The following is a 288,358-nucleotide window of genomic DNA, read 5'->3' on the forward strand; positions in this document are numbered from 1 at the left end:
ATATATAGGTCTCACTTGTGTTATTGGGCAACGGGATGTTGGGGGTCAGCAGTCATGAAACAACAATGTTGTTCTATGAAAATGTACGATTTTTTTTTTTTTTTTTGATGCGGCCCACATAAACTTAAATTTTGTTTTTTTGGCCCATGTTAGCCTTTGAGTTTGACATGCTTGCTTTAAAGGGATGTCTCACTTCAGCAAATGGCATTTATCATGCAGAGAAGCTTAATACAAGGCACTCACTAATGTATTGTTAATGACCATATTGCCTCCTTTGCTAATTTTTCTATCACATTATACATTGCTCGTTTTCGGGGGTCACGACCACCCTGCAATCCAGCCACAGTGGCCGTGTTTGCACACTATAGGAAAAAGTGCTGGCCTCTCTGCTGGCTGGGACCGTGCATAGGCCGATGCTTTTTACTATAGTGTGCAAGCACGGCCACCACTGCTGGATTGCAGGGTGGTTGTAACCATGGAAACAAGCAGTGTATAATGTGATGGAAAAATTAATCCAGCCAGCAAAGGAAGCAATATGGATACTAACAATACATTAGTAAGTGCCTTGTATTAACTTTCTCTACATAATAAATGCAGTTTGTTGAAGTGAGACAACAACCCCTGTAATGTGTCTTATAAATTCATATTATTCTGGACTGACAAAAATCTGGTGATGATGGCTAAGAGCTACCATAGTCCATCATATAGCAGGATTTCCGTTGAGATTGTGATTGCGGTGGGTTGAGTTCAGGCTGATGTCCAGGAAAAACATGAGGCTCTCTCTTGAAAACTAAAATAAAGAAAGAAAATTAATAAAACTAGAATTTACACACCTAAATCTGCATATAAAATGACTATATGCACTGTCCTGAATGTATTTGTCCGAATGCAGCAGGTCAAAAAGTTCTACAATAAAAACAAAAACAAAGGTCACCCAGCGGTAAAATCTCACTGTACTCCAGCAGTGATGTTTTGGAAGTTGCTGCTGGTCTCTGTTTGCTTGTCCTGGTCACGTCCATCCACCTCTGCTGCCCATCACTGACCTCAGTAGTCTTGTTCCTAACACGTCAGTGTTAGTGCTGAGACCAGTGACTGGCTGCAGCGGTCATTCGACGTATGGCACGTCATCGCTGCACAAAAACTAAACAAAGACTGGTGAGAAGCAGCAGCAGAGCCGATGGGGTGTGATTTTACAGCTGGGTGGCTTTTTGTGTTTCTAACTTTTACTGCAGCTTAATAATTAAAACAATTAGACCATCCCTTTATTGGCTGTCAGGAATTATGACAATGTGCGTATGTGTCAGTGCAATGTTATACATGGGGCACAAGAAAGAGGCGGCACAATCTCTGCTGACTCTACTTACTTAGCACTTTTTCAAGAGACCATGGCAGCTTTTCATGATAGACTATCAGGGCACCGTCCTGTGGATGCAATACCACATTACTGTGCCACATGAGGTCACTATGGACATCACACCCCATGTTCTGATCAGAAGCCTAGTGATGAGCTTGGCAGTTAAAACAGACTGCAAATATATAGTAAGTATTTTGTTATGTTCTGGAAAACCCCTTTAAAGGCTATGTAAACCATCGGGGTTCATTTTTTTCTATCATTGCATTTTAATTATTTTGGGTTAAAAATAATGTTTTAAGTTGGTCTTTATTCCAGTGTTTCCCAATATCCTTTGGCTGTGCGGGCATGCTGGGAGTTGTAGTTTTGCAACAGCTGGAGGCACACTGGTTGGGAAACACTGCTTTATTCATAGTTTTCAGCCATTTCTGAGTAACAGGGATTAAAAATCAGTCTGTTTGCAAGCTGTCACTTTCTGTTTTCTATGAATTTCGTCATTTGACGGCTCATGTGTAGCTCTTATCTCTTATCTCCTGACCTCATAAACACTTATTTATGCCACATTCTTATCAGTTTGATAAGAATTGCCCTATAATGAGGTCAGGAGATCAGAGATAAGAGCTACCCATGAGCTCTCAGAGCTGAAAAGACTGCAAGAAAACAGAAATTTGCAAGCAGATTGCAAACAGACTGATTTTTAACCCCTTTAACTCAGAAACCACTGAATATTATCAAGAAAGACCAATTGACAGGGATTCAGTAGAAGGGAGGAGGTATCTGCTCAGAGAGAGGAACCTAATAAAGGTGCTCCGTCTCCATGGGATGGCAATGTCACTTATGTCTCCTATGAAGATCAGGAACACGGTAGGTGCAAATGAGCACTTTTAACCCTTTGGTATGGGTATGTGATTATGTGATCCTGAGCAGGGGGTGAGGCCCTGTTCTGAGTTATTAAAGTCAAAATGTGATAAGTCTGTTCTGTACCTTGCCTCCCCGCAGAGCCCTTGTTCCTGAGATATTCAGCACCGTATGACGTCTCGTAGTAGTGAGCGTACTGGAAAAAAGAAACCAATTTTGCTTAGTAATCTGACTCATCATTATTCTGGAGCGAAAATATAGCTAAAGTCAATATAATAGATATGACCAGTCACTGTCATATCCTATGATAACCTGAGCAGGCCTGTCATATCCCATTTGCAGCCAAGCTACATCTGAATGCCGGGGTCTCGTACATGTGAGGTCACATAGCCTACACCACGGGATCAGTTAGCCCACGATGCACTATACAGAACTCAGTCATGGGGGCAACGGCGCCTGTATAAGAACGGTGTATGAGCAGCATTTTACCACTTCAAATAGTCGGTCACTTTCCACTTCTTCTTTCTGCCCTGTAGTATGGTGACCATAGAAGTCATAGGAAGTAGTTAAGGTGGTGGAGAGGAGTATAAAGTTATTTACTAGCTGCATACACTTTTTTCTATGATTGGGCAGAGCGTTCAGTTTACCTGAGCAATCTGCCTGATCACTGGCAACGGCTTGCCCTCTTAGTGGACCTGTTCAGGTCATGTATCCATATTAAAAAATTGCTCCTGACTTCAGTATTTAGGTCCAGGCAGGCGTTATTAAAGTTTTTTTTTGAGAGTTCAACATTGATGGTCTATCCTCAGGATAGGTCATCGATATCTGATAGGTAGGTTGTCTGACTCCCAGTACCTTCATCAGTCAGCAGTTTTAAGAGGCCATGGTGCTCCATGAATGCTGCGGCCTCCTCACAGCAAACCAAGCACAGGCCATGTGACCGATGCACGTGACGTCACTGGCCTAGGAAGAAGCCGTGGCAATCACTGGAGGCTCTACAATCAACCGATCAGAGGGAGGCCCCCACCGATCAGACACTAATGACCTTTCCTGAGGACAGGCCTTCAATATTATTTTATTTATTTATTAATGATATTGAGGACGGGATTAATAGCACCATAACTATTTTTGCAGATGACACTAAGCTATGTAGTACTGTGCAGTCTATGGAAGATGTCCATAAAATACAAGCTGACTTGAACACTCTGAGTGATTGGACATCAACTTGGCAAATAAGGTTCAATGTGGACAAATGTAAAGTTATGCATCTTGATAGTAATAATCTCTGTGCATCATATGTCCTAGGGGATGTAACACTGGGAGAGTCACTTATAGAGAAGGATTTGGGTGTCCTTGTAGATATAGATTAAATAACAGCATACAATGTCAATCAGCTGCTTCTAAAGCCACCAGGATATCATCATGCATTAAATGAGGCATGGACTCGCGGGGCAGGGATGTAATGCTACCACTTTACAAAGCGTTGGTGCGGCCTCATCTGGAATATGCAGTTCAGTTCTGGGCACCAGTACATAGAAAGGACGCTCTGCAGCTGGAAAAAGTACAGAGGAGAGCGACTAAACTGATAAGGGGCAGGGAGGGTCTTAGTTATGGAGAAAGATTAAAAGAATTTAATTTATTTAGTCTTGAGAAGAGTCTTGAGTCTTGAGAAGAGACGTCTATACAAATATATAAATGCGCCATACAAAAAAAGACAGTGAAAAACTGTTCCATGTAAACTGTTCCAACATTAATGCTTATGAAAATGTGTATAAATCTGAGTCTCACTTCCTTCTGGGATTTGCGTCCCCACCTATCCATTGGTTGAACTTGATGGACGTTTGTCTTTTTTCAACCGTATCAACTATGTAACTAAAAACTCTCAAAAAAAACAAGCAGTGCTATGGTACCTTTGCTAAATGGTGGAACTCATCATTGGAAGATCTAAGGCCAACAATACTCCCCTCACTAGAGAGGTTCCCCTATGCCATTTCACATGTTAATAACCCCAAGACCACTTGTAATCATGCCCCCAGAATCATTAAAAAAGTAGCATATTGGCTCCATATTGTCCTCAGTACCTGAGAAACCGTTGGTTTCCTTTCCGCCAGTTTACACAGATCATAATGTTCCTGATTCCAGTTTCCAATGAGAGTCTTATTGCAGTAGGAGTCCTCTTTGGTTGTGCACCTCCATCCATACTGCTTGAACTTTGTATCTGGTCTAATATCTAGCCATACTTCACCATGTCCATCTGCCTTCAGATCAGAACCAAAATGTGACATTCTGCAGAAGAAAGTCAATTGAGTTATAAGTTCTGTCATATAAAACATGTCTATGGTCTGAAAGAAACTTTATTAAAAATGGAGGATCCCCTTTTACTGAGCCATTAGAAGCTCCTTCCAACTCCCCAAGTTGTAGGTTTTTCATTCACCATATATAAACTGACCATTTTACGTAAGGGGCTACCGGGCGACTTTGGCCATGACAAACGTTGAGCGACCAAACATTGCACTTTAGAGCAACCTGAATAACAGGTAATGAAAGTTGCTGAGATCGCGACCTGAAAGTGACAAGAAATCCATCTTGCGTTCTTCCACTCCATTTCTGACATATCCTCAAAACCACTTCTGGGGTCCCCACCTATTGGGAGAGATGGCTGCTGTGTCCAGGTAAAGAATGGAATGGTGGTTGCATCAGAAGAGAGGGCCTGACTAGAAGCTGTTGTCAGAGAAGAGAGCATCTGAATGGAGCCTGTTGTCAGAGGAGAGAGTGCCCGACTGGATCCTGTTGTCAGAGGAGAGATTGCCCGACTGGATCCTGTTGTCAGAGAAGGGAGTGCCCAACTGGATCCTGTTGTCAGAGGAGGGAGTGCCTGACTGGATCCTGTTGTCAGAGAAGGGAGTGCCCAACTGGATCCTGTTGTCAGAGGAGGGAGTGCCTGACTGGATCCTGTTGTTAGAGGAGGGAGTGCCCAACTGGATCCTGTTGTCAGAGGAGGGAGTGCCCGACTGGAGCCTGTTGTCAGAGGAGAGAGTGCCCGACTGGAGCCTGTTGTCAGAAGAGCGAGTGCCTGACTGGATCCTGTTGTCAGAGGAGCGAGTGCTCGAATGGATCCTGTTGTCAGAGGAGGGAGTGCCCGACTGGATCCTGTTGTCAGAGGAGGGAGTGCCCGACTGGATCCTGTTGTCAGAGGAGGGAGTGCCCGACTGGATGCTGTTGTCAGAGGAGCGAGTGCCCGACTGGATCCTGTTGTCAGAGGAGCGAGTGCCCGAATGGAGCCTGTTGTCAGAGGAGCGAGTAGCCGACTGGATCCTGTTGTCAGAGGGGGGAGTGCCCGACTGGAGCCTGTTGTCAGAAGAGCGAGTGCCCAACTGGATCCTGTTTTCAGAGGAGGGAGTGCCCGACTGGATCCTGTTGTCAGAGGAGCGAGTGCTCGAATGGAGCCTGTTGTCAGAGGAGGGAGTGCCCGACTGGATCCTGTTGTCAGAGGAGGGAGTGCCCGACTGGATCCTGTTGTCAGAGGAGGGAGTGCCCGACTGGATCCTGTTGTCAGAGGAGCGAGTGCCCGACTGGATCCTGTTGTCAGAGGAGCGAGTGCCCGAATGGAGCCTGTTGTCAGAGGAGCGAGTGCCCGAATGGAGCCTGTTGTCAGAGGAGGGAGTGCCCGACTGGATCCTGTTTTCAGAGGAGGGAGTGCCCGACTGGATCCTGTTGTCAGAGGAGCGAGTGCTCGAATGGATCCTGTTGTCAGAGGAGCGAGTGCCCGACTGGATCCTGTTGTCAGAGGAGCGAGTGCCCGACTGGATCCTGTTGTCAGAGGAGCGAGTGCCCGACTGGATCCTGTTGTCAGAGGAGCGAGTGCCCGACTGGATCCTGTTGTCAGAGGAGCGAGTGCCCGAATGGAGCCTGTTGTCAGAGGAGCGAGTGCCCGAATGGAGCCTGTTGTCAGAGGAGGGAGTGCCCGAATGGAGCCTGTTGTCAGAGGAGCGAGTGCCCGACTGGATCCTGTTGTCAGAGGAGGGAGTGCCCGACTGGAGCCTGTTGTCAGAAGAGCGAGTGCCCAACTGGATCCTGTTTTCAGAGGAGGGACTGCCTGACTGGATCCTGTTGTTAGAGGAGCGAGTGCTCGAATGGAGCCTGTTGTCAGAGGAGGTAGTGCCCGACTGGATCCTGTTGTCAGAGGAGGGAGTGCCCGACTGGATCCTGTTGTCAGAGGAGCGAGTGCCCGACTGGATCCTGTTGTCAGAGGAGGGAGTGCCCGACTGGATCCTGTTGTCAGAGGAGCGAGTGCCCGACTGGATCCTGTTGTCAGAGGAGCGAGTGCCCGAATGGAGCCTGTTGTCAGAGGAGGGAGTGCCCGAATGGATCCTGTTGTCAGAGAAGCGAGTGCCTGACTGGATCCTGGTGTCAGAGAAGAGTGCTTGACTGGAGTTTATGTCAGAGGAGAGAGTGCATAGATAGACACCGTCTAAGCCTGGGCCCTCTGAGAGACTGTTGTACCCATTATTCTTGTTGCCCCAGATAAGTTCAGTAAAGATGGATGTTCAAGTTACCTCTGTGTCCTCCTGATTTCTTCTCCCATTCTTGAGTGGACACCTAGAGCCACAGGTGCCAGAGTACATCCGTAGGGAAGGAAATCAGGAGAGAGACATTGCCAGCGACCATACCTCATTATCTGGGAGGAGAGATTGCACTTTATAGGAACTGCTGCTGGATGTGCTGCTATCTGTTTTTTGCACTTAGTAAAGAAAGATGTGTTTTGGTCTATAATGTCTGCCTGATCACCTTTTCACGGCACTGAACCCCAGGGAGCGATGGCCTGAGGTAGGACACCGTGTCACAACATCTCATCAGGGCCACTGCCACTCCCATCCTCTGCTCCTTGGGGGCTGGCTGCACAGGCACTGCTCTCATCAAGGCTCCTGTGCTGCACTGCTCACCTGTACTGACGCCTGTCATCGCTGACCGGAAGGCAGAAAAGGGAGAAGCTTACGTGCCCAGCAGCAGTGGTCGAGGATGCGCTCCTAGCCGTGTGTGCACTGCATGCGCCAACTTTCTTAGGTGCGCTTTTCACAACTTACCTCACTGGGTCTGGAAGGTTGTGAGGCGTTTTACTGTAAAATGCTCAGAATCTCTAAAAGACTGTGCAAATTATTCATGTAAATTCACGTGTAAGGTCTCATGAACACGGCTGCTGTATTTCAATCAGCAAACAACGGATTTGTGTGCACCTATAGGAAGAAAGGACTATTCTTTTCAGTAATGTGTACCACAATATCACATATTCTATCATTTGAGATACAGCCACACGGATCCACAAAAATAAGTGTGGCCCTGTAGAAATGAATGGATCTCCCAGGTGAAAAACAAAGTCATGTGCATGAGGCCTATATACATTATATGGTGTGCACCATTTTTAGACAATAGGTGCACTTTGGGTAATTTCCTTTCAATTACAGTATGTGCGTGTATATTTGTGTGTGTGATATATATACAGTACAGACCAAAAGTTTGGACACACCTTCTCATTCAAAGAGTTTTCTTTATTTTCAGGACTATGAAAATTGTAGATTCACACTGAAGGCATCAAAACTATGAATTAACACATGTGGAATTATATACATAACAAACAAGTGTGAAACAACTGAAAATATGTCATATTCTAGGTTCTTCAAAGTAGCCACCTTTTGCTTTGATTACTGCTTTGCACACTCTTGGCATTCTCTTGATGAGCTTCAAGAGGTGGTCCCCTGAAATGGTTTTCACTTCACAGGTGTGCCCTGTCAGGTTTAATAAGTGGGATTTCTTGCCTTATAAATGGGGTTGGGACCATCAGTTGCGCTGAGGAGAAGTCAGGTGGATACACAGCTGATAGTCCTACTGAATAGACTGTTAGAATTTGTATTATGGCAAGAAAAAAGCAGCTAAGTAAAGAAAAACGAGTGGCCATCATTACTTTAAGAAATGAAGGTCAGTCAGTCAGCCGAAAAATTGGGAAAACTTTGAAAGTAAGGGCTAATTGACCATGAAGGAGAGTGATGGGGTGCTGCGCCAGATGACCTGGCCTCCACAGTCACCGGACCTGAACCCAATCGAGATGGTTTGGGGTGAGCTGGACTGCAGAGTGAAGGCAAAAGGGCAAAAAATGCTAAGCATCTCTGGGAACTCCTTCAAGACTGTTGGAAGACCATTTCAGGGGACTACCTCTTGAAGCTCATCAAGAGAATGCCAAGAGTGTGCAAAGCAGTAATCAAAGCAAAAGGTGGCTACTTTGAAGAACCTAGAATATGACATATTTTCAGTTGTTTCACACTTGTTTGTTATGTATATAATTCCACATGTGTTAATTCATAGTTTTGATGCCTTCATAGTCATGAAAATAAAGAAAACTCTTTGAATGAGAAGGTGTGTCCAAACTTTTGGTCTGTACTGTATATATATCCAATGACACTGGGGGAGAAGCCTCTACTGATCTGCACACTATATGCATTGGGACTGTGTTTTCTGACACTTGTTTTTTATCTTATTATTTTATAGATTTTTGTTACAATCATGGAAAAAAACATTACTTTGGCCTAAATAAATTGTAGAATATGAACTTGAGTATGGTGGCTCAGTGGTTAGCACTGGTGTCTTGCAGCGCTGGGGTTGAATCCCACCAAGGACAACATCTGCATGGAGTTTGTATGTTCTCCCTGTGTTTGCGTGGTTTTCCTCCGGGTTCTCCGGTTTCCTCCCACACTCCAAAGACCTACTGATAGGGAACTGATTGGATACTAATGTATGTAAAGCGCTGCAGAATGTAGTAGCGCTATATAAGTGCATAAAATAATAAAAATAATAGTATATATATATACATATATCAGAAGGAAACAGCAGCACTAGGTAAAGCATTTCTAATTCTAAATAGCATGTGATCCCTTCATAGATCTACATACACACAGACATAAAGATATAGCATATACATAGAGCAATATAAATACTAACTCCCTGGCTGCACAGGGTTAATACATACCCGGCGCTTCGCTGTGGATCCAGTTTGTTGATATTTGTTGCTTAGTAACAGAACGTGACGTCACTCGCATGCGACCGCAAACCAGGAAGCAAGCTGCAGGAGCGGGTCACGTGGCTCTCCGCCGGCCGGTTGTACCCCTGGTGTAACGGGACAGGACTGTCAGTTCCTGGAGAACCTAAATACATGATGGGTGAGCAGGCCTCCCTGTGCAAGAAAGGTTCCGGGCTCATTACTGGGGGGTTCGGACAGAAATATCAGTGCTACAGTAATTGCACATGGCCGGCACAGCGTCCTCGACATGTGGTGCTTCCTGCAATAAATGTGCAATTTCTTTATAAAGCTACATGTTGGCATGCTGTTCATACATCCACAATGGCGGTCAGGGATCTCTGCAGGTCTGACTGCTAAAACAGTGGCGACCATACGTGTCCTTCCAGGGGAGGGTAGTGTTACATGACACTCATTCCCTTCATCATGTGATGTACGGCTGCATTAAGTCCTCCAGAGCAGACGCTGCATATGGTGGGAGTATCATAGAGCTCATTGGACCCATAGGATTATGTCCTTATCTGTAGTAACCCCAAAATAACTCTTCGCGTAATGCCAATCGCCAGGGGATTACGGCTCTGAAGCCTGCAGAATTGTTAATGCAGGCTGTAACTCGGGATCAGTAGACGATAAATGTTGTGTTTCTTATTCAGATCAAGATCCGGAGAAGAAGACGCTTGCTCTTCTGTTGGTTGGAGAAGGAAATTTTTCATTCGCTGCCTCCCTGTGTGACGCCGGCAGCCATCACATTACTGCCACCTGCTGTGAGTCAGAAGAGGTTGTGTGCACCCAGCACCTCACATGGAGCAACGTCCAGCACCTTAGAAGTCAAGGTAAAGTAAGTAACCCTGCAGTGCATCGTGCCAGTGAGAACCCCATTGTTTGGGGCTGTGTACGTCTCAAATTTGCGGGGCTCCAATCAGTTGCCATGGCAGCCGGGACGCTGCTGAAGCACTCCAGGCCTGCTATGGCAATCTCCATACTGAGCTATGCACGAGGCACAGCTCAGAATGTAGAAATCCTATTCACCCTAATAGATCTCTATTAGGGTGAATAGGAGAGGGGATCAAAAGATCCCATGTACTAGGCCCCTATGGGGGCTAATAGTAAAAAAAAATATATATTAAAAGTTAAAATCACTCCCCCGTTCCCAATTTTCTATATAAAAATATAGAAACAATAAAAAAAAACATATTAGGTATCGGCACATCCGAAAATGTCTGAACTATTAAAATATATAGATATAAAAAAAAAATCCTGTATGGTAAACGGCGTAATGGAAAAAACTGGAAAACACGCAATTTGCAATTTTTTTGTCATCTTGTCCCCCCCCCAAAAAAAATTTCAATAACAGTGATCAAATAGATGTACATACCACAAAAATGGTAGTAATAAAAAATACAGTTTGTTACACAAAAACAAGCCATCATACAGCTCTGTAGACTGAAGTATAAAAAAAGTTATGTCTGTCAGAATATGGCAATGCAAAGAAATTATTTTTTTGCCACACAAAATATTTTTTTTTCCCTTTTTCCAATACACGACATGGTAAATTAAATGGTGGCAATAAAAAAAAAAAAAAAAAAAAAAAGCATCTTGTCCCGCAAAACAAAAATCCTTCATATAGCTATGTGAACTGATTTTTTTTTTTTAAAAAATGAAAATAGTCCTGGTCTTTAAGGGTTTAATATCATAAATGAAATTTCCGTTTTTAGTGTGGTATTTTTCCTGCCATTTACTGTAGGAGCAGCGGTTCACTTTGGCGTGGATGCCACAAAGCTCCATGAATATGTCTTTCTCTTCAATCAACCTTACGACAGAATCGTTTTCAACTTCCCGCACTGCGGCAGAAAGGCGGGGGTGAAGAAGAACAGAGATTTGCTGTGTCATTTTTTTCGCAGGTAAGGGTTGTCTCGGTGGCTGCTGCAGTAGTAGTACATGGCGGCTATTCCGGTGGATGATCCATGACCGGGCGCAGCGCACACAGCGGGGGTCAGTCTTAGTAGTTCTGTACTCTGGCTTATAAAGGAGGCTGTAGAGCAGGGGCTGCCTTCTTTGATGCCGATATACCCTAGTAGGCTTATTATTTTTAGGACAGCCCCCCGCCCCCTTCAGTCTTGGATGTGTTTTCAAGCAGCGAACGCCGTAGATTGATACCGGTCTGTTTTATTACCGGAATTATCAACTGAATACCAAGAGCTAAAAGGTAACCCGGCATTTATCCCCAGAACATTGTTGTATATTAACCCCTTAACAGACAGGCCTTTTTGGGTCTTAAAGGGAATGTGTCATCAGAAAATAACCAGTTTTCGCCCTCCTGCCCAGGCAATTTTTTGCAAATCTGACATGTCACTTTATGTGGTAATAACTCTGGAAAGCTTTTACTTATCCAAGCCATTCTGACATTGTTTTCTCGTGACACATTGTACTTCATGACAGTGGTAAATATGAGTCCATATATTTCACCTTTATTTATAAAAAAAAATGAATCCAAAATTTAGCAAACATTTACCTCGTAAAATAGTTATTACGTTACATTTCCCATATGTCTGTTTTATGTTGGCGTAATTTTGTTTCTTTTTTGGGATGTTAGATGGATTAGAATTTTAGATGCAATTTTTAAGAAAGTTTCCAAAACCCAATTTATAAGGCCCAATTCAGTTATGAAGTCACTTTGTGGGGTTGACATTATATAAACCACCCACAAATGACCCCATTGTAGAAACCAGGGCTGTGGAGTCGGAGTCGGGGGAAATTTTGGGTACCTGGAGTCGGAGTCGGCAAACAATGCACCGACTCCGACTCCTACTAAATTTAGATTGGAATAAAAAAAAAAAGCAAGTTTAAATGTCCCAATTCACAAAAAGTTATAATTAATGACTTCTCTACTGTAAGAATAAAGACCAATGCATGCAGTGCCTCACGTAACCGCAAAACGAACACGTTAAGTGACCGTGAAGAAGCATGCTTTTCATGTGCTTCACTATATGGCACGCAACGCACAATTAGGAGCTGCAATACTTATACTTTCCATAGTGTTGTGTTCAGCTGTTACAGGGAACGCAGCGTCCATGTGTAACCTAGCCTCTCACTGATAAGGGATTAAATAAATATGTTTTTTGCAGGACTAGAGAGTGAGACACTTGTATAAGTGAAGGGAATGGAGGGCCAATAGCTCAAGACTGAAGCTGTAAACCATTGGAAAAACTGCTGTCATTTAGCTAAGGCTATAAAAACTTGTTGGCTTCCCAGCCAGTAGTCCTGTGGTAGGTTGCGTTTCTTTCCCTCAAGGAATGTATAAAATACATTCGCATATTAATACCGGGGAGTCGGAAGTACATAAAACTGAGGAGTCTGTGTCGGAACATTTATCTACCGACTCCACAGCCCTGGTAGAAACTACACCCATCAACTTATTCAAATATGAGTTTACAAACTTTTCAAAATTCAGTTTTTTTTTAATCATTTTTTTTTCCTCCTGTAAGACAGCAAGGGTTAACAACCAAACAAAACTCAATATTTATTTCCCTGATTCTGCAGTTTACAGAAATGCCCCATATGTGGTTGTAAACTGCTGTATGGGCACACTGCAGGGTGCAGAGGGGAAGAAGCAACATATATTGATTTTGGAGGGAAGATTTCACTGGGATAATTTTAAGTTGCCATGTCGCATTTTAAAGGGAACCTGTGACCTCCAACAAACATCCCAAGCCGGTGTTTTGTGATATTCCCCCTACCCGTGAGATTTCCCTACCCTCGTCACTTTCTGTTGTGACGCGGCCGCATCGGACATGAAGTTCCAGCTTTGGAAGGAGGTGCGCCGCACAGGCGCACAACGACGGGTTAGGGAAATTTCCGACCAGAGTTGGGGGGAAAAGGAGCCACCTAATGCGCTTGTGCCTTACCTCTTAGCTGGACACCGTCCGACACTGCGCATGCGCCGGGAGCCTCACCAGCGTAAGAGATCAACCAAGAACCAGTGCAGATGAGACTAGCTCCAGCAAAGGCTCACGGTCGGGGAGTAGTTAGCTGCGCTTGCGCACTGGCCTGTAATTTTTCCCTACCCTCTAACCGCTGGTGAGACTCCCGGCGCATGCGCAGTGTCGGCTGGTGTCCAGCTGAGAGGTAAGACGCAAGCGCATTAGGTGGCTCTTTCTCCCCAACTCTGGTGTTAAATTTCCCTACCCAGTTGTATTTTTTTGGAGGCGGGGGGGGGGGAGTAAAAAATCTCCAGCAATTCTGGCATTTTTTTTTTTTCCAGCATCCATTGTGCCAGTTGAATAAGGTGACATTTATATAGTTCTGTCTGTTGTGTCTACATTGGACAGCACAAACTAAATGCGTTTTTCCGATGCTTTTTGTATCACAGTTGTGCGGAAGTTCTTTCTCCAAAAGGGGAAGTCCATGTGGTCTTATGCCAAGGGCAAGGTGGCACTCCTGCAGATCAGCCCAAGAGGGAATGGCATAACAGCTGGCAAGTGGCAGCCATGGCTGCTATGGCGGGGTTCATCCTGACATCGGTGGTCCCTTTTGATTCTGATCAGCACTGCGGTTACCAGAGCACGGGGTACAGGTAAGGGGACGATCTGCTGCTTGTTCATATAACCTGTACAAAACACTCAGAAAATCTCCCTGACATCTACCTTTAATAAATATGCATTAAAAACTGAAAAACCCTTCAAAAGAATTACTGTATATACTCGAGTATAAGCCGACCCGAATATAAGCCGAGGCCCCTAATTTTACCCCAAAAAAATGGGGAAAATTATTGACTCGAGTATAAGACTAGGGTGGGAAATGCAGCTATAATGCAGAGTGTATGTGTATATAATGCACACACTCTACATTATATACACACATCTGCAAGAGGGTGACTCAGATTGATAGGAGTCTGACTCTGACTCCCTGTATTTAATGCAGAGTGTGTGCATTATATACACACACACTCTGCATTAAATACAGGGAGCCATCCACAGATCTCCCCCCTAAACAGTGCCATCCACAGATCTCCCCCCTAAACAGTGCCATCCACAGATCTCCCCCCTAAACAGTGCCATCCACAGATCTCCCCCCTAAACAGTGCCATCCACAGATCTCCCCCCTAAACAGTGCCATCCACAGATCTCCCCCCTAAACAGTGCCATCCACAGATCTCCCCCCTAAACAGTGCCATCCACAGATCTCCCCCCTAAACAGTGCCATCCACAGATCCCCCCCTAAACAGTGCCATCCACAGATCCCCCCCTAAACAGTGCCATCCACAGATCCCCCTACAGTGCCATCCACAGATCCCCCTCCCCGACGCTCACAGCAGTATATTTATAAACTAATCAGTAACTACTTTAACTTTAATCATTGCTCATTGCTGAGCTCTTTACTCAGATTATTTGGATATCTTACTTTGTCTTAGCTCCGGTAATAGCAGGCAGTGCGGGGGGCGGCGCTCACTCACTGACGTCACGCACCTGCTCCTCCCACTAGGCGGCGCAGGCGTGTGACGTCAGTGAGTGAGCGTCGCCCCCCGCACTGCCTGCTATTACCGGAGCTAAGACAAAGTAAGATATCCAAATAAATAATCCAGGGCTTTACTCATTATCTCCTGGGGGGCCCCGTGGGCCCCCCTGACTTAGGGGCCCCGTCGCAATTGCGACCGCTGCGACCCCTATAGCTACGCCACTGTTGGTCAATGTAAGTTGCCATAATACAGACCTAGACTCGAGTATAAGACGAGGGGGCTTTTTGAGCACAAAAATATGTGCCAAAAAACTCGTCTTATACTCGAGTATATACGGTATTTATAAAGATTCAATAATCATCTGAAATTTTACGTCGGTCTAGATTTACCACTTCCCATCCGGGCCATTTGCCCCCTTCCTACCCAGGCCATTTTTTGCAAATCTGACATGTCACTTTATGTGGTAATAACTTTAGGACGCTTTTACTTATCCAGGCCATTCTGAGATTGTTTTCTCGTGACACATTGTACTTCATGATAGTCATAATTTTGTGTCAATATATTTCACCTTTATTTATGAAAAAAATCCCCAAATTACCCCAAATTTTTAAAAACTCTTGATTTTTGAAATTTCACTGCTTTTAAAACAAAGTGATACCTCATAAAATATTTATTACTTAACATTCCCCATATGTCTACTTTATGTTTGCATCATTTTGGAAATGTAATATTTTTTTTTTTTAGGACGGTACAAGGCTTAGAATTTTAAAAGCAATTCTTAAATTTTTTAAGAAGATTTCCAAAACCCACTTTTTAAGGACCAGTTCAGGTTGGAAGTCACTTTGTGGTGCTTACATAGTGGAAACCAGGGGCGGACTGACCGGTCAGGCACTTCAGACGTGGTCTGGGGGCCCGTCGCAGCCGTGCACATTATGACTGCAAAGTTATTAACCCGGGCCTGGCTATCAGGGCCCTGGCGCAGCGTCGCGAATCGCGATATTACCTATAGGATAGGACTCGGGCCGCACGCCTGCCTATCTACGAGTGAGCGCCAGGTGTCTAGGACAGAGGTAAGTATTGGCTTTTATTTTAATTTTTTGTGTGCCAAGCCAACTTTGGGGGACATTACTGGGGGGCACAGGAGGCGAGGATACATATTACTTAAGGGACAATGGGGCGCAAACTACTACATGGGGGCAGTGTGGGAGACAATTACTACTGTGGGGGCAGTCTGGGGGGAAATCAATACTGTGGGGGACAATTGGTACTGTGGGGGACAATTGGTACTGTGGGGGCAGTGTGGGGGATGTCGCTATTGGGTACGAACTATAGGGGCATTTCTATTACAAAGACATATTAGGGGATATTATTTTTCAGGGACACTATACAGTCATTACCTGGAGCACAATATAGGATGTTATTATTACTGGGGGCGCTATAGGGGGCATTATAATTTCTGTAGACACTTAAGGGACATTTGGGTTTCATTTATCAAACTGGTGTAAAGTAGAACTGGCTTAGTTGCAAACAGATTCCACTTTTAATTTAAGTCAGCTCCTTTTGAGAATGAAAAGTAAAATCTGATTGGTTGCTATGGGCACCTAAGCTAGTTCTACTTTACACCACTTTGATAAATGACCCCAATTATGAGAAATCCTAAGGGCTCTTTCACACCTGCGTTCTTGTCTTCCGGCATAGAGTTCCGTCGTCGGGGCTCTATGCCGGAAGAATCCTGATCAGTTTTATCCTAATGCATTCTGAATGGAGAGAAATCCGTTCAGGATGTCTTCAGTTCCGGACCGGAACGTTTTTTGGCCGGAGAAAATACCGCAGCATGCTGCGCTTTTTGCTCCGGCCAAAAATCCTGAACCCTTGCCGCAAGGTCGGATCCGGAATTAATGCCCATTGAAAGGCCTTAAGCTAAACGTTGTTTCGGCGCATTACCGGATCCGACGTTTAGCTTTTTCTGAATGGTTACCATGGCTGCCAAGACGCTAAAGTCCTGGCAGCCATGGTAAAGTGTAGTGGGGAGCGGGGGAGCAGTATACTTACCGTCCGTGCGACTCCCCGGGCGCTCCAGAGTGACGTCAGGGCGCCCCACGCGCATGGATCATGTGATCGCATGGACACGTCATCCAGGCGCATGGGGCGCTCTGACGTCATTCTGGAGCGCCCCGGGAGCCGCACGGACTGTAAGTATACTGCTCCCCCGCTCCCCACTACTACTATGGCAGCCAGGACTTTAATAGCGTCCTGGCTGCCATAGTAACACTGAAAGCATTTTGAAGACGGATCCGTCTTCAAATGCTTTCAGTTCACTTGCGTTTTTCCGGATCCGGCGTGTAATTCCGGCAAATGGAGTACACGCCGGATCCGGACAACGCAAGTGTGAAAGAGGCCTAACGTGTCTGTGTAACAAACTCTGTAGAGACAAGATGCGGCTGAAAGAATTAGTCATGGCGGTCTGGGTCAAACGGAGGAGAAGAGGAAAGAGAAGGTCTACATGACAGGAGATGTCACTGGATGTAACAGGTATGTGATGTTGTATTCTCCTATATGTAGAGCTGGCTCACTACTGTGACCTGCGTCTCATCTTCTCCTCCAAGTGTTTTTTTATTATAAGGCCACTTTCACACTAGCGTTAAAGTTTTCCGGTATTAAGTTATGTCATAGGGTCTCAAAACCGGAAAAAAACGTTTCAGTTTTTTCCCCCATTCATTACAAAACTGAACAGAACGGAATCCTCCATAATGCATTCCGTTCCGTTAAGTTGCGTTGCCAGACCGGAGAGCAAACCGCAACATGTTGTATTTTGCTTTCCGTCCTGGGATGTGGAGCAAGACGGATTTGACACAATAGAAAACTGTTCCGTCCCCCATGGACTTTCAATGGAGTTCATGACGGATCTGTCTTGGCTATGTTAAAGATAATACAACCGGATCCGTTCATAACAGATGCAGGCGGTTGTATTATCAGTAACGGAAGTGTTTTTGCTGAACCCTGCCGGATATAGCAAAAACGCTAGTGTGAAAGTAGCCTAATTTATGTATTTTAAATTTGGCAACCAAAAATGTCATTTGGCTCCTGGGTATTTTTGCAGTCCTATGTAACACTACAAATAACACAAGGTAAAAGGGCTCTCTGGGATTTAAATATTGATAGGTGATGTGGGTCTGGCTTGAGGGTGGGTGGGGACACAGGGGCCCCATAATCTCCTATTGCCTGGGGGCCCATGAGTTGTCAGTCCGCCCCTGGTGGAAACCCCCCATAAATGACCCCATTATAGAAACTATACTCCTCAAGTTACTCAAAACTGATTTTACAAACCTTGTTAACCCTTTAGGTGTTCCACAAGAATTAAAGGAAACTGGAGATTAAATTTCACTTTTTTGGCAGATTTTTCCATTTTAACCCCTTAAGGACTCAGGGCGTACCGGTACGTCCTAACTTTAAACAGACATTGCGGCGCGGCGGGGGTTAATAGTAACAGGATGCCCGCTGAAATCATTCAGCAGGCATCCTGTCACAACGCCGGGGGGGGGGGTCACAGCCGCATCGGGTCCCCCCATGCGGCTGTAGGGGGGACCCGATGGCATGGAAGGCAGCACGATGTCTAAGGAAGGCATCGCGCTGCCTTCCGGTGAAGAGCCTGTGAGATCCAGCCCCCTGGATCTCACAGGCAGGAAGCTGTATGAGTAATACACACAGTATTACTCATACAGCCAATGCATTCCAATACAGAAGTATTGGAATGCATTGTAAAGGATCAGACCCCCAAAAGTTCAAGTTCCAAAGTGGGACAAAAAATTAAGTGGAAAAATAAAATTTTCCCCCCCAAAAAATTTCAAGTTTCAAGTAAAAATAAACAAAAACTTAATTTTCCCCAAATAAAGTTAAAAAAAAATTGGTAAGAAATAGGGGGGAAATAAAAAGTATACATATTAGCTATCGCCGCGTCCGTATCGACCGGCTCTATAAACATATCACATGCCCTAACCCCTCAGATGAACACCGTAAAAAACAAAAAAAAACAACTGCTAAATAAACCATTTTTTTGTCACCTTACATCACAAAAAGTACAACAGCAAGCGATCAAAAAGGCGTTTGCCCACCAAAATAGTACCAATCTAACCGTCACCTCATCCCGCAAGCTGTTATTGTGTAAAACTTACATAAATAAATAAAAAAGTATACATATTAGCTATCGCCGCGTCCGTATCGACCGGCTCTATAAAAGTATCACATGACCTAACCCCTCAGATGAACACCGTAAAAAATGTAAAATAAAAACTGTGCTAAATAAACCATTTTTTGTCACTTTACATCACAAAAAGTGTAATAGCAAGCGATCAAAAAGTCATAAGCACCCCTAAAATAGTGCTAATAAAACCGTCATCTCATCCCGCAAACATCATACCCTACCCAAGGTAATCGCCCAAAAACTGAAAAAATTATGGCTCTCAGACTATGGAAACACTAAAACATGATTTCTTTTGTTTCAAAAATGAAATCATTGTGTAAAATTACATAAATAAATAAAAAGTATACATATTGGGTATCGCCGCATCCGTGACAACCTGCTCTATAAAAATACCACATGATCTAACCTGTCAGATGAATGTTGTAAATAACAAAAAATAAAAACGGTGCCAAAACAGCTATTTCTTGTTATCTTGCCCCACAAAAAGTGTAATATAGAGCAACCAAAAATCATATGTACCCTAAACTAGTACCAGCAATACTGCCACCCTATCCCGTAGTTTCTAAAATGGGGCCACTTTTTTGGAGTTTCTACACTAGGGGTGCATCAGGGGGGCTTCAAATGGGACATGGTGTCAAAAAAAACAGTCCAGCAAAATCTGCCTTCCAAAAACCGTATGGCATTCCTTTCCTTCTGCGCCCTGCCGTGTGCCCGTACAGCGGTTTACGACCACATATGGGGTGTTTCTGTAAACTACAGAATTGGGGCCATAAATATTGAGTTTTGTTTGGCTGTTAACCCTTGCTTTGTAACTGGAAAAAAATTATTAAAATGGAAAATCTGCCAAAAAAGTGAAATTTTGAAATTGTATCTCTATTTTCCATTAATTCTTGTGGAACACCTAAAGGGTTAACAAAGTTTGTAAAATCAGTTTTGAATACCTTGAGGGGTGTAGTTTCTAGAATGGGGTCATTTTTGGGTGGTTTCTATTATGTAAGCCTCACAAAGTGACTTCAGACCTGAACTGGTCCCTAAAAATTGGGGTTGCTTCTAAACTTCTAAACCTTGTAACATCCCCAAAAAATTAAATATCATTCCCAAAATGATCCAAACATGAAGTAGACATATGGGGAATGTAAAGTAATAACTATTTTTGGAGGTATTACTATGTATTTTAGAAGTAGAAAAATTGAAACTGGGAAATTTGCAATTTTTTTTTACAATTTTTTAAATTTTTTTTTGTAATTTTTTTATTTATTTTTTTATAAATAATTTTTTATTTATTTTTTTTACTTCATTTTACCAGTGTCATGAAGTACAATATGTGACAAAAAAACAGTCTCAGAATGGCCTGGATAAGTCAAAGCGTTTTAAAGTTATCAGCATTTAAAGTGACACTGGTCAGAGGATAAAAGAAATTAGTCCAACAACTGAAGATGATTTAAGGAACAAATCAAATTCCCAACGCTGCGTTTCCCCAGTATCTTCACTGGTTCTTCACGGGAGAAAAAAATGGTATATGGGAGTCAGATCCAAAAGGATATAATAATCAGAAAGAACTCCTTCAAAAAAGTTCCTATAGTTGGTAGAAAGGGCCCCAGATGTAGGCTTCAGGTATATGATGTCTGCATACTGCTTGATCTTGGCGCTTTATAAAGGGAGCATCCCTAAAGGTCCCTCCCCCCCCCCCACTTCCTATTCCCTCCCCTCCTCCTTCCCTCGAAAATTCGTCAGCAAAAGGCCCATTATTAATAGGAATGCTAGATCCCCCTTACATGGAGGGAATCATCCCTCCACCCACAGCAGTGCCCCAACATCTAGTCCCTAATAGGACTAGAAGTACTTGCAAGACGCCGCTTTGACCATTGCTAATACACAGTCCTGCTCTGACTGTAGCAATCAGGGAATCTGAACTCCTTGTATGCCGCAATCAAAGCTAATTGTGTCATAAAAGGGGAAAGCCAAAGCGGGATCTCCTCTTGGATTATGTCACAGGGTCACCTTTACTCACACCGTACATGAAGTCACTCCCAAGGACCAGTCTGTGTGCTTATTAATGCATAGGCGAACGTACTTGCTTATACATAAAACAAAGTGTAGGTGTTGGCCCCCAAACAATGTTTCTCACCTAGCCTGCAACAATTGTGTGTGTGTTTAATGCACAGCACAAAAAAAAATTAATAAAAAGTTAATTTAATCACTGACCTATATTTGTTCTCCTAAATGGAAGCAAATGATGGAGCAACCACTGCAAAAAAAACGAGGCATCATACATGCATGCTGTCTTACAACAACAAAAAACTGATATTAAGATTGTTTTGGTGCTTAATAGGGTTTGTTGGAGATCAAAAAAAAAACTTTGGGCAATGTGATAACAAAAGAAGCAGTACCCGTCTGTTAGATCCCCTGTCTTTTCAGTGCCACCGCAACAGTCGTCGTTTACTTGTCTGCAGTGCTCGTCCACACCTGACCTCTGCAGTCAGTCACTGGCCTCAGTGGTGTACGGCTTGGGAATGCTGAGGCCAGTGATTGGCTGCAGCAGTCGCATGTGTAGATGGACACTGCAGCCAACAAGGAGCACTGGTCCTTTTGTTATTTTATCACTGTTATTTATAATCTCAGAAAACCCTTTAAAGGGGTTCTCCGGGAATGAAGACTTTTTGTCCCCATTCCCCGATCTGGTCCTCTGTTCTGGCTCCTGCACGTCCATGTTCCGGTCCCCGGACTGTTTACATCCTGTGGTAAATGAAAATGGCCACGTGCTTTGCTGCAGCCAATAACTGGCATCAGTGGTGATATGCCACTTGTGATCATGTGACCATGCCCATGCACCACCGAATGTAAACCGTCTGGGGACTGGAACATGGATTTGCGGGCGCCAACACGGAGAACTGGAGTGGCAGGGAGCAAGTAAGTAAGTAGGAATGCATTACTTATGGAAGCAGACTCCTTTAAGGCTAATCATGGCTGGTCTTCGAGGAGTGAACATTTCTTGCTTTTCTTGTTTCTTTTGTAGGAGCCAGCAGAAATCCTTCCATGTGGTTGGAGCTTTGACTCATGTGTTCACCAGAAGTCTACCATTGGAGAACCTAGCAGCATTGCAGTTAATCGATGCACTAACTTCTGTCCAGGATCCAAAATGCACTGAAGCTGCAGTAGACAGGTGAGGAGGGAGTTTAGGTTCTTTTAGGCTCTGTGCACACTGCGTCTAAGTACTACATTTGTCATCCTGGCAAATATGTCACAAACATCCATAGGGTGTCATTTACCTGACGGAGGCTACATAGTGTAAGTGACATAAAAACAAGTGTAGATATACGATGATTGGCTGCAGTGGTCATATGTCATCAACAGGCCACAACATGTTAAAAATAACAAAGATGCATTGCTATCCTCCACCGATCCCCCGCCACTGGCTCGTCACACTGCTCTGTGCTTCCTGTCCCGACTTGGCATGCTAGAAATGCTAGGAAAAGTCTGGTCAGCCAAACACTGGCCTTAAAGGAGTTCTCCTATGATTAAAGGGGTTAGACATTATTTGAATTTTTATAAATTATTTTAATATATTTTTTAAATTATTATTTTTTTTTTTTAGGCGCCCATTGGAATATACCAGTAATAGGCCTGGAAGCCTTGTACAGGTTTAGGTCTATTACTACTAAGGAACGCCTTCCCCGATCTCAGCGAGGGGAAGATGTTCTGGCCCAGGTTTTATAGCTCTCAGATACCATGGTCACATTTAATGCCTCAGGTGCCATGGTCCAATGTCTGCCATCAGCGTTATCAACGATCGCAGACATTAGCCCTTGTTGTCTGTGGCGCCTGCTCAGCTCCACATTGGGCTCTAGTTTTGGTGGGGGTTGGGAAGGGGTTTATAGATGAAAGCTGAGCTCTGTTTGATTGCTGTGGGCCGCAGGATCAGAGTTCCTGACATTGTTCATATTTGAGATCCTAAAAATGTATTTTTACGTTTTGTGTCTTTCAGGGGTTTCCTGTGGAACACATCATGTCACCCCATCAGTGTAATATATAAAGAACTGATAAAACGTTGTGAAGAGAAGCTGCCCCTAAACGTCATAGAAGACCCGTTTCCCCTTACTTGTCAGGACGACTCTTGTTTAGGTCGCCCTTCATATCAAGCAGCTCCCTCCAGCCTTTACTTTGTGATGCCTGGTAAAGACAAGGGAGCATCGGAAATTATGGATGACTTCCCCAAGAAGGATATTCGGCAGGCGCCTTACCTCGGCAGTATCCAAACCAATCCTGGCACTGGGCTATGTCATCTAAGACACTCACTTACATGCTTTATTGATGACATCACACGCAGAGCCATCCTAAGACCCAATGACCTCACCATTGTGAGTGGGCTAGTTTTTAGGAAGTGCTTAATATCTCCCAGGACGATGCCGGTTTATCATGAGGTCCTCATGATGTTAGCTTATCGAGGTCATACCATGACAGATCGGCTCCAGCTGTTGATGGACACTGTCAAGGACGCCATAGACACCATTGCGGTGTCGGTTATCCTCCCTTCCACGGAAACCAAGGATAATGAGAAAATGGGAAATTGTTTGTCAAGATTCGTTATAACGTTTCATCAGAACAATGAAGATTACACCATCACCTTTTCCTCTGCCGATTTTGATCAGATAATAGGGACAATTAGGACGGTTCCTCCCGGAGAGCAGTACGAAGAGCTTGGGTTTCTTACAGTAGCTCTGAATATAGATTTAGTGGCCATGAGTCTTCTGGGTATTGAAGACTGGCGAATGCTTTGGACGGAAGATGAAAGGTTCATAGAACAATTTCGTCATCAGGACTTGAAGCCTTTTCAGAGCTTTTCTCTGTATCCGCCATACTACATTCACGATGTTAGTTTTTGGGTTGACGGTAACTCCGTATTTGATCATGTGCAGTTTCACACCATAGCACTGCGAATGTCCAAGGGAAACATTGTTGATGTTCAGCTGCTGGACCGGTATGAAAATGTGGAAACTGGGAAAACTGGTCTGTGTTACCGGATGAAATATCAGTCTTGTGATCGAGCCCTTGGCTACAGATCAGCACTGACAATGCAGCTACTGCTAAGGGAGGAGCTGCAGAGGAGTCTCCGGGTCATTGTCCGGTAGCAGAGCAGTCTCCGGGTCATTGTCCGGTAGCAGAGGAGTCTCCGGGTCATTGTCCCGATAGCAGAGGAGTCTCCGGGTCATTGTCCCGATGGCAGAGGAGTCTCCGGGTCATTGTCCCGATGGCAGAGGAGTCTCCGGGTCATTGTCCCGATGGCAGAGGAGTCTCCGGGTCATTGTCCCGATGGCAGAGGAGTCTCCGGGTCATTGTCCCGATGGCAGAGGAGTCTCCGGGTCATTGTCCCGATGGCAGTGGAGTCTCCGGGTCATTGTCCCGATGGCAGAGGAGTCTCCGGGTCATTGTCCCGATGGCAGAGGAGTCTCCGGGTCATTGTCCCGATGGCAGAGGAGTCTCCGGGTCATTGTCCCGATGGCAGAGGAGTCTCCGGGTCATTGTCCCGATGGCAGAGGAGTCTCCGGGTCATTGTCCCGATGGCAGAGGAGTCTCCGGGTCATTGTCCCGATGGCAGAGGAGTCTCCGGGTCATTGTCCCGATGGCAGAGGAGTCTCCGGGTCATTGTCCCGATGGCAGAGGAGTCTCCGGGTCATTGTCCCGATGGCAGAGGAGTCTCCGGGTCATTGTCCCGATGGCAGAGGAGTCTCCGGGTCATTGTCCCGATGGCAGAGGAGTCTCCGGGTCATTGTCCCGATGGCAGAGGAGTCTCCGGGTCATTGTCCCGATGGCAGAGGAGTCTCCGGGTCATTGTCCGGTAGCATTTACCGATTCTGTGTTTTATAGATGTATGAGGGGGTAGTCACACGTGGCAGATTCATTGCAGAAATTGCTGTGACTGGCAAACCCTTTCCATCCAGCTGGTTGGGGTTGATTCTGCAGCAGGTGTATGGATTTCTGCTGGACGAATGGGATATTCGCATTTTTTTTCTGCAGCAATCTGCCACGTGTGAATGTATCCTAATGCCCTGGAAAAATCTGCCAAAAATTAACAGTATGGCTTATAATAAAAACCTCCCATTGTTCCTGTGAACATTTATTTATTTTACTCATTTACATAGCTTATATTTCTCACAAGTCCTTGTCCCCATTGGTAAGTAGTAGAGTGAAGAACCGCACTGAAATCAAATGTCTCTGGTGCCAGTCAAGGAGTGCGAACAGCCAGTAAATATAAAATGAAAATTGCGGCACTCAGATTTTAGATTATTGCATACAAAACGTATTTATTTTTTCATATTTTCAAGTTTTAGCAGTGGTTCCATCCAAAAAGCCCAATTTGGATCCTAGGTGCAAACAGTGTTTTAAGACCAGACCTTTCGGTCATAACAGACCTTCATCAGTGGTCACATATTTTATCTGAAATAATACATGGTACGAGACATGAGTTGGCATGAAAACAACTGAAAATACATATTCTTTTACATAAAAAAAAGATAATTTTTCATATACATATATATGGTTATCCAATATGTTGCATAGTACATAGTTGACACATAAAGGAACATGTTGCAGACGTCTCAGGATGGAAACCGTCAGGTCATATCGGATATATGGTAAATGCTAGAGGAGGAAAATATATCAAGGCAGTGCGATGTAGGTTATGGTCCGATGGATGCACGATCACCATAAATGCTACAGTAGGGTACGTATAAGTCATGACAAAATTGTGTAGCTTCTCATGTTATAAATATCGATTATATCCATTGTCATATTCTGCATAGTCCAAAGTACAGGTATGGAATAACACTGAAATGGTACCCCTCATATAATATGGCGCCCCACACGGTATAATTACAGGTCCTGTTGGTTAGCCCGGTTTTAGGTATATAGAGTCACAGTATATACTGTTTCATATTGTTGGTACTGACAACACAATGTGTAATGTGGCACAGAACATATGGATCATAGCATGCAGACACTATACGGTATATGCCTGGTATAAATTGTGTATAACATTGTGGCAATACTATATTAGGTATACGTATACATAGGTTGTAGTAATGAAGCTCAGTATAATGTAATAGCAGGCATTATGTATGTGTGTGCATACCTGTGTCCATATCTGTGCCACTGTATTCATGTTAGACATGATAAACCAGGGTGGTGGATTCAGATTTCTGTAGGGGATAATTCCCTGAAGAGTGACATAGCCAGCTGTATATCGGTACCAGGCGGGAAATCGGCAGTGGCGGGTATCGCTATGTGTGATATCTTGGTCCTTTATAACCTGCAAGGAAGACATGAGTACAGCTCATTACCTGTTCTGGTAGGGTCCGGACATCTGGGCTTGGATGCATGGCATCGCGTCTAGCCCGTCCCTGTCTTAAGTGTACGGTCTCCCTTGTAGTTCCGGTCACCTGACCGGAAGTTACGCGGCCGCTGGAACGCTAATTTGCGTTCCACAGGGATGTCATGTGATCAGGGAGGAAGTACTTGCGTTCCACCATTGGGAATGTATATTAAAGTATGAGTCTAACAAGTGTGAAAGTTCCTAGGCATAGGGGAAGTAATGTAGGATATATTTATTAATCAAACATAATATCAGATGTTCCTGATGTCACATAGGGCTCCACTTTACAGGTTATGTATTGTTTTGCTTATTATTGAGTGGACCTGTCAAACAGCTGTGTACTATATTGTATACTCTATTCAATAATTCTATGGGGGTGAAATGGGATAAGGGAGGGGTATGAAGGAATAAAAGAACCTGGAGAGGGAAAGGTTAGTCATGCAGGGATGAAGGGAAAATGGGGGAAGAGATAATCTCGCCCACATCAGTTGCAATATTATTTTCAGAGTGTCTGTAAAAGTGAAAAGACAAAAGCATATTAGAGCAATGTTCACATATACGAATCATATATTAATAAAAAAGTCACATTCACGGTTTAGTCCATTTGGTTTAAGTGTCCCTAGTTTATGGATCCAGAACGCCTCCCGTTGTCTTAGGAGGAGTATCCGGTTGAAGGGTCTATTTGGTCCAGGATTTGAAAACGCAATTGCGAAATTTGATGTTTTTTATCCGTAAAGTGGTGTGGAATTGGCAAGAAAGTATGCCCAAGCCTAATTGTCGACTTGTGCTTACTTATGCGGTCCCGTACGTGCTGCGTCGTTTCTCCTACATAAGCGAGTCCGCATGGGCATTTTATCAAATAGACAACAAAAGTTGAGTCGCAAGTGTAGAATCCACGAATCGGAATCCTCTGTCCAGTACGTGGATGTGTGGCATATTCGCCTTTTATAACGCTGGAACATTGGGCACAATGAAGACATGGGTATGTTCCTAATCGTCTGCTCTGCAAGAAGGTTTTGTTTGGGTAGCCTCGTGAAACTACCTATGTCGGCTTTTATTAGTTTATCCCTAATGTTGGAGGACCTTTTATAGCATGTTAATGGCGTTTGATTCAATTCTTTTATAGAGGGATAAGCTTTAGTTAAGAGTGGCCAGTGTTGTTTGAGGGCCTGACGGATTTTCGGCATTAGGGGATGATATGTAGTCACGCATGCGATTCTATTCTCATTGTTAATTTTATAAATTTTTGGTCGTGGTTCTCTGATCCCGGTGAAGTCTTGTAGGGTATCTTTAAGGATGGCCTCTGGGTAACCCCTCCTACAGAATTTTTCTGTCATGGCTTCGAATTGTGTGTCTCTTGTATCATCGTTACTCACGATGCGGTCAACGCGTGTCAATTGTGATCGGGGTAGGGATTGTTTTGTGGCCCTGGGGTGGCAACTGTTGTAATGAAGGAGGCTATTCCGATCAGTTGGTTTATTATACAGATCTATGGACAGCTCGCCTATGGAATCAATTTTGACCAGTGTCCCCATTGGCGCCCACATTCTAAATTCCAAAGTGTACATGCTGCCACCAGTGAGTCCACGGTCTAGTGTACATGCTGCTGCTGCTCAGTCCACGTCTAGTGTACATGCTGCCGCCAGTGAGTCCACGGTCTAGTGTACATGCTGCCGCCAGTGAGTCCACGGTCTAGTGTACATGCTGCCGCTGGTCAGTCCACGGTCTAGTGTACATGCTGCTGCTGGTCAGTCCACGGTCTAGTGTACATGCTGCTGCTGGTCAGTCCACGGTCTAGTGTACATGCTGCCACCAGTGAGTCCACGGTCTAGTGTACATGCTGCTGCTGCTCAGTCCACGTCTAGTGTACATGCTGCTGCTGCTCAGTCCACGTCTAGTGTACATGCTGCCGCCAGTGAGTCCACGGTCTAGTGTACATGCTGCCGCTGGTCAGTCCACGGTCTAGTGTACATGCTGCCGCTGGTCAGTCCACGGTCTAGTGTACATGCTGCTGCTGGTCAGTCCACGGTCTAGTGTACATGCTGCTGCTGGTCAGTCCACGGTCTAGTGTACATGCTGCTGCTGGTCAGTCCACGGTCTAGTGTACATGCTGCTGCTGGTCAGTCCACGGTCTAGTGTACATGCTGCTGCTGGTCAGTCCACGGTCTAGTGTACATGCTGCTGCTGGTCAGTCCACGGTCTAGTGTACATGCTGCTGCTGGTCAGTCCACGGTCTAGTGTACATGCTGCTGCTGGTCAGTCCACGGTCTAGTGTACATGCTGCTGCTGGTCAGTCCACGGTCTAGTGTACATGCTGCTGCTGGTCAGTCCACGGTCTAGTGTACATGCTGCTGCTGGTCAGTCCACGGTCTAGTGTACATGCTGCTGCTGGTCAGTCCACGGTCTAGTGTACATGCTGCTGCTGGTCAGTCCACGGTCTAGTGTACATGCTGCTGCTGGTCAGTCCACGTCTAGTGTACATGCTGCCACGGCTAACTCCGAGGTATAGGATAAACGCTGTCGCCAGTCAGTCCACAGTCTAGTGTACATGCTGCCGCCAGTCAGTCCACAGTCTAGTGTACATGCTGCCGCCAGTCAGTCCACAGTCTACTGTACAAGTCCACAGTCTAGTGTACTATATCCCCTGTTAAAGCCAGGGGATATAGTAATAGACAAATCAAAAAAGTAGCGGGAAAACCTGAGAACAATTATTGTGCCCTAATATGATAAAAACTGAGCAGACACCTTATAACACTAGATTCTTGACAGAATATAACAACCGATGGTGGCAAATTAAAGAAATCCTACAGAAACATTGGAATGTTCTACAAATAGACATGATCCTGAAAAAATGTATTTCTGAAAAACCTCTGGTGACAGCAAAAAGAGCAAAAAACTTTAAAGATCTACTGGTGCATAGCCACTATATAGAAAAAACAGAGAGGAAAGATGATGAAAGACTAGAAGGAAACGAACCATTGGTTAAAAGACAGTTAAAAGACCTCCAATCTAAGAAGGTAGCCACTTCTCCTGAAGAAGCACGCGAAACGCGCGTAGAGGGGCACGCCAGGCACCGACAGCTCCTCCCATCCACACATTCTGGGGCATCGGGTAAGAGAGATTCAGACTTGCTCAGCACGTTTTTGGCATTGTATCTTGATTGGGAATGTTTGCGCACATCTGATTCATAGAATATACCGGTATGATAGAAAGCGAGTCATTTATACCCGCTAGACTTGCATCATACATCTGGGACTCCATGATAGATATTTATATTCCTGATGTATAGGTTGTTGAGTTTTAGGAAGTTTACACCTCTTGTTATATGTAATATTATTATGGGATTGCTCACTTTATACTGTTTCCACGTGTTTGTACATGTGTATGTATTTTTTTTATGTCTAATAAATTTTGATATTTGGGTATTTTGTGGTACCAGATCTCTTTGATTTATATTTAGGAGGTACACCCGTGTATACACTGGTGGTGTTGATCCAGTTGAATAGTCTAGTGTACATGCTGCCGCCAGTCGGTGCACGGTCTAGTGTACATGCTGCCGCCAGTCGGTGCACGGTCTAGTGTACATGCTGCCGCCAGTCGGTGCGCGGTCTAGTGTACATGCTGCCGCCAGTCGGTGCGCGGTCTAGTGTACATGCTGCCGCCAGTCGGTGCGCGGTCTAGTGTACATGCTGCCGCCAGTCGGTGCGCGGTCTAGTGTACATGCTGCCGCCAAAGTGCACTGCCTAGTGTAAACGCTACCGCCAGTCGGTGCACTGCCTAGTGTACACGCTACCGCCAGTCGGTGCACTGCCTAGTGTACACGCTACCGCCAGTCGGTGCACTGCCTAGTGTACACGCTACCGCCAGTCGGTGCACTGCCTAGTGTACACGCTACCGCCAGTCGGTGCACTGCCTAGTGTACACGCTACCGCCAGTCGGTGCACTGCCTAGTGTACACGCTACCGCCAGTCGGTGCACTGCCTAGTGTACACGCTACCGCCAGTCGGTGCACTGCCTAGTGTACACGCTACCGCCAGTCGGTGCACTGCCTAGTGTACACGCTACCGCCAGTCGGTGCACTGCCTAGTGTACACGCTACCGCCAGTCGGTGCACTGCCTAGTGTACACGCTACCGCCAGTCGGTGCACTGCCTAGTGTACACGCTACCGCCAGTCGGTGCACTGCCTAGTGTACACGCTACCGCCAGTCGGTGCACTGCCTAGTGTACACGCTACCGCCAGTCGGTGCACTGCCTAGTGTACACGCTACCGCCAGTCGGTGCACTGCCTAGTGTACACGCTACCGCCAGTCGGTGCACTGCCTAGTGTACACGCTACCGCCAGTCGGTGCACTGCCTAGTGTAAACGCTACCGCCAGTCGGTGCACTGCCTAGTGTACACGCTACCGCCAGTCGGTGCACTGCCTAGTGTACACGCTACCGCCAGTCGGTGCACTGCCTAGTGTACACGCTACCGCCAGTCGGTGCACTGCCTAGTGTACACGCTACCGCCAGTCGGTGCACTGCCTAGTGTACACGCTACCGCCAGTCGGTGCACTGCCTAGTGTACACGCTGCTGCCAGTCGGTGCACTGCCTAGTGTACACGCTGCTGCCGGGTCACTTCAGTGTACACGCTGCTGCCGGGTCACTTCAGTGTACACGCTGCTGCCGGGTCACTTCAGTGTACACGCTGCTGCCGGTCAGTGGAGTCTAGTGTAAATGCTTATGGGGACAGGATCCTTGGGCAATATGGTTCTGGCTCCAAGTTCCCCTCTTCTGTTTCCAGTACCCACCGGACTGGAAGTTTGATGTACTGTCTTCGCAACCTTCACCTCTGCTGGCCAATCAATGGCTTCAGTGGTGATGTAATCACATGGCATGTGACCGCTGTGGCCATTGATGGCCAGTGAAGGTGACCAGGGGGCCTGGCAACCTAAAGTAGGCCTTGAAAAAAAACTAAAAATAGCCACATCTTATAGGTGGGGGCAACACAAGTAGGCAGGGTCATCAGTACCATAGTGCTGCACAAGCTACCTCCCCAAATAGCTGCCCTTCTGTAGTTGCCAGTGCCAGATGCCACGTTCTATTCACTTCAGGGGATGAGGATGTGAGACGTGACTGTCAGCACCAAGCCAGTCCTATTTTCAACATGCTGCCTAGTTTTAGCGCTACCAAACATACAGGAGAATACAGCACTACATACCTATTACATCCAGTAATGTTTCTTCTGATTGTAGTTGTTCTTGTTCCTCATCTTCTCCATTCAGCCCAGATCACCAGGATGACTTCTTTCAGCCACGTCTTGTCTCGTGCAGAGTTTTTAACCCAGACATCTTAGATCCTCAGTTTTCCATCATCTTTCCCAACTTTTCAACACAAACATCCTGTCTTTGTGCCCCAACTATGTCATCCTGATACCACCTGAATACTGTGCCCCCATAATGTCCTCAGTAGTATGCTCTCTCTAGTGGCCGAGCAAAAAAACTGGAGTCCTATTCCATGGCACCATCTGCAGTGCAGGCCACTGGCCTCCTTCAGCCTGATATAGCTACATCCTTGTGCCATTTGTACACTGCCTCATAGGCTTCTATGAATGACCAAATATACAAGCCAATTCAAACCAACCAAGAAAAAACATGTCTACCATCCACATAAAATTCAATATTTATTTAATCATGTACAATTACAAACACTACTCACAAAGTTAGGGATATTTAGCTTGTGGGTGAAATTTCAGGATGAACCTTAAATACAAAATCACAGAAATATAGTGGCCAATATGGGGGAACTGCTCAGACCCCAAACACTGTAGCATGTTTTTCATTGGGGGAGCAGCCCCACCGCATGTGGACCGCAGCAAACGACCATCCCCAGCAAAAAATGCGTACAATGGAGGATGCCGGCGCGGTCCACATGCACCACAAAGGCATCCTACACAAAACGGAGCATTGTGCGGATGAAAATATATAAATCACAGAAAAAGAAAAATGCACCAAACGGATATGCCACTGACTATACTAGCTAGTCATACAAGCAGATATTAAAAGCTGAGACTATTGCCAATATATTCCTGTCAGGAACAGATCGGAGCCCCTCATGCACCACATCACGGTCTCTCAGCATGGCACGGGGTCCTACCACTACGCTAACTATGGTGTGAACACGGTCTGAAGGTGATGAAATCCAGCTCACAGCCAAGCTCCCACACAACCGCATAGCAGGACAACTAGTGCAATGTGAACAAAGCAAGACTGTAAGCCACACCCATATCAGACCGTGTGATGGAGGTTACCAGGTGCAAAAGAGTGTTTAAATGCCAGGTAAAGGCACATTCAATACATATGGAACAAAATCATTCCCCCACATTAGTCAGTGGCGTATCCGTTTGGTGCATTTTTCTTTTTCTGTGACTTATATGAACCTTAAATACACTCTAGTGAACTTAACCCCTTAGGGACACAGCCTTATTTCACCTTAAGGACCAGGCCATTTTTTGCAAATCTGACCAGTGTCACTTTAAGTGGTGATAACTTTAAAACACTTTGTTTTTTCGTCACATATTGTACTTCATGACACTGGTAAATTGAAGTAAATTTCATTTTTATTTATAAAAAAATAGCAAATTTACCAAAAATTTATTAAAAAAATAGCAAATTTCCAAGTTTCAATTTCTCTACTTCTATAATACATAGTAATACCTCCAAAAATAGTTATTACTTTACATTCCCCATATGTCTACTTCATGTTTGGATCAATTTGGGAATGATATTTTATTTTTGGGGGATGTTACAAGGCTTAAAAGTTTAGAAGCAAAACCCACTTTTTAGGGACCAGTTCAGGTCTGAAGTCACTTTGTGAGGCTCACATAATAGAAACCACCCAAAAATGACCCCATTCTAGAAACTACACCCCTCAAGGTATTCAAAACTGATTTTACAAACGTTGTTAACCCTTTAGGTGTTCCACAAGAGTTAATGGCAAATGGTGATTAAATTTCAGAATTTCTTTTTTTTTTTTGGGCAAATTTTCCATTTTAATCCATTTTTTCCAGTAACAAAGCAAGGGTTAACAGCCAAACAAAATGCTATATTTATTGCCCCGATTCTGTAGTTTGCAGAAACACCCCATATGTGGCCGTAAACTACTGTACGGGCACACAGTAGGGCGTAGAGGGAAAGGTTTTTGGAAGCCAGATTTTGCTGGACTGTTTTTTTGACACCATGTCCCATTTGAAGCCCCCCTGATGCACCCCTAGAGTAGAAACTCCATAAAAGTGACCCCATCTAAGAAACTACACCCCTCAAGGTATTCAAAACTGATTTTACAAACGTTGTTAACCCTTTAGGTGTTGCACAAGATTTAATGGAAAATAGAGATACAATTCAAAAATTTTACTTTTTTGGCAGATTTTCCATTTTTATTTTTTTTTCCAGTTACAAAGCAAGGGTTAACAGCCAAACAAAACTCATTATTTATGGCCCTGATTCTGTAGTTTACAGAAACACCCCATATGTGGTCGTAAACTGCTGTACGGGCACACGGCAGGGCGCAGAAGGAAAGGAAGGCAGATTTTGCTGGACTGATTTTTTTTGACACCATGTCCCATTTGAAGCCCCCCTGATGCACCCCTAGAGTAGAAACTCCAAAAAAGTGACCCCATTTTAGAAACTACGGGATAGGGTGCTCTATATTACACTTTTTGTGAGGCAAGGTAACAAGAAATAGCTTTTTTGGCACCGTTTTCTTTTTTTTTTTCTTATTTACAACATTCATCTGACAGGCTAGATCAGGTGGTATTTTTATAGAGCAGGTTGTCAGGGACGTGGCGATACCTAATATGTATACAATTTTTTTTATTTATGTAAGTTTTACACTGATTTCATTTTTTAAAGAAAAAAAATCATGTTTTAGTGTCTCCATAGTTTGAGAGCCATAGTTTTTTCAGTTTTTGGGCGATTATCCTAGATAGGGTCTCATTTTTTGTGGGATGAGATGACGGTTTGATTGGCACTATTCTGGGGTGCATATGACTTTTTGATCGCTTGCTATTAGACTTTTTGTGACGTAAGATGACAAAAAATGACTTTTTTTACACCGTTTTTTACGGTGGTCATCTGAGGGGTTAGGTCATGTGATATTTTTATAGAGCCGGTCGATACGGACGCGGCAATACCTAATATGTATACTTTTTTTTTTATTTATGTAAGTTTTACACAATGATTTTATTTTTGAAACAAAAAAAATCATGTTTTTGTGTTTCCATAGTCTAAGAGCCATAGTTTTTTCAGTTTTTGGGTGATTATCTTGGGTAGGGTATGATTTTTGCGGGATGAGATGACTATTTTGGCGTACATGCGACTTTTTTGATCACTTATTACCTTTTTTGGGAAGTAAGGTGGGCAAAATTTTAATTTCCTCATAGTTTTTATTTTTTTGGCATTCACTGTGCGGGGAAAGTAACATGACCGTTTTATAGATCAGGTCGTTACGGACACGGCGATACCTAATATGTGTAGTGTATTTAATTTTTTTTATTTTTATTCAGTGATAAATGTTTTGGTTTTTTTTATTACATTTTTTTGACCCAGACCCACTTGGTTCTTGAAGATCCAGTGGGTCTGATGTCTGTATAATACAGTACAGTACACTATATAGTGTATTGTACTGTATTTTACTTACACTTTGTCTGAACAGATATATGCCTTTAGCACAGATCTGTTCAGCACCGTGGAAAGCAGGATGCCTGAGAAGGCGTCCTGTTGCCATGGGAACCTTCCCCGTCTGCTCAGTTGTGGCCACAACTGAGCAGACGGGGAAGGGTAAAGAGGGGGGCTCCCTCCCTCTGTGACCCCCCATCCTGCCTGGGGGCTGCAAAGGCACAGCAGCTCCCCGATGGGAGAGGGAGGGAGCTCCCTGACTGTTAACGGGTTAAACGGCTGACATCACAGCACAGATGTCAGCCGTTTATACCAGAGTGTCGGCAATGTGCTGACACTCTGGTATAACCACTGTACACCAATGAATATTCAAGAGGAGGCGGGCGGGGGATCGCGATCTCGCCTGCCGCACCGCCCGCAACCCCCCACCCCCTGCACCACCCGCCGCCATAAAATCACTCGGGTGCAGGGGGGGTGAAAATCTATATTTTGGGCATGTTAGTTTCTGATCCCTGCGGTTGCAACAGAGAGACTGGAAGAGTCACAGAAAGGCATAGAAGTGGACATCCTTTGACCACACCCCACACTGATGACCTCTTCATTGTGAACAATGCCCTGCAGAACCGGATGATGAATGCCACATAACTCCAGGCCCATGTAAAGGAGGCGAGAGGCACCCAAGTGTCATGTCAGACCATTCAAAACCATTTACATCAGCCTGGTCTGCGTGCTAGAAGATCTGCAAGGGTAGTTGACCATAACACCAGTGGTGTCATTGTCTTGAATGGGCCAGGGAGCATCTACGCTGGATGAGGGACCAGTGGGCCTCAGTGCTGTTCACTGATGAAAGTCGATTCCTGCTAAGCAGAAATGATGGCCGTCAGCAATGTTGGAGACGTCAAGGAGAGCGCTATGCATCAGCCACTCTTGAGCCTTTGGTGGTGGTGGTGTTACAGTGTGGGAAGATGTGTCTACTCAATACAGAACTGCCTTACACTTTGTGAATTGTACAGTGACTAGCCCATACTACTTGACTAACATCATTAATCCAGTCATTGTGCCTCTGCATGAACAACACAGGCCTAATTTCATCTTCATGGACAACAATGATCCAGCTCATCGAGGTCGCATCATTAGGGAACGGCTGCTGGAGACTGGGGTACCTCGAATGGAGTGGCCTGCACGTTCTCCAGACCTGAATCCCATTGAAAACCTATGGGATCAGCTGAGTGGCCGTGTAGAGGCTCGTAACCCTGTACCCCAGAACCTCAATGACCTGAGGGCTGCTCTTCAAGAAGAGTAGGATGCCATGCCTCAGCAGACAATAAGCTGACTTGTGAACAGCAGGAGACATGGTTGTCAAGCTGTAATTGATTCTCAAGGCCACATGAAAAGTTATTGAGACAGTGACATTTTTGTGGCGGTATACCCACCACTGGTGTTGGCTTTTGTTTCAATAAATAGTTTAAGATGAAATCACCATTGCTGCTTCTACCTAAATGTCCTACTTTCATGATATAATATCACTGTAGCGTGAACTGTTTACATTTTTTTTATAAATTTCACCCGAAAGCCAACTATCCCTAATGTATATAAAAACCTCCACATTACATCAAATGGAATCACAGAGACTGTGGGGACACCTGGTGGACAAACTAGTAATGGCGCCGAACATAAAAAGAAATATCATAAGATTCTCAACTATGTAGCTGTAAACAGATGCTATAAGGTGCCAAATGTATACATTGCACAAGAATAACTACCTACAGTATACCCTAATAGGTCGCAGGTAGACAATATAACAACCATAAGGTCTGTCATGGTAACACAAGTACACATACTACCTTAGACGTACAGATACTCAGAGAGTGGACACTTGCCACCAATGGTTTTCCCCTCCCAATGTGTTTCACAAAGAATTACTTTGTCTGGACATCCCCAGCAATTGGTCATCACACTACATCAAATATAATAATTGTAACAATTTGAAGGAAATATACTCCAGCGCGGTTCCTATGTGTTTGTAGTTGCACTTTATTGTTCAAACCTCCAAACAGCAGTAGCAAGTGCAGACAAAGAACTCCACCTCCACCACAACAGTACATGGACTGACTCGGCCAACTCCGTGCATGAGGCTCCAAAAACTCAAAACTGGAAACCTTTGCTTTTCATCAAATATAATAGTAAGTGGATCTATTAGGCTACTTTCACACTAGCGTTCGGGGCTCCGCTTGTGAGTTCCGTTTGAAGGCTCTCACAAGCGGCCCCGAACGGATCCGTCCAGTCCTAATGCATTCTGAGTGGACGCGGATCCGCTCAGAATGCATCACTTTGGCACCGTTTGTCCTCCGCTCTGCTCAGCAGGCGGACATCTGAACGCAGCTTGCAGCGTTCGGGTGTCCGCCTGGCCGTGCGGAGGCAAACGGATCCGTCCAGACTTATAATGGAAGTCAATGGGGACGGATCCGTTTGAAGTTGACACAGTATGGCTCAATTTTCAAACGGATCCGTCCCCCATTGACTTTCAATGTAAAGTCAAAACGGATCCGTTTGCATTATCATGAACAACAAAAAAAAAATTTTTTTTTTTTTTTTGGTTCATGGTAATGCAAACGGATCCGTTCTGAACGGATCTAAGCGTTTGCATTATAGGTGCGGATCCGTCTGTGCAGATACCAGACGGATCCGCACCTAACGCAGGTGTGAAAGTAGCCTTAGAAAGCACAACTTGTCCTGCAGAAAGCAAGCCCTGATACGGCTATGTGGATGAAAAATTAAAAAGTTATGGCTCCAGCAAGGAAGGAAAAAAATAATGAAAAGGGAAAACCAGAAAATTGCTGCATCAAGAAGGGGTAAAAAATTCAAATGCTCTTATTTTGGAGAGGTGACCAAAAACAATTCCAGCATTTTTTTTACAGTGTACATCCAGGTAAAATAATGGGCTATCAAGTCTTTGCTGCTGAGGCCATACCCATTGTATTTATCTTTTCAATTTTTTTTTACCTATATGAGAATTTTTATTTATTTTTTTTTCCTCACAGTTTTGGTTTATTTTATTTTTTTAAACACTTTATTGAACTCTTTTAAAGGGATTCTGTCACCAAGTTTTAGGTTATAGAGCTGCAGACATGCACGGCTAGATCGCCGCTAGCATGTCCGCAATATATCGGTCCTATAGGGCTGTGTGCTTTTATTTTCTTTAAAAAAGGATTTTAGAGATATGTAAATTAGTCTTGTAAGGTGACAAAGGGGCTGTACGAACCTTCCTGGTGCCACGCCCGCCTGTGAAGGAGCCCAGCACCGCCTATGTCCTCCGAATCTCCTCCTTTCGTCACCGTTAGATAGCCGCGAGCTCGCGCATGCGCAGTGCCGGTATAGTGTTCCTTCCCTGTGCTGGCATCAGCCTCAGGGAAGGAATTGCGCATGCACGAGCTCGCGCATCGTGAGATTACGGCAATCTGATGAAAGGAGGAGATTCGGAGGACGCAGTCGGTGCTGGGCTCCTTCACAGGTGGGCGTGGCTGGGCACCAGGAAGGTTCGTACAGTCCCTTGGTCACCTTACAAGACTAATTTACATATCTCTAAAATCCTTTTTTAAAGAAAATAAAAGCACACAGCCCGATAGGACCGGTATATTGCGGACATGCTAGCGGCGATCTAGCCGTGCATGTCCGTGTCTCTATAGCATAAAACTTGGTGACAGAATCCCTTTAAGTCCCTTTAGGAGTGACGTCCCAGTGACGTAACTAGAAATGACTGGGTACCACAGCAAACTTTTGAACAGACCCCACCCAAGCAACTTTTTTGCAACCCACTCCTTCTGTGAAACCCCCATTTCTGTGGGTAGTCAAAATGGCTCTCTCAGACGGGGCCCGGCAGCCACTCAGTCTGTTTCCTATGTCTCTGTATAATACTGTTGAGGGGGCCCTGACAAAAATATCCTTCAGTCCTCCTGCTGGGTGGGCCCCTTCTGAGTTTGGGACCAAAAGAAGTCACTTTCCCTGCTTCTCCTATGGCTACGCCCCTGCCTGGACCTACAATCCAACTCTGCACTCCTGTATTACCGTCAGATGCCTTCTGACAGGCACACTAAGGCTACTTTCACACTAGCGTTCGGGGCTCCGCTTGTCAGCTCCGTTTGAAGGGGCTCACAAGCGGCCCCGAACGCATCCGTCCAGTCCTAATGCATTCTGAGTGGATGCGGATCCGCTCAGAATGCATCACTTTGGCACCGTTTGTCCTCCGCTCCGCTCAGCAGGCGGACATCTGAACGCAGCTTGCAGCGTTCGGGTGTCCGCCTGGCCGTGCGGAGGCAAACGGATCCGTCCAGACTTACAATGTAAGTCAATGGGGACGGATCCGTTTGAAGTTGACACAATATGGCTCAATTTTCAAACGGATCCGTCCCCCATTGACTTTCAATGTAAAGTCAAAACGGATCCGTTTGCATTTTCATGAACAAAAAAAAAAAAAAAAAATTTTTTTATTTTTTTTTGTTCATGGTAATGCAAACGGATCCGTTCTGAACGGATCTAAGCGTTTGCATTATAGGTGCGGATCCGTCTGTGCAGATACCAGACGGATCTGCACCCTTACGCAGGTGTGAAAGTAGCCTAATACTGCTGGATCTGTTAGTGGCCAGTACTTGGCAGGACTGGGTCCCTTCAGGAGACCCCCCCCCCAGCTGCCATGTCAAGTACTCGGCACACTGTGATTGTATTTGCAGGGTACTGATCGGAGGTCAGGGGGAGCTCCCACCCTCTAACTGCTCACATACTGCGGTCACTATTGACTGTGGAATCTGAGGGGTTAAACTGCCAGGATTGGAGTTATTTGGTTGTCAATATGCCAGCTCATTGAAATTAATGGCACGGCATAGGTATGAGCGTGCGGCAGTGCTGCTTGTAGGAAACAGATTACATAGGTGCAGGGCCATACATAGGAACGCCCTAGTTCAAGCCTTGTGTGGTCTGGTGAAGAAAGGGGGTCATGATAAGAATTGTTTATTTACTGGGTTTTTGTGAGATAACGATGACCTGTCCTCAGGATAGGTCATCAATATCTGATCAGTGGTGGTCTGACACCCGGGATCCCTGCCGATCAGTTGTTGGAAGAGGCTGCGGTGCTTCGGTGTGAACTGTGGTCTCCTCACAGCTTACCAAGCACAGCACCATCCACTGTATAGTGGCTGTGCTTGGTACTGCAGCTCAGATCCATCCACGTGAATAAGACTGAGTTTCGCCTAGGTCATGTGACCGAGGAACTACTGTGAGGGGGCACATATCTGGCCATAACTATTGTGAGGATGCACATATCTGGGCATAACTACTGTGAGGGGGCACATATCTGGGCATAATTACTGTAAGGGGACACATATCTGAGCATAACCACTGTGAGGAGGCACATATCTGGGTATAGCTGGGGGCACATATCTGGACATAAGTACTGTGAGGGGCACATATCTGGGCATAATTACTGTAAGGGGACACATATCTGAGCATAACCACTGTGAGGAGGCACATATCTGGGTATAGCTGGGGGCACATATCTGGACATAAGTACTATGAGGGGGGCACATATCTGGTCATAACTACTGTGAGGGGGGCACATATCTGGTCATAACTACTGTGAGGGGGCACATATCTGGGCATAACTACTGTGAGGGGGCACATATCTGGGCATAACTACTGTGTGCTGGGACAAAGGTCCTTTCAGACCAGACCACCATTTTCCGTCTCTGCAGTTTGACAAAAAAATTATAATCTTAGTTTACTACTTTTCCATCATCCTCCCATCTTCTGGACAAATCATCCCACTACCCCCAATACTGTGCCACTGTGCTCCCCAATACTATACTGCAGAAACAGATAATACCCCTGATAATACTAGTACCACACAGAGCCCCCCATATAAAATACCCCTTCTTTGTGGCCTCAGTAGAAGCCCCCATAGTGCCCCATAATAATGTGCCAGTATCAAGTGCCTCCCCCCCATGTGCCAGTAACAAGTACCTCTCCCCCCCATGTGCCAGTAACAAGTGCCTCCCCCCCCATGTGCCAGTAACAAGTGCCTCTCTTTCACCCCCCATGTGCCAGTAACAAGTGCCTCTCCATGCCCCCCCATGTGCCAGTAACAAGTGCCTCTCCATGCCCCCCATGTGCCAGTAACAAGTGCCTCTCCATGCCCCCCATGTGCCAGTATCAAGTTCCTCCCCCTCATGTGCCAACCCCATGTGCCCGTATCAAGTGCCAAACCCCACATGTACCAGTATCAAGTGCCAAACCCCCATGTGCCAGTATCAAGTGCCAACCCACCCACCCCTATGTGCCAGTATCAAGTGCCTCCCGCTCCCCCCATGTGGCAGTAACAGTCCGGTATTAAAAAAAAACAAAAAAAACCACTCTTACCTCCATCACACAGCGATGCAGGCCTCTTCTGGCCTGTGTCCCACGCTGTATGGCTCAGGGAGTCGCCTCTCCCTCCCCTGCCCCACAGTCATCTATTTCGCTGTCCTGAGGACGGCGATACAGATGACTATGGAGATGAGCGCTTCCACAATGGAAGCGCTCATCTCCCTGTGACCTCCCGCTGCCGCGGGCCCCCTTCCCAAAGCCAGAGCGAGGCCTCACAAAAAAAAAAAAAATTTTGGGACCAGCCGGTGGTGGGCTTGGGGGCCCCTAAGGACTCGGGGGCAATTGCCCCCCTTGCCTATATGGAAGCGCCAGCCCTGACCTTCACAGTAGTTTTGTCCAGATATGTGCCCTCTCATGGTAGTTATGCCTTCACTGTACAACTTTCACAGTAGTTATGCCCACATTGTGCCCCTTTAAAGTACTTATCCCTTCATCGTGCCCCCTTCACAGTTGTAATGCCTTCTTTGTGCCTCCCTCACAGTAGTTATGCCTTCTCTATGCCCATTTCAAAGTAGTAATGCCCTACCTGTACCCCCTTCGCAGTAGTAATGCAATCTGTGCTCCCTTCATAGTAATAATGCCCATTGTGCACCTTCATAGTAGAAATGCCCATTGTGCCCCCTTCATAGTAATAATGCTCACTGTGCCTTCTTCACAGTAGTAATGCCCATTGTATCCCATTTATAGTAGTAATGCCCATTGTGCCCCCTCCATAGTAGTAATGCCCATTGTGCCCCCCAATACTAGTAATGCCTGTTGTAGTAGTATTGCCCTCTGTGCCCCCTTTGTAGTAGTACTAATGCCCTCTGTGCCCCCTTTGTAGTAGTACTAATGCCCTCTGTGCCCCCTTTGTAGTAGTAATAATGCCCTCTGTGCCCCGTTTATAGTAGTAATAATGCCCTCTGTGCCCCCTTTGTAGTAGTACTAATGCCCTCTGTGCCCCCTTTATAGTAGTAATAAGGCCCTCTGTGCCCCCTTTGTAGTAGTAATAATGCCCTCTGTGCCCCCTTTGTAGTAGTAATAATGCCCTCTGTGCCCCATTTGTAGAAATTTTGCTCTCTGTGCCCCCTCCATGCTAGAAATGCCCTCTGTTAAATAATTTAAAAAAACACAGTACTCACCTCGTCCCGTTCCTGAAGCTCACATCTCTCTCCCCTGCAGACACAGATCGCTCTGCAGCACCGTGTGGGCGGAGCGTATGCAGATTTCCGGGCTGCCGGCTCCGCCCACACAGGCAGGCAGCGCAATCTGTGCCAGCAGGCTGAATGGTGGAGCGGGGAGAAGTCTTCCTGCTTCACCATTCAGTGCGGGAGAGACAGAGCGCAGGGAGCTGAGTGACAGGACCACAGCTCCCTGTGCTCCAGCAATGAACGCTTCCAGTTCCATCTATATTGATGGAAGCGCTCATTGCTTCTAGGCTCCGCCCCCCCCCCCCTCTGGGCACGCCACTGCTGCTCTGTTCCACGTCAGGCCTCTGACATACGCATGCGCACTTGGAAACTAAGGCGCCAGAAGGAAACATGGCGTCCGCCTGTGTCTCAATGATTACCCGCACGCGGAAGTGAGTTGTGTTGCCCTCAGTAGCGATGGCGTCCAAGGGGGCTCGACAGCGGTGGAAAGGAACCGGTGGAGAGAGGGAGGAAAATAGCGGAAAACCGAAAGAAGAGGCCAAGGGGACGGAGCACAGAGCTGAGTGAGGGCTGCCTCTAATATACGCTGCAGTGCATGCGTGTACACGTGATATTATAGCAGTGCATGTGTGTACATGTGATATTATAGCAGAGCATGTGTGTACATGTGATATTATAGCAGTGCATGCGTGTACATGTGATATTATAGCAGTGCATGTGTGTACATGTGATATTATAGCAGTGTATGCGTGTACATGTGATATTATAGCAGAGCATGTGTGTACATGTGATATTATAGCAGTGCATGCGTGTACATGTGATATTATAGCAGTGCATGTGTGTACATGTGATATTATAGCAGTGTATGCGTGTACATGTGATATTATAGCAGTGCATGTGTGTACACGTGATATTATAGCAGTGCATGTGTGTACACGTGATATTATAGCAGTGCATGTGTGTACATGTGATATTATAGCAGAGCATGTGTGTACATGTGATATTATAGCAGAGCATGTGTGTACATGTGATATTATAGCAGAGCATGTGTGTACATGTGATATTATAGCAGTGTGTGTGTACATGTGATATTATAGCAGTGCATGTGTGTACATGTGATATTATAGCAGTGCATGTGTGTACACGTGATATTATAGCAGTGCATGTGTGTACATGTGATATTATAGCAGTGCATGTGTGTACATGTGATATTATAGCAGTGCATGTGTGTACATGTGATATTATAGCAGTGCATGCGTGTACATGTGATATTATAGCAGTGCATGCGTGTACATGTGATATTATAGCAGTGCATGTGTGTACATGTGATATTATAGCAGTGCATGTGTGTACACGTGATATTATAGCAGTGCATGTGTGTACACGTGATATTATAGCAGTGCATGTGTGTACACGTGATATTATAGCAGTGCATGTGTGTACATGTGATATTATAGCAGTGCATGCGTGTACATGTGATATTATAGCAGTGCATGTGTGTACATGTGATATTATAGCAGTGCATGTGTGTACACGTGATATTATAGCAGTGCATGTGTGTACATGTGATATTATAGCAGTGCATGCGTGTACACGTGATATTATAGCAGTGTGTGTGTGTACACGTGATATTATAGCAGTGTGTGTGTGTACACGTGATATTATAGCAGTGTATGCGTGTACATGTGATATTATAGCAGTGCATGCGTGTACATGTGATATTATAGCAGTGCATGTGTGTACACGTGATATTATAGCAGTGCATGTGTGTACACGTGATATTATAGCAGTGCATGTGTGTACATGTGTTATTATAGCAGTGTATGCGTGTACATGTGATATTATAGCAGTGCATGCGTGTACATGTGATATTATAGCAGTGCATGCGTGTACATGTGATATTATAGCAGTGCATGCGTGTACATGTGATATTATAGCAGTGCATGCGTGTACATGTGATATTATAGCAGTGCATGCGTGTACATGTGATATTATAGCAGTGCATGCGTGTACATGTGATATTATAGCAGTGCATGCGTGTACATGTGATATTATAGCAGTGCATGCGTGTACATGTGATATTATAGCAGTGCATGCGTGTACATGTGATATTATAGCAGTGCATGCGTGTACATGTGATATTATAGCAGTGCATGCGTGTACATGGCCTGATGGCCTGGACAGTAGTAGTTCCTTTATGGTATATTTATGGGATGTGTACATGGACTCCTCTGCAGACACATTGGTGCTGAGATGTCTGATTGTCGCAGTCGCTTGTGGCATGAGCACCTATAGGTGTATACAGTCTAAGGGCTCATGCACACAGGCTTGGTGCCCGTATTGTGGACCGCAAAAAAAACATGTTCTATTATTTTGGGGTGCAAAACATGTCTTCCGGATCCATTCAAGAGCTGTTTGGGGTCCGCAGCACGGGGCACACAGACGCGTGAGCCCTAAGAGTACTGGTGTGGGTTTACTGTTACAAGCAGAATTTCTGGGTGGATTTTCGTGCAGATTTCTGAGTTTCCGCACCAAGTCCTCATGTGTTACTCGTGTATTTTGTGGCTGATTTTGATGCAGTGTTTTCCCCCCTCCTCGTTCTTTACATTGTAAAGGGTGAAATCTGCACTGAATATCCGGGGAAGCATTGACCTGCTGCAGGTATCTAAAAATGCACAGCAGGTCCATTTCTGCATGAACAAAATACACAAAGGGGGAGATTTAGAACTGGCTTAGTTGCCCATAGCAACCAATCAGATTCCACCTTTCATTTTCTGAAGGAGCTGTCCAAAATGAAAGGTGGAATCTGATTGGTTGCGATGGGCTGCTGAGTTTGGTATTCGGTTACTAGGTCACATCTCAGCCGTCCGTGTCAGTTACCACTAGTTTTTTGTGTAAACTGAGCCCCAGAAAGTCCACAGTTATGCTAAACTTTTACGTGTTTGTATTGTTCTTGGCAAAAATTGGAAAAAGCGGGAGTGGATTACCAAGAGGGGCATGACCTGAAAGTTAAAGACGGATGTATTAAAGGGGTTGTCCAGCCTGTCCTCAGGGTAGGCCATCACTAGCTAATCGGTGGGGATCTGACACCCCGCACCGCAGCCAATCAGCTGTTCATGTGTAGTGGACAAGACTTGTTACTTCAGTGTTGCTCCCTTTGAGGTCCGCTCTGTAGTAACGAGTACCTTCATTACTCAGTCGATGGCGCTGTGTAGTTCCTGCGCCGACTACTGGGGGTGCTGGGTGTCAGAACCCTGCCGATCAGCTGATGATAGAGTATCCTGAGAATAGGCAGTCAGCAGGTTAAGGCTGGACACCCCCTTTAATACTAAAGTAACAAAAAGGGTGCTCATAGTAAGAATTCATAGCTATGTTCGAAACCCCTGTAGAAGTGAATGGGGAGAGCTGAGCATGCCCAGTTTTTTCTCCATTCACAGCAACCACAAGTCGGGGATAGGGGGGACCCAGTATAGGTGCAGGTTCTCCAGGTGAGAATAACCCCTTACACGCTGTGTGTGAATGAGGCCTGTATAGCAGCTTGTGATTGCCATTGGCTGCAATGTTCAAAGCATACTGTTAGACGTGCTTTTTTGTTGTTCTTGTCCTCTGTTTTGGAAAGTGCAGTAAAAAACGACCGTCAGCTCCCATTGGAGATCAGAAGGACACTTTTGACCTCTGCTGGGTGAATGTGGGCCTGAGGTGAGGTTTAGGGTCTGTGCTTAGGCCAAACATCTTCATATTACGTGAACAGAGACTAGTTTATATCCTGATGTCTGATTTCCACTCGGTTAGTAATGGTCACGTCTCGTGCTCATATTCCAGATCTACATGTAGCAAGGCCGCACAGGTGTGGGCACCCGAAGGAGCCACTGCATTTAAATGCCTGATATCTGCCAGATTCTGTGCTGCCCTGCTGAGCAACATCTCAGACTGTGATGAAACCTTCAACTACTGGGAGCCTGTAAGTACCAAATGAAGCTCACATTATAAATTGTATTAGGACTCTTTGTTAAGCTTTTTGGTAGATTTTGTATTCTGCAGTCTATTACAGTTCAATATGGTTGTAACCCAGCTTTCCCAGGACCCTGAAAACCCAGTCTGTCTAGCTATGGCAGTATTTAGGATTGGGGAGTGGGATTTATTTCTGTAGATTTAGTATTCTGCAGTGTATTACAGTGCCACCTGGTGGTAACCCAGCTTTCCTAGGACCCCAAAAGGTAGGTCTGCCTAAACTATTTGGGAGTGAAAAGGATTTATTTAGGTAGGCTTAGCAGTCTCTATTACAGCTCCACAAAATATGTTACCCAGCCTTCCTGGGACCCTGAATGACAAATCTGCCTAGCTATCACATTATTTGGGAGTGAGGAGAAGGATTTATTTAAAGGTGTTGTCTAGGGATCGACCGATATTGATTTTTTAGGGCCGATACCGATACCGATAATTTGTGAACTTTCAGGCCGATAGCCGATTATTTATACCGATATTCTGGGAATTTTCATTTTTGAGAAAAAAAAATAAATTCCTACACAAATCTGCTGAAAATTAATATGTTTATTGTTAATGTGTATTTTTTTTGTTTATTGTTAATGTGTATTTTTTTTTTTATAAATCTTTTTCATTTATACTTAATATTTTTGTGTTTTTTTTTTACTAACTTTTAACCCCCTTAGGGACTAGAACCTTTGTCCTATTCACCCTGATAGATCTCTATCAGGGTGAATAGGATCTCACACTGTCCCTGCTGCTCTGTGCTTTGTGCACACAGCAGCATGGAGCTTATCATGGCAGCCAGGGCTTCAATAGTGTCCTGGCTGCCATGGTAACCGATCGGAGCCCCAGGCTTACACTGCTGGGGCTCCGATCGGAGGAGCAGGGGAGAGGGGATCCTGTGGCCACTGCCACCAATGATTAATACTGGGTGGGGGGGGGGGGGCGCACCACCGCACCACCGCACCACCAATGTTTTTACTATTGGCCGGGATTGGGATGGGGGTGGGGGGCACACTGCGCCACCAATGATTAATACTGGGGGGCTTGGGGGGGCGCACTGCGCCACCAATGAAGATAAGTCTATCGATCATTCATATACAGGAGGCGGGAGCTGGCTGCAGAATCACATAGCCGCCTCCTGACCTCTATCAGCGGTAGCTGCGATCCGCGGCACCTGAGGAGTTAACTACCGCGGACCGCAGCTATCGCTCATAGAGGTCAGGAGCCGGCTATGTGATTCTGCAGCCAGCTCCCGCCTCCTGTATATATGAATGAATGAAAGGCTTATCTTCATTGGTGGCGCAGCGGCCACAGCCCCTCCCCTCCTCTTATGTTCTATCCCCTCATTGGCGGCAGCGGCAGCAGCCGCACAGGGGGAGGAGACACTGCTTCCTTCTCCCCTGTGCTGCGGAGGGAACACAGAGAGCGCTGTCAGCAGCGCGTTCTGTGTTCCCCATACGTTATCGGTATATCGGCAAAATAGATGCCGATACCGATAACGTTCAAAATCCTCAATATCGGCCGATAATATCGGCCAAACCGATAATCGGTCGATCCCTAGTGTTGTCCCACAAAAAATATTCTGCAGTTTTCAAACCAGCACCTGAATCTGAATTACATGTAATTTAAAATTTTGTATAGCTACTGAGTTAAGTCATTCAATAAAATGTATCTGTATAGTGCCACTTAAATACTCATTTCTTTGTCCTGCTCACTGAGATGGCCGCACATGCTCAGTTTCATCCTTCAATTCCCTTCTGAGCTGTGATAGGCAGAGCATGGACACGCCTCCTGAGCTGTGATAGGCAGAGCATGGACACGCCTCCTGAGCTGTGATAGGCAGAGCATGGACACGCCTCCTGAGCTGTGATAGGCAGAGCATGGACACGCCTCCTGAGCTGTGATAGGCAGAGCATGGACACGCCTCCTGAGCTGTGATAGGCAGAGCATGGACACGCCCCCTTGCTTGCAGTAGATAAGACTCTCCCCTCGAGCGGTCAGCTTGATATAAATCTAGCCGAACAATGAATGAGGAGATCTCTGGATCCATGTGAGGTACAGGGGCTGGTTCTAGCTGTGTTAGAAAGAGGTGGTCATGTACTATACAATGTCTGATTTTCATTTTTCACATTATTCATGGGATAACCCCTTTAAGTAGACTTAGTAATTAGCAGTCGCTATTACAGGTTCACATAATTTGTTCCCCAGCTTTCCTGGGACCCTGAATGAAATCTGTGCTACAGTATGGAGGATTTGTCACTGGGATTCTTACTTGGTTAAGAAATCCAGCTAGATATTCTGCAATACTGGGAATTTACAAATAAACAGGCTGTCATGGGGCATACAATGTGTGACTCTATCATATGGTACCAGGGCATAACATAATTTGTTGTCACCAAGGCGGCTGTACACCTTGGTGACCCAGCTACGTCAAGTTGGTCTACATACCTAGGCAAATTTGGAATTCAGCAATCTGGAAAGGTTGGGTAATAACCTCTGCAGAGATGTAAGGAGGCCACCCTGGGTACATACATACTGTGTACACTATATCCATCAAAGGGGTTATCCAAAGTATAAAACATGACCTCCAATGCCCGGGCCCCTCATATAGATGATACTTACCCTGCTCCCCGGCACCTGTTTCCCATCACTGCACGGTTTCCCCATCGTGCGGTTCAAAACATCCAGCAGCCAATAGCAGGCCGCGATGGGGACGAGCCTCCCTAGTGTCACCCGCGAGGCTCGTCTCCGTTGAGGGTAATATTATAAATATGGCACTCATTTTGGACAGCAGATTTCTCAATGTATTCATGCCATGAAAATTGCATCAATACATTGATAAGGCTACTTTCACACTTGCGGCAGAGGATACCGGCAGGCAGTTCCGTCGCAAAACGTATGCAAACTGATGGTATTTGTCAGACTGATCCAGGAGCGAATCCGTCTAACAAATGCATTGAAATGCCGGATCCGACTCTCCGGTGTCATCTGGAAAAACGGATCCGGTATAAAGATTTTTTTTGCGTTGCATGCGCAGACCGGAATGCTGGATCCGTTTTGCAGGAACACTTAATGACAGAACCGGCACTAATACACTTCCATGTAAATTAATGCCGGACCCAGAATTCCGGCAAGTGTTCAGTCTTTTTGGCCGGAGAGAAAACTGCAGCATGCTGCGGTATTTTCTCCGTCCTGAAATGGCAAAAAGACTGAACTGAAGACCATCCTGATGCATCCTGAACGGATTGCTCTCCATTCAGAATGCATTAGGATAAAACTGATCAGTTATTTTCCGGTATTGAGTCCCTAGGACGGAACTCTGTGCCAGAAAAGAATAACGCTAGTGTAAAAGTACCCTAAATCAGCTTTGCTTCTATTGCAACGCCTGGCCTGCAGCCACCACTAGGTGGAGCTCAGTACATAGAAATGTATACAGTTACCATTGACTGGAATGGAATCTGAAGCAGTCTCTATGCATGGATGCAGAGTTTTGTTGTTAGGAAAAGGAGTAGTTCATCGCTCCCTGGGCCCTATAGAAGTTGCATTGTCTGCCTCCATTGAAGGTACGCCACAGATTATAACTTGCGAAATAAGAACAAATAAAAACGCATAAGGAGATTATCTTAGGTTTTGATGGTTGTTCTTTTATTTTATTGGATTCTGAGTTTAGAACCCCTTTAAATATATCTGATTGGTAGGGGGTCCAAATCCTGGCACCCCCCACTAATCAGCTGTTTGAAGAGGCCGCAACACTCCAGTGAGCCCTGCAGCCAAACAGTGCTGTACACCGCGGCATCCTCATTTTGCTGACCTGGAGTCGGACCCCCACCAATCTGATCTTTATTACCTATTTTCAATATTGTATTTCCAGAACACCCATTTACACCCCCCCCCCCCCCCCAAATAAAACATTATTTAAAGAGGACCTATCACATGCTCCTAAAACGGCAACTGAATGCATCCTTTGGCCACTGTTTGCAGTGACTCTGGAGCCCCCTTTGACCGCTTTCCATGCTGTTATTTTCGGCCCGATACCAGTGAATTGTCAGGTGACTGGTCCTTGGCGCTCAGTGTCAAGGGAACCTTGTCTCAACCACCGCTTGGGATGGGCATCGGGTTGTCAGATTTTTGCTGGACCAATGTCTTATTTTCTTCAAAATCTGTGCAAATTTATAGCTATGATAAATAACATTTTTAATAAACACATTATCACATTTTTTTCCCCCCTAGACTCACTACCTTGTATATGGCAAAGGATTCCAGACGTGGGAATATTCTCCAGCCTATGCTGTACGCTCCTATGCATACCTCTGGCTGCATGCTTTCCCTGCATGGTTCCATGCCAATGTCCTCCAGACCAACAAGGTAGGGAAGTTTACATTGCTTGGTTTTGGGGATAATTAGTGCTTCATTATGATTTTGTGTTTTATCAGCTTCACGTTTCCATCTCTTTTGGCTTCCATTTCCATTTTCTCATAATTAATAATAATTAGTTTTCTATAAGAGAAAAAAACAACAGTTGGTGACAAATTTCCTTGTGTCGTCTTGTAGGTTCTGGTCTTCTACTTCATACGGTGCTTTTTGGCGTTCTGTAGCTGTGTATGTGAACTTTATTTCTACAAGTAAGTATCCCATTGTGAGCTTAAAGGGGTTGTCAACCTATTAAAGAATGTCCCCCAGGCCAGCGATTATCATAAAATAATAGAATGCGTACACTCCCATTCCATCTCCTCCCACACTTCCAGCACCACTCCTCCCAGTTGCTGCAGCCTTGATGTCATCATCTGGACTGCAGCAATGACATACCTGTATACACTGGGCACCGCTGCAGCCAGTCGTTGGCATCAGTGGTTTTCCTTATACACATCTCAGCTGCAGAATAACCTCTTTTTGAGAGCAGTATGGAGCTCCTGTTCATTGGCTTGATGTACACAGCCCTTTTCCTCTTCAGAGGGTCTGCAGCAGCTGAGATGTGTATTTTGAGCAAACAATCCATGACAAATTGCATCGGCAAATGTGTGGGTACCATGTAGCACTGCATAGCCCTGTACTATTGAGGTGGTGTTATGTGAGAAAGCAACAAGTACAGTGAAACCAGTTTGAGACCATCCGAAGTTAACATAGATCTGAACATTTGTCACAGAATATCTGGTCTTCTCAAAGAGGTGGTCTTTTAGGGGAGCTTTTGTTGCTTTACAAATGGATTTTCCTATACTGGATATTTATCAGTTATTAGAACAGAGCTACCGATTCACCCGAAACGCTCATTCATCGAGTGAAATGATCGGAGGTGTGGACATCTCAATGATCATTCCGGGGCAGCAAATCGTGCAGTCCAAACTGCCCAGGAGCAATGATTTTGTATGGGGACAAGCCATAGCAGTGCCGATCGCTCATCCTCATACTGTGGAGGTGATTGCTGCATGTAAATGCTGCGCTTCACCTCCGAGCAGCCGACTGTCTGCTGCTCCTCGGATAGTGTAAGTGCAGCCTAAGGAGGTTGTCCAAGTTATATCTATTGATGACCTATCCCCAGCATAAGTAACCAATATTGGATCGGTGCACCCCTGCCGATAAGCTGGTTAAAGAGTAGGCGTGTGCTGTGCGCAGCCTTCGTTTTATTGTGTACCTGCTTGCCATCGCAACCGCAGCGTTGAGCAGGTGTAAGTACACCAAAGCCGTCCCATTCATTTCAATGGGATGGTTCTTTCCTTTTCAAGTGTATAGGAAAGAGCCGTCCCATTAAAAGGAATTGGACGGCTTCTTGTAATTACACCTGCTCACCGCTGCTGTTGTGACGGCGAGCAGGTAAACGGGTAAACTCCCCTCCTTCATTGGTGGCAGTTCCAATTGGAGCCCCAGCAGTGTAATCACGGGGCTCCATTCCGGTTACCATGGCAGCCAGGGTGCTACTGAAGCCCTGTCTGCCATGGTAACCTCCCTGCTGCTGTGTGTACTATGCAGAGGGCAGCAGGGAGAGTGTGAGGTCCTATTCACCCTAATAGAGCTCTATTAAGGTGAATAGGACAAGGGTGCTAGCCCTTAAGGGGGGAAATAGTTATAAAGTAAAAAACCACCAAAATACTAAAAGTTTTAATCGCCCCTTTCCAAATTTTACATATAAAATTTACAAACAATAAAAAATAAACGTATTACATATCGCCACGCCGAAAAAAGTGTGAACTATTAAAATATTTAAAAATATTTTCTATGTGGTGAACGCGATAACAGAAAACAAAAAATCAAAAACGCGCGATTTGGCATTTTTAGTCACTTTGTCCTCCCAATAAATAGGAAAGGACTGTTCTAATATGGGCCAGACGTTCTATAAAACATGGAATGCACACGGCTTTTTTGGTGGTTTATTTTTTTCGGATGGTATCGAGAATCGCATAACTTTTTTTTTATGGTATGGAAATCGAATCCAAATTTTGTATCGTGACAACCCTACATACTGTAGTCCACAGGCTTGAGTAGCAGTCCCTATGGGCATTTACTATTGCTATGAGGTAGGGTGGGGTGCCCCAAACCACAAAGCACTTGATTTATTTTTTTCTCGACCATATTCATTGGCGGACAAAGGAACCGTGGGTATAGCTATGTCCTCTAGGAGGCGCTGACACTAGATAAAGCTGTTAGCTCCTCCCCTGGCAACTATACCCCCTCCAGCCTGGAGAGAGAGCTTCAGTTTTTTCTAGTGTCAATAGGAGGCAAGACCACCCTGCTCTGCAAGGAAGGCTCCTGAAGGTTTTTTATTTTATTTTTTATTTTTATTTTTTATTTTTTCCAAGCGGGAAACAGTGTTCGCCTCCCTGTTATCCCAGGGGAGCACGCCAGCGTTGGTCCGCCACGCTGCCTCCTCCCCCCACAAGAAGACAAGGTGGACCAGGGCAGCCTTGCTCTCCTGCATCCCGCCAGCGGAAGGGTCACCCATCCAAGTCCCTCTTCCAGCGTCCTGCCACTACGGTGCCAGTAGCTGAAGGGGTGACCCTGCTGGAGAAGAGGAAGGGTACAGATACAGATTTTTCGGCGGTGGTTTCTAAGGCTTGGGATCATCCACACATACGTTTTTCCACCCCTATAAAGCTGGATGTTCTATATCCATTCCCAGTGGATTGTGTGTCCACGTGGGCATCCCCTCCTAAGGTCGACCCACCAGTGGCACAGCTAGCCAAAAATACGGCTATTCCTGTAGCTGATGGATCCTCCCTTCAGACCCCTGAAGACCGTCGGATAGAATCCTTGACGAAGTTCCTCTTTGCAGCTTCAGGCTCAGCGCTTAGGCCCGTGTTCGCCTCCGCGTGGGTGGCAAAGGCAATCTATGAGTGGGGCAGCCAGCTGGACCAGGACTTGGTATCTGAGGTCCCTGCTCAGGATCTCCGATCCTTGGCACAGCTAATCACCCAGGCGGGGAAGTTACTCTGCGAAGTGTCCTTGGACGCTGGAGCCCTCATTGCGCGCTCTTCAGCGCTTGCAGTCACCTTATGCCGCGAGCTCTGGCTAAAGGTGTGGGCAGCGGATGCGACTTCCAAGCGTTCTCTAACCGGACTTCCCTTCGCTGGTGCCCGTCTCTTCGGTACCCGGCTGGATTAAATTATTTCCGAGGCCACGGGAGGCAAGAGCACCCATCTCCCACAACCTAGAGCGAAGCGTTCCTCTCACGCTAGGTCAGGTTCCTTACGTGGTAGGCCATTTCGTCGATTCGCTAGTTCCTGCCCCGCGGCGAGCTCTTCCGCAGGTGGGGGCTGGTTTACTTCCCAGGATCGGCGTAAAAACCCGTCCTTTCGGGCACAGCCATCCTGGCGTCCCAGGCCTCAGGCCGCTCGAGCCTCTGCGGCTAAGCAATCCTCAGCCTGAAGGTGCGCCCCCACCCAACAGGGTGGGGGGCCACCTCCTCCTCTTCCAGGACGTCTGGCGGACCCACTTCTCCGACGCTTTGGCACTCGAGATTGAATCCTCGGGATACGCGAGACAGGTTTTTTCAATCCGGTCCTCCACGGGACCCCGAGTGGGCGGCCGCCTTCTCCCAGGCCATTCAGTACCTCCTGGACCGCGGAGTCATCTCTCCGGTTCCCCCAGCAGAGACATTCAAGGGGTTCTACTCACTGAAACCTTTTTGTGGTCCCCAAAAGGAGGGCTCTGTGCGCCCAATCCTGGACCTCAAACTCCTGAACAGGTTTCTCAGTCTCCAGCAGTTTCGGATGGAATCCCTTTGTTTCGTAATTGCTTCTCTAGAACGGGGGGTGTCCTTTCGGCCGTAGCTATCCAGGACGCATACCTCCACGTCCCCATCGTGCGGAGTCATCAGCGCTTCCTGATATTAGATTTGCAGTTGGAGACCATCATTACCAGTTTGTCGCCCCCTCCCGTTCGGGCTGGCAACTGCGCCCTGGGTCTTCACAAAGATTCTGGCCCCCCTTCAAGCCATGCTCCGTTCCAGAGGCATCTTCCTTATGCCTTATCTGGACGACATCCTCATTAAGGCTCCCTCTTTCGCTCAGGCGTCTAGCAACGTAAAGATCACGCTGGAAGCCCTTGCACATTTCGGGTGACTGGTCAATCTTCAGAAGTCATCTCTGCCCCCTATCCAGACAACTGGTCTTTCTGGGTATGCTTCTGGACATGTAAGCGGCACAAGTTCCTCCAGACAAGCGACTGGCCTTACACCGCTCGGTAAGGGTTCTTCTCGACTGCAGGCTTCCATCCATTCGCCTCTGCATGAGGACGTTAGGGAAGATGGTCGCCTGTTTCGAGTCCTTCCTTCCAATATCCTGGACGGTTGTTACCACCGACGCCAGTCTGCAAGGTTGGGGAGGAGTGTTTCCTCCCAGGAAAGTCCAAGGCACATGGTCTCGGTCAGAGTCTAAGCTTCTGATCAATGTCCTGGAGCTCAGGGTGATTCCTTTGTCCCTCCGACCCTGGACCCACCTCCTGAGGGGTCGCCCGGTCAGAGTCCAGTCGGACAACGCCACGACGGTGGCTTACATCAACCACCAGGGGGGGAACACGCAGCTTCGCGGTGATGCAGGAATCTGCCAAAATCTTACGGTGGGCAGAGGCCCACGTACCGGCAATTTCAGCTATCTACATTCCGGGTGTGGAGAACTGGACTGCGGATTTCCTCAGCAGGACGACAATAGATCCGGGCGAGTGGTCCCTCCACCCGGAGGTTTTCGAGGCGATCTGTCTACGTTGGGGTCGCCCCGACATGGACTTGATGGCCTCAAGACTCAATCGGAAACTTCCCACCATCCTCTCCCGAGCAAGAGATCCGGAAGCTTGCGGCGTGGATGCCCTGATCTCCCCTGGGCAGAATCCCCCCCCCTTCCCCCTCCTACCCAGGGTTCTACGGAAAATCAGGATGGAGGGCATTACGATGATCCTCGTTGCACCGAATTGGCCCCATTGCGCGTGGTACGCCGACCTCGTTCTCCTTTTAGGAGACGTCCCTTGGTCACTGCCACTCAGAGACGACCTTCTTTCGCAGGGACCGGTCTTCCATCAGCATTTAAGGTCTCTTCGTTTGACGGCGTGGCCATTAAAACCGCCATTCTGACGCGAAGGGGTTTCTCGGCAGATGTCATCCGCGCTATGATTCAGGCCAGGAAGCCTGCATCGTCCAGGATCTATTACAGGACCTGGAGGTCTTTCCTGGGGTTCTGTGAAAACCGGAACATTCCACCACTTCGTTTTTCTCTCTCCACGGTCCTGTCCTTTCTTCAATCAGGGTTGGACCTTGGTCTGGCCCTTAGTTCTTTGAAGGGTCAGGTGTCGGCGCTTTCTATCCTTTTCCAGCACCCTCTGGCCCCCCTGGGGCCTGTAAGAACCTTTCTCCAGGGATTGGCACATACGGTTCCTCTGTACCGTCCTCCTTTACCGCATTGGGATCTGAATTTAGTCCTCTCAGTGCTCCAGGCTTCCCCCTCTGGGCCCTTGTGGGAGATTTCTCTCAGACTCCTGTCCTGGAAGGTGGTTTTCCTTGTAGCTATCACTTCCATCAGACGGGTGTCCGAGTTGGCGGCACTCTCTTGCAGAGCACCCTTCCTGGTTCTTCATAAGGATAAAGCGGTTCTCCGGCCCGTTCCTTCCTTTCTTCCGAAGGTGGTCACTGACTTCCATATCAACGAGGAAATTGTCCTTCCCTCACTGTGTCCCTCTTCTTCACACCCTAAGGAAAGGGAGTTACACCATTTGGATGTTGTCAGAGCTCTGAAGATTTATTTAGCAGCCTCCGCTCCCTTCCGCCGTACGGACTCCCTTTTTGTCATTCCGAAGGGTCCTCACAAGGGATTGGCGGCCTCTAAGGTGGCAATCGCTCGTTGGATTCGGGCTGCAATTGCGGAGGCATACCGCGCCCAGGGCAGGGTTCCGCCCTACTCCACCAGAGTGGTGGGCGCATCTTGGGCTCGGAGGAATCGAGCTTCGGCTGCACAGTTGTGTAAGGCGGCTACTTGGTCCTCCTTACACATGTTCACAAAATTTTACCAGGTGCATACTTATGCATCGGCGGATGCTGCCTTGGGCCGCATGATCTTGCAGACCGCAGTTTCTTAGATGCCTGCAGGGACGCTGTTTCCATGGGGCTGTGTTTTTTTTCTCTCCCTGTGGACTGCTTTTGGACGTCCCACGGTTCCTGTGTCCCCCCAATGAATATGGGCGAGAAAAGGAGATTTCTCGCCCAGTTTCCTTGGGGGACACAGAAGACCTTGGGTATAGCTCATCTCCCTAGGAGGCGTGACACTAAGTGAAGACTGTTAAGCCCCTCCTCCACAGCTATACCCTCAGCCTGGAGAGAGAGACTGCCAGTTTTTGCTTAGTGTCCAAGGAGGCAAGACACTCCCTGCTCTGCAGGGCTGCTTTCTCCTTGTTTCAATTTTAGATTTTTACTTTTTTATTTTATTTTTGTTCCAGATCATCAGGGATAACAGAGACGCACTAGACCTCTCTGTTCTCCCGGGGTTGAGCTGCGCCAGTGCCGGTCACCCGCACTGCTGCCTCCCCCACAGAAGGCAAGGTGGATCAGGGCAGCCTCGCTCCCCTACATCCCGCCAGCGCAAGGGTCGCCCGCACGCCAAGTCCCTCTCCCAGCGTCCTGCCACTACGGTGCCAGTAGCTGAAGGGGCGACCCTGCTGGAACGGACCGAGGGTGAAGACGACTATGGTGAGAGAGAGGCTTCTCCAGCCCTACGTCCCCCGTCCCCCCCGGTCTCCTGCGTGCCTGACCCTATACTGGGCCTATGGACCCTTCTGCCCATGCTAGACCTAGGCTGGCTCCTGGGCTGTCGCAGGGCGACATTCTGCTCCCTCTCTCCTGGCCTCCAGGACATTGGCACCCTTCTCCCTACAAGAAGAATGCCTAGGGAGCTGCGGAGGTCCGCAACTAGCTGCCCCTGACGGAGGGGTTATGCAGGCGTCCACCCTCACAGACCCGGTCTCAGGGTCCCCCTCCCTCTTACCGGCCACTACTTCAGGGCCAGAGGGCCCGCGCCTTGCTGCCACTGACCCTCCCTACTCTCACGGGCACCGTTCCAGGGGAAAGGAGGTTGTAGCTGCCGGCCATATGGAGCGCTGTTCTAGGCAGGTGCCCGCTCCAGGGGTGAAATGGCTGCCGGGTGCAGGGTCCTCACTTCCGGACAGCTGGGTGGGCACCGCGGCCTGCAAAATGAGCGCTTCAACAGCCCCGGCCGACCGTCGGAACAAAACTTGTGTTCCACTTCAAGGCCGCGATCCCGCTCTATCCGGGTCCCCGGCTCGCGGGGTGGGCACCCGCGGCCGGTATGTGCCGCTCCGTAGGCCCGGCTGGTACTTTAAATACTGTGCGGCCCCGGTCATCCGGGCGCCGCTAAAAATTTAGGCCCCGGCTCTTACGGCCCGCGGGGTGGGCACCCGCGGCCGGTATGTGCCGCTCCGTAGGCCGGCGGGTACTTTAAATACTGTGCGGCCCCGGTCAGCCGGGCGCCGCTAAAAATTTAGGCCCCAGCTTCACGGTCTACTAGGCCGCAAAATTCAGGCCTCTGTTGGAGGGGGCTGGAACTTCTCCAGGCGCGAATTCTTCCCGCCTGGAGGTTCCCCCGCCCCCAGAGGATCGCAGTGCCGCCCCCCAGGCCGGATCCCTGTTAACCCTTTGGGTACAGGCCGGCTTCCGATGGGCCTGTATGGGTGGATCTGTGCCCTGTAGGTGGCCCCCCTTTTATTTTATTTTTTTCTGCCTCAGTGAGGCTGTGTGTTAAAAAAAAAAAAAAAAAAAAAAAAAAAAAAAATTTTTTATTATATATATGACTTGTGGGCTGCGCAGGACGCTGCAGCCTCATCTCAGAGTGCTGCCTGTATACATGCCCCCCTTCCATAGGCGGCATGGTGTCGCGCTCCCCGGCTGCGGCGCTGCCAGGGTCTTTTTTCCCCTTCTAGGCGGTTTTCTTGCCCTCTCCGCGCTACGGTGCTGGTCAAGTGCATGCCTTTTCTGTAGGCAACATTCGTCACCCTCTCCAGTTATGGTGCCTGCCATGTGCAGGACCCCCCTCCTGGGCGGGATACTGCACTCTCCCTAACTGCGGGTTGGCCTTGTGCATGATCCCCCTTTCATTGGCGGCCTACTGCAGTTTCTCCGGATACAATGCTGGCCATGTGCACGACCCCCTTCCATAGGTGGAACACGGCACTCTCACTGGGTTCGCTGCTGGCCATGTGCGTGCCCCCCTTCCATAGGTGGAACACGGCACTCTGACTGGATTCGCTGCCTGCCATAGGCATGACTCCCTTCTGTGGACGGCATTCGGCACTCTCACTGGATTCACTGTCAGCCATGTGCATGACCACCTTACATAGGCGGTATGATGTACTCTCATTGGATTCACTGCCGGCCTTGGGTATGCCTCCTTCCCGGGTGGCGGCATACATACACTCCCTCGGTCGGTGGTTGTTCTCTCGCCGGTACATTGTTGGCCATGTGCATGACCCCTATACATAGCGGGGTGCTTGCACTCTCTCTGGATCCGCGGCCGGCCATATGCATGACCCCTCTTCTGTGGGCGGTGTACGCACTCTCACTGGATTCGCTGCCGGCCATGGGCATGCCTCCTTCGGTGGCATACACACTTTCTCACCGACTGCTCGCATTCTCCCTGGATGCGATGCTGGCCATGTGCATGACCCCCCCCCCCCCCCCCCCCCCTTCCTTTTCTGGGCGGCATACTACACTCTCACCAGATACGTTGCTGGCCTTGAGCATGGCCTCTAACATGGGTGGAACGCTTGCGCTTCCATTGGATACGGTGCTGGCCTTGTGCGTGACCACCCCTCATTCCATGGGTGGAATTTTGCACGCTCACAAGATTCAAGGCTGTCCTTGTATGTGCTGTACTGGACTTGCACATGTTCCCCTTCATTGGCGGAGTAGTTACACTCTCACGAAATTTCGGGTTGGGTGAATTGTTGCACACTCACTTAATGCTAAGATAGCCCTGTGCATGCCCCCCTTTTTTCACTAGGTGGACCTCCTGCGTTCCTGCTGGATACTGTGTGGCCATGTGCATGGCGCCTTTCTGGGCGAAGTATGGTATGCCCTACTTCTCTGACGTAGGTACGGCCTTGGGCATCACCCCCTTTTTGGGGCAGGCCTTTGCATTCTTGCCCACTGCAGTTTGCCAGGTACATTTCCCCCCTTTTTCGGGGCGGTCAGTTTGCGTTCCATCGCATACCATACTAGTCTTGTGCATAACTCCTTTCAGTTTGCACTCCCGTAGATACTGTGGCACTCTGTGGCTGGCCCTCTTCGCTGAGTGATATTTTTGCAGTGAGCGGACGTTCTTGTGCGTTGTTTCCTTCTCGTCCCGTAGGTGGGTTGGCCTTCTCACTGCTTACGGGGCTACTCGTACGTATGCCTCCTTTCCTCCTGCGACATACTTTTTCTCTTGGGATACGATGATTGCCGCAAGCCTTGCACTATTCTCTAAGGAGATCATTCTGTCCATCTGTGTAAGCCTAAGGTGTTGTCCAATAAACAACAAATGAATACCTTATATTTAAGTAGACGGGCTCTACTGTTCGCTACTGCACAGAGCTGGGTGGTACTCATTCATTTCGTTGGCCCATTTGTCCTTCCGCGGCATTGTTTCCCTGTGCTAGTGGTCGCATGGTCGAGAGCGCTGTCTGCAGCGCCCTTCGCATTTTATGTTGGCTCTGGCGGGACTACGGTCCCCTCGCCTAATACCATTTCCTCCTCTTCGGGTGCAGTGTGGTATGATTCTTTCCGGATTGGCGCCCTCGGTGCTTCAGTCTGATCTGCTACCAGGTTCGGGCCGCTCTTCTTGGGAAGGTCACCCAACTTCTCTTGGGTGCTCGCTTATACAGGTCTGGGGGACCTCCACCTTGGGTTCTTCAGGGTATTCGCCTTCTGCGAGGCGGTGAACCGGGCGTCTCTGTGTAGCGGTGTTCTGCTTTTGAGCTGTCCTATGGCCTCTCTGTTGCCCACTCCCCCTTTCGGTTGGAGGGTGTTATACCGGCCTCTGTCTCGCCTGCCTTTTCTCGCCGGCTCTGTTTGGCTCCCACTCGGTACAGATCATTCCGATGTGGCGTCTGTTCCGGCCACGCTTCAGAGGCTGTTCCTTCACTGCCCTTCCCTCTGGGGAGAGCATGGTTGTTCATGTGGATGGTTCTGGTGTTCCTTTTGAGTCTCCCTTGTCCACACTGGCTGTACTAGCTGTGTGCCTAGTTACCGGGTCTACCGTTTTCTGTCCTCCCGCTGGGTGCAGATTGCGTTTTTTCCATTCTAGGCAATGTTTCTGCTTTGGATTTACCTTCTCGGTAACTTGGGAGGACTACCATTTGGTCAGGATTGTCTTTTAAATCTCCCACACCGGAACTGTAGTCCGTCTTCCTGTGGTGGCTACATTGGCTTCGGCTTTAGCCTGTCTTGTCCTGGCGGTTGCTGGGCGGACCCTTCGGTTCCTGTCCGTTTGTCCTTCTGCTTCCCCACTCTGGGGGGATACGGGACAACCTTGCTCGGGGGCCGACGGGACCAGTTCTACCGACTGTTCTACCCGTGTTACTGGTCTGCGCCTGATCATTGGGTTTTCACCCGCTTGCCCAGGCGACTCTAGTGGGCTCGCTAGTGTTCGCTTCTAGCTGAGTTTTTCGTCCAGGATCTGTGGTAGGACTTAGGGCTTTACCTGGGGTTCTGTGGGAAGCTGGGCGTTCCCCCACTCTGCCTTTCTCCATGGTTCTGTTTTTCTCCAGTCCGGCCTGGACCTGGGGCTGGGACTCTGTTGCTTGAAGTATCAAGTGTCATTCCTGTCCTTCCTCTTTCAGCGTTTCCAGACCCTCTGGGCCTGTCAGGAACTTCTTCCATGGAGCGGCTCTTGGGTTCCTTTGTACTGTCCTCCGGTACCGTCCTGGGAACTACATACTAGGCTCTTGGCGCTCCAATTTTTCCTTGGAGCCGTTACAGAAGTTCCCTCTACTAACAGTTGGGTTTCTGTAGCCATCGTGTCTCTGATGGGTGCCTGAGTGGCGGCCCTTCTTGTTCCGAGCCTTCTGTCTTCCCCCAGGACAGGGCTGTTCTCCATTCCGTCTCTTCCTTCCTTCTGAAGGTGGTGTTTGTCTTTCATTTCATTGAGGCAGTCGTCCTCCCCTTCCCACCCCAGGGAACGGACACTTCACCGATTTGGACGTTGTTTGGGCCTTGCAGTTTTTACTTGGAGATCTCCGACTCTTGTCGACATTCGGTCTCTTGTGTTTCCAGGAGGTCCGCGCAAAGGGTTGACGGCCTCCAGGGTGGCTTTCCTCCGCTTTCTCAGAGTGGCTCTTGTTGTGGTTGCCGCACCAAGGGCAGGGTTCTGCTTTTGGTGTCACCATTCATTTGGCCAGAGTTGTTGGTTTTTTCCTGGGCCGGAGGCATTAGGCTTCGGCCATGCATTTGTGCAAGGCGGTCACTGGTCTTCCTTGCACACCTTACCGAGTTCTACAGGGTGCATACTCGGGCTTCGGCGTATGCTGTTTTGGGTCGCCTGGTCTGCAGGCGGCGGGTTTTTTGATGCCTTCGGGTGCTTCGCCTTGGTGCTGTGGTCCCTCCCCCTTTGGACTGCTTTTGAACGTCCCAAGGTCTTCTGTGTCCCCCAAGGAAACTGGGCGAGAAAACGAGATTTTTGTATAACTTACCAGTAAAATCTCTTTCTCGCTCTTTCCTTGGGGGACACAGCACCCACCCATTCTTTGTTCTTCTATGACTGTTTCCGAGTTTGTTTTACCCTTTGGGTAGTTGGCTTGTTGGTTCCAATTTTTGGACTTTGCCTTTTCTCACTACTTGGACACGCAACTGGCAGTCTCTCTCTCCAGGCTGAGGGTATAGCTGTGGAGGAGGGGCTTAACAGTCTTCACTTAGTGTCACGCCTCCTAGGGAGATGAGCTATACCCAAGGTCTTCTGTGTCCCCCAAGGAAAGAGCGAGAAAGAGATTTTACTGGTAAGTTATACAAAAATCTCGTTTTTTGTAAAACGTACCAGTAAAATCTCTTTTTTGCTCTTCATTGGGGGACACAGCACCACCTCCAGTATTGTTGTTCGGCCACAGTTGTGGCTGTTGCTGGTTAAAACCCCGTTGGGTTTTCGGCATGGTTGGTGTTCCATGTTTTTTCTTGGTTAGCTTGCTTCTCATACTGCTTGTACACAAACTGAAGCTCTCTCTCCAGGCTGGAGGGGGTATAGCTGCCAGGGGAGGAGCTAACAGCTTTATCTAGTGTCAGCGCCTCCTAGAGGACATAGCTATACCCACGGTTCCTGTGTCCCCCAATGAAGAGCGAGAAAGAGATTTTACTGGTAAGTTTTACAAAAATCTCATTTTTAATCACACACGCTTCTTATCTCTTTTCAGGGCGGTTTGCAAAAGATTTGGACTCCATGTTGGGCGGTTGATGTTGGCTTTCCTTGTCCTCAGCACAGGAATGTTTTGTTCAGCTGCTGGTAGGTGCCAATGATACGCTGGATGGTTACCCTCTCTCAGTACAGTGCTGTGCACTTACAGGAACACTTTTGTCAGCGAAGGGTATTTATTTTAGACTCCTAGAAAGCTTTTTTTCCATTTCGGCAGTATTGTATCATTGAAAATAAAATAGAAAATGTCCGTCTCTGGCAGTCAGCACAGAGAGATACAACTTCTATATAGATAGGTAATCCATAGTCAAGTTACTACAGTGCTGATCAAAAGTTGAAGACCACTTGAAAAATGGCAAAAAATCATATTTTACATTGTTGGATCTTAACAAAGTTCCAAGTAGAGCTTCAACATGCAACAAGAAGAAATGGGAGTGAGACAAAACATTTTTTGAGCATTCAATTAATTGAAAATAACGATTAAACAGTTTTTCAGCTGATCCAAATTTTAGGACCACATGCCTTTAAAAGACCAAATCTGTGCAAAGATGTGGATTCATTGTCATTCTCTGTCAGATAGTCACACGTTGTGATGGCAAAGGCAAAAAAACTCTCCCTTTTTGAACGTGGTCGGGTTGTTGAACTGCATAAGCAGGGTCGCTCACAGCGCGCCATCGCTGCTGAGGTGGGACGCAGTAAGACAGTCATTTGGAATTTCTTAAATGATCCTGAGGGTTATGGAACAAAAAAGTCAAGTGGAAAACCCCAAAAAATGTCATCAGCACTGAGCCGGAGGATCCAATTGGTTGTCCGTCAAGACACTGGACGATCCTCGACCCAAATTAAGGCCCTTACTGGTGCTGACTGCAGCCCCATAACCATCAGACGGCATCTGAGACTGAAGGGCTTCAAAAACAAAAAACTTCTTCAAAGACCTCGTCTCCTTGAACGCCACAGAACTGCTCGTTTGGACTTTGCAAGAGAGCACCAAACATGGGACATTCAAAGGTGGAAGAAAGTTTTATTCTCTGATGAGAAAAAATTTAACCTTGATGGTTTCCAACGTTACTGGCATGACAAGCAGATCCCACCTGAGATGTTTTCTACGCGCCACAGTGGAGGGGGCGCCATAATGGTCTGGGGTGCTTTTTCCTTCAGTGGAACAATGGAGCTTCAGGAAGTGCAGGGGCGTCAAACGGCCGCTGGCTATGTCCAGATGTTGCAGAGAGCATTCCTCATGACTGAGGGCCCTCGTCTGTGTGGTAACGACTGGGTTTTTCAACAGGACAACGCTACAGTACACAATGCCCGCAGGACAAGGGATTTCTTCCAGGAGAATAACATCACTCTTTTGGCCTATCCTGCGTGTTCCCCTGATCTAAATCCAATTGAGAACCTTTGGGGATGGATGGCAAGGGAAGTTTACAAAAATGGACAACAGTTCCAGACAGTAGATGGCCTTCGTGCAGCCGTCTTCACTACTTGGAGAAAGGTTCCCACTCACCTCATGGAAACGCTTGCATCAAGCATGCCGAAACGAATTTTAGAAGTGATCAACAATAACGGCGGAGCTACTCATTACTGAGTTCATGTTTGGAAGTTGGATTTCTGTTTTGGGGGGGGGGGGGGGGGGGTTAAGTTTTTTTTTTTGGAGGTGTGGTCCTAAACTTTTGATCAGCTGAAAAACAGCCTGTTTCAGTTTATTCGTTGTTTTCATTAAATTGAATGCTCAAAAAATGTTTTGTCTCACTCCCATTTCTTCTTGTTGCATGTTGAAGCTCTACTTGGAACCTTGTTAAGATCCAGCCATGCTAAATAGGATTTTTTGCCATTTTTCAAGTGGTCATAAACTTTTGATCGGAACTGTATCTGTTAGTATAATACAACATCCGATTTATATACCCCAACCGTGGGATGATTACTTATTCAAGTAATAACTAAGCCTGTGGCAATCATAATACTAAATACACAACCTACATAGAAAATGCCAGACCGCTTGTACTATATTAAATCCTTTATTACAGAAAATCACAATTAATTACATACATGATTAAAAGAAATTGCAGGAGATAAAAAACGACATCACTGGAGGAAACATACAGTGGATACAAGTCCTTGTTCATCCAACATGAGTATTCACTAAAGTGCATATGCAAAAATTCATACATGGAAAACAGGAATATAGGACAATTACCCATACTGTGTCTCCTCCAGGATGGCGCCAACCCCAACGCGCGTTTCGGCGTACCTTCGTCTGACGCTGTATGATAGCTTAGATGCATATAAAGGGCTGCCCATAATTATTCATACCCCTGGCAAATTTTGACTTAAAGTTACTTTTATTAAACCAGCAAGTATTTGAGAATCTGTGGAGGGAGCTAAAGATCAGGATGATGGCAAGAAGACCCTCCAACCTGAAAGATTTGGAGCTAATTGCTAAAGATGAATGGGCAAAAATACCTGTGGAGACATGCAAAAAGCTGGTCTGCAATTATAGGAAGCGTTTGATTTCTGTAATAGCCAATAATGGCTTTTCTATTGATTATTGAGAAGGGTATGAATAATTTTGGACAACAACTTTTTTGCTCAAATGTAAATAAAAGCTGAGAAATGTTTTTTTTCCACAATAATGCCTCTTGTACGTCGTCTTATTATCATTGGGAGAAACCTATGTCATTTCCCGTCAAATTACTTGCTGGTTGAATAAAAGTAACTTTAAGTCAAAATTTGCCAGGGGTATGAATAATTATGGGCAGCACTGTAGCTATCATATAGCTTAGATACATATAGCTTAGGGAGGGAGCGGGCACACTGTTGACTCTTTCTGCACGGCTGCCGGAACTGGTAATGATCGCGCATGCGCGATCCCTCACAGGAGCCGCGGCAGCCAGAGGGGAGAGAGGGTGGTGGGCACACAAGGCTCTGATGTTTCGTGTACACCGGGCCACTCCCTAAGGCAGGGAGAAGCTTGTACACGAGACATCACCACCGGAGTCTGGTGGATGACGTCAGGGGTCACATGACCCGCATCAGCAATTCAGAATGCCTGCAGAATAAATAATGTGAGTAAATTACAAATGTATTTTTAATAATCTTAGACATATATAGATATGTCTCGGATAACCCCTTTAATGGCATCTGTCAGCAGATTCTACCTATGACACTGGCTGACCTGTTACATGTGCTCTTGGCAGCTGAAGGCATCTGTGTTGGTCCCATGTTCATATGTGTCTGTATTACTGACAAAAATGAAATTTTCATATATGCAAATAAACCTCTAGGAGCAATGGGGGGGTTGCCTTTATACTATATAGTCTCTTCTCTCTCTGCCACTGCCGCTACTTCAAGTGATAGGGCCAGACATGATGATGTTTTCACTTCCCGGTCCTCTCAATCAAAGTGGAGAGGGCGCAACTGCTGCAGAGACGGTGGAACCCCTAGGTGTAATGGCAACGCCCCAATTGCTCCTAGAGGCTCATTTGCATATATGAAAACGTCATTTTTGGCAGTAATACAGACACATATGAACATGGGACCAACACAGATGCCTTCAGCTGCCAAGTGCACATGTAACAGTTCAGCCGGTGTCATAGGTACAGAACTGCTGACAGATGCTCTTTAGAGAGCCAGGACAAGAAGAAGAGTACATGGAGTGACGTCACAGAATTATTTCCAGAAAACTATCCACCCATCTTCTCCATTTTAAATGACATAGAATATTCACATAAGGCTGATATGTGAGATAAAAAATGTGATGAAAGTGTCCCTTTAAATGTTAATTTCTCGTAGCTCCATTTCCCTTTCACCAGCTTTCCGTGGCCGGATTCTAGGCACAGTATACACGCCCTAAGAGGGCTTGTCTTGTTGGAGTGCAGAGTCCCACTCCCGATACCCCCGGCAAATAGCTGATTTTGCTGGTCGAATCTTCAACCAGCCAGGCAGTTCTGCAGGCGAAATGTATTTTATCACATGGCAGCCCTTGTAATCCACCATTATTAGTCCCAAGGCAGAACCTGATTTTATCACTGAGCACTGTTTGTCATTGATGGCTGCATCACAGGAGGGTTGGAGAGCGCTTACTGCCATCATGTATCGTGCGGGGACACACAGGACCAACACCAGGTGTCATGGTGTGAGGCACCATTGCCTGTCTTGACTGTTTGTCTTCGGTATGGGAACCAGTACTACTGCTTTTTTTTTTTTTACTCAGTTAGGAGACGTTATCTTGTTGGTGTCCAAGAGCTCGAAATGACGTAACACAGGAGGATATGACCATTACCATGCCAGCAAGCAAGGGCAGATGTTAGGCTACTTTCACACTTGCGTTCGGGGTTCCGCTTGTGAGTTCCGTTTGAAGGCTCTCACAAGCGGCCCCAAACGGATCCGTAGAGCCCCAATGCATTCTGAGTGGATGCGGATCCGCTCAGAATGCCTCAATCTGGCTCCGCTTGGCCTCCGTTACGCTCAGCAGGCGGACATCTGAACGCAGCTTGCAGCGTTCGGGTGTCCGCCTGGCCGTGCGGAGCCAAACGGATCCGTCCAGACTTACAATGTAAGTCAATGGGGACGGATCCGTTTGAATTTGACACAATATGGTGCAATTTCAAGCGGATCCGTCCCCCATTGACTTTCAATGTAAAGTCTGGACGGATCCGTTTGAACAACTTTCACACTTAGAATTTTTTCTGAACTATAATGCAGACGGATCCGTTCTGAACGGATCCCAACATTTGCATTATAGGAGCGGATCCGTCTGTGCAGACACCAGACGTATCCGCTCCGAACGCAAGTGTGAAAGTAGCCTTACTCAGTATCACTGTGACCCTGCCAACATACACCCTGCTGCAGAACCCAAAATATGGGGTGCACCCCCTTTTGGTTGTGTGATCATTGACCAAAGCGCAACTAGCAGTTTATACTTTGTCAGTCTCAGCACACTCGCATTTGGCCTTGTGCACACAAATGTATTTCCTTTCCGTGTCCGTTCCTTTTTTTTTTTTTTGCTGACCGTATGCGGAACCATTCATTTCAATGGGTCCACACAAAAAAAAACAGAAGTGCATTCCGTTTCCGTATGTCTGTTCCGGAATAAAAATAGAACTTGTCCTATTATTGTCCGCATTATGGACAAAGATAGTACTGTTCTATTAGGGGCCAGCTGTTCCGTTCCACAAAATACAGAATGCACACAGACGTCATCCGTATTTTTTACAGATCCATGTTTTGCGGACAGCAAAATACATAGTCATGTGCATGAGCCCTAAGAGGGTTGGCCCATCTCAGACATTGATGACCCGCTCCCGTTGCCAGTGCTCTGACTCGTATAACTGCTCATGTTCTGTCTATTCGCTTTGTGATTGTCCTCGTGTCTCATATGATCCTTTTTATCAGTGTGACTATGAGGACCTTAGTTAATGACTTGACGTCCGTTTCTTTCCTGTTTCTTCCTGCAGCGTATCTCCCTAGCAGTTTCTGTATGTATACCACGCTGATCGCTATGACGGGCTGGTACATGGAGAAGGTCTCTGTGGCTGTGCTGGGTGTTGCTGCCGGGGCCATTTGGGGCTGGCCTTTTAGCGCTGTACTCGGGTAAGACGCGTTGTTATATATGTGCTCACTGTATTCATCACACTGCATCTTGTTTTTTTTTGCAGGAGCCGACTCCTTTAATTCAGTGCCTGCGTTTAGTGTATGCAAAGCTGTAACTTACACGTGCACATCCATATGGTCTACTTGATTGGCTCACCGTATTAGTTTACTTTGAAGTCTACATCAAAGCCTGTCTAACCAGACAATGGGCTTACAGATCTGAACTCAGCGGTGCATTCATTACAGATCTGCAAGGCTATATTCCCTTGAAGTTTTCCTCCACTTTGATCTCCCGCCTGGCCTGACATTGGGCATGGAGATGCACTCCTGCACTCTGGGTGGTACAGGTGCCCTGGCAAAAGTATGACGCCAGCAGAGTATTGTGCACAGGTCCAATGCTAATTAATTGGGCTGTGCAAGTACGCTTTCCATGGCAACTGTGCCATCCTGCCTGCAAATGTCACTATGCCTGCTAGCTCGAGATCTAAAGTACTTTGAAAGAGTTGTTTCATGAAGACAACCCCTGTTCGTATACCCTCTTAGGACACATGGATGTCATTATCAGAAAAAAATTATTTTTGCGGTATTACAGTTCTCTGGGGTTTTACTTCAAGCACCCTTAAATGGGTTTTCCCATATCAAACTATGGGGGCATATTGATAGGATATGCCCCCATTGTCAGTTGAGGATCCCACACCTATCAATCTCGTAAACCCAGCCGGCAAAGTGAAGAATGGCGTACCACGCTTGTGCAGCTGTCCTCCATTAATTTCTATGAGGCTGCCGTAAATAGCCGAGTGCTGGTTTAGCTATTTCTGACGGCCCCATAGAAGTGAATGGAAGCGGTGTCAGCGCAAGAGAGATGTGGTCACATTTATTTCTATGGGGATTCCAAAAACAGCCATCTATTTTCGGCGGGCCAATAGGAACGATTGCTGGTGGCCGGACCCAGCACTGCCGGCTTTGTTTTAGAGAAAGGTGCGGGTCCCACCTCTGGCGATATGTCCCCATTGTCTGAGATGGGGGAATACCCCTTTAAAGTGTCACTGTACATTAAAAACAAAAAAACAAGAAAAAAAAACGTTTGATATGTCATATGGTCGGTGGGGGTCTGAGTGCTGAGGCGCCTATCACTAAAAGGAGTAAAAAGAAGCTCTCTCTCTCTATCTGCTGCAAGAGACTTGAGATGGGCTCATAGACTTTCTTTTGAACCTTGTTCAGCATTGAGGAGAGAGTGCTCTGTGAGTGCTTCTTTCTCCTTGTTCTAGCTATTGACGAGGGCTAAGTGCAGGGACACTTTAAAGGGGTTATGACAAATAACGTACCCCGACTGATGTCGGACGTCAACTACGTAGAGCCAGCGAGATACGGTATGGTCACAGGTTACCAAGGAGTGACGTTACGCCCTCCTGGAGGAGCAGGTAAGGTCAGTCTTGGTACAGTTTTCAGACTCTTCAGCTGCTGGACGGTGGTGAGCTCCAATCCCGTGGTCCATTGGTCGACCGCTCTCAGCAAGGCTCGCATGTGATCGGCCCAGCTCTGGGTAGGACCCCGCTGCAAACTTCGGAGCTTTTTCCGGTACAACTCAGGGGTTAAGTTGTACTGCCGGACCAGAGCCTGCTTGATGTCCTCATAGCTCAGGATGGTCTCACTGGGCAGGTACCCGAAGATTTCAAGGGCTTTTCCCCTGAGTTGTGGTGTTAGAAATCGGACCCACTGGTCCTCCGGCAGCTGGTACTGATGGCAGGCCATCTCAAACGCCAACAAGAAAGTGTCCAAATTCCCATCTTTGTCCAGCAGGGGCAAGTCCTCCGCCTGCAGTTTGGGAATCCGGATCTCTGGAGACTCACATCGGGCTGGAGAGGGCTGCTGGAGCACTTGTAGCTGGTGCTCACGCTCAGCCTTTGCTTGCTCGCGACGCTCTGCAGCATGTTCCCGGTGTTCTGCAGCTTCTGCTTGCTCGTGACACTCTGCAGCTGCCATGAAGATCTCGTAGGAAGCCTGGTCTCCGGCCTGGAGACGGTCTAGGGCAGCCTGTAGGAGAGAAGCCGAGCCTGCCTCGCTGGGGGGATGGGCAGGTGGCGTGAGGCCCACCGCGGACCTTGCCTCCAGCAACTGGCTCCTTGGGGAGCTTTGACTGTGCTCCCCCTCGCCTTGAATAAAGTTGCCTTCCACCTCCTCTCGGCCCCCTATCTGGACTTTCATAGCATTGGCCATCTCCTTAGCTTTGCTCCTTGTGATACTGGCCGTCATTGCAACTGATGCTCAGTGACACAGACTGCAACCTGATGCGCACACACACTTTATTGTATTTGCACTCAGACTGTCTAGTGTTGAGCTGATCTTAAGACTCCAGCGGCAAAAGCTACTGCTGGTTGTCTTTAGTGTCTGGGAGTATGGGTCCCACGCTCACACACACTAGTATCTCGATCCCATTTTGCTGCCACCAATATGTGACGAATACCGTACCCCGACTGACGTCACCCACGTCGAGCTCACGAGATACGGTATTGTCACGGGTTACCAAGGCGTGACGTTATGGCCTCTTGGAGGAGAGGGTAAGGTCAGTCTTGGTACAGTTTTCACAGACTCCTCCTGTCCACACGGGCACAGAGAGGCAAAAAGCTGAGAAAGCCTTTTCACTGCCCCAGTTAAACAGCGCGTTCTCAGCCCGGGAAATCTGCCACCAGTTTCTTGTTTGATATAAGCCTGCTCCGCTAACGGGATTATATAGGGTAAGAAACCAACCCGCGGTAGCGTATTACTAGGCCGAAACACGGACGTGGGGATTCGTGATCGAGATACAAGACAGCACAAGAATAAATTATATATTAGATCGTTTTAAGGGCTCGCTAGACAATACACTATACACACAAGGATATATACAGTGGTCTGAGGTTACAAATACAGGTGGTATGGTACAAACAGGATTAAACAGAGCGAAAGTCAGTTTACCCGATGGATGAGTCCTTTTGGGTTGTGATGAGTCCTTTGCTGTAGTCACATGGAGGGCAGTGATGTCAGTAGGTTGCAGGTCCCTCTAAACACATGGCACGGTGTGACCCTCCTCCCATCTGCTGGGCTGGCAGCACATGAGCCAGAAAACCGATTAGGGCTCATGGCTCCAGAGTCTAAGCATAGTACCGTTATTTGGTTTCTGTGGGGAGTTATGTATATATCCCCTCCCTGGCATCCCACCACCAAGCTTGTGGCCACAGGGACACAAATATGCATCTGGTTTATGTCTGTGATGGACGGGCGATTTATAATTTCTTATAAATCGCTGGTTCCGTGATGTATTATAACATGCATTAAACTGGGGAATGGCCTAGACCCCTGCAGAGAGGTTTTTGCTGTTCCATTAGCTGGGTTCCTGGCTGGCTGAATGGAGGTTAGAAATGTAAACAAAGGTGGACTGCTAGAAGCTCTCTGCCATCTTGCTGGTTTTGAAGCAGGGCCGCCCCCTGTGGAGCTCACTACCTCTGCTACCTTTCAGCAGATGGTTGGTGTAGAAACATGACTGACAGTAAATATTAATCCATATTCCTCACAGGGGTTGTCTGATTATATTGATTACCGGCACCTCGCACTCCTGGCGATCAGCTGTTCTGCAGTGGCTCTGGTGCTGGGACTACACATCTCTGTCCATTGTGCAGCACCACTGCTCCCATTGAAGGGAATGGGAAAAGCACTGCAGTAATCGGCTCCATCCAACACACAATGTGTGTAGTCCCAGCACACACTGCAGAACAGCTGGTTGGCGGGGCTGTGAGTTGGGAGAACCCTGCCAATCAGATATAGATGGCCTATTCTGAGGAAAGGCCATCTCTATATAAGGAGTGGGCCACACCGTTAATTCCAGACAAATGAACATTTTAAAGGAGTTTTCAGGGATAAAAATAAATAAATATTTAACATAATAAAATTTGTCATTATACATACCTTTTAGGACTCATCACCATTCCTTTGGCATCACTGTTTGTGTCCATAGAGTGGGGATATTTCAGTGGGCAACTTGTAACTGCAGTATGTCATTACTGGCTAATAATCTTTATTTATATAGCGCCACCATACTCTGCAGAGCTTTAAAATGCAGAGGGTGCATGTACAAATCAAAATGGACATCACAGGATAACCGGCTAATATACAGCTGAAACACTATATTACACTCTAGGAGGAAATGGGAGTGACACAAAAAGTAAAACTGATATTTTCTAAAATGGTCCAGTCATCTTTGTACTACCGTAAATAGAATAGATGGAGCTGCATGAGGTACCGTAATGCATTGAGTGTGGGGATTACTGACAGAAGATGGCGTTCAGTTCTGGAAAATGGAGGGCCAGGGGGTTAAATGGGGAAGGGTCAGTTTAGGGGTACATGGTAAGCCTGTCTGAAAGGACGTGTTTTTAACGCACGTTTAAAGCTAAGGAAATTGGCTAGTTCTCACTTGTGATTTCTTATCCCTATGAATGGCACACCGTCACATAGGTATTGTAACGAAGATGCGGCAAAGGACCTGAACATTTTGAGCTCCGTAAAAGGCATTAAAGGCTATGGACACCTTTTGCATTGATTTTTTTTTTTTTTTTTTTGGTTCATTTGCTTCCTTAATTAAAGAAAAAAAAATAATTTCTTCCATTTTGCTCTGCCACCCTCTCTGCTCTCCCCATCTCTTCTTTTGCATTAGAGATAGCAGCAGGGAGGGGATGGAAGATGTACACCGCGGATTGGAGTACAGAGAGAGTGGAAAAACAAAAACAAAAAAACACGCAACCAGAACTGGCACATATTGTGTATTACGCTGAGGATTTGTCACATGGATCTTTGTGTTGCAAACCTGCAATGTTAGACAGTAGAGAGAAATTCTATGAGACTTCCCAAATCTCATTTCCACGTTATGGAATATTTCCGTACGTAAAACTAACCTGTTGTTTTAAAAGTCACAGCATGCCAGTCACGGATTTGTCGCAGGAGACTCTTTTCTTCACCAAATCCACATGAATACGTTTTCATGCACATTTGACATGGATCCGCATTAAAATCTACAAGTCCTAAATAAAATACAAATTTGAAAAAATTAAGAATCCTTGCCTCTCATGTGCTTCCCTGGCTCCCTTGTCTGGTTCTATACCGGTCTCTTTACAACCCAGGTTCCTGCGATAATGTCTTGAGTACTCTTCTGTTTTCTGTTTTTTTGGCATTTTTGCCGCTGAAGATTCTTGCAGAATTTCTGTGGAAAATGTCAGTGACATTTCTATATCTTTTCACCGGATACACAGACTGTGTATCAGTGTACATAGAGAGGAGAGAAGTCATTGGCAGCCTGCTGGTAGCTAGTGAGGTCAGCAGCATCCTGGGCACACACCTCTTCTATCCAGCATGCATTACTGGACGGGAGGCGGGCTCATGAGAGAAGTCTGAAACTTGAAGCAGGTTGATAAAAGAGTGAAGGAATGGAAAATGAAACCCAGTGCAGCTTTTTAACTCTTGGTAACCAGTAACATACTGTATGTGAAAATATAATTTTTCCCACATCAAAGCAGTCCATAGCCATTAAACCAGTTTCCTATCATAAAATATCTCAATTCCTGCTTTATTTTCAGGGTGCCCGTCGCCTTTGATGTGCTGTTTGTGAAACACAAGTGGAAGAGTTTTATTAATTGGTGTCTAGTGGCGCTGATATTATTTCTGGTAAGTTTAGACTCTGACCTATTTTCGTTTTTGCATGTCAGGCTTACCTGCTTAGCATAAACCATATGGAAAACTATTAGCTATAGAAAGTCTATAGAAGAACACACTTCTGTAGTACAGCTCTGCCTGCGCACGTCCCCCTAATGATCGCCATCTAGCTGCTTGTTCTTCACTTGCCTGCCCCTACCAGTGGTTGCCCAATGGGTAAGCTTGTATGTTGCAAAAGAGAGCCCTGGAAATAGACATAGTTCAGGCCACATGCACATATAGTGGAAATGCTGCAAAAAGAACCCGCAGGGGGATCTGCAGAAGCAAATCCCCACCAAATCGTTTGGATTTTTGTGCAGAGTTGATTGCAGATTTCACCTGCGGAGAACAAGCTCCAGTGCATGCCGGCACCCACCCCAAGCAGGCGCGTCCTTTCTTGGCAAGGTTTTGAAAACCGCGTGGAAAAAAAAAAATCCATAGTTGTATGAACTGCGGAGCGGATTCTTGTTGGGAATCAGTTGGAGCCAGGACACATGATTTTGCTGTAGGTTTCAGCGCGGAATACGTGCCAAAATCCGTTGTGTGAGCATGCCCTTAGCTGGTACTGTACACTGTGGATTTGCCACATACAAATCCGTGCAGCAAGTGCATATGGCCATAAAGGGGTTGTCTCAACGGGAACATTGGTTGCATATTGCTAGTTTATGGCACCAATGTCAGATAAGGGCAGGTTCCACCTCTAGGAGCTGCAGCTATCTGTAAAACAGAGCGCCCACAATGTTTCTTGTGGTACATGGCAAAACTGGGGAGCTTCCTGGCCATGCAGTGTCCTGTAGAGTATCCTCTCTAGGCTCTATCTGTGTCCTCACTATTGGGCTTTGCCGGATCAGTCACATTAAGGACACCACGGTCATCCAGCAGTCCCAAATGTATGGTTTATATGTGCTGTAATCTGCCACGTGTTTGTCTTTTGTTTAAAAAATGACTGCGTTCTCTTTGTTTTGTTTTTTTTGTGTCACAGGTTCCATTGGTGGCCATTGATAGTTATTATTATGGAAAGCTTGTGATAGCCCCTCTTAATATTGTCCTGTATAATGTCTTCACGCCTCATGGACCTGATCTGTACGGTATGCACCAAGCACTTATCTGTCGCTGTCTCATCATGTTTTTACTTCACGTTCACGTGTGTGTAACAAAAGCTCGAAGCACCCATCCTGAATGTATCAGTGGGGTCCCATGCACCCGGCTTATGACAAAACCGTGTCATTTTGGCATATGCTGGGCTGGTGTGCACTGGCTTACCTGTTCTTCTTTGCACAGGAAAGTGTAGTCTGCTGTGCTTTATATAGAGGAGCACAATATACGGTTTCTTGCAGTCAGTGAAAGATGTGTGACACGGTACACTTATACAGCGGCATTCGTGGGTGGTATTTGTTAGGGCATAATCCCGACATATAGCTCTGATGGAAGCACAAATGACGTCAACAAAGCCTGAAAACAATTGTCTATCTATCTATCTATCTATCCCATATCTATCTATCTATCTATCCCATATCTATCTATCCCATATCTATCTATCCCATATCTATCTATCCCATATCTATCTATCTATCTATCTATCTATCTATCTATCTATCTATCTATCTATCTATCTATCTATCTATCTATCTATCTATCTATCCCATATCTATCCCATATCTATCTATCCCATATCTATCTATCCCATATCTATCTATCTATCCCATATCTATCTATCTATCTATCCCATATCTATCTATCTATCCCATATCTATCTATCTATCTATCCCATATCTATCTATCTATCCCATATCTATCTATCTATCCCATATCTATCTATCTAGCTATCTATCTATCCCATATCTATCTATCTATCCCATATCTATCTATCCCATATCTATCTATCTATCCCATATCTATCTATCTATCCCATATCTATCTATCTAGCTATCTATCTATCTATCTATCTATCTATCTATCTATCTATCTATCCCATATCTATCTATCTATCTATCCCATATCTATCTATCCCATATCTATCTATCTATCTATCTATCCCATATCTATCTATCCCATATCTATCTATCTATCTATCCCATATCTATCTATCCCATATCTATCTATCTATCTATCTATCTATCTATCTATCTATCTATCTATCTATCTATCTATCTATCTATCTATCTATCTATCTATCTATCCCATATCTATCTATCCCATATCTATCTATCTATCTATCTATCCCATATCTATCTATCCCATATCTATCTATCTATCTATCCCATATCTATCTATCCCATATCTATCTATCTATCTATCTATCTATCTATCTATCTATCTATCTATCTATCTATCTATCTATCTATCCCATATCTATCTATCCCTCTATCTATCTATCTATCTATCCCATATCTATCTATCTATCTATCTATCCCATATCTATCTATCCCATATCTATCTATCTATCTATCCCATATCTATCTATCCCATATCTATCTAGCTATCTATCTATCTATCTATCTATCTATCTATCTATCTATCCCATATCTATCTATCCCTCTATCTATCTATCTATCTATCCCATATCTATCTATCTATCTGGGAAGAATGTTGTCCTTGAATTGTTCCAAATAGTAATTCTAAAAGGGGTTGTCCACCTTTTTATTAAGGTGGAGAGGATAGACCATCACTATCTGATGGGCAGGGGTCCGACACCTTGAGCCCCTCCCAATCAGCTGTTCAGCAGTAGCTCCGGCACCAGAAGCGCCCAGCTCCATCAGCATTATAGCGGACTGGACCCCCGCTGATCAGCTAGTGATGGCCTGTGCTGGGGAGAGGCAATATCTTAATAAAAGGTGGGACAACCCCTTTGATGTAGACTTTCCTCCCCCTTGGGATATATAGCAGGTGTACACTTCTGCCAATACTGCAGCTATTCATCACTGTTCCCTATTGATAATGGATGGGAGAGTTTTATTCTTGATTTATCGGCCTCCTTCCCACCGTCGTACCATGTGACCCACATGTTAACTCTCCAAATACACAGTGGGGGTCATTTATCAATAATGGCATGATTTGCGCCAAAAACATACTAACGTTACAAATCAAAAGTGGTTATTTTTTATTCATCTCGTATATCAAAAGGTGCAGACTGCTTGTAAAATGTGACTTTTTTTAAATATCAACTTAATTATCCGCCTATTTCCCTTGATTTGCGACATTTTAACACCAATAGCGCTTAAATAAGACTTTAATTAAACTGAAAGGCGCCATTTCAACCACCCCTGTCCAGACCACACTTGCGACTTTTGAAGCATATTTGAGACATTTTCAGTGGTAAATTGCGACTTTCTCGCCCATATTCATTGGGGGACACAGGAACCGTGGGTATAGCTATGTCCTCTAGGAGGCGCTGACACTAGTAAAAGCTGTTATCTCCTCCCCTGGCAGCTATACCCCCTCCAGCCTGGAGAGAGAGCTTCAGTTTTTTCTAGTGTCAATAGGAGGCAAGACCACCCTGCTCTGCAAGGGAAGCTCCTGAAGGTTTTTTATTTTACTTGATTTTCCTTCTTTTCAAGTGGGAAACAGTGGTCGCCTCGCCTCCCTTTTCTTTTGGGGGAGCACGCCAGCGTTGGTCTGCCACGCTGCCTCCTCCCCCACAAGAAGACAAGGTGGACCAGGGCAGCCTCGCTCCCCTGCATCCCGCCAGCGGAAGGGTCACCCGTCCAAGTCCCTATTCCAGCGTCCTGCCACTACGGTGCCAGTAGCTGAAGGGGTGACCCTGCTGGAGAAGAGGAAATGTGAAAATGGCGGCAGGAGAAGGGAAGAGGATGAAGATGAGGTGACTACACAGGACTAGGTAAGGGGGGGGGGGCACTCTGGTGCAAATTCTTCCCACCCTACTTCCCCCTCACTCAGAACCTGTTGAGCTCCGCCCACCTGGCCAGCCTTAAGCCTTCCTGGCCAGCCATTTCTTTATGCCGGGCACCGGGTTATCTGGGGTTCTCCCTCTTGTAGTGTGTATAATGCGGAGGAATTTTACCCCTTTCCTGCCTCTCTAATCAAGGCCGGCATTCTAGTTTATAAAAAAAAATAAAAATGAATATGTGCGTCCATACGGGTCCCCCTCCTCAGCCCTCATCACTGCAGGACCACCCTGTCTGTGTGGTCTCAGACTGGGCCCGTGTCCTATCTCTGATGAGGAGGACCTCTCATAGTTCCCAATCCGCCCTCCGGGGCCGTTTGGTTGATAATTCTCCTCCTTCGCAAATCCGCGGAGGACAGCTGAAGTATTCCCACTCCACCCTCCGGGTCGTTTGGTTGATAATTCTCCACCTGCGCAATCCAGTGAAGGACCTCTGAAGGATTCCAATCCATCTTATAGTGCAGACTCTCTGACATTCCCAATCCACCCTCCCGGGTCGTTTCCACCTGCGCAATTCAGTGGGAGACCGCTGGAACCTCCCAATCCGCCCTCCGGGGCCGTTTGGTTGATAATTCTCCTCCTTCGCAAATCCGCGGAGGACAGCTGAAGTATTCCCACTCCACCCTCCGGGTCGTTTGGTTGATAATTCTCCACCTGCGCAATCCAGTGAAGGACCTCTGAAGGATTCCAATCCATCTTATAGTGCAGACTCTCTGACATTCCCAATCCACCCTCCCGGGTCGTTTCCACCTGCGCAATTCAGTGGGAGACCGCTGGAACCTCCCAATCCACCCTCCGGGGTCGTTTGGTTGATAATGCACCGCCTGCGCAATCCGGTGGAGAGACCTCTAGAAGTTCCCATTCCACCACCTGGGTAGTTTGGTTGATAAATCCACCTGCGCAGTCCACAACTGCCAGGGGCGAGATTCTGAGGGTTAGTCCTACGCGCAAGCGGACCACAGCAGGACATCTTTCTCCTCGGTACTTGTCGTATGCATTACCCCCTTCCTTAGGTGGAGTAACTGCACTACTTTGGGATACAGTCCTTGCCTTATACATTGTCCTCTGCCATAGGTGGACTACGTACAATAACATTTGGTTCAGTACCTGCCATATGCATTAGCCCCTTCCATAGGTGGCGCGATGACATTATCACTGGTTACATTGCGTGCTGTATGCATTACCCCCTTACTTAGGTGCAATAATTGCACTCCCACAGGGGGTACAGGACTCGCCATATGCACTAGTTCTTTCAGGGGTTACCTGACGAAGGTACGCCGAAACGCGCGTTGGGGTAGCGCCACCCTGGTCGTTCTCGCACACGGTTCCCTCCTTGGTGAGTCCCTGTCTCCTGCTGTCTCCCTCTGGTCATCATTATTATCTTTTTCTTACATCTCATTGGTCTGCAGTATAATTCCACAGTGCACTGTCTGTCTGCACACCAATGACTACATACAGAGGTGTTTATGCGTTTGACAGGTGTCTCACCTGGTACCTCATTTCAGCAGTACTTTGTACATGGATTAGAGCATTGACTCTACATTGACTCCCATGTGTCATATATTTTTACTGTACCATGTTCTTTTGATCCGTGTGCTTGTTCTCCCAGGGTGGCGTTTCTTTTTCTGTCCTCCGCTCCTAATCATGTCTATGGCACCATTTACTCATTTGTTATACTCATGTAATTTTTTAATCATGCTTTAAAAAAATTATATATCTTTTTGGTATCATGAGCTCCTTTTCCTTTGTTTCCACTGGCTTAAGTACTTGCCGTATGCACTTCACCTTCCATAGGTAAGGTAATTGCACTACCATTGTGTACGGTCCCAACTGTCGCGCTATCTTTCCATAGGCGCAGTGTTGCACATCACCATGCTTCCTGTTGCATTACCCTCTTCCACAAGTGATCCACTAGCAGGGGAATAACTAAACAGCTTCATATGCTGCAATTCAGCTGCGCCACGGCTCTAGGTGCCTTTGCTTATTTCACAAGGGAGCGTGGCAACAGTCGGTACTCGCGGGTGCCCGGTACTCTTACTCTAGTGCTATATGGGTGCTGCCAGTAGACACGGTGGCTATTCCTCATTGTATCCTTATTTTCTTTTGGTGCTGGTTTTGCGCATGATTATAACATCCTCTGTCTTCTCAAGGGGTTTCCTAGCATCACTTTTGTGTCCTAGACCCCCCCCCCCCCATCTCCATGACCCTCCACGGTTCCAGTCGGTCATAATATTGCCGCATCAATATGTAGTGCGTACACCATTACACATATATGGTGAGTACGTTCTAGCGAGTAGTGTGTGTCACTGACTCCGTATTCTCTACCAACCACTCCTCCTTCTCTGGGAAAGTGGTTATGCTGGTACTCTCTCTGGTTTAGCTACTACAGCTAGCTTGACAGTTGCTCCTGTTCAGCTCCCTTCCAGGTAGAGTTTTTAAGGTTAGCTCTACTTAACTGGGGCAGTATGGTACGTGGCTTCTACGGATAGTCTCAGGCCTCCCCCTCAGTTTTGCGCTGATGGGGCAAGCGCTGGCTACTACTGTGGTAGCGGTATTGCGTTACCACTACATACTTCGGTTCCTACTGCACAGCTCTTTTTGTCAGGTGGTGGACTCTTCTAGCACTGAATTCGGTGACCTCTGCGGGTGGCCACCTCCTCTGCTGGGGTATGGAGCTCGCAATACAGTGTGACCCCCCCCCCCCTCCCCCCGTTGCCTGGCTTCCTCCTCAGGCGGAGTTTTTTCAAAACAGCCACTTAATCCTTGGCTACTTCTGTATAGCACCTGTCTCAGACGGGGAATGGGCTTAGACCTAGCCTATTCTTTTCCTGTCTTTTTCCCCCTCTGGCTCATGGTTCATAGCCATCCCACAAGCCTTGGTATCTCCTGCGTTCCTACCTTTCCCTGATCTGCTTTTGCACGGGATATTCGTTTTGTGACTCCCATTTCCAGACACGCTCCGGTCCAGACCGGTGGGCTGTGGCGCCCACCACATCCCTCCTTCTACAGGGAATCCTTCCAAGGTTCCTGGTGTGGTAACTGTATCCGCACGAAAGCTTCCCACCTTCTCTCCTGAGCAAGAGATCCAGAAGCATGCGGTGTGGATGCCCTGATATCTCCTTGGCGGGAGTTCTCCCTCCTTTACGTGTTTTCCCCCTTCCCCCTGCTACCACAGGGTTCTACGGAAGATCAAGATCAAGATGGTACGCCGACCTCGTTCTCCTAGGAGACGTCTCCTGGTCGCTGCCACTCAGAGACTACCTTCCTTCACAGGGTCCGGTCTAACATCAGCATTAGGGTCTTTTAGTTTGACAGCGTGGCTATTGAAACCGCCATTCTAACGTGGAGAGGGTTTTCGGCGGACATCTCCGTGCTATGGTTCAGGCCAGGAAGCCTGCATCGCCCAGGATCTTCTATGGGACCTGGTGGTGCTTCCTGTGCTTCTGTAAAGGCCGGGACATCCTCTCGCTCTGTTTTTTTTTCTCTCCCCACTGTCCTATCCTTGGACCTTAGTTTAGCCCTTTGTTCCTTGATGGGTCAGGTGTTGGTGCTTCTGTCCTGGGGGACATAGCTTTCCAGCGTCCTCTGGCTTCCCTGGTGCCCATGGAAACATTCCTTCAGGGAGTGGCACATACGGTTCTTCCGTACCGTCCTCTACCGCCTTGGGATCTGAATATAGTCCTCTCAGCCCTCCAGTCTTCTCCCTTTGAGCTATTGCGGGAGATCTCACTCCCACTTCTGTCCTGGAAGGTAGTTTGGCTATCACATCCATCAGACGGGTGTCCGAGTTGGGGGTGCTCTCTTGCAGAGAACCCTTCCTGGGTCTTCACAAGGCAAGGCGGTTCTCCGGCCCATTCCTTTTTTCTACTGAAGGTGGTCTCTTACTTCCACATCAATGAAGAAATTGTCCTTCCTTCACTGTCCCTCTCCATCACAGTGAAGGAAGAAGTTACGTCATTGACGTTGTCAGGGCTCTGATTGGCGTTATTGGCAGCCTCCAGTCCCTTGCGGCGTAATGAACCCCTTTTTTGTTATCCGGAGGGTCCTCGCAAGGGATTGGCGGCCTCCTAGGTAGCAATTGCACAATAGATTCGGTCTGCAAGTGCTGAACCATACCGCACCCTGTCACGGCTCACTCTCCCAAAGCGGTGGGCGCTTCTTGGGCTAGGAGGAATCGCGCTTCGGCTGCACAGTTGTGTAACGCGGCTACTGGTCCTTCTTACACACATTAACAAAATTTTACCAGGTGCATACGTATGCATCGGAGGACGCTGCCTTAGGCCGCATGGTCTTGCAGGCGACAGTTTCTTAGATGCCAGCAGGGATGCTTGCTTCCATGGATCTGTGTTTTTTTTCCTCCCCGTGGACTGCTTTTGAACGTCCCACGGTTCCTGTGTCCCCCAATGAATATGGGTGAGAAAAGGAGATTTTTGTATAACTTACCAGTAAAATCTTTTTCTCGCTCTTCATTGGGGGACACAGCACCCACCCAGTATTGTTGTTCAGGCACAGTTGTGGCTGTTGCTGGTTAGAACCCCGTTGGGTTTTCGGCATTGGTTTGTGTTCCATGTTTTTTCGTTGGTTTACTTGCTTCTCCTACTGCTTGTACACAAACTGAAGCTCTCCAGGCTGGAGGGGGTATAGCTGCCAGGGGAGGAGTTAACAGCTTTATCTAGTGTCAGTGCCTCCTAGAGGACATAGCTATGCTCACGGTTCCTGTGCCTCCCAATGAAGAGCGAGAAAGAGATTTTACTGGTAAGTTTTACAAATATCTCCTTTTTGTCTCCGACTCGGGACGTTTTCATCATTGTTTTGTTTTTGTTGAATGTCAATTTACTGACAGAATCCTGCTGTTTAGCTCATTTCTATATATATTAGATAAAAATTAATGCATCCTGTTTTAATACTTACCTATCACGTGTCCCCACAACAGGTTTGTTTTTCTTTTCATAAATGTGACTTTTTACACAGAACACCACCACATAAGCTGGCTTAATTGTCTGCAACAATCTGAGCCATTTCTGCCCAAAAGAAGATGATAAATGAGGCGTAATATGCGCCAATTTGATAGCTACACCCACTTTGACATTTTATAACTCTTCTCTGACATGATGCATTCTTTATGGTGAAAAATGTGGAGAAAACAGTTGATATGTTTGGTGCAAATAAAAGGGCATTCTTTTTGGCACATTTTAAGCCATAATTCTGGCGCAACATGCTTAGTAAATGCCCCCCACTGTCTTTAATTTGGACCTGAAGTCTTTGTGTCTCTGCATCCATGGGACTTACGGTTTTCCTTGTGGAGAGCGCCCAGTAGTCATAAGTAAAAAGATATGCAAATTAGCTCTCTTTCAAAAATCAAAAAATAGGAAGCTGAGCCTCTGGTGCCACCTGCTGGAAGCTACCTGTTCTGTAAGTCAGCGTTTGACCCTCATCAGTGCAGAGCTGTCGAGAACTGGCTTAGTGTGAGGCCTTTGCACAGCGTATAAGACTCCTTACCCCTACTAGGTGCTTTCTACAAAGAGAACTAGCACCCCCTGGATCCTCAATAAAGGACTCACTACTTACCTGATGTACATTTCATTGGACCAAAAAGTAAATTTTTTGATTTCTGGAACTTCTAACGATCCTGAGAATGAAGGAGCTGCAGCACTGATTGATTGCTGCGTACCCTTCTGAGTTTTACCCTGCACTGCGCAGCTCCCACTCACTCAGCCTGCTACATTGGCGCCATGCTGCAGTTCCTTGCACAGCGGTGTCGCAGTCACCTGTTGTCCAGGGAAATCAGTCCAGGAGAGGCAGGGCTGTGCGGCTGCTATATATTGGAACGCTTAGGGTCCCAGATGTTTGACCCTCATGTATCATGAAGTGGTAGCGATATGTCATCACTTTATAAGATGGGAATAACTCATTAAAGGGGCTTTACCATCTCAGACAATGGGGGCATATCGCTAGGATATGCCCCCATTGTCTGGTAGGTGCGGGTCCCACTGCTGGGACCCGCACATACAATGAGAACGGAGGGTGCACTGCGCATGCGCAGCCGCCCTCCATTCATTTCTATGAGGCTGCCCCATAGAAATAAACGGAAGCATGGGCCGCTTCTATGGGATTAGCGCTTGGTGGTGGACAGACTCCAGGAAATCCGGGGTCCTCCAGCCACAGCGCTCACCGCTTCGTTCTCGTTACTCCCCTCTTAAACCCATCTACAACACACACACATTCTTAAAGTTTTTTTTTTGTTTATTAGTTTTTTTGGGTAACAATCCTGCAGATGGTACAGCACAAGTTATAGGTGAATTGATGGTGTCCTCCTCTTCATCCTGAACATCATCTTGGGTTCCCTGTTGGGTGCACCGCGTTGACCAATGATAAGGGTCTTGTCCAGGCTTGAGGAGCTCTCACTGTGCTTTTGCAGGGTTGTTCTTTTTTTTTTTTTTTTTTTTTTGGGGGGAGGAGAATAGTTTTTATTTTTAGGTAAGGTATAGAGGGGTAGGGGTATTAATCCTGCAGAGATATCATGCTGCAGGTTAGGGGCAGTTTTTTCTTTTTTCTTTTTTTTTGTAATATTGGGAGTCTGGGTTGTCATCCATGTGGCAAGGTCATGGTATTGATGAGAAGATGGATTCTGGTCTTGTTCTGTTTGACCGGTCCACGCTGACCGCATAACGCCACAGGAAAGTGACGAGCAGAAAGCAGACTCCAGCGTAGATGGCATAGCTGATGGGGCTCTGCAGGAATTTGAGGATGGTGTCTTTGGTAGAGGGGCCATGTTCAATGCTCTTCTCCTCCTCCTCCTCCTCTTCCTCGTTCTCCTGAGTAGGTAGTTTCTCTACCAGAGCCCGGTGGAATTCAGCTTCTATATCTGAGCCTGCTTTAGGTTTAGTCTGTGTCACTGAAAAAAAAAAGAACAGGAGAAAAATAGACGTAACTAAGATGAAAAGGAGAATGTTCTCTTCTGTGTAAGCCATGCCGAACCAAAGATAGGAAAGAGTTCTTTACTGTAAGAGCAGTGCAGAGACAGGAGTGGCCTGTTATCTCGGATATGAATGGTCTAGGGAAGAGAAATCTTGGTGAAGTCTTACCATCCAGATAGTAGAATCCGCGGAGGATGATGTCATCGTCCTCATCCATGATCTCACAGGCATACGTCCCTTTATGGTGGTCTCTGACGGGCTTAATCGTCACAAACTGGTCTTCCCCGCTAAAGAGGTCTTTGAAGTAGCTTAAGTCAGTCACCCTGAGCTGAAAGGTAAAACGTTGGTGACATCAGAGAAGACGTCAGTCATATGTGTCTTATTACCAGTGGTGGGGAATGTGTGTGGGGGGTATAGATTGTATTTGTACCGTAATAGAACGGTTATAAATGACTTACATTTTTGGCGTACTTCCAGAAGACTTTTAGAGGGTATGAAAGTATAAAGGACGCCTTGCAGTGGATGACTGTTTTATCATACTCTTCCACAATCACATCCTTAACTGAAAGGAAAGAGAAGGGACACGATGGTATAAGACAGCGAACAATAAGCTAACAGCGATGTATGAGAATTATAACCTGATGATAGAGATGATCTTACTGGGACAGGCCACAGGGAGTTGGCAGTCCTCCTCTGCACATCGGCTGCAGGAAAAGACGCGGGAAGCTTTTTGAAGCCCTGGGATGGGAGGGAGAAAGATGAAGGGTTATATGTCTGAGAAAAATGAGCGCCCCCCCCATATATACTGGAGATTACAGATATTGTCCTCTGTGATGACATTACTCACCGCATGGAGGTCTGCATTCTGCCACTGAATGACCTAATGGAAGAAATGGGATAAGGATGAATGATGTAACGGGAGGAAGGGGTCACAGACAAGATGAAGAATATACAGAATATGTCTCCTGTCTGTATCTGAGGATCTTCAGTCACTTACGTGCGACGCTGTCTTTCACACCTTTTACGAATTCAGCCATTAGTTTTTCAAATTGTTCCACCCAAACTGGTGGAAAGTCTGGAAGAAAGAAGATAGAAAATTTAGAAACTGGACATTTTTAATATTGCCGACAAAAAAATTGAGAAATTCTAAAGATTTCAGGAACTTACATAATTTGTCGATCTTTTTGACGTCGTTTTTAAAGCTTTTCAGATACTTTTTGATGGTCCGTATCTGAGCAAAAGCTGCAACGAGAAGACACATGAGAGTCATGACAGGTCCCACAGACATTGTATCGGTGCTGTATGGTGGAAAGGGGTCAATATTATGGTGAATGTATTAATTTACTTCTAGGAGGAATAACAAAGGGGTGGGGGTGTAACACCGAATTTTAATAAAAGATGCAAGTATTCAGACCTGTCAGGAGAGGTTGTAGGTTCTTTAGCAGAAAAATATCTTAATCCTAAAAATAACAAATGGAGGAGCAGTAAGAAATAGAAGTAAATAACAGTTACCTATTGAGGTATTGGCCAGGGGTTCAAAACCCCTGTGGAGTCTCTGGAGACAGTCTTCTGCCTCCATCTTGCCCAGCGAGACGGCATGATGGCACATACTGGCTCTGTCTGCTGGGGTTGTAAAGCACTTGAGGCAAGATCTTGCTACCTCTGCTCCACAAAGGAGTAGGAAGATCTGCAGCAGCAGATAGTTGTATTTGTATAAACGCATGACTTTATGTCACCAAATCACTTCAGCTTGCAAACCTTGGAGAAGAGAGAAATGGGAGGAGAAGAACATTACTGGAGGGAAATAGGATCCATTGTCCCTGCCGGGTCCTTCTGTCTATTCATGACATATAGAAATGATGGGTCCCGGGAGCCCCCAGGGACAGATTACACTCTGTTATATACCGGGGAAGAAATGGTCCTGCAGGTTATTACAGGATCACTCCTGCTTATATCGGTGATGTTACCCATACACTGGTGGAATGGTGCACCATACTGCATCCAGTACTCACGTGTCACATCCAGCTGATGAGTGACTACTCTGTGCCCAGCGCCACATTATATACCCCGGTGACATCACAATAAACATTCAGGGCTGCTGGATGACATCACAGTGACGGTGCAGGCCGGTGGTCATATTATCAATATTCAGACTTCACATGTAATAACCCCACATGAATTTATTCTGGAATTTCCAGAGGATTTAGCTGAAGCCTTTGGGCCCCAAAGAAAATGATTTGACAAGATCTGGCATATATAACCTGATATTTATCATGCTGGTCTCCTCACATGGTCCAGGGGGACCTTTCTTGCCCTCAGAGGCTCAAGGGCCAGTGACAGCCTCTATAGTTACACCCTTGGCAGTTGTTTAACAAGCAATTGCCTAATATATACTAAGCAGGGCCAGGACAAGGGGACATGCAGAGAAGACCCCTACCTAGGATGTAATGTAAATAGGTGAAGAATGGGCAAATATGCCCTGATCTGTCATAAGCACAATGCAGAGCAAACATCCCTCCATCTCTAAAACAGAGCCCCTCATAGGAATGCACTTGACTACAGGGCATGCTGTGACCTGTAGTTCTACAGCAGTAAATAACTGAGCTGGAGTCTGGACCCATTAAAAACAGGGCAGACCCTAGCTTTCTGTATCGTTCTAATATGAACTCTTGTGGAAGTCCACAGGATATATTTTTGCCCATTCTTCACCCACTTACATCATATCCTAGGTACAGTAGGTGACTACTCTGCCTGCCCCTAATAAGTATTGAACCCTAAAATTCTAATTTAAAATATTTGTGTAAAAAAGAGATATGAAAAGAAACCTGAACTATTCCCTATAAAATCCCAACAAATAACAAAAAGTTATAGCCATTAAACGAATACGTGTGAAAAACGGCTAAATTGTGGCTGGTCTTGAATTAGTTAAAAACAATGCCTGGAGAAAAGTGGGTACGGATATAAGGGGGAATTTATTTATCGTGGGCAGCTACAGAGGTAGTAATAATGTAGTACTCACGTGTCACATCCAGCTGATGAGTGACTGCTCTGTGCCCAGCACCACATGATATACCCTGATGACATCACAATAGACATTCCAGCCTGCAGGATGACATCACAGTAAACATTCCAGGTACAGGCTGCTAGGGGCATCTAAAGTTGCCATCTTTCCCATCCAAAATAATCATCCAAATTAATATGATTAAAAATAATAGTATTGTTTGGGACGTGGTGTCACATGGAATTAATGACCTGAATTAACTATTAAAAAGCTATTAAAATATAGTCCACGTGCAAGCTGCTGGGTGACATCAGAGTAGCCGTCCAGCTGCAGGCTGCTGGGTGACATCAGAGTAACATGTCCTGGTGCAGGCTGCTGGGTGACATCAGAGTAGCCGTCCAGCTGCAGGCTGCTGGGTGACATCAGAGTAACATGTCCCGGTGCAGGCTGCTGGGTGACATCAGAGTAGCCGTCCTGGTGCAGGCTGCTGGGTGACATCAGAGTAACATGTCCTGGTGCAGGCTGCTGGGTGACATCAGAGTAACATGTCCTGGTGCAGGCTGCTGGGTGACATCAGAGTAGCCGTCCTGGTGCAGGCTGCTGGGTGACATCAGAGTAGCCGTCCAGCTGCAGGCTGCTGGGTGACATCAGAGTAACCTGTCCCGGTGCAGGCTGCTGGGTGACATCAGAGTAGCCGTCCTGGTGCAGGCTGCTGGGTGTCATCAGAATAACCCATCCTAGTGCAGGCTGCTGGGTGTCATCAGAATAGCCTCTCCAGGTGCAGGCTGCTTGGTGACATCTACAGTTCCGTATGGAATTAATTACCTCAATTGATGATTTCTAGAGTTAAGGTGGATTTAGACGTGCAGATTATCGGGAACGAACGTTCCTGCAAATTGTTCCCGACAATCTGCCCTTGTAAAGGTGCAGCAGATCACCCGATGAACAGGCGAAACTGTCGTTCGTGCAGGCGCCTAAATTATTCTTTCTGGGCGGCAGATCGAGCAGTCTAAACTGCACTGTGCTGCTGTATGGGGATGAGCAATCACAATAGCGATTCCTCATACTGGGGAGGTGACTGCTGCATGTAAACGCTTCCTTCCCGACAATCTGCTGCTCATTAGGCTATGTAAATCCAGCTTTACAAGTCGGATCTGTGTAAGGTCCACTGTGCTGTGTCTTCTAGGCTCTCTATTATCAGTTCTTATATTAAAATATCTTTTAAGGGGTATTCTGGTTTTGTGTATTGATGGTGTACTTAGGATAGGTGGGAGTCTGACACTGCACCCTCGGTGATCAAGCTGTTTGAAGGGGCTGTGGTGCTGGTGTGAGAGCTGCATTCTCTGCAGTTTTTACCTGAGCGCCATTTACATGGTATCGGTGGTGCAGTGTAATTACAGCTATTCCAGTGAAGGGGACGGACAGCTGTAATTACACTGCACCATCACTGCCATGTAGACGACTTGCAGGTAAACACTGCAGAGAACACAGCTCTTGTTCTAGCGCTGCAGCCCCTTCAAATAGCTGATCACCGAGGGTGCTGAGAGTCAGACCTCTCCTATCTCATACTGATGACCTACTCTGAGTACATCGTCCTTATCTCGAAACTGGAATACCCTTTTAAAGCAGGGGTTCAGAACCTGCATTCCACAATTCTATTCTTTGCAACCCCAATCTTCTGTTCCAGAGGTTTAACTTGAAGATTCTGGTCCCCAGAGCTAAATTCCCCTCCCAGCACGCACTTTCTATAATACTGGTGGTGTCTTATGAGATACAAGGGGTTCCATGTGTCACTGCAGCAGCCTTGTGACCGGATTGTGTTGCGAGTAGACCCAAGGGCTGCAGCATCATAAGGGGTGTGAAGGAGCCGGAACCCATTGGCGGGGATTAGTTTAGTATGATTCCCTCTGCAGGTCTGACCACTTTGCGGAGGATCTGCTCAAAAGGAACCAAGGGGTGAATAACCCCTACTGCATTAAATTCCCTGTGATGAGTACTCACCTGGTCCTCGTTCATGCACCATGTGTCACTTCCATTTCTCTAATACCGGAATTACGTTTTCGCAGCCGCAAGACACAGACAAACATCTCTGTGTCCAGAAGGTTGGGGGACACCAGTCATGTAATTGCTGGGGACAAGTTATGCACTCTTCAAGTGGAAAGAAGATTTCTACACCAACTTTGAGGGGGATTCTTTACTGTAAGAGCAGTAAGTTTATGGAGTTCACTGCCGGAGGAGGTGGTGATTGTGAACTCGCCAAAAAGGGACCTAGATGCATTTCTGGAGTGTAATGATTAGAGATGAGCGAATTTCATCAAATTTATTTCATGTCTGATTCTTTAGATCCAGATTGGAGCTGTGAGGTCTCCTAGGACTGTATCCAACCGCTTTCAAACTCTTTAACGCCAAAATAGCATTACTAGTGTCAAAGTAAATGTGACATACGTGACTGTGGGTAAACACATATTAGCCAGTGGTAACGGACACGCTACACTGTCAGATGACAGTGACGTGGATGTTTGTGTAGCACTGGTGTCCTGTGCCCACTGCTGCCCCAATTTTCCCTGCAGGCATGGCTACCACACTACTCGCCCTGCCCGCTGCTCCTGCTGATCTTCCTCTGCTTCTGGCGGTCCTGTTGGCCACTCTGTAGGGCGCACCTACTTTCTCTCCGAGTCATAAAGGTCCAGCATTTGCACATCCTTCTTCTTCCCCGAACTATGGATAGTTCTCCCTAGGTCTTTAAGACACTTTACCCAGGCAGAGAGTACCTGAGTAATAGGTTCCTAGCTTTCTAGTTTAACCAATAAAGGTGTACTGTTCTGCCTGTGTACCAAAGCTTTCCCTGTTTAACAATTTTGATACCTGGCTGCCTACCCTGACTGTAGCCTGTTTACCATGTTGATCCTCAGCTGCCTGCCCTGACCTCGGACCTGTTTAACATATACGCATGAACTCTATCCGCCCTGACCTCATCCTTTTTATGATATTGCCTTATTCCCTGTTGCTTAATCACAGTGGCTCTGGTCCTCGTAGCTCAGCTGCCAACTACACCGGGACTACTCCAAGAGGTAGCAGCCTGGTGAGTCCCCTACAGTGAACGACAGATCCCTGTACAGAGTTTAAAGGGTGAAAATGAGCTTGGAAATTCAAAAAGACCAGCTGTCCAGATCCTGTTGGCAAATCCAGTGCACGGATCCCACTCCAATGGCGTGATGAATCCAAGGGACAAAATATGATCCAGAACCAGGATATAATCAACTCCTTTTATTGAAAAAATTATTTAAAAAAATACCATGAATAAGATCAACTGTATTCTAAAAACATGTTGGTAGTACCTGGCAGTGCGGTACAGACATTTTTTAATGTGATTTTTCGATAAAAGGAGTTGCTTTTCTCCTGGTGCTGGTCCAATATTTTGTTGCTTTGTTAGAGGGGTTATCCAAGAACCATATGCCCAGGCCCCTCACAGAGATTGTACTTGCCTTTCTTCCCGACACCCGTGTCGCTTCTGATGCCCGCTTCCGGCAACAGGGAAGGGCAGCCGATAGCAGACCACGACAGGGACGAGCCTCCCTAGCATCGCCGGTGACGCTAGGGAGGCTTGTTCCCGTCACAGCCTGCTATTGGCTGCCCTCCACCTGTCACCGTATGCGACGCCTAGCCGGGGAGAACTGTAAGTACAATCTCTGTAAAGGGCCCGGGCATATGGGGGGCATTATAGGTGTTGGATAACTCCTTTAAAAGGTGAAAACCAGGGTATCACCAGGACAATGCTTTTAGGGATTTGTCAAAGCCAAAGCGGTTAGTTGGCACAGTGGGTCCACACCACATTACTCCTCTGCCACTCTGTCTTTTGTCAGACACTTTATTTTTAACCTCTTAAGAATGCAGACAATTTTCGATTGTCTGAGCCATAACTTTTTAACTTTTCCGCTCACACAGTTAAGAATTTTTTTTGTTGTTGTTGTGGGACAAGTTTTTATTTTTTAATGGCACCATTTAATTTACTATAGCTTGTTTGTGAAAATAGAGAAAAAATTCTTTGTGAGGGGAAATTAACCCCACACACACACTTTCATCTCTTTTGGGTGGGGGTGGGGGGGTTGTATTTACAGCATTAACAGAGAGCTTAAAATGACAGGACAGCCTTAGGGTCCATTCTCCCATCCGTAGTGTATTGCGGATCCGCAATACACCTGGCTGGCACCCCTCATAGAACTGCCTATTCTTGTCCGCAATTGCGGACAAGAATAGGACATGTTCTATTTTTTTGCGGAGCCGCGGCCCGGAGGTTCGGGGCCGCGGCCCGGAAATGCGGATGCGGGCAGCACACTGTGTGCTTCTGTCCCCATAGAAAATGAATGGGTCCACACCCGTTCCACATAATTGCCGAACGGATGCGGACCCATTTGCGGACGTGTGATTGGGGCCTTATACTGTGTGTTGGTGTGACTACAGCGATAACAAATTTATATAGTTTGTAATATGTTTTATTGAAAATAAAAACTTTAAAACTTTTTTTATTTTATTTGCTTTGCCATATTCGGACAGCCATAACTGTTTGTTTTTTATCAACAGAGCTGTGTTAGGGAACATTTTTGTGGGGAGAGCTGTAGTTTTCATCGTACTGTTTTGGGGTACAGATGACTTTACTTTGATCACTTCTTTTTATTACATTTTTTGCAGGGGGCAATGTGTCCAAAAATATATATATTTTTTTCCATAGGTAAAATTTCATAGTTTGTACATTTTCAAATGTGGCAATAGCAATGATGTTTATTTTTTGTTTATTTTTATGTGTAAAATTGGGCAAGGGGAGTGATTTGTATTCTTTTTTTATTTATTTATTTATTCATTTACCTATATATATTTTTTAAAACATTCACTTTTTTCACAGTCCCCTTAGAAGACTTGTACCATAGACTGCAATAGAATACTGGGGTTTATACAGACTGCCTCTCAGGCCCTGCCTCGGGCACAGCTTTGCAGGCAGCTCACTATGACTGGTCTGGGAGCCTTTACAAGACCCCAATGCTGCCATAGCAAAAGATCAGAACTCCACATTTTTGCAGTGGGAGACCATATTGGAAGACAAAGGGAGCCTCTTCCCTCTGTCTAACCTCACAGATGCAGCGGTCACTATTGACAATGACATCTAAAGGGTTAAATAAATGGGATCAGATTCTTCTCCATTCTTGGTCTCTTACGGCAGGTTGCCAGCTCTATCATCAGCGTGTGAGCCCACTTCATGCTTTCCCTTAATTCTTATGACATACAGGTAAATCCAATGACTGGCTTAAGTGGTGATGTGGCCACAAGCAGCATTCACTGCTTAAGCCAGTTATTGGCTATAGTGTTGCATGTGACCATACCCCCAGCCAGTAAGCAGTGTGGGGACCGGAAGATGGTGGCATCACAGAGAACCGGAGAGGCATGGTGCAGTTATGTATGAATCTTCTTTCAGGAGTCAGGCTGGGGACATTACATAAAATATAATTATTACCAGAAAACCCCTTTAAAGAGGACCTTTCACCCATTATGACAATGTGAACTAAGTATACATACATGGAGAGCGGCGCCCGGGGATCTCACTGCACTTACTATTATCCCCGGGCACCGCTCCGTTCTCCTGCTATGCCCTCCGGTATCTTCGTTCACAAAGTTATGGTAGGCGGAGTCTGCCCTTGTTCTGCTGTAGCGCTGGCCAATCGCATTGCAGAGCTCACAGCCTGGGAGAAAAGAACCTCCCAGGCTGTGAGCTCTGCGCTGCGATTGGCCAGCGCTACAGCAGAACAAGGGCTGACTCCGCCTACCATAACTTAGTGACTGAAATCTCCGCCTACCATAACTTAGTGAGCGAAGATACCGGAGGGCATAACGGGAGAACGGAGCGGCACCCAGGGATAATAGTAAGTGCAGTGAGATCCCCGGGCGCCGCTCTACATGTCTGTATACTTAGTTCACATTGTCATAATGGGTGAAAGGTCCTCTTTAAGAGATTAAAGGCTATGTACACCTTCGGAGACAGTTTTTTCAATGATTACATTTTACTCATTTTTGGCTAAAAAATTTTTTTTCATTTGGCCTTTATTAAAAATAATGAGCTGTTCTGTCACAAAAGATTATCGTTTTTTTCTAGCTGTGTAAATGGTACATTCACTCTGTGCATTCATCTAATAAACCTCATCTCTAAACTACTGAGAGGTCATAAACACTTATTTAAGCCACATTATTATCAGTAAGATGAGAACTGAGCTATGAGTGTTTAGAAAGTCTTAGAGCAGAGATAAGGAGTCATTCTGCTCCTGGTCTGACGGAAAAGACAGACAATCCAAAGGGTGCTACTAGAGCATCTAAGCGCTGTTCAGAAAAAAGGACTCTATATTTTTAATAAAGACCAATTTCAAAAATGTATTTTAGCTCAAATTGCAATGATAAAAAAAAATGCACCCAAAGATGTACGTAGCCTTTAAGCCTATATGAAGAAAAACAATCAAGTCACATAGTTTATCACTAGAAATGCACTGTATTGTTGAACAGAGACCAGTATTATTGCTGTATAAGGACTGTTTCTCACTTGCGTTGTTAATTCTGGTTTTGAGATCCAACAGAAGATCTCAATGCCGGAATAAACAGATCTGTTTTGATTTTGCACATCAAAACAGGAAAAACGGATCCGTCACTAAATACATTGAAAGTCAATGGGTGACGTATCAGTTTTTTAGGCTTCTAAAAAAACAGATCGGTCACCATTGACTTATATTGTCTTCAGTGCCAGATGCGTTTTTTTACGTTTTTATGTCCGGTCACAAAACGGAATGCTGCCGAAACGGAAGGCATCCTGAACGTATCTTTTTCCATTCAGAATCCATGAGGACTAAACGGAAACGTGTTTTTTTCCGGTATTGAGATCCTCTGCCGTATCTCAATACCGGAAAACAACCATGCAGGTGAGAAAGTAGCCTGTGACGCAGAACAATATGTCAGGCGCACTACTGGCACCAGGATTAGATTAAAATTGAATTGTACAGCATTAGCACAGCAATGGCAGCCAGCATGTCTGAGACTGTCTAAGGCAGGGGTGCACAACGTGCGGCCCTCGATACCATTCTGTGCGGCCCCCAACCATCTGGTAACAGACATGCTATCTCTGTCTTGTGGCTGCTCACATGTATATTTCATGTATTCTCTCATTAGATGGGAGTGCTAGAAGTGTAACTAGATATTTATGATATATACTGTATGTTCAATATGCCATAAATATAGTATTTCAGTTGGTAATACCCCTTTAGGTTTTATTTTCAGCCCTTGGAATTGGTTCAGGCTGACAATGTGGCCCCCGACCAGAAAAGGTTGTGCACCCCTGGTCTAAGGGCTGATTCACACGACCATGGTCAGACCGACTGTGGCTCCCCTGACCTGAACTGACTGTGTCCTAGTGATTTATGATATGAACTGACTATGTGTTTGTGGATCTATCCCTGTACATGGGACTGTTATCCGGGCGTTCATCAGGTGAAATAATGGTTTAGGCCTATTGCACACGACCGTATGGCTTTTTCAGTGTTTTGCGATCCGTTTTTCATGGATCCGTTGTTCCGTTTTTTGTTTCCGTTGTGTTTCCGTTTCTGTTCCGTTGTTCCGTTTTTCCGTATGGCATATACAGTATACAGTAATTACATAGATAAAATTGGGCTGGGCATAACATTTTCAATAGATGGTTCAGCAAAAAACGGAACGGAAACGGAAGACATACGGATGCATTTCCGTATGTGTTCCGTTTTTTTGCGGACCCATTGACTTTAATGGAGCCACGGACTGTGATTTGCGGGCAATAATAGGACATGTTCTATGTTAAAACGGAACGGAAAAACGGAAATACGGAAACGGAATGCATACGGAGTACATTCCGTTTTTTTTGCGGACCCATTGAAATGAATGGTTCCGTATACGGACCGTATACGGAACGCAAAAAACGTCCAGTAAACGGGAAAAAAAAACGTCCGTGTGCAATAGGCCTTATGCTGACACCAAAATCATTGATTCGGGGCAGTAGATCGTGTTGTGTAGGCAGTGATCTGCTGCACAGTAGCAATTGCTCATCCCCATACAGTGGAGGAGATTGCTGCATGTAAATGTAGCCCTCACTTCAGCAGATGAGCAGATGATTATTAGGAAGGAACTTTTCCTTCCTGATAGTTACCTGCTCGGTCAGCATGTGTAAATGCCATATTACTGAGCACAAAGTCTCTGTCTTTTACTAGCTCTCACTCTCTCTCTGATGTCCTCACTCTCCTGTGTATAACCCCAGAGACCACCAGTATTTCCTTATTGATATGTACCCCCAGAAGAAGCAAAAGCAAAACGTGTGTTGCGGCTGGGAGCTGCAGTGTGGTTGGTATTATCTACCAGCACTTGCTTTTTACTTATTTATTGTTTCTGCTTAGGTATTACTTTCTCTATCACAATAATTGTGTGATGCTGTTTAGCACTTGGCACTTTTTGGATGTAGCCTTTTTCTGAGTAGCCACCTCAGCTCCCTGTTTTTTCCTATGGCTGCTCAATTTTTATGTATTTTATTTAATATTATATGGGTTCTGAATAAGGATTATTTATTATCGATGTAGATTTATGTGGATGTTCCCATATTTTGTCGGCGTTGATGTTGTATAGTGGCTGTGACACGTCCACAGAGTCATTAGTGCCTCACACCTATAGTCCCTCATGATCGGCAGTGGCTGCCTGCAGGGCATTATGGGCAAGCCTGCCACCCATCTCTCAATCTCTCTCTTCTGATCTGTAAAACAATGGATGTCTTTTTGAATGATGAGTGTGGCTTGAATAACAAAAGTTTTGGGTTTGATGAAAACTTAAGCTTTTGGGAAAATCGTAATGAGTTTGATTTGTGTAGAATCAATTTACTCATCTCTAGTAATAACTTTACCGGTTATAATTACTCGATTTCTGGATGAGAATTGTGGATTCAGCAAATTATTTTGACATAACGTATTTTTTGCACTATAAGACGCACCTGCCCATAAGATGCACCTAGGTTTTAGAGAAGGAGAAGAAGAAAAATATATATTTTTGTGCTGTCCGCATCCGTTGCTCCGTTCCGTGGCCCCACCAAAAAAATATAACATGTCCTATTCTTGTCCGTTTTGCGGACAAGAATAGGCATTTCTACAATTGCCCGTTCTGTTCCACAAATTACGGAAGACACACGGGTGGCTTCCGTTTTTTGCGGAATCCGCGGTTTGTGTGTGCATGGGGCCTAAGATGAAGGAAATTGCCTTCTACTTTTTTAGATTTTTCTTTGCCTTCCTCTGGATCAACATTGCAGGAACATAGGCTGAACTGAATAGATGTTTATCCTTTTTCATCCTTAGGGCTCATGCAAACCCCAAATTTTTTTTTCTATGTTTGTTCTGTTTTTTTTTGCGGCCTGTATGCAAAACCATGTGCCTCAATGGGGCAGAAAAAACAGAAATGATTCAGTGTCCGCAAGGCAGTTCCACAAAAAATACAACGTGTCCTATAATTGTCCGTATTACGGACAAGGATAGGACTGTTCTATTAGAGGCCGGTGATTCTGTTCCGCAAAACACCCAACGGTCAGAATGGCCGGCCTCTAATAGACTTTCTCGGAATGGAGCTTCTTGCGTTCATAGTAAAGCACTGGAAGAGTTTTCTAACCATTTTATATAATTGTATTATAGTATAGTAGTAGTAATGTTAAAGAACCTGTTAAGATGCTTGTGCTTCTCATGATCAGCAGAGGTCTCCCTTGTACTGTGTGAAACTGGTCTTGAGCAACACAAGGGTTTTATGAAGTCCTTTAGTTTTACATCTTTATTAGCAGAAAACACCGTGGGGAAAATTTATCATCAGAGCATTTTTTTTCCATCATTTTTCAGTAGTTTGCATTGCCAAAATGTGGGCCAAAATTTATGAAATGTCGCACAGTGTCCCAGATTTATTAATCCTAAAGATGGTGTTAATATAGACCGGCTGCCTGGACCTGCACCAAATTTATCACAGCTGGAGGATTAATGTGGTGCAGTTTTTGTGCAAAATGGTACATCTTATTTCCCACCCCCTTGTCGAGAATGTCGGAAAAAAGTGTAGATACCTAGGTGTGCCAAATTAGTCAACTTCTTAGATAGCACATTAGTACATATGGGTTTGATAAATTCTTTAATGCTTCTGTCTTGATATGTTATTACGTTTTACTGGCGTAAGACTGAGAAAATGTTTTCAATTTTTTGAAAAAGGCCACAATGATAACTAACTAACATAGTTAACCATGGTCACTTCCCCTATATCCGGTACTTTCCCCGTGCACCACTTCCTATATTTCGTGCTTAAACTCAGAATGGTCTCCCATCTACCATGCAGAAATCAATATATTTTGATAAAAAACTGGAGTTAGTAGTGTAAAATATTGGAAGTTTTATTTTTTTTCTAAAATGGATCCAAAAAGTCACAAATCCCAATTATTTTTTTTTGTGCCTTTTTTTTAATCCAGAATTCTGGAATGCAGGAATTAATGAACTCTTCCTTGTTACAGCAGTGGGTGTGAACCAACAGATTTGGCTTTGTGCTACTCCTAAAGGGCATGATCATGGCAGTCCCCCTAGTTTTCACCCTTAGGCTACTTTCACACTTGCGGCAGGACGGATCCGACAGGCTGTTCACCATGTCGGATCCGTCCTGCGGCTATTTCGCCGTGCCGCCGGACCGCCGCTCCGTCCCCATTGACTATAATGGGGATGGGGGCGGAGCTCCGGCGCAGCACGGCGAAAGGCCGCCGGACTAAAATTACTGCATGTCAGGCTTTTTAGTCCGGCGGCACTTATTTAAGCCACATTCGTATCAGTAAGATAAGAACTGAGCTATAATGAGTGTTTATAATGTGAGAGAGCAGAGATAAGGAGCCGTCTGCTCCAAAGATGACGGAAATGACAAAAAAATCCACAGGCAGCTAGTAGAGCATGTCAGCTCTGTACAGAAAAAAGGATTCCATATTGTTAATTCACGGGAGGTTCATTCAAAATCGTAGTCGGGGGACAGGCCTAGATCTGGGCAGGCAGAGTATGTGCTAATTGGTAAGTGGTCCGAGGTCAGGGCAGGCAGCGCAGGGTCAATATGGAGGTCAGGGCAAGCAGCAGAGGGTCGGAACATAGTAAAGTTACAGTAAATGGTCAAACAGAGACAGCACGCATTTGCAGGAAAATTATAGAACCTCTTGCCCAGAAGAAGGTGCCTTAAGTACCCCAGGGTTGTCAGCCATTGGCTGGACAAGAGTAAGGTGCACTTTCGCTGGCCCTTTAAGAGCAGGAGGGGGAGCAAGCTCCCTGCATGCAAGGGAGAAGGGGCCGTGCCGGAAAGCAGGCCGCAGTATGCATGCAAACAAAGAGCAAGCCATGCGGCTGGGCCTGCTTTGAGGGAGACAGCAGGAGACAGGTCTGGGCCTCCGGGAGAGGTGAGCAGAACAGTGGTCGGCACTGTAAAACCCTTATGAATTAGTTGCAATTTATATTGAAAGACTCATTGAGCTCCCAGCACCCTCGCCGATCAACGTACGGAGCACCGCCTCCTCTTCATTACACTGCAAATCATCTCCCTTGCTTTGACGATGCAGTATTATTACAAGTACCTGCTCCATTCATGTGGAAGGAGAGAGTACTTGTAATTACACTGCTCCGCTGAGATGGCCTCCTCTTGGGGTGTTTGTCAGACCCCTGCTGATCAGATATTGACCTATCCTGAGGATAGGTCATCAATATAAACTGCATGCAGGTCTTTTTTTTTCCCGTCTAAAATAACTGATCTCCGACGATAATGGCTGAAATGGATGCCAAATGTGCATAATGATGCAGAGGATCCGTTTTTATCTTCATTTTTCTGTTCTTCTGACGGATCCAAGAATGGAAAATAACGCTGATGTTAACCCGCCCTTACATTGATCTCTATGCTGGAAAGGTTTTTTCCAATTTGCAGTCTGTAGCCAAAAATCCAGCAGGTTTGAAGTTTTCGCAACGTTGCAATCTCTTTGTGACCTTGCATCCTTTCCATCACGCAGCCACGGTCACCGCGTTTTTTTACCTTCAAAGTCAGATGGAAGAGTATGATTGCAGGATTAGGGCTCATGCAGATGGCTGTTCCCCGGCCATGCCTGTATTTCGGGGTCCGCAATCCAGAAGGTGCAGTCTGGAATGGAAGCACGGGTCCCCACGGAAGCACTATGGAGTGCTTCCATGGGTTTCTCGCTATGCCTCTGTACCGCCAAAAAATAGAACATGTCCTATTTTTTTTTTTTTTTATTGCGGTGCAGACGAATCACGGACCCATTCAAGTTAAATGGGTCTGGATCAGTCTGTGGAATCCGCACGGATGTTGCCCGTTCTTTGGGGATCCCAAATTGTGATTCCCTAATGCTGGGAACGGCCGGGCAACGGCTGTGTGGACGAGCCCTTATACTAGAGCTGTGATGGCTAACCTCCGGCACTCCAGCTGTGGTAAAACTATGACTCCCAAGATGCACACTTGCTTGGCTGTTCTCAGAACTCTATAGAAATTAATGGAGCATGCTGGGAGTTGTAGTTTCTCCGCAGCTGGAGTGCGGGAGGTTACCCATCACTGGACTAGTGTTTGTAGTCTGTTTCCATGGAAATAGGACTATATAAGAGTTGTAGACACAAGACAGTAGATTTTTTGTTAAAGGGGATCTGTCAGCAGTTTCGATCATGCTGAACTGGTAACAACACTGGGGAAAGCAGGGCACACATACCTTTTTATGGAGCTTTTATTATCAAGAATGGTGTGAATATGAGCCTTTTATTCTAACAAATTCTGCTCTTGCAAAAATATTTGATTTTGTATGACTTGCCTATCTTTTTTTCTAAAAGTGGATTACTGCTTTTGGAGCTGACAACCCAGTGGTGGTAACCTGTAGCCAAGTGAAAACAAACAAAAAATTTTTTCACCTGTCTGTAGTCCTACTGTGAGGCTGCCCCATTCCAGGCCACTTCCGGTCCCTGCCAAATCAAAAGTGGCTTTGTCCCAGGTCCCCTGCAGCCAGTCACTAGCCTCATCGGTTACATGTGTTAGAACCTCACTTCACCTCACTGCTAATGATGTGCTAGTGGAGTTCTACCACATGTGACCATTGGGGCCAGTGATTGGATGTTGAACTGCTGTAATGGTCCCCTGGTTGGAGGCTACAGCTGTCACTCAGAGCAGAGGGGAGGAGAGTCTAAAACGGCTCAGTGCAGAGAGCACTTCACAATGAAGCTCCACCTCTTGGACACTTGCAAAAGCAGAACCTAGCAGAATAAAAGTTCATATTCACACTACTCCTGATAATAAAAGCTATACATAACATATCTTTGCCCTGCTCTTCCCAGCCCCTACCTAGTTCTGTCAGCAATTTTTGCAGGGTCAAAACTGCTGACTGATTCCCTTTAAGCCTTAATTAAACGAAGCAAAGTACTTTTTTTTTTTTTTCAACTTGTAACATGTAAATAACAGGGCTACAAGCCTTTACACATGACTCACAGTGAACTTTTTTTTCTTTCCTCCTTTCTCCAGATACCTTGCGTCAGCAGTTGACTGATCTGGTCTCCAGTGACGCATTGTGTCCATCCAATTCAGCTGTGACACACGTAGGGAATAGCTCCTGATTACAGCCCCGTGCACAGATAAAGGCTGCTTCTGCTTTTTCTTAATGAGCACACCGGGGGAGTCGGGGAGCGTGTTTATGCTGAAATGTAAAATCCTGTTCTCTGTACATTGCAAACAGTCATCTGAGAACAGCTTTCAGACGGAGTTTTGTTACATATAACTGCCCATTTATTGAAATCTTAGCGGAGTACTATTGTACATTATGTCCACTGGTTAAACATCCATGTTACAAATGTTGTGCAATGCAATTTAATGGATTTTATAAAAAATACGTAATAAGCTCTGCTGAGAAGCACAGCACTCTATTCATGATTTAATTGGCCTTTTAAAGTTTTTTTTTTATTGATTTTTATATATATTTTTTGTCATGAAAGGATATCTAAATCAATATAAAAACATGCAAGGCTACTTTCACACTAGCGTTCGGGGTTCCGCTTGTGAGCTCCGTTTGAAGGCTCTCACAAGCGGCCCCGAACAGCCCCAATGCATTCTGAGTGGATGCGGATCCGCTCAGAATGCATCAGTTTGGCACCGTTTGGCCTCCGTTCCGCCCAGCAGGCGGACACCCGAATGCAGCTTGCAGCGTTTTCGTGTCCGCCTGGCCGTGCGGAACCAAACGGATCCGTCCAGACTTACAATGCAAGTCAATGGGGACGGATCCGTTTGACGTTGACACAATATGGTGCAATTGCAAACGGATCCGTCCCCCATTGACTTTCAATTTAAAGTCAGGAGTCCCTATTAATATACCATCGGATCGGAGTTTTCTCCAATCCGATGGTATATTTTAACTTGAAGCGTCCCCATCACCATGGGAACGCCTCTATGTTAGAATATACCATCGGATTTGAGTTTGATCGTGAAACTCAGATCCGACAGTATATTCTAACACAGAGGCGTTCCCATGTGATGGGGACGCTTCAAGTTAGAATATACTAAAAGAACTGTGTACATGACTGCCCCCTGCTGCCTGGCAGGTGCTGCCAGGCAGCAGGGGGCAGACCTTCCTCCCTCCCCTGGCCACCAATGAGTTAAAAACAGGGGGGGAGGGGGGGGCCGGCCGTACTTGCCACCAATGAGTTAGATACAGGGGGGGGAGGGTCTGCCCCCTGCTGCCTGGCAGCACCTGCCAGGCAGCAGGGGGCAGTCATGTACACAGTTCTTCTAGTATATTCTAAACTTTCTCCCCAACAAATAGCAGAGAGACTTGAGTGCCCACTTGATAGCCAGGCACTCTCTCTCCACTATACTATACCTGATCTCGGCTGGGGTAAGCTTCGGCTGAGGAAGACAACGGGATGCTCCTCCCTGTTGACCTCCTGAGACAGTACAGCACCGAGACCCACCTCGGAGGCATCGGTCTGTACTATAAACTTCCTTTTGAAGTTGGGCGTCACCAAAACCGGGGACCCACACAGGGCCGACTTCAAAGCTGAGAAAGCCTTTTCCGCCTGCTCATTCCAGTGGACAGTCACTGACTTGTGTCCCTTCAAAAGGCCTGTCAATGGTGCTGCCATTGTGGCAAAATGGGGGACAAACCTCACATAGTATCCCACCATTCCCAGGAATGACTTTACTTGCCGAGTACTGACAGGTCGGGGCCAATTCAGGATTGCCCCAATTTTGTTCACCTGAGGTTTGATAACTCCGTGCCCAATTACATACCCTAGGTACTTGGTCTCTTCTAACCCTATCTCGCACTTTTTTGGGTTTGTGGTTTAAAGTCTTTACTTTAGGTAGGGGACTTTCTCAGTCGGTACTGTGGATAACAATATCGTCCAGGTACGCCGATACTGACGATGTGGACTGAGTACAATGTCCATTAGCCTTTAAAACGTGGCGAGGGCGCCATGTAGACCACAGGGTAATAGCTTGGAATGATACAACCCCTCCGGTGTAATGAAATGTACCTGCCAGTACCCTTTGGTGAGGTCCAACACAGAAAAATACCGGGCTTGACCTAACTTCTCAATAAGCTCATCCACTCGGGGCATGGGATATGCGTCAAACTTGAAAACCTCATTAAGTTTGCGGAAGTACGGCTTGGGTATTAAGACTATCGGACTGGCTCATTCACTTTTTGACTCCTCGATGACACCCAGCTGTAACATCAGCTGCACTTCTTCCGAGATGGCTTGTCACCGCGACTCAGGTACCCGGTATGGTTTCAACCAGATTCTGGCCTGAGGCTCAGTGACAATGTCATGTCAGATGATAGAAGTGCGTCCAGCGAGGTCCGAAAACACATCCGTGTTTCTGCTGACGAACTCCCTGGCCTCCTGAGTCTGAACAGCAACTGCTTCCCTCGCATCAGACTGTGGGACTGGAAATTCTACCCCCAGAAAACTTGGCCGGGGACTGTTGTCCGTACTGGTCTCCCTATCTTTCCACGGTTTCAGTAAGTTTACATGGTACACCTGCTCCGGTTACCTCCCCAACTTTTTCGAGCACTTCGTCGGGGCCCTGACACCTAGCCAGGAACTTACTGTCCACCGTTGGCACCAGAACCCGATCTCCCGGGTTAAAATTCTGAACCCGAGCCTGGCGATTATAGACCCTACTCTGGGCTGACTCCATATGTTCCTTAACCACGGCAACACTGTCTCCATCCGCTCTTGCATCCAAGTGACATACTCAATCACACTTTTATGCAGTGTGGGTTGTTGTTCCCACGCCTCTTTGGCCATGTCCAACAAACCACACGGATGTCGGCCATACAGCAATTCAAAGGGCGAGAACCCAGTAGAGGCCTGGGGCACCTCTCGCACTGCGAACATGAGATAGGGCAGTAGCTGATCCCATTCCCTTCCATCTATAGACACCACCCGCTTTAACATGTTTTTAAAGGTTTGATTAAATCTTTCTACCAGGCCGTCCATTTGCGGGTGATAGACGGACGTCCACAACTGTTTGATCTGTAGGAGTTTACGGAGTTCCCTCATGACTTTTATATGACCATAAAAGGGGTCCCCTGGTCGGTCAGGATCTCTTTAGGTAGGCCCACTCAGGAAAACATCTCCACTAACTCTTTGGCTATGAGTTTGACGGAAGTATGTCGCAGCGGCACTGCCTCCGGGTACCGATTGGCTTAGTCCAGAACTACCAGGATGTGCTGGTGCCCTCTAGCGGATTTTGGTACTGGGCCTATGAGATCCATAGCGTTCCGCTCGAATGGAACCTCAATCGGGAGGGGGACCAGGGGACTATGGAAATGTGGCTGGGGGCTGGTTATCTGGCAGGTTGGGCAAGACTTGCAATACTCTTCCACCTCTCTGAACACACTGGCCCAGTAAAACCGCTGTTGAATCCGGGCCTGCGTTTTCTGCTGGCCCAGGTGTCCCCAAGAACATGTTGGTGGGCTAACTCCAACACGAGCTTGCGATAAGTCTTGGGCACCACCAACTATTCAATATGCTCACCTCGTAGTTGATTTAACCGCTACAGCATCTCCTGTTGAACCACAAAACGGGGGAACATAGACTCGGCTTCCGGTTGTTGTGGCTCACCCTCAACTACTACCAGGCTCGAGATAGATCGGGTCCTGGTGCTGTGCTGTAACAAAATTATTTCCGGAGACGTTGAGGTCTGCCAACTCCGTACCCGGCTGCAAGTCCTCCATGGCAAGGAACCAGGTTGTAAATCAACTTCAGTGTTTTATTCACACTCAGCAAAAACATCACCATCTTGGTGCTTGTTCACACACAGCAAAACATAACAATGGTCACCTGGAATCCTTGGTGTCAGTTCATACCCGGCTATATGCTCAGCCACAGACAAGTTCACTGGCAGGCTTCCAGGCAGCCTGCACGCCTGTTTTGTAGTCCTCAGCACAGAGTACTTCACAGCTTTTCTGTCAGATGGAGGATAATCCACACCACCTGATAAAGCTGACTTTTTATAAGCCTCTAAAAACCCGGCCTGGAACGTGGGCAGTTGCCACCAACCCAACACTTTGGCTACTCCCCATTAAGAGCAGTCCCGTCTCGGCTTTACAGCCATACTAAACAGTTGAATTGTCAGACTGCAAAGCAAATAATGACACTTCAGGAACAACTCTGTGACCCGTACCGACCTTTAATGATGGCTCGTTCCTTCCTACAATATATATATATATATATATATATATATATATATATATATATATATATATATATAATTAGTGTGTGTGTGTGAGATAGAGAGAGAGAGAGATAGATAGATAGAGATATATATATATATATATATATATATATATATATATATCTGTCAGGTCCATAAATATTGGGACATCGACACAATTCTAACATTTATGGCTCTATACACCACCACAATGGATTTGAAATGAAACAAACAAGATGTGCTTTAACTGCAGACTGTCAGCTTTAATTTGAGGGTAATTACATCCAAATCAGGTGAACGGTGCAGGAATTACAACAGTTTGCATATGTGCCTCCCATTTGTTAAGGGACCTAAAGTAATGGGACAGAATAATAATCATAAATCAAACTTTTACTTTTTAATACTTGGTTGCAAATCCTTTGCAGTCAATTACAGCCTGAAGTCTGGAACGCATAGACATCACCAGATGCTGGGTTTCATCCCTGGTGATGCTTTGCCAGGCCTCTATTGCAACTGTCTTCAGTTCCTGCTTGTTCTAGGGGCATTTTCCCTTCAGTTTTGTCTTCAGCAAGTGAAATGCATCCTAAATCGGATTCAGGTCAGGTGATTGACTTGGCCATTGCATAACATTCCACTTCTTTGGTTGCTTTTGCAGTATGCTTTGGGTCATTGTCCATCTGCACTGTGAAGCGCCGTCCAATGAGTTCTGAAGCATTTGGCTGAATATGAGCAGATAATATTGCCCGAAACACTTCAGAATTCATCCTGCTGCTTTTGTCAGCAGTCACATCAATAAATACTAGAGAACCAGTTCCATTGGCAGCCATACATGCCCACGCCATGACACTACCACCACCATGCTTCACTGATGAGGTGGTATGCTTAGGATCATGAGCAGTTCCTTTCCTTCTCCATACTCTTCTCTTCCCATCACTCTGGTACAAGTTGATCTTGGTCTCATCTGTCCATAGGATGTTGTTCCAGAACTGTGAAGGCTTTTTTAGATGTCGTTTGGCAAACTCTAATCTGGCCTTCCTGTTTTTGATGCTCACCAATGGTTTACATCTTGTGGTGAACCCTCTGTATTTACTCTGGTGAAGTCTTCTCTTGATTGTTGACTTTGACACACATACACCTACCTCCTGGAGAGTGTTCTTGATCTGGCCAACTGTTGTGAAGGGTGTTTTCTTTACCAGGGAAAGAATTGTTCGGTCATCCACCACAGTTGTTTTTCCGTGGTCAATCAACTGATCAGCGGAGGTCCCAGTTGTTGGACACCCAACGATCAGATACTGATGACCAATCAAGGAAATAGGTAATCAGTATAAAAGTCTCAGAAAACCCATGTAATACTAGATGCTTCCACTCCACGAAACTGGATAGTTGAACTTTGGCTGACCATATGATTTGGACAGCTGTCATGTGAATGCTCGCTCATTAATCCCAAACCCCCATACACATGATGTATTAGTCACCTGAGGGTGCATGCTTTCTGAATAGGAAGGGGAAGAAATCTATTAGGATGAATAGGACTTCACACTGTGCTTTGTGAAGCAGGGAGCTTACCATGGCAGCCATAAATAGCTTCAGCAGCGTCCTGGCTGCGATGACAACAGATTGGATCCCCGTGATTTCACTGCTGGGGCTCCGATCAGAAGCTGCCACCGATTAGGATACTAAGATACCGTTTCTCCTCTGTGCGGTCTGCAATGCACGGGCACCAGCCGTGGGGCTGCCGCATGCGGATCGCGACCCCATTCCGAAAGTTCTATCTTTTTGTGGTGCTGAGGCACGGAACCCATGGAACGCACTCCGTAGTGCTTCCGTAGGGTTCCGTGGTTCCGTTCCGCACCGCATCTCCAGATTTGCGGACCCATTCAAGTGAATAGGTCCACATCCATGATGCGGAATGCACACGGCCGGTGCCCCGTGTATTGCAGACCCACCATATGCGGGCCGCAATACGGCAACGGAGGGGCAATGGCCGCGTGAATGAGCCCTAAGGGTCGGTGGGTGTTCACATATGGTTTATGGGTCAAATACCACTTCATAGGTCCACTTTAATATTTTCTTATGTCTGGAGTGAAGTTTTGTTACTTGTCAAGATTGGTGACAAGTACAAGGCTGTCACGTGTAAGCCTTGGTCACATGTTATAGGGCTTCTACTGTAGAGCAGCCTGTCTGCTGCCCAAAGTGCAGTGTGGGAATCTGCAGCATATGAACATGGCCTTAGCCATCTCTCGCCATTTTTCATCTGCTATAGACAGAGGCAAACAGGGAAGATCATTTATTCTAAATTCATAATACACATTTTCTTTTGCTATTGTTTTTTAGTCATTTGTATGTAGTTTATTACACACAAGAGTTCTCTCTCTTTCTTCCCTTATACAAAGTAACGCTGCTTCTACTGGCTGAGTAGAATTATGTGGCAGCCAGTACATCTGGGTTTTGTACTAATGAAGGAAGGAGTCCGTAATAAGTAGTGGAGGCTAAAGATTTATACAGATAAATTTTGTGTTTTTTATTTGATTTAATTCAATGAATCGGTCTGCCTCTTGACACTCAGAGATACAAGTGTTCTATTCTTCACTATCCCCCCCCACCAGTAGCGCTCCCCTCTTCCCCTTCCCCCACCGCTTCTCCGTGCTGTACCCTTTCTAAGTGGCATTGATTGCAGCAAATTGCCGTAGCTGGTAGCAGCTGTCACAACAGTGCGGTGATTAAGAGCAGCGCTTGTGATTTCCCGGCTGATTGCATCGATCAGATAGAAGGGGAGCAGGGGGAGCGGATGTATGAAGGAAGGTGAACTCTCGCATGGCATAGCTGTGCTGTTTGTCTCTTTAACTCTGGTTATGCCAGTTCTTGTAACGTGTTGTCAAGTGGCCGCGCTTCACTGTCCTGTTCTTATTTACAGCAGACGACTTGAATTGCATTCCTACGTAGACGGAAAACTGGATCCCGCGGACCACATATAAAAATGCTTGGTATCTTGTGAAATCCACATGAAAGAGGAGCTGTCACCTCTCCTGACTTGTCTGTTTTAGTACCTTTAGTGCTACTCGCACCCCCATATAATAATAATTCTGGAGCATCTGTTCTTATGTTTTATTATTCCTGCTAGAAGTTATGAAAGAATTGCTTATAAAGGTCCAGCTGGGTGTTACCAGGTGAGAGGGGGGTGTCCTTGTACAGCCTCACATATCCAATTAGTGCTGCCAGTGTCAGACTGTGCCGACTGTCACCCCCCAACGGGCAACACCCAGATGGACCTTTATTGCAAACTGCTAGCAATTCATTCATAACTTCTCATAGGAATTAGGGCTCATGCAGACGACCGTTGTTGGCCAGTGCCCGTATTGCAGGTCGCAAACAGTGGATCCGCAATATATGGGCACCGGCCATTTGTGCACCGCATCACGGGTGCTGCCCCTTTTATTTGAATGGGTCTGCAATCCGGAAGGTGCAGTGTGGAACGGAGGCACAGACCCCCATTGAAGCACTACGGAGTGCTTCCGTGGTTTTCTGTCCTGGCCTCCACACCACAAAATATAGAACACGTTCTATTTTGTTTGCAGTGCAGATGGATCACGGATCCATTCAAGTTGAATGTGTCTGCATCCGTCTACAGTAGCCTCAGGGATGGTGCCCGTGCATTGGAACAGGCGGTGAGCCCTTATAAAGGAATGGCATCACAAAGAGTCATAAGAGTAGATGCTCCAGAATTGTTATTACATGGGGAGTGCAAATATTTGCTACAATGAACATGTCAGGAGATGTAGTAGTGGAGCTCTTCAGCTTTTATATTTGTAATTTCAAGTGAATGTCCAGTCCGGACCTCAGATATGACCTGAAAGTCAGTATCTATATATTGATGCTTGCCTGCTATTTTTCGTCACCTTTTGCTCATTGGCTGATTTTTATTAGGTCATCTCCATCACATCAGAGCTGTGATCTTTGACTGCAGTTTTGCTACAGTGTCTACAGGGAGTCTGAGGTAGTCTGAGACACGCCCCCGTCTCATCATTGGCTCAGGCTGCTGCCCTCTCCTGCCCCCCTGCTGCTCTGCCTCTTCTGATTGGCTGCAGTGTATAACCTCAGATCTATCACAGGCTCAGCGGGAAGTCATTGCTTACAGAGCTGTTTTCTGTTTCAGCCAATTATAAAGTACAGATTATCAAACCACCAGGGAGAAAAAGATCAGGAAAATACCGCACACATACTTAAAGGAATGACGTTTACTAAGGAGGAGCATAGGGGGTCGCTGTAACGGCAGTCTTAGGGCTCATGCACACAACGTTGCCTGTTTTGCTGCCATAAATTGCGGATCCGCAGAAAACGGATACTGGCCGCGTGTATACTGCATTTTGCGAAACGTTACTTCCGGGCCGTAATACAGTAGAACACTCCTATCCTTGTCCATAATGTGGATAAGGATTGCATGTGTTCTATATTTTTGTGGATGGCAGAGAATGGACAACTGTGTGCTGTCCGCATCGTTTAGGGCCCCATTGACGTGAATAGTCCACATCTGACCTGCATAAATTGCTGATCGGATGCGGACAAAAAATATGTTTGTGTGCATGAGCCCTTAGATCGTGCTTAAAGGGGTTTTAGGATAGGTTATCAGTATGGCAATAGGGTTATGACTCTGGCTATCCCCTGCCAGTACGCTGTAAAGGGTGTACAACCATTGGGCCTACGCTGAGGTCTCACATAGTATGTTAATTACAGTATGGTACATTGCATAGCTTATGTGCTTAGGATTGCAGCTCAGTCCTATTCACTTGAATGGAACTGACTGCACAGAGGCCATGTGACCGATGGATCCGCGCTCAGGCCAAGGAAGCTGGTTGGTGGGGTTGTGGGGAATCGGGCTTCCACCAATCTGGCACTGATGACCTATACTGAGGATAGGTTATCAATTTTTAAGTCTTGAAATATCTCTTTAAGGTCAGGTTCACATCTCTTCTGTTTTTTTCCATTGTTCTGCCCAATAGAGAAGCAGAACAATGGAAATAACAGAAGTGCTGGTGAGGGCACATAAGACTCCATCGACTACAATTGAGTCCGTTCAGTTTCCGTTTGGAATCCTTTTTTTTTTGCTGGACAAAAAAAGTCCTGAGTTCATTTTTAATAGAATCTCCGACGAGGCCCGATATGGAGCCTCCAACGCAGATGTAAGTGCGCCCTAAGTTGTTTTATTTCTTTTAAGCTTGTTTAGTCCTTGAAGATGCATTAGAAAAATAGTGAAACGTCTAATGCATAATATGTACACACTTATGCATACACTGCTGTATATAGCAGATGATAGATAGAGATATATATATATATATATATATATATCTCTATCTATCTAAATCATAGAAACAGTTGGTCTCAAAGTCCAGAGAATGATATTCTGGATAAGTTGCTCCTATAGTTGGCCATACACATGAGATAAGTGTCAGCTGAATGCTCATTCAGCCTTCTCTCACAAATCCACCATAAGCATGCAGAGATTGTGCGTAGGAGAGGAATAATCTGATATCCGACTCCTCTGGTAAAGGCTTTTTGGCCATGGGTGTAAAGAATCGGACATGTTAAAATCAAAAATGCCTGATAATACTCCGCCCCCCCCCCCCACCAACATCCGCAGTCAGAGGAGAGTCCTACACACACTGTGATAATCATGGAGGGCAACTGTACCGACATTGAAGGGTTTGACTGACTGTCAGGTCAGTTGACAATCCAAGAGGCTAAAAGTGACAACTTTCAGAAGACTAAGGGTGAACATACTGCTTAGATAGCCTTTCAGATTACGTCATTCCTTCGACATCATAATTATGTATATTAGGAAAGAGGAATAAGTCTCTGCCAGACACTTCTTTTCAGGGAAGAGTTGGGAGGCACCCATATATATTAGATGGTTGAATGGTCCCACCATAATTGACAATTGCAACCAAAATGTATCTAATGACCTGCTTATTGCATACAGCATAAGACCACCAACTTGTGCTGCATAGAGAACGAGAGACTCAAATCAGCAGAAATACTGTCCAGAACAGGCCGACTAGCAGTGGTATCTAGAGTAGCAGTCTCTAAATTATTTGTCATTTAGGGATACAAGTCCAAGCTCATGGTATGGGTCAACAGATGAGAGAATTTCATAAGAAAAAGTTTTTACCAAATAATAAAATTTTGAGATTTATGGCAGTAAGGGAATGGGTTATGTAAGGAGACCAACAGAAAAGCATTCAAACCACACAACATCAAACCGCAAGCATTTGGTGGCGGGAACGGTACTTTGCCTACTCTGCTTTTGGATGCTTTGATCAAATCAACTACACTGATAAAGGAAGATGAGACCTGCAGTGCCCTCTGATGTGGATCTTGGCGGAGAAGAATTCATATTACTTTGGGGTAATAATCTAGAATGTTCCAAAATACCTATCAAGTCTTTATAAGAAGACCAAAGAACATCATGTAAATGAGCTCTTTCCAGGAAAAAAAAAGTAAGCTTTGCCTCTAGTACTTCCTGTTGGAAGGCAACTATCTTGTAAGTCAGTGTCCGACCTTCTAAACTTAGGGTACTTTCACACTAGCGTTTTTCTTTTCCGGTGTTGAGTTCCGTCCTCGGGGCTCAATACCGGAAAAGAACTGATCAGTTTTATCCTAATGCATTCTGAATGGAGAGCAATCCGTTCAGTATGCATCAGGATGCATCAGTTCATTCCCGCTTACATTTTTTGGCCGGAGAAAATACCGCAGCATGCTGCAGTTTTCTCTCCGGCAAAAAATCCTTAACACTTGCCGGAAGGCCGGATCCGGTAATAATTTCTATTGAAATGTATTAGTGCCGGATTCGGCATTAAAATTCCGCATTGACTGATCCGTTCTTTCGGTCCGCGCATGCGCAGACCTTTAAATCTGTGAAACAAATAAATACAGGATCCGTTTTTCAGGATGACACCGGAGAGACAGATCCGGTATTTCAATGCATTTGTCAGACAGATCCGCATCCGGATCCGTCTGACAAATGCCATCGCAGTTTCGGCGACGGAACTTTACTGCCGGAATCCTCTGACACAAGTGTCAAAGTACCCTTAGAATTTATGCCAAATCAGGCACTTATCTGCAGACAGCTGTTTGAGGGTGCTTGCCCAGCAGACGACTGGTTTGACTGAGAGGATTTTTTGGTCACCTGACAGGCTCTACTATGGAGTTTTATAGGCCATGCAATAGAACGCTAATGAGCTGTCTTTCATAAGTACCACCTATTTGTAAGGCGGCTTTCTATAGGAATAAATAGTACCACCCAGATGAAAGAACATCAGTGTGCTCTGTCATGGACTTCCCTCCACAGTCATCTAAAGTCTTCTCCATCAAACATTTATGATGGCATCTGAAATTTAAAGCAGCAAAGAGTTCAGCAACATCATACGATACTCAAATCCTGCTGGGATAACATAGATCGTTCCTCTTCGTTCATAACCTACGGCCTCACATGTGGGAAATTCTGATTACTCATGCAGCCACCACCACTATTATGTCTTCACGTCTGGTAATCTGGTAAATCATTGACATTTTATTTGTGTAGTATGATTCAGATAATTTCCCTTTCTTTCAAGTGTAAAGCCATTACTTTTGGTTGGCCCATTAAGCAAGCTCTATCCTTCGCATGCCATATTTCATCACAGAGATATGACAGGTTTATCGTTGGAGCACGCTTATAAACGTGTTGGTTTACTATTGGAATGTTAAGTGGTTTGTGCATGCTGACGCATTTTGTCACTCACACGTCGTGCCGTCGGCTCCATGGTGAGAGCTCACCTTTGACGGCTCTCGTTTAAACAGTAATCTATCATTTGTTCCTCACTGTAAGGAATTCTTCTCATGACGCTCGTCTGCTAATCAATATTATCAATTGGAGCTAAGCTGACATTGGCTGAGCAGCATGGTGGTCACAGTAAGGATGCATGCACATCAACATTAGGCAACATCAACCTCACTATACACTGATACATAAGTTGGCATTTTTCAATTTGAATTTTGATGCACTAACAAATCAGCGTAAAGGGATAGACTAATTTTTTAAAGTGATGACCTATTGTTGGATACTCCATCAATCACTCTATGATCAGTGGGTCTCTGAGCTCTGAGACTTCCAACCGATCCTGAGAATGAAAGGGCTGATTTAATGCTGCATCCTTTTTTCTTGTTTTTCCCTGCACAACAGCATTCCTGCCACCTGCTGTGGGGTCACACCGAAATCCCACACCGGAGCCAGTGCATAGCACTGTAGGTGTGGGGAGTAGGTAAGTATGATTCTTTACATGGCAGAGGCAGGCTGCAGGCACCTGTGAAAAGTTACTTATTCCCAGACAATCCCTTTATCGCCGTCTTCCTGTTGTGTCTAGCAGTTGTGAGATGACTGCAGGCATGCCCAGTAGTGAACCTCCTCCTCTGGTCTTCATTACTGAGCATGTGCAGCACAGTTTCAGGCATTGTAACTAAGGGCCTTGGAGCAGTATGAAGATACTTAGTATAAGAGACAGGAAATGTGAGAACTGATTATCTATCACCACTAGAACACCCTGCTTATCATTGTATATATTATAAGAGTGAGGTGAGAGCACAGGAAAAGTAAGAACTGATTTTGCTATCACCATTTAAAATGCCCTGCTTACTACATACTCTGATATCAGGGACAGGAGAGAACTGATTATCTATTACCACTAGAACACCCTGCTTATCACTGTATATAGTGTAAGGGACAGGAAAGAGTACAGGAGAGATGAGAACTGATTCTCTATCACTGCTAGAACACCCTGTTTATCACTGTATATAGTGTAAGGGACAGGAAAGAGTACAGGAGAGATGAGAACTGATTCTCTATCACTGCTAGAACACCCTGTTTATCACTGTTTATAGTATAAGGGACATGAGAGAACACAGGAGAGGGGAGAACTGATTTTCGATCACCAGTAAAACACCTTATATTATAAGCAGTGAAAAGCAAGGACAGGTGAGAACACAGGAGAGATGAGAACTGAGTATCACTACTACTACTCCCTGCTTTTCATGGATTATAGTATAAGGGGCAGGAGATATAAGAACTGATTTTCTATCGCCACTAGAATACCCTACTGTTTATAGTATAAAGACAGGAGAGCACACGAGAGGGGAGAACTGATTATTTCCACTAGAACACCCTGTCTATCACTGTTTTTAATAAATAGGGGTGTTGGATTGATAGAACATAACATAGATTTTGGTTTACATCTTTAAACATTATTAAGTATATATGAAAGTTAATAAATTAATTACATTAACAATAGATATTTTTTAAGCTGGAGTCAGTAGATTTATTTTGCCTCTGACTTCACCCAAAACTACCTACAACTCCAATTCCGCAGCCCTGGCATCTGGAGCTTCCATAGAAGTGAATGGAGAGTGCATTCACCTCACAAGGTTGTAAAGGGGTCAAGGGATCCTTGTTTTCAACATAGGTGCAGATAAAAAAAAATTAGATCTACATGTACAGTCCTGATCAAAAGTTTAAGACCACTTGAAAAATGGCAAAAAATCTTATTTTACATTGTTGGATCTTAACAAGGTTCCAAGTAGAGCTTCAACATGCAACAAGAAGAAATGAGAGTGAGACAAAACATTTTTTGAGCATTCAATTAATTGAAAATAACGATTAAACTGAAACAGGCTGTTTTTCAGCTGATCCAAATTTTAGGACCACATGCCTTTTAAAAGTCCAAATCTGTGCAAAGATGTGGATTCATTGTCATTTTCTGTCAGGTAGTCACACGTTGTGATGGCAAAGGCAAAAAACTCTCCCTTTTTGAACGTGCTCGGGTTATTGAACTGCATAAGCAGGGTCTCTCACAGCGCGCCATCGCTGCTGAGGTGGGACGCAGTAAGACAGTCATTTGGAATTTTCTTAAATGATTCTGAGAGTTATGGAACAAAAAAGTCAAGTGGAAGACCCCAAAAAATGTCATCAGCACTGGGCCGGAGGATCTATATGGCTGTCCGTCAAGACACTGGACGATCCTCGACCCAAATTAAGGCCCTTACTGGTGCTGACTGCAGCCCCATAACCATCAGACGGCATCTGGGGCTGAAGGGCTTCAAAAACATCTTCAAAGACCTCGTCTCCTTGAACGCCACAGAACTGCTCGTTTGGACTTTGCAAGAGAGCACCAAACATGGGACATTCAAAGGTGGAAGAAAGTTTTATTCTCTGATGGTCCTGATGGTTTCCAACGTTACTGGCATGACAAGCAGATCCCACCTGAGATGTTTTCTACGCGCCACAGTGGAGGGGGCGCCATAATGGTCTGGGGTGCTTTTTCCTTCAGTGGAACAATGGAGCTTCAGGAAGTGCAGGGGCGTCAAACGGCCGCTGGCTATGTCCAGATGTTGCAGAGAGCATTCCTCATGACTGAGGGCCCTCGTCTGTGTGGTAACGACTGGGTTTTTCAACAGGACAACGCTACAGTACAGCACACAATGCCCGCAGGACAAGGGATTTCTTCCAGGAGAATAACATCACTCTTTTGGCCCATCCTGCGTGTTCCCCTGATCTAAATCCAATTGAGAACCTTTGGGGATGGATGGCAAGGGAAGTTTACAAAAATGGACAACAGTTCAAGACAGTAGATGGCCTTCGTGCAGCCGTCTTCACCACTTGGAGAAATGTTCCCACTCACCTCATGGAAACGCTTGCATCAAGCATGCCGAAATGAATTTTGCAAGTGGTAAACAATAACTGCGGAGCTACTCATTACTGAGTTCATGTTTGGAAGTTGGATTTCTGTTTTGGGGGGGTTTAGTTTTTTTTTGGAGGTGTGGTTCTAAACTTTTGATCAGCTGAAAAACAGCCTGTTTCAGTTTATTCGTTGTTTTCATTAAATTGAATGCTCAAAAAATGTTTTGTCTCACTCCCATTTCTTCTTGTTGCATGTTGAAGCTCTACTTGGAACCTTGTTAAGATCCAGCCATGCTAAATATGATTTTTTGCCATTTTTCAAGTGGTCTTAAACTTTTGATCGGGACTGTATCAGGCTTTGCCAAGGTTTATGATGGGAATACCCCTTTAAATAATACTATAAAAAAAACTGATTCATAAAAACCATAGAAGTGAATGGAGAGAGATGCACACACCTCACTGGGGAAACAGAGGTTGATGACCCACATAAGTGAGGCGAGACTTCCATCTAACAGGCATTGGCTGAGATGGGAAGAACATACAGATAGAAATCATCTTCTTATTGAGCTAAGTAATTGGCAAGAAACTTTTCATTTACTTTTTCAATGACTTTTGTGACGTGATAACAGTTATGTAATTTCCCGCTCAAGTTTAGAACTGCTCTATCTTTAATACTATAAAAATCCAAAGTGTACAAATATTATAAAGTTTCCTAAATTTCAGGATTGTTGGATGGATGTATCTCAAGAAAGCATAATGTGTTGAGTGTAGTTCTGTGGCCATCTTGTCTACACACTTTCAAGTTCTGTACTCTGCGCATGTAGCCTTCACCCAGAGTAAAATCTCCATTCCAAACCTGAGTGATAATGATCAGACTACGTCTCTCCCATCGCTTATTGTCTCTGAAGAGTTGAAGTGATAGATGAGAGCCCTTAGGCGCTAAACAGCAGCATTTAAACTTAATGAAAGCCTGCAGGCATATAAATGCTGTGTAATACAGATATACTTGTAACTCTTAAAATATGCTGCTTACTGTCTAGCTCAAATAAGTACACTTGACATGTTCCATCACACGTGGAGTGTTTAATCATTGTGTTCCACGAGAAGTGTGGTGCACATTGTGGAAGCTCTTCTTGTGATTGGAATAAAATGGAAGAGCTGTCCTTGCATCAAAATGTCTCTAACGCTGTCCTGACATTAGTTCACTTTAGTTCCTGCGGCTTGAATTAATTCGGGGAGGTAGATAATATCCTCTGCCTTGTTCCTCTCTGGCAATCTCTTACAGTGATTCTCATCTCTTTTGACTTAAGCTGAGAAGATATCAAGAGGCTTCCATTTTCATCCAATGACATATTGGCTATTCATCAATCAAATTAACAATATTCCGCCTCCTAAGTGTTGTCCTAAGCTTTTAACAAACTTTGCATTAATCAATCAATTAAGTACAGTATGTGTGTACATGAGGAATAACAATATATCTTGACATTATATTATGTGTATTTGACTTTTTTAGCAGTTTTCCCCTCTGAAGGCTGTATGTATTTGCAGTTCTTCCAGATCTGGTGGGTCTGGTTCCATCCACTGCGCACAAAATGTAGAGGAGAATCTGCATCCTAGCATTCTTACTCTTAGAGACATGTGCACACAACCATGATCGGCTCAGGAAACACGGTCCATGTGCTGGCCGCATCTCCTGGGCCAACCACGTTCCCCTGACTGAACGCACTGTATCATAGTAGATTATGATACAGCCAGTCACTATCTGATTGTGGGGCTATTGCAGTGTATTCACATTATCATGATGAACTAACTATCATAATTTGCTATGATACACTCAGTTCAGGTCAGGGGAGCTGTCGTCGGCAGCCCCAGGATCATGGAGGACATTATAGAGAGGTACTGATGTGAGTGTCGCACTTGGACTGAGACGGAAACTGTCTATGCAATCTCTATTGCTGTGCCTTTCTCTGAAAGAGTTTTCCAGGGGTGGGGGTAAACAGCTGATAACAGGAGAACTGGACATTTCTGGTTTATTTCTGATAATATATATTACAAAGTTTCATATGGTTGCATGTACTATTCATTTAAGCCAAGTTGTGTAAAAAGTTAGCGACCATTTAGGTTCCCGTGGTACTTTTAAAGAGATCTATGCTTACCTTCTCACCGCTGCTCCATGGCTTCTGGGCTGTCTTCACTTCACTTCTGGGCCCTATCTGTCAACTTCCACAACAATGGGATCATGTGCATGATTGGGCCAGCGACAACAAATGTGCAAGCAAAATGTCATTGCTGTGTCACATACCACTTGGGAACACATTCCAGGCCAGTCATTGGCTGCAAAGGCGCATGTGAACTCCGTCCTTGAGAAAGTTGATAGGTAGGGACCAGAAGTGTTGTGAGGACAGCCCAGGAGTAGAGTGGCAGGGAGCAGGTAGATGTAGATCTCTTTACAGATACCACTGGGGGAGGAGGAATAAAAAAGAAATCCTGGAAACCACTTAATGATGCCCATACACGTTATGTGAATGTCATCCTGACCTCCCTGATTCCTGTTGGACTGGCCAGCTGGCCATCTAATATGTATGAGGGTTTCTCTACTCTCCCTGGATGGCAGATGTTGGGGGAGAAAATGATCAGGCAGTTAGATTTTAACATGCCCAGTACCTTGTTCGCACAAATGATCGGCCACTATTAGTGGTGTGTGGCCACAAATTCTTTTTGTCTCCTGATAGTGAATCCATCATTGCCAGCCGAGCATGGGGGAGTTATTAGAATCGCTTTTGTCCAAAGGATACGTAAGATGATGCCTATTTGATGTTAAAGGCCTGTCTTCTAGTTTATCATGTGGATTGCCCATTCTCTTAGCCTGGTGTGATGGCGCTCACAGGTGATCTCAAGGCTCGGTGCACTATGGTGGAATCATAGATCCAATCAAGTTATAATACACATCGAAATCATTTGTAATGTTGACTAATTTTGCAAACACATGGTCTTACTCATCTTGAATTATCATTACCACGGTTATCTAGAGTTGCATTCACTTCTTTGCTGGTTCAAGATGGTTTCCATCTTGCAGGACCCACTGCCTATTCAGTGTCCGTTCATGGTGTGCTCAGCTGATTTGTATCCTAGGGGTGTAGTCTTAACTCTAAAGTTTTAATATGATGATGTTGATATAATTGAATTCTCCATTGCACCATGTTGTGAAGTATGTCTGTCAGCAAAGCACTTACTGACTCAATGAATGTTAATGCCGCTCTAAAGTATATATAACATGTCAAGATTTAGACAGGTGGATAAGTGTTTGCCTAGTTTCTGATGATATTATGTAAAAATTATAAAATGTATGCTGAAAACTGGGCAATATAATAATAATAATGGACAGACTTTCTTCCCATACTCTTTAAATCCGTGTTCCTCAACTCCAGTCCTCAGGGCCCATCTTCTGGTCATGATTTATGACCATGGAATGAATACCTGTGGTAAGTCCTGATGCATTGACACTTATTCTATCACCTGCTCAATACTAAGGAAATCCTGAAAACATGACTAACAGGTGGGCCTTGAGGACTAGAGTTGAGGAACATTGCTTTAAATGATCCACCAAGCGCCTAGGTGGTGGCCCCTGGTTTATCAGCTTTGGGTTGAACTAGTGGTTTGCTTGTCTTTATAATTTAATTTGCTGTTGTGAAGTGACCAGAAATCATCTTTTTCCTTCAGGCACAGAACCTTGGCCTTTCTACTTCATCAATGGCTTCCTCAACTTTAACATTGTCTTCATTATGGCTCTCTTTGCTTTGCCCTTGACGTGGCTCATGGAGCATCTGCTGCAGAGAATTAACAGTAAGGATTTACTAATTATCTTTGTATAAGGTGAAAGCATTGCACCTTGACAGCTGCTCCTGATTTGTGCTTTGAAGTGTCCAATTTGGGCATCTGCTCTCTCTTGTGCCTTCATCTCCAACATGTGGCTCTCCAGCTGTAATAGAAACTCCAGTTCCCAGCTGAGTGTATCTGTCTTCTTATATGGAGCCTAATGACCCCCTCCAATGCCTGGGCACATCATATAGGTTATACTTACCCCGCTACCGGGCACCCGTGTCGCTCCTGATTATAGCATGGCCGCCGCTGCATTACCCCATCGCGCTGATTAAAACATGTGGGGGAGGGTTGAGGACAGCCAATAGCAGGCCGTGACAGGGACGAGTCTCCCTAGCATTATGGGTGATGCTAGGGAGGCTCGTGCCCATCGCAGCCTGCTATTGGCTGCCCCCCGTCACTGGATGTTTTGGTCCGCACGATGGGGAGATGCAGGCCGTGTGGGAATCAGGAGCAGGGTAAGTGTAACTTATGTGAGGTGTCTGGGCATTGGGGGGGGGGGTCATTATAGAGGTTGGATTACCCCTTTACATGGGCCAATGATCAAGGCAATTATTGGGGAGGAATTTTCCTAGGAACGCTAGTAATTGCCCTGTGTAAAGGTACAGTACCACTAATCGTTGGTAAGAGCATCATTGATGTGGACACCAAAATCATCGGTTCTGGGCAGCAGATCATCCTGTGCAAACAGGGATCAGCTGCCCAGAAACAATAACTCTGTATGGGGATGACCGATTGGAGGTTTCAGTTCTGGGATATGGGCAGTCCGACATGCACCTCAAATTTTAAGGTGTGTGTGTTAATTGTCAACTAGCGCATAAAAATTTACATAACACTGGAATTAAAGGGGTCATCTAAAGTCTAAAACATGCCTCCGAGTGCCCGGGCCTCTCACATAGATTATACTTACCCTGCTCCCCGGCACCCGCGTAGCTTCTGATCCCTGCACGGCCACCGCTGCATCTCCCCTTCGCGCAGATCAAAACATTTGCCTAGTGCTACCTGCTGTTTGTTCTATTTATTATTTCTCTGTCCACCTCTCTGAGATGGACACACATGCTCAGTTCCAGCCTTCAGCTGCCTCCTGAGCTGTGATGGGGAGAATGTGTTCAGGCTATAGCTATTGAGGGTGTAAGGGCGCCTTTGCTGCAAAATGTTCTGAAGAAACGTCTGCCCCTATGCTTTACGCTGCTAACGGCCTCATTATGTTTGCTCCAGCAGTTCAGAACCTTGGTAGACCGTATTGGCTTACATTGGCTCCAATGTATATCTGGATTTTGATTTTCTTCACACGACCACATAAAGAGGAGAGGTTTCTCTTTCCTATCTACCCCCTCATTTGCTTGTGCGGGGCCGTAGCCCTCTCTGCTCTGCAGGTAATGTACACTTTTCTTTTGGTATGCACTAATATTTGGCTATATGATGAAATTAGTCCAAATGTGCTTAGACTGAGAATCTACTCACTGCTTGAATAAACATCTGGTTTTATAGTGATTATCCACATCAACCAGATAAGATTTATAAAAACCCTTTAGTGCTCATATTAAAAGTTGAGATACAATCGATTGACGTAACAGAGTAGTGTTTACCTACTGATTTCTGTGTAATCGTGTCCTGGGTGCCGTCCCCATTGACATCAATATATACATCCTGGCTTGAAAAGTAAGTAGCAAATATCAGATTTTATGTTTTAACCTTGATGAGGATAAATTCTTACAAGGTCTTCATGACACCACAGCACCTTCAAGAGCTATAGGCCCCTTTGCATGTGCTGACTGAGCAGGCAATTATAGGAAACGAACAGTTTGGTCTTGATAATTGCCTGATCGTGAGCAGAAGTGAGAGCAGCATTAACATGTATGAGGACGAGTAATAGCTGCTGCAATTCCTTGTCCCCCCAGCTTCATTGTTTCTGGGCATCAGCTCCCTGTTTACACAGGACAATCTGCTGCCCGGAAACAATGTTTTGCATGCACATCAACGATGCCTTCACCTGATGAATGAACATTGGCGACACATTTACATTGCCCAAATATCGGGCACAAGCGATGCTCAGCCTCTGAAAAAGGGTCTTAAATCTTGACAAAAAAGTGGAGTATTAAAAATAGGTTTTACAATTGTTATGAACAATTTAACGTTATTAAAGGGTTTTTCCAGGAGTAGAATAGTGAGGACTTATCCTCAGGATAGGTGATCAATATCTGGTGGGTGGGGATCCAACTCCAAGCCTCCCCAGTGATCAGCGGTTTGCAGAGATCGGGGTGCCCTAGTGAGAGCCATAACTTCTTCCTAGGCCACATGGCCTACGTACTGCTCAACCCCTCTCACGTGAAGGGACCTGAGCTACAACACCAAGCACAGCCATTGTATAGTGTGCAGCGCTGTGCTTGGGATCCTGTGAGGAGGCCGCAGCGCTCGTCAAGCATCTAGGCAACTGATCAGATATTGATGACATTTCCTATGGACTGACATGCTCACTACCAATCCATGAAAACAGGGGACTTGGAGACACCCATTCTCACAAATTCCAAGGGTGAAATTGCCAGCGATCATACATTTTTCCCTTATCCTGTGGATGGGTACGAAATACTGTTTACCACAGTCAGATATGGAGCCTACAACTAGAGAAGCTACAAAATATTGGGACTGGTCAGATCAATGTTGGCCTCAAATCAGGAGTAAAGCTGGCCATACAGCTTAGATAGAAAAGAAAGCTCATACACGCTAGGCTGAGCCGAGTGTGCATGTGTTCTTAATAGGAAAGGGGAGTAAGCCGCCCCTAGACACCTCTGGCAGTAACTTCTCTTCCCTGATAAAAACGAAAGGCAATCCAACAACCCAATCCTTCTGAACCCTGCCATCATGGGATAGTTGGGGTGTGAATGGGCACCTTAAATGGCTATTCGACAAGTGATGGCCTATCCTCCGAGTAGGCTATAACTATCTGATCAGCAGGAGCCGACACTACACACCCCAAATCGGCTGTTCTGTGGTAGCTCTGGCCTCTGAATTCCGCAGCTCTGTCCACTGTGCAGTGCGTGGAGCTGGTCACTGCAGCTCTGCTCATACTCCCTTCGGTGGGAGCTGCTCTGCAGTTGTCGGCTTGTGGCACCGGAGCAGTCAGGGCCGGCCTTATGGGCGTGCAACCTGTTGCACAGGGTGCCATCCCCTTGCATAGTTCACGGGGCGCCACCTTTCCCATTCCTTCAGTCCCCCACCTCCACCCCTATCCTAGTTCTTCCTCTGTTTGAAGTGCTGAGTCCATGCAGGCTTCAGCACAGGGCTTCCAAAGATGCCTCCAACTCTTAGGGTGCTGGCACACAGTGCAGTTCTGACATGCATTAAGGATGCAGTTTTCAATTTAGCCAGTTTAGCAGCCTCATTAACCCTGGTTTTCTGTATAGTGGAAACAATTTAATTTCAGCTAGCTACAATAGAAAAACTGCATCCTGAATGCATGTCAATAGAGCGCTGCGTGCCAGCACCCTTACAAAGCCCTCCTGCTAACACTACATGGCTAGGAACTGTCAGCAGAAAAAAGCTGCCTGCTCCTAGCACCTGGATCATCATCTCAATTGACAGGGATTCCACTTAAAAGGGTTGTGTCACTGCAAATACCATTTATCATGTAGATAAGGTTAATACAAGACTCTTACTAATGTATTGTGATTGTCCATATTGCTTCCTTTGCTGGCTGGATTCATTTTTCCATCACCGTATACAGCTTTCATTTCCATGGTTATGACCACCCTGCAATCCATCAGTGGTGGTCGTGCTTGCAAACTATAGGAAAAAGCACTGGCCTCTCTGGTGGCTGGGACCATGGAAGCTCACATAGGCTGGTGCTTTTTTCTATGTGTGCTCTATGGTCCCGGCCACCAGAGAGGCCAGTGCTTTTTTTCACTATAGTGTGCAAGCATGACCACCACTGATGGATTGCAGGGTGGTCATAACCATGGAAACGAGTGCTGTATAAGGTGATGGAAAAATTAATCCAGCCAGCAAAAGAGGCAATATGGATGATAATAATACATTAGTAAGTGCCTGGTATTGACTTTCTCTACATGATAGGTGCCACTTGCTGGAGTGACACAACCCCTTTAAGTTCTGTTCTCTCCTCCATTTCTCTGAGCTCCTCCACTTCTTTCCACTGAGCTGAGCAGCATCATTGGACACGAACAGCCACATATAGCCGATACGAAGCAGACTCAACATGGTCTTGCTGACTTCTATTGATACAGCCCAGTAGTGTTTACCCAGAACTTACAGATATTGGAAGAGATTTATCAAAATTGGTGCAAAGAAAAAACTGGCTTAGGTGCCCATAGCAACAAATCAGATTCCACCTTTCATTTCCCCTGCAGCTTGCACTAATTCACAAATGATCAGCCAAATTTGGCTAATCATGCCATACACTTGTAGATCGACTGATCTCGGGCCAAATTGTCCAATCTGGCTGATGCCTGCCATGGGCCATTGTTCATATTATTAAAGGGCATCTGTCAGCAGATTTGTACCTATGACACTGGCTGACCTGTTACATGTGCACTTGGCAGCTGAAGGCATCTGTGTTGGTCCCATGTTCATATGTGCCCGCATTACTGAGAAAAATGAGGTTTCAATATATGCAAATGAGCTTCTAGGAGCAACGAGGGTGTTGCTGTTACACCTAGAGGCTCAGCTCTCTCTGCAACTCCTGCGCCCCCTCTGCACTTGGACAGGGACAGGTAGTAAAAACATCATCACGCCTGCTGGGCCCTGTCAATCAAAGTGCAGAGGATGCGGCAGTTCCAGAGAGAAAGCAGAGCCTCTAGGTGTAATGGTAACGCCCCCGTTGCTCCTAGAGGCTCATTTGCATACATTAAAACATCATTTTTCTCAGCAATGCGGACACATATGAACATGGGGCCAACACAGATGCCTTCAGCTGCCAAGAGCACATGTAACAGGTCAGCCAGTGTCATAGGTACAGAACTGCTGACAGATGAACTTTAAAATAATTAAAAGTAAAAGTGTAAACTTGGCCTAAATCTCTGTAGGAAGGGGGCACCAGAATATAATTAGGCGCAGGCAGCCATATAGACAAGGCCGGCCCTGCCTCCATTATAGCTTGCCGAGACCCATCCTTGAATGTAGTGCCTTTTTCACAGTACATCAGAAAACGGTCTCATTGGAAACCATTGTGGCGAATGTGAGACGTTACAGATGTGCAAGTCCCGGATTGAAGACGTTTCCAGAAGAATAACTTTTTTCCAAAGTGAACGGAAGACAATGTTCTACCACCGCCTGCAGATTGCGTGTTGCTGTTTTCCATCTGCCGAAGAAAATTGCTGTGAGTCTTCTGAACAGAGGAGGCATTGAGCCGAACAAAAAGATTTCGTCGTCTTACAATAACAGGCCGTTTCAGATGCTCAATCATCTGTTACGTTGCAAGGCTTTTGAGAGTCATAAAGGACCTTCTGACTCTGGACACTGAAGATATGGCCCGTTCTGTGCCAGAAAATAAACCATGCACTCCTTCAGCGCACATTGTGTTTTCTCAAATAATGGATTTCAGATGGGCAAGATCATTTCAGAATAAGGCTCAGTGTACGCTGCGTCCAAGCTCTATTTTTAGGATATACGCCGGAATTGGAAAAGTTCCCGGTGCGTTCAATAAATGTATGCACAGGGCTCCATTCACACGAGCCATTATAGGTTTGGAACCCTTAGTCACACCCCTCATTAGACCTCAAACTGTGATTTCTGGAATTCTAAACTAAGGATAATACGAAGAAAGGGATGTTTTTGAAGCCGCACTACGTAGCATTGCCAAAGGTTAAATAGAGTCAAACTAGTTGACAGATTCCCTTAAAGAAATCCAACATGGTAATACCTCTAACATCGCCATGCCAGTTTTTACTAAGGAGCTCTACTACTACTTTACTGTACTACAAAGTTGACCTGTCATTTTATGAAACTCATAATGGACATGTGACAGTGACCTATCAGAAGTTTTGATTGGTGGGGGTCAGAGTGCTGAGACCCAAACCTATGGCTGGAATAAAGGGGTGACAGCACTCGGCTAAATTCTGCGCCCCCTTGTCTCTGATGGGCGCTGCTCAGCTCTCCTCGGACTATCTATAAGCCCATCTCTGAGGAAGATGGTAGGGGCACAGGTGGGGTCTCTGTACCCGGACTCCCACTGAACAATATGTCTTACATGCCACTATGGCATGTCAAAAGGTTTATCAGCCTATTTAACACCATGTTTGCCATTGCCGTTTTTCCTCCTAAACCTTACAAAAAGCTGATTACTGGATACATAGACTTCTGTAGATCAGATGAATGGCAAATTTTTTATTTTTTTTTATTGGATAGGAAAATGCAAGGTCTAGGCTGTTCCATCCAACAAAAAATGGATGCATTCCTTTCTAGTGCAATCCGGCAAAAAAAAACGATTAATGAATTGCATACAATGGTATCTGTTTTTCCATACAAGGACACACTTTAAATCAATTGAAGGTCACTCAGCTGAACCTCCTTGGCTTTTTAGCAAAAAAGGGAACCTTCATAAAAATGAATATCGGTGTTTGGAATGGATCTTAAAAAAAAAAAAAGATTGCGTGCCTGCAATGAAAAAACGTGTTGTTGAAAACACCCTAGAATAACAGGTACAAGTAGAAGGCCAGTTCAAAACCGTTTTTAAAACTTTGCAAACTCAATTCATTGCTTTCTGATTGACTTCCAATGTATGCTTGATTTTATTTTATTTTTTAAATAAGTTAGGCTAAAAGTAGTTTTTTTCCTCTTCTTTTAGAAATGTTACCATTTTTTATTCCAACGGTACCGTTTAGAGCATTACACAGTTTCTTCCAACTGGCTTGCCATTGGTACGGTCCTACTGTTTGGTGTCCTGTCCTTTTCTCGTTCCATTGCCTTGTTCAGAGGTGAGTGACTTCTTCCAGTTTCTGGGATTGAGGTCATGTATCTGTGGTGGTGACATCAGTTGATGCCAATGGAAAGCTCGCTCCAAAGTATGTCTGCCATTTGTGACACAATAAGTCTGCGACAAAAGAAGGCACAAAGTAAGTCTAGACAGAAAGTTGCTGCCCTCTGCAGGTCCGGCCACGTGTGGGTGGGGGTTTGCCCAAAAGACTCCCTGAAGGTGACCAACCCCTTTAATATATCTCCCCCATTCAGGGGCGGATTGTGAACTTTAATGTGGCCCTGGAAAAAAAACTAAAAGTCGCACCATGTTGTAGGTGGGTCCAAATTGACAAAAGACGGGACAAAACAAGTAGGCAGGGACAACTGAAGTAGGCAGGGCCTGCAATACTGTAGTGCTGCACAGAATACCGCGCCAGCAGAACCAAATACCACAGAGCAATACAAAATACTGCTGCCCCCAACCACAGTATTCAACTGTATCACAGTTGAGTTCAGGAGGGCACATGTGGCCCTTGAGCATCAGATCATTAGGTACCTGGCCTGCAGCCATAAAGAGGGCTTGAGTGGCCCCCAGGGCATCAGCCCACCGGGAAATTTCCCTGTAGGGTCTATTGCCAATCCGCCCCTGCCCCATTGTACTTTTGCTTAATAGGAGCAGTGAAAGAATACAGTGGACTCCTAGTTCCGAGTCTACTGTATGCATGAGGAGAAGGCTCCTTTAGCCTCTTCCCACACCTCAGGCTGCTTTCTCTGTATGTATACACAGCTGATAGTCAATCACTGTAGAGAATAGTGTGGAGAGAGCGCTGTGTTACTGTCCAACCTTATCTATACCTCTGGCAGAAAAATACAACAGTCATTACCTGCCCCATGCTTTCATAATGAGATGACCCTAATCCTGGTGTTCCAGTCTATACAGCAAAGCTTGTAAGCTACAGAAAAGAGACAGCTTAATCCCATTTGGTTTGATCTAGTGTTCCGTGTGAAAATAGCAACATCTCATGTTTTCTAGGTGGATGATAATGAAAACACCAAAAAATTTTTTTTTTTTTTAAACTAACAAACCCTTAAAGGCTATGTACACCTTTTGGGGGCAATTTTTTGTTTATTATTATTGCATTGTATTTATTTTAAGCAAAAAAATAGTTTTTCAATTGGTCTTTATTAAAAATATGGAACCTTTTTCTGTACATCCAGCCAGTGGATTTTCTGTATTTTCCGTCATCTGGGGAGCAGTTGGACTCCTTATCTCTGCTCTCTGACATTATAAACGCTCATTAAAGCTCAATCCTTATCTTACTGATAAGAAAGTGGCTTGAATAAGTGTCTATCACCTCTTAGTAGTTTAGAGATAAGGGTTAGAGGACACAACCTGAAAGTACCAGTCACAAAGTTAGAAAAACGGTTAACCCTTTGTGACAGAACAGCTCAATATTTTTAATAGCCAAAAATTTATAAAAAAACAATCATAAACAAAAATTGCCTCCGAAGGTGTACATAGCCTTTAATAATAAAAATCTGATTTAAATACTGATTTTCTGAGGAAACATTCCGTATGACAATTTTTCTGTTTTTCAGGTTACCATGCACCATTAGATTTGTACCCGGAGTTTTACAGAATTGCGAAGGACCCGGCTCTTCACACTGTACCAGACAGCAAGACAGTGAATGTGTGTGTGGGGAAAGAGTGGTATCGCTTTCCAAGTAATTTCCTTCTTCCAGACAAGTGAGTTTAATTGTTGTTTCATCTTGTACTGACCTGGATACAGCGCACTGGTTGGGAGAATGGTAATAAATATGCCGTCCGTCCAGTGGATATTAGTAGTCTAGCTAAAGAGCACATGTCAGCAGGATCGACCCTATTAAACCAGGTATGCTACCTGGTATAGTTGATCCTGTTTATTAAAATGGTATCTGTCTTGTGAAAATGGGTTGCAGTGTTCCGGAGAATAAAGGGTGGACTTTTATGAAAATTTGGCATTCACATAAGCCAGTGTTGATTCCCTGTCGCTGGCGTAAGATGCAACTAATTTATTTAGAGACAGATGTGCCACTCCTTGTGCCAGAAACACAAATCTTCACCAGCTAGGGGCTGGCTTAGACTTGAGCTATGACTTACGCTAGTTTGTGGCGTAAGTTTTATAGTAAATCCGGCGAGCAACGTCCCACCTACTCCCTGTAAGCCCCACCTGTTTTCTTGATACGGTGGAAAAGTGACAAGAAACTCGAAGACTCAAATTAAGGCGCATCTTGCATCTTTTTTACAGCACGATACGTAAAAAAAATCGGACTTTTTAACTTTAAAGTTCATCTGTCGTTCATCAGATTTGCACCTATGACACCGGCTGACCTGTTACATGTGCACTTGGCAGCTGAAGACATCTGTGTTGGCCTGATGTTAATGTGCCTAAAATGCTGAGAAAAATGATATCTTCCTGCATGCAAATTAGCCTCTAGGAGCAACGGGGGCGTTGCTAAAGTCAATCAAAGTGCATAAAATTTCGGAGCCCCTAGGTGTAACGGCAACTTCCCCGTTGCTCCTAGAGGCTCATTTGCATACACGAAGATATCATTTTTCTCAGCATTTTGGGCACATATAAACATGGGACCATCACAGATGCCTTCAGCTGCCAAGCGCACATGAGACAGGTCAGCCAGTGTCATAGGTACAAATCTGCTGACAGATGAACTTTAACTCATAGGGACCCATTTCCTCAAGATGGCACTGGCGAGATGGTTTTCTTTGCTTGCGAGATACCTCTTTGTATTTTGTTTTCCCATGGAGCATTGCCAATAAGTCTCCACGCCATGTAGTCCTTCCAGTAAGTCTCCCTACAAGGCTGGTCTCTTGAGAGCCAGTACCGCACCCACACAGGTAGCCTGCTACTCCGTACTGATGAGGAGCAAGCACCCCAAAACAACTTAAAAAGTCAATTTTTGACTCATAGGGAGCCACTTCCACAAGGTGGCGCTCCTTTCTTGGGAGTTACCTTTTGCACACCCTTTGCAGTACATAAGGCAAAATCTGCCACAGATCTTCATCAAAATCCATGGCAAATCTGCAAAATTTTTTCATTTTTCAATTTCATACAACTCCACTTACCGTTCCAGATCTATCACATAGAAGCCTAAGTTTGACCCACAGTCTGTATGGATAGGACACATGAACCATGCATACTGTATAGCTGGGTGCATATATAAATACAGCCTGTCCCGGGGTCCTCCACCCCGCATAGGACTCACAAACTCATCTAATATATCTTATCTTTTGATTCTTATCGCACGTAGTTGGCAACTTCAGTTCATTGAATCGGAGTTCAGAGGACAACTCCCGAAGCCTTACGCTAAGGGGCGGCAAGCTACAAGAATCATCCCCAAGGATATGAATGATCGGAACCTGGAAGAGACCTCCAGATATGTGAGTTCCATAGATGAATGTGATAATCTAGGCACTGGGATCATGGTGAGACCTTTAACATAACTGGATATGGTTGGGGTAATCCTATCGTTATGTGCCAGGTTCTCCGTAACATTTTTTTCATGTCTACACTTTGGGATTGTGTTGAAATTTGCTGACAACCTCCATGTCAAAAGTACTAGACTTTCTCAAAGTAAAAGCTGCACGCCCCCACCCCACTGCTTGATCTTTCTAGATGTTTAAGAGGACCTGCCCGTTCTCCTGACATATGTTCTCTATGAAATAATTCTTTATTTTGGACTCTACATCACTCTTCCTCTTTTATACTTCCTTGAAATTCAAAAATAAATTGATAACTGGAATTCCCCATTCATTCCTACACATTCAACCTGATTACACAGTTTCTCCTTATGACAAGGGGAATAGTAAAATCTACTATTTATTCATTTTATTCAATGTATTCAGTTAGCACATTTCAAGGAGGAATTACAGAGGAACAATGCAGAATTCTAACAAAAAGTGCTCCAGTTTTTTTATTTCTTGCAAATTTCAAGTATTTACTAAGACAGACATGTCCTTTTTTGTAAAGGGGTTCTCAGGGCCTGTACCCAAAATGCCTCCCTCAGCTGCATAATGTAGATGTAGCTGAACAGGTAGAAAGAGGAGCACATTTGGCAAGAATCGGCAGCGCGACGGAAGCATAAATACTGCTCAGAATGTCTTCTCTCCTTGGGTTAGCTGAAAGTGTTTCTTTAGGTACAGGTCCAGAGAACCTCTTTAACTTGCATTTGTATCTAACTGTTCATCCTTTTTGGCAGTGCTTTCATGCAAGTAACCGCTCTATCTAAAGATGGCGCCCACGTGAGCACCATAGCCACCAGGTTTCTGCTGTTTTAAACAGCAGACCCTCAGGGATAGTGTCTGTGATCGGCAATAACGCAGATTGCAGACATTTTAACCCATCAGATGCTGTGAACAGTTGTGACCACAGTATCTGAGGTGGCTTTCCCTGGGAGCGCTGTACTCCCGGATCCTGAATACCTTCCCTGCACTGCAATTGGGGGAGCCATTCATTGCCTGTGATAGCCTGGGTCTCTCTAAAGAAACCCATGCTATTGCAGTTGCAGTTCCTATGGAGTCCTGCAAGTGGCAGGGCTTCATAAGAACATAGCGAATCTGCAATTCATTGCAATGTAATGGGGAAGCAATCTAATAAAAAAAAAAAGTTTTTAAAAATATATAAAAATTAAAATCACCCCTTTCCCCAAAATTAAAATAAATAATATTAAAAATAAACATTTATCCCGTACAATGAAAAAATAAAAATAAAATAATCTAAAGGGCCGATTTTGTCGTCTCTTCCCCTCCCCAAAATAATTGAATAAAAAGTCCTACACACTCCAAAATAGTATAACTAGAAACTACAGATCATCCCATAAAAATTTAGCCCTCACATAGCTCCATAGACATAACTATAAAAAAAAATTATGGGATCAGATTATGGTGATAAAAACTAAAGAAAAAAACTGTATGAATGTGGTATCACTGTAATCACACTGACCCGGAGGATGAAAGTATCAGTTTTACCCCAGGGGATCGCCGTAAAAACAAAACTCCAAAAACTGGCGGAATAGCAGGTTTTTTTCAAATTCCACCCCATTTTGATTTTTTTTCCCCAACTTCTCCTTACATTGTATGCAATAGTAAATGGTGCTATTAGAAAGTACAGTTTGTCCCACAGAAACAACAAGCCTTCATCCGTCTATGTGATCGGAAAAATAAAAAGTTATGGATCCGGGAAAGCAGGGAGTAAAAAAATGGAAACGCAAAAATGGAAAATCCTCTGGGCCTGAAATTGTTAAATCTGCTGTGCCCATGCCATCCACAAAGGGTGACGGCTGGAATATACATCTAGACACCTGCTGCAACGGCCAGGATCGGATTTACCTCCGATCTTGGTATTTAACCCATTAGATGCTCTAATAACCCCAATAAACATATATGGTGTCGCCGGAATTGTCCTGACCTATTTAATAAAGTTGACCCGTTCCCTGCTGTCTGTCTATGTACTATACATTGCATTTTTCTTTTTAGCAGCTTGATTATAGCGCAACGGGGTGCCAAGGAGGTCGCCCAGACGTTTGTACTCTGTACAAGAAGACCCTTATGCAATTGAACGACCTTTATTGTATTACTTGGTTCTCGTTGCGCTCTCAATTATCTTTGCAAACCTGAAGGTTAATTTGCGCTGACGTCAATAACTTCTTTAGCTTAAATGCGGCAGCGTTTCACCCATGCTGGGCATGATTTCTTAGTAAGCTGTCAGCCTTCAATCTGAACAGACCCCAACGTTCAGCACGTCTATTTGCAGACCTGACTCAGAAACCATTTCTATTTCTGACTGCTCGCAGTGAGCAACGGGTGATATCATCACACCGTCTGTACCTACGCACTGCTGACTCGTGCGAACACCGAAGTAGAAATTTAATTTCGGGGTTTTTTTCATACATATTTTTAGGATATTGTCACATAATCCTGGTTCTTGGTGCTGAATACGTTAACATGTTCCACCTCTAAGACCACCGAGATTAGCTCAGATCCAGATCATCGTTTGACCGGCACCTTTAATATGTTCATCGGCTTCCCCAATGAACACGCATGGTTTGCTCGGTGAGTATGGAGACAACCCCTGTCCATAGGATGTCATAGAGTGAAGTCCTTTCCTCCTCAATGCCTGAACGGAGATGTTCTCTACAAGAACGATTCCCACTCAAGAACCTGGGTTTCTATGTGTTACCTGATCTGCCATTCTTTCGAATGGCTGCTATACCGCTTCCTTGGGTAAATAGAGCTGATCACCAGGGGTTAGAACACCAACCAAGTAAAGGAGTCGTTGTTATGAGAAAACTCTTTTAAGAGGCTCTTAGACACCGCTGATGCCCTTGGAAACAATAGGCAACCTAAAATACAACCTGTTTGACACTTGGTCCCAGGTGACATATAGGGGGAAGGTGTAAATCACCTGACTCGTACATGTTAGATGAATTTCAGCCGAACCCACCGGGTTCAGCGGAACAGTTGACCATCTTATGTGTATGGGGCTGTCACAACTTAGCCTGGATGGCAGAAGGATTGGGCATGTTGGATAAAAGCCACTGCCAGAGGAGCCTAGCAGCAGTTTTTTTTTTCCATCTCTCGCTATTGAGAACACACGCATGCTTGTTCGTGTAAAGAGTAATATCGGTCTAAGGTGTATGGCCACCTTAATATATATAATCAGCTCCTCCAGAGCAACTGCATGATAATCGCAGGCAAAACATCCAGTGTTTCCTCTCTCAGGTCATCTTATGTACGTGCCATGTACGTGAAGAATGTGAGGCATATTGGGAATCACCTGTCTTACATCCTAGTGTGCCCCTCCAAGTGTCCATTACTGGGGGTCCTCCTGTTACGTACCAGGATAGTGTATTTTACTAAGTAGGACATTGCTGAGCTGCCGATCCTAAACTGTTAGCTGTTTAAAGGAGTTTTCCAGTTCATTGTGTGCATCGTGTAGGTCAGTTGCACATGATAGGGGCAGGTTTTCAGCTTCTGAATTCATGGACAGCAAGCAGCACACTTTTGAGGAGTTTAAATGGGTAATCCCATGACTAATGTAAATAATGAAAATCGGACATCCCTATCACAGCTCAGGAGGCAGTTGAAGGATGAAACTGAGCATGTGCGGCCTTCTCAGTGAGCAGGACAAAGAAATAAGAAAAAAATAAACAGCAAGTGACGCTATACAGATACATTTTATTGAATAACTAAGTGGCTATACAAAATGTTTTAAGGGGTTATCCAAGACTAAAAAATACTTACCTGGCTCCCCACTCCCTGAGCCGCTCCTGGTCCCCGCACTGCCCTGCAGCTTCTCTCCGTGCATGGATGAAAACATCCGGTGCCGGGCGAGCAGCAGCCAATCGCAGGCGGGGACGAGCCTCCCTAGCGTCAACTGCGATGCTAGGGATGCTCGTCCCCGCCTGCCATTGGCTTCTCCTCGCCAAACAACGGATGTTTTCATCCGCGCACAAGGAGAAGCTGCAGCGGCAGTGCGGGTACCAGGAGCGGTAGGGGGAGCCAGGAAAGTATATTCAGTGTGAGTGGCCCAGGCATATGGGGGACAGACCAGCCCGTATCAAATCCATCCATACCTGCAAAATACAGTATAGGAAGTGAAGATCTAACTTACTCGGAGAGGAGTCTGGGATTCAAATCCAGCAACTTATGGTGCATGCGCAGTAAAGTGAAGTGTACTGTCCTCTGCTTCATTGGTGCAATGCTTGCGCACAAAGCCACTAGGGTTTAGTTCTGAAGTCATCTCCCAGTAAAGCACATTTACACTGCCCAATTGCAGGGCAGATTATTGGCAACAAACACGTAAACAGGAATCAGCTGCACAGAAACAATGGCTGTGTATGAGGTCGAGCGATGGCAGTAGCCATCACTCGTCCGCATACAGTGGAGGTGATCGATGCATGTAAATGCAGCTCTTTCCTCCACTGACAAGCAGGCAAATGTTAAGATGGAATGCTTCCTTCCTGATAACTTAAAGGGAACCTGTTGCCATGAAAATGCAGTGTAAGCTACATGCAGCATGTTATAGAGCAGAAAGAGCTGAGCAGACTGATATATAGTTTTGTGGAAAAAGATTCAGTAAAACTCGTAATTTATACATTTAAATTCCTGCTCATTGTGATCTTTGAAGTCCAGGAGGCGGTCCTATCAGTGATTGACAGCCTGACCTCTATGTTTATACAGACTGCTGTCAATCACTGATGGGACCGCCTCCTGGACTTCGAAGATCACAATGAGCAGGAATTTAAATGTATAAATTACAAGTTTTACTGAATCTTTTCCCACAAAACTATCAACCCTCTCTGTAACATGCAGCCTGCACCACATTTAACATGACAGGTTCCCTTTAACCCCTTAAGGACCGGGCTCATTTTCACCTTAAGGACCAGGCCATTTTTTGGAAATCTGACCAGTGTCACTTTAAGTGCTAATAACTTTAAAACGCTTTGACTTATCCAGGCCATTCTGAGATTGTTTTTTCGTCACATATTGTACTTCATGACACTGGTAAAATGAAGTCAAAAAAATTATTTTTTTTGCACAAAAAAATACCTAATTTACCAAAAATTTGGAAAAATTTGCAAATTTCAAAGTTTCAGTTTCTCTACTTCTGTAATACATAGTAATACCCCAAAAAATTGTGATGACTTTACATTCCCCATATGTCTACTTCATGCTTGAATTGTTTTGGGAATGATATTTTATTTTTTGGGGATGTTATAAGGCTTAGAAGTTTAGAAGCAAATCTTGAAATTTTTCCGAAATTTACAAAAACTCAATTTTTAGGGACCAGTTCAGGTTTGAAGTCACTTTGCGAGGCTTACATAATAGAAACCACCCAAAAATGACCCCATCTAAGAAACTACACCCCTCAAGGTATTCAAAACTGATTTTGCATACATTGTTAACCCTTTAGGTGTTGCACAAGAGTTATTGGCAAATGGGGAGGAAATTTGAGAATTTGATTTTTTTGTCTAATTTTTCATTTTAACCCATTTTTTCCACTAACAAAGCAAGGGTTAACAGCCAAACAAGACAGTATCTTTATTGCCCTGACTCTGCTGTTTACAGAAACACCCAATATGTGGCCGTAAACTACTGTACGGCCTCACAGCGGGGCGTAGAGTGAAAGGTGCGCCGTTTGGTTTTTGGAAGGCTGATTTTTATGGACTGGTTTATTTACACCATGTCCCATTTGAAGCCCCCTGATGCACCCCTAGAGGAGAAACTCCCTAAAAGTGACCCCATCTAAGAAACTACACCCCTCAAGGTATTCAAAACTGATTTTACATACGTCGTTAACACTTTAGGTGTTGCACAAGAGTTATTGGCAAATGGAGATGAAATTTGAGAATTTCATTTTTTTGCCTAATTTTCAATTTTAACCCATTTTTTTCACTAACAAAGCAAGGGTTAACAGCCAAACATGACTGTATCTTTATTGCCCTGACTCTGCCATTTACAGAAACACCCAATATGTGGCCGTAAACTACTGTACGGTCACACAGCGGGGCGTAGAGTGAAAGGTGCGCCGACTGTTTTTTTGACACCATGTCCCATTTGAAGCCCCCCTGATGCACCCCTAGAGTAGAAACTCCATAAAAGTGACCCCATCTAAGAAACTACACCCCTCAAGGTATTCAAAACTGATTTTACAAACTTTGTTAACCCTTTAGGTGTTGCACAAGATTTAATGGAAAATAGAGACACAATTTCAAAATTTCACATTTTTGGCAGATTTTCCATTTTAATATTTTTTTTCCAGTTACAAAGCAAGGGTTAACAGCCAAACAAAACTCATTATTTATGGCCCTGATTCTGTAGTTTACAGAAACACCCCATATGTGGTCGTAAACCGCTGTACGGGCACACGGCAGGGCGCAGAAGGAAAGGAATGCCATACGGTTTTTGGAAGGCAGGTTTTGCTGGACTGTTTTTTTGACACCATGTCCCATTTGAAGCCCCCCCTGATGCACCCCTAGAGTAGAAACTCCAGAAAAGTGACCCCATTTTAGAAACTACGGGATAGGGTGGCAGTATTGTTGGTACTAGTTTAGGGTACATATGATTTTTGGTTGCTCTATATTACACTTTTTGTGCGGCAAGGTAACAAGAATTAGCTTTTTTGGCACCGTTTTTTTTTTTTGTTATTTACAACATTCATCTGACAGGTTAGATCATGTGGTAATTTCATAGAGCAGGTTGTCACGGACGCGGCGATACCTAATATGTATTACATTTTTTTAATTTATGTAAGTTTTACCCAATGATTTCATTTTTAAAACAAAAAAAAGTTTTAGTGTCTCCATAGTCTAAGAGTCATAGTTTTTCAGTTTTTTGGGCGATTATCTTAAGTAGGGTCTCATTTTTTGCGGGAGGAGATGACGGTTTGATTGGCACTATTTTGGGGTGCATATGACTTTTTGATCGCTTGCTATTACACTTTTTGTGATGTAAGATGACAAAAAATTGCTTTTTTTACACAGTTTTTTTTTTTTTTTTTTTACGGTGGTCACCTGAGAGGTTAGGTCATGTGATATTTTTATAGAGTCGGTCGATACGGACGCGGCAATACCTAATATGTATACTTTTTTTTTATTTATGTAAGTTTTACACAATGATTTCATTTTTGAAACAAAAAAAATTATGTTTTAGTGTCTCCATAGTCTAAGAGCCATAGTTTTTTCAGTTTTTGGGTGATTATCTTAAGTAGGGTCTCATTTTTTGCGGGATGAGATGACGGTTTGATTGCTACAATTTTGGCGTACATGCGACTTTTTTGATCACTTTTATTACCTTTTTTTGGGAAGTAAGGTGAGCAAAATTTCAATTTCATCATAGTTTTTTATTTTTTATTTTTATGGCGTTCACCGTTCGGGTAAAGTAACATGACCGTTTTATAGATCAGGTCGTTACGGACGCGGCGATACCAAACATGTGTAGGGAATGTTATTTTTTTAATTTTTAATCAGTGATAAATGTGTTTTTGGATTTTTACTTTTTTTTCACTTTTTTTCACTTTTTTTTTTACCCAGATCCACTTGGTTCTTGAAGATCCAGTGGGTCTGATGTCTGTATAATACAGTACAGTACAATATATATTGTTCTGTACTGTATTTTACTTACACTGAACAGATCTATGCTTTCAGCACAGATCTGTTCAGCACCATGGACAGCAGGACGCCTGAGAGGCGTCCTGTTGCCATGGGAACCTTCCCCGTCTGCTCAGAACTTCGCAGACGGGGAAGGGTAAGGATGGGATCTGGCGGGGGGCTGTCTGGGAGCTCTCTCCCTCTCCATCGGGGGGCTGCAAAGGCACAGCAGCCCCCCGATCGGAGAGGGAGGGAGCTCCCTCTTACTGTTAACTTTTTCCATACAGCGGTCCGTACGGACCGCTGTATGGAAAGGGTTAAACGGCTGACATCGCATCACCGATGTCAGCCGTTTATACCAGGGTGCCAGCAATGTGCTGGCACCCTGGTATACCCACTCTACACCAACGATTATTCAATGGGAGGCGGGCGGGGGATCGCGATCCCGCCTGCCGCACCGCCCGCCTCCCGCACCGCCCCCACCGCCCGCAACACCCCCCCTGCACCTCCCACCGGGCTAAAATCATTCAGAGGTGCAGGGGGGGGTGATAAAAATATATTTTCGGCACACTAAAGTTTCTGATCGCCGCGGTCAGGGACCGCAGCGATCAGAAACAGCAGAAAGCGCAACAAACCGCAGGTCTGAATTGACCTGCGGTTTGTTGCGATCGCGGACATGGGGGGGTCACGGGACCCCCCCGCGCATTTAGCCGAGGTGCCTGCTCAATGATTTGAGCAGGCACCTTGTTCCGATCACAGCCGGCCGGGCGGCAGTGATCGGAACAACACATGACGTACCGGTACGTCATGTGTCCTTAAGGACTCGGGAAACATGCCGTACCCATACGTCATGTGTCCTTAAGGGGTTAAAGAGAACCTGTCACCAGGATTTTGTGTACAGAGCTGGGGACATGGGCTGCTAGATGGCCACTAGCACATCTGCAATACCCAGTCCCCATAGCTCTCTGCGCTTTTATTGTGTTAAAAAACAGTTTTGATCCATATGCAAATGACCTGATATGAGTCCTGTATCCGGAGATGAGTCAAGCGGAAAGGAGCCCAGCACCGCCCCGCGTCCTCCGAATCTCCTCCTTGCTGGCTGACGTCACAGAGCTGGAGCGCCGAAAGCTAGCGCATGCGCAGTGTCTGCATCATGTTCATTCCCTGTACTGGCATCAGCACAGGGAACGAACTACGCATGCGCTAGCTCGCGCATTGCGAGATTTCGGCGCTCCAGCTCTGTGACGCCAGCAAGGAGGAGATTCGGAGGACGCGGGGTGGTGCTGGGCTCCTTTCCGCTTGACTCATCTCCGGATACAGGACTCATATCAGGTCATTTGCATATGGATCAAAACTGTTTTTTAAAGGGAACCTGTCACCAGTTTTATGGTGTCCTAACTAAGGGCAATATAAATAAGTGACTGATTCTCTTAGCAAAATGCTGGGTCACTTTCTTTAATTGACTCAGTCAATCTGCCAACATCTTGTATTGAAAAGCTCCAGCTGATAATGATGAGTCCTGAATATTCATGAGCTCCTGACTCTTCCCGCCCACCTGCTGCTGAGTGACAGTTTGTTTCCATAGGAATCAGCAGCAGGTGGGCAGGGGAGTGGCTATATCTCTGAATTAAATATACGCTGGACACAATGACATCACGCTGGACTCAAATCAGCTCATTAGCATGCTGCATGCGGCATCTTTGTGTGTATATTATGAGATAACCATCTGTCACACCAGTAAGTGAATACATCTAAGGTACTTTTTCGTAGTTAATGATTATATATAATTAGTTAGATTATAATCAAATATCCACATGACAGGTTCCCTTTAACACAATAAAAGCACACAGAGCTATGGGGACTGGGTATTGCGGATGTGCTAGTGGCCATCTAGCAGCCCATGTCCTCAGCTCTATGCACAAAATCCTGATGACAGGTTCCCTTTAAGTTAGATCTGCATTTACTATAGTTTGCAGGAATGATTGGGTTTGATGTGCTGTATAATGACACGCTGGTGTGCTAATGGTTACACGCCTGGTTCCCTTTAAAGAGAATCGGTCACCATCATAATGATCCTAATGGCCCCCCAACTGCCCTAAGTACCTGACCACTCTGGTCGTCCTTTCCGCATTGATGTTTTGGGTAGTTCATCTGACGGATATTTTTACTGCAAACCCACTCTCTCTTTTTTCAACGCCCGTGTTACTGGTACAACACCTGGACCTCCCTCGGTTCTTCAAAACCAGACTTGGAGTACTTTTACACTTAGAGATGATCTGTCTGATTATCAGTAACGGAGCAGATCACGGTCATATCATCAGCAGAGATGTGGGTTGCATTTACATGCGGCAATCCCCTCCACTGTATGGGGACGAGGGATCACTTTTCTCTGTAAAAAATCATTATCCATGCGCAGCAAATCGTTGTTTATACAGAAGCATCTATACAGGAACGATGATTTTTCGTGCCGGCAGAACGTCGTGATCACGGGATTTCCGGCACCTTTCACACAGGCAGATTATTGGGAACAAACCTTTATATAAACGCCCATCCCCAAAAATCTGCCAGATCATTGGTCCATGTAAAAGGACTTTTTCGTTTTGTTTTTGATGAAAAGCGTTGAGTGTTGCCTCCGTAAGATTAGTACCCATTTTACGGCCATCAGAAAGTGGCCTAAGGCTGTGGTGCACACGGCTTATAGACTAGGAAAGTCTTCCAATTTATACTATGAAATGCCCATGGATTCCTGCAACCCTAGGGCCCGACACACACAAGCGAGTTCAATGCTAGAAACGCGCTCCTTTCCTCTGACAGGATCGCACAGCATTATACTGATTTATAATGCTGTGTGACCCTGAGAGTCCTGGAATCCACTGAATTACACTGACATGATGCTGTCAGTGTAATACAATAGATTCCAGACCATTATAATGCTGTGCGATCCTGTCAGAACGGCACCTCCCACTGACAGACGCAGCGAGTTTCTCGCATTGAACTCGCTCATGTGGGTCTGGCCTAACTTTATACATACAAAGCCTAGTCAGACACAGTATCATTTGACATCATCAGTCATTCCGAACATTATCCCAAGGCATAGATTGAGTATAACCTAAAACATAAAGTATATTAAAAGTTTTTTTTGGTTTTGTTTATTTTTTCATTTTTGCTTAAAACTGGAAGTCAATGGAGCGGGACAGTGGCATCTGGTGCTGTGTACTTCACATATATATCCATGGTCTTTAGTAGAGTTCTTTTTCACCCACCATTTTTTTTAAGTGATTCCTGTCCGTATGCATTACCCCATTATTTCCTAATTATTTATGAACTTGCTGCGAAAAAAGTTCGAAACGTTCGGGTTTTGAATTTTTTTTTATGTAGTCTGCAGGACGCTGGCACATTAAGGGTTACATTTCAGTTAACATATATAGATTTTACATCCTTGTTCTCTTCTTTTGCCAGCCACTCACTTAGTTAATTGTAGTATGTGGTAACAAGAAGTACAGCTAATGAGTCTTTAATAAGCTCGCTGATGGGGACAAAAGAGGACAAAAAAAGGAGCAGTGTGATTTTTTGGCCGGCAGTCCCCGCTTATAAGCCAGGCTTTGTCTTTCTTCGACTCGCTCCTCCATTGTCAGGGTAATAACGTCGCTCGTGTCCTATATTCCAACAGCCCCATTTCCCAAAGGGTGGGTTGAACCGAGGGAGAAGCAGAGCTGGTTACCATCCTATTCAGGAGCCGTCTTGCAGGTTTAGAACGGAGCGCCACACGTTGCCATCAGCAGCATATTCAGGCAAAATCAGCGCAGGCCGCGGCTCTGAAAAGCTCGTCAGCTCTATTGTCAAAGGCTATTAGAGGAATGGTACAGATTGGATCGACAGGGAAGGAGAGAGGGGAGTAATAATAACCTGCGTGTTTTGGCTCGGAGTCTGCTGCGCGAATGCTACAGAAGAAAAAAATATTTCAGCAGGTTGAAATTTGTGGAAGATTTTAACTGTTTGTAGTAATGTGTTGCCTATCTTCATCATTGGGCATTTTATCCAGCAGTATTTTAAGGATATGGAAAACAGGTGAATGCAACTCTCAGAGAGGTACATCCCCTGCAGGTATTTAAGGGAAGCAAAGCTTGTCTATTCTCCCCCACGATCTGACGCCGGCCGCGGACAGATGCAACTGAACGCTGGGCTGTGCGGTTGCCAAGGCAGCCGTCCGGCGATTGTGCATGGGTCCTGTTCTAATTAAAGGGGTTTTCTGAGACTTTAATACTGATGACCTGTACTCTAGATAGCGCATCAGTATCTGATCAGTCGGGGTCCGCCACCTGAGACCTCTGCCGATCAGCTGTTTTAGAAGGCAGCGGCGCTCTCACAGCTCTCCTTAGTCCAAGTGACGTCGCATTCATCGGCACAGCTCAGCCCCATTGAAGTGAATAGGGCTGAGCGCAATACAAAGCACAGCCGCTATACAATGTGTGGCGCTGTGCTTGGTGAGCAGGGGGAAGGCTGCGGCACTCACAGGAGCACCAGTGCCTTCTCATTCAGCTGATTGGCGGGGGGTCCCGGGTGTCGGACACCCGCCGATCTGATACTGATGACATCTTAGAATCCTCACTTTTCCATTATCCTCACCCTCCTGGTGCCACAACAATACAGTATCCATTGTGAACCCCAGCAGTGCCCCCCTTTAATTATAATGCTCAGTCCTCTGTACTGCTCCAGCAGTGCCCCCGATATTATTATAATGCCTTCTGAAGTTCCACTTTAATATTATTATGGCCCCCAGCAGTTCCCCCTGTATTATTTTAATACCCCATCAGTGCCCCCTGTAATATTCTGGCCCCCAGCAGTTTCCCCTCTGTTATTAGAATATCCCCAGCAATACCCCCTGTATTATTATAATGCCCACCAGCAATACCCCCTGTAATTATACTGCTCTCAGTAGTGTCCACTGTATTATTATAATGCCCCCAGCATTTCCCCTGTATTATTATACCCCCCACAGTCCCCCCTGTAATATTATGGCCCCCCAGCAGTTTTCCCTGTGTTATTAGAATATCCCCAGCAATACCCCCTGTATTATTATAATGCCCACCAGCAATACCCCCTGTAATTATACTGCCTGTGCCTAGTTACTGAATGTCAACTGCTGCAGTCTGACTCGCCTGTCAGGGGGCCCCATGCAATTGTGCGGTGGTCAAGACCGCCACTCCATGTATATTGCAATAATACTTCATCTGAAATGCTCTATTTGTTGTATAGTCATACGTTTCGTGGCATAACCCCTTTAAATATATACTTGGGTTGTAGCCTGGATCCTACCCGTGTTGGTTTTAGATTAGTTTTCCACATGTATTCAGCTACCCGAACCAGTATATTCATATTTATATGGGAGTATCTGCAAATTTGGGCATTCATTGTGCCAGGCATTCACAAGCCTGTTCTGTAAGCACACGGCTGGACTCCGTTTTTTGTTTGCACCCTGTCTGGCTGTTTTAAAATTGCCAAAGCTATTAACAGGAGTCGCCAGAAGCCAGAAAGCTTTAGAAGCCACAAAATGGGATGAAGGCTCAGCCTCTTGCTTCTTCACATCCTGCAGGTTCTCCTTTTGTGCTGGTCTCAGATCGGTACAGCCGAGTAATTCAGGCTTGTGATTTATTTCGTCTGAGCTCTGTGTGAGACATATTTAAAGGGAAGATAATATCCCTGGCTGGAAGTGGCCTTGGTGACGTCAATCCTCCATTTGTTTTGTTGTCTCCTGGAGAAGCGTCCTGTTTGCACACAGCGCTTTGCTTTATGTCTCGCTAGCCGCTATGTGAATGCTGTCGTGGACGTAGAAGAGTCAGTGACACAGCAAATCCGAATGAGATTCCTCCAGCACATCAAAACAGCAGATCCTAACCTTCTGAAAACATGTTCTGCTGGAAAAATATAATTGCACCCGCTGCCAAATGTGACATTTTCAGCAGATGTACAAAGTGCAGCATTGTCCTTACCTATGTGAGCGCACTGGACTCTGAGTACATAATAGGAAAACGCTCTCCAAGGAGGACTTCATCTCATACAAACAAGCTGTTCTCAAATTCAAGTCTGCACTTGCCTCTTCTAAACAGGACCGCTTCTCTACTCTCATCCTCTTTCTCACATAACCCCAAGCAACTGTTTAATACCTTTAACTCTCTACTCCGTCCAATTATACATTCGGCCTGGGGCAGCTCATAGAGTCCCATGGCTTTACATACAACCTCTATGTTGATGACACTTAAATCTACCTCTCCGGCTTCCCTCCTATCCTAAATAGGCAATATCTTCATTCTTTTCTTGCCTTCTAAAACTCAACATGAGAAAACTGAATTCATTGTCTTTCCCCCATGTCACTCAGCCCCCTACCTGACCTGTCCATTACAGTTGATAGCACAACGCTTTCTCCAGTCTCGCAGGCCCGCTGCCTGGGGGTAACATTGGATTCTGCCCTGTCCTTTCAGCCACACATCTAAACCCTCACCTCCACCTGCTGCTTTCAATTTAAGAACATCTCTCGTATTCGTTCCTTCCTCGCCCCTGAGTCAACTATAATACTAGTGCATGCTCTTATCATCTCCCGCCTGGACTACTGCAACATCCTCCTCTGTGGCCTCCCATCCAGGTCTCTCGCTCTGCTCCAATCTATTCCCAACTCTGCTGCCCGGTTAATCCACCTCTCCCCTTGTTTCTCCTCTGCCAGTCCCTTCACAGGCCCCCCATCGCCCAGCAAATTCAGTTTAAAACACCAACAACTACATATACTGTAAGGCCGTCCGCAACCTGTCCTCTCCTGACATCTCTGACCTACTTTCTAGATACATCCCCACACGTAATCTCAGATCCTCACAGTCGCCTACAAGATTTCTCACGTGCCTCTCCCCTACTCTGGAGCTCTCTACCCCAACTCATCAGACTCTCCCCCCAACATCCAAACCTTCAAGAGTAACCTGAAAACCAACCTTTTTCAGGATCACCTACCATCTGCAATGAGCCTGCTGCCACCACACAGCCAGATGAGCAATCCATACCCTCACCTACTGTGTTCTCCCCTTCCGTTATAGATTGTAAGCTCTTGCAGGCAGGGTCTTCTTCCCCTCTGTACCAGTCTGTTAATAGTTTCTTGTTTATTATATTTTTATATTTGTGTAACCCGACTGGATGTACAGCGCCATGGAATTAATGGCACTTTAAAATAAATAATAATAATTGGTTGGTAAATAGGAACCAGATCAAGGCTGGCAGAGGCCGAAAAAAAGATTTGCTGGCTCCTACCCAGTAAAAGGGTACAGTAATGAGGGGCAGCCCAACTTTCTCTCAACATGCTTTAGGGTGAAACGAGGTTAAAGGGGATCTGTCAGCAGATTTGTACCTATGAAACCGGCTGACCTGTTACATGTGCACTTGGCAGCTGAAGGCGTCTGTTTTTGTCCCATGTTCATAAGTATCCGCATTGCTGAGAAAAATGAGCCTCTAGGAGCAATGGGGGTGTTTCCATTACTCCTAGAGGAACTATTCTCTCTGCCGTGCCATCTCCACTGGACAGGACCAGGCAGTGTAAATGTGATCACGTTTGTATGGCCCTGTCAATCAAAGTGCACAGGAGGAAGCAGTTGCAGAGAGAGCAGAGCAGCCTGTAGGTGTAATGGCAACGCCCCTGTTGCTCCTAGAGGCTCCTTTTGCATATATTATATATGCAATATATATATATATTGCACATTTAAACATGAGACCTACACAGATACATTTGGCTACCCAGTGCATATGCAATAGGTCAGTCAGTTTCATAGGTACAAAACTGCTGACAGATGCCCTTTTAGATGTTCTGTCCCATTACGACAACGTATCCCCTATCCAAAAGATGGGGGGTACATTTTTGATGGGGGGAGGGAAATGTATGGGGTATATGTTGAGAGCGTTTCCTGACAGATGTTTCCAATGTATGCCACTGTATAATCTGCAGAGTACTTCACAAGTTTCCAGATTTTTCCACCGCCACATTTGAAATCCACATCACTGGAAAAAAATTTACATAGTCCTTCCTTTCCACGGAAACTGGCATTGAATCGGGCTAATTCCCTTGCATATCCGCAGCCTGTCAAACTGCAAATCGACAGCCGAAATCCAAGGGTCAACCCTAGTAAGGAACTTCGGGGACTCTCCATCTCCATGAGATGTACTGTGTTAGATTCTGCAGTGGACTGTAAACATACAATCAGATCATGGAGTAATGTGCTCGGGTTTGCCCAAGGAGATTGCAAGGATATGACAAGGATTTTATGGCTGAGACAAGGATTTTATTGTTTCGGGCAACTGTTTACTCTGGACCCTCATGGCAACAAGAAGGATCAAACGTTCTTCGGTGGCTCTCTCCCGGCAAGTTATCCTTTGTCTTCCATCTACCAGCAGGCCAATTATCTTGTTTTCTTCTCGTTAACACTGGCGCTCTGTCTTTTGCCCAGAAGCTTCCTTGTAGGTCAAGATTTAACTCTTTAGTAGCGGCCTGCTTACAGACGTGTACATCCGCTCAGAGCTTTCCACCATGAGGTTACTTAGCTATGTAGGACATCTGTGCCCTGCTTCTTCTGGAATGGACGGTGCGTGGCTGCTGCCAGCGATTATGCCCCGACCCCAGGGTTATTTTGTGGAGTGGCACAAGATATATAATGAACTGATATTAGAGGCTCGCTGCTTGATTGTCCTGTACAGCATTTCTGGTGGCCTCTTGGATCTGGACGTGTTATGGTTGAAGTGTATGTGTACTTAGTTAATAGGATTTCCATAGAAAAGTAAGGAATAGCGAATTTAGGAGTAAATATTCCACATCTGCATCGCTAAAGTGTCTAAGGCCTTATTCAGACAAATGTATCGTCCCATATTTTAGTTTGTATTCGACACCCGGACTCCTCTTGGGTGTAACATCCAGAATAAGGAGGTTATTCCACGAAAAATATTCAGCATTTTTCAAACCAGAACCTGGACCTGATGGTTTTGTAACTGCATGTAATTAATCTGTCCACCCCAGTGAGGTGGTCGCACATGCCCAGTTCTGTCCAGCCTTATTTATTTATTTATTTTACTCACTTCTATAGCAGCGCTTTACAGACTTTAGCATCACGCTGTCCCCAAATGGAGCCCACAGTCTAAATTCCCTCTTAGTATGTCTTTGGAAAGTGTGAGGAAACCCATACAAACACAGGAACATACAAACCATAGATTTGAACCTAGGTCCCCAGCACTGCCAGGCACCAGTGCTAACCACTGAGCCCTATCTACTTCTAGAAACTGTGACAGTTACATGGAGAGAGCTGCAGCAGGAAGGACACGCCCCCTGAGCGATAACATCCTCTGAGCTGACAGCTTGAATTAAATCTAGAAGTGCAATTTGAGCAATCAGTGGGGAGATCTCTGGATCCATGTGAGTTACGGGGCTGGTTATAGCTTTGTTAGAAAAAGATTGCCCTGTTCTAGATGATGTGTGTTTTTACATTAATCGTAGGATAAAGCCTTTAAGGACCTTTTACACTGGACCCTGATTCCCAATTATTGCCTAGTGTGGACATGCCGAGGGATCAAACAATGGCAGATAGTTTGCTTGTTCTTTATCAAAACTTCAAAGCAGAATAACTGGTCTTGTTCCTAATGGCGACCAAGCTGAGCTCTCATTGATTGCTACAGGCAACAAGGCCAGTTATTCTGCTTTGCAGTGAATGTATGTACAGTGGTCCCTCAAAATACAATATTAATTTATTCCAGGACGACAATTGTAAGTTGAGTAATTGGTTCCAAAGCCCCAAAATGTCATCCAAGATAAGAGAAAATGAAGATTTAAAGGGAACCTGTCATCAACTTTATGCTGACCGCACTGAGGGCAGTATAAAGTACTGACCGAAATGCTGATGTCAGCGGTGTGTCACACATCAGCTAAAAGGAAGTGGTTGCCGAGAACCAGCATCATAATCATTGCAGCCCAGGCCTTAAAGAGTCAAATCTACCTGAGAAGAGTCCTGGTTATTCATGACTTCCTGCCCACCTGCTGATGACGGACAGTCTTCTACCAAGTTTTCTCCTTTTCTCTCTAGCAGAGAACCGCCAATCATCAGCAGATGGGTGAGAGAGCAGGAGATTATAATACCCAGGACTCTTCTCAGGTAGATTTGACTCTTCTCAGGGCCTGGGCTGCGATGATTATGATGCTGGTTCTCAGCAGCCACTTACTTTTAGCTCATAAATCAGCATTTCTGTCACTATTTTATGCTGCCATCAGTGAGGTCAGCTCAAAGTTGATGACAGGCTCCCTTTAAGAAAAATAAGCAGATAACTAAGACAGATAAAACAAGTCCTTACATATAACAGTCAGGAATAGCCGATAACTAGTAACTAATCTTAACCAGAGAAGAGTCTTTATTGGTTGGATCTGAGGCTGAGACATTGTATGTTGAGTCTGGTATCAACTTACGATGGGTCAGAAAAGACCATTATATGTTGAAAATATTGTATCCTGAGGCCATTGTATTTTGAGGGATCACTGTATATAAATGTGCGCATGTGTGTCAGTCTATATACATGTTACATGTGCATGTTCGTATACAAGGATCTGTTTGAATTAGGGTTGTTTTGGGTATCGAATTTTCGATACCCAATTGATACTTTTGTCTTTGTCTTTTATCGATACTAGGCTGTGCTACTGCACAGCCCAGTATCAGAGAACATGGAGCGCGCTGCTCTCAGAGCGGCCATGTTCCCTCAGCAGCATGGGGAGAAGGAAGCAGTCTCTCCCTCCCCCCTGTGCCACTGCCACCAATGGGAACGAAGAGGAGGGGAGGGCGCACTGTGCCACCAATGATAACTAATGTTTAATACATTACAAATACAGCCGGCGGCAGAAACACATTGCCGGCACCAGACCTCTGACAGGATGCTGCGTCCGCGGCAATTAACCCCTCAGGCACCGCACCTGAGGGGTGCCCTATCGCAGTGCCCTATCAGAGGTCAGGTGCTGGCAATGTGTTTCTGCCGCCGGCTGTATTTGTATTAAACGTTAACTATCATTGGTGGTGCAGTGCGCCCTCCCCCCCCACCCCCAGTATTAAAATCTTTGGTGGCAGTGGCCACAGGGTCTCCTCCTCTCCTCTTCATTGGTGGTACAGTGGCAGCTTGTGATCGGAGCCCCAGCAGTGTAATCCTGGGGCTCCGATCGGTTACCATGGCAGCCAGGACGCTACTGAAGCCCCGGCTGTTATGGTAATCTCCCTGCTGCTGTGTGTACATGGGCAGCAGGGAGAGTGTGAGGTCCTATTCACCCTAATAGAGCTCTATCAGGGTGAAAAGGACAAGTGATGAAAAGATCCCAGGTTCTAGCCCCTAAGGCCTCTTTCACACTTGCAATGTCCGGATCCGGCGTGTACTTGCCGGAATTACACTCCGGATCCGGAAAAACGCAAGTGTACTGAAAGCATTTGAAGACGGAACCGTCTTCAAAATGCTTTCAGTGTTACTATGGCAGCCAGGACACTATTAAAGTCCTGATTGCCATAGTAGGAGCGGGGAGCGGGGGAGCGGTATACTTACAGTCCATGCGGCTCCCGGGGCGCTCCAGAATGACGTCAGAGCGCCCCATGCGCATGGATGACGTGCCCAATGCGATCACATGATCCATGCGCTTGGGGCGCCCTGACGTCACTCTGAAGCGCCCCGGGAGCCGCACGGACGGTAAGTATACTGCTCCCCACTACACTTTACCATGGCTGCCAGGACTTTAGCGTCCCGGCAGCCATGGTAACCATTCAGAAAAAGCTAAATGTCGGCTCCGGCAATGCGCCGAAACAACGTTTAGCTTAAGTCCGGATCCGGATCAATGCCTTTCAATGGGCATTAATTCCGGATCCGGCCTTGCGGCAAGTCTTCAGGATTTTTGGCCGGAGCAAAAAGCGCAGCATGCTGCGGTATTTTCTCCGGCCAAAAAACGTTCCGTTCCGGAACTGAAGACATCCTGATGCATCCTGAACAGATTTCACTCCATTCAGAATGCATTAGGATAATCCTGATCAGGATTCTTCCGGCATAGAGCCCCGACGACGGAACTCTATGCCGGAAGAAAAGAACGCAGGTGTGAAAGAGCCCTAAGCGGGAAAATGGTTATTAAATAAAAAGTAAAAAAAAAGTAAAAAAACACCTAAATATTAAGTATAAATCACCCCCTTTCCCAATTTTACATATATAAACAATAAATAAATAAACACATAACATCGCCACATACGAAAAAGTCCAAACTATTAAAATATTTAAAAATTCTCCTATGCGGTGAACGTCGTAAAAGAAAAAGAAAGCGCGATTCGCCATTTATTTTATTTTGGTCACCTTGTCCCCTCAAAAAAATGGGCCGGATGTTCCATAAAATGCAGAATGCACGCAGCTTTTTTTTGCGTTTTTTTTTTTTTTGGGTGGTATCGAATGGTATCGAGTATCGCAATACTTTTTTATGGTATTGAAACCGAATCAAAATTTTGGTATCGAAACAACCCTAGTTTAAATGTATGTATATAAATTTTGTGTATATGTGTGTCACAGTGTATATATCTGTGTAATGTGCATGTGTTTACAAGGGTCTGTATGACTATGTATATAAATTCTATATACAGTGCTGCCCATAATTATTCATACCCCTGGCAAATTTTGACTTAGTTACTTTTATTCAACCAGCAAGTAATTTTTTGACGAGAAATGACATAGGTGTCTCCCAAAAGATAATAAGACGATGTACAAGAGGCATTATTGTGGAAAAAAAACATTTCTCAGCTTTTATTTACATTTGAGCAAAAAATACAAGATGTCCCGCACTGTGGAAAATCTCAGAGGACGTGGTCGGAAGCCAAAATTGACACCTGTGCTGGCCAGGAGGATAGTCAGAGAGGTGAAAATGAATCCAAGGATCACCACCATCCTGGTGAATCTGGGCTCTGCTGGTGGCAATGTCTCAAAGCAGACAATCCAACAGACACTGCACAATGCAGACCAAGGAGGACGCCACTTCTCCAGAGAAGGCACACAAAAGCTCGCTTGGCCTTTGCAAAAGCTCATCTGGACAAATGAGACGACTTCTGGTCTTCTGTGTTATGGTCAGATGAAACAAAAATTTAATTGTTTGGTCACAATGATGTTTCCTTCATTTGGCGTAAAAAAGGAGAAGCCTTCAACCCAAAGAACACCATCCCCACTGTCAAACATGGTGGTGGGAACCTAATGCTTTGGGGGTGTTTTTCAGCCAATGGACCAGGGAACCTAATCACAGTAAACGGCACCATGAAAAAAGAGCAATACATGAGGATTCTCAACGACAACATCAGGCAGTCTGCAGAGAAACTTGGCCTTGGGCACCAGTGGACATTTCAGCATGACAATGACCCAAAACACACAGCAAAAGTGGTGAAGAAATGATTAGCAGACAACAACATTAACGTTTTGGAGTTGCCCAGCCAGAGTCCAGACTTGAATCTAATTGAGAATCTGTGAAGGGAGCTAAAGATCAGGGTGATGGCAAGAAGACCCTCCAACCTGAAAGATTTGGAGCTCATTGCTAAAGATGAATGGGCAAAAATACCTGTGGAGACATGCAAAAAGCTGGTCTGCAATTATAGTAAGCGTTTGATTGCTGTAATAGCCAATAAAGGCTTTTCTATTGATTATTGAGAAGGGTATGAATAATTTTGGACTGGACACTTTTTGCTCAAATGTAAATAAAAGCCAGGAATTCCCCCCCCCCCCTCACAATAATGCCTCTTGTACATCGTCTTATTATCTTTTGGGAGACACCTATGTCATTTCCCGTCAAAAAATTACTTACTGGTTGAATAAAAGTAACTAAGTCAAAATTTGCCAGGGGTATGAATAATTATGGGCAGCACTGTAAGTGCATATGTGTAGACAAGGATGTGTTTGAATATATATATATATATATATATATATATATATATATATATATATATATATATATATATGTCACACTGTATATGTATATATGTTATGTATGTACAGTACAGACCAAAAGTTTGGACACACCTTCTCATTCAAAGAGTTTTCTTTATTTTCATGACTATGAAGGCATCAAAACTATGAATTAACACATGTGGAATTATATACATAACAAACAAGTGTGAAACAACTGAAAATATGTCATATTCTAGGTTCTTCAAAGTAGCCACCTTTTGCTTTGATTACTGCTTTGCACACTCTTGGCATTCTCTTGATGAGCTTCAAGAGGTAGTCCCCTGAAATGATCTTCCAACAGTCTTGAAGGAGTTCCCAGAGATGCTTAGCACTTGTTGGCCCTTTTGCCTCCACTCTGCGGTCCAGCTCACCCCAAACCATCTCGATTGGGTTCAGGTCCGGTGACTGTGGAGTCCAGGTCATCTGGCGCAGCACCCCATCACTCTCCTTCATGGTCAAATAGCCCTTACTTTCAAAGTTTTCCCAATTTTTCGGCTGACTGACTGACCTTCATTTCTTAAAGTAATGATGGCCACTCGTTTTTCTTTACTTAGCTTCTTTTTTCTTGCCATAATACAAATTCTAACAGTCTATTCAGTAGGACTATCAGCTGTGTATCCACCTGACTTCTCCTCAACGCAACTGATGGTCCCAACCCCATTTATAAGGCAAGAAATCCCACTTATTAAACCTGACAGGGCACACCTGTGAAGTGAAAACCATTTCAGGGGACTACCTCTTGAAGCTCATCAAGAGAATGCCAAGAGTGTGCAAAGCAGTAATCAAAGCAAAAGGTGGCTACTTTGAAGAACCTAGAATATGACATATCTTCAGTTGTTTCACACTTATTTGTTATGTATATAATTAATTCATAATTTTGATGCCTTCAGTGTGAATCTACAATTTTCATAGTCATGAAAATAAAGAAAACTCTTTGAATGAGAAGGTGTGTCCAAACTTTTGGTCTGTACTGTATATAAATATGTGTCAGTGTGTATGTATATATGCGCGTGTGCATACAAGGATAGGTTTGAAAATATGTGTATACGTGTGTGTGTCATAATTTGTGCATTTGTGTTAGTGTATGTATGTGTGTTATATGTGCATACAACGGTATGTGTGTTAGTGTATATTTGTGTAAATGTCGGTATGTATTTGGCTGTGTGTTTTTGGCCATATGGGAAGGAATCCTCTCTCCCCTACACAAAATCCAATGTACACCCCTCCTTAGTGGTGACTTATTGTAACGGGCACCTTATTCCTCTGCGTCTCCAGCCTCTGGGAGCCGGGCTGTTCCGCCTCGTGACACTTGATAATGTGGAGCTGCACTGAAGTCTTGGCAGCAGGAGCTCGTGCATCTTGCAGATGACAGACTTGTCTTTATCAGAAATCTTAAAACTACAGGCCAAAATCAACAAATATGTTATCGAGAAGGCGCTGACGTTCTGCCTCTGGTTCGGTGGATGAGCTTTGACTGGTTCTCCTTTTTTTTTTCTTTTTTTTTCCCCCCGTGTACATTTGTCTGGAAAACAAACCTGTAGAGCGAAATGGCGAGAGAGGCTTTAACACCGTCACGCTTCATTTAGTGGATAATTTGCTGCTGCGTCTTCTAGTTATCTTCAGGTTTATAGACATCATACTCATCGTCTGTAGGAAACCTTCTGATTATTCCCAGGTACTGATGATCATTTGTCAGGTTCCTTGGAGAGTCTATTACCCCGGATCCCAACGCATCCTTGTGTCCTAGGATTTACAATGACTGTAAAACAACATCATTGTGTAAATTTGATGTTACTCGTTACCGCTTTATAGATAATCATTAAAGAATGAAAACTCCATGGCACTCACCCGTGTAGACACAAAAACAGGCCCAAAAGGAATGTATATATACTTCCTGCTGGATCCATTTCTGGCTTTGGTTCAAAAAGTGCATTAAAATTGCGTGTATATTTCCAGCCTGTATGTTTTATGGTATTGATGGCCTACCCTTAGGATCGACGGGTGCCCAGCTCATTGGCAGAAAAAAGGTAATGCGGATGTGCCTGGTCCTGCAACTTAAAGCAACCCAGTTCCATTCAAGTGAATTGGACTGAACTGCAATACCTGGCACAGTTGCAACAAAGTTCTGATCCCACCGATCATGTATTTATGACCTAGCCTAAGCATAGGCCCTCAGTATTACTGTTCCATACGGTAGGCTAGAATCGCATCATAATGAATCAGGGGCGGTCTGGGAACTTAAAGTGGCCCTGGAAAAAAACCTAAGTGACCCCATGTTGTAGGTGGGTACATACTGACAGAAGGCAGGGCAACACAAGTAGGCAGGGACAACAGAAGTAGACGGAGCCAGTAATACTGTAGTGCAGAATTAAATACCACAGTGCATCACAAAATACTGCCGCCCAGGCCACACTATGAATCATCGTCCTGAGGATGGCAATATAGTTGAATTCAGGAGGACACCTGCGGCCGCTGGCAAGGTGCATAAGTGCCTGATGCTCTTACATTAATACTGAAAACATTAGATCTTTATGTACCGGACTGATGGCCATAAGGAGGGCTTGGGCGGCCCCCTGGGAACTTCCCTGTAGGGTCTATGGCCCCTGTAAGGAATTAAAATGATTACCATGAATTAGAAGTATGCTGTGTAATGTATGCCACCCCTGTTTTCTTGTAGGTGGACATTACTAAGTGTCACTATTTAGTTGATTTGGATACGGCCACTAAGACAGCACGGGAGCCACGGTATTCTGCTAAGGAAGAATGGACAGTTATAGCTTACAAGCCATTCCTGGATGCTTCAAGGTAAGAAGATTGCTATCCGTCACCATCTCTGAGGATGAACAATGTAGGACATGACCTCAAACAACAAAAACCTGTATTTATCATACTGGCAGCCCATTATTTGCACAATAACTATAGTAATTGCAGGTCATACCATTAGACATGGACACTTACAGTGGATATAAAATGTCAGGTTTCTGTGCTGTAAAAAAATGAGACAAAGATAAATCATTTCAGAACTTTTTCCACCTTTAATGTGACCTATAAACTGTACCACTCAATTGAAAAACAAACTGAAATCTTTTAGGTGGAGGGAAGAAAACAAAAAAGTTAAAATAATGTGGTTGCATAAGTGTGCACACCCTATAACTGGGGATGTAGCTGTGTTCAGAATTAAGCAATCACATTCAGAATCCTGTTAAATAGGAGTCAGCATACACCTGCCATCATTTAAAGTGCCTCTGATTAACCCGAAATAAAGTTCAGCTCATTGTTAAAAGGTATCAATTAGGAGAAGGGTACAAAATAATTTCCAAGGCATTAGATATACCATGGAACACAGTGAAGACCGTCATCATCAAGTGGAGAAAATATGGCACAACAGTGACATTACCAAGAACTGGACGTCTCTCCAAAATTGATGAAAAGACGAGAAGAAAACTGGTCTGGGAGGCAACCAAGAGGCCTATAGCAACTAAAGGAGCTGCAGGAATATCTGGCAAGTACTGGCTGTGTGGTACATTTGACAACAATCTCCCGTATTCTTCATATGTCTGGACTATGGGGTAGAGTGGCAAGACGAAAGCCTTTTCTTACAAAGAAAAACATCCAAGCCAGGCTACATTTTGCAAGAACACATCTGAAGTCTCCCAAAAGCATGTGGGGAAAGGTGTTATGGTCTGATGAAACCAAGGTTGAACTTTTTGGCCATAATTCCAAAAGATATGTTTGGGGCAAAAACAACACTGCACATCACCAAAAGAACACCATACCCACAGTGAAGCATGGTGGTGGCAGCATCATGCCAAGGGGCTGTTTTTCTTCAGTGGAACTGGGGCCTTAGTTAAGCTAGAGGGAATTATGAACAGTTCCAAATACCAGTCAATATTGGCACAAAACCTTCAGGCTTCTGCTAGAAAGCTGAACATGAAGAGGAACTTCATCTTTCAGCATGACAACGACCCAAAGCATACATCCAAATCAACATGGCTGACCAGAAGAAGATTAAAGTTTTGGAATGGCCCAGCCAGAGCCCAGACCTAAATCTGATTGAAAATCTGTGGGGTGATCTGAAGAGGGCTGTGCCCAGGAGATGCCCTCGCAATCTGACAGATTTGGAGTGTTTTTGCAAAGAAGAGTGGGCAAATCTTGCGAAGTCAAAATGTGCCATGCTGATAGATTTCAGTTTGTTTTTCAATTGAGTGGTACAGTTTATAGGTCACATTAAATGTGGAAAAAGTTCTGAAATGATTTATCTTTCTCATTTTTTTACAGCACAGAAACCTGACATTTTAACAGGGGTGTGTAGACTTTTTATTTCCACTGTATATTGAAATGCTTTGGAGGTTTTTATAGTCAGACATTGAATGTTTTTTTCGGTATAAATGTGTGGCCATTAGGCGATCTTGACAGCTTTGATCCAATTAGATAGTATTCTTACAGCTACAGGTCCATACTTCTAGTATTAGACTTCATGTGCACTGTATTTCTTATCCATGTGCTATCCGCAAAAAGTACAGATAGGACATCTCTCTCTCTCCACAGTCTGGAGCTCAGTAGTCCGGGTTGCTCTTTAGTCACAGGGCTAGTGACCCATTGTTTGTGGCTCAGCGTCCTCATCTCGGAGTCTTCTTCTGGTCACTCATGCAGACTGGCCTGAGTCTCCCCTCCATGCACTGGTCCCTAACTTCAGAACACTAGGGCAGGGGTGGCCAACCTTACAGACACAAAGAGCCCCAAAAAAAAAAGTATGACTACCGGGAGCCACAAACTATACATTTACACACGAGTCACCATATTTTTTGCCCTACAAGATGCACCTAGGTTTTAACAAAGAAAAATAGAGGAAAAAAGGATTTTTCATCTGATCTGAGGTCTAATAAAAATATTTTTTCTTATTTTTTATTAGCAGAGAAAAAAAATATTTTACATCAGACCTCAGATCAGACTCTTAAATCAGACCCCAAACCTCATCAGACCTCCAAATCAGACCCCCCAAATAAGATTCCCAATGCTCTGATCATACAACACAAATCAGACTCCCAGTGTCAGACCCTCAGTGCTCAGATCTCCCCCCACATGCTGAGATCTCCTCCCCCCCATGCTGAGATCTCCCCCCCCCCCATGCTCAGATCTCCCCCCCCCCCATGCTCAGATCTCCCCCCCCCCCCCCCCATGATCAGATCTCTCCCCCCCCCCATGATCAGATCTCCTCCCCCCCATGATCAGATCTCCTCCCCCCCATGATCAGATCTCCCCCCCCCCATGATCAGATCTGACCCCCATTGCCCAAATCAGGACCCCCCATGCTCAGATCAGAACCTCCCATGCTTACATCAGACCCCCATGCTCAGTTCTATAATTTAAAAAAATCTCTTCCCTCTACTGATCAGGCACTGGGCTCCTGCTCGGGCACCTGCTACTCTGCAGGTCTGACACGCTCTCCACTGTGATCTGATAAGCACAACGTCATGTCATAGCGCGTGTCTCCACGTACTACGTTCTGAAACTGTGTGAATCGGGACGTAGTGGAGAGTGAGCTGGAGCTGCAAAGTAGCAACAGTGCCCGATCAGGAAAAGAGATCTGAGCGCGGGGTGGAAAGTGATCCGGCCTGACTGCTTCCCAGCTCCACAGCTAGAGCCGCACTTGAAGAAGCAAAGAGCCGCATGTGACTCAAGAGCCACGGGTTGGCCACCCCTGCACTAGGGGCTCTGACTGCTCTCCTCCTTTTATACAGTTTTAGCTAGACTAGAACATTCTAGTGGGGGGGTGGAGTGGAGAAGCTCAGCACAAACAGATACATTGTAACACTTTCCGTCTCTCATAGACTTACATTAGAGCGTCAATGATACTCAATGGCCATGATACAGCAGTTTTACCAGCCAGTCACAATGTCAGGCTGTCTGATTTTGGTTGTAAACAACGTCTGGCTTTTTTTTCCCTCCAAAACATGCTCTTCTTTAAACCCTTTGGCAGCTTTGGAAAATTACCAGTTTCTCATTAAAAGTCCTAGCAGTCTCTCAGTATACATTAACCCTTTCCACAGAGCCATGTAAATACAGTGATAATGAACAGGGTATATATCACAACATATAAAATGCAGTTACATAGTATATTAAATAGTACAAGTTAACCTTTTCAAGTGAAATAAAATAAGAAGTTTATAACTCTGCATAGGGGAAATAGGCAAATGTCCACAAATGTCCAGACTTCAGAGTACCCCTGCTCCAGGGCACTACACATTCATTTCTATGGGGCCATGCATACATCCTTATTTTTTGTGGATTTGTGTGGCTTATCTGCAAATTACAGAACATGTTTGTTATGGCAGTGGATGTGGAACAACTGTGTCAATCAACCTGTTTGATTTTGTTCGAATCCTAAGGGTGTAATCCTGGCGGCTTCCTACTATTCACACTTTAACTCCTATACAGGGATCTGAACTGTAGGGGAGTCACCAGACCACTACCTTCTAGAGTATTCTAGGTGTGGTTGACAGCTGTGTAGTAGCAAGTGTGTAGTCAGTAACAGGCTGAGGTCAGGGCAGGCAAAGTCTGTGCAACTCTGTAATGCAGGTTGGAGGTTAGGACTGGCAACAGAAAGTCACAACGGTAAACAGGGAAGGTCATTACATGGTCAGAAAACAGGAAATGGCACACCTTTGCAAGGAACTTAGTAAAGTAGGAACCTAGTTGCTCAGGTAAGGGAATGATTCAGCAGCACAGTGTTATAGCAGAAGCTGATTAGCAATTAGAAGCAACCGTGCAGCAGCACAGAGCAAGGAGATGAGGGGAGTGGTAGTTTAGACAAATATGGGAAGTAGTAGTTGTTCAATGAGTAATGCTCCTAAAAGAAGTAGTGGAGCAGCGACGATAACTGTGTTTTTTTTCTTGTTCATATTGTAGACTAGAATAGGCCTTTCTACTGATGGGAGTAAAAAAATTGCAGAGTGCACATGGAATGTATCTGCATTTTCTGGACCAACATACAGAAACATTCATGTGCATGAGGCTTTATACATATGGTGCATATATGAGGAGGGTGCTCCCCCACCCCTCAGGGTAGTGATTGACAGGCTGCCCTGTATGTGCATTTATGAATAAATTGGGTGCTTTTAGTGAGGGGTTGACCCTGCACTCTCTGTTTTGATAAGTTGATGGTAATGCCCAGTTATCAATTTAGTTCTAAACACTCTGACTTTTCAAATAACACAGCATCTTATGTGTGGACAGGAACACAATTTATTCACGTATTGCTATGAGAACCTCAATGTCAGTCTCATAAGAATGAATAGAGAACTAACTGTCCTGTGTCAGTTGGAGATCAGAGTGCTGGTCAGATAACACAGCTGAGGATCAGAAGGGAGGGGATAACTGACAAATACAGTAACGTAAGATTACCGTACATTCACTACAATTTACATCATGGACCTTTTATAACAGATCAGAGAATTTTTTTTTTTGTGGGAGTGCTACTTGAAATCTATGGGGGTCATTTATTAGGACCGGCATTTTAGACACGGGTCTTAATAAACCCCTATACCTGGCAGTGGATCCGCCGGAGTTATGAAGAGGCGCCGGGCTCGGGATCCACTGCCGCCTCTAGATGTAAAACAGCTTCCGAGCTGTCTTACATTTAGACCTTTTTCTACGCCTGGCGGCCCGTCCCCTTCCCTGCCCACGTCACACCCACTTTTTTAGACCTGGTGTCAGAGGGAAAAGTTGCAGAACTAACCGTTGCGCAGCAATCTGTGCCTGAAATACACCTAATATACGTGTATTTCAGCTTCATAAATGACCCCCTATGTCTTTAAATCTATGTGGGAGTGCTACTTCAAATCTTTGTTTTCCCCCATCAATCTACACGAGAAAATAAAAACAGAATTTTAGATATTTTTGCTAACTTGTTAAAAAGGAAAAACTAAAATTTCAGGCAGACATAAGTATTCAGAACCTTTCTAGACATTGGAGTCAATGGTGGTAAATTCAGTTGATTGGACATGATTTGGACAGACACAGCCCTGACTATATAAGGTCTCACAGCTGACTATGCATCAGTGCAAAACCAAGTAATGAGGAGGAAGAACTGCCCGTAGAGCTCAGACAGGACTGTGTGGAGGCACACATCTGAAGAAGGGTACAAAAAATTCTGTTGCACTAAAATTTCCCAAGAGCACAGTGGCTTCCGTAATTCTTACTTTGAATAACTAGGACTCTTCCTAGAGCTGGCCACCTCACCAAACTAAATAATCAGGAGAGAAGGGTCTTTGTAAGAGAGGTGACCAAAAACCCAGTGGTCACTCCGGCTGAGCTCCAAAGACCGTGTGTGCAGATGGGAGAATATTACAGAAGGTCAACCATCTCTGCAGCACTCCACCAATCTGGGCCAGAAAGAGTAGCCAGAAAGAAGCCTCTCCTCAATTAGAGACATGAAAGCCCACATGGAGTTTGCAAAAATATACCTAAAGGACTCTTCGACTGTGAAAAACAAGTGTCACGGCTGTGTCATGGTCTGGTGGTAGTTTTCAGGGCGTGGTGTACATCTTGTTGTTTCATGTCAGGTCTTTTGGTGGTGTTCATCCAGCATGTATGCAAGGTGTTTCTCTGTGTGTTGTGCCTCTGGTGAGGGGGCTCCTGGGTTCCTCGGAGGGGGAACAGTGTTGACCACCTGCCTGCGGAAGTGGGCTCCAGGGTTTCCCGGACAGGAACCACTAGTCAGTAGCAGTTGTTGTTTCATCCAGTTGTTGTGGAAGGTAAGTGCTGTTGTTCCAGTGTGTGTTGTTTGCGCTGGGTGCTTACCTGCCAATCTGGTTTGTGCTAGTGTCTGTCCCTTTCCTTTTTGCTAGGCCTGCTGGAAACTCTGGTTCATCCGTGTCGTGGATGAACAGGTCGTCTCCTAGCCCTGACATTATTACCAGGGATCTCTAGGGTTAGTAGGGCCCGAGGTTACGGGTATGAGCCCTCCCACCATTAGAGTTCGCTCATACAGTTAGGAGGTCAGGGCTAGGATTTAGGGATGTGTTAGAAGGTGACCTGCTCCCTTTATTCCTGTTTCCAGGCCTAGTGGCATATTCCGCCAACCTACATTGTAGGTCTGATTAAACCAATATTGAACATTTTTGCCTCAATTCTAACAATCATATTTGGAGGAGACCAGGCACTGCTCATCACCTGCCCAATACCATCCCTACAGTAAACAAGATGGTGGCAGCATCATGCTGTGAGGGTGTTTTTCAGCAGTTGAGAGAGGGAAAGCTGAATGGAGCAATGTATAGAGATATTACTAATGAAAACCTGATCCTGAGTGCGTTGGTCCTCAGACTAGACCGAAGTTTCACCTTCCAACAAGACAGGCCAAGACAACACAGGAGTGGCGTAGGGACGACTCTGTGAATGTCTTTGAGACTTCGCGAAGTAATAACTTTGGCTCATAGGAGCCAATACATTCTAATACTGTACGGAGCGCTCGCTCCGTACAGTATTCAAACGAAGTATTATGCAAATCGACTTCGGATGTTTCATCCGAAGTCTATTCGCTCATCCCTAGCCATAACATAACAAAATGTAAAAAAGTGAAAGGGTCTGAAGACTTTCCAAATGCACTGTATAAAGAAATGTTGAGCCTATTTAGATAAAATATTCACTTTAAGAAACGAATCCCATGGGGCTGGGGGCAAGCTGAAAAGTGCTATTAAGGTTGTGAATTTAATTTGCCTATAAATGATCCAGCAGAATCCTGTTCTCCTCTGTCCACTCCGGCGTCTGTTTTTTTTTAATGGCATCACGCGAGATATTAAACCGCTGCTGAAACCGATATAGCCGTGTCTGCACGGCCGACTGCTTCTGACGCAGGCAGACCTATTGTCTTCATAAAGGGCACCTTAACTTATCTCCGCACTGAGGAAGTGTCTAGATAGCTGCAGAAGTTATCAAGCTTTACTGTCACAGTATCTGCCTCCCCCCAAGGACGCCATTAAGAGCAAAGCCATCGCCTCCTCTCTATCTTACATTGTTTTTTCTGTCTTCACATGCGTCATTAGCAGCCCCTCAGGTGGAGAGGACTGGATTCGCGGTCCCAAGGTTAGGGCATTATCATTCATTACATATGTGCGTCCCAATACGCAGACAGCTCCCCCTTCAGAGATCAGAAGCTAATTTTTGCTTTCTAGTCCCAAGGGCTCATGAAAAAAAAAAAAAAGAAAGATCTTGGCTCAGCACGGCCCTCATTGTTCTCTTGCCATTTGTTAGGTTAAGTCATCCAGCATTGACGTAAAAGCCCACATCTCCACTTAGGTTAGAACGCAAGGCGGACGGCATTTCAGCTGCAAAGATTCCATCAGTTCCCCCGCTCGGATCCATACAGCCGCGCGCAGAGCTAACTAGCCAGATTCATTCATTTTCTCTGCCTTGTTGCAGCCTTGGGCCCTTTGTTATAGAAGATAGATAATAGAATATTTTCTGCCATATTTCTGGACATTCCGCCGGGTGCGTCCATGGTTCACATACTGTATTTAATGAATTTATAGCTTTATGTAACCCTCTCTAGTAAATCCCATTACATACAGCAGAGATGAATGGAATATTATATTTGAATGTATAGGAACCCGTACTCATTAAACTAAGGCTACTTTCACACTTGCGTTTGTAATTCCAGTATTGAGATCCAGCAGAGGATCTCCATACCGGAATGAAACTGATCCGTTTTGTATTTTGCACACCAGGAGGCATCCGTTCCGTTAGGATGCAGTTGTGTGAAATCAAAATGGAAAAAAAAAACGGATCTGTCACTAAATACATTGAAAGTCAATGGTTGACGGATCTGGTCACCATTGACTTACAATGTTTTCAGTGACGGATACAATTTGTTCTTTTTTTATGACTGGATACAAAACCGCAGCTTGCAGGTCACAAAACGGAATGCTGCCGGAACGGAAGACATCCTGGTGCGTCCTGAATAGATCTCTTTCCATCCAGAATGCATGAGGACTAAACGGAAATGTTCTTTTCTGGTATTGAGATCCTCTGTCAGATCTCAGTACCGGAAAACAACAACGCAAGTGTGAAAGAAGCCTTATATTGGCAGAACCCACCAATTTTGCCGGGAATAGTCAACCATTTGATGAGTGTGAAATGTGTGGCAGATGTTGGGTAGGGGTGGTGAGAAAGGATTAAATGTGTTGAATTTTAAGATACACAGTTCTTTCTTCTCAAGGGAGGTAAGTTGAAGCCAGAGGGGTGAGGCAGTGGGTTAAAGGGGTCTTCAAGTTATAATAATTTTTAAAAATTACGTTTCGAGACTTAAACACTGATGTCCGGGACTGCCGCCGATCATCTGTTTGAGAAGGCGCCGGTGCTCGGAGTAGCACTGCGGCCTTCTCTCTGGTTTACCTAGGCTGAGTGACGTTGCATTCCTCGGTCACATGGCCTAAGAGCAGCTCGGCCATTGAAGTGAATGGGCCTGAACGTGATGGCAAGCCCAGCGCTGTGCTTGGTGAGCAGGGAGAAGGGCGCGGCGCCAGTTCTCAAACAGTGATAGTCGGGGGTCCCAATCGTCGGACCCCCACCGATAAGATAATGAAGACCTCTCCAGAGGATAAGGTCTGGGAAAGCCCTTTTAAGCAGATGCCCGCAGCCTGTCTGCTAAAACGGAAGATTTAGACTTACCTGCTCCACCCTGCTCTGGTTCTCTGTGCTGCCTCCATCTTCCGGTTTCTGCTCTGTTTACATCCGGCATGGTCACATGCACCATTCTAGCCAATGACTGGCTTCAACGGAGACGTGCTGCTTCTGGCCACATCACCGCTGAAGCCAGTCATTGTCACATGCACTGCTCCACTGGAATAAAACATTGCCGGGACCGGTAGATGGAGGACCCAGAGGACTGGAGAGGAGAAGTATGAGTCTACTGTTTCAGCAGGCAGCGGACACTTGGTTAAAAAAAACTTTAGAACCGGAAACCCCCTTTATAGTGACACCACCAAAGATAAAAGCCTATCATAGATAATTTAAAGAGGACCCGTCCCCTCTCCTGACATGTCTGTTTTAGTAACTACGTGCATTCCCCATGTAATAACAATTCTGCAGAATCCATTCTTTTGACTCTACATTGTGCCATTCCTTTATTATCCCTGCTAGACAGTGGCGTACTGCCAATATAGGCAGACCACGCCGTTGCTACTGGGCCCACGGCACAGGGGGGCCTGGAGCGCATGGAAGGCCCCGCCCCCTACATCTACTCTGCACAGACAGTTTATTCATCATAGTTAATATGGGCCGGAATTGAAGCCCATCCACTTGTATTCTTTCCAACTGCTGGCTGCACGTGTTCCTGCGCTGCGATCAGACACCCACTCGCTTTTAAGTTACTGTCTGCTGTGGCCAAGACATCTAAGGCAGAATCGGGATGCTGCTTGTTTGCTGCTGCCCGCCTGCCCTGTTATCTCCACGGGACTGGTGGGCACATGACAAATACACTTACCTGCGCACCGCCAGTGCTGCCAATAGGGAGACTTCCTGGGAGAGTGCAGAGAGCATCTGAGCAGTGAGCAAACCTCATTGACTGCCGTCAGTACTACTAGTGTCAGTAAGTTTTGGGGGTAAATAATGATGGGCTGCTGCTTGGACATAACATAAGATGAATAATAAGTGATTCGGTGGAGTGGGCATTATAAAAAAAAAAATATGTAAAAAATACAGTGCCATATAAGGTTTTATCATCTCAGAGAATGGGGGCATATCGCTAGCATATGCTCCCATTGTCTGATTGGTGCAGGTCCCACCTCTGGGACCTTTACCTACACCGAGAACAGAGGCTTGAAAGTCACAATGGGCACAGGGCACCTGCGCGGCCACTGTTCCATTCATTTCTATGGGACCGACGAAAATAGCCGAGCCAGCCACATAGAAATTAATGGAGGGCAAAAAAATTCCAAATGGGGTAGAATTTGAAAAAAAACAAACACACAATTTCTCCACCGTTTTACGGGTTTTGTTCCTACGGCATTCCCTTTGCGGCAAAACTGACCTGTGCCCTTCATTCTCTGGGTCAGTATGATTACAATGAGATCACATATGTATAGGTTTTTTATGTCTAAATAGTGTTAAAAAAAAATTTAACTTTGAAAAACAAATGTATTTACTTTTTTACATCACAGGTAGGTCATGTATACATTTCTTTATTGGCAAATGAGGGTGTGGCAGGGGAGGAGCCAGTACAGGAGGAGGGATGGGACAGGGGTGGGTAGTGGGCAGGGTTAGGGGGCCCTATTCAGATTCTTGCTATGGGGCCCAGTGATTTCTATGTACGCCCCTGCTGCTAGAAGTTATAAATGTGTTACTAGCAGCTTGCAATGAAGGTCCCTGGCCGGGTGTTACCAGTTGGGAGTGTGTCTGTGTATAGTCTGGCATTATCCAATAAATGCTGCCAGTGTCAGACTGTGTAGGGGCACACCCCCAACTGGTAACACCCATCTAGACCTTCATAAACTGCTAGTAAATAATTCTTAACTTCTAGCAGGAATAATAACGAAGTCATAAGAATAGATGCTCCAGAATTGTTATTACATAGGGGATGCACATGTCCGGAGAGGTGACAGGTCCTCATTATGGGCCTTTGACCCTGGGTGATGATTGCCTCCTGTAAACATGCCGCTGGTCACCCGATACTCGTTTGCAGGGTGATCACATCTTTTATGAGGGACATGTCATATGCCAAATAAAGTCCTCTAACCACCAAATACACTTCAGATGGATAACCGGACCAAATTGGCCTTTACTGCCAGCTTTAGTCTAATGTGCATGCCCACCTTTATTTTTGTAAATTTAAATTTTTTTTTTCTCCCCCCTGATTACTGGGTGGGTGGGCTTTTTAGGCTTGCAGTGTACCCTGACCAGTTAGATTTTTCCCACTTATGCTACCCTGTCACAGCATGAGGGTCACACAGACTCTGAGGGGTAGCATCTTAGAACAGATATGGTCATGTAGTTTTTACCTTCTGTACATCTTCCCCATGCTGTTTTTCTTCAGTTTGGACTCTCCTGACCCATTTTCACGATGTAATCCAATCCCTCCGGTTTCCTTCCATCCTGTATGTAGAACCTCCTGTTGCTGTACCCAACCAAACCCATGATGCACTTCTTTCTTTGCCACAGCTCCAGCACCGCCCCTAAACACCCAGCTAGTATATAGCTCCTCCCACCAGCTAGTTACATAGACACTCCCCTAACAACGCCCGGCTAGTTTATAGCTCCTCCCCTACCTAGTTACATAGTCACTCCCCTATCACTGCCCCGCCCATAGACAGAACATCACAGGAAATAAGAAAGAGCTGTATGGACACGGTCATGTGACCACAGCCCAGAATGGGAGACAGGAGCAATAAAGGGAAAAGAAGCACATTACAAAATTACAGCGAGGATGTTGATGCAAACTGGAAAAACCCTTTAAGGTTGGGTGAACCCTCTGTCAATGTTCATTCAACTGATGGTTGGGGAAGTGGGGGGGGGGGGGGGGGGGGGGTATTGTGTTGCTGAATTTCAGTATACCCAACCCTTTTTTCTCAAGACAGATAAGCCACTGCCAGAGGTCCTTATCCCCATTAAGAACATATTCACATTCAGTAAAACCGATCTTACATGTGTTCATGGAAATTGGGAGAAATACTTATCAATTATACCCATGGACATAGCATCGCCGGAAAAAGGAAAGAGCCGCACGGACATGGTCATGTGACCACAGCCCAGAACGGGAGATAAGAGTAATAAAGGAAAAAGAATTACAGCGACCTTCATAAATGATTATTTTAAAATCCCTGTAAAACCAGAAGATTCATGCTTTCTTAACCACTGGCAATGTGAAATAGCGACAGGCTCCATAGTTTTACTCTGAAATGCTGCAGGGTTTCAAAGAAAATATCAGGACATTTATCGAAACTGGCATTTCCGTACGCCAGTCTTGATCCCTTGTGCGTCGGAGAGAGATGCCTCTTAACAAATTAGGCACAGCTCTTCTCCTCCGTGCGTCAGCTACTCAAATGTACAACAGCTAGGGCCTGGCGTAGACTTGAGCTATAACTTGTGCCAGTTTCGTCGCAGGACAGCCCAGATTTGCCGGGACTGTCTCTGTGCTTGTGATTTATTTAAGTAATTGGGTTAATAGGCATCGAGTCAAGAACCTGGTGTCCAGTGGTCTGCTCACTTCCACAGGCTCCAATGCTCTCTGTGCTGCAAGCACTGCCCTTCAGTTAGGCTGACTGTTCTGGGATCCTGCTATACAGACAGACAGATTCCAAGATCCCTAGAGGAGATGTGATATGCATTGCTCATATGCCCACCATTTACATAGGCTGTGCCTCCAAACACTGCTAACTTACTGCATTCTTATCACATGCACAGCATATACCCTTCATCACAGCTTATTGTTAAAGGAGCTGTCCGGGTTCAGAGCTGAACCCGGATATAACCTCCTCTTTACCCCTTTAATAAGACCCTAAACTTAAGGCCAGAACAAACCGACCCCAAAGTATGTACTGTCCCCAAAATAAATACAGACCCCAGAACACTCTGTAAAATACAGCTGCAGACCCTGAATTATATACAGACCTCAGACCAGGCCGCAGTAGAAGCATAGACTCAAGGATAAATGCAGACTGCAGAGCTCCTAAATAAATACAAACGGGCTAGACCCCCCCGAAGAAATCAACCCCAGACCAGAATAAACTCCTGAATAAGTACAGACCCCAAAATAAATACTTACTTCAGACCAGACCCCAGAATACAGACCTCGGCATAAAAACAGATCCCAGATTACAGATCCCAAAATAAATGCAGACCACAAAAATACCCCCAAACCAGGCCCCATAAATATAGACCCCAGGATAAATAATGTATTTTTTCGGACCATAAGACAGCATCAGGGCGTACTGCACTTTCACCTGACGCTGTGTGACATCATGTCACATAGTGCTGCCGGATGTGCACAGTGGCAGTGCCGTCCGGAGCAAGCGAGGTAAGTTTTATATATATGTCTAATCGGAGGCTGATGGAGCCTGAAGGTCTAAACTAAGGTCTGATGGAGCTTGGGGGTCTTATATTAGTACAGACCCCCTAAGTGAAAACAGACACAAAATTCCCTAAATACCGACCCCAGACCACCTAAATAGGTCAAGACCTTCTTAACAAATACAGATTTGACCCTCTAAAAAAAAAAAACACAGCTCCCAGATATTTACCAGTACATAGATGCTCAGACTCATCCTATGTGCAGGTTTGCTGCTCCCCTCACTGGCTTGAGGACCTGTAGACATATGGTCATGTGACCACAGGTCCTTCAACAGTAACAGGTCGCTTTATTAATTTCTGTGGAAGTTCCAGAGGTAGCCAAGCGCTGTACTCACATAGAAATGAATGGAGTGGCTGCACGCATGACCCGACCGGCTGCTCTGTTCATTTGAAGGGAAGGGGGAAGGGGGGGCAACGGTACAGTGGGGGTTGCAGTGGTAGGACCACCATCGATCTAATGTTTATCCCCCATCCTATAGATATGGGATAACCTAATATAACCAGAATACCTCTTTAATCCCCAAAGCACAAACATTTTTTTTTGCAAGGTGGTGTCCTAGGTAGACTCCTACCCCTCGTGCCTGCCCTGCCACCCTGTATTGGCTGTTTTACAATACACTTTTCTGGCGAGTGAGGGTCTCTCTTTAAATTTACATAGAAATTCTGCAGGCAGAGGAAGAGGAACTTACAGGCTGCTGAAAAGTGAGAAAGATGCCATTTTACCCTAAAATTGTATATTACATAGTTTCATGTTGTTGTGTCGCACTGGTTTATGAAGAAGAAAAATGTCTGCTTTTAGCCATGATATATCACCGACCGTACATATCAATGTCTGTTTATGAGGCAGGTAAACCTGATCCTTGTAGAGGGTGTCTACCAGCTTGAAATTTGCAAGAACATGCATGCCCTGGTCATCAAAGTGGAGATGTTTCACCATGTATGATCTGCTTAGGTGTTGTAATCCTCCAAAGTATGTGTAGTGAAGATACTGGTGTATGTAGACTGGAACCAGAAGCCGCACATTCTTCTCTCTAGGGCTCCAACATGTAATATTCCCATACTCTCTCTATAAAGTGGTCGCCAAGGTTTCCCAGGTAATGTGGGATTAGGGATCCTGGCGTCCACCTTCCCAGCTGGCTCTGTGGGATGGTGTTCAAGAGTACGCTGGTCTGGTCACCACACAAAGCAGCAGATATTAATACGTGAAGATGGGATTAGCACACATTCCGGGGGTGGCATTGATTGCCGGTATTGAACACTTCTGTAACCGTGCCAGCCGGTAATGAGATGTTCATGTCAGGTTCTTCTGGGTAGGCAGGTTCTTAGGATTTTCAATATTAGACAAAGTGTGGCAGATTTACCAATGCTGCCTGTTATACAGTGTAAACTTAGACTAGTGTACCAAATTTATCACAGAGACTCGGTGCACTGCCGAGTGTAAAGCCTCATTCACACGTCAGTGTTTTATAGACGTGTGCTGTACGTGTTCTCCACAGACAGCACACGTCCTTATTCATTTTAATGTGTGTATTCAGACATCAGTGTTTTAGAACGGTCCGTGGGTCAGTGTTTTTACCACGAATGCATGCTCTAATTTGTCCATGTTCACGGATCCATCACGCCCATTATAGTCTATGGGTCCGTGAAAACCACGGATGCCATCCGCGTTTCACGGATCATTAAGAAGAGATTCTTTGAAAATTATTTTTCAGCTGTTCAGTGTCAGTGAAACACGGATGCAACACGGACAGCCACACAGACCCAACACGGATCCTTCACGGATGCATCACTGACCACCTGCTGAAGGATTTGAACACGGACGTGTGAATGAGGCTTAAGTCTACATCATCTATTTGTAGACCTACTTTACGCCATTATTGTTTACCAAATTTGGCACATTTTTTGGCACACGTTGTTGTATCATAGGCCACACCCCCTGTTTCACTAAGCACCACCTCTTTCCATCAGGCACTGAAACACTTAGAGGTTGTCTGGGTGTTTCATATCGATGACCTATCATTCATCGTGCAGAATATTTTACATGATTGTGTAGTGCTACCCAGATGCAGAGTTTTTGGGGGTTTTTTTTTTGCAATTTTTTCCATTGAAAAGCTTTTTTTGTAAAGATGTGCCAGATTTATCACAGTGGCCAGTGGTGTAACTAGAAATGACTGCCCACTCCCCCTCGCTGAGCAACTTCTTTGCAACCCCCACTCCTGTGGCTAGTCAAGATCTCTCTCAGAACAGGCAGCTGCTCAGGTCACTTCCTACAGTGTCCCTATAGATGTCATTGTACAGTCCTGATCAAAAGTTTAAGACCACTTGAAAAATGGCAAAAAATCATATTTTACATGGCTGGATCTTAACAAGGCTCCAAGTAGAGCTTCAACATGCAACAAGAAGAAATGGGAGTGAGACAAAACATTTTTTGAGCATTCAATTTAATGAAAACAACGAATAAACTGAAACAGGCTGTTTTTCAGCTGATCCAAAGTTTAGGACCACATGCCTTTAAAAGGCCAAATCTGTGCAAAGATGTGGATTCATTGTCATTTTTTGTCAGGTAGTCACACGTTGTGATGGCAAAGGCAAAAAAATTCTCCCTTTTTGAACGTGGTCGGGTTATTGAACTGCATAAGCAGGGTCTCTCACATCGCGCCATCGCTGCTGAGGTGGGACGCAGTAAGACAGTCATTTGGAATTTCTTAAATGATCCTGAGGGTTATGGAACAAAAAAGTCAAGTGGAAGACCCAAAAACATTTCATCAGCACTGAGCCGGAGGATCCAATTGGCTGTCCGTCAAGACACTGGACGATCCTCGACCCAAATTAAGGCACTTACTGGTGCTGACTGCAGCCCCATAACCATCAGACGGCATCTGAGACTGAAGGGCTTCAAAAACAAAAAACGTCTTCAAAGACCTCGTCTCCTTGAACGCCACAGAACTGCTCGTTTGGACTTTGCAAGAGAGCACCAAACATGGTACATTCAATGGTGGAAGAAAGTTTTATTCTCTGATGGGCACATATACTTTTTTTCATGTATCATTCCTATGATTTTAACCAAGTTCTGACACGGTGGAAGTCAGAATTTTGATTGGATGGAGACCGGGCGTGGACCCCCATGATTGTTGAGCATTTCTGCAACACAAGTTGTTCATAAACTTTCTCTAAGGCCCCGAGTGGGTTTTCCGCGCGGGTGCAATGCGTGACGCAAATGCATATCACCTGCACTGAATCCGGACCCATTCATTTCAATGGGTCTGTGATTATTTTTTTTTTTTTTCACGCATCAGTTCTGCGTTGTGTGAAAAACGCAGCATGTTCTATATTCTGTGTTTTTCATGCAGCCCTGGCCCTATAGAAGTGAATAGGGCTTTAGTGAAGAACGCATTGCATCCGCAAACAGGTGTGGATGCAATGCGTTTTTTACTGATGGTTGCTAAGAGATGATGTTTGTTAACTTTTAGTTTTTTATCACGCACGTGAAAAACGCATCAAAACGCATTGCACCCGCGTGGAAAAAAACTGAACAAAATCGCAGAGAAAACTGACTGAACTTTCTTGCAAAATGATGCGAGTTTCACTGAACGCACCTGGACCTAATCCGTCACACTAGTCTGAAAGTGGCCTAAGGCTCCACGCTTGTGCCAGTATGTCAGTCCCCAAAATACAAGTGCCTTCCGTGTGCATTCCGACTTATTCTCTTTCCCATAAATACAAAAACTCACTGAAAAAAGTGGCCTAAACGGGTGGAAATGCTCCAAACCCAGACACTGTGGCGCGTCTATAACCGGGGGGGCAATTCCTCCGCATGCGTTCCGCAGATAACGGCAATCCCCAGCAAAAAATGCGTACAATGGAGGATGCCAGGGCGGACCGCATGCACCACAAGAACATCTTACATAAAATGATACATTGTGCAGATGAAAAAATATACATACACAATTCACTGCAAAAAATGCACCAAAATAATACCCAACTGACAATACTAGCTAATTCCTCAGGCCTCAATTCCTCAGCTTTATTCCACCTCACAGTGCATTGGTGATACCACTATGGAGGCATGTGAGAGCCTGGCTGTGAGTTAATTGCACTGTTCAGACCCTGTTCACACACCACAGGCAGTTGAGTGGTAGGACCCCATGCGTTCTGAGACACCGTGATGTGGTGCATGAGGGGCTCCGATATATGTTCCTGACTGGAAGATATTGGCAAAGTTCTCAGCTTTTAACATCGGCCTGAGGAATTAGCTAGTATTGTCCGTTGCATATCATTTTGGTGCTTTTTTTTTTGCAGTGATTTGTCATTCCCATAAGGCCTCATGCACATGACCGTTGTGTGCATCCGTGTCCGTTGTTCCATTTTCTGTGATTTTCTGCGGACCATTTGACTTTCAATGGGTCAGTTGAAAACTCGGAAAATGCACTGTTGTTCATCCGCGTCCGTGATCCGTGTTTCCTGTCCGTCAAAAAAATATGACCTGTCCTTCATTTAAGTCAATGGGTCCGTGAAAAAACACGGATGCACACAAGATTGTCATCCGCATCCGTGGCTACTTTCACACAGACGGATCCGCAGATCCGTCTGCATAAAAGCTTTTTCAGATCTGAGTTTTCACTTTGTGAAAACTCAGATCCGACAGTATATTCTAACACAGAGGCGTTCCCATAGTGATGGGGACGCTTCAAGTTAGAATATACTACGAACTGTGTACATGACTGCCCCCTGCTGCCTGGCAGCACCCGATCTCTTACAGGGGGCTGTGATCAGCACAATTAACGGCACCTGAGGGGTTAATTGTGCGTATCATAGCCCCCTGTAAGAGATCAGATGCTGCCAGGCAGGAGGGGGCAGACCCCCCTCCCTCCCCAGTTTTAAATTCATTGGTGGCCAGTGCAGCCCCCCTCCCTCCCTCCCCTGTATTTAATTCATTAGTGGCCAGTGCGGCCCCCCCTCCCTCCCTCCCCAGTATTTAATTAATTGGTGGCCAGTGCGGCCCCCCCCCTCCCTCCCTCCCCTGTATCACATTCATTGGTGGCCAGTGCGGCCCCCATCCCTCCCTCCCCAGTATTACATTCATTGGTGGCCAGTGCGGCCTCCCCTCTCCCCCCTCCTAATTAAAATCCCCCCCCCCCCCTCATCATTGGTGGCAGTGGAGAGTTCCGATTGGAGTCCCAGTTTAATCGCTGGGACTCCGATCGGTAACCAGGTCTGTGCTATAAGCAATGCGCCGCACAGACCTTTCACTTACCAGTAGGAGGAGTGCCCGGCCGGTCACAGACATCGCAGGCAAGTATAATGCTTCTAAAATTGCTAAGTAACCATGGCAGCCAGGACTGCAGTAGCGTCCTGGTTGCCATGGTTACCGATCGGAGTCCCAGCGATTAAACTGGGACTCTGATCGGAACTCTCCGCTGCCACCAATGATGGGGGGGGGGGGGGGGGGGAGAGGCCGCACTGGCCACCAATGAATTAAATGCTGGGAAGCGAGGGAGGGGGGGCCGCACTGGCCACCAATGAATTTAAAATCAGGGGGCTGCACCTGAGGGGTGCGGCACCTGAGGGGTTAATTGTGCGGATCACAGCCCCCTGTAAGAGATCGGGTGCTGCCCGGCAGCAGGGGGCAGTCATGTACACAGTTCTTAGTATATTCTAACTTGAAGCGTCCCCATCACTATGGGAACGCCTCTGTGTTAGAATATACTGTCGGATCTGAGTTTTCACGATATAACTCAAATCCGATGGTATATTTTAACATAGAGGCGTTCCCATGGTGATGGGGACGCTTCAAGTTAAAATATACCATCGGATTGGAGAAAACTCCGATCCGATGGTATAATAGGGACTCATGACTTTACATTGAAAGTCAATGGGGGACGGATCCGTTTGCAATTGCACCATATTGTGTCAATGTCAAACGGATCCGTCCCCATTGACTTGCATTGTAAGTCAGGACAGATCCGTTTGGCTCCGCACTTCCAGGCGGACACCAAAACGACTTTTTTTTTTTTACTTTCCTTCATGTCCGTGGATCCTCCAAAAATCAAGGAAGACCCACGGAAGAAAAAACGGACACGGAACTACGGAACCCGTTTTTGCGGACCGGAAAAAAAAAAAAAAGGGCGTGTGCATGAGGCCTAAATAGAAGAGTCTATTCTTGTTGACAGTACAGACCAGAATAGGACATGTCCTATCATTTATGGAGCAGCCACGCTGGTCTGCAAAGAATACTGAAATGAATGCTCAGGGTCAGTGTATTATCTGCAAAAAAATCACACGGAGGAAAAATATGATCGTGTGAGGCCTTAAAGGGTTTGTCCCGCAAAAAATATTCCAGAGTTTTCAAACCAGCACCTGAATCAGAATACTTTTCTAATTGCATGTAATTAAAAATGTATTATATACTTCCGGTTCCGGCGCTGGGATGCAGGATGCGGAGTGAGTGAGCTCCGGCACCTGTCCCTGTATCTTTATCTGCACTCCGATCCTGACGACCACAAGGGGCCCCGAAAGTCACCTGGGGGATCCCACAGAGCGACGGCCGACGGTCCATGGACCGATATTTGCTGAGGAGTGGCAGACGACAAGTTGTGAGCGGGACAAGACAGACCGCTAGTGCTATGCCGGGCAAGATGGCGGACTCCCGCCCCGAATCCCCGATTAACAATCAAGGGGCTGCAGAGGTGGTGGATAACGGCGGCAAGCTGGCTGGGGACCTAAGTAGCATAGGCTATTGAAGTGGCCAAGTACCTGGCCCCAGACATCAAAGAGACTCTTGCTAAGACCCTCACACAATCCCTGCATGAGCTGCATAACACGGTGGCAAGGCATGAGGCAAGCATAGAGGAGCTGGAGCAAAGGGTTTCTGCAATGGAGGACAATGTAACCAGATTTACCCATGATGCCCAGGACCTTTTTAAGCAAAACATTGTGCTGAAAGATCGCCTAGAGGACCTGGAGAATAGGTCTAGGCGGAATAATTTAAGAATAGTGGGCTTACCAGAGAGCATTAAACAGCCTGCCCTGAAAGAGATTTGCGAGGTCGAGATACTTCAAGCCTTGAACCTGAACGGTAGACACACAGTGGAGAGGGTTCACAGAGTAGGCCCTGCCATGGACTCTCAGACACAAAATCGCACTATCTCGCAAAACCTTCAATCTAGACCGCGCCAAGTCATTATGCGGTTTCTAGATTATAACGATAAAGAAGCCATTCTGAGGGCTTTTAGGGCCCGCAAAGGTCCATTGAAAGTCAGAGGACATACCTTACTAATGTTCGCCGACTACTCTGCAATGGTGGCAAAAAAGAGGCGCGAATTCAGTGCTGTCTGCTCGGAGCTGTATAGGCAGCAAATACGATTCCAGTTGTTGTATCCGGCGATTTTGAAAATCTCAACTGCGGATGGCGAGGTTAAAACTTACCAAGATCCTGAGGCCGCGGCAGAGTTCCTGCGAGACAAGAACTTAGAGGGTGAGCCTCGACACAGAGGAAGGTCGCTAAGACAGCGGCAACGGAGCAGAGAGGCTGCGAGGAGCCCAGAGTGGAGACGCTCGCCCCCCACGGATAGGCGGAGACTAGATTGGGAGATGGTCCCGGCTGATAAGAGAGGGCCTCGCTCTACAAGAAGAAGGGACTCGTGGTCACGATAACGAGGACACTATTGGTAGCTATGCTGAGTTTTGTTGCGGGTCCTCAGTGGCCCATTTACTACCAGTGATTTAAAGTGGACACGGGTTAAGACGTGCAGTGGGCGCGGGGTCGCACACAGAAGTGAACTTTATAACTTTGCCCGTGTGGTTGCATAGTTGTATGTTTTAGCATTTATTGCGGTCAGTATTGTATAAAGTAAGGGGGACAGGCGGGTGAGTACTGTAGCCCAGAAAAAAGAAGTCCGGGAGTAAGGAAGGAGGGTACTAAGTGGGTATATGTATTGCAGTGAGAGTTTGGTTTTAGGAGATTTTCCTAACGGGGGCAGGGGGGGAGGGGGGTAGTTTATGATATTGTACACGATACTGTTCATGTTCATTCTTGTGCATGAGCTGACGCTTATCCCTGTAATCGCTTGGTAATGGATTATGTCTATCCAGCCATTATCCTGGTTATTGGAAGATCAAACTTTGTAGGTTGTTATAAGTATGAAGATAGTTAGCTGGAATGTGAAGGGCCTTCGCTCTCCGCAGAAGAGATGGATGATACTCCGTCACCTTAAAAAATTAAAACCTGACATAGCATTGCTTCAGGAAACTCATTTATCGGCAAGGGACTTTGGGAGGATGCAAAAATTGTGGGTTGGTCAGGTGATTGGATCGTCCTCCTCTGAGCGGAAAGCGGGAGTCCTGATACTGTTCAACAGAGCGTTCAATTTCACCCTGCTGGGTTCGGTAACTGATGACAAAGGGAGGTGGGTCAAGGTATCGATAAAGGTCCAGAATATGGAGTATACTATTTTCAATGTATATGGCCCGAATGCCAACAATTCGCAATTTTTCAGGGCACTGGAAGGTGAATTATTGTTGGACAAGACTTCAAACTTGATAGTGGGAGGCGACTTTAATTCAGTTATGATGGGGCAGGAGGACAGAAAGACCAAGTCAAAGGGTGGTAGAACTACAACGGCCCATGACGCAGTATTGGCGCAGATGATAGAGACAGTGGGATTGGTGGATCCCTGGAGGCAGCTTCATCCAGATGACAGGGTCTACTCTTTCTACTACCATGCCCAGGACTCCTGGTCATGCATTGATTACATCTTTGTCCAGGGTTCTCTATCGGGGTTGGTGGAACATGCTGATGTTGGTGACATTAACATATCAGATCATGCTCCGGTAACCCTGATTTTGAGGGACACCTTCTCAAAGGGCTCAGATTACTTATGGAGGTTCCCCTCAAATCTATTAGGAAATGAGGATTTTCAAAATAAACTAATAGGCTGGTGGGAAGAATACAAGGAAAGTAATCAGATCCACATGGACAATCCGGAACTTTTCTGGCAGGCGTTCAAGGTGGTCCTGAGGGGGCGCATCATGAGTTATGTATTTGGCAGGAAGAAAGCGTGTCAACAGTCATTAGAAAGAGCAAGCGATAAAGTTAGGCAGACGTACAGGCAATTCACAGAAATGCCCTCGGCGGACAATAAGGCAAAATGGGTAGAAGCACGCCAGGCCTTTGAAATTAGTGAAAAGCACAGAGAGTCTCTCAGACAAACCCATTTTGAAGCTAAATTGTTTCGTTATGGGAATAAAGCAGGCCGCTTACTGGCCAATCTAGCGAAAGGCCGGAGAGCGCCTCAGTATATATCCTGTCTAAAGGATGACGAGGGGAAGATAATCATTGATCCGGCAGGCATTAGTGAAATAGTAGGTCAATATTATGCGGCTTTATACAAGGACCACCCCCCGACATCACTAGTTGATACCCTCTTGGACAATGTGGCATTGCCCACGGTGACATCTGAGCAGCTCCTGAAATTAAACGCGGATGTGACCGTGGAGGAACTCCAATTGGTCATTAGGGGTCTAAAAAACGCAAAAGCTCCAGGGCCTGATGGCTTCTCGGGAGAGTATTATAAGATATTGCTCTCGCAGGTCTCCCCAGTAATGGTGCAGCTCTACAATGACATACTGAAGGGCAAGTTCCAACCAGATAAGGATAATGTGTCTTACATTAAGCTCCTGCCCAAACCAGGGAAAGACCCCCTTCTGCCTAGATCATATAGGCCTATATCCCTAATAAACGTATACATAAAAATCCTATCCAAAATCATTGCTGACAGGCTGGCCTCTTTTCTACTGTCTCTGATAGGCGCTGAACAGGTGGGGTTTGTCCAGGGCTGCTCAGCGGTCAAAAATATTAGGACGGTCTTAGCAGTCCTAGATAGGGTTAGACACGATCCTCAGCCAGGGGAACATCCGGCCATGCTCACCTTGGACGCTGAAAAGGCTTTTGACAATGTAAGGTGGGCATGGCTGGAGGCAGTGTTGGACAAACTGGGATTTAGGGGGGCCTTTAGGACGTTTATTACAAACTTGTATAATAATCCAAAGGCGCGGGTGTATACTCAGGGCTACCTCTCCAAACCTTTTAAACTGGAAAAGGGAACGAGACAGGGGTGTCCGCTTTCTCCTCTGCTCTTCAACTTGGCGCTGGAACCCCTATGGCGGCTTCTTTGTTAGTCAGACTTGTATACAGGTGTTGAGGTGGGATTAACGCAGGTGAAGGCGGCGCTTTTTGCCGATGATGTGGTGCTATTTCTGGCTAAACCGGAGGAGCACATTCCAGCTATTTTTAAGGCCCTGGAGGCCTTTGGAAGTTATTCAGGATACAAGGTAAACATTTCCAAATGTGAACTCCTACCTCTGTTACCCATGAGTGATATCTTACGTAAGGTGAACAGGGATCAGGGAATCAGTATAGCCAAATCTAGCATAACATATCTCGGGGTGAAAATAGGGAGGGACCCACACTCCTTGTATCAACTTAATTTCCCATCACTACTGTCCCGTATAGGAGCTGACCTGGATAGATGGTAGGGTCTACCCCTCTCCTTGATAGGAAGGTGCTGCTTGGTGAAGATGATGGGGGTCGCTAAATTGCTATATCCGATGCAGACTATTCCACTATTATTACGGCATGCCGATGTCAAACTCCTGGAAAGCAAATTCGTGCGGTTTATATGGCAGGGCAAGAAGCCGAGAGTTGCTCTAGACAAACTAAAACTGAGAAGAGATTTGGGGGGAATCAACTTCCTGGACGTCCGGGGTTACAATATCGCATGTAATAGCAGATACATATTGGATTGGGCAAATCGGACTTCTTTCTATACCAACCTCAGTCTGGAGAAACAGTTAGCAAAACCCTGGAACCTGATGGCATTATTGCACACCAGTATCCCTAACTTGCCAGGATCAATTAAAAAATCATTGCTACTAAAAGATACCATTGTAGTATGGAAAATACTGCGGAAGATGTATGGTTTGCCTTATCGAATCTCTAAGCATCTCCCGATCGCAGCCAACCACAGTTTTGAGCCAGGTAGGAGCAGCAGAGGTATAGCTATGGTTACGGAAAGGGATTAGGAAGATGGGTGACTTATTTCACGAGACAGAATCTAGGTGGAGGACACTGGAGGAGTTGAGAGAGAAGTGGGGATTGCAGGGTCTAACTTTCCTACCGTACATGCAACTTATGTCATATGGTAAGGAATTATGTAAGGATCTAACAAAGGAATGGAGGGCAAATGAATTCGACCTACTCTTGCGGCTAAAAATTAGACCGACAATTTCACAACTCTATCAATCTCTTAGAAGCAAATGGGAGAGAGTAGACCCCAAGAAGATGTTCTGGAAGTGGGAAACGCTTTTGGAGATAAAGGACATACATCAGCTGGTTTGTGCAGGCATAGGGGCGCTACATCAGGCTGTTCCAGATGAAAATTGGCGTGAGACCCACTTCAAGATTTTGCATCACGCAATATATGTGTTTTAATGTTCCAAATGCAGGCACAAAACAGGACAGGCTGATTGCATGTCCAAAGTGCGATCTTTCCAGATCAGATTTGTTCCATAGATTATGGAGCTGTCCGAGATTGAGGTCATATTGGGACAAAGTCTCGGATCTGCTGAAGAATTGTAGTAGGAACGAGACGGAAATCACTCCTGCAATGGTGAGCCTACACGTCCAGATTAATAAGGATGACCAATCTGATAGCTACACAACGACCTCTCTTTTGCCACTGGAACATAAAATTGTACTAGGGGCAAAAAAATGTTTGCTAAATCTATGGCTCCAACCTCGGACTCCCTCTGTCTCTATGGTCATCACGCGTCTCAGGCGTATGTTTCATCTGGAGTGGCTAGAGGCGACACAACAAAAAGAGATTAGAGGGAAGAAATTCTACCTAACGTGGTGCAAATTCATATTGGGTCATATTGATCCCTGTGAATATGCTCGGATTATGTCTCCCTTTAAGCTGACAGAGTGGTATTTGGTAGAAGACCTAAAGGATAGGGTGGGGGTTCTGAAAGTGACATAGACATTACCAAGAGCCTATATAGCCAAGTGCTGCTGGATGTGGTGCTTAAGCTGATGCTGGGGAGGGGGGAACTGTTATGTTATTTTATTTTAATATTCCTTATGATGTAACATGCCGAACATGCATTTTCATATTTCTTATGTCAATTACTGCTTATTGTCATTCCCATGTCTGTAATGATATGATAATGCCAAATTGTTACTCTTTTGGATTGGGAGAATTTATTTTTTATATAAAGCTACTGAAATCTATTGGTATAGCACCACCTGCTGTTTTCTCTTTTTCTAATTACTTTGCCCTGCTCACTGAGATGGAAGCACATGCTCATTTCCATCCTACAACTGCCACCAGCTGCAGTACAAAGGACACGCCCCCTGAGAGTGCACACCCCATAATGTGCAGCAGACAGGACACGCACCCTAAGCTGTCAGCTTGATGTAAATCAAGCAGAGCAATGAATGGGAAGATCTCTGGATCCATGTGAGGTAAAGGGCTGGGTCTTGCTTTGTCATGTACTAGATTATGTATGATTTAGATTTTTTACATTATTCAAGAGATAACTCCTTTAATACATTCATCTGCACAGTGAGAATAGCTGAGCCAAACAGAAACAAAGAGGCGCAGCAGCCCACCGATCAGAACATCTGACATGTCACTAATGACATGTTTTCGTTAAAGGGGTTATGCCATGAATAATGTAAAAAATAAAAATCATACTTAATCTAATAGAACCGGCCCTGTACCTCACATGGATCCAGAGATCTCCCCATACATTGCTCCAATTTGTTCTGCTGGATTTATTTCAAGCTGGCAGCTTAGAGGGGGGGGGGGGGGGGGGGGGGTGTCTTTTCTACAGCTGAAGGATGGAACTGAGCATGGGCTTCCATCTCAGTGAGCAGGACAGAGAAATTAGAAAGAGAGCAAACAGCAGGTGGCGCTATACAGATAGATTTCAGTGATTAAGGGCTCTTTCACACCTGCGTTCTTTTCTTCCGGCATAGAGTTCCGTCGTCGGGGCTCTATGCCGGAAGAATCCTAAACAGTTTTATCCTAATGCATTCTGAATGGAGAGAAATCCGTTCAGGATGCATCAGGATGTCTTCAGTTCCGGACCGGAACGTTTTTTGGCCGGAGAAAATACCGCAGCATGCTGCGCTTTTTGCTCCGGTCAAAAATCCTGAACACTTGCCGCAAGGCCGGATCCGGAATTAATGCCCATTGAAAGGCATTAATCCGGATCCGGCCTTAAGCTAAACGTCGTTTCGGAGCATTACCGGATGCGACGTTTAGCTTTTTCTGAAAAGTGTCCTGGCAGCCATGGTAAAGTGTAGTGGGGAGCGGGGGAGCAGTATACTTACCGTCCGTGTGGCTCCCGGGGCGCTTCAGAGTGACGTCAGGGCGCCCCACGCGCATGGGTGACGTGTCGCACGGACTGTAAGTATACTGCTCCCCCGCTCCCCACTACTACTATGGCAGCCAGGACTTTAATAGCGTCCTGGCTGCCATAGTAACACTGAACGCATTTTGAAGACGGATCCGTCTTCAAATGCTTTCAGTTCACTTGCGGTGTTACGGATCCGGCGGGCACTTCCAGCAAATGGAGTGCACGACGGATCCGGACAATGCAAGTGTGAAAGAGGCCTAACTCAGTAGCTGTAATAAATGTTTAATGACATGCAACTACAAAAGTATTCAGATCCAGCTGCTTGAAAACCTAGAATATTTTGCATGGGATAACCCCTTTAAAATTGTTGGGTACCCTTTACGTAGACGGCCAGTTTCATAGGAAGCCTATCCTATCAGCATGTTTCTGGATGTTGGAAGAAACTGTGGCGTCCCCAGAGAAAACCCATCGAAACCTGTGGAGAACATAAGACTCTATACAGACATTAGCCAGGACCCCATGCAGTGGACGTCTCCCCCTCATTTCTTTCCATGCAGCGCTAGAATGGAGCGGACATCAAGAAGCGCTTGTGCCGTTCTCGTTCTGTAAGACGCTGCTGCGCTTCTCCTTGAAGGTTCCTTGTGTGCTGCATTATAGCCTCAGCCCTGGCTCGTTATACAGAGGACCTTACGCTGAAATAATCCGGAATCATCCTACCATTACCGATAAAACATTACCACCCTAACCGCGTAAAACAAAGTGACAGGTACGCCTGGTGCCAGCACATTTAATCAACTGGAAAGAGCAGCGATCGGGGAAAATTGAGCTGAAAAAACTGTGTGAAATGCATCCCACAGCGGTGCACCCAAATCATTAAGTGCACTTCAGCTCCACTTTGAAGATGCCTTTTATAGCTCTAGCTCAATGCTGGGGGATCATTGTCAATAAACTGAAAAGTTTAACACATGGATATTGACCCAGTCAGGCTCCCCAGAGACGACTGGGGCCTAAGATTATCCGGTCCACTTTTGTTTTACATTTTCTATGGCCTTGGGACTACATAAAGCAGACTCATCACCTCTCCTGACATGTCTGTTCTGGTAACTGCTTGAATTCCCCATGTAGTAACAATTCTGGAGCATCTTTTCTGTGCCGTTCCTCTATTATTCCTACTAGTAGCTTATGAATGGATGGCCAGCAGCCTGCAATGAAGGTACAACTGGGTATTTACTATTTGGGGGTCTGTCCCTACAAAGTCTGACACTGGCAGCACTGATTGGACAGATTGTGCAGGCTTTTTTTCAGGTGGATGCAGGCAGATTTATTTAATGAAGTGATTTAGAAATCTTCTAGTTACACCTTTCTCTATTAAAGGGTAACTGCCATATATTTTTTTTTATGTAATTGGATTGGTCTGACTAAGTTTACCTTAGTTCCCCGGTTAATACTTTTGTATAGGTATTGAATTACCTAGTGATTGCAGCATGTTCTTTCCTCCCCCAGGCATTTCCGTGGTGCGGCTAAAACAGCGTTGCTAGGTGTCCTCCGTCTCCTATCTTCTATATAGTGGGCAGCCCCCAACGCTGCGCACGCGCTCCCGTTGGACCGGGATAGTGCTGATATTCGCGATAAAAATTTGCTATTAGAATATTCTCGACCAACTACTCAGGAGGAAGAGGGCGTGTTTAAGTCTGGAGAAAGCCGATTGGTTGGGGTGAGGCTGCGCGTTCCCGAGATGAGCCAAATGAATTCTGGGTAGTTGGGGAGGGAGGTCTTAGCCTCAGGGTAAGGGCATCGGTGGTGAGAAGATAGTCAGAGGAGCGGTTGCTATGGGCGGAATCTTATTGAACAAGCGGTATGTGAACACAATAGTTAGTGATTATGGATTATCACCACAGCAGCAACAACATATATGAAAATTGCACTTTGAGTGAAAATATGACAGTTATCCTTTAAATTAAATTGTGTGAAAGCGCAATGACTCTTTAAGAGGTGCGGGCTGCCTTGCCGTGCAGATTTCTGTGCCTTTCCACACCAAATCCGCAGCAAAAACCACGTGTGTTACCTTTTTTTTTTAGTGCGGTTGTGATGCGGTTTTTCCCGCTCATTGAAAAGGGTGAAATCCACACAAAAGAACCTGACAAAGAACTGACACGCTGCAGATTTAAAAATTTGCATGCCAGATGAATTTCCGCACAGAATGAAAAAGCAAAGTGTACACAAGATTAGCTTTGCTGATACTGGACTACGCAGCGGTTTTTTTTTTTCAGCACGAAAATCCGCACAGAAACACCATCCGCAATGTGTGCAGGTAGCTCAAGAAGAGTGAGTGGCGGCTGAGTGCAAAAGCATTACGGCTCTGGTGCACTGACATCAGCCAGCGATATCCGTATATATGTTGTGTGTGTTACTCATAGCCGCTTCAGCATGAAAGCATCAGACGCACGTCTGCAGGAGGCCCATGCTTCATTAATCACTTGTCACAGCCAGGCTGCAGCAGCGCGAGGTGCCCCTGTGTTCTCCGGCCTCTGCAGGCAGCTGCGCTTCCTAATCCCTTCTGACGCACTTGCTTACGTACGCTCTCTTTCCATGGAGGAGACATACTCTTACTCCAGGCTGCTCTCAGCAGAAAGAAAAGCAATCCTGACTACAGACAGATTTAACCTCTCCTTCTGCTCCGCAGCTATATTTTTGGTTCTGGAATTTTGCTTTAGTTTCCATAAACAGTTTCGCGGAGAACACGTCTGACCAGTGACCCCCAGATTTTAAAAAATTAGCTCTATTTTTAAAGTGGTCTCCAGTTTACAGCTGCTTTAAAGAAAGCGATTCCCTAGCATAAGGCTGTCCGTAGACAGTAGATGAATGTGCCTCCTAACCCCAGTACATATGCATGCTCGGCTGAGTGTGCATGTGGTATAGATGAGGTCAGGCTGCTGCCACACACCTCTGGCGGAGGCTTAGCCCCCTTAAAAAAGGATCTGTCACCTCTCCTGACATGTCTGTGTTAGTACTGGTTTGCAACTGTCTCTTGTAAGACCAATTCTGGAGCATCTACTCTCTATGTTGTGTTGTTCCTTTGTTATTCCTTCTAGAAGTTTATGTATGCATTGCCTGCAAAATAGGTCCAACCAGGGGAGTGCCCCTGCATCAGACTGTGCAGGGACAATTCCTCCCCTCCCCCGACTGGTTACACCCAGTTGGACCTTTATTCAGGCTGCTAGCAATTCATTCATACACTTCTAGAAGGAATACTAGAGGAATGGCACAACATAGGGTCTTAAGAATATATGTTCCAGAACTGTTATTACATGGGGAATGCAAGTAGTTACTAAAACAGACATGTCAGTTGACGGGGCAAAAAAAGCTGCAAAAAAAGGTTGAAATCCAAAGCTCGATTACATTATGTTGGCCGAACCGGACGATTTTAGCTTGATCATTTGACCATCTAATGTCTATTGTAGCTGTTCCTCAAACGCTCATGTTAGGTAGATGGATTTCAACATGCCCGATCCATAGGGGAATAGTCTCCAGCAGCAGTTTTCTCCACTCTCGCCATTCAGAAAACATGCATGCTCGGCTGAGCGTGCATGTGGAAGTCTGGAGTACAGTTGTATGTGTATTTCCAGCCTAAGGGTCCATTCACACATCCGTGTGTGTTTTGCGGATCCTCAAAACACAGACAGCGGCAATGTGCGTTCTGCATTTTGCGGACAGCACATTGCCGGCACTAATAGAATATGCGTATTCTTGTCCGCAATTGCGGACAAGAATAGGACATGTTCTATTTTTTTCGGGAACGGAATTGCGGACCCGGAAGTGCGGGTCCGTATCCGGACAGCACATCGTGCTGCCCCATAGAAATGAATGGGTCCGCAATTCCGTTCCGCAAGATGCGGAACGAAATTGCGGACGTGTGAATGGACCCTAACTGCCCATTCCTTCTCTTCCCCAACATCTGCCTTTGAGCGAGAGTCAGCAAGCCCCCAGTATACATTAGATGGTTAGCTGGTCCTGCCAGCTGTAATGTAATGTGTATGGGCAGGAGAATATTAATATCGGAAATAATACGCTCCCAATTCACTGCTTGTACCTGCCTGACCTGTCAGCAGAATACAGAGGCCATGTATAGAGCAGTCAGTGTCTGCAGCAAGAATAACCCCCTGTGTTCTGTCGTATCCTCCACCAAAATATTCACAAGCCGTGTTTTAAATCCCGCTCCTTAGGGTCCATTCACACGTCCATATGTGTTTTCCGTATCCGCACATAGCCGGCATTGTGGACAAGAATAGGACATGTTCTATTTTTTTGTAGAACGGAAGTGCGGATCCGCAAATGCAGATGCGGACAGCACATTCCGGCCCCATCGAAAATGAATGGGTCCACACCTGTTCCGCCAAATTGCGGAACGGATTCGGACCCATTTTGCGGACTTGTGAATGGAGCCTAATAGCAGTGTCACATTAGGGAACTGCCATTTATATGCAATTTCTTAAAATAAAGTGGAGCTTCTACCTGTCCTAATATAAGACAGGTTATCTCTGTTCCCCTCATAGAAGGGTAGGTGTCACTGGATAGGTCAGTGTATGGTCACACAGAGCGGCTGTGCCATGGACGTAGTGTGGTTGCTCTGTAATCGACTAATTAGGACCTGATTGTTTAATCTAGGGCTGCACGATATATCGCAAAAATAATCTAATCGCGATAATCGGCAAATGCGATATGGCGATTCGGCCAACCCGAAAATGCCGCAATTATATATGAAGGGGCCCCTATTGATAAAATGTCCTCTGTCCTATTGATAAAATGGCCAGCCTCTGTACTTACTTTCACGATGAATGCACTGCAGCGAGCGAGGCGGCCGGCCGGCGCGTGACTGACGTCACTTAGTCACGCTCCTGCTTCCTGAATTAAGTGGGAGGAGCGTGACAGTGACGTCAGTCACGCGCCGGCCGGCTCGCTCGCTGCCGCTCTCTGCAGTGCATTCATAGTGAAAGTACAGGGGCTGGCCATTTTATGAATAGGAGAGTTATGTGCACAGTTTAGGACACATGAGGGGACACATAGGGCCATGAGGGGGACCAGCATAAGATGCTATATGTGTGTCTTATGCTGGCCCCCCTCATGGCCCCATGTGTCATAGCACACATCCCCTATAACAGTGCCATCCACAGGTCCCCCATAACAGTGTCCTCCCCAGATCCCCCATCACAGTGTCCTCCACAGATCCCCCACATAACAGTGTCCTCCACAGATCCCCCATAACAGTGTCCTCCACAGATCCCCCATAAGTGTCCTCCACAGATCCCCCCCATAACAGTGTCCTCCACAGATCCCCCCCATAACAGTGTCCTCCACAGATCCCCCCCATAACAGTGTCCTCCACAGATCCCCCCCATAACAGTGTCCTCCACAGATCCCCCATAACAGTGTCCTCCACAGATCCCCCATAACAGCGTCCTCCACAGATCCCCCACATAACAGCGTCCTCCACAGATCCCCCACATAACAGCGCCATCCACAGATCCCCCACATAACAGCGCCATCCACAGATCCCCCACATAACAGCGCCATCCACAGATCCCCCACATAACAGCGCCATCCACAGATCCCCCACATAACAGCGCCATCCACAGATCCCCCACATAACAGCGCCATCCACAGATCCCCCACATAACAGCGTCCTCCACAGATCCCCCACATAACAGCGCCATCCACAGATCCCCCACATAACAGCGCCATCCACAGATCCCCCACATAACAGCGCCATCCACAGATCCCCCACATAACAGCGCCATCCACAGATCCCCCACATAACAGCGCCATCCACAGATCCCCCACATAACAGCGTCCTCCACAGATCCCCCACATAACTATGTCATACCCAGCCGCGTCAGCGGCTCATATGGGAAAATCCAAGCAAATAGACCTCTAGCACAATTCCCTTAAAATATCGCATCGCATATCGTTATCGCAATTTTTAGGGCCCTAATCGCAATCGCACAAAATTCCCATATCGTGCAGTCCTAGTTTAATCAGTCTTCAACCTTAATGTCTGCACAGTTTTTTGCAGATGCAACGTGGCCATTAATAATAAAGACTGACTAAACAATGTGAACATTTGAGCCCAGTGCAGCTCGTATGGCCACACGGTACTCGACCACAACGCAGCCACGTCAATAGCACTTCAATTTATTGCGGCTCTGGCCGCTCTAGATTTCCAGATTCAGTCTCTTTCTTCCCCTATAAAAAACTTAAGGGGGCATTTTTATTAAACTGCCATAAGGCCTGGTCACGTGGATTCTGTGCCAAAATTCTGGCAACAGGCACGTGGTATACACGCGGTATTCACTTCAATGGGGCCGTAAAAGCACTCCATCTGCTATCCGCATCTGTTGCTCAGTTCCGTGGCCCCGCAAAAAATATAGAGCATGTCCTATTCTTGTCCAATGTGAGGGCAAGAATAGCCATTTCTATTATGGGCACCCCGTTCCGTGCCACAAATTGCGGAATGCACACAGCCGACATCCATGTTTTGCGGACCGCAAAACATACACGCAGACATGTGCGTGTAGCCTTAACGTTAGACAAATGTACTATTCTTGTGCATGGACTTTTGTAAATTTGGAGTTACGTAAATCCTGCACCAGATTTGCTAGAATATTGTCTGTGCCAAAAAACTGTCTAGTCCAAACCAAAAATGTGCCATAATTTTGGCGCATGGAGCCACAACCCTTTGCAGCAAAGCCATACCCCCCTTGTTGAACATGGCGTAAAAGTGAAAAACAGTGTAAAACAGTTAGTAAATGTATTGCAAAGTATGCACTGCAGTTTTTGGTGCAATTTGCACAAAAAACGGGCGCATTTTCATTAGTAAAATTGCCCAACTTTCTAAAGCTTTATAGAATTCCAATATTCCCACATTTTCGCTGGAACTTGAGCCATTTTCTGAACTGGAATATGCCCTGGTTTGGTGTAGAATAATGCACTGCTTTGGTGTCCACTAGATATGTGCAAGGGGTGTGTCCCAGCCACCCTTGGATGTCACGTGTGCTCTAACATGGCCGTCTGACTGTCTCAACTATGAATACGAATTGTTCCAATTGTCCATGTACCAGCCTGACCCTGGACAGTGGGGTACTGTACCCTCAAAATGATTATCGACTACTGCTTAGATGGCTGCACTGGTGACGTGTATACACCTACAGAGGTGTCTGACAGTGGTATAGCCCCAGATTACTCTATTCTATTTTTGAGTAATAACTCTATAAGCAGTAGATGTTCCTATTCCCTAACCATCAGGATTTGACTTTATGCGTCGTTCTTCTACTTCTGTCTTCGTACTTGGTCACAGTTCAGATTACTCTTCACTCTCCATATACATTGACCTGAATAGCACTGGTTAAAAAGGATCTGTCCTCCACAGATCCCCCATAACAGTGTCCTCCACAGATCCCCCATAACAGTGTCCTCCACAGATCCCCCATAACAGTGTCCTCCACAGATCCCCCATAACAGTGTCCTCCACAGATCCCCCATAACAGTGTCCTCCACAGATCCCCCCCATAACAGTGTCCTCCACAGATCCCCCCCATAACAACGCCATCCACAGATCCCCCACATAACAACGCCATCCACAGATCCCCCACATAACAACGCCATCCACAGATCCCCCACATAACAGCGTCATCCACAGATCCCCCACATAACAGCGTCATCCACAGGTCCCCCATAACAGTGTCCTCCACAGATCCCCCATAACAGTGTCCTCCACAGATCCCCCATAACAGTGTCCTCCACAGATCCCCCATAACAGTGTCCTCCACAGATCCCCCATAACAGTGTCCTCCACAGATCCCCCATAACAGTGTCCTCCACAGATCCCCCATAACAGTGTCCTCCACAGATCCCCCATAACAGCGTCCTCCACAGATCCCCCACATAACAGCGTCCTCCACAGATCCCCCACATAACAGCGTCCTCTACAGATCCCCCACATAACAGCGTCCTCCACAGATCCCCCACATAACAGCGTCATCCACAGATCCCCCACATAACAGCGCCATCCACAATTGTTCCAATTGTCCATGTACCAGCCTGACCCTGGACAGTGGGGTACTGTACCCTCAAAATGATTATCGACTACTGCTTAGATGGCTGCACTGGTGACGTGTATACACCTACAGAGGTGTCTGACAGTGGTATAGCCCCAGATTACTCTATTCTACTTTTGGGTAATAACTCTATAAGCAGTAGATGTTCCTGTTCCTGAACCATCAGGATTTGACTTTATGCGTCGTTCTTCTACTTCTGTCTTCGTACTTGGTCACAGTTCAGATTACTCTTCACTCTCCATATACATTGACCTGAATAGCACTGGTTAAAAAGGATCTGTACCTCTACTGAAAAATAATTGCTAGCAGTTTGCAATGATGGTCCAGATAAGTGTTCCTGTCTTACACTCTCCAATCAGTACTGTCAGTGTCAGATTGTGCAGGGACACACTCCCAGCTGGTAACACCTGTAGATAGGTACACCTTTGTGGGCAATTTTTTTTTATGATTGCAGTTTACTCATTTTTCAATAGTTATTTTATTAAAAATATTCAGCAGCTTTGTCATAATAGGATAACTTCTGCCTAGCTGCGAGAATTGTACTTTCAGGTTGAGCTGGTCATCTAATGACCCTTATCTCTTAATTTCTAATAGCTCAAAAACACTTATTTAAGCAATATTCTCATCAGTAAGCTAAGAACTGCGCTATAATAAGCGTTTATAGGATCAGGGATAAGGATCCGTCAGCTGAGTTGCCTGACGGAACAGTGAAAATTCAGATTCTTCCACTAGAGAATCTCAAGGCTGTACAGAGAAAAGGGCTCCAAATTTGTATTAAATTTGTATTAAACACCATTTGAAAAAATTATTTTAGCTCATGAGTACAATGCAATAATAATAAAAAAAAGTTGCCCCCAAAGGTGTCCATAGCCTTTAATTTTTTAACTTCTAGTAGGAATAATAAAGAGATGGCAATACATAAAGAATAGATGCTCACACGGGCAATGCAAGTAGTTCCTAAAACAGACATGTCAGGAGAGGTAACAGCTCCTTTTCAAATTATTTGTGGCAGCTTTTTACCTTTGGTGGTGCCTGTGAGGGTCTCACTACATACTGTATACCTCTTCATATTTCTCTTGCAGATGCTATTGTTTTTAACGTAGCATTTCTCGTACAATTAGGCCAACAGCAGCACTTTCAAATGTCACTTATTTCCCTCAAGCAGTGCAGCAGAGAAAAGGTTAATGACGAAGGCGATTCAGCAGGCTTGACGACCCAGCTAGATCCTCTGGGAGTTTCATAGAGCTCAATTGACGTCAGGTCCTGTACAGTCAGCGATGAGCTCCTGATACATGGAGATGGTAATTGAATTAGAGAGCAGCCACCTAATTACACTGAGCAGACACTTCATTGTCAGGAACCATTTCATTACAGATAAGGCGAGAGCTCGGATTTCAGCATATCATGGTGCAGACGTTTCTGCTCCCGGCTATGACACACTCTTCCCTTGCGTAATTGGTCCCATGAGATGCAGCTACTCCAACCACCCCTGCCGCTCGGCGTAGCTAGAGACGTTACTGGAGATATATCAATTTTCATTCAGCTTATTGCTGTGATTGTCGTGGGTGGTTTACAGAACGTTTCGGGGACGATCTCAGGTTAAGGACTTTATTTACTGTTCACTAATAGGAGCAAGAAATAGCGTGATCACATTGGAATTAGAACTTTGCATGCAAAACATCCGGTCTGATCATTCGGCTAGTGACCGTGATATGTGCTTATGCGTTTTGCAATGTAAAGAGCGAAAATTCACAGCAAATTCCACAAAAAAGAAAATGGCAACAAAGTTTGCAGGTGGAACTTGCGGATTTTGCAGTAGATTTTACCACAAATTCCGCTGCGAGACTGCAACCATTTTCTTCCACTGCAATTTCCATCCCATGTGGATGTACCGTAACAGGACTCCCTTGCAGGTGTTCCAGCAGGTCCTAGATAGGTGTACAGGGTTGTGAAATTCAAATGTTGGAAGCATCCCGACTGCCCACGGATTACACACCATTTGTTCAATTGTCCCCCAGAGTGGTAGTTTCTCTTTGCTGCAGCTCTCCGCTTAGGGGAAACTTAAAGGGGTTGTCCCACTAACAATATTCTACAGTTTTCAGACCAGCACCTGGATCTGAATACTTTTGCAATTGCATGTAATAAAAAATTTAGCATAGCCACCGAGTTATTTAATAAAATGTATCTGTATAGCGCCACCTGCTGTTTGTTTGTTTTTCTTATTTCTTTGTCCAGCTCACTGAGAAGGCTGCTCATGCTCAGTTTCATTCTTCAACTGCCTCCTAAGCTGTGATAGGGAGATAGCTGCTGCAGAAAGGACACGCCCCCTGAGCTGCAGCAGAAAGAATAATCCCCTTGAGCTGTCAGCATGATATGAATCTAGCAGATCAATGAATGGGGAGATCTCTGGATCCATGTGAGGTGCAGGGCTGATTCTAGCTTTGTTAGAAAAAGATTATGAACTATATGATGTCTGGTTTTCATTTTTTACATTAATCATGGAATAAACCCTCGAAGACCCTATTACACCACACCATGTTTTGTTTCCGACAATTGTGCCGTATAATGAAGCAGACAATGAAATGGCTCATCTGTCGGCTGATGGGCATCAGTCATGAGGCTGAAAGATGCCCGATTATCGGCAGCATGAGCATGTGAGTATGTGCTCCCAATAATCAGTAGAGCTGAATGAGGGAGGAACGACTGCAGTAGCGATCATGCCTCCCATATTCAGTTGGCATTGGCCTGTGTAATCTGGTCAGTGCAAACCAGCGCCGATGGATGTGTTCTCATCTATCAGTGCCCACACTGCCCGAATATCGCAGAGACTTCCAAGTTGTTGCCTTATGCTTCATGGCTACAGCTGTGGACTTTTCCCAGTCTATGCAGCAAAGTGAGACTGGGGTTCCATGGGCCCACCAGAGAAAATTATCTTTGGGGCTAAATCCCCATATCAACAGATTTTGATTCAAAGAAATAGGCCCTAGTGGCACGTTATTGGCTCCCAAGACTGCGCCAAATGTGTTCTCTTGGACCTTTGAGGCCCACTATGGTATCAAAGCTTGGACCCATCAGAGGATCCTCTGGTAATCTGGTGGGCCAGTCCAAAGCTGCTATGCGGTAATACATATGATTAGATGTTGAATGGCAGGTTTACATGGCCCAATTGTCAGGCCGATTATTGTGAACGAAGTTTAATACAAATGTTAGTCCCCAATAATAGGCCCACGTAAATGTGCTGACGATCACCCAATGGACAAGCAAAATGCTTGTTCATCGGATGGAACGATCTTTCATGCGGCACACTAAGGGTCCATTCACACGTCCATGTAAATGGGTCCGCATTCATTACACAATTTTGCGGAACGGGCGCAGACCCATTCATTCCAATAGGGCCGCAAAAGAAGCGGACAGCACACCGTGTGCTGTCCGATTCCACACTTCCGTTCCGCGTCCCCGCAAAAAAAAGATAGAGCATGTCCTATTCTTGCCCGCGGCCACGGACAAAAACAGGCATTTCTATCGTAGTGTCGGCAACTTGCGGTCCGCAGAATACTGAACGCACATGGCCGGTGTCTGTGTTTTGCGGACGGGTGAATGGACCCTAATTCAGTGCATCAGATCGTCCTGTCTAAACAGTGATCTTCTGCCCAGAATCAATGGGGCAGATTTACTATTGAAAAAACTGACATGCGTGCTTTGCATTTACTAATTGTTCTACACTCTTTTCGAAACAATTTATGCCTCACTCAACAAGGGGACATGGCCTAAATGCACCCTCGTGCATCAAAAATGCTCCACAATTTTGGAGCATTTTTGGAGTGAAACCACACTGAACAAAAATATAAACGCAACACTTTCGGTTTTGCTCCCATTTTGCATGAGCTGAAATCAAAGATCTGATCTATATACACCAAAGACCCATTACTCCCAAAAATATTGTTCACAGATCTGTCTAAATCTGTGTTAGTGAGCACTTCTCCTTTGCCGAGATAATCCATCCCACCTCACAGGTGTGGCATATCAAGGTGCTGATTAGACCGCATGAATATTGCACAGGTGTGCCTTAGACTGCCCACAATAAAAGGCCACTCTGAAATGTGCAGTTTGATCACACAGCACAATGCCACAGATGTCGCAGCGTTTGAGGGAGCGTGCAATTGGCATACTGACTGCAGGATTGTCTAGCAGAGCTGTTGCCCGTGCAATGAATGATTATTTCTCTACCATAAGCCGTCTCCAAAGGCGTTTCAGAGAATTTGGCAGTACATCCAACCGGCCTCACAACCACAGTCCATGTGTAACCACACCAGCCCAGGACCTCCACATCCAGCATGTTCACCTCCATGGTTGTCTGAGACCAGCCACCCGGACAGCTGCAGCAACAATCGGTTTGCATAACCAAAGAATTTCTGCACAAACTGTCAGAAAACATCTCAGGGAAGCTCATCTCATGCTCGTCGTCCTCATCGGGGTCTGGATCTGACTGCAGTTCGGGCAAATGCTCACATTCAATGGCGTCTGGCACTCTGGAGAGGCGTTCTGTTCACGGATGAGTCCCGGTTTTCACTGTTCAGGGCAGATGGCAGACAGCGTGTGTGGCGGTTTGCGGACGTCATGTGGATCGAGTGGCCCATAGTGGCGGTGGGGTTATGGTATGGGCAGGTGTATGTTATGGACAAAGAACACAGGTGCATTTTATTGATGGCATTTTGAAGGCACAGAGATACCGTGACGAGATCCTGAGGCCCATTGTTGTGCCATTCATCCACGACCATCACCTCATGTTGCAGCATGATAATGCACGGCCCCATATTGCAAGGATCTGTTCACCATTCCTGGAAGCTGAAAACATCCCAGTTTTTGCATGGCCAGCATACTCACCGGACATGTCACCCACTGAGCATGCTTGGGATGCTTTGGCTCAACGTATACAACCTTCCAGTATACAAAGTACACATACATTCCAGTTCCTGCCAATATTCAGCAACTTCACACAGCTATTGAAGAGGAGTGGACCAACATTCCACAGGCCACAATCAACAACCTGATCAACTCTATGCAACGGAGATGTGTTACTCTGCGTGAGGCAAATGGTGGGCACACCAGATACTGACTGGTTTTCTGACACCCCCCCCCCCCCCCACTCCCCCAAAGTAAGGCAAAACTGTGCACATTTCAGAGTGGTCTTTTATTGTGGGAAGTCTAAGGCACACCTGTGCTGTATTCATGCTGTCTAGAAGATTTCTATCTTCATTCAGCAGGACCTGCGCTGACATCATTAAAGGTCTTTTGGCAGGTCCTGAAAGAAGATGGTGCCGGCTGCGCGAACAACAGGATGAGGTGAGTTAATAGTTTTTTACTTTTTAACCCCTAAAGCCACATTTTAGTAAGCATTCTGTTATAAGGGAAAATAATAAAATATACAGAACACCTAACCTAAACCCGAACTTCAGTGAAGAAGTCCGGGTTCGGGTCTGGGTACCACAGTCAGTTTTTTATCACGCGCGTGCAAAACGCATTGCACCCGCGCGATAAATACTGAACATTGAAATGCAATCGCAGTGCCTGAGCCATTTGCACAGCCGCCAGCCAGCCAGGTAGGTAATGATCTGACGCTCCCAGAGTTAATTAACACTGGAAACATCAAATACTTACATTCCTGGAGCAGGTGCCCTCCCGACTCCTGAATTCAACTGTATTGCCAGACTGGAGTAGAAGGACAGAACATGGCAGCTGGCCACCAAAGAGCGACAGCTTCTCGGAAGGTACTTAGTTCTGCTGGGGCATTATTTTGTGGTACACTGTGGTATCTGGCTCTGTTGGGGTATTTTGTGCCACAAGATGGTATTGCTGACCCGTCTACTTGTGTGGGCCCTGCCTTCTGTCAGTTTTGACCCACCTACAACATGGAGCTACTTTTTTTTTTTTTCCAGGGCCGCTTTAAGTTCCCAGCCCGCCTCTGTGCTCTTGATATTGTTCTGGTCTGTTTGGCCTAATTTTACATTGTGGTCGTGTATTTTAAATGATTTATTAAGTTATGCTTCATGATTATTTTCACACCTTTCTGTGGTTTTATATCATTATAGAGAGGTGTTCATGTTGGTGATCCCCATGACTGTTTAACTTCTATTCATTAGTAGAGTAACCAAATTCTCATGGACGACCCCAGCTCGAACAGGCCCATTCAGAGAAATTGGGGCAGATTTACTAAGACTGTCGAAATTTGCACTGCCTAAGAATACAAATCCCAATCTCAGTATTAGGGTCCATTCACACTTCCGGTCTGCGGGCCTGCAAAAAAATAGAACATGTCCTATTCTTGTCCACAGCCACGGACAAGAAAAGGCATTTCTATTATAGTGCCGGCCATGTGTGGTCCGCAAAATGCGGAACGCACATGGCCGGTGTCCGTGTTTTGCGGATCCGCAATTTGTAGACTGCAAAACAATTGCGGACGTGTGAATGGACCCTTAGGGCTCATGCACACGAACATATCTGTTCCATGTTTTGATGTTACTCCATGTGCATTCTGTATGTCTGTATTTCCGTTCCACAAAAAAATAGAACATGTTCTTCTATTGTCTGCATTACAGACAAGGATAGGACTGTTCTATCAGGGGCCAGCTGTTCCGTTCTGCAAAATACGTAATGCACACGGACGTCATCTGTATTTTTTGCGGATCCGATTTTTGTTTTTGCGGACCGCAAAATACATATGGTCGTGTGCATGAGCCTTAAACAAATTTAGGATTCAGGTTCATGGACCTTTATAAATTTGGTGTATCGTAAATCCTGTGCCAGATTTGCGCCAGAATTCTGTCCATGCTCTAAAGTTTAGTGCACGTTTTGTAACTGTGGTATTTTTGCCAATAAACTGAGCAGAGAAGTCTGTATGGTGAAGCGCCTGGAGCCTAATGCTCACCCTGTAAAACATGCCAGCAAATGTGTTTTATTTGAGGAGTTTATTAGGAAAATGTGGCAAAATATGGGAGAATTTTTTAGTTATATCTCCTTATTAACCCTCTCCTTATTCTTTTCAGGTCCTCCAAACTGTTTCGAGCCTTTTATGTCCCGTTTGTATCCAGTTGGCACACAACCTACTCTAATTACACTATTTTGAAAGCCCGTCGGCCCAAGCAGATTAAGAGGAAGAATTTAGGATAAGGAAACTCCTGGTACAAAGACAAGAACCCAGTTGGTCTTACTGAGAGATCTCCTAACATCCTCCTGTTCCAGCCAGGGGGACCTTTCATGAAGATTTGTTTTGGCGGTGTATCTGAGCTCTGCTGCTTTTTGACTGTAAAGAAGAGTCTTCTAATATGTTCTGGTTGACTCTAAATTTACTACGATTAATACAAACATTATACAGAGTCGTAAATCTTAGTATCTTCACCCGGTATCTTCTTTGTAAAGGCTGCATTCATGATTCTGTGTGATGTCATGATGTTCTGTGCCGTGTCCATCTGTTAATGTGTTATATAATTCCTGAAATCTGTCTATGGGGTTGAACAGCCTTTAGGTCTGACCAGAGAGCTCAATCCATCCTATTCATTTATTCTACTTCTCTTTGGGTTCGGGTTGTAGCTTACACAAATATACAAGGTTCTCAATCATTGCAGACACCTGGAAGATCCCCTCACTACTTACCAGTCGAAAGTGAAGATCTTTCTCATCCTGTTACGCTAAAATAGCGTGACCAACGCCATGAATGGGTATAATAATCTGCCACAATTCTTTGCACAGAAAGCAGTATCTCTTCAGTCCACAAGAAGGTCCACTCCACTTTCCCTATCCTCCACATCGCGTTCATATGTCTTTGTGATATGTTTCTTGTTCTGAGACCAAAACTGAACATGGTGCGTGGATCAGTCCTGGTGAAGGTGCATCAACATATTGCCAGAACCTGCACATTATGGACAAATATAACATAAGCAGCTGGAAACAAAAGTGTAATTGTTTTATAACACATAGATGTGCAAGTGTGGAATATACCAAACTCAACCAATAATTGAGGGATAAGAAGTGATATTTTAATTGTTTAAAGATTTATTAATGATTTTATTGCACAGAAATACTGGACGACACCATTGAAACTACCTGAGGTTTTAGTAGCAATAGCCAATGTTGTTTCTTCTGCAAGCACCAGAACATGGAGAGTTCTTATAGTACAGACCTCAAGAATGGTGGCAGAGATTGTTTACATGATCATACCCATAAGTTACGGCCCAGACATTTACTTTACTTGAGTTAATAAATTGATTAGTTAGTTTTAGTTTTAGGATGGGTTTCCAAGTTCAGGTTTCTTGATGCAGTTTTTGAAACCAAGGCCAGGAGTGGATTCAAGAAAAGGAGAAGACTCAGTCTTTCCTTATACATGTTCTTAGTTTATGATCCATTCCTGGCTTGGGCTTCAAAAACTGCATCAAGATACCTGAACGTGTAAAACGAGCCATAATTTAGTATGAAGGTGGTGATTTAAAATACATTATGATGAACTAGAAATATGATATACTCTATGGCAGGCCGTGCGTAGCCAGATTCTGGATTGTCAATAGTATTACATTGGGAAAGATGAGAAGCTCAGTCAACCCATGTTGGGTTTTAAGGTGGACATTCACATTGGACTAAAGAGACATATACACCTTCAATAGCTATCGGCCAACATCGGCTTTCGCCTGACTCCCCCATGCACATACATGTTCAGTTCATGCAAGTGTGTACATGTTTTAAATGAGGAAAGAGGAGAAAGAAACTGTAAGACACTTCTGGCGCTTGCTTATTTCCCAGTAAAACAAAATGAACGGGCAAACAAAATTTAATTTGCCTGACAATTCTCTCCCACCAGCATCATATGTTGGGGGAAAAGCCACTGCCAGAGGTGTTCCCTTTCCCCATTAAGAACATATTTACACTCAGCCAAGCCGAGCCTGCATATGCACAGAGAGATCAATCAAAATTGTTCTCGACTATTGAAGGTTTAGAGCTAAATTTACTTGCAGTGTACATGCATTTATGTCCATCTTATATACTGAACTTAAAGGAGTTTTCCTGGATTTTAATATTGATGACTAGAGTTCACCAAAGCTAGCTTCGGATGTTTAAACCGATGTCGCTTTGTTCAAAACTTCGGAATAATACTGTACTGTATTGGCTCCGAGGAGCCAAAGTAAGTTATTCACGAAGTCGTGCGAGACTTCATTAAAAATCAACTACCGAAGTTATTCAAAGTGGAAAACTACTTTAAAACTTGAAACTGAACTCTGCTTCGGTTCTGAGGTACTAGTCAGTACTTATCTCAACTCTATTGATGACCTATACTCAGGATAGGTCATCAATATCAGATCGGTGGGGGTCTAACACCTGGCATCTCCACCAATCAGCTGGTTGTAGGGAAGGTTGTGCTCCGCGTGAGCATAGCCTTCCCTTGTTTGTTTACCTGCGCTGATCGACAGGGGTGCCAGGGGTCGGACCCCTGCCGATCTGATATTGATGACCTGTCCTAAGGATAGGTCGTCAATATTAAAATCCCAGAAAAACCCTTTAAGAACCAGATTCATTCTTATGTCTCCTTGTATTTTTTTTTTTTTAAATAAAAGTTACATAACGCATCTTTCATCTGAGAGCCTTGTTGCCAAAAATACTTTTGACTTATTAAACAGGTTGTGCCAAGTTTTGAAGTTATCCCCAATCCACAGAATAGGAGATAACTAACTGATCAGTGGGAGTCTGACCACTGGGGTCCTCACCAATCCTGAGAGCTGGGATCCCATCCCCCTATCTGATGAGCATGCGTCCTGCCGCTTCATAAATTTTCTATGGGATCGCTGAGAATAGCAGATTGCTGAACTCAACCTGCAGATCTATCAGATCAGGGGAACGGGCCACTCTGCTATTTTCAATCAATTCGTTTTACCCTATCCTGTGGATAGGGAATAACTTAAAAACTTGGCACAACCCCTTAAGTAGTGGTAATTAAAAATCAACTGGATTAATTTCGTAGTTTTATAGCTACCAGGTATGGATGAATGAAATCCATCTCGGATATTAACTGTTGGTAACTTCATAGCTCTTAAAAATCTATACATTGCAATAATGACTGATTCCAAAAAGTTATGAAGAAAACAAGGTGCAGATCCCAAAGAGCCAGAATACCAACATACCTTAAATTTTAGGTTTGACGTCCAAAATTCAGAAGTCTTTTTGAGAGGCTTCAGGAGGTCAGTTGATGAACATCTTCTCCGTCTCCTTAAAAATCCAGCTGGCGCCGAGGTTTGGCCGCCTGGCTCATGGGTTTTGCATTGTTTTGTCTGTTCCCGGTTTTATTTTAAACAGTGGCTTGATAGATAATGTGGTCAAGGACAAAACTGCTAATTGTAATCAAACGTGCTTTCATTTTCTACATTACAAAGACTATTAGAAGCCAGTACCAGGATTACAGCGTTCACAATGACTTATTCACTGGTTTCCCATGTGCTCTACAATAGGCTGATTTCAGTCTTCTACTCCATACACTGAAAACACTAGAGTTACATAGTTAATACGGTTGAAAAAAGACAAACGTCCATCAAGTTCAACCAAGGAATAGGTGGGGACGCAAATCCCTGAAGGAAGTGAGACTCGTTTTCATTCTACACGTTTTCATAAGCATTTATGTTTTTTACTTTTAAGAATTCGTCTAAACCCTTTTTGAAACTGTACACTGTTCCTGTTGTGACCACGTCGTGAGGAAGTCTATTCCACAGATTCACAGTTCTTACAGTAAAAAAGCTTTGACGCTTCTGGAGACTGAACTTTTTCCTCTCCAGTTGGAGGCAGTGCCCCCTTGTCTTTTGAGCACATTTTACATGAAACAGCTTTTCACCATATTTTTTTGTATGGCCCATATATATACTTGTACAGGTTAATCATGTCCCCCTGAGGCTACTTTCACACTTGCGTTGTTCTTTTCCGGCATAGAGTTCTGTCACGGGGGCTCTATACCGGAAAAGAACTGATCAGGCATATCCCCATGCATTCTGAATGGAGAGTAATTCGTTCAGTTTGCATCAGGATGTCTTCAGTTCAGTCGTTTTGACTGATCAGGCAAAAGAGAAAACCGTAGCATGCTACGGTTTTCTCTCCGGCGAAAAAAACTGAAGACTTGCCTGAGCGCCGGATCCGGCATTTTTTCCCATAGGAATGAATTAGCACCGGATCCGGCATTCAGAATACCGGAATGCCGGATCAGTCGTTCCGGCATGCGCAGATCGGTAATAATGTGAAAAAATGTACAAGACGGATCCGTCGGTCCGCATGACAAGCGGAGAGACGGATCCGTCCTTGCAATGCATTTGTGAGACGGATCAGCACCCGGATCCGTCTCACAAATGCTTTCAGTCATCGGCGGATCCGGCGGGCAGTTCCGGATCACACTGCCGCAAGTGTGAAAGTAGCGAAGTCTCTTCTCAAGACTAAATAAATTAAATTATTTTAATCTTTCTCCATAACTAAGACCCTCCATGCCCCTTATCAGTTTAGTCGCTCTCCTCTATACTTTTTCCAGCTGCAGTGCATACTTTCTATGGACTGGTGCCCAGAACTGGACTGCGTATTCCAGGTGAGGCCGCACCAGCGCTTTGTAAAGTGGTAGCATTACATCCCTGCCCCGCGAGTCCATGCCTCGTTTAATGCATGACGATATCCTGGTGGCCTTAGAAGCAGCTGATTGACATTGTAAACTATAATTTAATCTACCATCCTCAAGGACAACCAAATCCTTCTCTATAAGTGACTCTCACAGTGCTATATCACCTAGGACATATGAAGCACAGAGATTATTACTACCAAGATGCATAACTTTAGATTTGTCCACATTCAACCTCATTTGCCAAGTTGATGCCCAATCACAGAGTGTTCAAGTCAGCTTGTATTTTATGGACATCTTCCATAGACTGCACAGTACTACATAGCTTAGTGTCATCTGCAAAAATAGATATGGTGCTATTAATCCCATCCTCAATATCATTAATAAATTAAATAATAAAGGGCCCAGCACTGAACCTTGGGGTACACCACTTATAACCTGGGACCATTCTGAATAGGAATCATTGACCACAACTCTCTGGACACGGTCCTTCAGCCAGTTTTCAATCCAATTACAAACTATACTTTCCAAGTCTATAGACCTTACTTTACTTATTAAGCGTCTATGAGGGACAGTATCAAAAGCCTTTGTAAAATCCAGAAACACTACATCCACAGCTGCCCCTCTGTCAAGGCTACTACTCACCTCATAAAAACAAATTGGGTTAGTCTGACAACTTCTGTCCTTGGTAAACCCATGCTCGTTATCACTTATAATATTATTTATAGTCACATACTCCTCTATATAGTCCCTTAAGATTCCTTCAAACATTTTTCCCACAACAGAAGTTAAACTAACTGGTCTATAATTACCTGTGGAGGACCTAGATCCTTTTTTGAATATGGGCACCACGTTTGCCTTGCACCAATCACTTGGCACTGTACCAGTCACTAGAGAATCCTTAAAAAATTATAAACAGGGGCACAGCAATGACTGAACAGAGCTCTTTAAGAACTCTTGGGTGTAATCCATCTGGACCCGGAGTTTTGTTCACATTTACCCTATTTAACTTCTCTTGGACCATATCTACAGTTAGCCAATTGAGTACATCACTGGATACACTAACAACCCGGCGCCACAGATATCAGCTCCTTTCTCTTCTTTTGTATATACAGCTAAAAACCTATTTAGGAACTCTGCCTTTTCCTTATCTTCCACACCAACATTTTTGTGGAAAGATGAGTACGTTATTCACCAATGCTATATTTTTGGTGATTCCTTGGCCATGAACTCCACTGTGTTGGACACGGAGCTGCTTTCTATTGGATTTTTAGATGTGAATTCAGATTCTGTTAACCTCTTCTTCCTTCATTACGTCACAAAAAATGTTCTACCTTGGGGCCCTACACCTTAAAGGTTTTTCAGGTTTTTGCCCTATTACGTTCAGTTCTTGATACCATCAGCAAGACAACCCTTAACACCACCTCTGTTAGATACTACAGGGAGGGTCCAGCAGGGGATGCATTTTTGTTCAAATGAGCAGAGAAATTCTAAGGAACAAGTTCTGTGTATGAAACCTGTATAAAGCACCGTATGGCTATACACAAGACAAAGCTCCTAGGGGAGAATACCTCTCTAAGGCCTTTTTCACACGAGCATGACGGAGTGGCTCCGGATGCGTTCAGTGAAACTCACACCATTTTGCAAGCAAGTTCAGTCAGTTTTGTCTGCGATTGCGTTCAGTTTTTTCCACGTGGGTGCAATGCGTTTTGATGCGTTTTTCACGTGTGTGATAAAAAACGGAAGGTTTACAGACAACTTCTCTTAGCAACCATCAGTGAAAAACGCATTGCCTGCGGATGCAATGCGTTTTTCACTGAAGCCCCATTCACTTCTATGGGGCCAGGGCTGCGTGAAAAACGCAGAATATAGAACATGCTGCGTTTTTCACGCAACGCAGAACTGATGCGTGAAAAAATTAATGCTCATGTACACAGACCCATTGAAATGAATGGGTCAGGATTCAGTGCGGGTGCTATGCGTTCACATCACACATTGCACCCGCGTGGAAAACTCGCTTATGTGAAAGGGACCTACTTTAGTTTTTGCAGGGATCAGCAAAAATACTTCTGTCTAGATCAGGCATGCTCAACCTGCGGCCTCCAGCTGTTGTAAAACTACAATTCCCACAATGCCCTGCTGTAGGCTGTTCGGGCATGCTGTAGTTTTGCAACAGCTGGAGGGCCGCAGGTTGAGCATGCCTGGTCTAGATAATACAACCAGCAGAATCCAACGCAACGGTTGTATTATCTTTAAGATAGCAATGGCGGATCCGGCATTAAAACCATTGTAAGGCTACTTTCACACTAGCATTTTATATGGGAACGCAAACGGAACGGAATGCATTCTGGTGCACTCTGTTCATTTCAGTTTTGTTCCCATTGACAATGAATGGGGACAAAACAGGAGTGTTTTCCTCCGGTATTGAAATCCTCTGCCGGATCTTAATACTGGAAAGGAAAAACGCAGATGTGAAAGTAGCCTAATATGGCAACCAATGGAGCTCGTCACAAGCCATGGTCTCCTGAACAGTCTCATGAACAGTCTTCCTCCCATACAATATAAGGCTACATTCACACGATCGTATGTGTTTTGCGGTCCACAAAACACTGATCCACAAAAAATATGGATGATGTCCGTTTGGCATCCGTATTGCATCAGTTTTTTTGCAGATCCATTGTAACAATGCCTATCCTTGTCCGCAAAACAGACAAGAATAGGACATGCTCTATGTTTTTTGCGGGGCTACGGAATGGATATATGGATGCAAACAACATACTGTGTGCTGTTCGCATTTTTAGCAGACCCATTGAAATTAATGGGTTCACATCCTATCCGCAAGCAAAAAAAAAAACGGGCACGGAAACAAAATACGTTTGTGTGCATGAGGCCTAAGGCTACTTTCACACTGGCAGAGCATCTCAATACGTGAAAAAACTAATGTTTCCCTCATGCATTCTGAATGGAAAGAGATCCGTTCAGGATGTCTTTGTGACTAGTTTTCAAATTTACCCAGACCCCTCCCCTTCCTCCACATTCTATCCCAACCCTTTATTGATGGACATATACCTTCTTTCAGCCATACTATGTAACTATAGTCTAGATCAGTGATGGCCTGTGTATTGGTGTTGATCCTCTATACCAGTGATGGCGAACCTTTTAGAGACCACATGCCCAAACTGCAACCCAAAACCCACTTATTTATCGCCAAAAGCCAACATGGCAATTTACCCTGAATACTACAGTCCAATATGGTATATCTTCCATGTACTTTATCATGTAGCTCTAATATCCTGCTGTCACGGCCTATGGTGTACGCTGTGACACTGTTGCCACACTTGCGGTTGCCCACGGCAACGTGTTGCTGTGAGAGCATGCGGTGGCAGTGTCTCGGCCTTCTGGGTGATTGCCGTGACATGGTTGCCACGCATGCTGTTGCCGGTGGTAACGTGTGGCTTAGTTTGCTTGTGTGTGCACTTCCCCTTTAGTGACTTCCTTCCTTTGTCTGGTGTTGGAGGGGTTAACTCCCTTCCTAGTGTTTTGTGAACACTGGGTTTATGTTTTTGTGGGTGTGGTTGCTTGGGCTATTTAGTCTCTGCTGGAAGCCTGTAGCTCAGTGTTCCTCCAGGCTTGGTGTGTGCTGGTGGTTCACTGCTCCTGGCTTTACCATCTTTCGAGTGAGGGCCACCCTTGTGGTCATAGATGTTCAATGTTATCCAGGTGTCTCCTTCCCTTCCTGTCCTTATTTGTATGGAGTGGGTTATGTTCAGGGTGTTGGTATGTTTAGTTTGGTGTTTCATGTCTGGTGGTGTTTGGTGTCCAGCATGTTTGGCTAGACATTCCCCTGTCTTATGTTTATTGCAGCTATGGGTGTCCTGGGTCCCTGTGTGGTTTGTGGTGTGTGCTGTGTCCTCTAATGTTGGTGTGGACACCAGCGCTTGTGCACGGGTTCCAGTCAGTGTGTCTGTGGCAGGTAAGTGTGTTATGGGTTTCGCTTACCTGCCATCTCAATAGCTGTATGTGTTCCCCTCTCCTTGCAGCCTGGCCTCAGATAGAGACTCCTGTTCCTCTATGACTGGAATGAACAGGTCGTCTCTCCCTTGCTCCTAAGTGAGGGATTTCCAGGGCGACTCAGGATATTAGGTATCCAGGGTATGAGCCGTCCCACCATCGGGGTCCGCTCATATGGTGAGGAGTCAAGGAGAGGATTAGGGATGTTGTAGGAGGTGACCTGATCCCGGCGTCCTGGCCTAGTTGCTACCATTATCCTTCTTACATTTGTATGGTGGGGGTTTTCCCCCACTCCCCGCCGTGACACCTGCCTACATTCAGTGCGCTGCCTGTGCTGTTCATAGTGCGCCCTGCGCTGATGAATGGCAGGGAAAGTCTAAGGCATATTGGTACACCATAGACGTTTTCCAAGCTGCGGGTGCCCACAGAGAGGGCTCTGAGTGCTGCCTCTGCCACCCATGCCATAGGTTTGCCACCACTGGTCTAGATCATTCTGTCATAGACTCTAGGACATTCTGCATAGTAAATTTCCTAGTGAAATGTTTTAAAGTATGAAGAACTATGGCCCATATTTACTAATGTTTTTGCGCCAAAAATCTGTCTAAAAAGTGTCGCAAACTGGCGCATCTAAGATTTCTACACTTTTTTCAACATGCTTGACGAAAGGGATGGGGCTTTGCACGAAAGGAACTTGGCCTAAGATGCACCATTCTGACTAAAATTGATCCACAATTCCGGCATAAATATCTGTCTCAAAGTAAGCTGACCAATAGCCTGTCCCTGCACCACATGTATCATCCAGCCTGAGCCCCTGTGATAAATGTGGTGCAGGTCTAGACCACGGGTCTAAAGGGCCCTTTACATGGGCTGAGAATCCCGCAGATGATCACTAACAAGCATTCATAAAAATGCTCATAGTGATTATCTGGCGGTGTAAATGAACCGCCGATTAACCAATGAACAAGCAAAATGCTCGTTGATTGGTACAAAAATTATTGTTTGCCTGCAGCAGATCGTGGTGTGTAAACAGCATCTGCTGCCAGCAAACAACTAGTCAGTATGTGGAGGAGATCGGTGCATGTAGATGCAGCGGTCTCCTCCACCAGCGAGTAGGCGACTGTCAGGAAGGAATGCTTCCTTCCCGACAATCTGCTGCTGTATCGTCCTGTGTAAAGGGACCTTAAAGGGGTTGTCTCACTTCAGCAAGTAGCATTTATTGTGTAGAGAAAGTTTATACAAGCCATTTACTAATGTATAATGATATTGCCTCCTTTGCTGGCTGGATTCATTTTTCCATCACATTATACACTGCTTGTTTCCATGGTGACGACCACCCTGCAATTCAACAGCGGTGGCCGTGCTTACACACTATAGAAAAAGCACAGGCCTGTCTGGTGGCCAGGACCGTGGGAGCGCAAATAGGCTGGTGCTTTTTCCTCTAGTGTGCAAGCACGACCACCCCTGATGGATTGCAGGGTGGTCATAACCATGGAAACAAGCAGTGTAAAATGTGATGGAAAAATGAATCCAGCCAGCAAAGGAAGCAATATGGACAATCACAATACATTAGTAAGTGCCTTGTATTAACTTTCTATATACACTGCTCAAAAAAATAAAGGGAACACTTAAACAACACAATGTAACTCCAAGTCAATCACACTTCCACTTAGGAAGCAACACTGAGTGACAATCAATTTCACATGCTGTTGTGCAAATGGGATAGACAACAGGTGGAAATTATAGGCAATTAGCAAGACACCCCCAATAAAGGAGTGGTTCTGCAGGTGGTGACCACAGACCACTTCTCAGTTCCTATGCTTTCTGGCTGATGTTTTGGTCACTTTTGAATGCTGGCGGTGCTTTCACTCTAGTGATAGCATGAGACGGAGTCTACAACCCACACAAGTGACTCAGGTAGTGCAGCTTATCCAGGATGGCACATCAATGCAAGCTGTGGCAAGAAGGTTTGCTGTGTCTGTCAGCGTAGTGTCCAGAGCATGGAGGCGCTACCGGGAGACAGGCCAGTACATCAGGAGACGTGGAGGAGGCCGTAGGAGGGCACCAACCCAGCAGCAGGACCGCTACATCCGCCTTTGTGCAAGGAGGAACAGGAGGAGCACTGCCAGAGCCCTTCAAAATGACCTCCAGCAGGCCACAAATGTGCATGTGTCTGCTCAAACGGTCAGAAACAGACTCCATGAGGGTGATATGAGGGCCGGACGTCCACAGGTGGGGGTTGTGCTTACAGCCCAACACCGTGCAGGACGTTTGGCATTTGCCAGAGAACACCAAGATTGGCAAATTCGCCACTGGCGCCCTGTGCTCTTCACAGATGAAAGCAGGTTCACACTGAGCACATGTGACAGACGTGACAGAGTCTGGAGACGCCGTGGAGAACGTTCTGCTGCCTGCAACATCCTCCAGCATGACCGGTTTGGCATTGGGTCAGTAATGGTGTGGGGTGGCATTTCTTTGGAGGGCTGCACAGCCCTCCATGTGCTCGCCAGAGGTAGCCTGACTGCCATTAGGTACCGAGATGAGATCCTCAGACCCCTTGTGAGACCATATGCTGGTGCGGTTGGCCCTGGGTTCCTCCTAATGCAAGACAATGCTAGATCTCATGTGGCTGGAGTGTGTCAGCAGTTCCTGCAAGACGAAGGCATTGATGCTATGGACTGGCCCGCCCGTTCCCCAGACCTGAATCCAATTGAGCACATCTGGGACATCATGTCTCGCTCTATCCACCAACGTCACGTTGCACCACAGACTGTCCAGGAGATGGCAGATGCTTTAGTCCAGGTCTGGGAGGAGATCCCTCAGGAGACCGTCCGCCACCTCATCAGGAGCATGCACAGGCGTTGTAGGGAGGTCATACAGGCACGTGGAGGCCACACACACTACTGACTTAAGGACATTACATCAAAGTTGGATAGAAACATAGAAACATAGAATGTGTCGGCAGATAAGAACCATTTGGCCCATCTAGTCTGCCCAATATACTGAATACTATGGATAGCCCCCGGCCTTATCTTATATGAAGGATGGCCTTATGCCTATCCCATGCATGCTTAAACCCCTTCACTGTATTTGCAGCTACCACTTCTGCAGGAAGGCTATTCCATGCATCCACTACTCTCTCAGTAAAGTAATACTTCCTTATATTACTTTTAAACCTTTGCCCCTCTAATTTAAAACTGTGTCCTCTTGTGGTAGTTTTTCTTCTTTTAAATATGCTCTCTTCCTTTACCGAGTTGATTCCCTTTATGTATTTAAAAGTTTCTATCATATCCCCTCTGTCTCTTCTTTCTTCCAAGCTATACATATTAAGGTCCTTTAACCTTTCCTGGTAAGTTTTATCCTGCAATCCATGTACTAGTTTAGTAGCTCTTCTCTGAACTCTCTCTAGAGTATCTATATCCTTCTGGAGATATGGCCTCCAGTACTGCGCACAATACTCCAAGTGAGGTCTCACCAGTGTTCTGTACAGCGGCATAAGCACTTCACTCTTTCTACTGCTTATACCTCTCCCTATACATCCAAGCATTCTGCTGGCATTTCGTGCTGCTCTATTACATTGTCTTCCCACCTTTAAGTCTTCTGAAATAATTACTCCTAAATCCCTTTCCTCAGATACTGAGGTCAGGACTGTGTCAAATATTCTATATTCTGCCCTTGGGTTTTTACGCCCCAGGTGCATTATCTTGCACTTATCCACATTAAATTTCAGTTGCCAGAGTTCTGACCATTCTTCTAGTTTTCCTAAATCCTTTTCCATTTGGCGTTTCCCTCCAGGAACATCAACCCTGTTACATATCTTTGTGTCATCAGCAAAAAGACAAACCTTACCAGCGAGGCCTTTTGCAATATCACTTATGAAGATATTAAACAAAATCGGTCCCAGTACAGATCCCTGTGGAACCCCACTGGTAACATTACCTTGTTTTGAATGTTCTCCATTGACTACAACCCTCTGTTGTCTGTCACTCAGCCACTGCCTAATCCACTCAACAATATGGGAGTCCATGCTCAATGACTGCAGTTTATTGATAAGTCTTCTATGTGGGACAGTGTCAAAAGCCTTACTAAAATCTAGATATGCGATGTCTACTGCACCTCCACCGTCTATTATTTTATTCACCCAGTCAAAAAAATCTATAAGATTTGTTTGACATGATCTCCCTGAAGTAAACCCATGTTGTTTTTCATCTTGCAATCCATGGGATTTTAGATGTTCCACAATCCTATCCTTTAATAGGGTTTCCATTAATTTGCCTACTATTGATGTCAGACTCACTGGTCTATAGTTGCTCGATTCCTCCCTACTACCTTTCTTGTGAATGGGCACGACATTTGCCAATTTCCAATCTTCCGGGACGACTCCTGTTACTAATGATTGGTTAAATAAATCTGTTAACGGTTTTGCCAGCTCACCACTAAGCTCTTTTAATAATTTTGGGTGTATCTCATCAGGCCCCTGTGACTTATCCGTCTTCACCTTAGACAGCAAACTTAGAACATCTTCCTCTGTAAAGATACATGCATCAAACGATTTATTAGTCATTCTTTCTAGTGGAGGTCCTTCTCCTTTTTCTTTTGTAAAAACTGAACAGAAGTATTCATTAAGGCAGTCGGCTAGCCCTTTATTCTCTTCTACATACCTTCCGTCCTTTGTTTTTAATTTAGTTATTCCTTGTTTTAATTTCCTTTTTTCATTTATATATCTGAAGAATGTCTTATCCCCTTTTTTCATAGACTGAGCTAGTTTTTCTTCTGCCTGCGCTTTAGAAGTTCTTATAACTTGCTTGGCCTCTCTCTGCCTAATCTTGTAGATTTCCTTATCTTCATTGCTCTGGGTTTTTTTATAATTACAAAATGCTAGCTTTTTATTTTTAATGATTTGGGCCACTTCTGCTGAGTACCACATTGGTCTCCTCCTTTTTTTGCTTTTACTGACAAGTCTAATGCAATTTTCTGTTGCCTTCAATAATGCACCTTTTAAGTAGTCCCATTTCTCCTGGACTCCATGTAATCCGTTCCAGTCTGATAAGGACTCATTTATGACTAATTTCATTTTTGAAAAGTCTGTTTTTCTAAAATCTAAAACTTTTGTTTTTGTGTGGTGGGACTCTTTCACAGTTCTTATATTAAACCACACTGACTGGTGATCACTAGATCCCAAGGTTTCGCCTACAATGACATCATATACCGAATCCCCGTTTGTGAATACCAAATCCAAAATGGCCTCCCTCCGGGTTGGCTCCTCAACCACTTGTTGTAGAGATAACCCCAGTAGGGAATTTAGAATATCTGTACTCCTGGTAGAACTTGCTATTTTGGTTTTCCAGTTTATATCTGGAAGATTGAAATCTCCCATAATGATAACTTCTCCTTTCATTGTCATTTTAGCTATTTCTTCAACTAGTAGATTATCTAGTTCTTTAACTTGACCAGGTGGTCTATATATCACACCTACACGAGTTACTGCATGGTTAGCAAACTGCAACGTAACCCAAACTGACTCTATGTTGGCCTCACCAACTTGTATTAGGTTAGATTTAATGCTATCTTTCACATACAGGGCCACTCCTCCTCCTTTCTTGCCTTCTCTGTCTCTTCTGTATAAAGAGTACCCTGGTATGGTTATGTCCCAGTCATTTCTTTCATTAAACCATGTCTCCGTAACAGCCACTAAATCTACATTCTCAGATGCCATTATTGACCCAAGTTCATTGATTTTTTTACCTAAACTGCGAGCATTTGTAGACAGGACTCTGAGCTTATCATTTCTTAACCTCTGTGCTTCTGACCTGTTCTGGCATTGTTTCGGGGGGCAATTGGACTCTTTTATTTTCACTCTTTTGCCCCCCCTTCCTAGTTTAAATACTCTTTTGCAAATTCTTGGAGTTGTTCACTAAGTACATTTGTTCCTTTGAGAGAAAGATGCAAACCATCTTTTTTGTACAGTTCCTTTCTATTCCAAGTAGAGCTATCATGAGAAACAAAGCCAAATCCTTGCTCTTGACACCATTTACCAAGCCATATGTTGAACTCCTTTATGCGCCTCTGCCTATCATTCTGAACATTATGCACAGGCAGAACTTCAGAAAATGAAATGGTGGATGCAAAATCCTGTACGTCATTACCAAGTGTGATAAAAGATTTTTTCACCTCTGACACTTCATTGCAAGCCAGGTCATTTGTCCCTAGATGGACAAGAACATCCATGTCCCCTTCCTGCTTTGCTTGCTTAACAATATTAATAATACGTCTTCTATCTCTTCTAGCAGTAGCCCCAGGGAGACATCTCACAAAACCATTTTCTTTAAGCTCCACACTTCTTATGATTGAATCACCCAGCAACAGCTGCATCCTTTGAGACTTCACTTTATCTTTTTTGTTGCATACATTAGACATAGGAGTCGATGGTTTCTCACCCTCTGTGCTTGAGTCCATATCCATGTTGTCCTTACATTCTGAGAGTGCTGCAAATGAATTATGGAGAACCACCGACTGTGGGACATGTCTTCTATCCACCACTCTAAGACTTCCAGAACCTACATTAACCCATCTGCCATTTCTGGGGGTCCTCTGTGGCAGTGGCATTGCAGCAGTCCTAGCTGGAGTTTGTTTAACAGATAATTTAAATATTTCAGCTTTCAAAAATGCAATTTCCTGCTGCAGTAAGGAGAACTGTCTACAGATCTGACAGCATCCGAATCTCCAAAGAGTGGAACATGAAATAAATGCACAACAATTCCTGCACTGAACCAAGTCTGCCATTTTAAAGAGGAGAAAAAAAATAAAAAAATAAATTTGTAACTTTAAATCAAACAAATCAAACAAATCTTACCTTTTTTTTTTTGTATTGTTTCCACCTTCCAGCCTACCTCCTGACTATCTCCTGCAATATCTCTTTACTAGTACTTAATGTAGTACTTGAAGCTAGTACCTGCAGCTAATGAATTAGGCCAGCTAATGAGTCTGTCTCTATATATACACACACTCCTTCCCAAACTCCTCCCCCAGCCTGTAGTGTGTTTTTCCACTTTAATTTTGAGTGTGACTCCAAATCCAGACCTCCATGGTTTGAAAAATTTGATTTCCATTTTTTAATTTTTGTGTGATTTTGTTGTCAGCACATTCAACTATGTAAAGAACAAAGTATTTCAGAAGAATATTTAATTAATTCAGATCTAGGATGTGTTATTTTTGTGTTCCCTTTATTTTTTTGAGCAGTGTATAATAAATGCCATTTGCTGAAGTGAGACAACCCTCTTAAGCTTCAGCTGTCTATCCGATGCCTAAATCTGGGCCAATACAACTGTACTCTTCACACAACCATATGTATTTTGCGGTCTGCAAAAAATATGGATGACATCCGTGTGCATTCCGTATTTTGCGGAACGGAACAGCCGGCCCCTAATAGAACAGTACTTTCCTTGTCTGTAATGCGGACAATAATAGGACATATTCTATTTTTTTGCAGAAAGAAAATACGGAAACGGAATTCATATGGAATACCTTCAGTTTTTTTGCGAACCCATTGAAATGAATGGTTTCATATGCGGTCCGCAAAAAAATGGAACGGACACGGAATAAAAAAAACCTTCGTTTCCAAGTGGCCTAACAAGATTCCCCTGGTTGCAAGCTCCCAAAGTGTGCACAGAATCCCAAATTTATCTGATCACACGAATCAGCCCTGAATAACATGAGGCGTTCTTGCTTGAAGAGACAATCGGTGAAAACATCTCATCTCGTAGCCATATTGGACTGGATGTCTCTTTTTTGTTGAAAGTTTCTAATGGGAAAGACGTGTGCCAAATTCACATAGATCTGTGCCACATTCCTCTGATACATCATATACCAAATGTGCCCGGTGTCTGTAACATGAAGGGGTTCATTATTTGTGCCTGCTCCAACCCTTGCGTTGTAAGGCGCCTCTGTTGTGCCTTCATCCAGGAAAAGCGTGTAAAGCGCGTTTGTAATAATTAGATTCACACCTCGAAAATCATCTTGCCCTTGTCGCTGCCATCCTGTTTATTTCATTATTTCTTTAGACAGCCGCATTGACGGCTCGCCATAAGCTCAATAATTAGAGCACAATGACAGCTAAACTAAATTATACACTTACAACAATAGGGTTACACAGGCTTTGCCGGAGGAAAAGGTTGTACAAGGACATCTGTGCTAACAATCTGGGCTGCTACAATGACAGCTTTGTATCTAGTTTAATATAAAGCGGACATCGCTGGAAATAGTTTGCATTGCGTGTGATAGATTAGTACAAGATGGAGTACATATCTACACAGAAGCCTTCTGTACGCTGCTGCCTTAAAGCTAAAGCAACACAATTAACCCCTTAAGGACCGGACTCATTTTCACCTTAAGGACCAGGCCATTTTTTTGCAAATCTGACCAGTGTCACTTTATGTGTGAATAACTTTAAAACGCTTTTACTTATCCAGGCCATTTTGAGATTATTTTTTCATCACATATTGTACTTCATTTTTATTTATAAAAAAAAATACCAAATTTACCATAAATTTCAATTTACCATTTAAGTTTCAATTTCTCTACTATAATACATAGTAATACCTCCAAAAATTGTTATTAATTTACATTCCCTATATGTCTACTTCATATTTGAATCATTTTGGGAATGCTATTTTATATTTTGGGGATGTTACAAGGCTTAGAAGTTTAGAAGCAAATCTTGAAATTTTTCTGAAATTTTCCAAAAAACCCACTTTTTAAGGTCTGAAGTCACTTTGTGAGGCTTATATAATAGAAACCACCAAAAAATGACCCTATTTTAGAAACTACACCCCTCAAGGTATTCAAAACTGTTTTACAAACTTTGTTAACCCTTTAGGTGTTCCACAAGAGTTATTGGCAAATGGAGATGAAATTTCAGAATTTCAATTTTTTGGCAAATTTTCCATTTTAATCCATTTTTTCCCAGTAACAAAGCAAGGGTTAACAGCCAAACAAAACTCAATATTTATTGCCCTGATTCTGTAGTTTATAGAAACACCCCATATGTGGTCGTAAACTACTGTACGGACACACGGCAGGGCGCAGAAGGAAATAAACACCATATGGTTTCTGGAAGGCAGATTTTGCTGGACTGGTTTATTTACACCATGTCCCATTTAAAGCCCCCCTGATGCACCCCTAGAGTAGAAACTCCAAAAAAGGGACCCCATTTTGGAAGCTACGGGATAAGGTGGCAGTTTTGTTGGGACTATTTTTAGGGTACATATGATTTTTGTTTGCTCTATATTACATTTTTGTGAGGCAAGGTTACAAAAAAATTTAATTCTGAAATGTCATCTCCATTTGCCAATAACTCTTGTGGAACACCTAAAAGGTTGACAAAGTTTGCAAAATCAGTTTTGAATACCTTGAGGGGTGTAGTTTCTTAGATGGGGTCACTTTTATGGAGTTTCTACTTTAGGGGTGCATCAGGGGGGCTTCAAATGGGACGTGGTGTCAAAAAAACAGTCCAGCAAAATCTGCCTTCCAAAAACCATATGGCGCTCCTTTCCTTGTGCGACCTGCCGTTTGGCCATACAGCATTTTACAACCACATATGGGGTGTTTCTGTAAACTACAGAATCAGGGCAATAAATATAGAGTTTTGTTTGACTGTTAACCCTTGCTTTGTTAACGGAAAAAAATGATTAAAATGGAAAATATGGCAAAAAATAGCTGTTTTGGCACTGTTTTTATTTTATTTTTTTGACTGTTCATCTGGGGGGTTAGGTCATGTGTTATGTTTATAGAGCAGATTCTTACGGACGCGGCAATACCTAATATGTCTACTTTTTTACATTTATTTAGGTTTTACACTATAGTATCCTTTTTTAAACAAAGTAAAAAAAATTTTTGTATCTTCATAGTCTGAGAGTCAGTTTTTTAAAAAGTTTTTAGCCGATTGTCTTAGGTAGGGGCTCATTTTTTGTGGGATGAGAGGACGGTTTTATTGGCACTATTTTGGGGTGCATATGACTTTTTGATCGCTTGCTATTACACTTTTTGTGATGTAAGGTGACAAAAAAATAGCTTTTTTTACACCGTTTTTATAGAGCAGATTCTTACGGACGTGGCAATACCTCATATGTCTACTTTTTAAAATGTATTTAGGTTTTACACTATAATATCCTTTTTTAAACAAAAAAAACATTTTGTATCTCCATAGTCTGTCAGGTTTTTTTGTTTGTTTTTAGCCAAAGAAAAAAATCTTTTTTTTACATTTATTTATATTTTTTACTGTGTTCATCTGAGGGGTTAGGTCATGTGGTATTTTTATAGTTCAGTTTCTTACGGACGCGGCGATACCTAATATGTATACTTTTTTTTTTATTTTAGTTTTACAAAATAATATGTTTGAAAAAACTATTTTTTGTTTTAGTGTCTCCAAAGTCTGAGAGCTTTTTGTTTTTTTCTGGGCGATTGTCTGTGGCCAAATAGAATTAAAATTGGGGAAGGGGATTATAAATTTAGTACTCCATGGAAGTGTGGTACTCCCTGAAGCAACTGTCAATGCAGAGGCCCGGATGAACGGGGCACGTGTCACACTGAGTGGTGGAGTCCTTCCGTATCCCCCTCCTGTGACACACTCTGCACTTTTTTTGGGACTGTCCCTTCTTTCCAGTATGGGGGACCACACCTGGAAAGTGTTGGCCAGGGACGATCCAGGCGCCTACAGTTCCCTGTAGGCAGGGCCAAATCTTCCAGAGGGGCGTTCCTCACACTTATGGCGCAGTACATATTCTCTTCCCACTCTGAAGGGGGTGTAACTCGATTTTCCCGCCGCTAGCAGGACATAACTCAAAGTGATGGTGCAGTAAATTAATCAAGAAGGCCTCCAGCGGCCATTTTAGGTTCAATGCAAAAGTCCATTTACTGACAGCAAGCAATGATATTTACACAGAAACATGCGATTTTTCCACTTTTGATACTGCGATTCTGTAGCAAGTAACTTGGGTAGTATGCCCATGTAGTTTTCAAGCGATTCAAACAATTCCCCAGTTCAATAAAATGTGCAATAAGCAAAAGTCTCTGAAATAAGGCTGGCTTATTCTCATAAGGTTATGGCACACAGTGAATTGCAATTTCGAATCCTGTTCGTATAAGGCGCAAGGGATTTTGAATCCTGTTCGTGACGCCAATTCACGCGACGAGCCGGATTGCAGGGGAAACACGTGAAGCTCATGGTGGGCTGATGGGCGTAGTAGTTGTTTGCACTCACAGCTAGCAGAGCCTCCCTGACCGGCAGTGCAGTGGATGGGAAGACAGCGCTAAATCCTCTGGGGGACTCTCTATTGCAGGGAACACCAGCCAGATGGAAGTTGAGGTGCCCTTGATGGTATTGGGTATGCTTAAGGTCCTTTGGTGGCTGGGCCCCTCCTGTTTGTGACGCCAATTCATGCAACAAGCCGAAATCCGCAGGGAAAACACCTGAAGCTCACGGTGGGCCGATGGGGGTAGTAGTTCATGTACTCACGGTTAGCAGAGCCTCCCTGGGCCGGCAGTGCAGTGGATGGGAAGACAGCACTAAATCCTCCGGGGCACTCTCTATTGCAGGGAACAGCAGCCAGATGGAAGTTGAGGTGCCCTTGATGGTATAGGTGTTTAAGATGCTTTGGTGGCTCGGCCACTGTGTTTGTGATGCAAGCACCATTAGGTGCAAATGTTGAGTGTAGTAGTAATGAGGAGTCAGTTGTTGTAAAACAATTCAATCTCTAGCACTCTGGTACTAAATATGCTGGTTTCGGTTTACTTTGAGCTATCCTATAAGGGCGATCTCCCTCGTGGCAGGCAAACTCTCTGCCTTATTATTTGCAGGATGCTCCCCTAAAAGGTTTAGGTTTTCCATTATGTCCTGGAAGGCTTATGTAGTGGATAAAGACACTTCTGCACGCTAATTATCCATACGTGTCCCGACACTTGGAAAGTTGCTCTCAGCCACTTGTACTGATGAGGTCCATAAGCTAGATTCAGCTGTAACCCTCACTAGGCTTGCTTCATATTTAGACATAGACTTACTGTCTGGTATTTGGTTGCTGTGGTTGTTTTCTCCAGGCTTGATCAGGGCCCAGAGGAAAGGAAAACAGCTAGATGTTGATTTAGGCCTGTTTCTCTCCTCCATGAACTTGCTTCTCCTCTAACTCCTTGAACTAACTAACTTTACTTCCTGTTCTTCTCTACATTCTAGACACACACCAGCTATATATAGTGTGGTGCAAGCACCACCTAGGGGAATGACAATGCCATACTGATAGGCCCCCTTCACACGGGCGTCGCGGGTGAGGGCCCGATGCGCCCGATGCGTTCGGAAAATAGCGCTAGTAGGCACGCAATTGCAGTTTTGTCTGCGATTGCATTCCGATGTTCAGTAAAATTCCGCGCGAGTGCAATGCGTTTTGCACGCACGTGAGAAAAAAACTGAATGTGGTACCCAGACCCGAACCCGGACTTCTTCACTGAAGTTCGCGTTTAGGTTTGGTGTTCTGTAGATTTTATTATCTATAATAATAATAGCATTCTTTAATACAGAATGCAAAGTATAATGTCAATTGAGGGTTTAAAAATAATAAAAACATAACTCACCTCATCCACTTGTTCACGCAGCCGGCATCGTCTTCTTCCTTCTTCTTTCAGGACCTGCAAAAGGACCTTTGATGACGTAATCGCGCTCACCACGTGGTGAGCGTGGTGATGTCAGCGTTGGTCCTGCTGAATGAAGATAGAAGCATCTTCTATGTTCATTCAGAAGGACCTGAGCTGACGTCACTGCGCTCACCACGTGGTGAGCGCGATTACGTTATCAAAGGTCCTTTTGCAGGTCCTGGAAGGAGAAGGATGCCGGCTGCGCGAACAAGTGGATGAGGTGAGTTAATATATTTTTTTTTTAACCCCTCAAGGCATATTTTAGTAAGCATTCTGTATTAAGAATGCTATTATTTTCCCTTATAACAATGTTATAAGGGAAAATAATACAGTGAATAGACTTTAATGGGGTTCAGGGGATAGAGCAGTGAAGTATGTATAGTACAGGGATAGAGCAGTGCAGTATGTATAATACAGGGATAGAGCAGTGCAGTATGTATAATACAGGGATAGAGCAGTGCAGTATGTATAGTACTGGGATAGAGCAGTGCAGTATGTATAGTACAGGGATATAGCAGTGCAGTATGTATAGTACTGGGATAGAGCAGTGCAGTATGTATAGTACAGGGATAGAGCAGTACAGTATGTATGGTACAGGGATAGAGCAGTGCAGTATGTATAATACAGGGATAGAGCAGTGCAGGATATATAGTACAGGGATAGAGCAGTACAGTATGTATAGTACAGGGATAGAGCAGTGCAGTATGTATAGTACAGGGATAGAGCAGTGCAGTATGTATAGTACAGGGATAGAGCAGTGCAGTATGTATAGTACAGGGATAGAGCAGTGCAGTATGTATAGTACAGGGATAGAGCAGTACAGTATGTATAGTACAGGGATAGAGCAGTACAGTATGTATAGTACAGGGATAGAGCAGTACAGTATGTATAGTACAGGGATAGAGCAGTGCAGTATGTATAATACAGGGATAGAGCAGTGCAGGATATATAGTACAAGGATAGAGCAGTGCAGTATGTATAGTACAGGGATAGAGCAGTGCAGTATGTATAGTACAGGGATAGAGCAGTGCAGTATGTATAGTACAGGGATAGAGCAGTGCAGTATGTATAGTACAGGGATAGAGCAGTGCAGGATATATAGTACAGGGATAGAGCAGTACAGTATGTATAGTACAGGGATAGAGCAGTGCAGTATGTATAGTACAGGGATAGAGCAGTGCAGGATATATAGTACAGGGATAGAGCAGTGCAGGATATATAGTACAAGGATAGAGCAGTGCAGTATGTATAGTACAGGGATAGAGCAGTACAGTATGTATAGTACAGGGATAGAGCAGTGAAGTATGTATAGTACAGGGATAGAGCAGTACAGTATGTATAGTACAGGGATAGAGCAGTGCAGTATGTATAGTACAGGGATAGAGCAGTGCAGGATATATAGTACAGGGATAGAGCAGTGCAGGATATATAGTACAAGGATAGAGCAGTGCAGTATGTATAGTACAGGGATAGAGCAGTACAGTATGTATAGTACAGGGATAGAGCAGTGCAGTATGTATAGTACAGGGATAGAGCAGTACAGTATGTATAGTACAGGGATAGAGCAGTGCAGTATGTATAGTACAGGGATAGAGCAGTACAGCATGTATAGTAGAGGGATAGAGCAGTACAGCATGTATAGTACAGGGATAGAGCAGTGCAGTATGTATAGTACAGGGATAGAGCAGTACAGCATGTATAGTACAGGGATAGAGCAGTACAGCATGTATAGTAGAGGGATAGAGCAGTACAGCATGTATAGTACAGGGATAGAGCAGTACAGTATGTATGGTACAGGGATAGAGCAGTACAGTATGTATAGTACAGGGATAGAGCAGTACAGCATGTATAGTACAGGGATAGAGCAGTGAAGTATGTATAGTACAGGGATAGAGCAGTACAGCATGTATAGTAGAGGGATAGAGCAGTACAGCATGTATAGTACAGGGATAGAGCAGTACAGCATGTATAGTAGAGGGATAGAGCAGTACAGCATGTATAGTACAGGGATAGAGCAGTACAGCATGTATAGTAGAGGGATAGAGCAGTGCAGTATGTATGGTACAGGGATAGAGCAGTACAGTATGTATAGTACAGGGATAGAGCAGTACAGCATGTATAGTACAGGGATAGAGCAGTACAGTATGTATGGTACAGGGATAGAGCAGTACAGTATGTATAGTACAGGGATAGAGCAGTACAGTATGTATAGTACAGGGATAGAGCAGTGCAGTATGTATAGTACAGGGATAGAGCAGTACAGTATGTATAGTACAGGGATAGAGCAGTGCAGTATGTATAGTACAGGGATAGAGCAGAGCAGTATGTATAGTACAGGGATAGAGCAGTGCAGTATGTATAGTACAGGGATAGAGCAGTACAGTATGTATAGTACAGGGATAGAGCAGTACAGTGCAGGGAGAGAACAATACATTACATGTAATACAGCTAGTAAGCAGTGCAGTACATGTAGCGCAGGCAAGCAGCAGTACAATGTGTAGTACAGGTAGAGAGCAGCAGCCTGCACGTGGTACTATTAGAGAGCAGTACAATATGCAGTATGTAGTACAGGTAGAAAACTGTGTAATAAAAGTACCACTGTACCTTAAAGAGAAGCTACTAGACAGCTAATTGGTGCATGTGCCTCAGTAAGGCTGTGTTCACATATGCGCTGCAAACTCCGGCAGTCTGTTCCAGTGAATTCTGTAATTCACTGTACCCGGCTTAGCTGGACACCACCTTGCTTCCCTGGATCCCTATTCACTGTAATGGGATCCGGAAACTTTTCGGCGTATATGTCGGCTTTCGGCCAGACAAAAAATGTTGCGTGTAGTATTTGTTTGAAGGCCGGCATATACGCCGGATACAGCGGTCGGATCAGAGTGCCGGAGTTCACAGCGCAGATGTGAACCCAACCTCCTATAACAACCCCTAATTGGTGTTACCTGCAGGTGTTCTACCAGTGAAATGCCCGTGCTGATTGCCTTTGCCTTCCAACCAATTGCATGTGCCAAGGTTTGCCCCTGCCTGTGACATTGTAATAATACATACAATAAGAAGGAATTAAAGTGCAACCAATGTAACTTCTCCGTTTAGCTATAAAGTCATGGTGAAGAGTAAATGACTAATACAATGTGCTTTATATTTGTACTTTCTAAGCTCGATTTTTTGGATTGCATGTTTGCCGCCTCCATCATCTCTGCACCACTTTTGTTCGGTGAAGTATGACTTTACATTGATAGACCTGATGTTAGTGTACAGTCTATGGCATGATGGAGCGGCTAATAGTGGCTCATCTGTCACTGTCACCGGCCGCAGCTGTGTCTTCATTCCACAGTCACCCCAGAAAGACACTAAATCACTGCTGGGAAATGTAAGATGGCTGAAATATGGAGTCTATATGTTATCTTTTCATAAGCTCTGCTGGTTAATGACTTTACCGAATTAGCCAAATGGTCAACAGTCCAAAGGGGTTCGGCCAAGTTTTTAACTTATTGCACAGATCCCAATGGGCACTCCTGTTCCCCTGTATGAATGGAGTGGTAAGTCAACAGTGGTCAGATACTTCCAGCAGTCCCATAAAGAATGACTGGAGGAGTTGTCTCCAAGTGCAACCTGCCGCTCCATTTATATGGGGAAACAGGACCCCTGTTCTTGGGCTCCAGAGCTGCATTCACAATTCTGATGGTTGTCATAGTAAATAATAAGCAAACTTGACTACAGACAGACCCTAAACAACAACTTATTAGAATATTGTACAGTGTCTGGTGTGGCAGGCGCAGCACTATGAAGTGCTTTTTGCGCTGTGGCATTAGAAGAATTTTGATATCTCTGACTTTTAGTCTAACCAGACTGTCTATTACTCTGTAATTCCTCTAGCGTCACTCTATGGAAACAGTAGGTATAAAGAGCACACCAAATGCTTGAAATAACTTCTTTATTAACTTCAACTTTTCTTCGTATATAAAACTGTCGCCTCCGCAGCAGATAGTCCATGTACAAAACATGTGTTGAATAAAGTATCATAAAATGGCGGTATGCATAAGATGGTGGTTCAACTGTTCAATCTTGTCATTTAACATATAAAATGGTGGATATATTTCTCTCTTGAGTATCTGTACTCTCACTTTAAGTTATTTAAGCACTTTATGATCTCTCTGAGAGGTATATCTGAGGTCTAACTAATAGTTCACTTGCTGAATTTGGTCGCAATTTTCAATATGCAGTAAGCAGTAACTATTTGCAGATTGGTTGAATATGATCTGATATGGTTGTATGCCATTTGGATTGCAATATGGAATTTGAATTTTGATTGTGAACTTTGTACTTTGCAATTGAATTTGGTGGAACTGTAAGTAAACACACATATAACTGGTTCAATATACAGTTCTAATCACTATATTAACAGTAAGAACATTATATAACTGTTTTAAATACCTATTTTGGCCTCTCTGCTTCCATAAAACACAGCTTTAGTGGAGTGAATGTCTGTTCAGCTTCTCTCCTCTGGTGTATGATTCTAGCAGCTCCTGCTAGGGGAATTTCCCTCACAGGCTGTGTGGGAGGCTGGCTGTGATTGGTCAAAACTCCTGCTGTGTGTGAGGCTGGCTATGATTGGTCAAGACTCCTGCCCAGCAACAACAGTTTAACTCTATGCTTTCTGTTGTTTCTGCTGTGTCATTGAGCTTACCTTACATTATGTAATGAATCTTAAAGGCATATTATCTTTTCTGCTTCTGTGAACACAATAATTATAACAGTTATATGACATCCAAACATGAAGTCACTGTAAATAACTCTGCTTTTGTCTTTAACACACGAACATAGGAACTGTATTAAGGTTATTGACAGGTCTAGCTGTATAAACATATAAGCTATGTTAGCAACCTAGGACAGGTCTTAGCTGGCCAGCTACATCTGCTGACATCCCGATATGAGAACAATAAGAGTAAGCACTGTATAGGCATTAGTCAATAAGGAATGCTCTGAAGCCTTCTGAGGTGTGAATGCATCTCTGAAATGTAATACAGGCTGTCACTCAGGATCAGTACAAGAGAAGTAAAGCTAGTTTCACACTAGCGTTAGACATTTCCAGCAGGCTGTTCTGGCAGGGAGCAGCCTTCCGGAGGTGTCTGGATCCGACATTGCCAAATGCTACTAGATACCCGCCGGCCATATGATCTATAATGGGGACTGGTGGGACCCGGCTGCAACCTGGCAAACATGCTGAGAATCGGCTGGACTAAAGCACAGAGCGCAGCGGTTTTAGTCTTGCCAATTCTCTGCATATTTGTTCTCTGTCGGTCGCTATTATAGTGAATGGGGCCAGGCGGCAATGTGATAGCTTCTCGTAATGCCAGAATGCAGAGAGATGCTGGATCTAAAAGCGCTAGTGTGAAACTAGCCTAATGCGAGAAAGCAGACATATTCTAATTCTAATGCTGATCTGTCATACTGAATGGCAGAAAAAATGTTGGGCTGTTTGTATAATAGCGGGTTAGGATGAATACAGCTGCCTCTGCTTATAAGTCCATTATGTTCCCAGGTTAAGAACAACAGCCGAACCAGCTCAAATAGGGTTCACCTGGAGAATGGCTTTGAGAAAGGTCTAGTATAGCCCGAAATGCGTCAGAAATACTTGTATTTTATTCTTCACTTTAATAAAGTTCCTGGTTTATGGAGATACCACAGTGCTGGATGCTGCCACCCCCTGCCCTCTTCTCTTTTGAGAGATGGCTACCCATATTTTATTTTATTTCTATATAGAAACCTGTTTTCCTGTTTAAAGGGTATGTGTCATCAGAAAATGGCCAATCCAAGTTTTTACATGAATCACATTTTGTGAATGTGAGAGGAAGCTGTAAGTACACTGTGTCGGCACTACAAAGTAGACAGCGTGCAGGTAAACAGTGAACAGGACGCAGCGCTCACACGGGTGTTACAGCCTCTTCATACAGCTGATTGGCGGAGTGCTGGGAGTCAGACCCCCACAGATCTGAAATTGATGACCTATCCTGAGGAGAGATCATTAGTATCATGACATTGCACAACTCTTTAAAGGGTTTCTATCACTTCGTATGACATAATTAGCTGGCAGACACTAGCGATCTGCTAGTGTCTGCTCTGGCCAACCATCCTACTATAATCACTTGTGGGGCAGCGGTTTTGCTAAAAAACTAACTTTTATAAATATGCTAATGAGCCTCTAGGTGCTATGTGGGCGTCATTAGCACCTAGAGGCTCCGTCTACCTTCATACACAGCCGCCGCCCAGCGCGTCCCTCCAGCCCGCCCATGTCCTCCTCCGTGTGACGCAGCGGACGAGTTCTCGCGCATGCGCCGTGCGCGGCTGTATTCGGCGCATTTGAGATCTCAGCTCGGAGCGGACAGACATTCAATGCGCATGCGCGGCTGTGTATGAGGTAGACGGAGGGACGCGCTGAGGGACGCGCTGGGCGGCGGCTGAGGGACGCGCTGGGCGGCGGCTGTGTATGAAGGTAGACGGAGCCTCTAGGTGCTAATGACGCCCACATAGCACCTAGAGGCTCATTAGCATATTTATAAAAGTTAGTTTTTTAGCAAAACCGCTGCCCCACAAGTGATTATAGTAGGATGGTTGGCCAGAGCAGACACTAGCAGATCGCTAGTGTCTGACAGCTAATTATGTCATACCAAGTGATAGAAACCCTTTAAGGAGGGCTTGACCTGGCAGGGCGTATAGGAGTCCTTTTCACCAGTCTAGAGTTAGCGCTGGCAACATCAAGACGTTTAGTCTAACAGGCCCCCAGTTTTGACCAGGGACCACCACGAGGTAGTATGACTGCTGGTGACCTGCAGGTCTAGCCTTCTGATTGCTCCCTTATCATGGCTAGATGGAGAAAGACGGTATGAAGAAGCTGTGCCAAACCAAGATCCAAGGGAATAGTTAAATAAAGCCAAAGTCAGGGTTATAGTCAATGATTCAGAAACACAAGGCAGGAATAGATAGTCTCAGATAAAACAGCTCAGAGAGCTAGAATCAGAATCGGATCTTATACTCTGGCATTTGTTGGTGATCAGAATGGAAGGTAGTCCTATTAGATTAGGTGCCATGTGGCATCATAGGGAGTTCTTCAAAATTAGAGGTAGTACTGTGTGCTGGCCACTAGAGGGAGATTTGGAAAGTAGAGTCATACACCTGCCACTAAGGGGAGCTCCAGCTTTGAATACAGCTGAAAGATGACAATGGATAGGACAAGACAGTCTACCCAGATGCAGGAATAAAGGGGATGTCCACTTCTTACTGTTGACTCATTCTCAGGATAGGTCATCAATATCAGATCTGTGGGGGTCCAACTCCCGACACCCCCACCGATCAATTGTTTGAAGAGAAGGCAGCACTTGTACGAGCGCTTGCCTTCTCTGCTATGTTTACCTGCTCGCCGCAGCAACTGCAGCGGCGAGCAGTGTAATTACAACTATGGAGTGTTGTAGAAATATTAATATTAGAAATCCGCTCGCATCAGGCTTTGTGTAAGGACAGGCAAATCCCTCAACCGCAGTCAGACAAAGGTGTTACCATCTTGAGTTCTTCTGAGCAACTGCCCCTCCTCCACAGTCTGCTCACCTTTTTTTTTCGTAACAATAACAATAGAAAGGGGCTGGCCCATCACCCGACCACTTACTTCATGTAACAAGGATACAGGAAGTGATGACACAGGAAGATCAGATAGTTCAGGTACATGTCAAAGGACAGGGGAGGGCATCAACGTGGCTGGACAGTGCAATGCACACACCCATCCCTGTATAAGGAAGGATGAGTCATGTCCATTGTCTGATCAGCCAGGTGGCCGTCCATCCCCCATCACTGTCAGCATGGATCCCATTCAATACTGCTCAAAGTGACCAGTATCTAGTGAAGATCATTCTACTGGTTCTTATAGGTTTGAGATTATCTGCGAGACATTGCTACGGCTATTGTCAGTATATGGTACGAGTATACCGACAAGGCAGATATGCATGTCTTAAAAGCAGATATGTATCCAGAAAGGGATAGCGAAGCCGCAGCAGAGGTATAATATGTATCTCTCGTTATGCCGACTTCACTTCTCTAATGTGTATAGACATTTGAAGGGAAGAAACCCAGTGCTTGCACTTAGTGCTCACAAACCAGCAAACGCCCCCCTACACACTGACAACATGTCTCCAAGCCCATGAGAAGGTTTTCATACTGACGGTTTTACCACTGGTCCCGATTCAACCCAAGTGCCCTCTGCTAGAGCGTTCTTCGGTTAAATCCGACACAGGGAGACAGATGACAATCTATAAAACACACACACATCCTAAGATAAAATGTCCGTATAATAAAATTTCCACAACAGGAGTCCCATAAACTTCTATGGGATGGCTCTGTAGTATTCTCTTGAACAGTCAGAGCCTTCCCATAGAAGTGAATGGTGACACCATACTTGTAATTAAACTGCTCGCTGCTGCAATTGCTGCGGCGGACAAGTAAACAGAGCAGAGAAGGCAGCGCTCCTACGAGCACTGCCTTCACTTCAAACAGCTGGTCAGGGGTCCGACACCCGGGAACCCCTGAGGATAGGTCACCAATAGTAAAAAGTGGACAACACCTTTAAATAAGGTAAGTTCTCTTGTGGCACTATTTTGTCATGGTGCTGTCTTTTATTCTTTAAGTACCTTCCTCAGGTTTAATCACAACATTGTTTTATAATCTGAGGAAGGGGCAGGTATGGACCTGAAATGGTGTCATTTTGTGACACTAAACAGATTTAAAGTAAGGGTACTTTCACACTTGCGGCAGAGGATTCCGGCAGGCAAGTCAAAACGCATGCAAACTGATAGCAAACTGATAGAATTTGTCAGACGGATCAGGATCCTGATTCGTCTGACAAATGCATTGAAATGCCGGATCCGTGTCATCCGGTAAAAAGGAACCGGCATTTATTTTTTTCACATTTTTTGCGGTCTGAGCATATGCAGACCGCAAAAACTGATCCGTTTTGCCAGAACACTCGGGGCCGGATCTGGCATTAATGCATTTCAATGGGAAAAAATGCCGGATCCGGTGTTCTGCCACTTTTCTATACCCGGACAAAAGTCTATACCCGGAAGTGATGTAACTGCACCGGAAGTCACGTGGACGCGTTGGAATCAGCTGGAGGAGAGGGGTGTGCGCGCTGCGCAAGCGCATTCAGCTAAAGTATAGTAATCTGGCAGAACGCCGCGAGCCCGTAATCTACATTCATTTGTACGCTCGCCACGCATCGGGCTCGGCCTCGCTGCGCTCGGCATTTGCTAAAACTAACTCTGTGCCGCCATTGATAGTAAAGAAAGAAATGGATGGTAAAGAAAGAGATGGATAGTAAAGAAAGAGATGCATAGTAAAGAAATGGAGGGCTGGGAAAATGCAGGGGCGTTCTGCCAGATTAACATACTTTAGCTGAATGCGCTTGCGCAGCGCGCGCACACCCCCTCCTCCAGCTGATTCCAACGATTTGTACCTATGACACCAGGTGACCTGTTACATGTGCACTTGGCAGCTGAAGACATCTGTGTTGGTCCCATGTTCATATGTGCCCGTATTGCTGAGAAAAAGTATGTCTAAATATATGCAAATGAACCTCTAGGAGCAACGGGGGCGTTGTCATTACACCTAAGGGCTCTGCTCTCTCTGTAACTGCTGCACCCTCTACACTTTGATTGACAGGGCCAGGCAGTGATGATGTTTTCCCTGTCCTGTCCTGTCAATCAAAGTGGAGAGGGCACGGCAATTGCAGAGAGAGCAGAGCCTCTAGGTGTAATGGCAACGCCCCCGTTGCTCCTAGAGGCTCATTTGCATATATTAAAACATCATTTTTCTCAGCAATACGGGCACACACAAACATGGGACCAACACAAATGTCTTCAGCTGCCAAGTGCACATGTAACAGGTCAGCCAGTGTCATAGGTACAAAACTGCTGACAGATTCCCTTTAACTAAACATTAATACATACCACCCAAACATGCTAAAAGTGTGTTGTGCCTGCTTTATCTTATAGACACGTGTGGAAGCAAATTAGGTGACATTCACACTTTGGTTTTTCTTACTTTTTGGGCATACGTAGGAAAATGCTTCCAGAACACAGGGAAAACAAAATGTTAATTTGTAGACATCATCAAGCTGAAAGCAGTTGTCATCCTTTCCTCTTGACAGATTACACAAATTGTATTGTAGGGGGCGACAATGAGCACAGGGGGCGTGTTCTGGTGTGTCAATCTATCATATTAGATGTGTCTGCCATGTCACCTAGGAATATTTGCAGTGCCACAGACATGACACTAGATGTGACTGTAATATACCATGAACCAAAGCCCGCCGCCTGGTCTCTTCCCTCTCCATGATCTCCTCATCAGAAGACATTATCTCTGAGTCAGCAGAGTAACCGAGCCAAGGCGCCACATGTGTGGATGAATCACGAGCAGAGTTAATTCTGACAGTCATTGTCAGCCATTAACAGCTGCATATTGTGCTCATTTTGCACTTTCACTAAAAACTGGTTGCATTGTCAGATCTGAATTGGGTTCAATTTTGTACTGAAGGAAGGCTTAATTGTCTTAGCCGTCTGACCGCGGGAAATTTCACACATCTGAAGTCTGTTTGCAAACAGGCTCTGTGGCTGGCGGGCTGCAGAGCGAGGGGTTACCATATATACTTAGCAGGACTGGATTCAATCAGCTCACTACAGTCTCATGAAAGACACCGCTAAAAACTTCCAGCCCGAAAAGACCAAACTAACTCGCTCCCCGATAAAAGGCAAGTGATGCATTTTTGAAAGACTGTAGGGCACATTTACAGAGTTCCAGCGCTCACGCCTTTACACCACATTCATTAAGGGTTTTCAACACTTTTCCCGCCGTGACTTAGCGGAAAGTGAGTGCGGCTTAAAGGGGTTATCCCATGACTAATGTAAAAAAATTAATAAAAAATGAAGTACATGACAACCTTTTTTCTAACACAGCTAGAACCAGCCCTGTACCTCACGTGGATCCAGAGATCTTCCCATTCATTGCTTTGCTAGATTTATATCAAGCTGACAGCTCGAGGGGAGTGTCTTATCTACTGCAGCTCAGGGGGCATGTCTGTGCTCTCCCTATCACAGCTCAGGGGGCGTGTCCGTGCTCTCTCTATCACAAATCAGGAAACAGTTGAAGGATCAAACTGAGCATGTGCGGCCATCTCAGTGAGCAGGACAAAGAAATAAGAAAAAGAACAAACAGCAGGTGGCGCTATACATATACATTTTATTGAATAACTTTGTGGCTATACACAATTTTTAATTACATGCAATTACAAAAGTATTCAGATCCAGGTGCTGGTTTGAACACTGTAGAATATTTTTTGTAGGACAACCCCTTTAACATGGGGGAATGTGCAGCTGAAAATTGTGGCGCAAAGCAAGCTAAATCTAATAGATGGTATAAGGTGGTATATGGGTACATTCTGTAGCAGATCGGGCTAAAAACAGCCACTGTAAAAGAAAAAGTCAGAAATCAGCAGTTTTTTGGGGGCGGCATCACTGAAGGAATCACACTGGGTCTTACACCTCCTTCAGTCTTTGCATTGCAAAGGTTGAAAGCTGCAGGTAAAATCACTGAAATGTTGAACATGGAAAATGCACTGCGCAAGTCAGTTTAGGCTGTGGGTTTTCTCTGCAGCGTGAGGATGAGATTCCTAATATTTTATTGTAAATGCTGTGGATTTTCAAAATTCCACTGCAGAGAGATCACAGCATTTACGACCAGGTTTCATAGGGTCCCATAGCAAAGCTTAGTCACCCAGAGTAAAATTTCAGAGTACGTGTGTCAAACACTCCCAGACACCACCTCACATTTCAGACGAATTTACAATCTTTTTCATTAAGCAGAAGAAATTTTTATTTAAAAAAAACTTGTCATAAAAAAGTCGCCCTCTACGTCACCCACTTTATCCGATTTCATAAAAACTGGAATAGGTGAATCATAAATATGGAGCTCATCCTGAACATGATCTTTCTCAATATATTTACACCAGACTACAGATTAATCTCCTGCTTCCATCAATATATTACAAAGCTGGCTGCCTGCAGCTACCACTAGGGGGAGCTCAGTGTATAAGAGTTTATACAGTTCCCATTGTCTGCAGTGGAAGCTGTGATCATCTGTTTGCACTGAGCATTAGCGATTTAAAAGGGTTATCCCATGAGTAATGTAAAAAATTGAAATATGAAAATCAGACATCATATAGTACAAAGCTAGAACCAGCCTTGACCTCACATCTCCTCATTCATTGCTCTATTGCTCTGCTAGATTTATTTCAGGCTGGTAGCTCGCGGGGGGGGGGGGGGGGGTCCTTTCTCAAGAGGTGTCTTTTCTGCAGCTCTCTCCCTGTAACTGCCACAGCTTTAACAGTAGATATGGCTGCTGAAAGATGAAACTGAGCATGTCCAACCATATCAGAGAGGTGGACAGAGAAATCAGGAAAAGAACACATGGTAGGTGGCACTATGCGGATACGCATTTTATTTAAAGGGAACCTGTCACCTGGATTTTGGGTATAGAGCTGAGGACATGGGTTGCTAGCACATCCGCATTACCCAGTCCCCATAGCTCTGTGTGCTTTTATTATGTAAAAAAAACGATTTGATACATATGCAAATTAACCTGAGATGAGTCAGAGCTTGAAAATATGACTCTTCTCCGGTCACACAAGATATGACTCCTTTATGTTAATTTGCATAAAAGGCGGGAAGTACAAAAATGCATAATACTTATTGAATTCGTCTGCAAATGAAATTAAAAGTGTAATTTATGTGTTTAGGGTAACACAATGAACATTTAGAAGCACTCAGTGAGAACAGCATAGTAGAGGTGACAGGTTCCCTTTAATAACTCAGGGGCTATGCAATTATAAAATTATACAGATCCAGGTGCTGGTTTGAAAGCTGTAGAATATTTTTTGTGGGATAAGCCATTTAAGTGTTCTCTGTCTAAAACTTAGCTAAGGGTAAGTAGATTTGTTAAATTAAATATTCACCAAGTATATGTATGGGAATTATATGATAATTATTATTTTGATGGAGCTCTGCTGTCTGGTCCGGGACGAGGTATTTCGGTGCCCTACGCGGAAAAGGCAAATTGTGCTCCCCTTGAATCAATTAAAAGTGACATTAATTCCTAACTCGTTTAAAAGAAGCAGTGAAGGGCAGACCCACTGACTTACAGGTGACGTCTCCACAAATTTCAGTTCTTCACTTTCCTTTTCTTCTCCATTTGGTCCAGACCATCACAGGCAGATGTCTTTGGTGAGTGGAGTCTAGCCACCTTTGCCACATAAGAAGACACCAGCATTACTATATGGCACATGGAGGACTGTTACAGATTTTGCAAGTCAGCCCCCAAAATTATATAGACCCCCAGATGTCCCCCATAGTGCCAGTATATAATGCTGCCCCCCCAGTGTCAGTATATAATGCTCCTCCCTTAGTGCCAGTATATAATGTTCTCCCCTTAGTGCCAGTATATAATGCACCCCCTCCAGTGCCAGTATATAATGCACCCCTCCAGTGCCAGTATATAATGTTCCCCCCTTAGTGCCAGTATATAATGCACCCCTCCAGTGCCAGTATATAATGTTCCCCCCTTAGTCCCAGTATATAATGTTCCCCCCTTAGTCCCAGTATATAATGTTCCCCCCTTAGTGCCAGTATATAATGCTGCCCCCCCAGTGCCAGTACATAAAGCTGCCCCCCACAGTGCCAATATATACTGCTCCCTCCCCACTTCCTTGGTACCCCCAGTATTAATTAGTAGTAGTAGGCCACTGCTTAGTTTAAAAAGACCAAAAAAAAAAACCACTTACCTCACTCCCTTTCCCTGCGCTATCTGTGCTGCAGGCCACTAACCTCTTCCAATCTGTGGCCTGTGTTGCCGCATTCTGACGCAGGCGGTCCATATGACATCCCCACTCCTGTGTCGGGTCTTGCGCGATGAGGTGATCACTCGAGACCTGGCGCAGGAGGTCGCGCTGATGTCATTGTGACATCTTGCGTCGCTCTACTCCCTCCCTATGAGGCTGAATAGCCGCAAATTGCGCCCCCCTCTTATGGATAGCAAGGTGGCGCTCAAGGTGGGCGCCTACCCATGCCTACCGGTCATCCTGGCCCTGTCTGCTGTACATGCCATGCGCCACATCTTTTAAGTGTTTTAGACATATTTTGCATCTTCTTCAAGTTCAACAAGGGCTGCATAAGATGTGAAAATATACACGTACATCAACATTTTCCTGCAAAGTAAGACAACGAATAGATAGCATAAAGTTAGACAAAAGTGTCTAGCCATGCTCCAAATTTATACTCCAGCATCAGTCTCTGTGATAACTTTGGCACGTCTTTACGCGGTCTAGTCTAAGTTTACACTGTCTACATATCAGACAGGATTAGTGAAGCTGCTGTTTTGTGATTTGGAACCTGTAACGAAAGATAAAACAGAACTCCCCCAGTCATAAAAATATATACTTAATAAGCACAGAATATTGGACCAAGAAGCCACGACATGCCATCTTGGGTGGGGGCAATTCAAAGTCTGAACATCGCCTAGATAGTCCTGTGTAGTCTGAAGTATTTTTGACACAAAAGTAATGATAACAAGTTCACAATTGCAGTCCTTTCCAGATTCCGGCAGTGACAGCTTCTGCACAGATCAGTAGAACGATTACTTTGTGTTTATATAATTAATCAGCGGAAATATTTCCCACAAAGCTGTAATTCAGGAAGAACATTATACAACAATTAGTTACAAAAATAAATATCTAAAGGCTCTTTTTACACGGGCCGAGAAATGGGACTATTATCAGGGACGAGTGCTCATACTCGATATTGCCCCACGAGTAGGTGCTCCGATCGTTCGATGAACAAGCAAATGCATGTTCATTGGGTGATTGTATCTTCTGTCTGGCACCAATATCATTACTTCTGGGCTGAAGATCATCCTGGGTAAACAAGAATTTGCAGCTTGCCCCCATACATGGGGGATGATTACTGCCTGTCAGTGCAGCTATTACCTCTTCTCAACGTTCAGGCAATTTACGCTCCCGATAATTGCCTGTGAGTCAATGTTTGTAAAAGGATCTTTAAAGATGCCGATTAAAAAAACAACCTCTGGTATCCTGACATAATTTAACTAGACAGCACTGACTATATAAGGTCTCACAGCTGACTATGCATCAGAGCAAAAAATAAACCACAAGGCAGAAAGAGCTGCCTGTAGAGCTCAGAGACAGGATTGTGTGGAGGCAAAGATCTGGAGAAGGGGACAAAAAATTGCCTGCTGCACTGAAAGTTCCCAAGAGCACAGTGGCCTCCATAATCCTTAAACTGAAAATGTTTGATCCAGGACTCTTCCGAGAGCTGGCCGCTCCACCAAACTAAGTAATTGGGGGAGAAGGGACTTGGTAACAGAGTTGTCCATCAACCTAATGGTCACTCTGGCTGAGCTCCAAAGATCCTGTGTGCAAATGGGAGAATCGTTCTAGACGGTCTAAACTATCACTGCGACAGTCCACCAGTCTAGGATTTATGGCAAAGTGGCCAGAAAGACGCCTCTCTTCAGTACAAGACACATGAAAGTTTGCAAATAAGCATCTAAAGGTCTGTTAGAAACACGATTCTCAGGTCTGATGAAACCAAGATTGAACTTTTTCCCCATCCAACCTGACAGAGCTTGAGAAGATCTGCAGAGAAGAATGGCAGAAAATTCTCAAATCCAAGTGTGCAATCCTTGGGGCATCATACCTAAGAAGACTGGAGGCCGTAATCGCTGCTAAGTCCCGAGTACAGGGTCAATGCAAGAATTTGTGTGATGCAGATATATGACTAATGTCCTTTGCCTGGACAGTATTCCGGCTCAGTGTGACAATCAGGTGTATAAATTAACAACCTCTTATTACTAAGAAATAAGGGTGAAAAGAGTTTATGTACAAGCAAGACCCTTCCATCCTTCCAGAGGTTCAGCTCCTATCATAGTCATTTCCTGGTCCTCCATCATCCAGGCCTGGTTGGCACTATGTTAGCATTTCCTTATTCTTAGAAACTGTTTGTGACACTCCTGTTCACTAATATAATTTTTTATCGACAGGAGAATCAACCATAATAAAACGACCATAAGGCCTGGTTGGGTTGACTCAGCTGATTAAAATCATACCTTTCTTCTCCTATCCACTGAATTTAGGAAAAATTGCTGTTTTTTTAAATATGAAAATTAGGGCTTCAGTGCAGCGACGGCAGGCGCCAGACACTCATTTTGTCTTAGTTTCTCTGCTCTGCTTCCCTGGACGTGGATACTTCCCCCTCCACTTGACTGACAGAGCACACGCCCAAGTGGGGGAGGGGCAGGGAAGAATTGGGAACTTAAAGGGAACCTGTCCCCTGGATTTTGGGTAAAGAGCTGAAGACATGGGTTGCTAGATCGCCGCTAGCACATCCGCAATACCCAGTCCCCATAACTCGGTGTGCTTTTATTGTGTCAAAAAAACGATTTTATATATATGTAAATGAACCTTAGATGAGTCCTGTCTCCTCCATGCTTCAGAGATGAGTCCACCGTTCTTTGACTCTGAGCCCAGCCACGCCCACTGTGAAGAAGCCCAGCACCGCCCCGCATCCTTCGAATCTCTTCCTTGATCCCGGACGTCACAAAGCTAGAGCGCCGTAATCTCGCGATGCGCAAGCTAGCGCATGCGCAGTTCGTTCTCTGAGGCTGATGCCAGCACAGGGAAGGAACACTATGCCGACACTGCGCATGCGCTAGCTCGCACATCGCAAGATTATGGCGCTCCAACACAAGTAGGCAGCACCAACACAAGAAGTTGGGGTCAGCAATACCATAGATCAGCACAAAATATTGCTCCAGCTGTGGAACCAAATGCTGCAGTACAGCACATAATACTACTCCAGGAGCACCAAATACCACAGTGCAGCACAAAATACATGCCCAGAAGCTGTCTCTGTGGTGGTCAGTACCAGCTGCCTCGTTCTGTCCACCTCCTTTTCTCTAATTAAGATATGGAGCAGGGCGCTGAAGAGGTGAGACATGGATCACATCACCGAGCCAGCCCTAACTTCAGCATCCTGCATGGTCTTTCAGCACTACATACCTAATACATTCACTGATCCTCCCAACGATTTTAGACGTTCTTGTTACTCATCTTCTCCATTTGGCCCAGACTGCCATGACAACTTTTCCTAGCCACATCTCATCTCTGTAGAATTTGCCACACAAACATCTTAAACTTCTGAATTTTATATTATCATCCCCACTTTTTAAACACAAATATCTTATCCTGGTGCCCCAACAGTGTCATCCTGCTGGCACCTCCAATACTGTGTACACTCTGCTCCCCTATGCCCCCAAATACTATATTGCAGATAAATGTGCCATACAAATAGTCCCTCTGAAAAAAACTAGTATCTTACAAAAATTATTATGCTAATCACAATGCCCTCAACAGTTATAATGCTCCCTTCTAGTGGATCCAGTAGTAATATCCTCCTTCTGATGTGGCTCCAGTAGAAATAAAGCCTCCTACAGTGCACCTGTAGGCATGGGTGTAGGAACCCCCAAAAATCTGGGGGGGACAGCATTTTTGCTCGCCGGGTATATTCTTATTCAGTAAACTGCGAGTTGTTTATATCGTTAAATTTTAAGTGTGTGTGTGTGTGTGTGTGTGTGTGTGAACCCCCCCCCCCCTCCCCCACACACACACTTACAGTTCTGAAGACTCAGGGGTGCTGGCTGGCTTGGCCGGGCAGAAGGAGTGTGGGAGACTGTGAGGCCTTTTTCTCCAAGCTGCTCTGGATCAGTGCTCTGGGCAGCTGGGCTCCGGGCTGGAAGTGGGCACAATAAGACCACCAATCAGACCCCTAATGTTAATCAGACCTCAGCTAACAGCCCCAATAAGATCCCCAATGTTAATAAGACCTCAGATCACACCTCAGCTCAGACCCCAATATGAATGACCCCCAATCAGACCTCAGATAAGAGCCCCAGTGCCTCTCATCAGCCCCCCAGTGCCTCTCATCAGCCCCCCAGTGCCTCTCATCAGCCCCCCAGTGCCTCTCATCAGCCCCCCAGTGCCTCTCATCAGCCAGTAATAACAGCCCCCCCAATCATGTGCCAGTAATAACAGCCCCCCCAATCATGTGCCAGTAATAACAGCCCCCCCAATCATGTGCCAGTAATAACAGCCCCCCCAATCATGTGCCAGTAATAACAGCCCCCCCAATCATGTGCCAGTAATAACAGCCCCCCAATCATGTGCCAGTAATAACAGCCCCCCCAATCATGTGCCAGTAATAACAGCCCCCCCCAATCATGTGTCAGTAATAACAGCCCCCCAATCATGTGCCAGTAATAACAGCTCCCCCAATCATGTGCCAGTAATAGCCCCCCCAATCATGTGCCAGTAATAGCCCCCAATCCTGTGCCAGTAATAGCCCCCCCAATCAAGTGCCAGTAATAGCCCCCCCCAATCAAGTGCCAGTAATAGCCCCCCAATCAAGTGCCAGTAATAGCCCCCCCAATCAAGTGCCAGTAATAGCCCCCCCAATCAAGTTCCAGTAATAGCCCCCCCAATCAAGTGCCAGTAATAGCCCCCCCCCCAATCAAGTGCCAGTAAAACAAAGTATTGTATATACAGTTGCAAGAAAAAGTTTGTGAACCCTTTGGAATGATATGGATTTCTGCACAAATTGGTCATAAAATGTGATCTGATCTTCATCTAAGTCACAACAATAGACAATCACAGTCTGCTTAAACTAATAACACACAAATAATTAAATGTTACCATGTTTTTATTGAACACACCATGTAAACATTCACAGTGCAGGTGGAAAAAGTATGTGAACCCTTGGATTTAATAACTGGTTGAACCTCCTTTGGCAGCAATAACTTCAAACAAACGTTTCCTGTAGTTGCAGATCAGACGTGCACAACGGTCAGGAGTAATTCTTGACCATTCCTCTTTACAGAACTGTTTCAGTTCAGCAATATTCTTGGGATGTCTGATGTGAATGGCTTTCTTGAGGTCATGCCACAGCATCTCAATCGGGTTGAGGTCAGGACTCTGACTGGGCCACTCCAGAAGGTGTATTTTCTTCTGTTTAAGCCATTCTGTTGTTGATTTACTCTATGCTTTGGGTCGTTGTCCTGTTGCAACACCCATCTTCTGTTGAGCTTCAGCTGGTGGACAGATAGCCTTAAGTTCTCCTGAAAAATGTCTTGATAAACTTGGGAATTCATTTTTCCTTCGATGATAGCAATCCATCCAGACCCTGACGCAGCAAAGCAGCCCCAAACCATGATGCCCCCACCACCATACTTCACAGTTGGGATGAGGTTTTGATGTTGGTGGGCTGTGCCTCTTTTTCTCCACACATAGTGTTGTGTGTTTCTTCCAAACAACTTTGGTTTAATCTGTTCACAGAATATTTTGCCAGTACTGCTGTGGAACATCCAGGTGCTCTTGTGCAAACTGTAAACGTGCAGCAATGTCTTTTTGGACAGCAGTGGCTTCCTCTGTGGCATCCTCCCATGAAATCCATTCTTGTTTAGTGTTTTACGTATCGTAGATTCGCTAACAGGGATGTTAGCATATGCCAGAGACTTTTGTAAGTCTTTAGCTGACACACTAGGATTCTTCTTCACCTCATTGAGCAGTCTGCACTGTGCTCTTGCAGTCATCTTTACAGGACGGCCACTCCTAGGGAGAGTAGCAGCAGTGCTGAACTTTCTCCATTTATAGACAATTTGTCTTACAGTGGACTGATGAACAGCTTTTGGAGATACTTTTATAACCCTTTCCAGCTTTATGCAAGTCAACAATTCTTAATTGTAGGTCTTCTGAGAGCTCTTTTGTGCGAGGCATCATTCACATCAGGCAATGCTTCTTGTGAAAAGCAAACCCAGAACTGGTGTGTGTTTTTTTTATAGGGCAGGGCAGCTGTAACCAACACCTCCAATCTCATCTCATTGATTGGACTCCAGTTGGCTGACGCCTCACTCTAATTAGCTCTTGGAGATGTCATTAGTCTAGGGGTTCACATACTTTTTCCACCTGCACTGTGAATGTTTACTTGGTGTGTTCAATAAAAACATGGTAACATTTAATTATTTGTGTGTTATTAGTTTAAGCAGACTGTGATTGTCTATTGTTGTGACTTAGATTAAGATCAGATCACATTTTATGACCAATTTGTGCAGAAATCCATATCATTCCAAAGGGTTCACATACTTTTTCTTGCAACTGTATATATAAAAAAAAAAAATTAACACTTACCTCTTTGGAGCGATGCGATGCAGGCCTCTTCCGGCCTGTCACTGTGTCCCGACTCCAGCGCTGTACGAGTGTCCCGACTCCGACTCCAGCGCTGTACGGCCTCTGATAGGCTGCCGGCCTAGTAGTGCCGGCAGCCTATCAGAGGAACAGCAAAAAGGGACACACCTCCCTGCCCTGCTCCTCCGCACAGCCTTCTGTTTGTATCGCTGTCCTGAGGACGGCGATACAAACAGAAACAGATCACCATGGAGATGAGCGCTTCGCTTCCACAATGGAAGCGCTCATCTCAGTGCCTGCCCCGCCGCCGCCGCACACATTGCCCCGCTGCCGCTGGGGGGGGATTTGACCATACCTGTCCCCCCCGCATTATTTCCTGGGGGGGATCCGTCCCCCCCGTCCCCCCCCGCTTCCTACGCCCATGCCTGTAGTAATAATTCTTTCTATAGGGCCCCGTGTTATAATAATGCACCCTACAGTGCCTCCACCAACAATAATGCCCCCTATTGTGCCCCCAGGAAAAATTATTCTCCCATAGTGCCCCACTAGTTAAAAGGCCTCCTATTGTGGTCTTAGTAATAATAAGAATGCCAAATATAGTGCCCCCAGTACAAAAAATGCCCCCTATTTTGTGCCCAGTAATAATAAAAATTCTCCTTATAGTGCCCTAGTATTAAAAATGCCCCCTATTTTGTGCCCAGTAATAATAAAAATTCTCCTTATAGTGCCCTAGTATTAAAAATGCACCCTTTTGTGCCCCAAGTAATTATTATTATGTCCCCTAATTTGTCCCTCGTAATATGCTCCCCAAGTGGCCAAAGGAAGTAAAATAATGCTGTAAATTTTGATGACATCATCGCACCACCTGTGTCCTAGTGCAGGCGGTCACAATGATATCATCACTTCACGAGCGCCTGTACTATTCATACACTACACATACCTCTTAGGTTTCAGATGTAGTAGTCTATAGCCTATGAAGACAGGGAGCCTTCAGTGAACCATCACCTGCGGCCCCCTGTTTCAGAGTGTCAGACTGCTATGTGCCTTGCCGGCAGCCCCTTGGGCATCAGTCCACCAGGAAGTTTCCCAATAAGGTCTTAGGTCTGTCCAACCCTGGAGTGTCCAGGCCAGCAGATCAGAGAAACAAATATGCAACGAGCGCTCTCAGTGCACTAAAGCCCTAAGTTGCATATTTTATCAAAACTTATTTCTCCTAAACATCTTGGGGGAAGAAGGTTTTTAGTCAAAAGGATCAGCCCTACCTGGCATTCTGGATGATCTAATGGGGTTGATCCTGCTGACAGGAGCTCTTTAAGACAAGCTGCTCTTTACTCTGAGCGAATCTTTGCTGTATTCTGTGATGTCCGATCTGAACTTATTAAATCACTGTCCAATAAAAGTCAAAGAAAGTGTCCATTTTGAAGAAGTTTGAACCTAGCGTTAAAATGGACCTGCAGTGACATTCCTGCCCGGATCGCAGCGGGTCTTCTGCTGCTGTCAACACTGCAAAGGTTGCAAGCCGTGGATATAGCCCACAGCATAAATTAACATATTGCAGCAAGTGCAGAGTCAGTTCTTGAAGGATCTGAGTGACTGTGATAAGACAACTGGATGTCAGCATCTCCACAATGCCCAGTGGGGTGTTCCTGGTAAGCAGTGAATAGCCTCTACCAAAAATGGTGCAAGGAGAGAGAAGCGGTGACAGGGTCATGGGTGTCCAAAGCTCAGCGATGCACATGTGGATCAAAGGCTAGCCCATCAGGTCTGATTGCACAGAAGAGCTACTGTACTGCAAACTATGGGCAAACTTACAGGGCATCACAGCGCACCATGTATACAGATGCCTAGCTGCGTGCCTATGCTGACCCCTGAGCCATAGCACCTACAAGGGGCACGTGGGCATCAGAACTCGACCGTGGTGGACTGGTTTCATGAATCCCTTTTTCTTTTACATCATGGGGAAGAGATTGTATCAGGAGAAGGTAGGTCAACTGAGGCAGTGTCATGCCCTGGGCAGTGTTCTGCTGGGAGACCTTCGTTCCTGGCATTCATGTGGATGTTATGCCAAGCAGTGGCGACTCTAGGATCAATATATAGGGGGGGCACAGAAGATACACAGTCAAAAATGGGGGGGGGGGGGCACTAATAATTTTCACCAGCTAATCATACTACTGAAAAATACTAAATAAGTATATATAAATAAGATAACAAAATACTCTGTACAAGCTGTAACACATAAGAAAGGATGTTACACGTCTAGATCCATCTGCTCACTTACATCTATATTCGCTTCATGGAAAACTATGGAAACAATATAGTCTAGGTTTCTACACAAATTGCAGATGCGGAGGCAAACAGCACGGTGAATGTATGTGGCCGCATAACAGCCAGATGCCGGTCCAGCCAAACCGAGGGACGGACTGAAATGTCCCAATCCCCATGGCTAGTTAATCACATTACATATAATCTAGTAGACTGTCTGAAGAACTGGTAGGGTCTTCTCTAAAGATGGTTCTGCGCCCTTGTGAGTCCCTGGTAAATGTCTTTGACGTTTGACCGCACGGGGCAGTAAATGATTTGTTGTCATTGGGGCCCTCAGATCTGTTACACACACTGGTGCTGTGGCTGACTGGCACCTGTAGCAGGCTACGCCATCCTGCAGTGTGCCACCAGGACTCCTGATACCCATACCCTGCGAGAAACAGGAGACAGCCCTAGTCCTCTGCTGCTCCCTATTTGCAGTGCTCTCGCCTGTTACTATCGCACACACTGCACACTTACTTATGTCACATGTTACCCCGGTATAATGCACCCTGATAACCCTTAGCTATATTATATAACTAAGGGATATCAGGGTGCATTATACAGGGGTAATATAACTGAGGGGTATCAGGGTGCATTATACAGGGGTAATATAACTGAGGGGTATCAGGGTACATTACACAGAGGTAATATAACTGAGGAGGACTCAGTGCTATCAGGGGACATTATACAGGGGTCCTTAGTTATATTACCCCTGTATAATGTACCCTGATACCCCTAAGTTATAGGGGTATCAGGGTTGAGGAGGGGCTGGGCGAAAGCAGGCAGGCCATGAGGCGAGGTAGTGGGGGTGCATACTTTTTTAAAAACTTTTTATTCTTACTTTTCTTAGCTTGCCTAGGGGCCGGCCAGGGCAGAGCCAGGCAGAGTTCTTGGGAGAGTGCCTCGGCCTCTGGTGCAGGCACAGCAGTGCCAGTGCAGTGCTGCCACACACAGTCCTCCTCTCCTCTCCGAAGCTGGGGCCTGGGCACAGACAGGCTCACTAGCAGTAGCAGAGCTGCAGAAGCAAGCGTTCGCGCGGGCGGGCAGGCACGCAGCTTTACGTGGTGACGTCAACTCTGCGGCTGCCGCACTCCCAGCCTGCGCCCGCCCTGCACGCTCTGCCTCCGCTGGGTCCGAACGCCGCCCCCATCCCCATCTGTCATGTGTATGTTGTCTGTTGTTGTGAATCAGTAGTGCGGGCGCCCGGGGGGGCACCCGGGGGGGCAAGGAATGACCTGGGGGGGGGGGGGGGGGGGCAATTGCTACGCCACTGATGCCAAGTGCCCTGAAGAACAGCGCCAGTCTGATGCCGAAACACATTGTCCATTTGCACCTAAATAAATGCGTTCATGTATCTTATGGATTCTCCTATTTGGTTCCACATTGTATCCGTGCTGAATACAAGCCTAGGCCACGAGAGGGGGGGGGGGGGGCACAGTGGCTGGCAGTGATTGCCACTTCTACCAGGTCTTCCCCGTGTGGTGCCAAACTGCACAACCGTAATAGTGGAGCGCACAATCCTATTCTTTGTTCTTGAAGTTTCTGCTCCATGGAGCGCAGCCTCCTTTTATTCTTCTCCTAGTTCAATACAGATGCACAAGGCACCTACTCTACCTCCCCATCCCCCTGTATTCATACGAATACGTACGTATATGAATCCAACAAATATAAAATGAATATTCTCTGTCACTTGCCGTAAATACAGCAGCTGGTGGAGGAGCCCGTACCGAGGTATTGGCTCTGTGCACACAGCTTTGTTCTGTGCATGTTCTGTCACAGCTTAATGCAGTACCAGAAGTCACCACAGGGTGTCTCACGTCAGCTGTCAGATTAGGGAAGAGCTGCACAGGTGTACTGTCATACATCATGTAACTCAGGTGCATTGTGGGTAATGACATCAATGTGATCTCATTGTGTTTTCCGAAATCAGGTTATTGGCGTATTTCTTGGCAGATTTACAACTGCAAGACTTTATTGATGTATGAGACCATGAAATGACACCAATTCTCATATACCGTCATAAATAGGAGAACTAAATGTGGCGTCCTGCGGTTACTGGAGGAATTGTGTGCGATAATATTACTGAATGTAATTATCATGATAACACGCCTCTCTGCCGGAACAGCCTGCCGGAAACCTTCACTGGAGATGTGAACATAGCCTAAGACCTCTTTCACACGACCGTATGCATTTTGCTGTATTTTGCGGTCCGTTTTTCATGGATTCGCTGTTCTGTTTGTTTCCGTTCTGTTTCTGTTTCCGGTCCGTTTCCGTTCCGTATTTCCACAAAAACATCTCCGTATGGTTTCCGTATGCGATCCGTTTTTTGCGGAACAGAAACAGAAAAAATTAATGTTCGTGTGCAGGAGGCCTTAGGGGAACGGATATATACGGAAATACGGAAATGGAATGCACACGGAGCACATTCCATTTTTTTTTATCGGAAACATTGAAAATGTTTCCACATACGGACCTCAAACGGAAACCACAAAAACGGAACGGAAATGAAAAAAAATATACGTTCATGTGAAAGAACCCTAAGATAAATCAGTCTGTAGGAGGCAAACATATTGTTACCTGGCCTGGCAGGTCTGCATTTTTTTTTATGTGTTATTTTCCTAGTGGTTTACAGTTAGTGTACACAGAGAGAATCTCAAAACTGGAGGGAAACGCTTCCTTTTTGTCCCTATTTATAGTCAATGGGGTCAAAACTGAACAAACCGGGACGGAGCGCACCAGAATGCATTCCGTTTTACTGGGCACAAAATAGGGGGCATTTTTTATACTGGAATACTATATTTGGCATTCTTATTATTACTGTACCACATAAAAGGTTAGTATATAAAATGAGAATGCTCGGACTGGGAGAAAACGTCTGTATGTGGGTAAGTAACTGGCTGAGGGATAGAAAACAGAGGGTGGTTATTAACGGTACACACTCAGATTGGGTCACTGTCACTAGTGGGGTACCTCAGGGGTCAGTATTGGACCCTATTCTCTTTAATATATTTATTAATGATCTTGTAGAAGGCTTGCATAGTAAATTATATATTTTCGCAGATGACACTAAACTGTGTAAAGTAATTAACACTGAAGGGGACAGTATACTGCTACAGAGGGATCTGGATAGATTGGAGGCTTGGGCAGATAAGTGGCCGATGAGGTTTAACACTGACAAATGTAAAGTTATGCACATGGGAAGGAATAATGCAAGTCACCCGTACATACTAAATGGTAACACTGACATGGAAAAGGATCTAGGAATTTTAATAAACAGCAAACTAAGGCTACTTTCACACTAGCGTTTGGGTGTCCGCTTGTGAGCTCCGTTTGAAGGGGCTCACAAGCGGCCACGAACGCATCCGTCCAGCCCTAATGCATTCTGAGTGGAGGCGGATCCGCTCAGAATGCATCCGCCTGCCAGCGTTCAGCCTCCGCTCCGCTCAGCAAGCGGACACCTGAACGCTGCTTGCAGCGTTCGGGTGTCCGCCTGGCCGTGCGGAGGCAAGCGGATCCGTCCAGATTTACAATATAAGTCAATGGGGACGGATCCGTTTGAAGATGACACAATATGGCTCAATCTTCAAACGGATCCGTCCCCCATTGACTTTCAATGTAAAGTCTGGACGGATCCGTTCAGGCTACTTCCACACTTAGAATTTTTTTCAAACTATAATGCAGACGGATCCGTTCTGAACGGATACAAACGTCTGCATTATAGGAGCGGATCCGTCTGAGCAGACATCAGACGGACCCGCTCTGAACGGCAGTGTGAAAGTAGCCTAAGCTCTAAAAACCAGTGTCAGGCAGCTGCTGCCAAGGCCAATAAGATAATGGGTTGCATCAAAAGGGGCATAGATGCCCGTGATAAGAACATAGTCCTACCACTTTACAAATCGCTAGTCAGACCACACATGGAGTACTGTGTACAATTCTGGGCTCCTGTGAACAAGGCAGACATAGCAGAGCTGGAGAGGGTCCAGAGGAGGGCAACTAAAGTAATAACTGGAATGAGGGGACTACAGTACCCTGAAAGATTATCAAAATTAGGGTTATTCACATTAGAAAAAAGACGACTGAGGGGAGATCTAATTACTATGTATAAATATATCAGGGGTCAGTACAGAGATCTATCCCATCATCTATTTATCCCCACGACTGTGACTGTGACGAGGGGACATCCTCTGCGTCTGGAGGAAAGAAGGTTTGTACACAAACATAGAAGAGGATTCTTTACACTAAGAGCAGTGGTGTAGGGATCGCCATAGCAACCATAGCAGTGGCTATGGGGCCCTACGCCACTGGGGGCCCGTCCGGACCGCATTCATTTTTTTTATTTTTTATTAACACACACAGACACTACATACAGGCAGCCAGGCAGTGGCGTAACTACCGAGGAAGCAGCTGCTTCGGGGCCCGGCGCCCCCGGCAGCGTGTGTGACAGTTTATTTTCAAGTTAGTTAAATATCGATTCTTGTCTTAATGTTCAGGGCCCCTTCACAGCAGCAGCGGCTGACCAAGCCCCCTCGCTAATGTGATCTAATCTTACTGTATCCTAAAGTCTCCTGATGTGTCTGGGATTCAAACCCCCAACCTCCAATGTATCAGTGGCAAAGCATTTACCCACACAGCCATAAAGGAGGCATTACAACAGATGAAAAAATATGAGACTTCTACTGTTATAGCTGGCTAAGTGTACATCTATACACATGACAGCTGCCCCAACACACCCAGCACTGCTATATCTCTATATGACAGCTGTCCCAGCACACTCAGCTCTGCTATATCTCTATATATGAGCAGCTGTCATGTGTATAGATGTACACTTAGCCAGCTATAACAGTAGAAGTCTCATATTTTTTCAGTCAGCAGCAAGGCATCTCTTATGGTCTTGTGGTTAGGTGCTTTGCCTCTGATACAGAAGGTTGTGGGTTCGAATCCCAGCAGAAACTTTTCTAAAATACAAGCACTGACTCCATATATGGACATACAGGGCGGGACACAGGAAGAGGCTGCATCGCATCGCTGACATGGAGGTAAGTAGAAGTGTTTATTTATTTTTTTTAATACCCGACTGTTACTGCCATGGGGGGAGCGGGGGGGGGGGGGCACTTGGAGCGGGGGGGGGGGGGCACTTGATACTGGCACATGGGGGAGGGGGGTTGGCACCTGATACTGGCACCTGGGGGGGTTGGCACCTGATACTGGCACCTGGGGGGGTTGAGCAAAATGAGATGAAGGGGAGCAGTAACAATTTAAAATGTAACTTTTAATGTGTCTATTCCCACACGGGAGTAAAAGACCCCTTACAAACAAAAAAATATACACACATACATACAAAAGACAGACGAGACGCCTGGAGGAGTGCGCCGCGTAAACCACTGCGCATCGATCCAGGTGTCAACCTCCCTAGGTCTATGATGGATGGTACAGGCCTATAGGAGGGGCCGTGTGATTCCTATTAACTATGAAATAGTAGGGAATCGGATGTATAAGAAGTGGAACGGTCTTACCAGTTCTTACGAGAGCCTCACTTGAATAACCATATGGAATAGGTTAATGCAGGAGAAGGTCACAGGGTGTAGGTGGATGCTCCGTCACCTCCTATAGGCCTGTACCATCCATCATAGACCTAGGGAGGTTGACACCTGGATCGATGCGCAGTGGTTTACGCGGCGCACTCCTCCAGGCGTCTCGTCTGTCTTTTGTATGTATGTGTGTATATTTTTTTGTTTGTAAGGGGTCTTTTACTCCCGTGTGGGAATAGACACATTAAAAGTTACATTTTAAATTGTTACTGCTCCCCTTCATCTCATTTTGCATTTCCTTCCTGAGCGGTACCCAGGCGAACTGCCCCCGCAGTCTCTTATCATGGGAAGACATATATTATTTTCTATTACCTGGGGGGGTTGGCACCTGACACTGGCACCTGGGGGGGGTTGGCACCTGATACTGGCACATGGGGGGGGAGGCACCTGATACTGGCACATGGGGGGGAGAGGGGTTGGCACTTGATACTGGCACCTGGGGGGGAGGGGGGGTTGGCACCTGATACTGGCACATAGGGGGGAGAGAGGCACCTGATACTGGCACATGGGGGGGGGAGGGAGAGAGGCACTTGATACTGGCACTTTTTTTGTGGGGGGGGGAGATGGCACTATGATACTGGGACATGGGGGGGAGGAGAGAGGCACTTGATACTGACACCTGGGGGAGAAGGGGGGGTTGGCAACTGATACTGGCACATGGGGGGGAGAGAGGCACCTGATACTGGCACCTGGGGGGGAGGGGGGTTGGCACCTGATACTGGCACCTGGGGGGGGGGAGAGGCACCTGATACTGGCACATGGGGGGGGGGGAGATGGCACTATGATACTGGGACATGGGGGGAGGAGAGAGGCACTTGCTACTGGCATGTGGGGGGGGGGGGTTGGCACTTGATACTGGCACATGGGTGGGTTTGGCACTATGATACTGGCACATGGGGGGGAGAGAGGCACTTGATACTGGCACTTTTTTGGGGGGGGAGATGGCACTATGATACTGGGACATGGGGGGAAGAGAGAGGCACTTGATACTGGCACATGGTGGGGTGGTTTGGCACTATGATACTGGCACATGGGGGATGGGAAGGAGAGAGAGACTTGATACTGGCACATGGGGGGGGGGGAGATGGCACTATGATACTGGGACATGTGGGGGGGAGGAGAGAGGCACTTGATACTGGCACATGATGGGGGGGCATCTATGGGGACACTTACTGGCACACTATTGGGGGGCATTATGGGGGACACTAGGCCGGCAGCCTATCAGAGGCCGGACACTGAGGGGCATCTACTGGGGCACTATATATGGGGCATTTTATACTGGTAGCAGGAAGGGGGGAGAGGAGCACTATGGGGGAATTTACTGGACGCACTATATACGGGTATTTTATACTGGGACATTATGGCGGCACTATGGGGGCACTATGGGGACATTAGCTCAACTGGGGGCATTACAAGGTAGTATTTTTGCACTGTCACATTATAAGGAGAATTATTACTACTGGGGGGGGGGGGCATTATAGTGGGCTTTATTACTCCCCCATGGTATGACCCCCTAGTTGCAGCACCAGCCTCCCCCTGCTCTGCTATCCCTCTGCCCCTTCTCCAAATCCTTATTATGAAATCTTTCTCATTAGAATAAAGCACAACATCAGCTCCGCCGAGCCCCCGGCCAAGTGTTGAAGTGGTGTCCGAGATCCCCAAGGGTCAAGTAACTGTAAGTTTTCATATGAAATATGTTTATGTTATACACATATAGCATCCACTGTGCCACACAATATACAGTATACCGCTACACTGTGCCAAAGGAGTGGGGTTTACACAGGAGGAGGGAGGTGCGAAGCGCGCTAGAGGGGCCCTTACAAATATTTGCTGTGGGGCCCAGTCACTTCTAGTTACGCCCCTGAGTGAGACTATGGAACTCTCTGCCTGAGGAGGTGGTGATGGTGAGTACAATAAAGGAATTCAAGAGGGGCCTGGATGTATTTCTGGAGCGTAATAATATTACAGGCTATAGCTACTAGAGAGGGGTCGTTGATCCAGGGAGTTGTTCTGATTGCTTGATTGGAGTCGGGAAGGAATTTTTTATTTCCCTAAAGTGGGGAAAATTGGCTTCTACCTCACAGGTTTTTTTTTGCATTCCTCTAGATCAACTTGCAGGATGACAGGCCGAACTGGATGGACAAATGTCTTTTTTCGGCCTTATGTACTATGTTACTATGTTACTGAGGCCACAATCGGAGGCCTTTTAACTACTGGGGCACTATGGAGAATTATTTTTCCTGGGGGCACAATAGGGGGCATTATTGTTGGTGGAGGCACTGTAGGGTGCATTATTATAACACGGGGCCCTATAGAAGGAATTATTACTACAGGTGCACTGTAGGAGGCTTTATTTCTACTGGAGCCACTTCTGAAGGAGGATATTACTACTGGATCCACTATAAGGGTGCATTATAACTGTTGAGGGCATTGTGTTTAGCATAATTATTTTTGTAAGATACTAGTTTTTTCAGAGGGACTATTTGTATGGCACATTTATCTGCAATATAGTATTTGGGGGCATAGGGGAGCAGAGTGGGCACAGTATTGGAGGTGCCAGCAGGATGACACTGTTGGGCACCAGGATAAGATATTTGTGTTGAAAAAGTGGGGAGGTTAATATAAAAGATGTTTGTGTGGCAAATTCTACAGAGATGAGATGTGGCTAGGAGAAGTTGTCATGGCAGTCTGGGCTAAATGGAGAAGATGAGTAACGAGAAGGTCTAAAATCGTAGGAGGATCAGTGAATGTAATAGGTATGAAGCCCTCATATAGCTATGTGAACTGGTAAATAAAAAAGTTATGGTTTTTGGAATGTGGGGAGGAAAAATTCTAAAAGCAAAAATGAAAATAGGCCACAACATCAAAAGGTTAAAGTAGGCCACACCCCTTTATGTGACAGTGCCATTCCTTCAATGTATTTTGACACTAGGCCTGAGTCTGATGATACAACATCCTGGCACCACACATAGGGCTACTGTCTGGGAGGTCCCAGGAGGCTACTGCAGCACCCAAGAGATTTGCATACACTTGCAGGAGTCAGAAAGATCTCCCTTTTAATCCAGCAATAAAGCAGAGCAAGTTTGTGTAAATGTGGACCCATCCTTCAAGCTAATCACCAGCAGCATACCTACCATAGAGGCAGACTGCGTGACTTATAGGGCATGGGGGAAGGAAGGCCAAGGGCTGACCTGGTTCTCCTGTTCTGACATATATTTTCCATCATCTGCCACTAAGGGGAGCTCAGTGCAAAGAGGTTCCACAGCCTTCATTGATTTCAGCAGTAACTGTATACATTCCCTATGCACTTAGCTCCCCCTGGTGGTGGCTGCAGGAAGCCAGTTTTATAATATATTTTCTGAACAGAAGTAGGAGATTTTTTATTGCCAGTTATTTCTCAATACATTGAGAAAAATGATGTTCAGAATGAGTGCCATATTTATGAAGCACCTGTTCTAATTTTTGTCGTTTAATAAAGTGGGTGAGGCTGTGGGCAACTTTTTCTTTGCATTTTTTAATTAAAAATTTCTTCATAATAAAAAAAAATATTGCAAATTCTGCAGGAATCTGGGGAGTTGTGCTTTATTTCCCTTGCTGCCAGGGGCTGTTTAATGCATGCGTTATTGGGAATCTGGGTGAAGAAGGATCGCCCATACTAAGTGTTGCTATGGGGCCCTACGAGAAATCTGTGTACTCCCCTGGTAATCACCTAAAGCAGTTGTCTCATCAGAGACATCTCCACCTCCCCTCTGTAAACAGGTGATTTTGCCTGGGAAATCCACGACCAGTCAGTCATTTCTTCTGCAGTAACTACAGCAGGTATAATGTCATATGACATAGCGGTCATTAGTAGTGCAGCGTCCCACTCAGGACATGTGGGAACTGCAAAATTTAAAACTGCATTACGGTGTTGCATGTCATTCTGCATTACATCACCTGTTGTATCCCTGTTCATAGGCTGGTTAGGTGCATTTTATACATCCCACCACTAGATGGGGATAGCACTTAGGTTATATAAATACTTTATTCAGGCCTAGTGTAGGAGAGAAAAAGAGAGAAGGAGTAGCAGAGTCAGTGTACTCTGAGGCTACACACCACAGAGTAGTGGGTGAAGTCTGAAGCAGCAATGAGGTAGAGCCAAGGTATGAGGCGCAGGAGAGCGTTTTCCTCCTGTGATCCTCTTAGTTTCCTTATAGCCTACAACCAGAGGATAGTGTTGCGTCCCTGGATGAAATCCAAGCTAAAAGAGAGACATCGGTGATAACAGCCACTACCTAAGGCTTAATGGGCACCTTTGCTACAGACGGCCTCACCATAAAGTATAGAAGACAGATTAGCTACCTGTTCAAGGGCTTGGAAGATACAGAAACAATAGGAGTAAGCATACCAGTAAGTACTACAGGCAACCTCACCAAATTACTCTGGTTCAAAAGGGACCTGAAGAAAAGTCAGAACCTAGCCAACCCTATTAACAGTGGATCAACAAAATTCCTCTAAATAGCAAAAGACTGTATTCTGTCTGGATGTAAATGCCGCAACTAAAACCAGCCACAGTAAAAGTTGTGAGTTGTATCCTACCACTGTCTACTTCATTCTTCAATATTACTACAACTGGTTGTACCACCATAAACGGTACTGGCGTCACGACAAATACCACCAAGCGACCGAGCCGCCACAAGCACCCTAAACACCACTGCCATCAAGGGCACCTCGACCTCCATCTAGGGTGGTGCTTCCCTACCACAGAGTGTGCCCCGGAGGATTTCGTGCTGTCTTCCTCATCACTGTGCTGCTGGCCCAGGGAGGCTTCCTGCTAACCGTGAGTAAACCTATGAACTGTATTATTACTGGCCCCTCATCGGCCCACCGTGCACCTCACGTGTAGCCCCTGTGGTTCTGGCACGCCACAGTAGTGTTGGGCGAGCATGCTCGGCCAAACACTAGTTTTACTCGAGCATTGCGATGCTCGGCACATCGTGGTGTTTGGCCGAATACCGCGTGTGCTCGATCGCACGTTTGTTTGCTGCCAATAAACGTGCGGGGAAGTACTGCCATTCACTGTAATGCCAGTAGCCATGTTGGCTACTGGCATTACAGTGATTGGCTGGCCGGAATGCATCATCGGGTGCTATATAGTGTGGCAGCAATATATATTTTTAGCGCAACCTGCGCTAAATTGCTAAACCTTGTTAGAGACCCAAAAGTCCTTTTAAGGACTATAGTTGTGTCTGGCAGCAATATATATTTTTAGCGCAACCTGCACAAAATAGCTTGCAATTGTTTGGCCGCTGCAGACATCAACATTATCTGCGCTCCATCTCCTGTCTAACGTGTGCGCAGCCTAGAAATATCTGTGACATCCAGTGTACTTTTTCCGTAGATGGTGTCCGCTGTGGACAGTTACATTACCTGCGCTACATCTCCTGTATAACGTTTGCATATCTGAAATATCAGTGACATTCAGTCAAATTTTTTTGCTGCTGGTGGTAGTGACATTACCTGCGCTATATGATGAGGATGAGACACAGTTGTCAATAACTGAGGTTGTTGTTAGGTCAACAAGTCAGGAGGATGACCAGAGTGAGGAAGTGGATGAGAAGGTGCTGGACGATGAAGTCACTGACCCAACCTGGGAAGGTGGCAAGCCGAGCGAGGATAGCAGTACAGAGGGGGAGGGATCCGCAGCACCGCAACAGGCTGGAAGAGGCAGTGGGGTGGCAAAAGGGAGAAGGCGGGCCACACCAAACAGGCCCGCAACTGTTTCCCGAAGCACCCCCTTGCGGCAATCTCCCTTGCCAAGGGGTAGGTGTTCCGCAGTCTGGCGCCTTTTTGAGGAAAGTGCGGACGATAAAAGAATTGTCATTTGCAACCTGTGCCGTACCAAAATAAGCAGGGGCATGAACACTAGCAACCTCACCACCACCATTATGATCCGCCACATGGCATCAAAGCACCCTAATAGGTGGGCCAAACGCCTGGGTCCACAACCAGTGTCTGCGGGTCACACCACTGCCTCCTCTTCCCCTGTGTTACATGCTGGCCAATCCCCTGTCCAAGACGCAGGCCCGGATGCCTCCCACCATGCACCTGGACCTTCCAAGCACCATCAGCTAGGAATCAACACAGATGGTGAGCAGCGATAACGCTATTATCAGCGTAACCATCCCACTTCTGTGTCTACTCAAACGCTCGCTGCTCTCAATTAAGGCGGACGCTTTGCATGTGGAAGAGGTGGAAATAGGGGAAGAAAGTACACAGGGTGATAGCCAGACCACCAGCCAGATAATGAGGAGGAGCAGGAGACGGTTGCCTCCGCTACAGAGGGTAGTACCCTGGAAGTTTTATATCATCTGTTCAGCGTGGATGGGTAGAAGAGGAGGAAGAGGATGAGCAGCGGGCTCTCACCCATAATGTTTTAGAGGGTCACCAGCAGGCCCTCACCTAAAATGTTTTTGAGGGTCACCAGCAGGCCCTCAACCATAATGATTTAGAGGGTCAGCTCAGCAGCAGACCCTCACCCCTAAATTTTTTGATGGTCAGCTCGGCAGCAGGCCCTCGGCCACAATTTTTTTTAGATGGTCAGCTCGGCAGCAGGCCCTCGCCCACAAAGTTTTTTAGATGGTCAGCTCGGCAGCAGGCCCTCGCCCACAACATTTTTTAGATGGTCAGCTTGGCAGCATGCCCTCGCCCCCAAAACATTTTTTGGATGGTCAGCTCGGCAGCAGGCCCTCGCCCACAACATTTTTTAGATGGTCAGCTCCGCAGCAGGCCCTTACCCAAAAAATGTTTTAGATGGTCAGCTCGGCAGCAGGCCCTCAACCACAACATTTTTTAGATGGTCAGCTCGGCAGCAGGCCCTCAGCCATAATGTTTTAAATGGTCAGCTCGGCAGCAGGCCCTCGCCCACAATTTTTTTTAGTAGATGGTCAGCTTGGCAGCAAGCCCTTACCCCTAATGTTTTAGAGGGTCACCAGTAGGCCATCAATCATAATTTTTCAAGTTTGTGTATGATGCCCTCCTTTATGTGTAATAAAGGGTGTATTGTAGTGCCAGTTCCTTGTAATTTTTGGCAGCCCTTTCCCTTAGTGCATAGGCTTTATGAGTGTAGGAGTCCCACTACCTGAACAATTGTACCACAATGTGAATGAGGCCCTCCTTTATGTGATATACAGGTTGTATCGGAGTGCCTCTTCCTTGTAATTTTTGGCAGCACTTGCACTTTATATACAAGTAAATATACAGGAAAGAATGTTTCCTAACAATTTTTCCTCTAAAATCGATTTTATCTTCAGTTTGGTGCGTATTATTGTCAGTCTGTAAAAGTGGCGTACTACTCAGACAACATCGTTACCAGCAGCTACCTGGGAGTCCAAGATGCATCCAGACATCCTCCTCATGCTGTTCCCGAACCATTTCAGTGGTGTTTCCATCAATTTCTGACCTTTTCCTATGAACCATACACCCTCAGGGGGTGCCTGGTTTAATGCTCGGGTCCTCCCATTGACTTCCATTGTGCTCGGGTGCTCGGTAGAGCACCCGAGCATCCTGAGGTGTTCTACTCGAGCACCCGAGCACTTTGGTGCTCGACCAACACTAGTCATTAGATGAATAGCTGTCCTTGTAATGTAAGGGCGTCAGGAGTCTGCTAGAACTTGTACAGAGAGGCCTTATATTCAGGGTCATAGAATTGGCTTATGGAATGGGGTTGTCTTTGTTAAACAACTCCTTTAAACAAGTAAAATGCTGGATGTTTCAGTGCATAGACATATATTTTCTAGATTGCATGTCCTCCACCTGATACCAGCAGGTTCAAGGTTCCCTGATGTAATAATCCTTCAGTTATACCAATGGTTCAGTACATCCTGTCCTGCAAGAATTGATTTTGTCTTGATTAAGTCTTGAGTTCTCTTCTGCATTTCTAGCACTTTTTCTAGACATGTTTTTGCCTTTACATCACTACTACATTATGTTTTGATAGGAAGTCCTAATGGCCACTTCCATATTATAGATCCACGTGGTAGGTGTCCAGACATGTCGCCCATAGACTGCTATAGGCCTATACTCTACTTATGAGTGTTCCATGCATGCGCATTACAGATTTATTCGTCTCCAGAAGCATTAGTTGCAGAGGCAGGATGGGACGAACCAGTCAGACATTAGGAAAGTGCCAGAAAGCCTGCATCTAGAGGAGACCCACAGTCCCTTGGTCACTTAGGTCACTCCTATGCAGGGTCTAAACAAACAAAATACATGGAAGAGATCCGGTCACCCCAAGTGCGTATTAAGACAAGTTAGGTTTGCAGCGACCCAGTGTATTACTGCAAAAGGGTTAAAAATACAGTGTTAGGGGTATTAGGTGAAAGTATTATGTTATTTCCTTCCTTTTATTCTGTTTTCCATCTATAAACTGCGCATACGAAGTTAATATCCCCTGCTAGGCAACAGTAAACAGGCAGGGGCTGGCCCAAGCCTTGGGCTGGGCTCCTTCCTGCTTATTCAGTCAGTGTGTAGTGAGCTGAACTAACTGAAGCAAGCCACTTCGGCAGTTCTGTGAGCAGGGAACAGACAGCTAAAGAGAAGTTAAAGAAGACGTGAACCAGATAGATGGTACAGCAGCCATTACAGAGGGATTGTGCTTGTCCACAGCATTTAGCTTGGTTAGAAGCTTCTGGCTCCCAGTCATACACCAGAGACAGATTTTGGTCTGTTACAAGGTCTGCACCCGCAGCTGGCTATTATAGACACACCTTTTGTGAGAATGTGCATGTCTTCTGGCTATATGTAAAGCTGCCTAATCTTCAGTAAAGGTTGACTGTTTGTTACACTGCACCAGACTACTACTTCCACTTTTTTGCAGCTGCATCATCAACCTCATCTCCCTCTTGGTCCCTGCTTTCTGACCCAGATGACTCTCTGTTCACCCCTGCTTCTAAAGTGGGTCCATACTGTATCTGTGCACCCAGCGTTACCCTGTGCATAATTATAGTCGTCCTGGAGACCCCTGAAAAAGGGGGAGATGTCCTGGATGAGCGGGCAAATCTCCTGGATGATACCCCTCTTCACTACCAAGCTTCAACACAGTCCAATCCTGATGCCAGCCCCACATTTTGTCTGCAGCTGTGCCTGACGAATCAGAGTACAGGGGCTAGGAGAGGTAAGTTTAGTCTATGGCAGTGGTGGCAAACTATGGCACGGGTGCCAAAGGCGGCACTCAGAGCCCTCTCTGTGGGCACAGGCACCCTGGAAAAAGTCTATGGTGTACCAATATACCTTAGACTTTTCCTGCCATTCATCAGCACAGGACGCGCTATGTACAGCACAGGCAGCGCACTGAATGTAGGCAGGATATTATAGCTACATGATAAACTGCATGGAAGATATACTATAGTGGACTGTAGTATTCAGGGTAAATTGCTGTGTTGGCACTTTGGAATAAATAAGTGGGTTTTAGGTTGCAGTTTGGGCACTCGGTCTGTAAAAGGTTTGCCATCACTGGTCTAGGGTGTGTACCAAGAGCTGGGCTGATTGGGGTGGGCGGGTTATATTTCTGAAGAAGAGGGTCTGGTGTAGGGTCTATACTTAAAGCTAGGCTGACTTGGGGTCTGCATAAAGGTAGGGTCTGGTCTAGAGTCCATATAATTACGGTCTCATTTGACTTTATGAAAGAGGTTCTGTATTTCTTTAGGGGGTTTAGGTATATGGTCTAGGACAGTGATGGCGAACCTTTTACAGACCGAGTGCCCAAACTGCAACATAAACCCACTTATTTATCGCAAAGTGCCAACACAGCAATTTACCTTGAATACTACAGTCCAATATAGAATATCTTCCATGTACTTTATCATTTATCTACAATAGCCTGCCTACATTCACTGCGCTGCCTGTGCTGTTCATAGTGCGCCCTGTGCTAATGACTGGCAGGAGAAGTCTAAGGCATATTGGTACAACATACACGTTTTCCAGGGTGTGGGTGCCCACAGAGAGGGCTCTGAGTGCCGCCTCTGGCACCCGTGCCATAGGTTCGCCATCACTGGTCTAGGGTCTTTATTGTTTGGGACTGATCAGGGATCTATATTTGTTTCAGGGTCTGATCTGGGGTCTATACTTCAGGGTATGATATGGGGTCTATATTTGTTTTGTGGGTCTGATCTGGGGCCTGTATTTGTTTTGTGGGTCTGATCTGGGGCCTGTATTTGTTTTGTGGGTCTGATCTAAGGTCTCTATTTATTTAGGAGATCTGGTGTTCTGTATTTGTTTAGTGAGTTTGGTGTGTGGTTTATATTTATTTATTGGGGGGAAGGGGGGTCTGTATTCATTTGGGTTGTGATGAAGGGGTGCTATTTAAAGTCCACATGTTGGGGGCATGTTCTATATAAATGAGCGAGGGTATAAGGCCAAAGATTTTTCAAAATCAGATAATCTTACTGATGTCCTTTCCCCAAAATTTGTCAAGTAGGGATAATATAGGAGTAGTTCCCTTATTCAGGAAACACAGTATGATTTGGACCATGCTATACATCACATGCCAGATTTTGGGCTTCATCCCTCCGCGGTAAGGGCTCATGCACACGAGCGTGTATGCCCGTGCAGCAGACTGCAAATAGTCCACAATGCACAGGTACAGGCAGAGTGCAAGCCATTCGGATGCAGACCCATTCACTTGAATAGATTCGCGATCCGCAAGATGCCTTCCGCACAGCAAAAAAAATTGAATATGTTCTCATTTTTTTAAGTGTGGAGGCAGGGACCGAAATCCCACAGAAGCGCTTTGTAGTGCTGGTGATCCATGCCTCTGCTCCATATGTTGTAGATTGTAAACTTATTCAAGTCAATGTTGCAGTTTGAGGTCCACAATACAGGCACGGGGCACACATACTCGTGTGCACAAGCCCTAAAAAAGACTTAGTGGTGGGGGGGCTGGGCTGGACGTCTGAGAAAATGGCGGCGTAAGCTCTGGGCTCCGCTGCTATGCTTTCATAAGGGGACTCATATGCACCAGTGGTACGTCTCATGGGAAGGAAACTAACTGCCAAGAAGCCCAGGAACACCCCAGCCACTACTCCGGTGAGCACAACTCTAGACGCATACCTATATTGTGGTCCCGCTCCACTGCCTCCTGATTGCGGCCTACCCCCGTCTTCTGCTTCTATACTGGCTTGTGACGTAGCAGCTCCTGCGCCCTTCCCGCCAAGAGGCCCACAACAGCACTGCTCCCTAAAATCTGCTCCTTCTCCTCTGTCGCCGGAAGCAAGGGAGTTTACTCCTTGGCCCCAGGGTCTTACCTTGAGCAGTACATCAGGCCCACCGCTGAGAACCCGCACGCAGGGCCCACTGGTGAACGCCATGCCACCTATACAGGCAGCCAAACAAGGCGCAACACCATCCTAGAGGCGCCGTGATTGGGTTGAGCCCCCAGAAGATCCTCTTGATCCAGCGCAGACCCTGGGGAGGACTGAGGGGGACACTGCCACATGGGACCAGCTCTCTGACTCTGCAGAAGACGGGGAAGATGGCGTGCTGTCTCCCTTGCAGGCCTCAGCGATACTTCAATAGACGTTACAACACTTGCCCACTAAAGAGGACTTCAAGGCTTTAATAACAGAGGTGAGGAATGCATGTAAATCTGAAATTTCCTCTTTACGCCAGGACTTTAAACTGATGGCCTCTCGTATTGATTCTATTGAAACAGATCATGATGATACCTGCAAATATAGTGCTTATCTCCAATCTACCATTCTACAGCATGCCTGTACTATCAGCGATAACTCACGCCACCTAGAGGATTTAGACAACAGGGGGCGCAGAAACAACATCAGACTCTTACCTGAGTCTGAGAAAGATGAAAACCTACATGATGTCCTTGGAGAACTCTTCAATTCAGTGCTGAGCTCCCAAACCCCCAAGCTATTAAATTAGATCAAGCTTAAAGAAGCCTTCATGGCCAAAGCTCGCACTATGCAGCCCAACGACTTTCGTGGATCCTCTGTACAATTATATCAGGATCTCTCATGGATGACTCTCCAAAAGAGATGATCACTGCAACCTCTGTTGACCTGTCTTCGGGACAAAAAAATTGCGTACTGTTGGGGGTTCCCTTTTGCACTTATTGTTTTCAGCAATGGCAAGACATCCACCCTGAGAACCCACGCTGATCTTCCGGAGTTCTGTTCCTCTCTAGGTATATCTACTCCGACTGTCGACCCGTGTACAGGGTTTTTCTTTCTGCCCTTTCTCTCTCCTCCTTCCTTTTTGTTGATGGGGAAGGAAGTTGGGCAATACTAGGTTTCTTTGGCATGTCTCATTAGCTCCTACCTGGGCATTGTTGCCTAATGTCTGGAAATTTCCATGTTTCTTTATTTGTGTCCGTTGTCTTCTGTGTTTCCCCACCTCTGATGTGAAGGGTAGATTTGTCATCCTCAAGACTACTCTCAATGGTACTCCGCTCATACTCTGTAATATATATGCTCCAAACTCCTCCCAGATTTCTTTTTTGAATAGAGTCTTTTGGAAGCTTTCTCGCTATCTACCTGCCGCACTGATTGTGGCGGGGGACTTTAATGTCTCCTTCTCTGAACACTTAGACAGATTGTCCCCCACTGAATCTACACTCTAACACTCTCAACGTAGACTCTCATGACTCTTTAGGCACCTGATCCGGAAGTTTGCACTCTATAACCTGTGGCGGATAAACTATCCCACGTCTAGATTCTACATATATAGACCCATATAGATTATTTTTTGGGAAATATACCTACCCTCCGATTGTTTTGCGATGCAGAGGTGGGGAACATTATGTGGTCAGATCATGCCCCAATTTCTATCTCTCTTAAAACCTCTGGATATCACACTAGAGTGTGTCATTGGAGACTAAACGATTCCTTACTTACTAGGCCATTACCTAAACAGGAACTGCACACCACCCTCTCTGAATACTTTTCTGAGTCATCCATTTCTATACTATGGGAGGCACATAAGGCGGTCTTCAAGGGAAATTGTATTGCCTTGGGCTCAAAACTGAAACGAGACACTGCTTTACAAAAGACCACAGTTACTGCTCAATTAAAAGATTTAGAATCTCAGCTGGGAACACGTCGATTGTGCCATCTGCTTCGCCGTATAGTGCTCTTGCGCGCTAGATTGCGGGAACTGGCCATTGCTAAAACAGAAAAGTCGTTACTGTACTGAAGGCAACACTTCTATGCATGGGGTAATAAGCCTCACACTATGTTAGCACGTCAGTTGCGTGAGTCCAATGTGACAGGAACCCCAACGGCGCTGCGGCAAGCTGATGGCACTACGATATATGACCCTAATACTATTTCCACCCTTTTCCAAGAATACTACACGTCTCTATACTCCCTCCCGCAACAACTTCCTTCCAACCAGACAGACCGCCAAAACCTTTTCTCTGCTTTACTGAATAAATATAATCTGCCAAAGATGCCAAACATGGCACTAGCATCGCTTAATACCCAGATCACGGCGGAAGAGCTTGAGGGGGTAGTAAACAGTTCCCTAACAATAAATCCCCTGGCCCCGATGGCCTAGCTTACCTCTATTACAAATCCATTTTACCTCTCCTCCTACCACATATGTTAACCTTATTCAATTCCTTCTTACAGGGTGCTCCAATACATGAGTTGACTCTTCACTCCTATATAACCCTCATTCCAAAACTAGGCAAAGACCCATTAGACTGTTCAAATTATCGACCCATAGCCCTTCTTAACTCTGACCTAAAAATATTCACTAAAATCCTTGCTAACCGGCTCTCATATTGGCTCCCTCAATTGATACATAAGGACCAAGTGGGCTTTGTTCCATGCCGGCAGGGTGGCGACAACACGAGGAGAACTATAAGCTTGATTGATTTTGTCAATAAACGTAAGCAACAAACTCTATTATTAAGCTTGGATGCGGAAAAAGCATTCGAACGTCTAAGTTGGTGTTTCATATTTTCCACCCTGTAGGCTTTTGGTATCACTTGCCCTTCTTTAACCGCATTGCTCGCGCTTTACACCTGACCCACAGCCACTATAAAACCGCCCCATGCCCATTCTGTTACATTCCCTAATGGCACATAGGGGTCGGCGATATGGCCTAAAATCTATATTGCGATATAATTTTAAGCATGTGCGATATGCGATATATATTGCGATATATTGCTTTCTATATTTGGGGGGGGTGTGTTTAAACTTTTTTTTACTTTTTATTTAATAACTATTAGTCTCCTTAAGGGCTAGAACGTAGAACCCTTGTCATATTCACCCTAATAGAGCTCTATTAGGGTGAATAGGACTTTACACTCTCCCTGCTGCCCTGTGCTTTGTGCACACAACAGCAGGGAGCTGATCCCCCTCCCCTAAACGGTGCCATCCCCAGATCCCCCCCTCCCCTAAACGGTGCCATCCACAGATCCCCCCCTCCCCTAAACGGTGCCATCCACAGATCCCCCCTCCCCTAAACTGTGCCATCCACAGATCCCCCCCTCCCCTAAACTGTGCCATCCACAGATCCCCCCCCCTCCCTAAACGGTGCCATCTACAGATCCCCCCCCTCCCCTAAACGGTGCCATCCACAGATCCCCCCCCCTCCCCTAAACGGTGCCATCCACAGATCCCCCCCCCCCCCCCGACGCTCACAGGAATACATTTAAAAACTAATCAGTAACTTTAACTTTATTCATTGGTGATCTCTTTACTGTATACCTTACTAGGTCTTAGCTCCGATAACAGCAGGCAGTGCGGGGGGCGGCGCTCACTCACTGACGTCACGCGCCTGCGCCGCCTAGTGGGAGGAGCAGGTGCGTGACGTCAGTGAGTGAGCGCCGCCCGCCCGCACTGCCTGCTGTTACCGGAGCTAAGACCTAGTAAGGTATACAGTAAAGAGATCACCAATTAAAAAAAGTTAAAGTTACTGATTAGTTTTTAAATGTTCTACTGTCAGCGGCGTGGCCCTGTATATTCTAACCCCCAGGCAAGCGTCCCTGTCACCATGGGAACGCCTGGGGGTTAGAATATACCATCGGATTTGAGTTTTCACGCGCTCACTGAGATCGTGAAAACTCAATGATTTACTGTCAGTCCCTCCCCTCCTCCTCTTTTGTCATTGGTGGTCAGCGGCAGCCGCGCACAGTGGGGAGGGAGGGACTCTCTCCTTCTCCACTGTGCCCAGTGTGCCGGCTCAGGAGAAGATGGTGCGCGCAGAGAGCGCGATCATATCGCGGTCCGGCGATATAGGCGATATGCTCATAATCCATATCGTGGCACAAATTTATATCGCATATCGCCTATATCGTCTATATCGCCCACCCCTAATGGCACATCCACATTGGCTAAAGCTGATAAATAAAGATGAAAGTATTAGTGCGGATATAGAGGAGTATTGGAAAATTAATCTAGGATCTACACAAATAGGGTATGTATGGGATGCATTTAAAGCATACTTACGCAGTATCCTCGTTGGTAGAATTCAGGGTTTAAAAAACGAATTTGCCAAAAAGGAGAGAGAGTTGGGTGATAAAATAAAGAAATTAGAGGAGGACTTTCTGGTTAACAAATCCCCTGAAACAACGGTTCAGTTAGAAGAGTCTAAAACCCTATTAAATAATTACCTGGAGAATAAGGCACAACAAAGAGTGTTTTTTGAGGGGGCTCGATATTTCAGGGAATCCGGGAAACCAGGTAGACTGCTCTCCACCCTTATACAGAATCAAAGGGGGGACGGCAGAATTAAGTGTGTTAAGAGGAGAGATGGGGGGATAACATCCAGCCCGGGAGAAATTGAGCAGGAATTTGTTAAATATTACAAGGACCTCTACTCCTCGGAGGGAGTGGGGGATTGCGGGGACATAAAACTCTTTTTGGAGGGTGTATCGCTCCCTAGCCTAGGGAATGCTTGAATGGACCAATAGAACTGGAGGAATTACGGGACACTCTGAAATCTATACAGGGTAACTCTAGCCCTGGGCTGGATGGTCTTCCTTTTGAGATATATAGAAGATATGGTGAGGCTATCCTCCCAGTACTCCTGCGGGTCCTTAAAGAATCTATGGACAGGGGGGAACTCCCTGCCTCCCTCTCGGAGGCTGTAATAACCCTGATAGGGAAAAAGGGGAAAGATGAGAGTAAGGTGGACTCATATCGCCCCATCTCTCTTCTCAATACTGATTTTAAAATATGCGCCAAATTGCTGGCAAATCGACTAAAAAAAGTAATAGGTAAAATAATACACCCAGATCAATCGGGGTTTATACCAAAACGTCAGGCTCAAATGAATATTCGCCGGGCCCTGCTGAATATCCAGATGACTGGCGAGGGTGCTCACTCCATCCTGTCTTTAGACGCAGAAAAAGCGTTTGACAGGGTGGAGTGGGCATACCTCTGGAATATAATGCGCGAGCTAAACTTGGGGGAAAAATTTATTAGATGGGTACAATTGCTTTATCAACATCCGAAAGTAAGGATTAAAATTAATGGAGAGATATCGGAATCAATAACATTGCAAAGGGGAACTAGGCAGGGGTGCCCTCTCTCCCCACTATTGTTCGCCATATTCGTCGAACCGTTGGCATGTAAGGTGCGATCAGATGATAATATCAGGGGGTTTGGGAGTAGGGGCGCTTCAGACAAAATGTGTTTATATGCGGATGATGTCCTGTTCTTCTTGGAAGGGGGGGCGACAATGGTTTCATACCTGATGGGAATTGTAAACCAATTCGGCCAAATTTCTGGCTTTAGGGTGAATTGGATGAAATCGGTGCTGCTCCCAATCGGTTATGAAACCGGGAGAACGGATATTAATGTTAAAATACTAAAACCCACAGACTCGCTGGAATATCTTGGAATAAAAATTAGTGCAAGGATCCAGGAGTATATAGAACTTAATATTTCCCCTCTGCTCAAAAGGGTTAAAAATAAAATAAGTATTTGGCAGAAATTACTGATAAGACAGGCAGATCGAATTGCCATCATCAAGATGATTCTGCTGCCGCAGATCCTTTATGTTACATCCTCCTGCCCTGTGTGGATAGGTGACCACCTTTTTAATGTACTGGAAGGATTGATAAATGATCTCATATGGGGAAAAAAAAGGGTCAGGCTTAAACAAAAATATTTATGGCTGGATGAAGAAGATGGTGGGTTGTCCGTTCCCTGCTTTAGAGGCTATTATTATGCATCCCAACTACAGTGGCTAATGACAGAGGACGACAGATTGCGTCATTATCTAGCTGGTGAGTTTGCAGGTCTTCAATATAATATTTTTAGTGTCCTGGAAGCCGGGATATTAAAAATAAAGGGTAAGAAGTGCCCTATTAGTAATATGATGCACTTAACATGGGTGAATGTTAAAAAATTATTGGGTATAAATTATTCATTAAAGATTACCCCTATATTGGGGAATATAAACTTAGGTGAGTTTCAGAGGTTAGATGATTATGTATTTTGGGGAAAAAATGGTATTAAGTTTATTTCACAGATTGAGACAAAAGGAAAGGTCAGGACACTAGAAGAATTAGGGCTTAGTATAAAACTAGACACCCTCACACGTTTTAGATATCTTCGGTTAAAGCATGCATTCGACACCACCGAGAATAAAGAGTATTTAATTACCAAACAATCAGAATTTGTAGAATTTTGCTGTCTCAGTAATGGGACCAAAATATCAATATCACAGATATATAAAAAAAAAATCAAAAGGGGATTAGGGGGAGTGATTAAGTTTAATAGTGAACGAAAATGGGCACTAGAAGTGGCACCTAACGCTATAGATTGGAGATGCATTTATAGAAGTATAAAAAGAAGCACAGTATCGAGTAACTTTCGACTAATACAGTTTTTTATCACCCATCGTACCTACATCACTCCATGGGTGTTGATTAGGATGTATAAAACAAGGGACTCTAGATGCTGGAAGTGTAGCATGGATAATGCGGACTTCATCCATTTGATCTGGTATTGCCCCTTATTCAGGAGTATTGGATTCAGGGTTTTCGGGAGCTCACCAGATCAACTGGGTGCTCCGCGCCACTTGAGATCTCTATAGCGGTGCTCGGATATATCAGGAAAATAGGTCTAGATAGAGAAATTGAAATGAAATGGGCCAAATGATTGATGTTGGCGCGGGTTGTAGTGGCTAGAGAGTGGGGGGCGGACACACCACCAAATATTGAAGAGTGGAAGAACTTATGTGGGAGGGTGCGTAGATATGAATATGCCGGCACCCAAAAATAAATAGGGAAAATAGAAATGAACAGTAGAAAAGAGGGGATTAAGGAGCAGGAATGAAGTGGTAAATAAACGAATGAGATATGAACGAAACCCCTGATATGAGACCATGAAATCAATTTCTTCTTTTTTTTGTTTTTGTTTTTTGCTCTTGCAGTAACCACCAAGACAACCATGGGGGTGGGAAGGGGGGGGGGTTACATTTACCTTTATATAGGTATGACATGAGAAAGGAAATACGACAGGGATAGATCCCTGATGCTTAATGATAAGTGAGTAACAAATGTATGTGCATATTCAGGAAATATCATCGTTTATGTTTTTTTGTATTATTGTGTATTTTCATGTCTCTGTTTGAATTTTTATAAGCTGAAAAGGGAAAAATAAAAATATTCTAAATAAAAAAAATAAGTAATGGCACATGCCAGGAATGCCTGCTTTCCCCTCTCCTTTTTGTGCTTTGCATTAAGCCACTCGCAGTGGCTATAAGGTCTCATTCTGACATCCATGGAGTTTTAGTTAATAATGTAGAATTTAAAGTTTCTCTGTTTGCAGATGACATTCTTCTCACCTTGTCTGACTTGCATGTCACTCTTCCAAATCTTTTTCGTTTATTGGAGGACTACGTCAGAATATCGAGGTACAAAGTAAATACAACCAAAACTGAAGCCCTCCCACTTAACCTCCCCCTGATGGGTTATCATTACTACAAACTAACTTTCACTTTAAGTGGAGTACCAGATCCTTGCGCTATCTAGGGATACAATTAACTCCCACTTACTCTTCCCTATATGCCCCAAACTTCCCACCTCTCCTCCATGTCCCTATGACCAAATGGATGACTTTGCCGATATCCTTTTTGGACGAATAGCAAGTTAAAATGTCCATTCTTCCCAAACTGTTATATATATTTCAGACCCTCCCTGTTCCTGTACCTGGGAAGGAATTGCAAGCTCTCCAATCCGCTATCTTGCGGTTCATATGTCATGGAAAAAGACATAGAATAGACTGCGTGGTTCTTACGGTTCTTAAAATGCAGGGAGGACTTTCAGACCCAGATATCACTAGGTACTATTGGGCCACGCACCTGAGATGACTACCAGCCCGGTCCTCTCTTTATTCTTACTCTAGATGGATAAAAATAGAAAAACTATGGCTAGAGTCCATACATCTAAATTCCCTTCTATGGTCACCCACTCCGCCTGCAACTTAGTCCTAACTATTGGGCCTGATGTCCTTTACGTGTAACATCTGGCAAATCTGCAGACGAGCAAGGCAAATCGTCGTCTGCAGATTTGCCTTGGTCTCAGATAAGTCCTCTATGACTACTTTCCTATTCAATTCCATATTTCCGGAGGGTATGCTCCCTTCCTTTTTTAGACCATGGTTCTCTAGCAAGTTATTCCGCTTTGCAGTCATAGCAGACCACAGAACCCTGCGGCTCTTACCATTTGATGCTCTTAGATCTACCTTCCAGCTCCCAGACTCCACCAGATATTAGTACCTACAAATACAACACTTCGTCAATAGTATATTTAAATCCCTACAGGTCTCTATCCCAACCTTATTTGAGAAATTGTGCAAACTTTCGGATTCAACCAAGGGACTAATTTCTAAAATCTACTCAATTCTCTCCACTCCTCCACGTCACTCCTATATGACCAAATGGGATACCATCTTGGATCGTGCAATCTCCCCCGAAGAATGGAAACTGATTTGGAGGAGAACCGCCTTGACTTCTACTTGTGTCTCTCATAGAGAGAACTCGTATAAGATATTGATGTTTTGGTACCACACCCCACAACTGTTGAGACGTCCCAACCCCAACGTCTCGGATAGGTGCTGGAGGTGCGGAACAGGACTGGGATCCCTTATACATATCTTTTGGGAATGCCCATTGATTTGCCCTTTTTGGAGAGTGGTTCAGGATATCCTCTACCAACCCCTGGACACTAGGTTTCCTTTAGACCCTTTCTTTTACCTACTTAACATTTTTACCTTAACATTCTTTCATATGACTTTGCAGATCTCTGTATAACCTTGAATGTATGCTTTATGGGTATTTACATCCCTAATAGTATACCCCATGCTTCTCATCTGATAATGTCATTGTGTGTTTTGCTGTTTTTGTACGAATCAGACCAGACTCTTTTGTACTGTATTTGGGGGAAAAAAACTTTAATAAAAATATAGTTATATATATATATAAAAAAAAAAGAAGACTTGGTGGCCCGTATTCAGTGCATTTTGGACTGGGTGGGAAATCTGAGGCTGGAGGACCATCATGGAAGACTAAGGAATGGAATGTATTTTATGCTGTTTGGTGCTTTATCTTTAAGGCTTGTTGATATATTTAAACCTCTTGCACTCTGTGACTTTGCAGCTTGGCATCCTCCAGCTATATTTCTCCCAAGTGTTCTTGAGATACACCTGGCATTGATTTATCTAGAGATAGAATACGTCAGTGGATAATAGTTTTTCACACAGAATTTTTTTTAGAGGCAGTTGAGATAGGAAATCAGTTGTAATTATATGCTGCTGGCGTCAGCAAAGCCAAATCTGAGCAGAAAAGCGCATTATCTTCAGCCCAATTTAACACTGTGCAGTGAAAATGCCATAAAAGATGGTACATTTAAACTGCACCTAATTGTATAAAATAGGAAGAATGTGCAGATATTATCAGCAGGTAAAGCGGCGTGTTCTACCAAACCACATGTGAAATAGGAACCATATTATACTATTGTAAAAAACGTTTAAACCCAATGGAGGGGACCTGATGTCATTGGTCTCTCAAAAACACGTCAGCTATTCCCTTAATGCCAGGGGTGGATGATAGGCCCGGGGCTGTCTACCAAACTGCCCCCCCCCCCCCTCCATTTTAGTTTTAGTTTATTTTCTGTATGAAGAGGCTGCGGTGCTTCGTAAGCGCCACCGTCTCTTCCTAGGCCATATGACATTGTTCACATGGTTTTAGTGCAGCTCTGTCCCATCTGAGGGATTGGGGCTGAGCTGCAGTACCAAGCACAGTGCTATCAAATGGACAGAGCTGTGCTTGGTAAGGAGCAAAGAGGCTGCGGCGCTCACTGGGAGCTGATTGGCGGGGGTGCCAGGAGTCGGACCCCCACCATCTCATAACTCTCTGAGTACAGATCTCATAGATGTTACCTGCAGTCCTATGTAACACCCCACATAACACAGTGAACTATTGTGTTATGTGGGGTGTTACATAGGACTGCATGGAACATCTACTACATTATCTGCACAAAGAAAGTTATTACTGTTATCTGGGCTGTTACATAGGACAGCAGGTGACGAATAAAATGTTAGTTGCCAATACATATGATTATAATAAAAAAAGGAGAGGAGAAGATAAGACGCAGGTCACAGTAGTGAGCCAGCTCTACATATAGGAGAATACAACATCACATACCTGTTACATCCAGTGACATCTCCTGTCATGTAGACCTTCTCTTTCCTCTTCTCCTCTGTTTGACCCAGACCGCCATGACTAATTCTTCAGCTGCATCTTGTCTCTACAGAGTTTGTTACACAGACACGTTAGAGTTCTCATATTTGGGGTCATTTATCAAACTGGTGTAAAGTAGAACTGGCTTAGGTGCCCACAGCAACCAATCAGATTCCACCTTTCATTTTCCAAAGGAGCTGTCAAAAATTAAAGTTGGAATCTGTTGCTATGGGCTACTAAGCCAGTTCTACTTTACACCAGTTTGATAAATTACCCCAAAGGTCCCTATAGTGTCTACAGCAATTATAATGTCCCCTAGAGTGCCCCCAGTAATAATATTGTGCTACAGGTAATAATGCCTGTATAGTAATTTCCCCCACACTGCCCCCATATAGTAATTTCCTCCACACTCCCCCAATATAGTAATTTCCCCCACACTGCTCCATATAGTAATTTCCCCCACACTGCCCCATATAGTAATTTCCCCCACACTGCCCCCACATAGTAATTTCCCCCACACTGCCCCATATAGTAATTTCCCCCACACTCCCCCAATATAGTAATTTCCCCCACACTGCCCCCATATAGTAATTTCCCCCACACTGCCCCATATAGTAATTTCCCCCACACTCCCCCAATATAGTAATTTCCCCCACACTGCTCCATATAGTAATTTCCCCCACACTGCCCCCATATAGTAATTTCCCCCACACTGCCCCATATAGTAATTTCCCCCACACTGCCCCATATAGTAATTTCCCCCACACTGCTCCATATAGTAATTTCCCCACACTGCCCCATATAGTAATTCCCCACACTGCCCCATATAGTAATTCCCCCACCCCCCACTGCTCCATACAGTAATTTCTTCCACACTGCTCCATATAGTAATTTCCCCCACACTGCTCCATATAGTAATTTCCCCACACTGCTCCATATAGTAATTTCCCACACACTGCCCCCATATAGTAATTTCCCCCACACTGCTCCATATAGTAATTTCCCCCACACTGCCCCATATTGTAATTTCCCCCACACTGCTCCATACAGTAATTTCTTACACACTGCCCCCATATAGTAATTTCCCCACACTGCCCATATAGTAATTCCCCCACACTGATCCCATATAGTAATTTCCCCACACTGCCCCATATAGTAATTTTCCATACACTGCCCCCATATAGTAATTTCCCCACACTGCCCCCATATAGTAATTCCCCCACACTGTTCCCCATGTAGTAGTTTGCCCCCACAAAGTAATTTGCCCCCCACACTGCCCCCATCAAGTAATAACCCCCCACACTGCCCCCATTAAGTAATTTGCCCCCATACTGCTCCCAATTAAGTAATTTGCCCCCACTGTCCCTGTAGTAATATGTCCTCCTCTGCCCCCCAAAGTTGGCACACAAAAAAAAAAAAAGGCTAATACTCACCTGTGTCTGGAATGGTGAGGCAGGCACGCGTACATCAAAGCCCTGTGCGCGCCCCCCCCTATATAGGCGCGCGATGACGTCATCACGCACGCCACACAATGACTTCACCACGCACGCCGCAGCGGGCTTTTACCACCACATAGGCCTCAGGCCTACTAGGCTTGAAGCCTATGACGATGATAGGCGGTGGGGCAGGGAACTATGCACTCCCGTGCGCCTGAAACGGAATACTTTTATAGTTGCATGTAATTAATAACTTACAACAACATCCGATATTATACCCCAACCGTGGGATAATTACTTATTCAAGTAATGACTAAGCCTGTGGCAATCATCATACTAAATACATAACCTATATAGAAAATGCCAGACCGCTTATGCTAATTAAATCCTTTATTACAAGAAATCACAATTAAATGCATACATGATTAAAAGAAATATGTGCAGGAGATAAAAACGACATCACTGGAGGAAACACACAGTGGACGCAAGTCCTTGTTCATCCAACATGATTATTCACTAAAGTGCATATGTAAGAATTCAAATGAAAACAGGAACATAGGACAATTACCCATACTGTGTCTCCTCCAGGATGGCGCCAACCCCAACGCGCGTTTCGGCGTACCTTCGTCTGGGGGTAGCGTCATCACTGGGAGACATGGTTTATATATGAGTGTCAGCCAATCACTACATACCAATTACTTGCTGGTTTGTTCGTCACCGCGATTGCGGTATGCATTTAATTGTGATTTCTTGTAATAAAGGATTTAATTAGCATAAGCTGTCTGGCATTTTTTATATAGGTTATGTAATTAATAACTTAGTATAGTTATGCAATAAAATCTATCGGTATAGCAACACCTGCTCTTTGTTCTTTTAATTTTTCTGTCCATATGGCTGAGGTGGTCGCACATGCTCAGTTCCATCCTTCAACTGCCATTAGCCATATCTACTGTTAGAAGTTGTGACAATTACAGGGAGAGAGCTGCAGCATAAAGGACACTACCCTAAGAAAGGATATGCCTTAAAGACATGCCCCCTGAGAAAGGACACGCCTCATGAACTTCCAGCTTGAAATAAATGTAGCAGATCAACTGGAGCAATAAATGGGGAGATCTCAGGATCCATGTCAGGTACAGGGTTGGTTCTAGCTTTGATAGAAAGAGATTCCCCCATACTATAGGGTGCCATAATTCATTATTTATCTTATTCATGGAATACCCCTTTAAGGGTAAAACGAATTGGGGAGAAACCTTAGACTCCGAATTTCAGATTATGTAATAAATTATCTCCTTTTCCGTCGAGGAACATGACACCTATGAACGAGACATGTACCTGGCTTTAAAGGTGGCACATACTGTCTCCTAAGTACATTTAAACATCTTTATGTGTCTATGTTTTACATTTTAGGGCAGACATTTTTCAGTATTTAATGTACTTTTTCAGGCGCGGGCATTAGGGCTAGGAAGAGGTACATGTATATATACAGTCTGCAAAGAAAAACTGTGGCTGAAAACACAAGGTAAAAAATACAATGCAACAGCTCTCTGCAAACCAAATAAAGTATTCTAATGCTAATTATGTAAATTATAGATGCTTGGCAAATACATTTTGTACAAAATGATTTGGGCCCGTCTGCCACACGTCAAGGTGATCTCTGCAAGACGGGAACCTAACACTAAATTCTACCTGTTATGTGCCATGGCGGCTACCATACAATTCAGGGAGTGTAGACTTTGTTTGGTTTGCAGAGAGCTGTTGCATTGTATTTTTACCATGTGTATATGTTTGTCCAGGGTGGCGTGAGTTGGATAAAATAATTACAATGCTCCAGTGATTTATGGGCACTCGATGTACGTCACAGACTTTTTATTGTGGTTGAGGCAGGTATTGAGGTACGTAATCGTTCTATAACTTCCTCCTCTTTAGAAATCCACTTATCTCTGTACATCTCTCAGAGGAGCCTGTGATAACAATATTCTGTACTGGAGATTGATATCCATGTCTGCCTGTGCTTTGCGCAAGATGTTCTCAGTTAGCAACCTATTGAACGTTCCTATCATTGACCAGAGGGCTAGAAGGACTGCTGACATACAGTAGCAATAAGGGGGCAGTTACTTTTACATGGGTGTTATAGGTGTTAGTTCTTTAAGCGCAGTAATAATATCATCTGTGATACGTCTTGTAACAGTTTATACCGTATATAGGTACATCCACAGGTAATAGAAAAAAATCTACGAATTCCATAGCAAATCCATGACAAAATTTACATCATTTGTTGTGGATTTTGCTGCTAATCCACATTTTTTTGTGTATTTTCACTGCAGATTTCGCACTGCTGCATTGAAAAAGGTGTAATCTGTCTTGAAAAGTGACAGAAACTGCTGAATCTACAAAATCCATGTGATACATTCTCATAGATATTTATGGACGGAATGCCCAAAGGGAAAAAAAAGATCTTTTTGCAACTTCACAGGAATCTTCACAATCTAGTTCTAAGCCATTCACTGGAAAAAGTAGGTTCTCTGAAGAGGTGGATACAAGCAAGGTAAGGGGGGGGGGGGGGAGAATACAGGGAGTACTTGCCCAAAGTGCAGTCAGGTAGAGACATGGTACAGGGTACACAGAATGTTGGTCCATGGAAGTCCTGCCTTCTTCTTCACCACTTCTTTCTTACTGCAGAAAGTTACAACAGCTGGAGCCTCTTCCCTGCTGTTGTAACGTGATCCAGGTAGAGAGAGCAGGAGAGAATGCAGATTTTTCTACAGACTCTTCGGTCTCCAAATTCAAATAGGCATTTACAAAATGCCCTTTCCTTACTGTACCTTCTCATGCTCTGTGTCATTAAAGTGCATGGCCACATACCCATAGCAGCAGCTAACAATCAGACCTCATAATATTAACTGGCAGTGTGGTATAAGGCCTCTTTCACACGACCGTATGGCTTTTTCAGTGTTTTGCGGTCCGTTTTAAACGGATCCGTTGTTCCGTTTTTTGTTTCCATTGTGTTTCCGTTTCGTTTTTCCGTTCCGTGCCTCTTTCACACGACCGTATGGCTTTTTCAGTGTTTTGCGGTCCATTTTAAACAGATCCGTTGTTCCGTTTTTTGTTTCCGTTGTGTTTCTGTTTGCGTTCCGTTTTTCCGTTCCGTGCCACTTTCACACGACCGTATGGCTTTTTCAGTGTTTTGCAGTCCGTTTTAAACGGATCCGTTGTTCCGTTTTTTGTTTCCGTTGTGTTTCCGTTTCCATTCCGTTTTTCCGTATGGCATATACAGTATACAGTAATTTCATAGAAAAAATTGGGCTGGGCATAACATTTTCAATAGATGGTTCCGCCAAAAACGGAACGGATACGGAAGACATACGGATGCATTTCCGTATGTTTTCCGTTTTTTTGCGGACCCATTGACTTGAATGGAGCCACGGAACATGATTTGCGGGCAATAATAGGACATATTCTATCTTTTAACGGAACGGAAAAGCGGAAAAACGGAAACGAAATGCATACGGAGTACATTCCGTTTTTTTGCGGAACTATTGAAATCAAGGGTTCTGTATACGGACCGTATACGGAACGCAAAAAACGGCCCGTAAACGGGGGGGGGGGGGGAAACGGTCGTGTGAAAGAGGCCTAATACAGTAGACGAATTCAACATCAGCATATAGCTAGGGGTTCCTTAGGGACTGGAGGCTTTCTAGTGGCCCAGTAGGGACTGGATACTGTGGGCAGCTCCCTTATTCTTTAATCTCAATACCAGCACTGCACATTGAATTATCATTCTCAATTAGAGGCAACTCAATGTTCATCTTGAGAAAACCCCCTGATCTCATTACCCTCTAGTAATGGAGAATACAAACCTCTCCAGAGGCGTAATGTCATTATGGGGTCATGGCAAAAACTTCCATGGGGACCCTTTAGGGGTTTTAGGAGATATTTTACACATATTTTATTTTTTATGCCTTTGCCTTTTCCCTGTTCTGCCTCTCACTGCCTGAAGGCTACACGTGCTCCCTCCAACTCTGAAAGGGCAGTACACATGCCTCAAAGCCTTTAAATCACCAGATTTAACCCTATTAAACTGTCTGACATTAGCGATGTGCTAATGTCAGCAGACCCTAACTCTCCTAATCTTATGCTGCACAATTGTAACTTTTATAATATACTAATTAGCCTCTAGGAGCGCTCGTCTCCTCCGGCCAGCCCTGTGTGCTGGGAATGCGCATGCGCGAGATTTATCCAGCATACAGGGCCGGCCAAAGAAGACGAACGCTGGCCCTGTCAATCAAGGACGGCAGGGCGTGACTTGAGGTGGGCAAATGGAGCCCCCCTGCTCCTAGAGGCTAATTAGCATATTATAAAAGTTAAAGGGGTTGTCCGGGTTCAGAGCTGAACCCGGACATACCCTTATTTTCACCCAGGCAGCCCCCCCTGAGGCTAGCATCGGAGCATCTCATGCTCCGATGCGCTCCCTTGCCCTGCGCTAGATCGCGCAGGGCATGGGCTCTTTTGTTTATCATAACACACTGCCGGGCAGAAGCTTCCGCCCGGCGGTGTGTTCGGTGATGTCACTGGCTCTGATGGGCGGGCTTTAGCGCTGCCCTAGCCGTTTAACTGGCTAGGGCAGCGCTAAATCCTGCCCATCAATGCCGGTGACGTCACCGGGCTTCCTGGCAGCCCCATGGAGAGCCCTGTACGTCACCGGAACTCCAAAAAATGCCTTTGCCCTGCATGAACTTCTCCGATGCTTAAGTCAGGGGGGCTGCCGGGGTGAAAATGGAGGTATGTCCGGGTTCAGCTCTGAACCCGGACAACCCCTTTAAAATTGTGCAGTAATGGGGACATCCAGAAGCATAAGATTAGGAGAGTTAGGGTCTGCTGACATTAGCACATTGCTAATGTCAGACAGTTTAATAGGGTTAAATCTGGTGACAGAAACCCTTTAATCTTTCCCAGCCTATGGCTGGTCAACTTTGGTACTCCTGTGAAAAGGTGTCCAAGCAAAAGCTTTTCTAGTCCATTAGACACCTGTGCTATATTCTGTCTGACTATTCATGTTTGACCTTGGACTGACTACTGGATTTTGACCTTCTGCTGCTTGACCTAACTTTTGCTTGTTTCCTGGATTTGAACCTGTGCTGCCTGCCTTTTGGCCTGTTTCTGAATTGAATGTACTCTGCCTGCCCTGGCCTTGTTTTTTCCCTGACTATGGTTTTGCCTGATCCCTCCAGTGATTTAACAGAGACTACTACAGGAGGTAGCGGTCTGGTGGTTCCCCTGCAGTAGAGTCCAGATCCCTGAATAAGGTTTAAAGAGGACCTTTCACCAGAATAAAGTATCTAAACTGACTATACAGACGTGTAGAGCGGCGCCCAGGTATCCCCCTGCACTTATTATTATACCTGGGCGCCGCTCCGTTCTCCGCTTATAGCCTCCGGTATCTTCATAGTTAGGCTCCACCCAGGGGAACCTGCCGGCGTCTCCTTCTCCCATGCTGTAGCGCTGGCCAATCGCAGCACTCAGCTCATAGCCTGAGAGGTTTTTTTTTTCTCTCAGGCTATGAGCTGAGCGCTGCGATTGGCCAGCGCTACAGCATAGGAGAAGGAGACCGCGGCAGGTTCCCCTGGGTGGAGCCTAACTATGAACATACCGGAGGCTATAACCGGAGAACGGAGCGGCGCCCAGGTATAACAGTAAGTGCAGGGAGATCCCTGGGCACCGCTCTACACGTCTGTATAGGTAGTTTAGATACTTTATTCTGGTGAAAGGTCTTCTTTAAAGCATGAAGAACAGGGGGCCAACAGGACAACACCATTTTGAGTAGCCGCAAGTCAAATTTGTTCAGTGGCACAGCAGATCCACATCTGTTTCTGTAACACCAGGCTTAGATTGCTTGCTTGGAATGCCATTCTCCCAATAGGTGAGTGTCCAACAAATATCCTTTGGATCCACAAATATCCTTTGCACAGGTGATGAATGCCTAAGATGGGAATACTCCTTTAAGAGATCCTCTTGCATCTGCTATGCCTGATGCCATGGTAGTTATGCCCCTAAATCCATTCACCTCAATAGCATGCAATCTATAATTCCTACAGAGATCTGAATGGATTGGAATAAACCCGTGAATTAGACAGTAGTAAGATAGATGACAATGAATATGGTATTATTTACTCCCCCCATGAATGCATCTGCAGCAGTTTCTTCATATTGCGTGCGTTGCATGGCTTACAGTCCACAACGTACCAACGTTTCCATTTTGAGTCTTTATTTTTCCTTTTAAGTAATGATGCTTATGAAAAGCCTGAATTTACTAAAGGAATTTTCTTTTACCCCAAGCATCCCTTGTAAAAAAAAATAGCGACAGCAAGGAACACGAACCTGTTCTTCCTGCATGACCGTGATCTGTGGAATCGGAGGATCGCTCTCTCCCCCATGATAAAAATATTTACACTGACTGCACTCTACGTTCCCGACTTCCTCCGGCAGTGTAAACCTAGCGGAGGCTGAGCTCAATATTATCATTCTGGACCGAGCTGTTCCCATAGAAACCTGCGCTTTCTTGGAATGTAGATAGAAGTGGGCACTTTATCCTTCCGGCAAGACAGATTTTGGTAAATGTATCCACTTTTTATAAACTACACTAATAAATAGTAGAACATTTTAATCATTAGAAACCACTGTGAAAAAAATTAAAAATTAAAAATAGGACTTGTCACCTCTCCTGACATCAAACTACTTGTATTCCCCATGGAGCATCATTTCTTAGATTTCTGCCTTGTGCAGTTCCTCTGTTATTCCTCCTTTTCAAATAAATTGACAGCTAGATGTTTGCATCCCCCTTATTAAAATGGTGTATAACTACAGAGTCTAGCATTGCCAGCAGTGACTGGTCTGACTGTGTAGGGACACGTCCCCAGCTGACAACACCAAATTGGCAATTTTTTCATAAATTTTAGGAGGAATGACAGAGAAACTGCAACGCAGAAAGATGGTTCAGCATTCTTATTTCAAGAACAGACATATGTACTAAAACAGACAGATGGCACCTATGTGGTATCACTGTATACCTTAGGCCTATTGCACACAGACGTTTTTTTTTCCCGTTTACTGGACGTTTTTTGCGTTCCGTATACGGTCCGTATACGGAACCATTCATTTCAATGGGTCCGCAAAAAAAACGGAATGTACTCCGTATGCATTCCGTTTCCGTATTTCCGTTTTTCCGTTCCGTTTTAACATAGAACATGTCCTATTATTGCCCGCAAATCACAGTCCGTGGCTCCATTCAAGTCAATGGGTCCGCAAAAAAACGGAACACATACGGAAATGCATCCGTATGTCTTCCGTTTCCGTTCCGTTTTTTGCTGAACCATCTATTGAAAATGTTATGCCCAGCCCAATTTTATCTATGTAATTACTGTATACTGTATATGCCATACGGAAAAACGGAACGGAAAAACGGAACAGAAACGGAAACACAACGGAAACAAAAAACGGAACAACGGATCCGTGAAAAACGGATCGCAAAACACTGAAAAAGCCATACGGTCGTGTGCAATAGGCCTTAAAGTGATGTTTAGACAGATAGTACTTCCAGACATGCCAATGGACAATTTCCACTGAACTGCTTTATTAGAAATTTTGCTAACCACTGAGCACGATGCCTCAGTGGTTAGTATTGGTGCCTTGGTCTTCGGTTCGAATCTGACCAAGGACAACATCTACATGGAGTTTGTATGTTCTCCCTGTGTTTACATGGGTTTCCTCCCACACTCTAAAGACATACTGATAGGGAACATAGATTGTGAGTCCTATTTGGGACCGTGAGTGATAACGTTTGTAAAGCACTGCGGAATATGTCATTGTTATATAAGTGAGTAAGATAAATAAATTATTTCAACAGTATTAAAGGGGTTGTCCCACGAACAATTTTCTACAGTTTTCAAACTAGCACCTGGATCTGAATACTTTTAGAATTGCATGTAATTAAATTATTGGTATAGCCAGTGAATTATACAATAAAATGTATCTGTATAGCACCACCTGCTGTTTGTTTTTTTTCTTTTTACTTTGTCCTGCTCACTGAGATGGCCGCACATGCTCAGTTTTATCCTTCAACTGCCACCTGAGCTGTGATAGGCAGAGCACAGACACGCCTCCTTACCTGCAGCAGATAAGACACTCCCCTTGAGCTGTCAGCTTGATATAAATCTAGCAGAGCAATGAATGTGGAGATCTCTGGATCCATGTGAGGTACAGGGCTGGTTCTAGCTGTGTTAGAAAGAGGTGTCATGTATGTTGTCTGATTTCATGGTTTAGCCCTTTAACTTCAATTACATTCTGCAATGCATAAATATACTTTAATGTCTTAAAAAATAAGCAGATGTATAAAAAAAAGTTGTCAGTAGGTAATACTGTGTAGATCTGCACACTGTGTACATTGTTAACCTATTTATGTATTTGCAGACATCACAATCCACTAAACCAATCTTTAACCACTTCCCGACCGCCCATAAACTATAAATGTCCTGGGGGTCGGGATTAATCTCTGATTGGTCGTTTTAGAATGTCCATTCAGAAACTGCAGCTGCACGCTAATCAATGACAGCAAGGCACCCCATAGACAAGGCAGGGACCGTTCCTCTGTGTCCATGCCTTCTAGAACGCTGAACGAACACTGTGTATTCAGCTTAGGCTACTTTCACACTTGCAGTAGCCTTTTCTGGCAGGCTGTTCCGGCGGGAGAACAGCCTGCCGGATCTGTGCTACCGCAAGTCCACCGTGCTGGCGGAAGTCCGCTCCGGCCCCATTCACTATAATTAAGGGAGGGCCAGAGGTCCGGCCACAGCACAGCAAACATGGCAAGAGGCGACTGGAATAAAATTACAACACGCTGTGGATTGTTTGCCGTGCTGCAACCGGACCTTCGCCAGCATGGTGGACTTGCAGTAGCACGGATCCGTCAGCCTGTTCCTCCACCGGAACAGCCTGCCGGAAAAGGCTACCGCAAGTGTGAAAGTAGTCTAGGGAAGCGATATGCGCTTCCTTTCCTGGCCTGGCAGTCATGTGAGCAACGGGTTTGGGAGACTGCAGGAGCTGCCGGGTCTTCTTTAGCCCTCGATCAGCCCTATAGTGAAGCTGTACAGCGTTGTATACTGCCACTATGTCAGCCCCAGTTACAGGAGAAATCAGCAGTAAAAAAAAAAATTATGTAGTAGAGGACTTTTATGGAGGACACAAAGTGCAAAATTGCGTAAAAAATAAAAATAAAAGTTTTACATGTAAAAAAAAAGTGCCCTTTAGACATATTTGGTATCACCGTGTCCATAACGAACAGCTCTATAAAAATATCACATGATCTATACCATCAGGTGAAGGGCGTAAAAAAAAAATACAAATGATGCCAAAACAACTATTTTTTTGTCACCTCACCTCTCAAAAAACAATAGCAAGCGATCAAAAAGTCATATGTACCCCAAAATAATATTAATTAAAAAAAGTCACCTCATCCCGCAAATAACGAGCCGTCACTCAAGACCATAGCGAGAAAAATTTAAAAAAATATGGCTAATAAAATAGTGATACAAAAACAAAAAAGTTATGGCTTTTTAAAATGATTTAAGCAAATCCCATGTTAGAAAATCCAGATGCCGCTCCTTCCCTTCTGAGCCCTGCCGTTTCCCCAAACAGCAATTTACGACCACAAATGGGGTGTTACTGTATTCATGAGAAAATAGGTAGAAAATTTGTGGTGTGATATTCTCCTGTTATCCTTAGTGGGGAAAAAAATTTGGGCCTAAAGCACAATTTTCTTGTAGAATTCTTTTTTCAATTTCATTTTCATAGCCAAATGTTTTAAATTCTATGAAAGGCCTGTTGAGTCAAAGTACTCACTACAACAGAATCCCTATTTGCGCATTGGAAAAAAGACTTCCCTCTCATAAATCTAGATAACACGATATTACCAGGATGGGATAAAATTTGGAAAGTGGTTACGAATGAGGGGTGGAGGGAGACACACTTTAAGCTGCCATATATGGTTTTCAGTACTCTGGGAAGGCTCATGATCAATTAAGACTTACTGCCTGCCCGAAATATCACCTTAAGGGATTGGATATGCTGCACGGGATTTGGTCTTGTCCGGAAGCCATTAAGTTCTGGAAAATGGTGAAATATCATATCAAAACCCATCTGAAAATAGTAATATCAATCACCCCAGAACTTATCATCTTTCATGTCCCACCGGAACATAAACATATCCCACCGGTGATACCGCTATCTTAGCAGCTATGCGGTGCCTTCTGAGGAGATGGCTTCTCCCCCAGGTCCCAACAGTGTCCAAAATATTTCTTCATATAAAAAAGTGTTTCGACATGGAGAGAATAGAGTCAGAGCAAACTAAAGGGATGCAGATCAAATCGTTCTTCAAAAAATTGGAGGCGTTCATATCCACGGTGTATTCAAATTCGGAACTAAAGATGCTTATGAAGCCATTTTTGAATTCTGAGTGGTATCTAAAAAGGAAATTAGCGGGTACTTTGGGGAGACTTCTCGTAGATTAGTTTACAAATTCTTCCTGTGTTTGGGGAATGGCACCAGGATGTTGGGGGGGGGGGGATTGAGAAGAGATTTGTTGTTAATAATTGTGTAACATGATATATGTAACATTTATATGTACACAAAACCTATGTACAACTCTTATGCATGATGTCACATTATTTCATGTGAGCACTCAATAAAAAGTATATTTAAAAAAAAAAAAAGTACTCTCACTTCACCCCTTAAAATTCCTTGGGTGGTGTAGTTTACAAAATGTGGTCAGTTTTTGGTGGTTTCCACTGTAGTGCATCAGGGTCTCTTCAAATGCAGCATGGTGCCCAAAAACCATTCCAGCAAAATCTGCCCTCCAAAAACAATATGGCACTCCTTGCCTTCTGAGCCCTGCCGTGTGCCCATACAACAGTTTAGGATTATATGTGGAGTATTTATGTAAACTGCAGAATCAGGGTAATAAATATTGAGGTTTGTTTTGTTGTTAACCCTTGATGTGTTACAGGAAAAAATAGATTAAAATGGAAAATCTGCAAAAAATGATATTCTGAAATTTCACCTCCATTTTGCTTTCATTCCTGTGGTATACCTCAAGGGTTTACAACATTTCACAAATCAGTTTTGAATAGTTTGAGGGCTCTAGTTTCTAAATTGGGGTAATTTATGGTGTTTTCTATTATGTCAATTCCTCAAAGTGACTTCATAATTGGTCTATAAAAAATTGATTTGGGAAGTTTTCTTAAACATTTCTAAAATTACTTCTGAAATTCTAAACCTTTTAATGTCCTAAAAAAATAAAATAAAGTTACCAAAATTATGCCAAAATAAACTAGACATATGGTGATTGTTAATTAATAACTATTTTTTTTAACTACAGATCAGCTCCTATTCACTTGAATGGGAGCTGAGCTCCAGTAGCCCGACATGGCCACTGCACAGTGGACAGACCCTTCAGCTTCAGTTTATGTCCACTGTACAGTTTCTGGTGCCGGCGACTGCCTGATACAGTGCCAGGTGTCAGATCCCCACCGATCTGATATTGACCTGTCCTTAGGACAGGTCTTCAACCCCTTTAAAGAGGACCTTTCATCTGGCAAAACATTGTGAACTAAATGTCATGATCTGTACAGCGGCGCCCAGGGATCTCACTGCACTTACTATTATCCCTGGTCGCCGCTCCGTTCTCCTGCTGTGCCCTCCGGTATGTTCGGTCACTTGGTTATAGTAGGCGGAGACTTAGGGGACTTGGTTATAGTAGGAGGAGACTGCCCTTGTTCTCCTGGGCGTCTTCTTCTCCCAGGCTGTAGCGCTGGCCAATCGCAGCGCAGAGCTCATAGCCTGGGAGGTTTTTGGCCAGCGCTACAGCCTAGGAGAAGGAGACGCCCAGGAGAAAAAGAGCAGTCTCCTCCTACTATAACCAAATGACCGAGGACATAGCAGGAGAACGGAGCGGCGCCCATGGATAATAGTAAGTGCAGTGAGATCCCTGGGCGCCGCTGTACAGATCATGACACTTAGTTCACAATGTTTTGCCAGATTAAAGGTCCTCTTTAACTAAGAAAAAGTTGATGCTCTACTTTAGACAATTCCCCAGATGATGCAATGCATGGTCATGCTGCCTCCTCCGGAGTGAGGCACTGTTTGCTCCTTTTTCACTTTGACAAGTGAGATATAAGCTTCTTTTGATTGGTTGCTATAGTTTTGATGCAGTAAAACCCCAGGGCCTTTAGTGACATGACAGACACAGTTTTTGAACCCATGCACCTCAGAGGATGGGAGTAAGGGTGTGCATGTATTGTATTTATAATGTATGTAGTGTGTGGGTAGTCCTTGTATACTCCAAGATCTCAACAATGTGGAACAGACTGGATCCTAAGGATATGCAACTTGAAAATCCTATTTAAGGCAACCCAAAAGGGTCTATATATGTTTAGTGAATCACACACCAGAATCTCCCTGAAGTCCCTTCTCAAAAGTTGGCAAATGTAGTTTATGATGTCTGAATAAGGTATGCAGTGTGTGTGTCAATCTGAAGGAGAGCATGTTGCAAAGGTTTGAAGGGTTATTGTAGGTGGTAGGCTTTCCTAAAGAGGTGGGTTTTCAGGTCGTTTTTGAACGTTTGGATGATGGAGGAGACTCTGATGTGCTGAGGGAGAGGATTCCAGAGTATGAAGGTTGCACATGAGACATCTTGGAGAGGACTGTGTGAGGAGCAGACAGAGGGAGAGTAAAGAAGGAGGTCTTGGGATCGGAGATAGTATGTGGATGTATCAGGAAATTAGGTCGGAGATGTATGGAGGGGACGGATTGTGGACACTAGTAAAAGCAGGGCGGCACTACCTTCTTGAATTCGCGGTGCACGTGTCCGTGGAATGGCGTCCAAACAAACGTTTCAAAGAAGAAGACCGGCACTTCGCAGATGTAGATCACAATGTAGATTTATTCAGTCACATATTCAAGTGGCATAGTGACGCGTTTCAGCACAAGTGTGCTTTCATCAGACTGCTTGTGGACAGTCTTGTATGTTGTAAATATTTTAACTAAATATGCTAGCCAGTGGGGAACCAGTGAAGGAACTGGCAGTGGAGGAAGGATAAGAAATGAGAGGAGAAAGGGATTAACGAGGCAGTAGTACTGTGGATTGATTGGAGGGACAACAGAATGTTAATTGGGGGAGCCACAGAGAAGGATGTTGTAGTAGTCTAGGCGGGAGATGAGGGAATGCATTAGCATTTTTTGCTGAATACGAGAAATATATTTGTGTTAAAAGACACAGGAGTTGGTAAGGGCTTAAATGTGTGATTTAAAGGATGTTATACAAGGCTGCAGACTTGTGAGACTGGAGACTGAGTCAGGATTAATGGTGTCCTCAATGCTGAGAAATACAGGCAGATAATTATCCATCATGCAGTACCATCAGGGAGAAGTCTGATTGGCTCTAAATTTATTCTGCTGCAGGAGAACGACCCCAAACATACAGCCAATGTCATGAAGAATTACCAGGAGCATAAAGAAGAACAAGTCCTGGAAGTGAGGATATCAACCCCACAGAGCCCTGATCTAAACATCATTTAGCCTGCCTGGGATTACATGAAGGGACAGAAGGATTTGAGCAAGCCTACATCCATAGAAGATCTGTGGTTAGTTCTCCAAGATGTCTGGAACAACCTCCCTGCCGAGTTTCTTCAAAAACAGTGTACAAGTGTACCCAGAAGAACTGATGGTGTTTTGAAGGCAAAGGGTGGTCACACCAAATATTGATTGGATTTACATTACTCTTCTGTTCATTCACTTTGCATTTTGTTAAATGATAAAAATAAACTATTAACAGTTCTATTTTGAAAGCATTCTTACTTTACCGAATTTTTTCCACAGCCGCCTAAAACTTTAGGTATCACAGGACAAAGCATTGAGGGACACTGACAGACAGAGGGTATGATGAAGAGGTGATTCGTGAGTGGGAAACAATGAATGTTCGGTTGGTGATATATGAGGAGATCCAGAAGAAGACCAAGTCTCTGATGGTGGGGGATGAAAACGTAACAAAGGGAGGGGTCAACTGTATCAAAGGCAGAGGACAGGGCCAGATGGAGGAGCACAGACTAATGGTGTTTTGCTTTGGCAGTTGGACAGATCATTGGTGACTTTGGTCTGGCCAGTTTCAGTGGAGTGATCTCAGAAACCAGATTGAAGCTGATTAAAAAGTGAAGAGATGAGAGGAGTGATGGTAGTTCAAGGTGGACAGGTTGTTCTAGGAGTTTTGATTCAAATGGAAATAGCAAGATAGCTGGATGAAGATGACAGGTCGAGGGAAGGCTTAAGGATGGGTGTGATGGCTGCATGATTAAAATAAAAAGTGAAGACAGTAATAGGTTGACGTGATGGGTCGGGCTGAGATAAGCACAGCAGTAAGGTAAGGGATGAGGTGGGATGGGAATGGATGAAGCGCACAGGTGGTAAGTTTGGATTTGGAGAGTATGTATGGTGTCAAGCTTTTCTTCAGTAATAGCTGAGAGGTAGAATATGTGAGAAGAGCCATGAGCGGTCGTGCGGAGGGTCCAGGGGATTTTCAGTTGAAGAGGTGAATGAGTCCTCTGCTGAGATGAGAGTGCGGAAAAGGGCACCGGGAATGTAGTAGGGGGTTAAGAGTAGTAAATAATTGTTTGGGGTTGTGGAACAGAGAAGATATAGTGAAATAGTCCTGTTTGGAAGTGCAGACCTGAAGAACTGCTTGTTTGTATGTAATTAATTCTTTCTTGGAGTCAGTTTTCTTCCTGTGTCTTTCTGCAAATCTGCAAACCTCCCTCAGGGAGCAGATGTGGGTGAAAATAAGGTCTAGTGTGTGCTGTCTTTGTGAGTGGCTGTGGAGGACTATTGTGAGAGGCCAAAGGAGGAAGTAAGACATAGGCGTTTGGAAGCGGCTGAATGGTGTGTTAATGGGGATGTAGAAGTCTCCTATGATGATAGTGGGGATATTGGTTGTAGGATCCAGGTAGTGAAGATAAAGACCTGGGGGATGGTAGATTATAGATACTTGGCAGTGGAAAGGAGAGTAGAGTGTAACATCCCAGAGTTATGTTACTAGACTCTTTTACCCCGCTACAACCTGTTAAGTGTATCTGCATTGTCATCCTGTGTAATTTAACATCACATCATCAGCACTAATGTGCATTGGAAGGCTTGTAAATCATATATTGCTGTAATTTCAATGTTCACCAGCAAGTGGCAGCAATGTGTTACCAGGAACTTAGACAGTTTAGCATTTCTAGACTGGAATAGTACATTCCAGTTTAGCTCCCCCCTCTTTGAGGAGGTGTGGAATGTTCCCACATCCTGCCTCATGGGGAGGAAAGGAAGTTAGTGTTAGTGTGCCAGCCACCCCGGCTAGGGGAAGGCTGTGCTGGTAGGAGCTCCCAGTTCTAGGGATCCCAACCCAGGATCGTGTCTCGGGTGAGACAAAAGATCACCATTCCCAGTCTGAGCCCTTCAGCCTCAGCTGGTAGAAAGCAAGCAGCCACTTCCAGAACTCCAGGAAGAACCATTCCCTGTGAGCACAACTGTGAGTACCATCCAGAGACCAGGAGAAGCCAAATTCCTCCTCAGCTAGTCAGTCCCATACACAGCAGAAGATAGACAGAGCAGAAGATATAGATTCCTGCCATATTCTCCAGGCATATGATAGAAGCAGAAGAGATAGTAATCCCTGCCACATATTGCCAATACCTGCTGGGACCCAAGACTATTGCTGTATCTCATGTGGATTAATGCTGCCTCCAGTAAAGGCAAGTTGAATTATATTCCAAGTCTGGATCTCATTCATTGCTACCAAGTTCCTCAATTACTCCTACTAGCAACACTTAATTTATTGCAAGTGAGCCAGGATCCAGGAGTCCAGCCGTACCAAGGTAGGAGACACCGTTGACACTATTGCCATTATCAAACAGAGACATTATACCACTCTGGCATTCCTAACCTAGTACGTGAGTTGCAACACCTTAAAGGGCCCTGAGACAGTACCCTGCGCACGCTGCAATTGGCGTCACAAACAAAAACTATTAACTATCATTTACACCTGACCCAGTCATTGCAGATTATAGCGTCAGTGTGCATAACCCCAATCCGGTTTACTGCAAGAGCACTTCAAAAGCAGCGAGGATGAGGAAGGGTGGAGTTGTGTTTAAGGAGCATTTATCTCATAGTAGGAGACCAGCTCCTCCACCCTGTCAGTTACTGAGACGGGAAACGTGGGTAAACTGAGGTGCGGCATAGGAGACTGTGTCAGAGGGTGCTGCCATGTTTCTCTAAATGCTGTGTCAGAGGGTGCTGCCATGTTTCTCTATATATGTCTTAGGCTACTTTCTCACTAGCGTTTTTACTGGATCCAGCAGGGTCCAGCAAAAACATTTCCGTTACAGATAATACAACCATTTGCATTCATTTGAACAGATGTATTATCTTTAACATATTTTTAACATTGCTAAAACGGATCAGTTTTCAACTCCATTGAAAGTCAATAGAGGACAGATCCGTTTTCTATTGGGGCAGAGAAAACGGATTCGTCCCCATTGACTTACATTGGGGGTCATTATGCTGCGGTTTTCTCTCCGGTCTGAGAACGGAACGGAATGCATTTTGGAGCATTCTGTTCACTTCAGTTCAGTTTTGTTTCTATTGACAATGAATGGGGACAAAACTGAAGCGTTTTTTTTTTCCGGTATTGAGCCCCTATGACGGATCTCAATACTGGAAAACTTTAACACTAGTGTGAAAGTACCCTTAGGGTACTTTCACACTTGCATTGTTAGATTCTGGCAGGCAGTTCTGTATGCAAACGGATACCATTTGTAGACGGATCCGGATCTGTCTCACAAATGCATTGCAATACCGAATCCGTCTCTCTGGTTGTCATCCGGAAAAAACGGATCCAGTATTTATTTTTTTCACATTTTTAAAGGTATGCGCATGCGGTCCGAAAATTGAGAATCTGCAAAAAAAAAAGCGGATGACATCCGTATGCCACCCGTTTTTTTTTTCCCCAGATCCACTGTAACAATGCCTAAAATGGACAAGAATAGGACATGTTCTATTTTTTTTGCAGGCTACTGAATGGACATACTGAAGCGGACAGCACATTTTTTGCGGACCCATTGAAATGAATGGGTCCGCATCCTATCCGCAAAAAAAACTGAACGGACACGGAAACAAACAACGTTCGTGTGCGTGTAGCCTAAAACTGATCAGTTTTTTTCCGGTATAGAGCCCCTAGGACGGAACTCAATACCGGAAAAGGTTAACGCAAGTGTGAAAGTACCCTTAGTAACCAGGCAGCAGTAATGGCATTGTGAACAGAGTTCTGTTGAACCTGACTAGCAACAGGAGTGGGGGTTGCACGGGAGAGGGGGGTGTGAAGAAGTTGCTAAGGGGGGGGGGGGGGGGGGGTCGGGAGAACATTCAAAAATTTGCTGTGGGGCCCAGCCTTTTATAGTTACGCCACTGATTACAATCATGCTCAAGAAGCCCTCCCTGGACCAATCCCCTTTATCCAGCTATTGCCCCATCTCACTGCTCCCATTTGCAAAACTCCTAGTACAACATGTCCTTCTTGAACTGCCCTCTCACCTCTCAATTCGGCAATGGTCAACACTGTTGACCATTCTCTCTTTTTACAAACCCCCTCATCCCTCGGCTCCAGAGACCTAGCCCTCTCCAGGTTCTCCTCGTACCTCTCCAACAGAACCTTCAGCAATTCCCATTCATAGACTACCTCCTCGCCCCCCCCCCCCCCTCTCTGTTGGTATCCCTCAAAGCTCTCTCCTGGGACCCCTACTGTTCTCGATTTATACATTCGGCCTGGGACAGGTCATGAAGTCCCATGGCTTCTAATACCACCTCTATCCATGTCACTCAGCCCCCTACCTGACCTGTCCATTACAGTTAATAGCACAACTCTTTGTCCAGTCTCGCAGGCCCGCTGCCTGGGGGTAACATTGGATTCTGCCCTGTCCTTTCAGCCACACATCCAAACCCTCACCTCCACCTGCTGCTTTCAACTTAAGAACATCTCTCGTATTCGTTCCTTCCTCGCCCCTGAGTCAACCATAATACTAGTGCATGCTCTTATCATCTCC

General features: G+C 45.2%; 3 protein-coding genes across 5 annotated transcripts; 2 read left to right on the forward strand and 1 right to left on the reverse strand.

Annotated features, from left to right (window-relative positions):
• Positions 1–334: 334 nt before the first annotated feature.
• C1H11orf1 (chromosome 1 C11orf1 homolog) lies at positions 335–9,314 on the reverse strand. Its single transcript, XM_040426412.1, has 4 exons — positions 9,228–9,314; positions 4,291–4,495; positions 2,336–2,405; positions 335–790 (listed from the first exon to the last, which is right to left on the reverse strand). The coding sequence occupies exons 2-4, from the start codon at positions 4,492–4,494 to the stop codon at positions 681–683; spliced, it is 384 nt and encodes a 127-aa protein (XP_040282346.1). The 5' UTR covers position 4,495; positions 9,228–9,314; the 3' UTR covers positions 335–680.
• FDXACB1 (ferredoxin-fold anticodon binding domain containing 1) lies at positions 9,310–25,029 on the forward strand. Its single transcript, XM_040426401.1, has 6 exons — positions 9,310–9,417; positions 9,929–10,108; positions 11,020–11,176; positions 13,645–13,848; positions 21,948–22,094; positions 22,917–25,029. The coding sequence occupies exons 1-6, from the start codon at positions 9,411–9,413 to the stop codon at positions 24,058–24,060; spliced, it is 1,839 nt and encodes a 612-aa protein (XP_040282335.1). The 5' UTR covers positions 9,310–9,410; the 3' UTR covers positions 24,061–25,029.
• A 17,861-nt stretch (positions 25,030–42,890) lies between these two features.
• ALG9 (ALG9 alpha-1,2-mannosyltransferase) lies at positions 42,891–198,545 on the forward strand. Of its 3 annotated transcripts, none has more exons than XM_040426440.1 (15): positions 42,891–42,931; positions 46,323–46,461; positions 50,721–50,855; positions 51,042–51,112; positions 63,357–63,445; positions 68,809–68,944; positions 74,548–74,635; positions 75,645–75,750; positions 120,694–120,816; positions 122,071–122,228; positions 127,652–127,781; positions 129,361–129,508; positions 131,071–131,200; positions 155,588–155,715; positions 197,546–198,545. In XM_040426440.1, exons 1-15 carry the CDS (start codon positions 42,891–42,893, stop codon positions 197,667–197,669), a joined length of 1,746 nt encoding a protein of 581 aa, XP_040282374.1. In that variant the 3' UTR covers positions 197,670–198,545. The 3 variants fall into 3 exon arrangements, with proteins under 3 accessions (XP_040282374.1, XP_040282358.1, XP_040282366.1); XM_040426424.1 differs by having other exon boundaries at positions 42,921–43,063; XM_040426432.1 differs by having other exon boundaries at positions 42,921–43,063; positions 122,074–122,228; positions 197,546–197,675.
• Positions 198,546–288,358: the final 89,813 nt, after the last annotated feature.

This window comes from Bufo bufo, chromosome 1 (genome assembly GCF_905171765.1).
Source record: "Bufo bufo chromosome 1, aBufBuf1.1, whole genome shotgun sequence".
Taxonomy (NCBI): Eukaryota; Metazoa; Chordata; class Amphibia; order Anura; family Bufonidae; genus Bufo; species Bufo bufo.

What these genes read in the sequence shown, in the direction of transcription:
- ALG9 (XM_040426424.1), top strand. Translation starts at nt 42,957, where the DNA reads ATGGCGTCCAAGGGGGCTCGACAGCGGTGGAAAGGAACCGGTGGAGAG. An exon ending in CCTTTTAGCGCTGTACTCGG is followed by an intron (nt 68,945 to 74,547) that starts GTAAGACGCGTT and finishes CTTTATTTTCAG; the next exon opens with GGTGCCCGTCGCCTTTGATG. An exon ending in AATTTCCTTCTTCCAGACAA is followed by an intron (nt 129,509 to 131,070) that starts GTGAGTTTAATT and finishes TATCGCACGTAG; the next exon opens with TTGGCAACTTCAGTTCATTG.
- C1H11orf1 (XM_040426412.1), bottom strand. Translation starts at nt 4,494, where the DNA reads ATGTCACATTTTGGTTCTGATCTGAAGGCAGATGGACATGGTGAAGTA. An exon ending in GGAAACCAACGGTTTCTCAG is followed by an intron (nt 2,406 to 4,290) that starts GTACTGAGGACA and finishes TCTTTTTTCCAG; the next exon opens with TACGCTCACTACTACGAGAC. An exon ending in GGGCTCTGCGGGGAGGCAAG is followed by an intron (nt 791 to 2,335) that starts GTACAGAACAGA and finishes TCTTTATTTTAG; the next exon opens with TTTTCAAGAGAGAGCCTCAT.
- FDXACB1 (XM_040426401.1), top strand. An exon ending in CCAGCACCTTAGAAGTCAAG is followed by an intron (nt 10,109 to 11,019) that starts GTAAAGTAAGTA and finishes CATTTACTGTAG; the next exon opens with GAGCAGCGGTTCACTTTGGC. An exon ending in ACTGAAGCTGCAGTAGACAG is followed by an intron (nt 22,095 to 22,916) that starts GTGAGGAGGGAG and finishes TGTGTCTTTCAG; the next exon opens with GGGTTTCCTGTGGAACACAT.